General features: G+C 47.6%; 1 protein-coding gene across 3 annotated transcripts; it reads left to right on the top strand.

The window, feature by feature from the left end:
* Nucleotides 1–68,082: 68,082 nt before the first annotated feature.
* XRCC6 (X-ray repair cross complementing 6) lies at nt 68,083–241,763 on the top strand. Of its 3 annotated transcripts, none has more exons than XM_086963493.1 (13): nt 68,083–68,243; nt 100,076–100,169; nt 110,400–110,512; nt 111,140–111,278; nt 137,613–137,867; nt 148,201–148,390; nt 228,348–228,534; nt 235,718–235,886; nt 236,206–236,367; nt 236,706–236,835; nt 238,216–238,316; nt 238,572–238,685; nt 241,002–241,763. In XM_086963493.1, exons 2-13 carry the CDS (start codon nt 100,091–100,093, stop codon nt 241,202–241,204), a joined length of 1,842 nt encoding a protein of 613 aa, XP_086819619.1. In that variant the 5' UTR covers nt 68,083–68,243; nt 100,076–100,090; the 3' UTR covers nt 241,205–241,763. The 3 variants fall into 3 exon arrangements, with proteins under 3 accessions (XP_086819619.1, XP_086819622.1, XP_086819624.1); XM_086963496.1 differs by having other exon boundaries at nt 68,099–68,227; XM_086963498.1 differs by having other exon boundaries at nt 68,142–68,238.
* Nucleotides 241,764–288,358: the final 46,595 nt, after the last annotated feature.

Here is a 288,358-nt window from a genome sequence, read left to right as displayed (position 1 = left end):
CCTCAAGACCTGGCTTTTCGAATGACCTAAGCTGCCCAAATCCCCCACACACTCCCCCAGCGCCTTGAGACCCTCACAGGTGAGTAGTGCGCTCTATAAATCCCTGATTGATTGATTGGTAGGCCACCACAGTGTGTGTTTGAGTGTTATCAACTGGCACTGCCATTGGTTTGGCTGTCTGTAACTCTTATGGATAGTGAAATGAGCAGTGCGGCCTTCTTTAATGTACCCAGAATCTCTGAGATTGGCTTGGTTTGGCATCACCTCTGAGAGCTACTTTGAGGGTGCAGGTGAGCTACCAGTAGCTCCCAAGCTACTGGTTGGAGACCCCTGATCTACGCTCACTCTGAGACCATTGACCGCGGTGAGGGGTAAGTTGAAGGCACACTACGCTAACCGTGCGGAGCTTACTCTGCTCCGGCTTCGACGCACTTCCTACTCTCAGGGAAATAAGATAGGTAGACATCTGGTGCACCAATTGCGTGATAAGCGGGAAAGGGAATATGTGGGTGGCATCTTGGACCCCTCCGGAACGCTTCACCACAGTGATGCTGACAAGGCACGCCTTTTTGGCCGGTTCTATGAGGCACTGTACAGGGGTGACTCCCTTGACCAAGCAGCCCAGGATCGCTTTTTGGCAGAACTCCCCATCCCAAGGGTGTCGAAAGAGTGGAACGAGCTCCTGGCGGCCCCTATCTCTAGAGAGGAGGTGCTGGAGGCCATCAGGGATCTTAAGCTTCACAAAGCTCCTGGACCGGATGGCTACACGGCGCTATTCTACAAGTCTTTTGCTACGGAGCTCTGCGAGTTTTTGGTGCCCCTCTTTAACGAAATGGCATCCACGGGGTGTACCTCGAGCTCCATGGCCGAGGCCAGGATCTCGGTGATCCCTAAGCCAGGGAAGGACCCGTCCCGCTGCTCGTCCTACCGCCCGATAGTGCTGCTCAACATAGATGCCAAGTTGTATTCAGCAATCCTTGCTCGTAGACTTCGGGATCTGATGCTGGCCATCATCCACCCGGATCAATCAGGGTTTATCAAGGGGCGTCAAACACACGATAATCTGAGGAGGGTGATTCACCTCATTGAGAAAGCTACAAGGTTTCGCCTCCTGGCGGTGTTGGTGGGGTTGGATGCGGAGAAGGCCTTCGATCGGGTGGACTAGACCTTTATGTTTCGCACCTTGGAGGCCTTTGGTTTCTCGCGCCAATTCATTACCATGATCCGCGCAAATTATAGCAACCCCTGCTCCAGGGTGATGGTAAATGGACATCGCTCCGCTAGTTTCGCTCACACCAGGGGTACGAGACAGGGTTGCCCTCTCTCGCCGCTGCTCTTTGCCTTAAGCATTGAGCCTCTAGCCATCGCGCTGCGAGAACAGGAGCAGATAAAGGGTCTCCCCTTTTCGGGGGAACAACATAAGATCTCCCTTTTTGCAGATGACGTGCTCCTCTCAGTTGGGGACCCGGCACACTCTCTGCCGCACATACAATCTCTGCTGTCTGAATATGAAGACGTGGCCGGCTTCAAGGTCAATTTTGATAAATCTTATATCCTGAACTTGACGCTCCCGCCGGCCGAGGCCGAGCGCCTGCGGTCGCTTACGCCGTTGGCTTGGGCGACGGCCTCTCTGCTCTATCTAGGGGTTCACCTGACACCTTCTGTAGGCTCCCTATTTGCAGCGAACTTTCCGCCTATGTTACAGGCTGTACGAGGGGAACTGAACAAGTGGAAGCCGAAATACATAACTTGGCTGGGCCGGATCCATGCTATCAAGATGGTCCTCCTTCCGAAGTTTCTGTACCTTTTCCAAGCCCTCCCCATACCAATGGAGGTGGATTTCTTCCGACGGCTGAAGACCCTCCTCCTGAAATTCATCTGGCAGGGTGGGCGGGTTCGCCTCTCCTATGCGACTCTGAGGCGCCCGAGGGAGGAGAGAGGAGTGGGCCTCCCGGACCTGCACCTGTATTATAAGGCTGCGCAGCTGAGGGTCTTGGTGGAGTGGTCGCAGCAAGAGTCTGAAAAACACTGGCTGCACATGGACAGGAGTGTGGCTGGGCGGTCGATTTGGGATCTGGCATGGAAGCCCGAGCCCGATAGACCTAAGAATGCATACATCAGCACCCCCACGAGCACGGTCCTAAAAGTTTGGGACACAGTAACAGGGGACGAACGCTGGACGTCGTTCCCCTCCACCTTCACTCCTTTACACTTTAATCCAGCTTTCCCACCGGCTCTGCAGGAGGGACCTTTCCGGCCTTGGAGGGAGGGCGGTTGTAGGGCCCTTACACATCTCTTTCATGGCACGGAGCCCCTCACCTTTGCTAATTGCATGCAGGATTACGGCCTGCCACCCACGGAACACTTCCGGTATGCCCAGCTGATCCATTGGGCAACCTCACCCGGGCTAAGAGAAGCTGCTACGAGACCACCCTCGCAGTTCGAAGCCTTTTTACTGCGGACTGCCACAATGAAGGGAACGATCTCCTTTTTATACAAACTTCTGCTTGACACTGTGGTCTCTCCTCATCCCCGCTATATGGACCATTGGGAAAGTCAGCTGGGTAGGGACATAGCGGAGACTGAATGGAAGGGTCTCTGGCGAGACATTAAGGCCCACAACCACTCGGCGGACCTGAGAGATGCCCATTACAAAACCATGTTTGATTGGTACCTCTACCCCTCAAAACTTCATCGCATATTTCCGGAGACTACGGATCGCTGCTGGAGGGGCTGTGGCCTCTTGGGTGACTTTCGCCACATCTGGTGGGACTGTCCGATCATTAGACCTTTCTGTACCGAAATTCTATCTCATATCAAAGACATGTTGGGGTATCCGATTCCGGATTCACTGTCCTTTGTGGTCTTGGGTCTCCGAGACCCGCTATTGGAACACCAGACGAAAGCAGATAAACAAATTATGTGGCTGTGCTTAGGGGCAGCTAAATTAACGCTAGCTGCAGCTTGGAAGAAATCAACGGCCCCGGCAATATCATTATGGCACGCAAAGTTATGGAGACTGATGAGCATGGAGAGAATGGCGGACATCTTCCTGGGCAACTTTAAGAACTATATGTTCCGCTGGGGACCCTTGGTTAGATTTTTGTCGAAGGGTCTGCCGTCTGCTGTCTGTCCATCGGCCCTGAGAGCACTTCACCTTTTCCAAGTCTAATTGCACGAATGCTGAGTATGTGATGAGAAATGTGACTGTGTCTTGGCGCCACCACCTGGGGGGGGGGGGGGGGGGGGGGAAGCAAGTTGGGGGGGCTTTTGTTTTCTTTTGTTGCGGCACTGCAGCACTGAGGAAGGACTTTACCCGCTCGGTATTTCCTGTGACATTTCATATGCCAGCTTTACCCCTCCTCAGGATAATTTCGGCAGAGCCACTGAGTGACGCCTACTGATTGGAGCTCTCCCAGCCCCGTCATCACGGACTCTGCTTCATATGACTCGCTGATGCGTGAGGCTTCTAAAGGTTGTCCCTGAGGCTCCTACAGGGCTCATATTTGTACTGCTGTAATAATGCCGCCTGTTTTTCTCTCTGTCTGTCTTACTTGTGTTCCCTTTTGAAAATATAATAAAACCTACTTTTACAAAAAAAAAAAAAATCGGACTGTGCAGTATCTGATGTAATGTCATGGTCCTGTGGTTACCTCTGGAGAGCAGGGGCCTACACCTTGTAAACAATCGTCAATAAAATATGTTTAAAAAAAATAAATAATGGCAGCACTGTGGTTGGGACAGAATGTGCTTGGGGGGTGGTGTGGCGGGCTGGCACAATGGACAAAATACCCTCCGGAGCGACTGGAGGCATGGGGTGCCCCCTAAACAAATCAAAATGGGGCAGCAGGCGAATTCGGGGCCACAGCTTGTAGAAGAGGGGCAGCTGGAAGCACACACTGAACGCATTCAGGCGACGACCAAGGACACCAAAGTGGCTCTTGTATACAAGATCAAAACAGTGACTTTAGGCCTGGGGCTACTTCGTACCAGTCATAAGAAACTGGCTGGGAAAGTGTCCGACACAGAAAAAGTACTGGCCCACATCACGCCTGTGGTCAAAGACAATACGGCACAGTTGCGTAAACTTCAAACAGAGGGAAAGACCGTCACAGAGCGCCTGGATTATACGGCGGGGCGTTCAAGAAGCAACAATGTGCTCATCATTAAAATCCCTCAAAACACTCAGGGCTCTAGTGCTAATCTCTTTATGGAAAAATTGCTTCTGGAAATGGTGCTGACTGGGTGGGTGTGGGCTGGTGGGGGTAGCGGACCGGAATAACAGGCGTGGAGGCCGTATGTAGTGGGCTATCTCGTAGCCGGTGTTTATTATTATACAAAGGTGAAATGGTATAACACAAGAAGTAGAGAGTTCAAAAGGGCTGAGATTCCGATTCCGGGGGAAGGAAGTCGTCCGGGGAGGGTCTTCCAGGGACAGCCGTTGGTCTTGACGGTAGTCGGGCCAATCCTCGAGGTCTCGATAGGCTCAGCTCCCGGACGGTGGTCCTCGGAGGGGGGAAAGGAGAGAGAAAGAGGGCCGTTAGCTCTGTCGGTGGATCTAAGAACAAGATCCTGTTCCTTCACCGAAGTGTTGGGGTTAGAACGACTGTGAGGAAAGGGACGGGAGGGGGTAAGAGGGACGGAGATATAGTTCGGATAGGAAATAGGGTGACGTTGGTGTCAGGACGTGCAAGGATATTTATCTACAGTGGTGACAGTGCCATTCACACGTATATACAGCCTATATACAGTGTACAGTGAATCGTGAGGGGGGGGAACTATACACGTGCATATATACAGACTATTTATTTACACACTCTCTTAAAGTCTACTATTCACACACGGAACTGGTACTCACTTGGCCCGCCGCAACTCCGTCCTTGAGTTGCGGCCGCTCTCCAGCGTCCTCCTCTGGACTCCACCAGTCCTCCGTCTAGACCTCGTCTCCTGGTTCCGGATCGTCTCTCTCTTCCGGGGGTTCTTCGCACGCCGTCTCCTGCCACGAGTCTTCCTGCTTGAACGCTGAGTTTCGGATTCTTCCGGCTTTTCTGTGATCCGCCTCCTGAAAGGGGGCGGGACTTCCGGGGTCACGAGGATGCACTTCCGTTGTGTTCCGCGCCGGGACTGGTTCCTGTAGGGAAAAAGAAAGGGGTGGAGTCCGGGTTGTTTTGGTGGTTCGGGATTGAGGTGTAGATCGAGAGGGATGACGTAACATCGGTGCGGCAGAGGCCGTGCTTTCATCACATTCCCTTCCCCTAGCTGTCTTTCTTGATCGGGTAATTTGACAAGGATATCGGGAAAGATAATCAGCGTTGGCTTGATCTGCGCCCTTCCTGTGGAGAGTCTTGAACCTGAAGGGTTGGAGGGAAAGGAACCACCGAAGGACTCTTTCGTTGTGTCCTTTGTTACGGGCCATCCATTCCAGAGGGGCATGGTCAGTGTATAGTACAAATTCTCTACCCTCTAGATAGTAACGTAGACTGTCTACCGCCCATTTGATGGCGAGGGCCTCCTTCTCAACTACGGCATAGTTCTTCTCCCGGGGAAATAATTTTCTGCTCAAAAAAAGGATGGGTCGCTCTTCGCCATTGTGGTCGCTCTGGGAGAGAACTGCTCCCAGCCCCTGCTCGGAAGCGTCAGTTTGGAGTATAAAGGGTTTTGAGTAGTCTGGGCTGATAAGAACGGGACTGGAAAGTAAGACGTCTTTTAGACGTTGGAAGGCTTCCAGCAAGGAGGGGTGGGGTTGTCTCAGTGCTTCTTCGGCTTTTACGGTTTTCTTTAACAGGTCTGTGAGGGGCGCTGCGATCTGAGAAAACCGGGGAATAAAGCGTCTGTAATACCCTAAAAGGCCTAAGAAAGCCCGTAGTTCTTTCTGGGTCTGAGGAAAAGGGATGGCATGGATAGCGGCAATTTTATTGTTTTGGGGGCGAATCAATCCTTCCCCCAACAGGAAACCTAAATATTTTACCGTCTGAGCAGCCAAGGTGGTTTTCAAAGGATTGATCGTGAACCCATAAGACCCCAGAGAATGTATTACTTTGGCTAGATGACCCAAATGCTGCTCCCAATCATCACTATAGATGATGATGTCATCCAGATAGGCACCAGCGTAAGAAACATGGGGTTTTAATACCAAATTCATGGCTCGCTGAAAGGTGGCTGGAGCGCTGTGCAGCCCGAAGGGCATCACTGTGAATTGGTATAGACCTTCAGGGGTGGAGAAAGCCGTTTTCTTCTTGTCGGCAGGACGTAAGGGAATCTGCCAATAGCCTTTACAAAGGTCTAACGTGCTGATGAATTTGGCCCTACCGATACGTTCGATCATTTCATCAACCCTAGGAAGGGGATATGTATCGAAGGAGGAGATCTTGTTGATTTCACGGAAATCGATACAAAAACGAACCGATCCGTCTGGCTTGGGGACTAGTACTATCGGCGAGTTCCAATCGCTACTGGAAGGCTCGATGATCCCCATGTCAAGCATCTGGGCTACCTCCTCTCGGATAATGGGTCTACGAGCCTCAGGTAGCCGGTAAGGCCGCTGACGGACCGTTTTACCTGGTTCCGTAATGATGGCATGTTCGACTACTGAGGTGAGGCCAGGAGAGGAGGAGAAAACCTGTTGTAAGGGTCGAAGGGCGGACCTGAGCTCTTGTTTCCGTTGATCCCCTAGTTCCGAGTCTATACAGACGTCATAGGAGAGGTCTGACTCTGGGGAGCTGGTCAGTAGGACCGGACGAGGTCCAACCCACTCTTTTAATAGATTCACATGGAAGATTTGTGTGGTTCGACGGACAGGGTCGAGCTCAATTTCATAGGTCACGGGAGTGACCTGTCTCAGAATTGGAAAGGGACCTTGCCATTGTCCTAACAGTTTGTGGTCGGAAGATGGCATTAAGAGAAGGACCAACTGGCCAGGAAGAAAGGAACGAGGTTTGGTACCCTTGTCATATTGTTGCTTTTGTTTAGCTTGGGCTACTACCAGGTTCTGGCGAACAATGTCCCTTATTTGCCCCAGGTGAGTTTTGAGATTTTGTACGTACTCGGGCAAAGGTCGGGTTCGGTTGGGTTCTGCCTCCCAGGCCTCTTTGGCCATATCAAGCAGGGTCCGAGGGGGTCTACCATACAGAAGTTCATAAGGGGAAAACCCCGTACTGCTTTGAACCTTGCAGCGGATGGCAAAGAGGGCCAGGGGTAACATTTCCTCCCACCTCTTACTTTCTAGGGCCAAGAGTTTCTTCAGGGTAGTTTTCAGGGTGGCATTATAGCGCTCCACCAGACCATCCGTTTGGGGGTGGTATGCGGAGGTTCTAATTTGTTTTACACCTAGTTGGGAGCACACCTGTTTCATGAGGGAGGATACAAAAGGAGTTCCCTGGTCTGTCAGGATTTCCCTGGGAAAACCAACCCGGGAAAAAATGGAAATTAGGGCTTTAGCAATGTTCTGACTGGTAGGCTGACGGAGAGGGACGGCTTCAGGGAAGCGGGTCGCGTAATCTACTAGGACTAATGCATACCGACAACCGCTTCGGGAAGGGAGCAGAGGGCCTATAATATCCATCCCTACTCTGCTGAAGGGGATGTCTATCAAAGGAAGGGGTTGTAGAGGGACTCTAGGAGGGCGATACCGGCTATTCTTCTGACAAATGGGGCAGGCTCTACAGTACTGTTTGACTTGCTGATGGATGCCTGGCCAGTAAAACTTTTCTAGGATAGCCTGACTCGTCTTTTCGTCACTGAAATGACCCCCAAGTAGATGGCTATGAGCCAGAAACAACACTTTGTCCCGGAAGGGTCCTGGAACCAATAACTGGGATGGTTGTTGGGGTCCTCCTTTTCTGTATAAGAGACCGTCTTTTTTATAGAAGTGAGGACCTACATGCTGTGGATCTTCTTGGTCCAGGGCTCTTCCCCAGACTTCTTGTAGAATAGGGTCTTCCTGTTGAGCAGCGCGAAATTCTTGGTCGACTTCCCATGGATGTTCTTCTACTCGCACTGGAAATGCTGTGGAGTAGTTCCTTTTCTCCTTTTTCTTTTGGGTTTTTGTCTTGATGGCCCGAATGTTTTCGGTTCCGACTACAGGAAGATTGTCGGGAAAAGGAGCCTCGGACCACCACTTCTCTAGGCTAGTGGTGGTGTCCTGGAGAAGTCGAGGAAGACCAGGGTAATCGCTGCCCAAAATAACCTGTTCTGGCAGGGAAGGAATAAGTCCGACATTCAAGGTACTTCCAGGATCCAGGGAGTGTTGTACTTTGACTTCGGCTGTAGGGTACACCTTAGTGTCTCCGTGTACACACTGAATAGCCACTGTACCAGTTATAGGTCCGATTGCATGGGGTATCTCTTGAGGTCTGAGAACGCTCTGTCTGCATCCAGTGTCAGCAAGGGCAGATACCTGATGTCCATCAATTCGTACTGGTCGATGGAAAGCGGGGGGAGATGGACCAGAAGTCAGACACACATAGTTTCGAGCCATTCCCACCTCCATCGGCTCTTCTTTTTGGGGACAAACCCGAGCAATGTGTCCGTAACCTCCACAATTGTAGCACTGGGGACCAGGCGGTGGTGGTCTGGACATCACTGGATAAGGGACTAACGGAGGAGGTTCTGATTTCTTGGTTACAAATGGCCGGGGTCCTCGGGGTTGACCATGGGGCTGAGGCCGGTGACTATGTTCTTCTTTAGGTTTCTGTAAGTCCTGGGCGCGACTGTACGCGCTGGCAATTTCAATGGCGTTCTCTAGGGTCAACCGTGCGTGCTGACGAACCCACTTTTGAGTGGCGGGGTGGAGTGAAGCCAAGAATTGCTCCAAATAAATCTTTGAAAGTATTTCTTCCTTAGTGGCGGTTGCGGATTTCAACCACCGGTCTGCCAGATCTTTGATTCGAAAGGAGAGGGCTCTTGGTGTTTCCTGTGGTCCTTCCTTTGCTTGACGGAGTCGTAACCGATAGGTTTCATCATCGATACCTAACCTTTCAAGTATACACCTCTTGATGTCGTCATAAGGGGTCAGGCCCTGTACGTTGGCCTGTTGGAAGGCTGCCTGCAGTTCACCGGTTAGTAACGGACCCAGGTAATGACCCCAGCGGTCGGCAGGCCAGGCAGCGGCTAGGGCTAACCGTTCAAAATTGGTAAAAAAGAAATCCGGATCTTCGCCCGGTACATATTTTTGGAGGACCACCGAAGGAAGGGACGCGTTGGGTCGTTGTTGGCCCAGTACATCTGTAAGCTTCCCCAGAGCCTCACCCTGAGCGGTTCCTTGCCCCTTCAAGACATCGTGCAATTGTCCGCGGTCTTCTTCGGCCGTTTTGAGGAAGAGTTCCATCATTTTCCCGAGCTGTTCTTGGGAATCTGCTAGTTTCTGTACCGCGGCCTCCATGCTTCCGGTATATCCCACTTCTGACACCACTTGTGGGCTGGTGGGGGTAGCGGACCGGAATAACAGGCGTGGAGGCCGTATGTAGTGGGCTATCTCGTAGCCGGTGTTTATTATTATACAAAGGTGAAATGGTATAACACAAGAAGTAGAGAGTTCAAAAGGGCTGAGATTCCGATTCCGGGGGAAGGAAGTCGTCCGGGGAGGGTCTTCCAGGGACAGCCGTTGGTCTTGACGGTAGTCGGGCCAATCCTCGAGGTCTCGATAGGCTCAGCTCCCGGACGGTGGTCCTCGGAGGGGGGAAAGGAGAGAGAAAGAGGGCCGTTAGCTCTGTCGGTGGATCTAAGAACAAGATCCTGTTCCTTCACCGAAGTGTTGGGGTTAGAACGACTGTGAGGAAAGGGACGGGAGGGGGTAAGAGGGACGGAGATATAGTTCGGATAGGAAATAGGGTGACGTTGGTGTCAGGACGTGCAAGGATATTTATCTACAGTGGTGACAGTGCCATTCACACGTATATACAGCCTATATACAGTGTACAGTGAATCGTGAGGGGGGGGGAACTATACACGTGCATATATACAGACTATTTATTTACACACTCTCTTAAAGTCTACTATTCACACACGGAACTGGTACTCACTTGGCCCGCCGCAACTCCGTCCTTGAGTTGCGGCCGCTCTCCAGCGTCCTCCTCTGGACTCCACCAGTCCTCCGTCCAGACCTCGTCTCCTGGTTCCGGATCGTCTCTCTCTTCCGGGGGTTCTTCGCACGCCGTCTCCTGCCACGAGTCTTCCTGCTTGAACGCTGAGTTTCGGATTCTTCCGGCTTTTCTGTGATCCGCCTCCTGAAAGGGGGCGGGACTTCCGGGGTCACGAGGATGCACTTCCGTTGTGTTCCGCGCCGGGACTGGTTCCTGTAGGGAAAAAGAAAGGGGTGGAGTCCGGGTTGTTTTGGTGGTTCGGGATTGAGGTGTAGATCGAGAGGGATGACGTAACATCGGTGCGGCAGAGGCCGTGCTTTCATCACAGTGGGCTTTGACGCACTACATGTGGAAAGGGGTCACAGAGCACCAGGGACCAGGAGTGCCCGATCATAGCATTCTGCAGGTGGCACGTACGCATGGCCCATGGACAATGGAGGGCAGGTCAGTGAATATCCACTCAGACTATACGAAAACAGTTCAGCGACAGTGGGAGACATTCCTGCTGGTGAAACGCCACCTCCATACCCTGGGTCTTAAATATGCCCTGTTCTACTCAGCAAAGCTCTGTGTTTCTACATCAGAGAAATGCTGGTTCTTTATGATGGCAGGCAATGGTTGGAGGAGCAAGGCCATCCACTGCATAAACCTGAGACATGGCTCACTGGCCAGGACCCCTAGAACACCCTCTGCAAGGGACGCCTGCAGGGGACTACGACTCCAACAAAGGATCAGGCCTGTGAGGAGAGAGCATGAGTGTTGCAAGATGTCCAGGTGGGGAGCCTATGGGCAATGGACAACAAGTGGGCAGCCCTTTGGAGGGGCTCCTCTGAATCAAGGGGTGGCTCTGAGGCTGTTGTGGGGGAGCTGGAGGGTTCGGGCCAGCCGGTGGTCACACCAATGACTGCAGAGGACCTGCTCTAGCCCCTAGGCAGAGAACTGTATGGAGCAGCGGCGGAGCCTCGGCTACGAGATGACAGGGACAATGTTCCCTCTGAGAGACAGTAAAACTAGCCTGCGGGGAAATGGCCACCCTCCCATCTATCAAGTACTTTTCATATTTTGTAGGGATTGTACACCATGTTTTGGGGTGGGGGGACAGGCATCTTGAGAGTTAGAGAGGTGGGAAGTTGGAAGCTCGCTGCACAAGATGATAGGGTGTGGGGGATAGTTTGGGAGCAGGGCATACGTATGGAGTAGACACACATACACTAACAGAAGGCACACTTGAACATTAGAGAAACAAATAATATGATGTTCCTGTTAGGTTGAAAATGAGTCAGTTAAAGGGATCTAGATTTGCTCAGCCATGAATGGTTCAGAGGTGGGAATCCATTTTATTGGAATATAGGGCCCTCACACACCCAGATGGGTGTCATGCTTCATCATCGGGCTGCTCCTCATCGGGTCGGCGCTGCAATACCCGATGGGCTCCCAATGAGGGGCACTTTGGCGGAGATCTTTTTTCCAGTAGCCGTTTGGTGCCGTGGGGTTGAGAGGCCTAGTGAGTGAAGATATTAAAATGGGTGGGATAAGTGAATTAAAAGAGTGTTGGGAGTACCAACAATGATCATTTTAATGAGTGGGTCTCCTACCCTGAGTAAAATCCTAGACGTAGGATTAGGCGAGAAACATATTGACCAATCACACAAAAGAGCGCCCCATCTGAGACATAAATCCCAGCTTAGCTCCTTTTGTTTTGTTTTTAGGTTAGGTACATGAGAGGGCTCCCAGGGCTGCCAGGTGGTGGTCTGCGGCACCTGGCAAGGGGAGAAACTGTGGATGCTTCTTGGTATCTTCCATCAGGACGTGCTAGCAGCGATGGGGAAATGGATCCTGCAAGTGGCCAATGTTTTTGGTGGTGATTGGTGGGGATTTTAATCTTGCACTGCGGGGTGACCTGGACAGAGTTGTATGAAGGGAGGCACACCTTCAGGCAGACATCAGGTTGGGGACATTTATGGATGCTCTGGGGTTCGTTTGCCCGTCGAGATCCACACACCCACACAAGCAGCAGTACTCTTACTCGACCAATAAAATGTCATCTCTTTCCAGACTTGATTACTTTCTGGTCCCGGCAGGATGCCAGTCATAGTTGCGACCTCGGGTACCTGCTGTGAGGTATTTTGGATGACTCCCCACTTAACCTCACCAGTCTCATCCTCTTACTCACAGAGGTTGGTCACTTAATCCCTGGGTCTTGGCGTACTGGGCCTCCAAGTGTTTAGTGCAAATTATATTTTGCAGAGAACAAAGAATCTGTGCCCTCCACCATTACTGTTTGGGAAGCCTATAAAACAGTGGTGAGGCACCAATTGTTAGCACAAGTGGCGGGGCATAAACCGGAGAAAGAGGGTCGCGAGTTGGAGAATCAGTTGGTGGAAGGAGAACCCCAATATGTGGCCCAGCCCAACCAGCGATTAGCGACTGGTACTGACACCAAACGGGAGCAATATTGCTGTCTCATGCACCAAGAGCCGGGCAATCTTTTGAGAGTAACAGCATGAATTATATGAGATGGGAAATAAGGCAGGGAAGTTACTGGTGAGGCTCGTAAGGCAGGAGGTAGGGTAGAGGTGGGTACACAAGGTGGCTACGCCTGCTGAACAAGAGGCAGAATTGTGGTTGAAATAGCACAAGCATTTGCTGATTACCTAAGGAATCACTATGCTCCTACGTCTAGACACCTCGGTCACAAATGACTTGGGGGAATGTTTGGCTGATTCCCCCTACCAATGCTGGGCGAGGAGGTGGTGAAGCTTCTGGAGGAAGGAATCCAGAAGGAGGAGATTGCAGGGCTTTATCTCACATTAACAATGTGAAGGCCTATGATGCCTCAAGAGCTAATGCACTTTAAAAACAAAAAGAGCATTAGCCCTGGCTGTGGCATAGGGCTTTTTTTAAAATATTTGTATTGGAATTTTTTCACATATACACAATATGACACAAAACATGTACATTTTGCAGGTTTTGTTGTTACAAGGTCCCAATCCTCTGGTGGTAGGCTGATGGAGGATTAGTACATTGTTATACATTACACATTATATCGCTCCCTTGCTAATATGGCTTGCAACATATAACACTAAACATATGGTGTGCCGTGGTCATACTAGGTTTAGGTAGTGCGACAAATAACACATAATGTGGACGTGTAGGTGCTGGTATAAGTTCCGGTGGCGACATTCAGCCTGTTCTGGTAAGTCAGGTATTGTGTCTGACCCCCCCCCCCCCCCTCTTTCTTTTCAACTACTCTGATCCGTTTTACGTGCAACTCATATTGATGGGTGATTTTAATGTTCATTTGTGTGGGCTACATTGCCAGATCGTGGATGATACTGGTCCAGAATATACGACTTTACCTCATTTTGAGCATAGCCCAAAGGGAGTAGCAATGGAAGACCTGCTATCATCTAATGATCTATTTGAACCAGGGTTTGGTGACTTAACCCTTTCGATGCTGATGACGAGCTGGGCTCGTCATGGTGCACAGTGGTCGTGTGCTGATGACGAGCCCAGCTCGTCATGAGCCCCACCCTCGGGGGAAGCGCTGGCGCTCCCCCCGAGGTTCTCTGATCTTCGTTGTTTTGCTGGGGGCGGCAGCGGAAGACCTTCCGCTGCCGCCCCCGCCCCCCCCCCCATGGGAATCCCTGATGACGTCAGCGCGCACAGCGCGCGCTGACATCATCAGGGATTCCCAGCGCTCGGGAAGCCATCTGCTTCCTGCGCGTCTGGGGAAAAGGTAAGATTGCAGTGTCTGGCGGGGGTTTGGGGCAGCGAAGAGGCATCAGGGGAGAGGAAAGAGTTTTTCCTCTCCCCTGATGTCTCTTTGCAGGGCATTTCTGCCTCACGATCGCGCACAGCGTCGCGATTGTGCGGCGGAAATGCCCCCACTAGCACCAGGGATGTAATTTTAGATTATAGGAAGCGACCCCTTGGGCAAGGGTCGCTTCCAGGCGGGCTGTGATAATGTTTTCGTTTTTCTGCCCCCCCTGGGGGCAAATCGGCCCGTTTTTTCGGCCGTTTTGCCTCCAGGGGGGGCAGAAATTCCCCACTAGCACCAGGGTTGTTTTTTGGAGCCAAGATGGCGGCCATATTTTTTGTTTACGTTTTTCTGTCCCCCCTGGGGGCAAATCGGCCCGTTTTTTTTGCCGTTTTGCCCCCAGGGGGGGACAGAAAATGCCCACTAGCACCAGGGATTTTGTTTTTAGCTTTTAGGAAGCGACCCCTTGGGCAAGGGTTGCTTCCAGGTGGCCTCACACTTAACTTTTTGTTTTTCTGCCCCCCCTGGGGGCAAATCGGCCTGTTTTTCGGCCGTTTTGCCCCCAGGGGGGGCAGAAATTTCCCACTAGCACCAGGGATATTTGTTGGGGCACTGTGTTTCTTTTGGGAAGCGACCCCTTGGGTAAGGGTCGCTTCCAGGTGGCCATGATTGTGTTTTTTGTTTTTCTGTCCACCCTAGGTGCAAATCGGCCCGTTTTATTTGCCTTTTTGCCCCCGGGGGGGGGGGCAGAAAATACCCACTAGCACCAGGGAATTTATATTTAGTTTTTAGGAAGCGACCCCTTGGGCAAGAAGTACTGCTTGGCTGGCGGTGTGTGTGGAGTGGCACTTGGCTTGCAGTGTGCGTGAAGTGGTGTTTGGCTGCTGGAGTGGCGCTTGGCTGGATGGTGTGCGTGGAGTGGTACTTGGCTGTCTGTGCACGGAGTGCTGCTTGGCTGGCGGTGTGTGTGGAGGTGCGCATGGCTGGATGGTGTGCGTGGAGTGGTACTTGGCTGTCTGTGCACGGAGTGGTGCTTGGCTGGCAGTGTGCGTGGAGTGGTGCTTGGCTGGCGGTGTGCGTGGAGTGGCGCTTGGCTTGCAGTGTGCGTGGAGTGGTGCTTGGCTGGCGGTGTGTGTGGAGTGGCGTTTGGCTGGTGGTCTGCATTGAGTGGTACTTGGCTGTCTGTGCACGGAGTGGTGCTTGGCTGGCGGTGTGTGTGGAGTGGCGTTTGGCTGGATGGTGTGCGTGGAGTGGTACTTGGCTGTCTGTGCACGGAGTGGTGCTTGGCTGGCGGTGTGCGTGGAGTGGTGCTTGGCTGGCGGTGTGCGTGGAGTGGCGCTTGGCTTGCAGTGTGCGTGGAGTGGCGCTTGGCTTGCAGTGTGCGTGGAGTGGCGCTTGGCTTGCAGTGTGCGTGGAGTGGTGCTTGGCTGGCGGTGTGCGTGGAGTGGCGCTTGGCTTGCAGTGTGCTTGGAGTGGCGCTTGGCTTGCAGTGTGCGTGGAGTGGTGCTTGGCTGGCGGTGTGTGTGGAGTGGCCCTTGGCTGTCGGTGTGCGCTGAGTGGTGTTTGGCTGGCGGTGTGCGTGGAGGGGTACTTGGCTATCTACGCACGGAGTGGTGCTTGGCTGGCGGTGTGTGTGGAGTGGCGCTTGGCTGGTGGTGTGTGTGGAGTGGCGCTTGGCTGGTGGTGTGTGTGGAGTGGCGCTTGGCTTGCAGTGTGCGTGGAGTGGTGTTTGGCTGGCGGTGTGTGTGGAGTGGCGTTTGGCTGGTGGTGTGCGTTGAGTGGTACTTTGCTGTCTGTGCACGGAGTGGTGCTTGGCTGGCGGTGTGCGTGGAGCGGTGCTTGGCTGGCGGTCAGTGGCGCTTGGCTTGCGGTGTGCGTCGAGTGGTGCTTGGCTGGCGGTGTGTGTGGAGTGGCGTTTGGCTGGATGGTGTGCGTGGAGTGGTACTTGGCTGTCTGTGCATGGAGTGGTGCTTGGCTGGCGGTGTGCGTGGAGTGGTGCTTGGCTGGCGGTGTGCGTGGAATGGCGCTTGGCTTGCAGTGTGCGTGGAGTGGCGCTTGGCTTGCAGTGTGCGTGGAGTGGCGCTTGGCTTGCAGTGTGCGTGGAGTGGTGCTTGGCTGGCGGTGTGCGTGGAGTGGCGCTTGGCTTGCAGTGTGCGTGGAGTGGCGCTTGGCTTGCAGTGTGTGTGGAGTGGTACTTGGCTGTCGGTGTGCGCTGAGTGGTGCTTGGCTGGTGGTGTGTGTGGAGTGGTGCTTGGCTGGCGGTGTGTGTGGAGTGGTACTTGGCTGTCGGTGTGCGCTGAGTGGTGCTTGGCTGGTGGTGTGTGTGGAGTGGTGCTTGGCTGGCGGTGTGTGTGGAGTGGCGCTTGGCTGGTGGTATGTGTGGAGTGGCGCTTGGCTGGTGGTGTGTGTGGAGTGGCGCTTGGCTGGTGGTGTGTGTGGAGTGGCGCTTGGCTTGCGGTGTGCGTGGAGTGGCGCTTGGCTTGCAGTGTGCGTGGAGTGGCGCTTGGCTTGCAGTGTGCGTGGAGTGGTGCTTGGCTGGCGGTGTGTGTGGAGTGGCCCTTGGCTGTCGGTGTGCGCTGAGTGGTGTTTGGCTGGCGGTGTGCGTGGAGGGGTACTTGGCTATCTACGCACGGAGTGGTGCTTGGCTGGCGGTGTGTGTGGAGTGGCGCTTGGCTGGTGGTGTGTGTGGAGTGGCGCTTGGCTGGTGGTGTGTGTGGAGTGGCGCTTGGCTGGTGGTGTGTGTGGAGTGGTGCTTGGCTTGCAGTGTGCGTGGAGTGGTGTTTGGCTGGCGGTGTGTGTGGAGTGGCGTTTGGCTGGTGGTGTGCGTTGAGTGGTACTTGGCTGTCTGTGCACGGAGTGGTGCTTGGCTGGCAGTGTGCGTGGAGTGGCGCTTGGCTTGCAGTGTGCGTGGAGTGGCGCTTGGCTTGCAGTGTGCGTGGAGTGGCGCTTGGCTTGCAGTGTGCGTGGAGTGGTGCTTGGCTGGCGGTGTGCGTGGAGTGGCGCTTGGCTTGCAGTGTGCGTGGAGTGGCGCTTGGCTTGCAGTGTGCGTGGAGTGGTGCTTGGCTGGCGGTGTGTGTGGAGTGGCCCTTGGCTGTCGGTGTGCGCTGAGTGGTGTTTGGCTGGCGGTGTGCGTGGAGGGGTACTTGGCTATCTACGCACGGAGTGGTGCTTGGCTGGCGGTGTGTGTGGAGTGGCGCTTGGCTGGTGGTGTGTGTGGAGTGGCGCTTGGCTGGTGGTGTGTGTGGAGTGGCGCTTGGCTTGCAGTGTGCGTGGAGTGGTGTTTGGCTGGCGGTGTGTGTGGAGTGGCGTTTGGCTGGTGGTGTGCGTTGAGTGGTACTTTGCTGTCTGTGCATGGAGTGGTGCTTGGCTGGCGGTGTGCGTGGAGCGGTGCTTGGCTGGCGGTGAGTGGCGCTTGGCTTGCGGTGTGCGTGGAGTGGTGCTTGGCTGGCGGTGTGTGTGGAGTGGTACTTGGCTGTCGGTGTGCGCTGAGTGGTGCTTGGCTGGTGGTGTGTGTGGAGTGGTGCTTGGCTGGCGGTGTGTGTGGAGTGGCGCTTGGCTGGTGGTGTGTGTGGAGTGGCGCTTGGCTGGTGGTGTGTGTGGAGTGGCGCTTGGCTGGTGGTGTGTGTGGAGTGGCGCTTGGCTTGCAGTGTGCGTGGAGTGGCGCTTGGCTTGCAGTGTGCGTGGAGTGGTGCTTGGCTGTCGGTGTGTGTGGAGTGGCCCTTGGCTGTCGGTGTGCGCTGAGTGGTGTTTGGCTGGCGGTGTGTGTGGAGTGGCGCTTGGCTGGCGGTGTGCGTGGAGTGGTGCTTGGCTGGCGGTGTGTGTGGAGTGGCGTTTGGCTGGATGGTGTGCGTGGAGTGGTACTTGGCTGTCTGTGCATGGAGTGGTGCTTGGCTGGCGGTGTGCGTGGAGTGGTGCTTGGCTGGCGGTGTGCGTGGAGTGGCGCTTGGCTTGCAGTGTGCGTGGAGTGGCGCTTGGCTTGCAGTGTGCGTGGAGTGGCGCTTGGCTTGCAGTGTGCGTGGAGTGGTGCTTGGCTGTCGGTGTGTGTGGAGTGGCCCTTGGCTGTCGGTGTGCGCTGAGTGGTGTTTGGCTGGCGGTGTGCGTGGAGGGGTACTTGGCTATCTACGCACGGAGTGGTGCTTGGCTGGCGGTGTGTGTGGAGTGGCGCTTGGCTGGTGGTGTGTGTGGAGTGGCGCTTGGCTGGTGGTGTGTGTGGAGTGGCGCTTGGCTTGCAGTGTGCGTGGAGTGGTGTTTGGCTGGCGGTGTGTGTGGAGTGGCGTTTGGCTGGTGGTGTGCGTTGAGTGGTACTTTGCTGTCTGTGCACGGAGTGGTGCTTGGCTGGCGGTGTGCGTGGAGCGGTGCTTGGCTGGCGGTGAGTGGCGCTTGGCTTGCGGTGTGCGTGGAGTGGTGCTTGGCTGGCGGTGTGTGTGGAGTGGTACTTGGCTGTCGGTGTGCGCTGAGTGGTGCTTGGCTGGTGGTGTGTGTGGAGTGGTGCTTGGCTGGCGGTGTGTGTGGAGTGGCGCTTGGCTGGTGGTGTGTGTGGAGTGGCGCTTGGCTGGTGGTGTGTGTGGAGTGGCGCTTGGCTGGTGGTGTGTGTGGAGTGGCGCTTGGCTTGCGGTGTGCGTGGAGTGGCGCTTGGCTTGCAGTGTGCGTGGAGTGGCGCTTGGCTTGCAGTGTGCGTGGAGTGGTGCTTGGCTGGCGGTGTGTGTGGAGTGGCCCTTGGCTGTCGGTGTGCGCTGAGTGGTGTTTGGCTGGCGGTGTGCGTGGAGGGGTACTTGGCTATCTACGCACGGAGTGGTGCTTGGCTGGCGGTGTGTGTGGAGTGGCGCTTGGCTGGTGGTGTGTGTGGAGTGGCGCTTGGCTGGTGGTGTGTGTGGAGTGGCGCTTGGCTTGCAGTGTGCGTGAAGTGGTGTTTGGCTGGCGGTGTGTGTGGAGTGGCGTTTGGCTGGTGGTGTGCGTTGAGTGGTACTTTGCTGTCTGTGCACGGAGTGGTGCTTGGCTGGCGGTGTGCGTGGAGCGGTGCTTGGCTGGCGGTGAGTGGCGCTTGGCTTGCGGTGTGCGTGGAGTGGTGCTTGGCTGGCGGTGTGTGTGGAGTGGTACTTGGCTGTCGGTGTGCGCTGAGTGGTGCTTGGCTGGTGGTGTGTGTGGAGTGGCGCTTGGCTGGTGGTGTGTGTGGAGTGGCGCTTGGCTGGTGGTGTGTGTGGAGTGGCGCTTGGCTGGTGGTGTGTGTGGAGTGGCGCTTGGCTTGCGGTGTGCGTGGAGTGGCGCTTGGCTTGCGGTGTGCGTGGAGTGGCGCTTGGCTTGCAGTGTGCGTGGAGTGGTACTTTGCTGTCTGTGCACGGAGTGGTACTTGGCTGTCTGCGCACGGAGTGGTGCTTGGCTGGCGGTGTGTGTAGAGTGGCGATTGGCTGGATGGTGTGCATGGAGTGGTACTTTGCTGTCTGTGCACGGAGTGGCGCTTGGCTTGCGGTGTGCGTGGAGTGGCGCTTGGCTTCCAGTGTGCGTGGAGTGGTGCTTGGCTGGCGGTGTGCGTGGAGTGGTGCTTGGCTGGCGGTGTGTGTGGAGTGGCGCTTGGCTGGATGGTGTGCATGGAGTGGTACTTTGCTGTCTGTGCACGGAGTGGTACTTGGCTGTCTGTGCACGGAGTGGTGCTTGGCTGGCGGTGTGTGTGCAGTGGTACTTGGCTGTCGGTGTGTGCTGAGTGGTGTTTGGCTGGCGGTGTGCATGGTCTGGTGCTTGGATGGTGGTGTGGGTGGACTGGCGCTCGGCTGGCAGTGTGCGAGTACTAACTTTCTGTTGGTCACTACACACACTGCTAGTTGAGTGACACTCTACCCAGTCCATCATTTTGTGTAGTTGCTGTGGCAGATACGTAAGTGATGGGCCCTTGAATGGCGCTGTCTGCTGGTGTGAGTGTTGTAATGTGATGGGTCCGCGGCTGGCGGTGGGTGGGCCAAAGGCCTGTGACTAAGGCAGTGGGACTTAACTTGTAAAACTTACATGCTACTTTTTTAAAAATTCATTTTTGGCCTGTTCTGCTTTGGGGCACCCACGCAAGTGAGGTATCCTTTTACTCGGGAGAACAAGGGGAACGCTGGGTGGTAGGACATTTTTGCCGGCACGGAGATCCCACGCAAAAAAAATTGGAAAAGTGATATTTTTACCTAATTTTAAGGTTTGCAAGGAGTTCTGGGTAGGAAAACATTGGGGGACCCACGCATGCGATACCTCCTTGGAAGCCTCCGGGTGTCTACTTTTCAGAAATGTGTGGGTTTGGTAGGTTTCCCTAGATGGCCGTCTAGCACGGTGCCCAAAACCCAGGTAACCCCTCTTGCAAAAGCTGGTGGTATTGAATGTCAGTACCACCAGCTTTTGCAAAAGGGGTTACCTGGGTTTTTGGCCCTGTGCTAGACGGCCATCTAGGGAAACCTACCAAACCCATACATTTCTGAAAAGTAGACACCCGGGGGCTTCCAAGGAGGTATGGCTTTTGTGGATCCTCCACCGTTCCTTTACCCAGAATCCCTTGCAAACCTCAATTTTTGCTGGAAAAATCAGTTTTTTCACACTTTTTATGTGTGGGAAAGCGTGGCGTCACTGGGCTCACACAAATTTCCTCCCACCCAGCATTCCCCCAGGTCTCCCGATAAAAATGGTACCTCACTTGCGTGGGTAGGCATAGTGGCTGCAACAGGAAACGGTCCAAATCGTACGGTGGAGAAATTACAATAACCAATAGCAACATTACCTTCTTTTTTGGGGGGTAGGATTGAGTTTTTGGCCCGGGGCTCGGCGGGCATCTTTGGAAACTACCAAACCCAAACAGTTCTGAAAACTAGACACCCGGGGGAGTCCAGGGAGGTATGGCATGCGTGGGTCCCCCAATGTTTTCCTACCCAGAAATCCCTGCAAACCACAAATTTAGGTTAAAAGAACAGTTTTCCATACATTTTTGCGTGGGATCGCCGTGTCGGCACAAATGTCCTACCACCCTGCGTTCCCCTTGTTCTCCCGAGTAAAATGATACCTCACTTGTGTGGGTGGGCCAAAGGCCTGTGACTAAGGCAGGGGGGCTTAATTTGTTACACTGAAATACTACTTTTTTCAACATTCGTTTTTGGCCTGTTCTGCTTTGGGGCACCCACACAAGTGAGGTATCCTTTTACTCAGGAGAACAAGGGGAGCGCTGGGTGGTAGGACATTTTTGCCGGCACAGTGATTCCACGCAGAAAAGTTCAAAAAAGTGATTATTTTACCTAATTTTAAGGTTTGCAAGGTGTTCTGGGTAGGAAAACGTTCGGGGACCCACGCATGCCATACCTCCCTGGATTCCCCCGGGGGTCTACTTTTCAGAACTGTTTGGGTTTTGTACTATCCAAAGAATACCACCGAGCCCCGGGCCAAAAACTCAGGTGCCCCCCCCCCCAAAATCAAGGTTGTTTTGCAATTTGGTATTGTAAATTCACCACCGTACAATTTGAACCATTTCCTTTCGCAGCCACTATGCCTACCCACGCAAGTGAGGTACCATTTTTATCGGGAGACCTGGGGAAACGCTGGGTGGGTGGAAATTTCTAGATCCACGCAGATTCCGGAACTTTCCACCACAGAAATGTGAGGAAAATGCGTTTTTTTTTCCAATTTCTTAGCTTTGCAAGGGATTCTGGGTAAGAGAACCTGGGGGTAGGCCGTCGAGTGACCCCATCCTGAATTCCCCAGGGTGTCTACTTTTCAAAAATGTATAGGTTTGCTAGGTTTCCCTAGGTGCCCGCAGAGCTAGGGTTCAAAAACAAAAGGTAGTCTCTTTGCCCAAAACGTGCACAATTTCACTGAAAAATTGAGTTGTGACCACGTTGCGTTTTGCACTGTTTCCTGTCGCAGCCACTATGCCTACCGAGGCAAATAAGATACCATTTTTCTCGGGAGACCTGGGGGAACGCTGGGTGGGTGGAAATTTGTTGATCCACGCAGATTCCGGAACTTTCCACCACAGAAATGTGAGGAAAATGCGGTTTTTTTCCAATTTCTTAGCTTTGCAAGGGATTCTGGGTAAGAGAACCTGGGGGTAGGCAGTCGAGTGACCCCATCCTGAATTCCCCTGGGTGTCTACTTTTCAAAAATGTATAGGTTTGCTAGGTTTCCCTAGGTGCCGGCAGAGCTAGGGTTCAAAAACAAAAGGTAGTCTCTTTGCCCAAAACGTGCACAATTTCACTGAAAAATTGAGTTGTGACCACGTTGCGTTTTGCACTGTTTCCTGTCGCAGCCACTATGCCTACCGAGGCAAATGAGATACCATTTTTCTTGGGAGACCTGGGGGAACGCTGGGTGGGTGGAAATTTGTTGATCCACGCAGATTCCGGAACTTTCCACCACAGAAATGTGAGGAAAATGCGTTTTTTTTTCCAATTTCTTAGCTTTGCAAGGGATTCTGGGTAAGAGAACCTGGGGGTAGGCAGTCGAGTGACCCCATCCTGAATTCCCCTGGGTGTCTACTTTTCAAAAATGTATAGGTTTGCTAGGTTTCCCTAGGTGCCGGCAGAGCTAGGGTTCAAAAACAAAAGGTAGTCTCTTTGCCCAAAACGTGCACAATTTCACTGAAAAATTGAGTTCTGACCACGTTGCGTTTTGCACTGTTTCCTGTCGCAGCCACTATGCCTACCCAGGCAAATGAGATACCATTTTTCTCGGGAGACCTGGGGGAACGCTGGGTGGGTGGAAATTTGTTGATCCACGCAGATTCCGGAACTTTCCACCACAGAAATGTGAGGAAAATGCATTTTTTTTCCCAATTTCTTAGCTTTGCAAGGGATTCTGGGTAAGAGAACCTGGGGGTAGGCAGTCGAGTGACCCCATCCTGAATTCCCCTGGGTGTCTACTTTTCAAAAATGTATAGGTTTGCTAGGTTTCCCTAGGTGCCGGCAGAGCTAGGGTTCAAAAACAAAAGGTAGTCTCTTTGCCCAAAACGTGCACAATTTCACTGAAAAATTGAGTTGTGACCACGTTGCGTTTTGCACTGTTTCCTGTCGCAGCCACTATGCCTACCCAGGCAAATGAGATACCATTTTTCTCGGGAGACCTGGGGGAACGCTGGGTGGGTGGAAATTTGTTGATCCACGCAGATTCCGGAACTTTCCACCACAGAAATGTGAGGAAAATGCGTTTTTTTTCTCCAATTTCTTAGCTTTGCAAGGGATTCTGGGTAAGAGAACCTGGGGGTAGGCAGTCGAGTGACCCCATCCTGAATTCCCCTGGGTGTCTACTTTTCAAAAATGTATAGGTTTGCTAGGTTTCCCTAGGTGCCGGCAGAGCTAGGGTTCAAAACCAAAAGGTAGTCTCTTTGCCCAAAACGTGCACAATTTCACTGAAAAATTGAGTTGTGACCACGTTGCGTTTTGCACTGTTTCCTGTCGCAGCCACTATGCCTACCCAGGCAAATGAGATACCATTTTTCTCGGGAGACCTGGGGGAACGCTGGGTGGGTGGAAATTTGTTGATCCACGCAGATTCCGGAACTTTCTACCACAGAAATGTGAGGAAAATGCGTTTTTTTTTCCAATTTCTTAGCTTTGCAAGGGATTCTGGGTAAGAGAACCTGGGGGTAGGCAGTCGAGTGACCCCATCCTGAATTCCCCTGGGTGTCTACTTTTCAAAGATGTATAGGTTTGCTAGGTTTCACTAGGTGCCGGCAGAGCTAGGGTTCAAAAACAAAAGGTAGTCTCTTTGCCCAAAACGTGCACAATTTCACTGAAAAATTGAGTTGTGACCACGTTGCGTTTTGCACTGTTTCCTGTCGCAGCCACTATGCCTACCCAGGCAAATGAGATACCATTTTTCTCGGGAGACCTGGGGGAACGCTGGGTGGGTGGAAATTTGTTGATCCACGCAGATTCCGGAACTTTCCACCACAGAAATGTGAGGAAAATGCATTTTTTTCCAATTTCTTAGCTTTGCAAGGGATTCTGGGTAAGAGAACCTGGGGGTAGGCAGTCGAGTGACCCCATCCTGAATTCCCCTGGGTGTCTACTTTTCAAAAATGTATAGGTTTGCTAGGTTTCCCTAGGTGCCGGCAGAGCTAGGGTTCAAAAACAAAAGGTAGTCTCTTTGCCCAAAACGTGCACAATTTCACTGAAAAATTGAGTTGTGACCACGTTGCGGTTTGCACTGTTTCCTGTCGCAGCCACTATGCCTACCCAGGCAAATGAGATACCATTTTTCTCGGGAGACCTGGGGGAACGCTGGGTGGGTGGAAATTTGTTGATCCACGCAGATTCCGGAACTTTCCACCACAGAAATGTGAGGAAAATGCGTTTTTTTTCCAATTTCTTAGCTTTGCAAGGGATTCTGGGTAAGAGAACCTGGGGGTAGGCAGTCGAGTGACCCCATCCTGAATTCCCCTGGGTGTCTACTTTTCAAAAATGTATAGGTTTGCTAGGTTTCCCTAGGTGCCGGCAGAGCTAGGGTTCAAAAACAAAAGGTAGTCTCTTTGCCCAAAACGTGCACAATTTCACTGAAAAATTGAGTTGTGACCACGTTGCGTTTTGCACTGTTTCCTGTCGCAGCCACTATGCCTACCCAGGCAAATGAGATACCATTTTTCTCGGGAGACCTGGGGGAACGCTGGGTGGGTGGAAATTTGTTGATCCACGCAGATTCCGGATCTTTCCACCACAGAAATGTGAGGAAAATGCGTTTTTTTTTCCAATTTCTTAGCTTTGCAAGGGATTCTGGGTAAGAGAACCTGGGGGTAGGCAGTCGAGTGACCCCATCCTGAATTCCCCTGGGTGTCTACATTTCAAAAATGTATAGGTTTGCTAGGTTTCCCTAGGTGCCGGCAGAGCTAGGGTTCACAAACAAAAGGTAGTCTCTTTGCCCAAAACGTGCACAATTTCACTGAAAAATTGAGTTGTGACCACGTTGCGTTTTGCACTGTTTCCTGTCGCAGCCACTATGCCTACCCAGGCAAATGAGATACCATTTTTCTCGGGAGACCTGGGGGAACGCTGGGGGGTGGAAATCTGTTGATCCACGCAGATTCCGGAACTTTCCACCACAGAAATGTGAGGAAAATGCGTTTTGTTTCCAATTTCTTAGCTTTGCAAGGGATTCTGGGTAAGAGAACCTGGGGGTAGGCAGTCGAGTGACCCCATCCTGAATTCCCCTGGGTGTCTACTTTTCAAAAATGTATAGGTTTGCTAGGTTTCCCTAGGTGCTGGCAGAGCTAGGGCTCAAAAACAAAAGGTAGTCTCTTTGTCCAAAGAGCGCAAGATTTCACTGGGAAATTGAGGTGCGACCACGTTGCGTTTTGCGCTGTTTCGTGTCGCAGCCACTATGCCTACCCACGCAAGTGAGGTACCATTGTTTTCGGGAGACCTGGGGGAACACTGGGTGGGTGGAAATTTGTTGATCCAAGCAGATTCCAGAACTTTCCTCCACAGAAATGTGAGGAAAATGTGTTTTTTTGTCAAATTCGTAGGTTTGCAAGGGATTCTGGGTAACAAGACCTGGTGGTAGGCAGTCAAGTTACCGCATCCTGAATTCTCCTGGGTGTCTACTTTTCAAAAATGTATAGGTTTGCTAGGTTTCCCTAGGTGCCCGCAGAGCTAGGGTTCAAAAACAAAAGGTAGTCTCTTTGCCCAAAACGTGCACAATTTCACTGAAAAATTGAGTTGTGACCACGTTGCGTTTTGCACTGTTTCCTGTCGCAGCCACTATGCCTACCGAGGCAAATGAGATACCATTTTTCTCGGGAGACCTGGGGGATTGCTGGGTGGGTGGAAATTTGTTGATCCACGCAGATTCCGGAACTTTCCACCACAGAAATGTGAGGAAAATGCGTTTTTTTTCCAATTTCTTAGCTTTGCAAGGGATTCTGGGTAAGAGAACCTGGGGGTAGGCAGTCGAGTGACCCCATCCTGAATTCCCGTGGGTGTCTACTTTTCAAAAATGTATAGGTTTGCTAGGTTTCCCTAGGTGCCGGCAGAGCTAGGGTTCAAAAACAAAAGGTAGTCTCTTTGCCCAAAACGTGCACAATTTCACTGAAAAATTAAGTTGTGACCACGTTGCGTTTTGCACTGTTTCCTGTCGCAGCCACTATGCCTACCGAGGCAAATGAGATACCATTTTTCTCGGGAGACCTGGGGGAACGCTGGGTGGGTGGAAATTTGTTGATCCACGCAGATTCCGGAACTTTCCACCACAGAAATGTGAGGAAAATGCGTTTTTTTTTCCAATTTCTTAGCTTTGCAAGGGATTCTGGGTAAGAGAACCTGGGGGTAGGCAGTCGAGTGACCCCATCCTGAATTCCCCTGGGTGTCTACTTTTCAAAAATGTATAGGTTTGCTAGGTTTCCCTAGGTGCCGGCAGAGCTAGGGTTCAAAAACAAAAGGTAGTCTCTTTGCCCAAAACGTGCACAATTTCACTGAAAAATTGAGTTCTGACCACGTTGCGTTTTGCACTGTTTCCTGTCGCAGCCACTATGCCTACCCAGGCAAATGAGATACCATTTTTCTCGGGAGACCTGGGGGAACGCTGGGTGGGTGGAAATTTGTTGATCCGCGCAGATTCCGGAACTTTCCACCACAGAAATGTGAGGAAAATGCGTTTTTTTTTCTCCAATTTCTTAGCTTTGCAAGGGATTCTGGGTAAGAGAACCTGGGGGTAGGCAGTCGAGTGACCCCATCCTGAATTCCCCTGGGTGTCTACTTTTCAAAAATGTATAGGTTTGCTAGGTTTCCCTAGGTGCCGGCAGAGCTAGGGTTCCAAAACAAAAGGTAGTCTCTTTGCCCAAAACGTGCACAATTTCACTGAAAAATTGAGTTGTGACCACGTTGAGTTTTGCACTGTTTCCTGTCGCAGCCACTATGCCTACCCAGGCAAATGAGATACCATTTTTCTCGGGAGACCTGGAAAACGCTGGGTGGGTGGAAATTTGTTGATCCACGCAGATTCCGGAACTTTCCACCACAGAAATGTGAGGGAAATGTGTTTTTTTTCCAATTTCTTAGCTTTGCAAGGGATTCTGGGTAAGAGAACCTGGGGGTAGGCAGTCGAGTGACCCCATCCTGAATTCCCCTGGGTGTCTACTTTTCAAAAATGTATAGGTTTGCTAGGTTTCTCTAGGTGCCGGCAGAGCTAGGGTTCAAAAACAAAAGGTAGTCTCTTTGCCCAAAACGTGCACAATTACACTGAAAAATTGAGTTGTGACCACGTTGCGTTTTGCACTGTTTCCTGTCGCAGCCACTATGCCTACCCAGGCAAATGAGATACCATTTTTCTCGGGAGACCTGGGGGAACGCTGGGTGGGTGGAAATTTGTTGATCCACGCAGATTCCGGAACTTTCCACCACAGAAATGTGAGGAAAATGCGGTTTGTTTCCAATTTCTTAGATTTGCAAGGGATTCTGGGTAAGAGAACCTGGGGGTAGGCAGTCGAGTGACCCCATCCCGAATTCCCCTGGGTGTCTACTTTTCAAAAATGTATAGGTTTGCTAGGTTTCCCTAGGTGCCGGCAGAGCTAGGGTTCGAAAACAAAAGGTAGTCTCTTTGCCCAAAACGTGCACAATTTCACTGAAAAATTGAGTTGTGACCACGTTGCGTTTTGCACTGTTTCCTGTCGCAGCCACTATGCCTACCCAGGCAAATGAGATACCATTTTTCTCAGGAGACCTGGGGGAACGCTGGGTGCGTGGAAATTTGTTGATCCACGCAGATTCCGGAACTTTCCACCACAGAAATGTAAGGAAAATGCGTTTTTTTTCTCCAATTTCTTAGCTTTGCAAGGGATTCTGGGTAAGAGAACCTGGGGGTAGGCAGTCGAGTGACCCCATCCTGAATTCCCCTGGGTGTCTACTTTTCAAAAATGTATAGGTTTGCTAGGTTTCCCTAGGTGCCGGCAGAGCTAGGGTTCAAAACCAAAAGGTAGTCTCTTTGCCCAAAACGTGCACAATTTCACTGAAAAATTGAGTTGTGACCACGTTGCGTTTTGCACTGTTTCCTGTCGCAGCCACTATGCCTACCCAGGCAAATGAGATACCATTTTTCTCGGGAGACCTGGGGGAACGCTGGGTGGGTGGAAATTTGTTGATCCACGCAGATTCCGGAACTTTCTACCACAGAAATGTGAGGAAAATGCGGTTTTTTTTCCAATGTCTTAGCTTTGCAAGGGATTCTGGGTAAGAGAACCTGGGGGTAGGCAGTCGAGTGACCCCATCCTGAATTCCCCTGGGTGTCTACTTTTCAAAGATGTATAGGTTTGCTAGGTTTCCCTAGGTGCCGGCAGAGCTAGGGTTCGAAAACAAAAGGTAGTCTCTTTGCCCAAAACGTGCACAATTTCACTGAAAAATTGAGTTGTGACCACGTTGCGTTTTGCACTGTTTCCTGTCGCAGCCACTATGCCTACCCAGGCAAATGAGATACCATTTTTCTCGGGAGACCTGGGGGAACGCTGGGTGGGTGGAAATTTGTTGATCCACGCAGATTCCGGAACTTTCCACCACAGAAATGTGAGGAAAATGCGTTTTTTTCCAATTTCTTAGCTTTGCAAGGGATTCTGGGTAAGAGAACCTGGGGGTAGGCAGTCGAGTGACCCCATCCTGAATTCCCCTGGGTGTCTACTTTTCAAAAATGTATAGGTTTGCTAGGTTTCCCTAGGTGCCGGCAGAGCTAGGGTTCAAAAACAAAAGGTAGTCTCTTTGCCCAAAACGTGCACAATTTCACTGAAAAATTGAGTTGTGACCACGTTGCGTTTTGCACTGTTTCCTGTCGCAGCCACTATGCCTACCCAGGCAAATGAGATACCATTTTTCTCGGGAGACCTGGGGGAACGCTGGGTGGGTGGAAATTTGTTGATCCACGCAGATTCCGGAACTTTCCACCACAGAAATGTGAGGAAAATGCATTTTTGTTTCCAATTTCTTAGCTTTGCAAGGGATTCTGGGTAAGAGAACCTGGGGGTAGGCAGTCGAGTGACCCCATCCTGAATTCCCCTGGGTGTCTACTTTTCAAAGATGTATAGGTTTGCTAGGTTTCCCTAGGTGCCGGCAGAGCTAGGGTTCGAAAACAAAAGGTAGTCTCTTTGCCCAAAACGTGCACAATTTCACTGAAAAATTGAGTTGTGACCACGTTGCGTTTTGCACTGTTTCCTGTCGCAGCCACTATGCCTACCCAGGCAAATGAGATACCATTTTTCTCGGGAGACCTGGGGGAACGCTGGGTGGGTGGAAATTTGTTGATCCACGCAGATTCCGGAACTTTCCACCACAGAAATGTGAGGAAAATGCGTTTTTTTCCAATTTCTTAGCTTTGCAAGGGATTCTGGGTAAGAGAACCTGGGGGTAGGCAGTCGAGTGACCCCATCCTGAATTCCCCTGGGTGTCTACTTTTCAAAAATGTATAGGTTTGCTAGGTTTCCCTAGGTGCCGGCAGAGCTAGGGTTCAAAAACAAAAGGTAGTCTCTTTGCCCAAAACGTGCACAATTTCACTGAAAAATTGAGTTGTGACCACGTTGCGTTTTGCACTGTTTTCTGTCGCAGCCACTATGCCTACCCAGGCAAATGAGATACCATTTTTCTCGGGAGACCTGGGGGAACGCTGGGTGGGTGGAAATTTGTTGATCCACGCAGATTCCGGAACTTTCCACCACAGAAATGTGAGGAAAATGCATTTTTTTTTCCAATTTCTTAGCTTTGCAAGGGATTCTGGGTAAGAGAACCTGGGGGTAGGCAGTCGAGTGACCCCATCCTGAATTCCCCTGGGTGTCTACTTTTCAAAAATGTATAGGTTTGCTAGGTTTCCCTAGGTGCCGGCAGAGCTAGGGTTCAAAAACAAAAGGTAGTCTCTTTGCCCAAAACGTGCACAATTTCACTGAAAAATTGAGTTGTGACCACGTTGCGTTTTGCACTGTTTCCTGTCGCAGCCACTATGCCTACCCAGGCAAATGAGATACCATTTTTCTCGGGAGACCTGGGGGAACGCTGGGTGGGTGGAAATTTGTTGATCCACGCAGATTCCGGAACTTTCCACCACAGAAATGTGAGGAAAATGCGTTTTTTTTCCAATTTCTTAGCTTTGCAAGGGATTCTGGGTAAGAGAACCTGGGGGTAGGCAGTCGAGTGACCCCATCCTGAATTCCCCTGGGTGTCTACTTTTCAAAAATGTATAGGTTTGCTAGGTTTCCCTAGGTGCCGGCAGAGCTAGGGTTCAAAAACAAAAGGTAGTCTCTTTGCCCAAAACGTGCACAATTTCACTGAAAAATTGAGTTGTGACCACGTTGCGTTTTGCACTGTTTCCTGTCGCAGCCACTATGCCTACCCAGGCAAATGAGATACCATTTTTCTCGGGAGACCTGGGGGAACGCTGGGTGGGTGGAAATTTGTTGATCCACGCAGATTCCGGAACTTTCCACCACAGAAATGTGAGGAAAATGCGTTTTTGTTTCCAATTTCTTAGCTTTGCAAGGGATTCTGGGTAAGAGAACCTGGGGGTAGGCAGTCGAGTGACCCCATCCTGAATTCCCCTGGGTGTCTACATTTCAAAAATGTATAGGTTTGCTAGGTTTCCCTAGGTGCCGGCAGAGCTAGGGTTCACAAACAAAAGGTAGTCTCTTTGCCCAAAACGTGCACAATTTCACTGAAAAATTGAGTTGTGACCACGTTGCGCTTTGCACTGTTTCCTGTCGCAGCCACTATGCCTACCCAGGCAAATGAGATACCATTTTTCTCGGGAGACCTGGGGGAACGCTGGGTGGGTGGAAATTTGTTGATCCACGCAGATTCCGGAACTTTCCACCACAGAAATATGAGGAAAATGCGTTTTTTTTCCAATTTCTTAGCTTTGCAAGGGATTCTGGGTAAGAGAACCTGGGGGTAGGCAGTCGAGTGACCCCATCCTGAATTCCCCTGGGTGTCTACTTTTCAAAAATGTATAGGTTTGCTAGGTTTCCCTAGGTGCTGGCAGAGCTAGGGCTCAAAAACAAAAGGTAGTCTCTTTGTCCAAAGAGCGCAAGATTTCACTGGGAAATTGAGGTGCGACCACGTTGCGTTTTGCGCTGTTTCGTGTCGCAGCCACTATGCCTACCCACGCAAGTGAGGTACCATTGTTTTCGGGAGACCTGGGGGAACACTGGGTGGGTGGAAATTTGTTGATCCAAGCAGATTCCAGAACTTTCCTCCACAGAAATGTGAGGAAAATGTGTTTTTTTTGTCAAATTCGTAGGTTTGCAAGGGATTCTGGGTAACAAGACCTGGTGGTAGGCAGTCAAGTCACCCCATCCTAATTTCCTCTGGGTGTCTACTTTTCAAAAATGTATAGGTTTGCTAGGTTTCCCTAGGTGCCGGCAGAGCTAGGGTGCAAAAACTACAGGTAGGCACTTTGCTAAAAAAGGGTCAATTTGTAACTGCAAAATTTAGGTGTCACCACTTTGCATTTTGCGCCGTTTCCTGTCGCAGGCACAAGGGCGACCCACACAAGTGAGGTACCGTTTTTATCGGGAGACTTGGGGTAATTCAGATTTGTAAATCAACTGTTATTACCAATTGAACTTTTGCGCATTTCTCCCTTTCAATGAAAGACATTGTGTAAAAAAAAAATAATTTTGAAAAATGACCAATAATTCTCATGCTAGTATGAGTATTCCCAATTTTGAAAATTAGCAATAATATACTGTTTCTGAACTCTATATTTTGTACCCAATTCAGAAATACATAGGTGTCTTTCATACAGATTTTTCCATGTATACATTTTCCAAGACAAAGTGCTCTATACCCAGTAAATGAAAAAATACCATTGCAAGTTGCTGCTCAGTTTTTGGATCTGGGTTCGTCGGGTTCTTGGTGAAACTACAAGTCCTATATATCCCCACAACCTGAAAGGTCTAACGGATGTAACGGTATATTGCTTTCTAAGAGCTGTCAAAACTAGAAAAAGTTATAGGTGAAAACGTTGAGACAAAAGGCTGTTTTTTTCAACAAATTTTCAATTATTCCAATATTTAACTGTTAGTTTCTATAAAGAAACCTTCATGGATTTAGACAAATGACCCCTTTCTGAATTCAGAATTGTGTCTACTTTTTGAAAATGTACAGCTTTCTAGGATCCATTATTGCTTTCAAACTCATTTCTACCATTAACTGGAAGGAGGTGGAAAGCTCTAAAAATAGCAAAAATAGGCTATGTCCCAGAAAAATGCCAAAACTGTGTGAAAAATGTCGGTTCTCTGACAAAAGACTGTCATTTCCTAAAAGCTGAGAAAATGGAGATTTCAGCCCCACAAACCCTTTTTTGATAACATTTTCAGGGAAAAACCCAGAGGCTTTCATTTGCAGCCCGTTTTTCCCATTTTTCTGAAAAAAACAAAAAAATCACTATATTTTGGTTAATTTCTGGGACCCCTCCAAGGTAATCCACAAACCCTGGGCGCCTTTAGAATCCACATGATGTTGGAAGAAAAGGACGCAAATTTGGCGTGGATAGCTTATGTGGTCAAAAAGTTACAGGGGCCTAAGCGCGCACTACCCCAAATAGCCAAAAAAGGGCTCAGCACAGGAGGGGAAAAGGCCTAGCAGCGAAGGGGTTAAATGATCGAGTGGTCACATATAATGCAAGGGGAAGTGAATCTATCATTGATTACTTTTTTATGTCCTCTGGTCTTCTCCGTTTTGTATTGTTTTATAATGCCATTGTAAGTGGATACAGTGATCATAACCCGGTATTGTTAGTATTGGACGCCTCCATTGGTTTAACCAAAGGGGCCAGGAGGGCCACTGCCATAAAGAATGTAAAGAGTAAAGACCAGGGTAGACGTCTTAAATGGTGTAATGTCTGTCCCGAGGACTTCCTAGGTCAGATTGAGCAAAAAATGCACGTGGAACTTGATATATGCAGGGATTTGGATAAGGGGAGGAAAGAGGTAGTCACCGCTTTTGAAGCTATCTGTGCTAGAGTGGAATCAGAGCTTACAGCTAAACCTAGGAGGGGTCCTCCCCCAGCATTTGGCTGGTTCGATCATACATGCTCTAAGGCACATTCCGCCCTGATGAAAGCCCTTAAATGTTCTCCCAGAGATAAACCACTGGTAGCTTTTTTAAGGAAGAATTATACCTTGGCGGTAAAATCTCGAAAAAAGGTCATTAAAGAAGAAGCCTGGGATTCTTTAATGGATCCCACTACCCTTAAACAAAGTTCCAAATTCTGGTCCATAATCAATAATCCTCTATTTTCCCAATCAATGAACTCAGATCTAGAGGTTAACATCCCTGAAGTCGAGTGGCTAAAACACTTCTCTAATATATATGGGAGTTATGAAACTGTCGAGACATTCCTTGTACCACCTTTGTCAACTTCATCTCCTAAATTACATTTCAGTAGAGGTGAAGTAGAGGTAGCATTAAAAGGTTCAGCTGCTAATAAAGCCCCCGGTCCAGATGGGGTTCCTCTGGATCTTTATAAATCAAACCCTGAGATGTGGGCTGAAATACTAGCAAATGTTTTTAATTGCGTACTCGAGGGGGGTTTTCCTAAAACCTGGGCCTGTTCAATTATAGTCCCCATTTTTAAAAAGGGCCAAAGAAGCGACCCTAAATGCTACCGCCCTATATCCTTGCTGGATTCTTCGATGAAGGTACTTGGTAAAGTGTTATTGGCAAAAATTAATAAGTGGTCTCTGGAGAATGACATTTTAACAGATGTCCAGTATGGGTTCCGTATAGGAAGAGGAACAGAGGATCAGTGTTTAAATCTCCACATGCTAATATCAAAATACACAACAGCAGCAAAGGGGTCAATTTCTGTTGCATTCATGGACCTGTCCACGGCCTTTGATTTAGTTAATCGTGCTCGGCTGTGGACCATGCTATTAAAACTGGGTCTTGACCCTCCTCTTGTATATTTCCTGGCTGAACTCCACAAAGACCTTAAAGCATCAATCAGAATGGATCAAAATGGTAACCGTACAGACTGGTTTAAATCTAGCAGAGGGGTACGGCAAGGCTGTATCCTTGCCCCTATGTTGTTCACTTTGTATATAAATGCTTTAGAGGGAAGCCTTTTAACTGCTACTCTGGATTCACCGCGTGCAGGGGACACCCGCATTCCCGTTCTCCTGTACGCGGACGATGCCGCTTTGATAGCGCGGACACATTTAGGCCTGCAGAGACTTTTAAATGCATTTAGCGAATTCATGTCATCTCTTGACTTAGTGGTAAACAACTCTAAATCCCATGTCATGGTGCTTGGGGCTGCTAAAAATAACACTAAATCTTTCTTTTGTAACAATGAGGTGATCACTAATGTCAAGATCTTTACATACCTTGGTGTCATTTTTGATACCAAGGGTAGCTGGAGCCCTCAAATTATAGCAAAAACCAAAGCAGTGAGGAGCTCGGCAAACGCAATTCTGAGTTTATCAAGGAGACTTGGAGGGAAACCAAGCGGTGCACTTTTAAGTTTGTATAAGGCTAAAACATTGTCAATAGCCAGGTACGGTGCAGGCTTATGGGGCTATACGAACAAAGAGACCATCCAAAGGGAGGAAAATAAGTTCCTGCGGTCTATACTAGGCCTCCCTCAATCGACAGCCACATTCTCAGTCCATCAGGAGCTTGGAATGGGGTACATTGCGGATATGCTCTCAATGGCACCCATTCTTCTTTGGATCAGGACTTGGACCAATAACAACTTAGGTCTGAACCACAAAGTACTGTTGGACTGTCTAAAATTGGAAAAATTTAAGGACATTACTTGGCTGTCATACATTTATAAATGCTCTTTGGAACTTGGTCGCCCCGAGATATTTTCTGCCCCGATGGGTTTGAAAAAATCTGATTTAGATTGGGTTAAGCTCCATTTCTGTAAAATGAAGTACATGCAGAGAGAGGAACAACAACTTACAAAACCCACAGTTAGAGCCCACTTTTTGACTATTACTTGCTTAACCATTCAACCGTATCTTGCTACAGTTAACATCCCGTTTCACAGGTGGCTTCTGGTTAAATTTCGGTTTAACCAGATTTATACGGTTCTCTGTGATAGTCATGTTTGGTTTAAGCAGGAGGATGCTCCTGTGTGCAATTGTGATAATTTCTCACTGCAAGACAATATGCACCTAATGCTGTTCTGCCACTTCTTTAATACGCCCAGACAAAAATACTTGGTGCCTTTATTGAAGGACAAAGCCTTCCTCCAGGCAAAACCAGCTCTCCTGTATCTGCAAATGTTAGACTCACCATTGGTTATGTTTAGCGTGGCTAACTATCTAGTTGCCGCAGTTAGAATTAGGAGAAGGCGATTGCAAATGTAATTGGGGGTCTGTGCTGGAGGTTGAAATGTGTTCTTTTTATCTGTAAAACTTTTTTAGCTGTACAGTACTTTTTAACCTGTTTTTAAATTAGATATGTAATTTGATATTGATTGATGTATACATAATTACTATGAAATTGAAATGCCTTTTAAATTGTTTGTAGTATGCTTTTATGATTTTTAACTAAATCGAATAAAGTGGTTTTTGACTTGACTTGATCCGTTTTAGCCGCTCTTACTGTTGGCCCCATGTGGAGTCCCGGGTGTATATATATATTTTTTCCCCTACTACTCTTTTTTTTTGCTTCATGTGGAGTGCCGGCTGTTTTTTTTACTCTGTTTCTACTGCTCTTTTTTGGTTCATGGGGGTTCGTAGTTGCCTAGGGTTTTGTCAAGGGATGACCACATCCCTCTGATGGGGTTCTTCCAGGGCGAGTTTCTTAGTGCTATCATGTCAGCTCCCCTCAGGTAGGTCACCCAGTTCAGCCATCCCTTGAATGTGACTTTGGCTGTGTCCTTCCATTTGGAGAGTACCGTTTTGGTTGCTACTGTTAATAAAAAGTTTAAGAGGTATCTGTCCTGTTGTGTGTTTACATTTGCTGTTATGAGAGCCGTGGTGAGTGTCGCGAACTCCTCTTTAAGTGTGCAGCCGAGTGCCTTGTTAATGAATGCTAGTACTCTTTTCCAATTTTTTTTAACTTTAGCACACTGGAAGATAAGATGTGCCAAGTCACCTTTCTCTATACCACAGTTCCAACAGTGGTCTTTCTCTCTTAGTCCCAAAGTTGCTAAGCGTGCTGGAGTCCAATATGTCTTGTGCAATAGCCAGAATTTTGTCTGCGCTAGGGTCGGGGATATCATATTTTTCGACGGTGAGGCCCAGAGGGTATGCATTTCCTGCTCGGTGAGTGTGGTGCCAAGTTGTGATTCCCAGTACTTGCTAGCTTTGTTGTTCAGTTTTAAGGACTTGGGCCGGAGACGTTTGTACAGGTGGGATACCATGTGGCCCACTTTGTTTAAGTTCTCCATGTATTGGAAAATCGAGGGTTTGTGTCTTGTTATCTTAGATTTTGCTAGGGCTGTTTTGATTCTGAGGAAGTTATAAAGCTCTATGTCCGGTAGGCTATGTCTTGCTTTTAGGGTGTTGAAAGTGTGGGGTTTGCCCCCGTCTTCCAGTTGGGCCGGGATCGAGAATCCTGACCTCTTCCAGTGGTCTATGGCCAGGGGTTTCCCTCTATATTTTATCTTGGCGTTACACCATAGCGATTCCCAGTTTGAGTTTTTAATACTATATTCGAGTTTCCGGTCTACCTTGAGTAGTGCGTTTCTAATGTTTTTAAGTATGGGGCTGTTCGATTGCGCTTGTTTGTTTTCGGTGAGGAGAGTTATTGGGTCCGTATTGTTTAGCATGGCCTTCTGATGGGTGAGCCATGTCGGCGTGTATGCCTGGTATAGCCAGTACATACCCTGTGTGGCTATAAAAGCTGTCTGGAATGTCCTGAAGTCCGCCATGTTTAGACCACCTAGTTTCTTTTCTAGTTTTAGTTTTTGTAGGCTTATTCTTGGTTTCTTGCCACGCCATAGAAACATGTTTATCATTTGTTCTATCTTGCGGTGGAACTCGTCCGATAGTGTAAGTGGTATCATGCTGGCCAGGTAGTTGACCATCGGAGTGACCATCATTTTTACAGTGTCTATTCTTCCCCACCATGTGATAAATTTGGGAGACCAGGTTTCTAGTAGTTTTTTTTATCTTCGCTAGGGTATGTTTCTCGTTGTGTTTAGAGTGGCTTTTAGGCTCTTCCCGAATTGGATCCCCAGGTACTTGACGAACCAGAGTCGCCAGGCTAGTCCTGAGTCTCCTATTACCTCTCTATGCGTGTGTACTTGAGTGGCATACATTCAGACTTGTCCCTATTCAGTTTGTATCCTGAGTGCGCAGAGTATCGTGCTATTGTGTCCATTAGGGCAGTGATAGAGGTTTCTGGGTCTTCTGTAATTATGAGTATGTCGTCTGCATACGCTGCAATTTTTGCTGTCGCTTTATTGATTGTAATTCCTGCTATCCTCCTGTTGGTTATTACATCTTTAATCAGGGTCTCGAATGAGCGAAAGGGCAGGTCTGTGGAAAAAAAAATATACAAGCAAATCAATCTATGTGAGGCAAACAAAGCGGGGAAAATCCTAGTTTCATATCTTAAACACAAACAGAGGCAACACACCATCTCCTCCATTACAGACTCAAACAACAAAACACACACACAACACAAGGACATTCTGCACACATTCAAGGACTTCTATCAAGGCCTCTACAAAAGAGACGAGTCCCTAGAACAAGAAGGATGCGAAGCCTACCTAAGGGAGCTAAACCTACCCAAGATTTCAAGCGAGGAGGCTCAATCACTTGGTCAAGAAATAAACACGAAGGAGATAGAAATGGAGGTCAAGTCCCTTAAGGACAACAAAGCCCCGGGGCCAGACGGATACACGGCATCCTTCTATAAAACCTTCCAAACCCACCTACTCCCAAGAATGAAAAAAGTCTTTAACCACTGCGAGAAAGAGGGGACAATAACACAATCCATGATGGAAGCAAATATTATAGTCATACCGAAGGAAGGCAAGGGCACACAACACCCCCAAAATTACAGACCTATCTCTCTTATCAAAACAGACTGCTAGATTTATGCCAAAATCCTAGCCACAAAATTGAACAGCGTTCTACCACAGCTGATCAACAACACACAAGTAGGCTTACTCATATTGATGGGTGATTTTAATGTTCATTTGTGTGGGCTACATTGCCAGATCGTGGATGATACTGGTCCAGAATATACGACTTTACCTCATTTTGAGCATAGCCCAAAGGGAGTAGCAATGGAAGACCTGCTATCATCTAATGATCTATTTGAACCAGGGTTTGGTGACTTAAATGATCGAGTGGTCACATATAATGCAAGGGGAAGTGAATCTATCATTGATTACTTTTTTATGTCCTCTGGTCTTCTCCGTTTTGTATTGTTTTATAATGCCATTGTAAGTGGATACAGTGATCATAACCCGGTATTGTTAGTATTGGACGCCTCCATTGGTTTAACCAAAGGGGCCAGGAGGGCCACTGCCATAAAGAATGTAAAGAGTAAAGACCAGGGTAGACGTCTTAAATGGTGTAATGTCTGTCCCGAGGACTTCCTAGGTCAGATTGAGCAAAAAATGCACGTGGAACTTGATATATGCAGGGATTTGGATAAGGGGAGGAAAGAGGTAGTCACCGCTTTTGAAGCTATCTGTGCTAGAGTGGAATCAGAGCTTACAGCTAAACCTAGGAGGGGTCCTCCCCCAGCATTTGGCTGGTTCGATCATACATGCTCTAAGGCACATTCCGCCCTGATGAAAGCCCTTAAATGTTCTCCCAGAGATAAACCACTGGTAGCTTTTTTAAGGAAGAATTATACCTTGGCGGTAAAATCTCGAAAAAAGGTCATTAAAGAAGAAGCCTGGGATTCTTTAATGGATCCCACTACCCTTAAACAAAGTTCCAAATTCTGGTCCATAATCAATAATCCTCTATTTTCCCAATCAATGAACTCAGATCTAGAGGTTAACATCCCTGAAGTCGAGTGGCTAAAACACTTCTCTAATATATATGGGAGTTATGAAACTGTCGAGACATTCCTTGTACCACCTTTGTCAACTTCATCTCCTAAATTACATTTCAGTAGAGGTGAAGTAGAGGTAGCATTAAAAGGTTCAGCTGCTAATAAAGCCCCCGGTCCAGATGGGGTTCCTCTGGATCTTTATAAATCAAACCCTGAGAAGTGGGCTGAAATATTAGCAAATGTTTTTAATTGCGTACTCGAGGGGGGTTTTCCTAAAACCTGGGCCTGTTCAATTATAGTCCCCATTTTTAAAAAGGGCCAAAGAAGCGACCCTAAATGCTACCGCCCTATATCCTTGCTGGATTCTTCGATGAAGGTACTTGGTAAAGTGTTATTGGCAAAAATTAATAAGTGGTCTCTGGAGAATGACATTTTAACAGATGTCCAGTATGGGTTCCGTATAGGAAGAGGAACAGAGGATCAGTGTTTAAATCTCCACATGCTAATATCAAAATACACAACAGCAGCAAAGGGGTCAATTTCTGTTGCATTCATGGACCTGTCCACGGCCTTTGATTTAGTTAATCGTGCTCGGCTGTGGACCATGCTATTAAAACTGGGTCTTGACCCTCCTCTTGTATATTTCCTGGCTGATCTCCACAAAGACCTTAAAGCATCAATCAGAATGGATCAAAATGGTAACCGCACAGACTGGTTTAAATCTAGCAGAGGGGTACGGCAAGGCTGTATCCTTGCCCCTATGTTGTTCACTTTGTATATAAATGCTTTAGAGGGAAGCCTTTTAACTGCTACTCTGGATTCACCGCGTGCAGGGGACACCCGCATTCCCGTTCTCCTGTACGCGGACGATGCCGCTTTGATAGCGCGGACACATTTAGGCCTGCAGAGACTTTTAAATGCATTTAGCGAATTCATGTCATCTCTTGACTTAGTGGTAAACAACTCTAAATCCCATGTCATGGTGCTTGGGGCTGCTAAAAATAACACTAAATCTTTCTTTTGTAACAATGAGGTGATCACTAATGTCAAGATCTTTACATACCTTGGTGTCATTTTTGATACCAAGGGTAGCTGGAGCCCTCAAATTATAGCAAAAACCAAAGCAGTGAGGAGCTCGGCAAACGCAATTCTGAGTTTATCAAGGAGACTTGGAGGGAAACCAAGCGGTGCACTTTTAAGTTTGTATAAGGCTAAAACATTGTCAATAGCCAGGTACGGTGCAGGCTTATGGGGCTATACGAACAAAGAGACCATCCAAAGGGAGGAAAATAAGTTCCTGCGGTCTATACTAGGCCTCCCTCAATCGACAGCCACATTCTCAGTCCATCAGGAGCTTGGAATGGGGTACATTGCGGATATGCTCTCAATGGCACCCATTCTTCTTTGGATCAGGACTTGGACCAATAACAACTTAGGTCTGAACCACAAAGTACTGTTGGACTGTCTAAAATTGGAAAAATTTAAGGACATTACTTGGCTGTCATACATTTATAAATGCTCTTTGGAACTTGGTCGCCCCGAGATATTTTCTGCCCCGATGGGTTTGAAAAAATCTGATTTAGATTGGGTTAAGCTCCATTTCTGTAAAATGAAGTACATGCAGAGAGAGGAACAACAACTTACAAAACCCACAGTTAGAGCCCACTTTTTGACTATTACTTGCTTAACCATTCAACCGTATCTTGCTACAGTTAACATCCCGTTTCACAGGTGGCTTCTGGTTAAATTTCGGTTTAACCAGATTTATACGGTTCTCTGTGATAGTCATGTTTGGTTTAAGCAGGAGGATGCTCCTGTGTGCAATTGTGATAATTTCTCACTGCAAGACAATATGCACCTAATGCTGTTCTGCCACTTCTTTAATACGCTCAGACAAAAATACTTGGTGCCTTTATTGAAGGACAAAGCCTTCCTCCAGGCAAAACCAGCTCTCCTGTATCTGCAAATGTTAGACTCACCATTGGTTATGTTTAGCGTGGCTAACTATCTAGTTGCCGCAGTTAGAATTAGGAGAAGGCGATTGCAAATGTAATTGGGGGTCTGTGCTGGAGGTTGAAATGTGTTCTTTTTATCTGTAAAACGTTTTTAGCTGTACAGTACTATATAACCTGTTTTTAAATTAGATATGTAATTTGATATTGATTGATGTATACATAATTACTATGAAATTGAAATGCCTTTTAAATTGTTTGTAGTATGCTTTTATGATTTTTAACTAAATCGAATAAAGTGGTTTTTGACTTGACTTGATCCGTTTTAGCCGCTCTTACTGTTGGCCCCATGTGGAGTCCCGGGTGTATATATATATTTTTTCCCCTACTACTCTTTTTTTTTGCTTCATGTGGAGTGCCGGCTGTTTTTTTTACTCTGTTTCTACTGCTCTTTTTTGGTTCATGGGGGTTCGTAGTTGCCTAGGGTTTTGTCAAGGGATGACCACATCCCTCTGATGGGGTTCTTCCAGGGCGAGTTTCTTAGTGCTATCATGTCAGCTCCCCTCAGGTAGGTCACCCAGTTCAGCCATCCCTTGAATGTGACTTTGGCTGTGTCCTTCCATTTGGAGAGTACCGTTTTGGTTGCTACTGTTAATAAAAAGTTTAAGAGGTATCTGTCCTGTTGTGTGTTTACATTTGCTGTTATGAGAGCCGTGGTGAGTGTCGCGAACTCCTCTTTAAGTGTGCAGCCTAGTGCCTTGTTAATGAATGCTAGTACTCTTTTCCAATTTTTTTTTAACTTTAGCACACTGGAAGATAAGATGTGCCAAGTCACCTTTCTCTATACCACAGTTCCAACAGTGGTCTTTCTCTCTTAGTCCCAACGTTGCTAAGCGTGCTGGAGTCCAATATGTCTTGTGCAATAGCCAGAATTTTGTCTGCGCTAGGGTCGGGGATATCATATTTTTCGACGGTGAGGCCCAGAGGGTATGCATTTCCTGCTCGGTGAGTGTGGTGCCAAGTTGTGATTCCCAGTACTTGCTAGCTTTGTTGTTCAGTTTTAAGGACTTGGGCCGGAGACGTTTGTATAGGTGGGATACCATGTGGCCCACTTTGTTTAAGTTCTCCATGTATTGGAAAATCGAGGGTTTGTGTCTTGTTATCTTAGATTTTGCTAGGGCTGTTTTGATTCTGAGGAAGTTATAAAGCTCTATGTCCGGTAGGCTATGTCTTGCTTTTAGGGTGTTGAAAGTGTGGGGTTTGCCCCCGTCTTCCAGTTGGGCCGGGATCGAGAATCCTGACCTCTTCCAGTGGTCTATGGCCAGGAGTTTCCCTCTATATTTTATCTTGGCGTTACACCATAGCGATTCCCAGTTTGAGTTTTTAATACTATATTCGAGTTTCCGGTCTACCTTGAGTAGTGCGTTTCTAGTGTTTTTAAGTATGGGGCTGTTCGATTGCGCTTGTTTGTTTGCGGTGAGGAGAGTTATTGGGTCCGTATTGTTTAGCATGGCCTTCTGATGGGTGAGCCATGTCGGCGTGTATGCCTGGTATAGCCAGTACATACCCTGTGTGGCTATAAAAGCTGTCTGGAATGTCCTGAAGTCCGCCATGTTTAGACCACCTAGTTTCTTTTCTAGTTTTAGGTTTTGTAGGCTTATTCTTGGTTTCTTGCCACGCCATAGAAACATGTTTATCATTTGTTCTATCTTGCGGTGGAACTCGTCCGATAGTGTAAGTGGTATCATGCTGGCCAGGTAGTTGACCATCGGAGTGACCATCATTTTTACAGTGTCTATTCTTCCCCACCATGTGATAAATTTGGGAGACCAGGTTTCTAGTAGTTTTTTTTTATCTTCGCTAGGGTATGTTTCTCGTTGTGTTTAGAGTGGCTTTTAGGCTCTTCCCGAATTGGATCCCCAGGTACTTGACGAACCAGAGTCGCCAGGCTAGTCCTGAGTCTCCTATTACCTCTCTATGCGTGTGTACTTGAGTGGCATACATTCAGACTTGTCCCTATTCAGTTTGTATCCTGAGTGCGCAGAGTATCGTGCTATTGTGTCCATTAGGGCAGTGATAGAGGTTTCTGGGTCTTCTGTAATTATGAGTATGTCGTCTGCATACGCTGCAATTTTTGCTGTCGCTTTATTGATTGTAATTCCTGCTATCCTCCTGTTGGTTATTACATCTTTAATCAGGGTCTCGAGTGAGCGAAAGGGCAGGTCTGTGGAAAAAAAAATATACAAGCAAATCAATCTATGTGAGGCAAACAAAGCGGGGAAAATCCTAGTTTCATATCTTAAACACAAACAGAGGCAACACACCATCTCCTCCATTACAGACTCAAACAACAAAACACACACACAACACAAGGACATTCTGCACACATTCAAGGACTTCTATCAAGGCCTCTACAAAAGAGACGAGTCCCTAGAACAAGAAGGATGCGAAGCCTACCTAAGGGAGCTAAACCTACCCAAGATTTCAAGCGAGGAGGCTCAATCACTTGGTCAAGAAATAAACACGAAGGAGATAGAAATGGAGGTCAAGTCCCTTAAGGACAACAAAGCCCCGGGGCCAGACGGATACACGGCATCCTTCTATAAAACCTTCCAAACCCACCTACTCCCAAGAATGAAAAAAGTCTTTAACCACTGCGAGAAAGAGGGGACAATAACACAATCCATGATGGAAGCAAATATTATAGTCATACCGAAGGAAGGCAAGGGCACACAACGCCCCCAAAATTACAGACCTATCTCTCTTATCAACACAGACTGCTAGATTTATGCCAAAATCCTAGCCACAAAATTGAACAGCGTTCTACCACAGCTGATCAACAACACACAAGTAGGCTTTCTGAAATCACGTATGCACCCTGACAACACAAGACTCCTCTGCCACGTCCTAGATCAATCCCCCAAATCTAACAAACGAGCAGTAGCAATCACACTAGATGCAGAGAAAGCTTTTGACAGGGATGTAGGAAGGTGGATATCTGACTATGGTTACCCCCAACTTTTTTGCCTAGTGTTTAGCTGGTTTTCGACTTAGTTGGCCTGGGATCCTGCTATCCAGGACCCCAGGCTTCCTGCTCTCTCTGTAAAATGGACTCCATGTACCTTAGGTACATATCTAATTGGATACTGGGTCACCTTATCAGCCCCTGTACAGTGTACCTTAGGTACCCAGGGCATAGGTGCACTCAGGGCCTACCAGGGGCTGCATTATGCCACTTCTGGCTGGCCATCCAAAGCTGACACAACTGGCTGATCAATCAGCTGGGGCAAGGTGGTGTAATCACCCTTTGCTTTAGATATAGTATACCTATGTCTAAACCTAGAATGGACACATATACTCCTATAAGTCACTCCTATGGCAGGCCTTAACAATCCTGGAGGCAGAGTGCTTGGAATTATGTGAGATAGTTCTCTGGCATGAGCTGAGCCTGTCTACAGCTTACGGAACCAAGTCCTTTAGCTGTTTCCATGATAACGCTATACCATATACTCTTAAGTGCATTATAACCTCGCGGTTATTGCTAACTTGGCATAGCATTATCAAAACATGTCGAGTAAGGTGTCATACAAATTGGAAAACTACCCCCTCGCCAGTTCTGGCGACGGGCGTAGCATTCCACCCTTCTAGAGGGACACGACATGTATGTAACTGTGAACCCCGGTTAAAGTTAACTCGAGCCTCAGCATCACAAAATGGATGCTGCCACCACAGACACAAGTCTGACCTCCTGCTGCTGGGAGTCCTTCCAGCGAGGGAGGCTTGGACAAAGGGTTTCCTGCCTTGGGAGGTGCTAGCACCACCCCAGACAGGATTTTGTGTATTAGGTAGGACAGGGCTGAAAGGAATGAGACATGCCTGGGGCACACAAGGTGCCCTGTGCATACACCGGTTCAAACCAGTTGATTAGGCACTCCAGCCCCAGCTCTGGCGCGACACCGGACAAAGGATAGGGGGTGTAACCATCCCCCTATCTGGTCCCACCCATAGGAGGGACCTAGTGATAGTACAGCCCCCATTAGCAGGATAAAGGTAGGAGCTGGTCCCATTCCAAATCAGATTAATCTTGAACTGAAATTCTACAAGAAGAAACTCTGGACTTTGACTTTCTACACAGAAGACTGAAGAAATCTCCCTTGTGGGCAAGGAGTGTCCACCCTGCACAAGCAGCTACCATCAAGCGTCCAGCAGCTTCACTTTGTCGTCTTCCCTCGAGGATCCAGACTTCAGAGCACGACGAGACCCGGATTCCCAGACCTCTCCGACCTCAACTCACATCTGCAGCACAGCTGAGATCCGTGGGTGCGACATGACACGTGGGACCGGCCATCTTGGAGAAACTGCACTTCGCTTCGAGCACGACTTCTGAGGTAACCTCGACAAAGTGCTTTGGGGGATTTAGAAGCCCCAGCCCCGAGCAGCTCCTGCACCGAAGACCAGCCCTCCAGCATCCACGAGATCTGCGTGGGGCCCTTCTGCCTGTTTGCTGCTCGACGCGTTGTCTGGCCACTTGCCGGCTGGCTAGTGGCCTCCTAGACGACGATCCACGACATCAACGCTACTGGTCTGGTTGCTCCAGACTGGCCCTTGCTTCCCTGCAAAGGGGAAGCACCTCGGACCCTCCTGGTCCGCACCAGACGTCTTTTCCACTCACCGCGTTGGTTGCCTTTGCCAAGGCCTGTTGACGCCGAATCTGGAACCAACACCGCCGACAGCGAGAGCCTGCGTGGGACAGCTTGTGCATCCATCCTGGTTTTCGAAGACACCTCCTGGTCCACGTGACTGCAGAGTCAAGCGTCCACTGTTCACCCGATCGCGACAACAGCATCTGGTTCCTTCCTGGTTCCACTCCAGTCACTGGCTAGTGACTTTGAACATTGTCCCCTCTGCTTACAGGTCTTCAGCATTCCTGATCCACCCTTGAATCACACCGGACATCTTCCTCCTGGTTGCCTGCAGCATCTTTTCTTTCAGGCTCCATAGACTTCAACGCAGAAACCCGACACAACTTCGCACCTATGCACCTGCAGCCGGTGGGTGAGGTAACAAGAGCATTTCGGTGCTCAAGGGTAGATTGACTCTCCTAGTGTCCAGTTTCACAGTCGTTTTAGTCCTACCTAGTCAGGATTGTCCATACTCACCTTTTTCTTGAACTGTACTGTCCATAGACGTTGTTACGCATATCGCGTGTGAGTTCACACTCTGCACACGCGTTCCGTGGGCCTCCTATTACTTACCTAAAGTTAGGATAGTGTAGTCCCAGCGATCCTACAGCCTCTGGACAGCTCCATTCCTTCTATCGACTTCCTGATACCACTTGTTTAGTATATGGTTTGTTGCGCCCCTAGGGCAACATTGTAACTTGTGCAACTTAACGTATTTTTCTTAAGAGTCTTGTCATGTGCTTAGCCCTCTGATCTCATAAAGAGTTCAGAGGTGTTTGTTAGATAATAAATATCTTGTTTATTTTCATAACTACCTGTGTGGTGTCCTTTCATTTGGTATTCAAGGGGTTATATGTGGTAAAACAGCTGGCTTCACATGCCAAAAGAGTTTAGCCTAAGACTACTTTGTCCATACTACCATTAGGATAGCTGGTCTATAAGGTTGACTTAAAAGCAATCACCATAAGGGTTGTTTGGACTGATACAAGGTGGTCACTAGAATTAGTGAACATCATATATCAGACCAACTTCTCACAAGGGTGTCCTTCCTAGAACTTCCTAGAACAGGCCATGCGAGCATACAACCTAGGAGAAAGTTACATTAGGAAAGTAATTGCAATGTATAAATCACCCAAAGCACAGATAGCTATTAATGGTCATAGGGCTTTTTAAAATTAGTTTTAGTCACACTAAAAAGCAACCGCACGGCTGTACAGCTTAGCTAGAAAACATTGTCAAAGTCTGCCAATAGCTCTCATAGGCAGGGCTTTAAGTGGGCCGGGTCTCACCGGTTCTGAGCACCGGCAGTTTTTAGGTCTCGCCAACGCAGCACACATGCGCTGCATAGGAGGAACTTTAGCCGTCGCTCTGGTTATTTTCAAGCACACACTTGTGCTTGTGGCGGCATCCACCTTGCAGGAGCGAGCAGGAGCGCGCCACAAACACGAGTGCAGTGCTTGAAAATGAGCAGACTGCGCGCGCACACACGCAGCACTTCCGGGCTCTCTCTCTCTCGCTCTCTCTCCTCTCTCTTTCTCTCTCTCTGTCTGAATCCTTCAATTGTCTTTGCATTCTTATCGAAGTCTTTCCTATTTGCTCACCCCATAAAACTCCCTTCACCTCTCGCACCACTTTTCAATTTCTCACTCCACTCACAACACACACTCCCCTGCTCCAACTCAGCCACCACATCACTCGCCACCATCTGTTCCCTACTCTACACTCTGACTCCACCTTCCCACATCAACTCCCACCTTATCCTTGTCACTTCATCACCTTTTCTACAGCTCCAAACGTACAAATTGTTGCCCCAGAATACCACCTAATTTCCTACACCCCTTCAAACCAACGAACACCCAACCTCAACAGTAATCGTAGACATATTTATTCAGTTCCCTACCAATTAACTGAAAACCTACAACTCAGCCCTCACTTGAGAGGAAATAACTGCTGCCACTAGGACAGCGTTTGAAAACTCCCAAGCCATCTGTAAACTGGAACGCCCACAACCACCCAATGACAGTAGATCAAACAAAACTACTTTCAGCTCAGAAGCTTAGGAAACCCACATGCTCCACAATAGGCACCCCGATTAACAAGAGAGAATCAAAGGCTCAGGGATACTACAGAACAGAGGAGTAGAACAAGGAAGACTACCACAACACTGCTTCGCTGAGCAAGTCACAATTACAACAATCATTGGCATAGCCAATAGGTCTCGCCTTTGGGACTTTATTAGTGTTTAGCCATGCGACAGTTAATATTGTTGCAGTAAGGATATTGTGCTGCATAACTAAATACTTATAAGATCCGAAAGGCGAGACCTAATGGCTATGCCAATGCTTGTTTAAAGGAGACCTCGAAACGGATCGCTATCAGGCTCTATTTTGTGCCCTGGTACAGGCGGTCCATTTTTTTCTAGGCTGCAGTGACAGCAGGCACATCGATGTGCGTGTGCTCCCGTGGTCGAAGTGGGTGGGATCGGAAGGGCACAGCGTGCCCCTACTTCTTTTATTAAAAATATTTCGTTCCCCTACTTTTTCTTTTCAAAACTGTGTCCCAGGACGGCAGGAATAGCAAAGGCATTCAGATAAGGCTCGGCTTGCTTTTGTGGACTTTCATGGACGTTCGGGGACGGGCAAAGAAGGAAAAGGACTCTGTCTCTTCCTTACTGCCCAGAGAAGTCACGGACAATGTCCTCTTCTTTTCAGTGCTGGCAGCTGCCCCCCCCTTCCTATTATTCCCTCTCTTTCTGTCTTGCTCCTCACTTACTGAAAACCGTGACTTGAAGAAACGGTTCACAGCCTCTCTTTCCTTCTTTCATTTAGTTGCTTCCCTGTGAAATGAATCCAAAAATGAAAAACACTCTTGCGGGAAATGCCCTTTTTCTGACATTTTTCTATTACAAGTGCAGCCTCGGGATGGAGAGAAATAAAAGGTTTTAAATATGAAAAATAAATTCATAACTAAATAAAGCAAGACATAGTGGTGGTTGCTAAGTGGCCAGATTAGTTTTATTCACATCCAAACACCTCAGCCTCACTTTACAGACTTTGCAGTGAAGCCTACTTTTGTTTTCTTGGCTTTCTTTGAACAGCATTTTTGTCCCCAGGTGGAGAAGTGCAGCATTCCTGGATGTATTGCAATACCTTGTTGATGGGTGGATTGGAAAACAAAATGTGTACCATGGCTCTGTGTTTATGGATGTGGTCTTTTTAAACCTATTGCTTACGTTTTGTATATATATATAAGCAATGGACATTGAAACGGTTTCCTTCAGGGCCCTGTAGTCATGACCTTAACTTTTCAGGTAAAACCACTCGCTGATTTCTCAACACTGAGTGAGAGATCGCTAACGTAACCATGTTGTTTCTGTTTACATTTCACATGCTTTACTTAATTTTGCATTCCCTATGCGTGTTTGCTTTTACCTTTTTTTTTTTTTTTTTAGGCAGCATATTACTCTTATCAAGTGCATAATTTGAATTGAGACACATCCAAGTGTTTATAGCAGGCACAATTAAGTTGTAGCTGAAGGCAGTGCGTGTTTCTCTCAGTGGGGCAGTATGCTGTTCAGTGGGGGAGAGGATGTGGCACTATGGCCAGAGCTGTCGAATTTGGAACTGAGAAATCGGGTTCAGCCTTCATGACCAGTCCACCGGACCACTCTACTGAGGGAGCATATTCCCATGCTAGATCTTAGAAGGGCCCCACTAGACCTTAGAAGGCCTGATGTCTTAGCACAAGCAGGTGTACCGTAGTGGTGTCAATTGTGGGTTAACCTTGAAGGCCTGTCCACCACAATCCATACTGAAGTTCATCTCCAGTCTTGCAGGCAGGCCTACGAAGCAGCACACCCAAGAGCAACAGTGATCCAGTCACTGTGACTTTGTCACTGAGGTCACATGAACCTCGAGCAGGTTAGGACGGTGCGAACGGTGTGACCGCACTGGGTACCTACTTCGGGTGGGTGTGTAGTGTTTGCAAGTATATTTTGATTTAAAATAAAAATTCTGCCTCCTTCCTGGCCTCCAGCAATTTTCAGCAACAATAAAAATGTAACGATAACTTCGGTGATTAATGTTCTTCCTAGAGAGAGATCAGAGTTTTGTCTAGTGGAAGGGTTGACTCCTGGAAAGGTAGCACAGAGGGTTAATGCTGGTTGTTTTACCAATTATAATCCCTTGAGTACCAAATGAAAGGACACCACACAAGGTATATATCAAATATACATGTATTTATTCTAAACACAACCCCTCTGCACTCTTTATGAGGTCAGAGGTAAATATACAATACAAGTCACTGAGTTAATATACAGCAAGATCTGAGGAACTTCTCCTTTGTAGGGAAGTTGGAGCAAGCCTGGAGCAACCAGGAAAGCAGGTTAGATTTAAAAGGAAGTCTTCAGGGGGCTCACTAGCCAACGGACTAGAAACCGTGAAGACGCTTCGAGCTGAAATGCAAGAGCGGGCCCCACAGCACACTCGTGGAATGTGGAGGCCTGAGCTTTGGTGCAAATGATGCTCGGGTCGGGGGCTTCTCGTACCACAATGCACAACTGCGAGATACCTCGGGAGTCGATGCAGTTAGCAAAATGCAGGATGTCCAGGAGTTCCGGTCCCACGTCTCATGTGTCTGCCACGGGTCTCAGCTTTGCTGGGATTGAAGGTCGGGTCAGAGATGTCTGGAAGTCCGCGTCCTGTGTCACAGATTCTTCGGGATCCGGCGGGAGCCTCAAAAATACAGAAAGGCAAAGCTGCTGTTGGTGCCTGTTTGAACAGGGTGGTCACTCCTTGACCACAAGGTAAATGCCTTCCATCTTCCAGTCGAAATGGAATGTAGAAGGTCCAGGATTTATGTTTCAGAGTTTTGTCCAAGGTAATCTTGGGGCTGGGCTACCCTTAAGGTCCCTCCTATGGGTGGACCTGGGAAGCGGGAGGTTACACCCCTTTCCCTTTGTCCAGTTTCGCGCCAGAGCTGGCGCAGTGTGCCCCAGCAACCGGTTTGAACTGGGAAATGCATGGAGCACCTTGTGTGCTCCAGGCAGTGTCTGGAAAGCTTTCACTGAATGCCGCCCTCCCTGCCCCAATACACTAAAGACTGTCTGGGGAGGTGCTGGCACCTCCCTTGACAGGAAACCTATTGTCCAGGCCTCCCCTGCTGGAGTTTCATCCAGCAGCAGGCGGTCAGACTAGTGTCTGTGGCAGCAGCATCCATTTTGTGATGCTGAGGCTCTGTTTAACTTTAACCGGGTAAACCAATAAATACATGTCTTCTCCCTCTAGAAGGGTGGAATGCTACCCCTGCCGCGAGGACTGGCGGGGGTGGGAGGGCAGTATTCCAAAGTGTTTGACACCTTACACAACATGTTTTGATAAAGCCAAACCAAAGTTAGCATTAACCGCGAGGATTATAATGCACTTAAGAGTATATGGTATGGCTATATCATAGAACAGCTATAAGGAGATCGTTCCGAAAGCTGCAGAGGGGCTCAGCTCATGCTAGGGCTTCCTCTCACATAAAACCAAGCACTCTGCCTCCAGGATTGTTAAGGCCTGCCATAGGAGTGACTTATAGGTGTATATGTGTCTGTATGTATATATAGATATAGGTATACTATATCTAAGTAAGGGGTGCTTACACCACCTTACCCAGGCTGTGTGAATAGACCTGTGGTGTCAGTTTGGAAGGCAAACCAGGGGTGGCACAATACATGCTGCAGCCCCTGGTAACCCTAAGGTGCACCTATGCCCTGGGTACCTGGGGTACACTATACAGGGGCTCACAAGGGTGACCCAGTAACCAATCTGGTATGTACCTAAAGTACATGGTATCAATTTAGAGAGAGAACAGCTGGGCTGTGCGTCTGATTGGCAGGCCCACAGCCACACTAAAGTCGAAAAACCAGCAAAAAGTGGGGGTAACCATAGGAAGCAGACCCTACTCTCCTACATGTGCTACCTTCTCTGGAGCCACTGGAATTATGCAGCAATGGGGGACGAAATGATGCTGCAGTGTTGACTAAATTATGCAACAAAATAAAGGCTGCAGCGTAATGCAATACATTTAGTATCAGTATAACATACAAAGGGGGGGCGTGGCTAGCCAGCCAAAATGTCGGAAGTAAATCTCTAATGTTCCGATCACCATTTCCCTAAAATCCGATAAACTTATCCTGCACAAGCGCCATCCACGTAAATGCTGACTGGGACCGGGCGACTGAAACGCTGCTGCATCCTATGAACCTAGTGCTGAGCTGTTTGGCACATTGAGGCGCGTCTGCACAGGCGACGAGAGTGTGGCCCTGTCTGCTGTGAGACCGCGCCCGGGCTTCCTGCGCTAGAAGATGGCAGCTCGCGTCTGAGTACCGACTTCACCCTGACCTGACACCGTTACATGCGGGGGACCCAGAACTGCTGTGGAGAAGTGGATAACAGCCCGCCCGTCACGAGGTATGTTTGCCCATGCAGGGCGGCGGCAATAGTGGTGATTGAGAGAGGTGGAGCCCGGTTCCGAAGCTGAGCGAAACCCGATAACAGGGACATTGTGGTGCTCACCAAAACCCCCAGACTGCAACCCCTGCTCCCGGAGACACCAACTGCAATGGCGGTACTGTCTGGGAGCTCGTAAGCTGGGGGCGGCATGGAGATGGCGGTCATATACTGGCCCAGTTGGCACTCACACTGCGCGACTTCCCCGCTCTCTCTGGCCTTCGAGTAAATGCCAACAAGTCCTGCCTTTACCTATTTGGGGGTGACACACAAGATCCCGGCTATATTTTAATGGGCACGAAGGTGCAGTGGAAAACACACACTTTCCGCTATCTCGGTATTCAGATATATCATCAACTGGCAGACCTATTTGACGGTAATCTGGGACGAGCAGTGACAGCCATCAAGTCACAAATGAACTTTTGGAAAACTCTCCTGCTGACAGTCACTGGCAGGGTGGCACTATCCAAGATGGTGATCCTTCCTCGACTCCTGTACTACTTCGCTAATCTGCCACTATATCTCCCGGCGGCCTTCTTCACTGCACTCACTAAACTACTTAGGGACTTTCTCTGGGGCAATACACGTCACAGGATAGCGCTAGCAAAGCTATACTTGCCCACCGATCAAGGGGGCCTAGCAGCGCCTTGTTTCGAACACTACTATTTGGCTGCACAATTGCAGTGGATAGCCCGCTGGCTTGCGGACAGAGGTCGCGAAGACACTGCAACCTTAGCGCCCCCCCTCTCACTGGATTATATTACCAAACTTTTTCACCCAGCCTCTAAGGCCCCAACACCTATCCCACTCCTCCTGGCTGTGGCTTATAGGTTCTATCGCCGCTGTCTATACCTCACTAAAACACTAGTTCCCCTCACACCGGCCATACCACTGGAGGGCTCCCCCAGCGGGCCTGCGGTGCTAACATCTCTTGAACTCACAGAATGGCACGAAGCTGACATACAGACACTGGGAGACTTGTACCAGGATGGCACGCTCATACCATATGAGTCCCTGGTCGAGGAAGCGGGTCTGCCACTGGGACAATTCATAAGACACCGCTCACTGATCATGACACTAACTTCGAGATGGGGAGACATGCAAGAGGAACAGAGCCAACACCTTACCATACAATATCTTCATGTTATGGGACGTGGTAGACACCTGATCCGATGGTTTGCGGCATCCCTTCGTACACATGCAGCGATAACCCTAGACCCACTCCGTCGTAAATGGGAAACTGACCTTGAGCGCCAGCTGGAGGACAGGGAATGGGAAAAGATACTGAAGCCCAACATGTATTCCCAGAAACAGGAGGTTCCGACAAATACAACTATTTATAGTCCACAGAGCATACCTCACACCCGAAAAGATAAACAGGTATTTTCAGTGCACAGATGCGGAGTGCCCTCGCTGGGGGGAGTTGGGGGTGGACTAGTGCACATGCTATGGAGCTGTTATAAGCTACACACCTATTGGCAGGTTGTCGGCGAGGCGCTACATGCCAGTACGGGCCGTAACATACCCTTTGACTAGCCTGTTTACTTATTACACCACTTCCACAGGACCCCGACCACAAAAGTCTCCTCTCGCTTCCTTGACCTAGGTCTGGTGGCAGCTAAGCAGCTTTTAACTAAGAAATGGAAGGCACGGACCCGTCACACATACAGGTATGGAGGTACTCACTGCTAGCATGGGCCAAAGCAGAGGGAATCGCCATCCTGCGGGAGGAAACGTTGGGGCTACGGAAGACACATATAGCAACGCAATGGGAGGGACTACTCCAGGCCCTGAGGAGCATTGAGGGAGACGACCCTGAAGGGTGACCAGGGAATGGGGGAGGCGCCCCTATAATGGGGGATGAGGAGCCCGTTAGCAGACACCTGCAATGCAGTGTAGGAACATGCGAACCAAACGACGCCTAGGGTGAGCTACGGTGTGGGCGGTGGGTGGAGATGGCGACCTGTGGAGAGCTGTGGTAATGGGAATGGGGGGGCTAAGCCGCTGGGGGGGGTGCTGGGTGAAGAGCATACTTCTGGAAGTTGGTCTATGCTGCTGTTGCTAGTTCTGAGCTTTTGTTCTTTGTTTTTATCTATAACATCTGTGCACTTGCCCGTACTGAATAACCCGCAAAGACTCTGCACAAAGCACCAACGGAACCACATCAATAATGTATGATGGCTGTCATCCTTGTTGAACACAAACTGTCTCTTGAGATCCAGCTTGTAGCTGAGTTAACAATGTATTCATTAAGCATATCCGATGTATCTCTTCTGAACATAATATCTTTTTGACATTGATGGATAGTTCGCTGTTTGGTCAACTTTATATGAAGTATGTTGTTTTTCACAAAGATGTAACTTTTAAAATTAATAAAAAACGATTTAAACAAAAAAATCAGTATAACATACAGATGCAGCAGTGAGAAAGGTGATCAGACAACCTTTGCAAAGGGCCATCCACTTTGCAGCAACTCAAGTCAAGTTTTTTAGTAACTTTTTATCCGTTTGAGCTACACAAATGATAAGTTAAAACTGTAAGATTATGCAGTGACCTTTATTGCAGACATTACACATCTTTTGGCCTACAACCCCTGGGGCCGGCCGCAACAGTCTCTCTTGTGTGCAATAATATCTAAGTCACACAGCCCATGTGCCGACAACCCAAGGGTACGGCGGCGTTGTAATTCAGTGTGTGCATTTGGTTCGCGTTCAGGATGCGGATTCGTGTAGGTCCGATTTTATATTTTCATAACTTAAACTGTATTTTTTAAAGGTGTTCAAAAATTATTTTTGTTAAGTAAAGAAACAAACACGGTCAGTAAGTTACATTAATCTCGACTCCGTTGCAGCACCAGTAATACATCTGTAATTTATACATTTCTCAGTTATAGCCAGTTGAAAAACAGTTTAGTCTATGTCTTCTGAGCCGAGCTGTGGGACATGGGGAGGCTCGCATATGTTTCCCCTAAAGTCGTTCCATCTTGACCATACTTCTCCTCATTTGCGGGAGCACCCTCTTGCTATATATACAGTCTTTTCTCGCAGCATGCACCAATCCATGTCGCTTTGCCAGTCTATCAGTTTCGGTGGATTGGAAGCTCCCCACAGTCTAGCAATGTTTCTCTTTGCCACCATCTGCCCAAGTGTCACCCAGATTTTCCCCTTTGGAGATAGGTCCGTGGGCTCCCAAATAGTCAGGAGACATCTCTTAGCCTCAAGGCGGATCTCGACTTCCCACACCTCCCGCATACATTGCACCACTCGTCTCCAGTATTTTTGCACCTTCGCACAGTCCCACAGTATATGAAAGAAGGTTCCATGTCCCTCCACATCCCCTTAGGCAGAGCCCTTCTCCTCCCCTCCCCATCGCTTGAAGCCTAGTACATGAGATATACGCTCTGTGAAGAATTTTCAGTTGGATTAATCGCAATCTGGCCGAGATCGCCACCTCCCTAGGGGAGGCAAGAGCATACATCCATTCTTCCTCATCTATCTCTAGCCCGTCAGCGACCCACTTCTCTTTTAGGGCAAGGAGCGTGTCAGGGGGATTATTGATTAATTTTTTGTACGTGAGAGAGATGGCGTGTTCTGGGATGTGCCCGTCCAATAATCTGTCTTCTAGTGGTGAGGTCTGAGGCAATGCCGTCTCTGGTGGAATGTTCGCCTGCAGGGAGTGTCGCACTTGCATGTACCTGAAATGTTCGGTATGGGCTAGGTCGTATGTTTCTTGCAAGTGAGTGAATGTGTGGATTCCTTTAGGGCCCCAGAGGTCTCTTGTTTGTGAGATTCCTATCAGGTCCCAGTTACGGAACCCCTTGGTGTGCCCCAGGTTGCCCAGTTTTCAGAGGCCCAGAGTGGAGTTGACATAGTGAGGTCATCTGACCACCCTAATTCCCGCTGAGCAATGTGCCATAGCTGTACTGAGTGTTGAGTCGGTCCCGTGAGTTGGTGTTAACCTGGCTTGGAGTAGAATGCAACCTCGTAGTTACCCCCCGGAAGTAGCCATCTGTCCATCCCGTACCCGGGGTCGTTTCCGTCACTATATGTTCCTTGGTTGATCGCCGCGAGGTGGACGGCCCAGTAATATTTGCGGATGTCAGGGAGAGCGATTCCACCGTCGTACCACCCCAATGTGAGTTTGCGCAGTGCGATTCTAGGCGCCCCTGCCCACAGGAGGTCACGTTGTGCCGTTTCGACTCCTGCAAAATACGATTTGGGTACTAGGGCAGGGTAGTTCTGTAAAGCATAGAGAAATCTTGGCAGCGCCATCATCTTAAAGAGGGCCGCTTGGCCCAGCAATGACAATGGAAGTTGCTGCCAGGATTTAGCGTCTCGTTGGAGCCGTCGTAGAGGTGGCAATAGATTTCTTTCGTACAGCAGAGTCTTGTCTGGGGAAACAAAGACTCCTAGATATTTAAAGCCGTCCTCCGCCACTTTTATGGGACAGGTGGCAGGGAGCCTCGGAGGGGCCCCGTGGAGTACGTACAGGTGGGATTTGCTCCAATTTATCCGAAATCCGGAGTTTCGTCCGAAGCTCGTGAAGATGTCAAGCGCCGCCATGATAGATCTACGCGGCCTGGAGAGGTACAGAAGGATGTCGTCTGCGTATAGGGAGATCTTGTCCTCCTATCCTTCCGTCCAGGCTATCCCTTTAAGGTAGACATCCTGCCTTATCCAGGCCGCGAGCGGTTCAAGGGAGAGTGCGAATAAGAGGGGAGAGAGAGGGCAACCCTGTCTAGTCCCTCTCTCAAGGGTGAAGATCTCGGATGCCTTACCATTCACCACCACCTGGGCCAGCGGTTCAGTGTAAAGGAGACGGATCCATGATATAAAATTCGTCCCAAAGCCCAATTTACGAAGTACCGCGATCATGTAGGGCCACTCTAAGGTGTCAATGCCATGGTGGCGTCAAGAGAGACCACCACCGCATCTTCTTGCAACCTGTGTCGTTGCCCGAGTACCCCGTTAAGGTGTCGTATGTTAAGTGCGGTGTTGCGGTGGGGCATGAACCCTGATTGATCCGGATGGACCAGGGTAGGTAGGACCGACTGAAGTCGATTTGCCAGTGTTTTGGCCAAGATTTTGGGCTCTGCGTTAAGCAGCGAGATCGGTCTGTATGAGGCACAGGACTCTCTAGGTTTTCCCTCTTTAGGTATTGCCACTATAGTCGCTAGGCGTTGGTCCCGTGGCAACAGTCCCGCCTCTTTACTTTTATCGAACATGTGTTATAGGTGTTTACCAAGTGCATTCGGCTTTAGTTTGTTGAGTTCTATTGGGAGGCCGTTGGGTCCTAGGGCTTTGCCCGGGCGGAGGTCGATGATTGCACGTTGTAGCTCAGTGACTTCGAGCGGGCTCTCAAGGGCTTTTCGGTCTTCTTCCGACAGGCAAGGCATTCGGATGTCTGTCAGGAGGGCTACCGAGTCCTCCTCTGGACGGTCAGACTCCCGGCTGTAAACCTTTTTATAGTGTAGTGCAAATTCAGCCACTATCTCCCGGGGTTCGGTTACAACAGTCCCTGAGGTCGTTTGGATTTCTGGCACTACTCTATTGGCCTGTTGTTTTTTATCGAGCCATGCTATAAGTTTCCCAGCTTTGTCGCCCTGGTCATATAGCCTTCCCATCTTATGTCTGGCTACTGTTTGAGCTTCCTGCGTAACTACTTCCTTATATTCTACTGTTTTGAGCTGCAGTCTATGTTGTACGTCAGTTGCCCCAGTTTCACGCATCTCCCTCTCCAGCACCGCCAGATCCGCTTCCATGGCGGCTACCTGCTTTCCCTTATCTTTTCGCTTTACTGCGATGACCGATAACTCCTCCCCCCTGATCACGGTTTTAAAGGCCTCCCATAGGGTAACTGGGGAGTCCACCGACCCTACGTTATTGTCAAAGTATTGGGTAATTACCTTAGTTAGCTTCCTCCTAGTCTCCTCATTCTGTACGTGCCAAGCGCTTATTGGTGCGATGCATCCCTCACACCGAGTCCCGAATGTTATATGTGTGAAAACCGGCGAGTGGTCAGATATGCCACGGGTAAGGTGCGTTGCTTCTTGTACCGTTGTTTTGTGTTGTAATAGAGTGAGGATGTTGTCAAGGCGGGAGAATGAGCGATGTGGCCCGGAAAAGAAGGTGAAGTGAGTATTTGCTGGATGTAGCAGCCGCCAGACGTCTGTGAGCCCGAAGGCTTCTAAGAAGTCCTCCAGCCATTTCTGCCCTTGTGGTATGTCTCTGGGAGGATGCCTGTCCAGGGTGCCTGACACTACAGCATTATAATCTCCTCCCATTACCAATTGACCGTCAGGGAGGGAGAGTAGCAGTTTGCCCAGATCTGTGTATGCTTGAGTTTGGAGACCAGGTGGGATGTATACAGAGAGCAGGTTCAGGTGATAACCTTCCCATCTGCTGGACACTACTGCAAAGCGGCCCTGAGGGTCTGACTCAGTGTGGTCTATGTGAAGGGGCAGTGAGCGGCGCAACAGGATCCCTACACCCCTGGAGCCTGAGGTGAAGCCAGAGTGAACTGCAAGGGTATACCCCCACCTGTTGAGGGCCTGACATGTGTTCCCTATGAGGTGTATTTCTTGTAGCAGGACTGTGACCGGCTGGTACCTTTTAATGAATTGCAGGACTATGGTGCGTTTGAGTCTGTCTCCTAACCCGTTGACGTTCCAGCTCAGCACTTTGAGACTTTTTCCCATCTCCTAGCCATAACCGTTGCTGTGTGAAATGACTTGTACCTGCATTATGGTGCCTTGGTCGATTCTGACATTACGAACTACACATGACAGTAAAACCTTCCCAACTCCCCTACCCTCCCAGCTACCCCCCCAACATTCATGTTTAATGCAAACATTGACCATTACTGCAGTTGTGGAACCTCCCCTTCCCTTCCCCCCAACTTTGTGTATTGTACCCTCCCTCCCCCGTAAAACAGTCCCCCCCACCCTGCTCCCTGCTCTGTGGGTTCTCAAACTGCCCACCACCCCAATTAGCAGAGCGCCTTTCGCCCAACCCTACCCTGGAGAGAGAGGCAAGCCCCGTCCGAGGAACTTCTTGTGGGAAAACGTTGGCCGGCCCCCTTCTTGGCCGCCATTCCTGTGCTGCCCCATTACGTTATTTCCTCAGGTCTGAAGTATTTTTAAATACCAGTAGGAAGTCTCAGAGTCTCAGGTCAGACACAATTACCCACTTACATCAGCCCCAACATTACAATGTCTACGTTATAGGTTACTGTTCGAAGAGTCACGGCACCATTGTCTGTGTCTTCATCTCGCTGTGTTGTCCCGGGGCGAGTCCCAACGGGGACTGTTCGACCTGGAACGCCAAGATCACTGGCTCTGTTCTTCTCCTTCCATTCTCCCAGTTGCTGAACCAGGGGAGGAAGCCCCGGGTTCCCTCCAGTTGTTGACGTCTCTACCTGCCTGTGCCTCCGGCGCCGTGGTGTCCAACCACTCCTGGACCGCCGCCGGCGAAGTGAAGAAGTGGGATTTACCTCCCGAAATTATTTTCAGCTTAGCTGGGAAGAACATCATGTATTTGAATCCTCGTTCACGAAGCGTCGCCTTAATCCCCTGGAAGGAGCGTCGTTCCTGCTGGACCTGCAATGTGAAGTCTGGGAAGAATCGGACCGTAGCCCCTTCGTTCTGCAGGTCTCCCTGTTGTCTGGCGACCTGGAGGATCGCGTCGCGGTCCCTATAGTTAAGCACTTTAGCGATGATCATTCTCGGTGTGGCCCCTGGTTTTGGCCTGGGGATCGGGGCTCGATGGGCCCGTTCGATGGTGTAGATCTTCGATAGTCTCTTGGGCTTTAGGTGGCGGAGGATTAGGTCTTCCAGAAACAGCTCTGTGCTGCCTCCCTCCAGTCCTTCCGGTACACCTTCCACGCGGATGTTACTACTTCGGGCCCTCCCTTCCTGATCCTTGAGCTTCATCGCCATTTGTCGTTGTTGGTGAACGAGCTCGTTCACCCTGTCCTCCAACCGTTTTTCAGAGGCCTGTAGCGTCTTTATGTCCCCTTCGTTAGTCTTGGACCGCTCTGTGGTTTTCCCCAGGTCTTTGCGTAGCAAATTTACCTCGATGGAGATCTTGTCAATTTTTGTCTCGAGGTTGGCACCTAGGGTCTGGATTGCGGTCATGATGGAAGTCAGGGATGGTTCCGTCTGATCCTTACTGTCCTTTGCCGCCCCGACGGATTGCTGTTCCGTTCTCGCCACTGCATATTGGTCCAGCTTGTTGGTTTGGGTCACCATTCCCCCTTTGGGCCGCATGGCGGAGCAGGGCACTTTGGTGTTGGGCGTCCGCGCCTCCCGCCGGGGATAGTGGCCTTCTGCGGGCCCGCGCCGGCTCAGGATCCGGTCTGTATGGTGGCCAGCGACTGCCTTTGCCACACCTCTCTCACGGGGTATAGCTCCGGGCCCTGGTCCAACCACTGTTGTGTCACCACGCCCTGGTTTATACTTCACGCGGGTAGGCCACTCAATGTTTAGAGGCCGGGCCCCAGGCAACCAGTAGCACCCACTAGCGTTTCGGGCCCTCGTCCTCTGCTGATTGCGTCCACCTCCGCCCCGCGCCACCAGCAGACCCTCCGGGGTTCAATTTGTCACTGCAGTTATTGTCTTTATGTCCAGCAGGACGCTTCGCCACATGGCTCAGTGTTTATGAGGACCAGACAACCCAGGGGCGCAGTCACTCGCGGCTTGTCCGTAACTCGATGGCCACCTCTTGGGAACAGCGTCGGGTCTCAACCCTTCCCTCGGACCCTCAGGTTTCTTCTAGCTCTGTGCGCTCGTTTTATACACGTCGCCCCCTCCAGCCGAGGCCGTCAACAACCAGCTCGCCGCCTTCCTCGAAGCCAACAAATCACTCGACCCCTCACAATCTGGCTTCTGAGCAAAACACAGCACTGAGACCGCCCTCATCGCAGCAACAGACGACATCCGAACTCTACTGGACAATGGTGACACAGTCGCCCTCATCCTCCTCGACCTCTCTGCAGCATTCGACACAGTCTGCCACAGCACCCTCTTACAACGCCTCAATAACATCGGAATTCAAGGAAAAGCACTTGAATGGATCACCTCGTTCCTCACCGGAAGAACCCAGAGAGTCCGCCTTCCTCCATTCAAGTCCGAGGCCTCTGAAGTCATTTGCGGCGTACCACAAGGATCCTCACTCAGCCCCACCCTCTTCAACGTATACATGAGCCCCCTCGCGGCCATCGCACGCCAACACAACCTCAACATCATCTCTTACGCGGACGACACTCAACTGATCCTTTCTCTCACCAATGACCCCAGCACCGCCAAAACTAACCTACACGAAGGAATGAAAGAAGTTGCCGAATGGATGAAACAAAGTCGTCTGAAACTGAACTCAGACAAAACAGAAGTCCTCATCTTAGGTACATCCCCCTCTGCATGGGACGACTCTTGGTGGCCGGAAGCCCTTGGAAAAGCACCCATCCCGACAGACCACGCACGGAACCTTGGCGTCATCCTGGATTCTTCACTCTCAATGAACAGACAAGTCAGCGCCGTATCCTCTTACTGCTTCAACATTCTTCGCATGCTCAGAAAAACATTTCGCTGGATCCCCTCCGAAACAAGGAAAACAGTCACCCACGCTCTGGTCACGAGCCGGCTGGACTACGGAAACACCCTCTACGCAGGCACCACCGCTAAACTCCAGAAGAAACTCCAACGAATCCAAAACGCCTCAGCCAGGCTCATATTAGACATCCCACGCAACGAACACATCTCTGGTCACCTTAAAGACCTCCACTGGCTACCCGTCAATAAGAGGATCACTTTCCGTCTGCTTACCCACGCACACAAATCACTCTACGACATCGGACCAGATTGCCTCAACTCTCGACTGTCCTTCTACACCCCCTCCCGCCAACTACGTTCTTCCAGCCAAGCCCTCGCCACGATACCTCGCATTAACAAGACCACCATGGGAGGCAGATCCTTTTCATACCTGGCTGCTAAGACATGGAACTCACTCCCCGCTTACCTTCGCCTCACCCAGAACCACCTAGCGTTCAGAAAGCAGCTTAAAACGTGGATATTTGACAAATAATCCTCCTCCCCTCCTAAGCGCCTTGAAACCCGCTGGGTATGTAGTGCGCTATACAAATTTTATGACTTGACTTGACTTGACTTACTTTGCAGGCGCCACCTGCGCCGACGCTGCTGCGCTCCGGCCTCGCTCACTGTACAGGCCGCAGTCCTGGGCCTCGATTTTGGCGGCTGGCGGCGCTCGGGTTCCACACCTTCACCAGGGGCAGGCCGCTGAAGCTCCGGTCGCGGCGCTTCGCTCCTGGAGGGCCCCGGGGCTCCGCTCCAAAAGCGATTTTGTAGGCACTTGCCCGAGGAAGCTGGGGCGCCTTTGGCAGAGCGCTCCAGCGAGGATATAAGGGTCGGATTTTAGGGGACAGGCACGGTCCCGGCGGAGCTCAGAATTAGGCGGCCATTTCAGACAGCGCCTGGCCACGCCCCTCTGCCATTCAGATTAGAACTGCTATTGTGGAAGAAGGGAGGATAAGTGCTAATGAGAGAAACTGCATGGCTTGAAACAAATGGCTTGTGATTCAATTTTTAAGCGTATTTGGGACATTGTGTGATTGGAAATATATCCCATTTAAATATTTTAAATGCCAATAACTCCTATTAAACCTTAAATAATCAAATGTATCCATTGGTTGAATTAAATAACACAATTAGCTGTAACTGGTTGGTGAAATGCCAAACAAATACTAACAATTGGGATGTTTGGCACATTTTGGCCACACCTCTGACTCTGCCCACTGATCAAATCCTTGGGTTATCCTCTCACTCGGAGTCTCCGCCCACAGTTCCCCCTACTTTTTTTACCCCACTTCGACCACTGGCGTGCTCACACTGCCCATTTCTCACTAGTGGCGTCATGCCAGGTGAGCGTTGTAGGGGAAGGGAAATCCTTTCAAGAGAGTAATTTTCACTCTGGATTTCCCTTCTCTTTTCGAAACTCAGGAGCAGCAACATTGTTATGGTGTCTCTAGGTCTTTAACCCCTTGCATGCTGATGACGGCTGGCTATCATGACCGCACCCGCGATCGGAATGTGCCGCACAGGCGCAGAATCGCGGCAGCATCCAAGGGGTTAAGTGGGAACTTGTTCAATAATATACAAGCCATAGTTACTGCTTGTTTATTTTATGCAGCTAACCACCATTAATAAAGCCATTAGCACTGGCTTGTTGCAGGCATGATGTTACTTGTTGTTATCATATATCTGGATGCAATGACAGAAACTGCAAAATACAAGTCAGACAGCACACTATGCCTTACCCTCTCCCTCCCTCCCCTCTTCTCCTCACCCCTCTCCTCTCTTCCCCTTTCCTCGTACCCTCAATTCTGTTCTTACATTTCCCATCTCTCTTCAACCTTCTCCCCCCCCATGCCTCACATCCCTGCCTCCCCTATTGGTAAACCTGTCATCTTCCCTCCCACTGATCTCACACCTCCTATCTCTCCACATCTTACATTCCCCCCTATGCTTCACAACCCCGTTTCCCCTCTTGGTAATTCCTCCCTCTTCCCTCCCTTTGACTGCACAGTCCCTCATTCCTCCCACAACTTTCATTTTGCTCGCCCCCCCCCCCCCCCCCACTCTGCCTGGTGCCTTTACCTCTACATTCACCTTTCATTACCCATTTTACCTGGCCTGCACCTTCTCTCTTCTCCCCACTCCTGTGGCCTCCCTTTGACCTCCCTCCCTCTTCTACCTGTTCAGCCCCTTCTCCTCTCATCTCACCATATCCATGGTCTTCCCATAACCCCGCTCCTTCCCCCCTCCTCCTCTAGCCATCCATTTCTACTTCTCAACTTTCTCCTCCTATGTATGATCTCTATTCTTCACCTCAACACCAGTAAAAATATCACAGTAACTCCATTCACTCCTTGCTGTCACCTTCTTTCCCCAACTCAGACCCTTGCATCACATCTCTCTCCTCCTTCGCCTACTTCACTTCCTCCCCCACCTTCGACCCTCGCACCCCAACACTCTCCCCGGTCCCCCACTTCCACCTGTCCTCCTTCGCCTAGGCCACTCTCTCCCTTAGCCATTGAGCCACCCTTCACTCCGTGCTCAGCACACCTCTCTCTGGAAACTAAACTTGATGATCTCATCTCTTCCATTTCCCAGCTTGTAGCGTGCATTTCACTCTTATGTGCTAAGATATCCCCCTCCCCGAATAACCTACGGAGGAGTTCCTTGCTCCCGCGCCCCAAAAGAACCAACTACAATCTGTCCTCCACAGACATTACCAACTTATTGGCTACCTACAAGACCATCAATGTCAATTCCTCTCCACTCGCCTCTCCTAACAACTCTACTCAATTTGCCATTCAGACCATCTCTTCCGTCAGAACTTACCAGCCTCCCCCTCAAGGGGCACCCTCATTCAAGAATCTAATCCCTATCCCCCTTATCAGTCCAGACACTCACATCACCAAAACAGTTGCGTCAGAGCTACACTGTATGCTCCATTACTGCAGTTCTGCAACCAAACACAAACTGGAAATCTCGGACACTATCACTCACCACAGTCTCAACATGCTCTTTCTCATTGAGACCTGGTTTAATGACTCCTCTCACACTTCATTTGATCTTTTGTTACCTACTGACTACTCTATCCTCAGACACGACAGAACAGGCAAGATCGGGGAAGGTGTTACGATTATCTACAGAAACGCCCTCCAAATCAAAGCCTTTCCCACCTTTGAATGCCTTTCCCTAGAACTCCAAGTTCATCATGGCCCAACCTTCAGGTTCCATACCATCTACCACCCGCCTGGCAATTGCTCTTTCTTCATGGAGGAATTCACTGACTTCATTAGTGACCAATATTCACAAAGCAACAAGCAGATCTTCCTAGGTGATTTCAATCTCCACTGGGGCTCTGTGGAAGACTCAGCTGCCAACAAGCTTGCAACCTTTCTCTCAGCTAACGATCTTTCCCAACACTGCTCGGAAATTACACACGCCAAGGGCTCAATTCTGGACCTTGTGATATCCAAATCAGACCAGATTACCACTGCTTCACCCATCCGTGTTGACTGGTCTGACCATTTCCTCATTCCCTTCAGTTTTTACCTCTCTCACATTTTAACTCTCGGCCAACCTAAAAGAGCCTCTATGTGGTTCCGCAACACAAAAAACATTGATCTTGAGACTCTATGTGATTCTGCTATGCGTTCATTTCCTAGTCTAGACTCTAATACGGATGTCAACGATCTCACTCCCCTTTGCCTCTCAATCCTTGCAGTCGAAATCGACAAGGTTGCTCCACTCCAAAGCAAACGGAAAAGACCCACCCCATCAGCTCCTTGGTTCAACAAAGCTCTATATGACAAAAGAAAAAACTTAAAATCTTGGAGAAGCACTGGAGACAATCTCCATCTACCCCCAACCTCTCTCTTTTACGTTCAGCAAGATCCAAATACACAAGCACATCTTCCAGGAAAAAACATCACATTTCAGATCCCTCCTCGATTCAGCTAAAAACAGACCCAAAAAACTTTTCGACCTCATCAAAAACCCAAATTGTTCTCCCCAAACCATAAAGCCTGAAGATGCTTCAAATAAAGCAACTGAGTTTGCTATATTCTTCGATCAAAAGGTAAAATCTCTGGTGGAACAGGTCACCCACCCCACCCCCATCGAGGAGCGAAAATCCTTAGTCACTTGGCAGAACTTTGCCGCCATCTCGGAGGATGATCTCCTCAAATGCATTCGCGAAACCAAACCCTCCAACAATTCTTCTGACCCCATACCCAGTGGCATCTCCATTGATTTCTATACTAATACTCTCTCCTACTGGACCAGGCTAGTCAATCTCTTCCTCAGTCAAGGATCCCTCCCAGTTGTCCTCAAAACAGGACAGGTTACCCCCCTTCTAAAAAAACCCTCTGCAGATGCAAATGACCTCAATAACTTCCGTCCCATCACCAATCTCCCTTTTCTTTCAAAGATCACAGAAAAATGTGTTGCAAAACAACTTTCCCAACACATTATGAACAATAATCTCCTCGACATGTTCCAGTCGGGCTTTATTCAAAATTGCAGTACTGAAACAGCCCTGCTGCAAGTGATGGATGATGCGCTGCACATTCTCGATTCGGGGGAATCGTACCTTCTGATTCTTCTTGACATCTCTGCAGCTTTTGACACTGTTAATCACAACACCCTCCTTAACATTCTTCAACAGAAAATGAGCGTGGAAGGTACAGTTCTCAAATGGTTTGCCTCTTTCCTCTCGGACAGATCCCAAATGATTAAGATTGCGTACAGTCTCTCGTCTCCACTGGTGGTTGGTCAAGGTGTCCCTCAAGGTTCTATCCTTGCTCCCACTCTGTTTAATCTCTATCTGCAACCATTAGGGAACCTCCGAAGCAAATCTGGATTCCTCTACCATCTCTATGCGGATGACACCCAAATCTACCTCAAGGTGTCTTCCCCTCATGATCTCTCACTACTCAGCTCTACTCTCAACGCTATTCACAACTGCGTGTTAGTGCACCAACTCATTCTCAATCCCTCCAAAACGGAATTCCTCCTCTTATCTAGCTCCCTCTCCCCGCCTCCTGTTCAATGCCTCCTGTTCAATCCTGGATGGATCAGTTGAATCCACTCAACTGTAAACCCATCATTGTGGACTGCGCTAAATCCTTAGGTGTCACACTTGACAAAAGACTCAACCTAATCTCACAAATCAATTCCATGGCCAAGAGCGCACGTTATCAGCTGCGCCTTTTATGGGGGTTTTGTCGGTTCTTCCCGGAGAATGACCTAAAAACCTTGGTCCAATTGCTAGTTCTCTCTAGACTGGATTATTGTAATTCTCTTCTGACTGGCCTTCCCAAATCTCACCTCTGCCCCCTCAAATCCGTCCTCCACTCAGCAGCTCGCTTCATTTCAGGGTCCAAACGAAGTGACCACATCACTCCTATCCTGTCTTCTCTCGGATGGCTTCCCATCGAGGCTAGAGCTATCTACAAAACGGCGTGCATCACCCACAAAGCTTTGCACTCTTCCTCCCCTCGCTATCTGGCGAATAAACTGAAATTGTCTGGAGGCTCAAGACCTTCTCGGAATGCGGAAAAATTCCTACTTGAGCCCCCCACCTTCAAAAGGGAAAAATTGATGGCACAATCGTTCTCAGGTAATGCAGTGAAAATCTGGAACTCGCTTCCTCCTTTGCTCAGTGCCATCACCTCCATCCAGATCTTCAAAGCGGACCTCAAATCTCCTTTATTCGAAAGAAACTTTCAGAACTAATTCCCTCCTTCTCAGACTCTGCCAGGAAGTTCTTTAGTCATTGTAAATTTGTCACTTATATTTATATTTTTGTTTGTACATCCTGTGCTTGCTGCGTTTGATATTGTGTTGCTTTTGCCTGCGTTGTTTTGATTCTATGGGCTGCTATTTTTCGCCAGGGCTTTAGTCATTGTAAAATTTGTCATATATATTCATATTTTTGCTTGTACAGTCTGTGCTTGAGATTGTGTGCCTTATGCCTGCGTCGCTTTGATTCTATGGCATGCTATTCCTGTAACAGTTCTCTCATGTAACATAACTGGTTCCATTGTACAGTGCTCTGACACCTTCGGGTAAAGTCTGCGCTTTATAAAAATGCATTAAATAAACAAATAAATAAGCAGAAATGTTTAATTTATGTGATTTTAAGCCACACCCTTAATTACGTCGGCCACGCCCCTTTGAGAGGACCCCCATTTTTTCATACAACTTAAAGCCCTGCTCATAGGTGAGACCTTTTTGCTTTGCCAATGCTTTTTTAAAAAAAAAAAGATTGCCGAGGGTCCCGCAGCTTGCTTCCCAACCAAAAAGGTTTTGCAAAAACCATAAGAAAACAAAATACGAATTGACAAAAGGCTGTCGGATAACCCCTGACCTATTGGCTCTGTCAATGCTTGTTTTTTCCCCCTTTGAAAAGTTTACAGGTATATTTTTATCATTCGTTTATCTAGGGGTTTGTACTTAGCTTTGCTAATGGGTATTTGCAGTTCAGTAATGCGTAGTCCACGCCTCCAAGCCCTTTAGACTGTAAACCTAGAACATTTATATATACATTTCCCGCAGTAAAAACGCCTTCCCAATTCAACATGTCCCCGACTGACAGACACAACACGATGTTATGTTTTTGTCAGTGAAACAGAGGAAGGACAATTTAACACGTGAACGGGCTGCCATTTTAACAACTATGTGGGCGCTAGCAAACCAGGAAGAGTAACACAATTTAGATTCGAATTAAACCGCAGGGCTTTGATGGGATGCTGAACATTTGGAGAAGTGAAAAGGGGGAGTAGCATTCACTGTGCGTTTTCTGTAAGGTACCGGCGTTATTATAATATCTAGTTGTACTTCCTACCTTGTGTTTATTTTATTCATATTTTTAATTCCGGCGCACGCTTTAATGCATACGCGTTAAGGTTTTCCTGTGCCATTACCACCTTAAGGGACTTTACACTCTCATTCTCCGTGCAGTTAATTTCCCTTTTTTTCCACAAGCGGCCCAGGCGTTCAAAGACTTGATAACTTTCTTAGGTGGCCGACTAGTTAGCAGATGCAGGACCGGCCTTTAGCGCGGGTGAGCTGGGGCCACACACAGGACCCCGATCTTCAGAGGCACAGAGGAGCAACCTGCAGCAGCGTCCTTGTTGGCTGCAAAGAAAAGTGTGTTAAACACCCACACTGGCAACTATGTCCACATTTTGTCTCTTTATAGTCTCATCTTGTTTCCCACATTCCCAAGGCTGCACAAGTTCCAGGAGGCAGCTGTCTTCACTTCAAGAAGTTTCAGTGCGTGGCGGTTAGAAAGCGAATGAAAGAGATAGAGTATCCTGGTAATGGTGAAGGCACTGAAGGGGTGTAGTTCAGCTGGTGCCCATGCAGGGCTGTGCCACCTATGACTGGCATCTTCTCCTGCTGCTGACCCGCTGGATCCATCGGATCCAGCGTCCACCCTGTTGCCATAGTAACACCGCCCACTGTTTCATCTCATACCCTAAGGCAGGTTCTACCAGGGAAGTGACTTGTGCTCCCATTTTTCCCTTTGTGTATTGATACGTTGTTATGTTCTTTAAAGTTCTTCAAGCTGTTCCTGCTAATTAATATCTTTCCCTACATCCCAATTTGGCCGAAGCAGTACCAGGAGGTGCAGTGGTGGGCACTGTTTTCAGGCATGATTTTGATTAAAGCATTTAAATGCAAGTTACAACAGTGCTCTAGCTACATTAAGTCAGAAACTGTAAATCTGTCCAGAGAGGCAGACCTCAAGCTGCAAAGGAGGGCGGTCTAAAGAAAACTGAAGGAGTAAAATGGGCGTTTTGTGTCCTCTATCATCCGGTCGGTGAATCTGTATTCTCTGTTCGTCAATGAACCCTATCCTCTTTCTGACAGTAGAGTGGGTTTTCTGCTCTAAGGATTGAAGCCTTCGTGTAATTAACTTGCTAATTCTGCCTGCTTTCTTTATACATCTGCATGACGGGCCCCCTCATTTTAGCATGCAGATTGATTGATTGCTTATCGTCACCTCATCATTGGCGCCTCACTGGAAGGCTTCCTGGACTGCCAGTTCTTTTTCTGGGGGGAGGGGTGACATTTGCAAAGTCTGTGCTTTCTTTCGACTCGTATTTACTGAGCACGCGGCCTCGCTCGCACTTCGACTTCCTGTGTTTCTCTTTGTAGCATATTGGCTCCTTGTAAGGGAGCCTCGTCCGGTTATGTTTGGTTGCTAGGTGGAGAAATGTTATACGGGGCTTCAGCAGTAATTTATTCGCAGAGCTTAAGGAGCTGTCATGTACTCCTGACAGTGAGCCGCAGCACATTATCAGCATGCCTATAAATCAGCCATGTGTGGGTGCAGATACCAGCAATATTTGATCTCTCCCCGACATTCTAATAATCTCCTTTTGACTGTTTGATTTCTTCACGTTGCCAGGCACCCTGTGTCCGCGAGCGGAGTGCCCTCTCTTTATCTCTGCTGGTCATCTTTTGGGGGCAGCAGGGCAAAAAAATCCCATTCTCACTGAATGTGAGAGTTTAGTGGAAGAAGCAGATTTACATCATGTCCTGGAGCAGGTTGCGTCTAATCAATGATAGCAGAATTGAATGCTCCATAAATACCTCAAACCGTATCACTTACAAGAATGTAAGAGTAATTCATAGAAACAGAAAAGGTAACTTTGCCAGATAGAATTACAGCTATTACCCGAAGGAGACGTGCAGGCCTTTTCAATCGGTCTCTGTTAACTTCACCTTTGGTTTTCTGTTGGAAGATCAATATGTCACTACTAAATTAGTGGGTCCATGCTGGCATGTAGTGAGTGACAAGCTTTTGAATGGGTTCTGGAGTTGGGTTCACAACTTGAAAGGCGTAGAAAATGATGCACAGACCTTGAACTTAATTTACATCTGTCGGAGCCAGTAGAGTTTCTGTGGCAGCAGGGTTGACATAGGGAAATCATTTAAATTAGTGTGGTCTACCCTCATGCATTTACCTCAGTGATGAGTTCAGGTCTAGTTTGTAAAACGTTTACAGTGCAAACTATGCTTCTGGGCCCAACACCATAGCACTCACCCTTGCACAGAACTACCTGGTATTTTATTGGCAGTAGCACAATAAGTTTGTGTGGTGTTCAAGGGCACTTTATAGCGCACTTTACAGCATAGCATCTTGTGTTGCTGAGCTTATCCATATTGAAGGCATGGATGACAGTGGAAACAGCATAACTCAGCGCCACCACAGCATCGCTCTAAGCAACCACAGCATCACTCAGCGACTCCAAATCATCACTCAGCGACTCCAAATCATCACTCAGCGACACCAAATCATCACTCAGCGACACCAAATCATCACTCAGCGACACCAAATCATCACTCAGCGACATCAAATCATCACTCGGGGCTACCACAGCATCAGTCAGCACCACCACATTATCACTCAGCACCCCCACATTATCACTCAGCACCCCCACAGCATCACTCGGGGCCACCACAGCATCACTCACCTTGACCACAGCATCACTCACCTTGACCACAGCATCACTCACCTTGACCACAGCATCACTCGGCACCACCACATCATCACTCGGCACCACCGCAGCATCACTCGGCACCACCGCAGCATCACTCGGCACCACCGCAGCATCACTCGGCACCACCGCAGCATCACTCGGCACCACTGCAGCATCACTCGGCACCACTGCAGCATCACTCTGCACCACTGCAGCATCACTCTGCACCACGACTGCATCACTCGGCACCACGACTGCATCACTCGGCACCACGACTGCATCACTCGGCACCACGACTGCATCACTCGGCACCACGACTGCATCACTCGGCACCACCACAGCATCACACAGGGCCAGTACAGGATCACACAGGGCCAGTACAGGATCACTCAGCACCGCAACAGCAGCAATCAGCACCACCACATCATCACTCAGGGCCACCACAGGATCACTCGCTTTCAGCACAGCATCACTCAGCACCACCACACCATCACACAGCGCCACCACACCATCACTCGGCACCAATGCAGCATCACTCAGCACCACCACAGCATCACTCAGCGCCACCACAGCATCACTCAGTGCCACCACAGCACCACTCAGTGCCACCACAGCACCACTCAGTGCCCCCACAGCATCACTCGGTGCCCCCACAGCATCACTCGGTGCCACCACAGCATCACTCTGTGCCACCACAGCATCACTCGGTGCCACCACAGCATCACTCGGTGCCACCACTGCATCACTCGGCGCCACCACAGCATCACTCTGCGCCACCACAGCATCACTCTGCGCCACCACAGCATCACTCGGCGCCACCACAGCATCACTCGGCGCAACCACAGCATCACTCGGCGCAACCACAGCATCACTCGGCGCAACCACAGCATCACTCGGCGCAACCACAGCATCACTCGGCGCCACCACAGCATCACTCGGCGCCACCACTGCATCACTCAGGGCCAGCACCACTCAACACCACCACAGCGTAACTCAGGGTCAGCACAGCATCACTCAACGACACCACAGCATCACTCAGTGCTTCTTACACTTTTTAATTACAACTTCTCAGCATGCTACACAGCAGCCACACTTCTCTACAGCACAGCTTAGAAACATTGCCAAAGTCAATAGCTCTACCTGAACACTTACAAGGCCCCCCCAATGCATAGCCAATAGGTTTTGCCTTTGGGACATTATAAATGTTTAGTTATCCAGCAAAATATCCTAGATAAGACAACATCAAGGGTTGCATGGCTATTCACTGATAAGGTCCCAAAAGCGAGACCTATTGGCTATGCCAATGCTTGTTTGGCTTTACTTTCAGCTAAGGCGGGGGAATGTCGCCCCACTGCTTTTAAGCAGTGTAACTAAAGACAATATAAAATGATAATAACTCAATGTTATTATCATTTTATTTTGTTCCTGCTGCTTTGTCAGTGGGGCTGCTCTGCTCTCAGAGCAGGACAGGACAGGGGAGGGGAGGGGTGGTTTGCCCACTCCAAGTGCACATGAGGCTTTGACTTTGTATGTTATCCACACAGGATGCATTACAGCCTGAGAGTAGAACATGCCCAGGTCCCGTCTGAGCGCCAAACCACGACGCTCAGAACAAGCACTGGCGTTGCCAATAGGTTTCGCATTTGGAAAGTTGGAGCTATTGGTTTTTGTAAATGACATTTTATATTTATATATCGTTATTGGCATTATCAATAACAATATATAAATATAAAATGTCATTTACAAAACCAATAGCTCCAACTTTCCAAATGCGAAACCTATTGGCAACGCCAGTGCTTGTTGTATGTGTGAGTAAGTTTGTGTTGGTCAGAGGGGGGTGGGGCAGACAGATATTTGAGGTTGTGGGAGAACACATTTGGCTACTTTATGGCTCCTCATACAGGTTCTCAAGCTGGCACTGCCTCCATCTTTATTTATTTTACATTTTGTTAATTTGTTAAGTGCCACATGTCACCTTCTTGTTACTACGGAGTACTGATCTTTGAGCCTGTCTGTTGAACCTTCTTACTTCGCTATTGTCTCTTGTTATCCTCTGTGGTGGATTGCAGTTGTCATAGAGAGAAGTTTGAGAAAGGTTTCACATTGCCGTGACCCTGTGTAAAGTAATTTAATATACGAGTGTAATCAAGAAAGCAGCTTACTCAGTAATTACACTTTTAAGCGAACTGATATAGACTGAACGACCGGCACCAATATTGAACAGCAATTGTACTCTGGTGCTGGAAGAGAGCCATGCGGAGAATGCACAGCATTCCCTCTAAGTCTGTGCTCGGACAGAGTGCAAAGTGGTTGCTGGGTGACGGCTAGGGAGGGGCTCCTGGAGCACAGGGGGCCCCCCGCACCGCGGGAGCTGATTGAACTCACTTCATTCATGAAGGCATCAACGGCAGACTCTTAGCATGTCGGTAAATTCCTGGATGGATTTAAACAAGATGTGAGCGTGTGCGTGAATGCAGAGTGCGCTCTCTCTAGCACGATCGAACAGATCCTCATAACTTGCCTGTTTCCAGAAGCTTGAGCAGTCAAATTTCAGTCCGGCGTGCACGATTCACTGCGTGTCAGAAATGCGGAAGTTTAACAAAGCTCGCATTGGACCTAACTTGTACATTCTGATAATGTGAGGGGGGCATTGCATCATGGTACTAGTAGTCTAACAACTGGCCAGAATGATTAAAATTAATGAAACAAGCTATGGCATCATACCGAGAGTCAAACATGGAATTCTAAGCTCCTGACACCAACAAACTTACCACGATTAAACTGCGGGTAGAGAGACAAGGGAAGCCGGATGGGGGCGGGAGAGCCTGTTGGGGGGGGGGCGGGAATGCATGCGAGGGGAGAAGTGTGGCAGGCAGATGCGCGGAGGGAAGCCGGATGGGGGCGGGAGAGCCTGGTGGGGGCAGGCGGATTAGGGAGATGCTCGTGTAAATATTTGTAAGCAAACATTTTAATAGTTTCAATATAAAAAAAAAAATACCTGATACACATGCTAAATTCTTCAATGCGTACTTTTTAGTTTAATCATGAATGACGTTGTGACCCGCGCCTTGGGGAGGTTCGGGGATTCTTCCTCTCTCTCCTTCCCCTCTTCTATTGCCGGGCTGCGAACATGAAAGTGGTGAAGGTGGGTGTTGACCAGCTGCAAAAAGCACTAGCTGAACCTGGATATGAGGTAGCACTGCGTGTGGTGCGATGGGCAGACTGCATATTTTTTTGCCCTCATACTCCATTAATGTAACACAATGAAGCGGACAATGCATCTGGTAAAAAAAAGCTGCACGCAAGGCATAGATGGCGGAGGGAGGGTAAAGGACGAAGCGTCCAAGTAGATTTCTTTCATTAAGAGCGCGCCTGCTTTGTGGGTGACAGAGGGGGGTGAGGAAGGGGAATGGAGATTAGCGTATTTAGATTAACTGAGGGTGAGGGCCAAAACAAATGCAAACACAATGAAGCAGACAAGAATAAAAAAGCAAGCTCAAGAAAGAAAGTAGCCTCTTGTCACCGCAGTCCTGCCGCAAGTTGAGAGAACAATAGTCGGCTGGGTCTGCTGCAAATCACAGAAGAATAAAAAAGCAAGCTCAAGAAAGAAAGTTTGAAAGCCTTGATGCAAGACAAAGGCGGAAGAGCTGCACTGCACAGATGAAAACGCGCGAGTCAGCAAATTGTATTGATTAACAAGCTAAACCCGGGCAAGCAAGACTATTCCGCCATGCTCGGCTCCAAAAAGCAAATGGCCGGATGGGGGCGGGAGAGCCTGGTGGGGGGGCGGGAATGCGTGCGAGGGGAGAAGTGTGATAGGCAGATGGGCCGGATGGGGGCGGGAGAGCCTGGTGGCAGATGGGCCGGATGGGGGCGGGAGAGCCTGGTGGGGGGGCGGGAATGCGTGCGAGGGGAGAAGTGTGATAGGCAGATGCGCGGAGGGAAGCCGGATGGGGGCGGGAGAGCCTGGTGGGGGCAGGCGGATTAGGGAGATGCTCGTGCGTGTGTGGTCACGTGACCCGCTTTTGTGGTCACGTGACCTCACATGCACTGTAAAGAAATCGCAGTGGAAACCGCAGTGGTTTGACTATTCGATCGAGCCCATGAATTTTCGCCATTCCATTCGCAAGCGAATGGTAATAGGCGAAACCTAAAAACGCTGCATTGCAGCATTGTGATTGGTCAGGTGAGCCTGGGTGCTTCCTGGTCCAGCTCGAGTCCGATGTGGAGGAGAGATCCGGGGAAAAGGTAAGTTTTAATTTTTTTACATTGCCCCCCGATCCGTGCGGGCCGCAACTGTTTATTTTCTGCCCTAAACCCATGAATTTGTGCGGTTATATGTTGAGTATTTTTTTTTGGAACCCCTAAATTGATGGCCAATGTTGGAGGTGGGAAGGAGGAGGAGTTGTGATGGGCGAAGCTTGAAAAGCAGAGCCTGACTGTTAACTTGTATTTTTAGAGAATGTCCAACATCCAATCAGTAATCCTGTCTAACCAGAGCAACATCCTTAACTCTGCCTCTTCTTTGCTGCTCGGCAGCCATTTAAGTATTGCCTCACTCTATTTAATATTGTATTTTTGCAGAATATTTTTCAATGTTTTTATTTTTTATTTTGTTGCTTGAACTAGTTTTGTTAGGATTGTTTTTTTTCTTTAATATATATACCATCCATGTGGACTGCTTGTTGGCGGCAGTCTTGCTGTAGTTGTCCCCGGCAGGGGAGCACCATACTACCTGCAGTGCTGCCAGTTTATGATTCTTCTTCAAGCGGCAGACGCGGGCAGTAGTATGTGTGATCTCTGCATTCACCCCGGTCCTTTACTGACACTGCAACTGTTGCTTACCTTGTTGGCAATGCTCCTCCGCTCAACGAAGCCTTATGCGGCTGCTCTCTGCCTGCTCTTCCTGCTCCTCTCTTCACAGGCCTCATCGAGCGTGCTCTTCAACAGGACCTATGCGTCGTGGCCATGCATGCAGACCTCCCTCTCGGCCGTTCCTTTGGTGGAGGCAGGCATTTCTTTCAGGTAATGAGACGCTTTCCAGTGGGGCTGTAAACATTTTAAACTTTTAGACCTTCAAAGGCAGCAATAATAATTGAAGACAGGCTATATATAGCCTTTGGGTGATACTTTTCCCCCCTTGTTACACCTTTCCTTATTCTTTGGTGCTCCAACCAACCCTTTTGTTCTATTAATTCACACATACTTAACCTTTTATTTCAGATTTTAGTGTTGCACACACGTTTATTTTTCTGTGTATTGGTGTGTTTTTAGACCAAGGGTATATTTGTGACCTTGCCAGGGTTCACCCTCCTTTTATTACAAGGCTTGCCTTGAGCAGTAACAAGTTGCCCTCTATATCTACAGAGCGTTTGACTTTTGGGGACTTAAATTGAGACTGCTCATTGTGTTCTGTCAACTATGTCTCGGCCCAGTCCTACTGACTTGTCTGTTGATTTGATACTAGGGAATGTTGCCAATTACATTTTGGGTCCTAACTAAGAGTTTGTATCCCAAGCCATGCAAAAGTATGTTCACAGGACCATAGCAAAGTCGTTGGGAACTTTGGTGGAACAGCTTCAAACCTTCTTTCAATGTATGCCTCGGTCAACGCCTCAAAGTGCCTCCAGAGCTACTCCACTGAAGGTGTCGTCTAAGCCGGATGCCCTGAAACTACTTAAATTGGCCTACTTGGCTTTTATGGCGGCCTTTCTAGAGGGATGTTTTTGATGATGTCGCAGATAGTCTGGTGTTTATACAGGATTTAGAACATCCAGAGTGTGATTTGGAAGTGTCAAATGAAGAAGACTATAGGTCTTGGTTACCAGCCCCTAAGAAAAGGAGTTTGGATTCTTCGGTTGACAAAACTCCTTCTGGCTCCTCTTTGTTCCCCCTTGTTACAGGATACCTTTGATCCCGACAATATAGTGCATCCACTCTCCATAGAGTGGATGCTTTCTCCTAACCCTGCCGCCTTCACTCGGAGTGTCTCAGGTCTTCCTTAGCAGGCAAGGTGACTTTGACCCCTGAAATGCGCAAGAAATGTAGCAGCGGACCTTACAGTGCCGCACCTAACACCCAGTTCCAGTCGATTATTTTGTAAGTTTCTGTGCAGCCACCCTCGACGTCAGCTGCTAATTGGCGTCGCTGTGTTATCCAGATCACTGGTATCTTGTTAGGCTTGTATGGGGGCGCACAGGAAAGAGGTCCAAGAAAAAACTATCAATTTTGAATATGTGAAAAATTTTCTTTATTTAGTATTGTTCATTCTTTGTAAAAGTAATCACAGTACATGAAAATCAGCCAACGCGTTTCACTCCCTACCAAGGAGTTTCTTCAGGGCGCGTGATTAAACCGGTAGCCTATACTCAAGTCCTCGAAAGGCGTAGCAGGTTTTCCTTAACTCCTACTTATCCCGTTCGAGTAGGTACAGCTGTGTATAAATACTTGTTTTCACCTTAAGTTGTTCGTGTACCACAGTGGAACCTCTCAAATGTAGTTGTGTCAATTCCAAGCTTGGGACCATCCATGACGGTATACTGACGTGGATGAGGAAACTCTACTAGGTTCATTACTTCTGAACCACCACATGATTGTGAGAGAAGGAATGGATATGAATTCCTTCACCGGGACACAAAATATCGGAGCGTGACATGCCACAGGGAAAAAGGGGAATTGACACAACTACATTTGAGAGGTTCCACTGTGGTACACGAACAACTTAAGGTGAAAACAAGTATTTATACACAGCTGTACCTACTCGACAGGATAAGTAGGAGTTAAGGAAATCCTGCTACGCCTTTCGAGGACTTGAGTACAGGCTACCGGTTTAATCACGCGCCCTGAAGAAACTCCTTGGTAGGGAGTGAAACGCGTTGGCTGATTTTCTTGTACTGTGAATACTTTTACAAAGAATGAACAATACTAAATAAATAAACTTTTTCTTATATTCAAAATTGATAGTTTTTTCTTGGACTACTTTCCTGTGCGCCCCCATACAAGCCTAACAAGACTTTGACCCCTGACATTGACCCTAACCTGTCAACCTTCCTAGGTAGATTTGTCAAAGACCCTAAGAATGGGATTGATCGTTCATGGAAAGCTTGCCAGGACAAGCTCTAGGATATTTGGGGTCGTTTGGCGAAAATCTTAGACACGGCCTTCCTGGCAAAAGACCAAGATACGTCTATCGATGGGATGTATTAGCTGGTTGGGCCCAACGAGCAGTTCGTTTTTTGGGCAATAATAATTGTTTGTCTTCCAGAACGCCATTACTCTTTCCTCCTTCACATTGACCCTAAACTCTCTGAATTGGCTACAAATGAGGCTTGTCCCTCAACCGAGGGTCTGTTTTTTTGCAACCCTTTTGTAAAGGAGGTTGCGAAATTTGTGAATACTTTCCCTTTCCTGGATAAAGCGCAAGCAGCATAAAAAAAGGTATTCCAATTTCACCTTGTTACCTCTGCTGGTCGAGGCCAAGGTTGCTCCACCAGCCACTCTGAATATCCAGCCTCCTCATTTCAAAGACAGTACAAACAAGAATTCCTGGGATGGAATGGCGTGCAGAGGGGAACCTCCTTCTGCCCTACCCGAGCAAGGGGTTCTAGAGGCAGATATCACCGTGGGACATATGTGAAGTAGCAGCCAGTACCCCTTTCCAAGATGTGTCTTCCGCTTTCTTCCCAAGTTGAGTTAGGGGGCAGGATTCTTTATTTTCTGCACAACTGATGTCAATTACACACGATGTGTGGGTTCTCCAGACTGTTGAGGTTTTCACCTGGAGTTTTACCAGATCCAGTTCATTCCTCTTCAGCTCCATTGTCAATATCACAGGAGTCAGTTCATAGACCAGGAATTGTCTTCCCTTTTACGTAAATGAACCATAGCAGTATGCAATCTTCATCCCTCTGACTTTCACTACATCCTTTTTCTCGTGGACAAAAAAGGCAGAGGTTTCAGTCTTATCCTCATGGAGTTCAACTATTGGAACCTTTACCACCATTTTAAAATGGAAGGGATTCATTTGTTTAGAGATTTGCTGAGACAAGGCGATTTCTTGAACCATTTGGACCTGAAGAATGTCTACCTAACAGTTCCCATGTTTCTGCCAGATTATCGTTTCTTACAGTTTCAATGGCAGAGTCTTACTTACTAATTCTGAGCAATGCCATTTGGGCTCTCATCAGCACCTTGGTGCTTCACCAAGCTCCTCATACCAGTGGTGGAGTACTTGAGAGACCGAAAGAGGGATCCAGTTGAGTGTGTACTTGGACAACGTCCTCTTGTTGTCTCACAATCCTAATTTGCTCAAGAAGCAGTTGTCTCGCAAATGCCCTCTGAGAATCTCTAGGATCTGTCAACTTCAACAAGTCCGATCTTCTATCAGCTCAATAAATTAGTTCCCTGATATTCGCCATTGATTCCTGTGTTGGCCATCTTGGCCCTCCCAACCCCAAAAAATAAGATTAATCAAAAAGGAAAATCTCAAATCTCTCACCATGCAAAATCACACTTTGTTGGCTAGCACGTCTTGTGGACCTTCTGGCATAGTCCATCCAAGTCATTTTCACGGGTCATCTTCAAAACCACACTCTGCAGCATCTGAAGATCTCTCATTTATGCAAGGGCTTGTCTTATGCAGATCAAGTGGTCCTCACTCCAGAAGTCGGCACAAGTTGCAGCGGTGCCTCGACCATATGGACGCTAGGAATAGGAAGGCCATTTTTTGTCTCGTTCTGGACCTGGTGGTGGAGCCCGATGCCAGCTGTTGGGGTTAGACCTTCCTGCTGCTGTGACATTTCAATAGAGGGACGCTAGTCCAAAGAAGAACTCTGTAGACATCAACTGTCTAGAGCTTCTAGCGGGTTCCTTTGCAGTTCGTTCATTTTTGCCCCAACGTATCCATGACTGTATTCTGTTGAAAATGGACAGCGTGTCTGCAGTTCAATAAATCAACCATTTGGTAGGCATGCGATCCCGGCTACTAGTGGAAATAGCACTAGGCTTTTGGCATTATTTCCTACACAAGATCTGTCATAGCAGTTCATTTTCTAGGTTCAGAATTTAGTAGCCCACTGGCACTTGCCGCACCTTAGAGATGTCAGCGAGTGGAACTTGAATCCGGACCAGTTCTCCAAATTGATGAAGAGATGGGGTCCATTCCAGATGGACCGCATTGCATCCCGCCTAACTTTCCAGTTACCATCCTTCTACAGTTGGAGACCGAACCCATTGGCTGTAGCAACGGATGCATTCTTGCAGAATTGGAGTGTATGGAGCTATGCTGTTCCTTCCCTTATCCATGTTATTGAGTGTCCCTTCAGATCACGCACAGACTGCAGAGGTGATTCTGATTTCACACCTTTGGAAAACTCAGTGTTGGTTTCCAACTCTGTTGGTATTCTTTTGTGAGTGACCTATCCTACTTCTTTGGTTACCAGCTTCCTGCTGGACCCTCTCGGATGACAACATCCCATGGTCATGACTCAACAATTGAGACTAGTGGCTTGGAGACCTTCTGGAGGCACTGGCAAATGCCAGGACTTTCTAAATAGGCTCTCAACCTCATTTACAAAGCCTGATTGGATTCCACACATAAATAATATTAAGCAGAATGGAAACAATGGTCTGGCTGGTGGTGGAATGGAGTTTGGATCCTGTTTCAGCAGATGGGATTTATGTCCCCATTTTGTTTGGCTTATCTGGCCTCAGGTGGCCTTTCTTACCGTACCATTAATTCTTACAGATCGGTTATTTCTGCAGGTCACCTTCCTGTTGCCGACAAACCAGTGGGGTAACACCTGCTGGTGTCTAAGCTTCTTAGAGGAGTACATTTTTCTGTACCTCCTCAACCAAAATATTCGTGTCTTTGGGATATCCCCATCATACTTCAAATTCTTCAATCTAGGCCTGACAACTCTTTTATCCAGGAAATAACTCTCAACGAAATTAACGCTGTTATTGTGACTCGCCTCTTGCAAATGGGTCTCTGATGTTCAAGCGCTTAATCTCTCATGCAGATCTTTCACGCATGAGGATGTTTCATTTCTGATATTCAAACGTGCTTATCCTGCAGCGAGGCTAATGGTATTCCCAGCTCTTCCAACTGACAGAAAACTCTGTGTAGTTAATTGTTTATGGGAATATGAGTCTGCTACGGCTCCTTTACTTACCCCTCCCCTCGATGATCCATACTGATCTTTTTGTTGGGGCCCCATGGTCCGGTGTCTTTTCCTACTTGGTAACACTGGTTAAAATGGCTTCTTTCCAAAGCGGGAATCAACACTTCTGTTTTTGACGCTCACTCGGTCTGGAAAGCCATTGCGCCCAAGTCTCTTGCAGTGGGAGCTCGATTGGGATTTTCCACATGAAGGATTGGGCGTCGGATTCCACGTTTAAAGATTCTATCATAATCCAGCCAGTGATCCTTTTTCCATGGTGGTTGATAAGCTTTAAACTTGCATAATTTGAAGTCTCCTGTCCCGGCATAGAATTGAAAATTTTATAACATTAATGAACAAGGGTTTTTCATTCTAATAAGGATGCAGAGGTGAAGATTATCTCACCTGTTACTTGTATTATAGATTTCTTTTGACCTTGTTGATGATACTTATATAGTATGTAATTTTACCCACCTGCTTGTATAGCAGATATCTAGGTTTTCTTGTCTTCAGTTTCAGATCAAAAGTAAGAATGATGAGATTTTTGATACGCAAGACAAGGTTTTCTCACAGCAGAAGAGGCAGAGCTAAGGATGTTGCTCTGGTTTATACGTTGACAGGATTGCTGAATGAATGTTGGACATTCTCTCTGGCATGTTTGGTTAACTTGGATCTCTGGTATATGTAGTTTTGCATACATCTGTTTTTTTCGTGTTTATATGGTTATTCATGTCTGCTGTTGTAAAATAAAGCAAGGAAGAGATTGCATATTCTTCGCTTTTGTGTCCTTAATAGAATCAAACATTCTTGTTCATAGATGTTATTTGCATACCTTACAAGGTTTAAGACTCTTGTAACAATGTTGACGTATGATAATAGTAGTAAGATAACTCTGGTTGTTAATGCAGTACTGGGATAGTTCTGTCTATTGTCCAATCACAGTTTGACTCATAAAGCAGCATAGAGGGTTAATGTGTCAGCTGCTAAATACATAGTGTAGCAAGCAGAACATAGATTTGAATTTTTGTAGACAGGTAAGTGGGCTACTGCTTTTGACAAACAATCACCCCCAGTCAACTGATCTGGGTTTAATTCATCATTATTTTGCTCACTCCACCACCCCAGTTCAGACACAGCCATATGCAAGTCAGTCTGACCCTGTGCCTCATGGGAACAGTCCAGCCCGAACTGCCTAGCCATGTCTTCCCTGGACCAGAAACAAGCATCCTGGGACCGGTTTCTGGCGGGGGCGGCTGGGGCGGCTTGGAGCGGCAACAACGCTGGACTTGCCCCTCCGTACTTCTCCCCCCCCACCTGAGGCACGGACTGACTGTACCTTCCGCCTGCTATTATTAGAACAGGACAAGGGAACCCAAGGGGCAATATACTAAGGACCATGGGTAGGTACTTTATTGTCAAGAACAGGGGTCCTTAGAAGAAGAAACTATAAAGGAAAATAGATATAGAACAAATGGAACTATATTCTTTGGGGGGGAAAAAGTCCAGCCAGACAATTTATTACCCTGATACACCAGTAGTCATGAAACAATAAAACATCCTTCCGCCTGCGCCACTTGTCTGGGGGTCGGATCGTTCACGCTACCTGTGCTGCAGACGCCTGATCCCGGGCTGTGACCGGGTCGCTCCGGGCCTCGCTTCTGTGGGGCTGCTGCGCAGTCCTGGACCCTTCCCTGGGACATATTTTGCCCCGTTGTGGACCCCCCCCTCTGACCTGGCTCGTCATACCTGCTGCACTCCATATCCGATTTGACATTCTGCTACTGGCGGCGAGCTCCCCGGTCCTCTCCGTCCATCCCCCCTTCCCCTAGCCCCCCCCCCCTGCCACTGCTGCATTACTTGCTGCTTGACCTACGTCCTCAATCCTGGTGCGGGGGGCACGGGCCCGACCCGTTGTGAGGCCTGTACAGTCGGTGGCACTGCGTGGGACGTCGGTCCGTGGTGCTGCCATTTCTTCGGGGCTAACATCCTTGCCGCGCCCCTACAGAGGTACCATCTGGTGGGCGGCCTGGGCCTCCTAGCTCGGCTTCTTACTACTGCCTGCGAGTGCACGGCCTGAGAGGCATTGTCTCAGCCTCCACCCTCCACTTCTTTGCGTCCTGGCGACTGCTTCTCCTCCGTCATCGCTGACGCCCAGAGGAGTCATGGGCCGCAGTGACGCCAGGCAGTCCAAGATCCCTTTTGAAACTAAAAAGACTCCTAAATCGACGCCGGAGCCTGATGGCGGTCCGGTCTCCCAGACGCCTCCGGATGAGGACTGGAAGGTACTGTTGCTAGGTCTGAAGCAAAGCCTCGTTACTATTGACGCCAAAATAGAGAACATCAACACACGCATGGACAGCGTGGTCACCAGGCTTGAGCAGCATGACACCCGTATCAAGGACACGGAAGATAGAATCTCTGTCCTGGAGGATGGCGCCACCTCGACAAGCAACCAGGTCACTCAAATGGACAGGCTGCTCAAGCTCATCGCAGATAAGAACGAGGACTTGGAAGCGAGGTCTCGGCGCAATAACGTCCAAATCCTGGGCCTTGCGGAGACCACCAACACTGGTAAAATGGAGACCTTCGTGGAGAACCTGCTCGTCGAACTATTTGGGAAAGAATCCTTCTCGTCGCACTTCATTGTTGAGCGAGCCCACAGATCCCTGGTGGCGCGCCCGCCTCCCGGAGCACAACCTCGCCCCATAATTGTGCGCTTCCTGAATTATAGAGACAGAGACTCGGTGTTGACGGGCAAGGGAGGTGGGAACTGTGAACTACTGTAATACCACCCTCTCCTTCTTTCCTGATTTCATCTTCGCCGTTCAAGAGGCCAGGCGCAAATTCACGACGGTCAAAAAGAAGCTCCAGGCGCGGGAGATTTCCTATGCTATGCTCTACCCTGCCAGACTGAAAGTGACATTCCAGGGCAAACATCACCTCTTTCAAAATCCCCATCAGGTAGAGGACTTCCTTAAGAGCTGCAGGAGGGAGCGGGGTGGAGAAGATGCAGCTCTGCGCAGATCCAGGTCGCAATCACCACTGTCGCAACAGGACTGAGAAACATTGTGATGGTATTGTCCTCTCCTTTTTTATTCTTTTTTGATTTGGAGGACAGGGCGCTGAATATCACTTTGGACACACTTGGGTTTGTGTGCTTTGTGTTGGATGCTAGTTAGATGTAGGGTCTTACTGTCTGAGTCGCATGCCTGCGCTCGGTCACCCACCTCCGTCCCACCTCAGACGACAGGTTCACCTGTAGTCAGTGGGTGTAAGTAAGGAGGTGCAATGGGCGAACCCCTGAGCACTTCTTCCCTCCTGGGAAGTGGTCTTTGTGTTCTACTCTGTTTCGGGAGTAATTGGTTTGGGTTTCGAGGTACTGGGTGGGGGTTGAATTCCCGGCCAGTTGGGGTTGCCGGTGTGGGTGGGAAAGTTTTTTGTTTCCTTACTGACGACCTAGCCATACAGGTTTTGATGTTCCCGGGTGGGACGTGGGGGGGTTATCTGCGAGGCAAGCTTATTATGTTCAGAGCTGAGTGTGCTCTGGTCTTCAACTATGTGCTTTCATGCTACAAGATGCTACTTCTGTGTGAATGGGTGACGTAGAGAGTATGCCACCAGCGCACCAACTCCAGCTGGTGTCGTGGAATATAAGGGGGCTGAACAACCCAAGGAAGAAGAGGCAAATCTTGGGGTACCTAGACAGGCAGTGTATTTCCATAGCTATGCTCCAAGAAACACATTTACGGTCGGATAGCTCATCCCTCTTTGCATCTAGATGGGCTTCTTGCAGGGTTTTCTCTTCCTACTCTAATTATGCCAGGGGTGTTACGATCTTGGTTCGGCGGGGTGTGAGGTTTGTGCCTGCGGGGACGGAGGTAGACCCTGGGGGACGATACTGCATGGTTTGGGGGACACTACACTCTCATTTGATTCTTCTTGCATGCTATTATGGCCCCAATATCGATGACACTTCATCGTTGCTCACATTATGGGGTAAAATTCAAACCCTGGGGGTAAGCCATGTGATACTTGGCAGCGACTTCAATGCCGTCGTTTCGCCGTGCATGGACCGCTCTCACCCTCAGGCAGTACACTACTCCCATACCCAGCGCGTCCTCTCTTCCTTAATCACGGACCATTCCCTCATCGATTCCTGGCGACACTTGCACCCGTCCCTCAAACAGGGCACTCACCATTCGGCAGTACATTCCACATGGGCGAGATTAGACCACGTATTCTTATCGGTGGGCCTCTCTCCCTGGTTAACCAAAGCTATACTCCTTCCCAGGACCTTTTCCGACCATTCCCCGGTCCTCATATCACTTTGCATCCCCATTGAGACCTCCCCGTATCTCAGCTGGCGCCTCAACCCCTCCCACCTTGCTGATTCTGCCTTTAGAGCTGACCTTGAACAAGAAATCCAAGACTTTTTTGACCGAAATGTAGGGTCGGTATCGGACCTCACCGTGGTCTGGGAGGCCTTCAAAGTCACTGTCCGCAGGTGGTGTATCTCTAAGGGGGGCGGGGTCCTTAAATCCCTGCGGGGTGAGCTTCGCAAACTCGAATCCGAACTGAGGGAGCTTGAGCGCATTGGCGCGCGCGAGTCCCGGGACCATGCTTCTAATGCTCTCCTTCGCGACAAACTGAACGAATATACCGAGGCGGCGGAAAGGGAGAGCAAATTCCTCGGCAAGCAACACACCGCGCGGGTCTTTGGTGAGGGGGACAGGCCCGGAAGGGCGCTTGCCCCCGCGGTACGCCCCCCTAGGTACAATGGCTATGTCACCACTCTGCTGGATGAGCACCAAATCCCACAACGAGATTTGCCTGCACAACTCTGCATTCTTACCGATCACTATTCCGCTCTTTATACCTCTCACAGGTCGTTCCCTATCGACCTAGGTCCCTACCTGGACGACACTGCTATTGCCTGGCTTGGCCCGTCCCAACAAAAATGTCTCCATCATATACTCGAAGTGGATGAAATTAAGGATGCCATCATGTCCATGAAGTCAGGCAAAGCGCCCGGATCTGATGGCCTGCCGGTCGACTTCTACAAAGCGTATATCCATATCCTAGCCCCTATACTCCAGCAGGTTTACTATGCCTCCCTTGAAGGCGGTCTCTTATCCGCATCTATGCGCGAGGCCCTCATCACTTCCCTGTTGAAACCGGGCAAGCCACCGGAGCACTGCGACTCCTACAGACCCCTGTCCCTACTTAATACAGATGTCAAAATCCTAACGAAAGTCCTGTCGTCCCGCCTTAACCTGCTGATGGAGCGTCTGGTCCTTCCCGACCAGGCAGGTTTCGTTCCCAATAGGGCAACCTCCCATAACCTGTGCACCCTCCAGGCAGTACTACAGGATATCAATCCAAGATGCGAGGCTGCGGCTGTGTTTCTCGACGCCACTAAGGCGTTTGATTCTCTTGAATGGGATTATCTCCTTGAACGCATGGGGATCCCTTACAGCTTCCTTGACTGGATTAGGCTGCTTTATGGTGAACCGTGTGCTTCCGTCCTCCTCAATGGTGCACGGTCTGCCCCCTTTCCCATCCACAGAGGCACCAGACAAGTGTGTCCCCTTTCCCCCGTCCTTTTCGCGATAGCCATAGAGCCGCTTGCTGACAAACTCCGACAGCACCTAGTGGCATTATATGCCGATGATATAACTCTATATGTCGACAAGCCACACGATAACCTCAACCCCCTGCTGCGCGAAATCACTAAATTCAGTGCTATTTCGGGAGTTCAAATTAATTGGGCGAAGTCTGCCCTCTTCCCCTTAACACGGTGGTTCCCAAACTGTGCGCCGTTAGGAGCTGCCAGGGGAGCCGCGCACGATTTGGGACAGAGCTTGTGCCGAGGTAGCAGCTAATGATGTGTTAATGTAGCAATTAAACATCTCCTTTACAAAGCCCTCGATCCCACGCAGTTCCACTGCTGGATGTGCCACACTTCAACGAATCCCAACCTGGGGGGCGCTCACCTAGGGATGTTGATAGCAGGGGATGCACTCCCCTGGAGGGGCGTCAGCAGAAGGTGCTCTCATATGATAGCACTGAAAGCAGGGGCAGCCTCTGGCCAGCCGGGTTGGAGGACAGCAGGGCTCAATCACCAGGGCATCTGGAGACACTCCTCACCTGTGGTACTGCAGAAGGGGCGCTCTCTCGCCATGATACCCCTGCGGCGCTCTCACCTCGGTATCCAGATGACAGGGCTGCTTTCATCTGGGGACGTGTATAGCAGGACGCCGCCTCTCCTGGTTGCCCTAACGGCATGGGCTGCCTTTCCCCTGTCGGTACAAACATGACGTTTGGGCGCACTCACCTGGTGTTATAAACGCCATGGGGCGCTCTCACCTGGCCGCACTCGCTCTCAACGGAGGAATGGGCAGCACGTGGAGCTCCAGGTGAGAGTGTCCCCTTCCGGTCTGTGTAATCAAGTAAAAGCTCCTCAGCTCTCAATGGTCCATAACCTCGAACCGTGCTAGCAAGGGTCTGCACAGCTATTGGCATCGTGATGGGCAGCACAAAAGATCTGAAAACCTAGTTTCTGTGTTTGTTTTCATATGTAACAATAAATGTAGACAGAGAAATTGTGTTCTCTCTGTATTTTCCGTTAAAGGGCGGTACTGTACTTCGAAGTGAATGACAGAATCACAGCCTCCTTTCCTATTTTGGAACAGATTATTGAATTTGCGGCTATTGCAGGGGTTAATTTTGGCAGGTGCTTGAAGGTGTTGCCCACGGGGACACATGTTTTTGGGGACTGCCGCCTGTTTTTCTTCAACAAACTTTTATCCGGGGCAAGAGACCGACAGAAAAATGCAGAAGGGAGAAGAAAGAGAAATATGGAAAAGCCATAGCAAAGGGAGAAAGTAGGGATGAAAAAGAATCTGCGAGTGTGAGCAAAAGGAGCAGGGAGTGTCAGATGTGGATAAAGGTTGAAGGTTGAAGTGAGTTGGAACTATGGGCACAGAAAAACTCAAACCTCCCTTAGTTTAACAATAAAAATATCCGTCCTAGATGTATAATCTGCTTTTTTACGTATCAGAATCTTAGACGGGAAGAACCGGTGTCCTCTGAAATGTTCCACTTTGCTGTGAGCAACAAACATTGGCAAAGGCATTAGGTCTCACCTTTGCAAGATCTATTGGCTTTGTCAATTATTTTTGAGCCATGCTGCACAGCAGCACAGCTTCTGTGCTCCATTGCTAAAAGCAATGAGGGTGGCAGGATACTGAATGGGAGGGGGAAGTAGGATGTGAAGTAAGATGTGGCACTAAGGCAAAGCTGCCATCCTCAGAACTGGCGTATCTGGTTTGAGTCTCGGCATCAGCTCAACATCCTCTGGATCTGGGCCAATCACTCAATCACCTTTTCTTTCCAAAAATAAAAAAATGTGAAGTTGTTCGATGTAATTAGTGCTCATTTGAAGCGCTAAAAAAAAGAAAAAATATGAATTTGTGGAATGTAACTGGTGCTCATGTAAAGCGCTGATACCTTCAAGTCCAGTTTGCGCTATAAAATATAATGCCAAAAAAAGAAGAAATGGTACATTAATCACAGCACGAGCAGCCAATGGACACTAATTAACATGAATTAATCTGTACTTTGGTCATCCGTTCACAAACAAAAGTAAATGACGCCTCAAATATTCTGCAGAATTAGAAGGCAGCAAAAAAGAGTGATAAGGATGCCAAAAAATGTTAAGTAATGGGTGGGCTAAACGCCCCATTTTAGAGTTTTTATTTTAGACACAAGTGATCATCACCATAGCGCGCTGCCTGCAAGCGAGACCTAAAAACAGGCTTACATCCCCGCACCGGTAAAAAAAAGTGACATGATGGGGAGCCACGGCCAACTGCCAATTGGGTCGAGGGAGCCACAAGTCGAAAAAGTTTGGGAACCACTGCCTTAACAGATAAAACCGTGCAATTTCCCCTGGACTATCCCCTGATGTGGGAATCTGAGGAAATCAAGTACCTCGGTGTGATAGTGCCCCGCAATCGCGAGACCCTCATCAGGGCTAACTATGGCACCGTACTTGACAAGCTAACTGATAACATTACCAAATGGATCCATCTCCCACTGTCGATGGCAGGGCGCATTTCCCTAATAAAAATGGTTGTCTTTCCCAAGTTGCTATACCTTTTCATTAACATACCTTACAGCCCGGGCCCCCACTTCTTTCGCTCCCTCAATTCCCAACTGTCGAGACTGATATGGGGTGGCAAACAGGCTAGGATCAGTTTAAAGACGCTAATGTTACCCTATCATCAAGGCGGGTTTGACGTTCCTGACTTTCAGAGGTATTATGATTGTGCCCAGGCCCACTTTGTGGCGTACTGGTTACATCCCCCTCCCTTCATGGCCCACCTGGCGGTGGAAGATGGTTATATGCGTCCGGTACAACCATCGGGCTATCTTTATACCGAATCGAAGATGTCGGACCGTGACCCCACTACAGTGGACTGCACTGTCCAGGCCCGCATGGAGGTCACCTTTTTATACTCTCCATGGTTGCCTCTAGCGCACGACCCCAGATTGAGGGTCACCTGTGAGGAGATAGGGCGCAAGCTCCTCAAGAGACTAGCGATTCACACCTTGGGAGATCTCTTCCTTCAGGGGCAGTTCCGTTCTTCGGCACAGTTCTTTGGGGAGATCCACCCCACGGTCTTGGACACGTTCCTCTATGTCCGCTTAAGACAAAACGTCAGGGCAGTCATTCCGAACTTTCCTGATGAGCCGGACGTCCTGCCCCCCTTGCACTCGCTTTTACAAACTGAAACCCCTAAACACGTGGTGTCCATGCTTTATAAACACGTCCAGCCTGCCCCATCCCCTCCCCACTCAAGGTTCGTAGTGAATGGGACGGTGACCTTGACACACCGCTCTCTGACGATCAGTGGGAGGAAAGTTGCTCGCATACCACCGCAGTGACGGGTAATACTCGCTTACGGTTAATTCACTTTAAATTCTTGCACCGCACTTACTTCACTCCTTCCAAATTATTCCGGCTTGGCCTCCGAGATAATGATCGCTGCCTCCGTTGCGTGCCGGGAGGGGCTGACTTCTTCCATCTGGCGTGGATCTGCCCTGCAGTGGCGGAGTACTGGCATGCCATTTTTAAAGCGTTATCTGATATGGTTGGGATTGGTATGGACCCCTGTCCTAAGACTGCCTTGTTGGTGCATGTGGTCCCGGCATTGAAAACACATTTAAAAAAATTTGCGTTGGGCCTTCTGCTGGCCAAATGTCATGTTGCATGTAGATGGGGTAGAGGCCGTGCTCCAAAATTCAAGGTCTGGCTCAACACGATGTCTACCTGGCAAGATCACCTCCACAACTACTCTGAACTCTTACCGTACAAGTCACGCCCCAGGGACATATGGGGGCCCCTCACTGCCTACCTACTCCGACACCAGAGCGAAGACCCTCCAGATACCTGAAGCACTCTCCCCTTCTCCTCTGTCCTTGGCCTGATCCTTGCCCTGACCTCTTCCCTTCCTCCCTTCTTCCCTCCCTCCCCAGGTTGCTTTCCTGTGGACGTGCTTGCCTGTACTCTGCGCCCTTAGGCCCCTTGCCCTATGATACTTCCCTGCCTCCTAATCATGGGTTGTCCTTATGCACTCCTTGCCCACTCCCGCTGCCCGGCCTCTACTAGCACTGCGTCCTGCTGCTCGCGGCACCAGCATCTTACACGTAGCATTACTCACATGACCTCGGTACTCTGCTGCCCTCAAAGACTTAGTTACATGCTGTCTCTCCCGCCCCCCCCTCCCCTTTTCCCCTCCTATCCCGTGTTCATCATAAGCATTTCATAGGTGTGGACCACTCTTATACTGGCGAAGGCCGTCCCTACCAATTAGCTGCACTCTATGGTACCTCGCCTCCAACTCCTCTAATCCACATACAAGTTATGGTGGTACATTACGGGTGGGAGCGTTCCCAGTTCTGTTGTTTGGGGGAAAAAAATGATAAAAGAAGCCTCATTTGCATTCTTTTTGTATATGGTTTGCCTTCTCTCACTGTTACGATATGTGCTTTTCCTGACTGAGCCTCATTTATATCGCGGCCGGCCCTGAGGGGTTGTAGGCGACATGCTGTGTCTAATTATCCTGCCATGTCATTTCAAGTCTGTGTCTGCCTTTACCTCCCCCCCTCTTTTCATGGCTGCCGGCCTGCCGTCTCAGGTTGTAGGCGAAAAGCTGTGTGCTGTTTCTACTGCTTTGGCACTCAATAAAGGCTTAAAAAAAAAGCACAGCAGGTACATGGGGTTGCAGTAGGCAACACAATCTAACATTGAGCTCAATGGGTTTTTCTACATAAATGCAGCTGATTACTTTATCGATTACTTTTGTAACTCCAGGACTGTATCCTAGATTCGGTCCTGGAGTCTAAGCTGAAAACAGTTTAGTAAAAACGTTTTAGTTATTGCAATGATTTTTGAAGAATAAAAAGGTATTTTAAAAGTTCACACTTAAAAACTATTCAGTGAAAATCTAGCAATGTTATCCAATGGGAGAAAATTCAGGTTACAGGTAGAGTACGTTCTCGTTACGTTTGTAATCCAGTACTGGGGTCCTAGGTCTAGCACTGGTGTCTCTACTTAAGACAGGTAAGTAATTACGTTTCAGTATTTTGTATGATTTTTAAGGAATATTTCATGTTTTCAAAAGTAGACACTTAGAAGAAATGTCATAGAAAAGCAGACAACGGATTCCTATGGAGAAAATACAAGTTACTAGTAAACCAGTCAATGTTATCCTATGGCTGGAAATGAGTTATCAGTTTCCAGATGAGTACTCGACTGGTGGAGTTAAGGTTCTGGGCATAGACTCAGGGGTCCCTAGGGTCAGGTAGGTACAGGTGGTACCCCCTCTGCGGCACAGGGGCAGCCAGGTACAGAGGCAGTTAGGCTCAATGTTATCAAATGGAGGGGAGGGGGCCTTCGGTTGGTGGCTGCAAGCAAGCCACGCGGTTGTGGGAGCTGAGCTCCTGGTCACTTACTCGGGGCAAGTGGGGAAGTAGAGTAGGGTAGTGGGTGCACTTCCAGCAGCATTCAGGCGGCTGAGTGCACGGTGCTTTTGAGGCGTCGGGCGCCCAATGTTATTCAATTGAAAAGGTAAAAAAGGAAGAAAGGCTGCAGACTCGGGGACGGTGATTCTTGAGGTGCGACCACCACTTCGAGAGGTAAGTTGGGATCTTGGAGAAGAGGTAAGTACCCCAAAGGAATGCACAAGGGGCTGCAGGGAGCCGGGTGCAGGGGTGTCTTTTCGTGTCGGGAATCTTAGCCTCGGCTGGTCGCGGTTGGGGGGGTCTCTGGTTCTAATGCTGCAGGCGTTGTCTGGTTCGTCGAGGAGGGTCTTTGGGCACTGGACTTCGGGTCCCAGTCGCCGGGGGGTCGTCCTCGTGGTCTTGGTTCACTTTGGCACGGGCTGGGCTCGGCAGGTCAGAGTGGGCTGGATTCGCGGTTCCTGACTGGCACCATGGATGTTCATGTTGGAGCAGACCCTCTGCTCATGGGAGTCCCAGTGTCTAAGAGGGTCAAGGCAGGCAGGTCCTCCGGGGTTCTCGAGTTTGCTGCCCGCAGGAGTCGCCGGGGTTAAGCAGGAGCAGGTTCAAGGATCAATAGGCCGATAGGGCTGGGGCCAAGTCAGTTTTCGTCTTCCCTTTGTTAGCAGCTGCACGCCAGGTCGTCCTTCTTGTTCTTCTTGTTTTTCAAAACGGGATCTGGGGAAGGAAGGTTCAGGGAGCCCTTAAATACTGAATTTAGGGGTGTTAAAGGTAGTGCAAGGGCATGGACCAATAGGTTCCTGTCCTGGGGTGGGTACACACCCTAGTCTGCTCCTCTTCTGTGGGTGGGGGTAGGAACCTAGCTGTGATTGGGCAGGGCTCCCCATCTTCAAGATGGCCGGAGCCCGGGGTCATGCTTCACCCCGCCTCTCCCACCTGAGGGGTGGGGTTGGCACAGGCTGGCACACCCCCCTTCCTGACATAGGGTTTCCCATCAGTCTTCCCGCCAGAGTGGGGGTCAGAACTGGTGGGGGCCAGTTGCTGGGTACAGCAAATGGTCTGGAGAAGCTCACAGAGGTGGCATGCCTTTGAAGCTTCCCCCTGCCCATCCTGGGGGAGGAGACCTAGCACCTTGCCCAGGATGTGCATTGTTGCAGGCCCAGGAGAGCGGGGGGCTCTCCACCCAGGGGTCCAGCAACATGTCTGCTGTGTGGCAGCCTCTCCAGACGTTGATTGTAGGTTAGGTTCCAGGGGGCATCTCTAAGATGCCCTCTGGTGCATCTTACATTAAACCTCACACTGGCATCAGTGCGGGTTTAATGTGCTGAGCAGTTTGATACCAAACTTCTCAGTCTTCAGTGAAGCCATCATGGTGCTGTGGAGTTTGTAATGGCGACCTCCCAGCACCATATACTAAATGGCAGCACTGCACTTACAGTGCCCAGGAATGGCCCTGGGTACTGTAGGGGCACAGGGCTCATGCAATTGTGCCTACACCACTGGCATAGGGCACCCGGATAGAGGGGTGACTGATGTATACCATCGCAGTGGGATTGTGGGCATGGCACACAGTGATGGGTGCCATGTCGACTCTTTAATTCTGTACTTAGATACTCAGCCTGCAAAGGCAGTGTGTGTGTCAGGGTACAGGGCCCCTAAGGGTGGCGCAATAAGTGCTGCAGCCCTTAGGACCCCTGGTAGCCATGCCCTGGGTACCTAGGGTACCATTTACTAGGGGCTGATAGGTGGCCAGAGAGGCCAATTGGGTTTTGTTTCAGCACAGCCTTTAACACCTTGGCTGCTGTGACTTTTCCCATCCTGTGCTGAAATTCCTTGAATACTATAGTTTCATAACGAGCTCAGGTCGTCATAATCGCAGCTCAACTGTGCCTCATGACGAGCTCAGCTCGTCATGAGCATCAAAAGGGTTAAGGAAGGAACACAGTCCCTGGGCACCTGGTTGGCCGGAGCCCAGGGCACACTCAGTCAAAGCACATCAGCAGTTCAGCAAAAAGTGGGAGCATACCAATGCAAGAAAGATGGCACTTTCTCACACCATGTCTGAACTGGGGTGGTGGAGTGAGCTAAAGAATGATGAAGGATTAAACCCAGATCAGTTGACTGTGGGTGAGTGCTTGCAATGTTCAACACTCCGTCCATCATCCCCTTTGGTTTTGCTTTGTTCGCCCTAAGTTGGCTTTGCTTTGTTCTCCCTAAGTTGGCAGGGTATGCCCAGACGTAGGTCCATTGCTCACTTTGCCACTGGATTCAAGCTAGCCTCGCTGATGACTGCTGATTAGCCAGAAACCGGTCCCAGGATGCTTGTTTCCGGTCTGGGGAAGACCTGGCTTGCAATTTCGGGCTCGACTGTCCCCATGAGGCACAGGGTTAGACTGATTTGCATATGGCCATGTCTGAATTGGGGTGGCGGAGTGAGCTAAAGAATGATTATGGATTAAACCCAGATCAGTTGACTGGGTGTGAGTGCTTGCAATGTTCAACACTCTGTCCATCATCCCCTTTGGTTTTGCTTTGTTCGCCCTAAGTTGGCAGGGTATACCCAGACGGGGGTCCCTTGCTCACTTTGACACTGGATTCAAGCTAGCCTGGCTGATGACGGCTGATTAGCCAGAAACCGGTCCCAGGATGCTTTTTTCCGGTCCGTGGAAGACATGGCTTGGCAGTTCGGGCTGGACTGTTCCCATGAGGCACAGGATCAGACTGATTTGCATATGGCCATGTCTGAACTGGGGTGGCAGAGTGAGCTAAAGAATGATGGTGGATTAAACCCAGATCAGTTGACTGGGGGTGAGTGCTTGCAATGTTGAACACTCCGTCCATCATCCCGTTTGGTTTTGCTTGGCAATTTAAATCAGGTCTTTGTTGTGCTCAGGTAGAAGTGAAAATAAGAAAGCCCCCTCACTGCTTGCAGGTTGCCAAACTGAACGGAATACAGACAACGTATGGGCGCTGCTGAGTTTTCCTGGAAAATGACACCAAGACAGATTACGCATATTTCCCTGGATTGTCTGGATCCCACATCCAGCCCAGAGATAGCTGCCGGTACAGGGATCATGCGCGATCCCCCCTACTTTCCAGCACTGAGTGTTGATATTGTCAGACAATTTGATATTTAATAAAGAGTTGAGGAGGGACAACTTTAAAAACAAATAATATAGTTCAACATGTTTTATTCAGCATTTGTCTTCCTTTTTGAATAGCTGTCATAATTTGCTATATGTGTGCTCTCCGCCTTTAATGGCTCATTTCAAGGGTCTGTTGTGCAAATTGTTGACCATACCATACTATACACCTAATACATGACCACTTTTTGATATTAAGCGACTGTAGTGTAATTTGAACTATCTGTCTTAAACCTCTATCTGAACTGTTGGATTAAACAGCTGACAAATTTAACTTGCGCACACACTTTATTATGTGATCAAAAAGACCTGATAAATATTAGGACCATGTGCAAGTGTTAGCATCTTTAGCAGCTTGACATAACTTCCTTTTTCTAACATCATAGTGAAAAATATAAACATTGTGTATTATTTGAGTTCTTTACATTTGGCGTACTAGAAATGTAAAAGACAGACACCAATTAACCCTGGAAAACCACTTGTGCTAAAGCTATATCACAGGCTTCAGAGCAAATGAAGACCCAATGATGTGAGCAACCCTGGAGCTTGAAGGCAAAGGCTACCAGCAAGCCCCGTACACATCTTGCCAGCCTGTAACCCACATGAAGGTCAGTTTAAATCAATTCTAATTTGACAAAAGGCACCATAAGCTCCCCCTTGATCTTTGTTTTTCCCTAATTTTTGGCCAAATGAAAAAATATTCTGTTAAGAAGGAATCCAAGGTAAGGGTGGATGAGAAATTGCTGCTTTATGTAGACGTAGATCGGGTGTGACAGAGGGCTTAATATGGGTCAACTAGTCTTATAAATCTCCTGTTCCTTCCCACCAAAGATCTTCTCATTGGGTGTGCTGATGTAGTCTAAACCTTCTCTTCTGGAGAGACATCAAGAGAAAAAAGCCCCAAAGATGGGGCAACTGGACCATTCAGACAAAACCTTGCAATCAGGCTCCTCCTGGGTTTAAGGAACGATATTGGCCTGTTTGTTCATACAATTGGTGCAACTAAGACCCTCATCTTGTTAATCGCAGGTACAGGCCACAAGATTGCACATGTGGAGCAAATTCTTATTTTATTTGCTCTAGCAAGCAGAATTCTGCTAAATAAAAACCTGGTACAGGCTAAAGTTCTGTTCTGGTGTCTAGCTCTACAGCAGCAGGGCCACACATGAGGGAAAGTAGCACATGATGGAGTAGTACAACTACTGAGTCAAAAGTGATAGAGGGTGACCACTCTTTCAAAGCCGCAAGACGGGGGACTTAATTAAAGGAAGGGACTCTAAAGATAGCTGAAGGTGACCATTAAATCAAAGAGAAAGGAGGCAACCACTATGTGGAATGGTCAAGCGACCAATCCAAATAACACCATCACTGATTGCTAAGTCAAAGGGAAAAGGAACCAACCTGTGAGCTGAAGAGCAAAATTACTAACTTCAGGCTCAAAATTGACTAAAGATTTATTTTATATCTCAAGGGCAATAGCTATGAGATTAATACATTTTCCCAAGGAATGCTCCAACTACAGTGAGGATCTGCTGTCCCTCTTTGTTGAAACACACTTCATTTATGTGACATAACTGCACGTTAACACAATGTGAAACCTGGCACTATAACCAGTCTTGACTTTTTAGCCAACAATGCTTTACATTTGTGGACTTGACCTTTTTGCTTTTAACATTTGCACTCAAATATACAAGCATGCAGTATGTTCGTCATAGGGAAGGAACTGCTCCAACTTTACATCTCCCACTGAATCCATTTGGGTGCATGAGGCACCTGTTTAAATTACCATTCACATGCTTCTGGGCAAGTGTAGGAGGGTAGGATCCTTCTACATGATTACCCCCACTTTTTGCCTGGTGTTGCTATGTTTTTCTGACTAGTCTGATTGGGATCCTGCTAATCAGGACCCCAGTCTCTGTGCTTCATCCTTAAATTGGACATGGTGAGTATTTAGGTACACTCTAGATTTGTTTACGGGTGTACCATTGTAAGTCCCTAGTATATGCTACTAAGGTGCCCAGGTTATATGTACACCAGAGGTCTCCCATGGGCTGAAGCATGTATTATCCCACCCGTAAGAAACCACTCAAATTGTGACTACAGGCATGCCATTGCAGCCCGTGTAAGCTGGTGATAGCACCACTTACGACAGATATAAGATTCCTTATATCTGAGGTCACTGCACTTAAAACCTGTAATTCTCCCCTTAGGCAGGTCTTTCAATCCTACGGGCAGGGTGCTCGATTGTAAGTGTGCCCCTGCATGAGCAGGACACCCTCCAACCTTCGGAGTCCATTTTCTTGGTTGTAAGCATATTAGCCATTAAGATACATATAGTGACCATGCATAATTACACAATGGCCATCTCTAAACTGGCTGTAAGGAACCCTGTCGTGTTTGGTATCAAACATGTTGGAATCATACCCCCACACCATAAACTATGTGTGAGGTATTTAAAGTGTGGGGGTATGATTCCATGCACTGTGAAGCTCTTCCAGGAGGCCCTCAGTGCTCCTAGTACCAGTCCTCTAGACCTGGACAACAAACTACGGCTGCTGCCAACCAGAGACTCGATTCTGCCCTCCTGCTGCTGAACCAAAGCTCGAACAGGGGAAGGAAGGACAGTAGGTTTCCTGTCACATGGAGGAGTGACCACCTTCCAGATAGGACTTTGTGTATCGGGACAGGGCGGGGGTGCTAGCCAGCGCCACTGAGACCGCGTGAAAGGCACATTAGGTACCCTCCTTGCATACTCAAGTTGAAACCAGTTCAGAGAGATTTTTGGCTCCCGCCTGAATCATTCCAACCCTTTCCTTAGGGTACTTAGGGGCTTGCCTATTGGTGAGTCCCTAGATTCGTCATGGGACAAAATTCAGATCAAATACCACTTCAACTTCAACAGTCTGGGCACTCTGAAACTCACTGGACTTCGCGTTGGGAGAGACTTCAACTGGGAAGACTCCTGCTGCTCCTGATCTCTTTGTTCTGCAAGTCTGCTTCAACGTCTGTCCCTGGGCTCCATATGGATTCTTCACAAGGCCTGTGGACATCCAAGACATCGAAGGAATCTCCCTTGGAGTGAAGGAGTCACTCCCCTGCATTTGCAGGCACTGCAACAAAGCTGACTGGTCTGCTGATCCTGGGCTCCCACAGGCTCCGAAAGGCTCAGCTATACAGGTGATGGTTCTGAAACTCCCTCGAAGCCTGCACTGTCTTCTCACCGAGTTTGAGACTAGTATCCCTCGTCGGAGCCGCTGGAACAGAACCCCTGTGCACCGCGTCGACTTGCCGTTGCCAAGGTTTGTTGGCTCTCTCCTCCAGAGATCTTCGGGCTCCAAGAAGTGCCAACCTAGAGCATCTCCTGCAGCCAAGATCTTCGCCTGCATCGCATCCTTTGCACTGTGGGCCTTCATCCTTTGGTTAGCTGCTCAAGGCCCTCTTGCGACTCCTGTGCCTTCGGTCCGTGAGGCCTCTCGATGGTCTTCATTGGCTCCAGTGGGCTCCCCTGCTTGCTCGGGGCCTGCCCTGACTTATCTGCTAGTGGTGTCACTTGGACCTTGCTGTTCCTGACACTGCACCTTTTTCTTCAGCTACATTGGTTGATATTGCAAAGTCTTGTTGGTACACTTGCCGGACACTGACCCCTTGGCTCTTGACATCTGAAGTGGGACAGCTAGTTTACAGCTCCTGGTCCTCATCTGCATCGCCTGGTGAGTACTGCTGCAACTTCAAGGGCACCGTCAACTCTCCTACATCTCTGACATCGGTCTGAATTTATCTTCCGTACCTCCTGGTCACTCCTGAGTGGCATAGACTCTGTCCCCTCTGCTTGCAGGTATCTCTCATCTGGAATCCACCTTTGGATTCCACTGGACACTTTCACCTTCTTTGCCAGCGGCATCTTTCCTGAAGTCCTCCATTGTGGGTACGGCGGTTTCCGATGTCACTTCACACATATGCACCCGGCTTCCCTGGTGTAGGTATCCTGAGGTATCCGCGGGTGGGGTGACTCTCCAACCTTCCATTTTCCACTGGGTTTCCTCAGGGCCCGCTAGAAAGGGTCCTTCTTCTTTAAACTTGCAACCGCAACTTACCTATTGACTTCTATTGAGCATGCAGTCGTGATCCTACTTAGCACACGGCCTCCGTGGGGGTCCTAAATACTCCCCTTGGGTAGTTCCTTGGGTCCCCGATTCTTCTAAGTCTTCTGGGTCCATTCTTGGCTTAAGTCGTGATTCGCATTCCACTATTTTATTATATGGTTTAGTTTCTCCCTGGAGACCGCTGTGTATTCTGTGCTACTTGTGTATTCTATTGACAAAGTATTGTGTGTATTGTGTTTACATCTCTGGGTAGGAGATAATACATTGTGTTAGTGAGAGTTAATAATAAATACATATTTTTATAACTGCACTGTGTGGTTCTTTTTCCCTTAACCTATACCATAAGATTAAGTACTGGCAACACAAGCTGCTTTACACTCCTTCTGGATTAAGCCCGAAGGCTGCTCTCCACAACTACCACTTATGGAGCGTTCTAAGGTTGTCTAAGACCACTAAAATCACAATAAGGGTTGTCTGGATTGGTGCAGAGTGCTACACTTAGATAAGTGCGCACCATATACTAAGCCAACCTCTCACAGCAAGTCTGACCTAAACCATCTGCCTCTTAAAACACATTGATGCGCTATTACAGACTTTCTCGAACGTAGTGTTTTTGAGCCTAATGAATGACTGTCTCTAACTCCCCCTTGCAGTACAATCAAATGGTAGATAATAAGGTGAATAATTGGACTCTGCATGCTGTCTTTGTTTCACAGGTAGCTCGGGACACCATGTCTGACTGGGGGACGTACCACAAGATTGAAGGAGATGACGACGATGAGGAGATGGATGAAGGTGGTGATGGTGGAGGTAGGCAGGATGGCCACCGGGTGTGCCTCAGAGATAAAACACTGGGGCATTTGAAGCCTTCGAACAGCGCACAGGGTGCTGTTGCTGGCCCAAGGGTTGAAGGTTGCAAATATAGTAAACTCACAGTCTAACAAATCTCCTCAAAAGTTCTCAGCCCAGTTATATCAGAACCAGTCGAGCTCCTAGGTAAGCACTCTGCAATTACCTTTCCTGGGGAGCTTATTTAATAATTCCTGATCCAACTTATTTTTGACCTGTAACTATCGGACCATAGCTGATGCAATCTTTGTAAAACCTGGGCAGCTGGCAAGGACAAGGGATGGGACAAGGGGAAACAGCTTCGTTTTTATTTGTTTGAGCCAACACAATACATAAAACTAGTTACTTACCTGTACACTATGGTTCTCCAGTATTATCTTTCGTAGATTCACATGCTTGTATCTTCCCCGTCGTCATGGTGGGAGTCTCCCGGTAAAAAGAATAACCATAGCAGTAGAAGAAAAAACTGCCTGGAACCCATAGAGAAGTATAACAATGGGTAACCTCTCCTCCTCATTATGTGGTCCAAACCACAGCCAATCAGCTGCCAGCACCAACATGCACCATCCCCAGCAGAGCCACCATACCTCAGATTTCCAACAGCCCAAGAGTGAGCTATGTAAGAAACTAGAGATAAAGGCGGTCTACCTAGAAGAAAACGGGGAGGTGGATGGGCGCATGTGAATCTATGAAAGATAATACTGGAGAACCATAGTGCACAGGTAAGTAACTCGTTTTTTCTCCAGTATTGTATCTTTCATAGATTCACATGCTTGTATCAGAATAGATAGCAGTCCTTTTACAAGAGCGTTTCTAGACCCCCTTTGTCTCAGGGCTCTGCGCCATAAATCTCTTTTCTTTTTTTTAAAAAAGACTCATTAAGAAAACATGCAACAACTTTTTGCCATTGAAACAACATTTGGGTATACACACCATTATAGAAAAAAGTATTTGTAAAGAGAAAAAAAACATGTAACTTAGTTAAATAGGTGTCGCAGACCTGCTTGTCCCACTGCTGAATCTGCTTTCCATTCTGTGTCCAGACAATAATGTTTGGTAAATGTTTGGACATTTGACCAAGTTGCTGCTCTGCAGATGTCTGGAAGCGATACGCCTGGTAGCAAGGCAGTTGAAGTTGCCATCTTCCGTGTATCATGAGCACGTACTCTTGTGCACAGAGTTTTTCCCACTTTTTCATGACAGAAGACAATGGCGGATGCAATCCATCTGGAAATGGAGGTTCTTGAAAGAGCCAAACCTTTTCTTGGTCCTGAATAAGCTATAAATAATTGATTTGATTTACGAAAGGATTTTGTCTTTTCTATGTAAAACCTCAGACCTCTCCCAATGTCCAAAGTGCGTAGAGCCTTTTCTGCCGTAGTGGAAGGATTCTTGAAATATGTAGGTAGGATCACAGGTTCATTTAGATGAAAAGAAGAAGGTATTTTAGGGACAAATTTCGGATTCGTTCTGAGAAGCACCTTATCCGATCTGAACTGCATGAAGGGATCCAGAATTGAGAGAGCTTGAATTTCGCTGACTCTCCTCGCTGAAGTGAGAGCAAGAAGCAAGGCTACCTTCCATGAGAGAAATTGCAACTATGCTTTGTGAATTGGTTCAAAAGGCGCTCTCAAGATTTGTGACAAGACTATGTTAAGCTGCCAAGGAGGCGGAGGACATTTAATTGGAGGAAATTTCCTGAATAAACCTTTTAGGAATTCTTAAATTAGTCTCAGAGACCAAAGTGATGGACATCCTGGAGATCTACGATATCTGGAGATCGCCGCTAAATGCACTTTTATTGAAGAATGAGAAAGTCCCCATCTGGCAAGTTGAAGCAGATATGGAAGAATTTGCTCCGGTGAGGAATTAAACGGATGAACATTATTTGAAATACACCAGTTACAGAATCTTTTCCATTTTGCTGCATGTGTCTTGTTAGTAGACATTGCCGTAGTATTTGCCAGAATTTCACGACATTCTTGGGGAATATCTAGTGACTGAAATTCATGCTCGAAAGGTTCAAAGCTGACAATTTTAGAGAGGTCAATTGTGGGTGAAGAACTTGGCCCTTGTTAATGGGAATCAGAGTCTGGATCACTGGAAACTGTATCCTGGGCTCCACTGATAATTGGAGAAGTTCTGTGTACCAAAACTGTCTCAGCCAGGCTGGGGCTATTAGGATTATGTGGCATGGTTCTGATCTCATTTTTCTCAATATCTTTGGAATTAGAGGAAATGGAGGGAAAGCATAAGCAACATCTCTGTCCATCGGAGATGAAGAGCATTTCCCCTTGATCCTTTCTGTGGGAATCTGCTTGCGTAATGTTTGCATTTTTTATTGTTTTGAGTCGCAAACAAGTCCAAATTTGGTTTGCCCCATAGTTTGAATATTCAACGAAGTTGGTCTTGATTCAGTTCCCACTCGTTGCAAATGGCAGATGATCTGCTTAACAAATCTGCCCTTGTGTTGTCTACCCCAAGAACATGTTCCACCTGTAGAGCTATGCTGTGATGTAGAAGCCAATTCCAAAGTGTTTGTGCCTGAGCAGACAGGGGCTTTGACTTTGTGCCACCCTGTTTCAGAAGATAGAACACAGTTGTTGTGCTGTCGGTCCTTACCAGGACCGATGAATCACGAATCCTGAGCAGAAAGTATTGAAGACTCAGGAAAACTGCTTTTAATTCCAAGAGATTGATGTGAAGCTTTGCCTCTTGAAGTGACCAATTGCCTTGAATCTCTAGGTCTGGAGGTGCGCTCCCCAACCTTGCAATGAAGCGTCTGATGTCATGACGTAACTTGGAGATTGAGGTTCGAATAGTAGGCCCTTTGTCAAGTTGCTCCTGATACCCCACCATGACATTGCCCGTTTGATCTGAGAGTTGATGATTAGTTTGTCTTCGAATGAACCTAGAGCTTGAACCCATTGTTTGTTTAGGGATTCTTGTAGTGGTCTCATATAAAACGGCAGTTGGGAATCAATGGGATACAGGATGACATCATTCCCAGTAAAGATTTGAAGATCCTGATGGAAGTGGACTTTTTTGATCTTCTTGATGCTGTCAGATTTAAAATATTTGTTATGCGTTCCTCTGAGGGAAAAGCTTTCGCTTCCTGAGTTTTCAATAGTGCTCCGAGGAATTGGAGCGATTTGTGTCTGAGTAAAGGAGGACTTCTCTCTGTTTATTCGAAGGCCTAATTTCTGGAAAAGATCCATACAGATTTGTAAAGACTGCTGTGTCTCCTGGTACGATGTTCCTTTTATCAGCCAGTCGTCAAAATGTGGGAACAGTTGGAGACCTTGATGCCTTAGATGTGCTATGATCGGTACCATACATTTTGTGAAAACCCTTTGGGCAGATTTTAGGCCGAAAGGTAATACTTTGAACTGGTAATGGCGCCCGCCACCATGAACCGCAGATACCGTTTGTGCTTCTTGTGGATTTGGATATTGAAATATGCTTCCAAACGGTCTAGACAAACCATGTAATCTCCTCTGCGAAGTAAAAGGAGGATTTCCTGTAATGACAGCATGCGGAACGAGATTTTCTTTATGTATTTGTTCAGATCTCTGAGGTCCATTAGCTGTCTCCATTTGGAAGACTGCTTTTTCTTTATGAGGAAAAAGTGCGAATAGAATCCTGTCCCCTGTTGATCTGGTGGTACCTCTTCTATTGCCCCTTTCATTAGGAGAGTTAAAATTTCTGTCTTGAGGGCTGAGGGATGATTTTGATTTCTGTCGAGAGGTGGGCGATTCAGAGGTTTTTGTGAGAATTCCAGGGTGTGACCCTGTGTTATGATGTCTCTGACCCATTTGTCCGATGTTATTGATTGCCAATAATTTAGAAATTGAGAAAGGTAATGGAACTGTTAGAGATTAGATGGGCCGGAGGCGCCTGAAGAATATCACTGACTTCGACCAGAATCTTGCTCCTTTCCTCTTGCAGCAGATTTTCTCCTTCCTTGCTGCTGAAATGATGTATTAGAGGACCGATACTGTTGATTGGTGGAGAACGGACAGTACCCCTGTTGATGGTACAGCTGGTACCTGTTCGACTGAAACGAGGAACGTTGCTGGAAATGTCCTCTCGATCCTCTGCCACGAAAAGACTGGTAGCGACCTTGTTGTAAAGATCCCAAAGCTCTAGCAGTATCAGTATCTGCTTTTATTCCTTGAAGCGCCTCGTCAATGTGCTTCCCAAACAGGCTTTCTCCATCAAAAGGCATGTCCATGATTTTTGATTGGACCTCAGGCCTAAAAGATGTTGATTTTAGCCATCCCTGCCTACGAAGAGCAACCGCTCCACCCATTTGACAAAAACCTACAGACACTATGTCCATCGCTACATCTATGGACTCAGATTCTGCTCTGGCTCTATCTTGCAAAATTGTATTTGCTTCTTCCTTTTTGTCATCTGGGAGATAGGACAGGATTGGTGCGATGTCTGACCACATCTATCTGTTAAATCTACTGATAAGCGCCATTGCATTTGCTGCTGCCATAACTGCAAAGCGCTTTCCAATACTGTCCATTCGTTTACCTTCTTTTTCAGGACGTGCCAAACAGGCTGTCACCAGATTTTGGGAGCGTCTCTGCGCCGCTTGAGTAACAACAGACTCCAGACGAGGATGCCCAATTAGGCATGCTGGAGGTGTCTCTGGAGCGCGGTATTTCTTATCAAGTTTAGTAATTAATGCTGGAACTGATGCCGGATTTCTCATCAATTTTATTCCTTCATCCCAGATGTGCTGGATTATCGGGATAGCCCTTTCGAAATGACTCTTTGAAGTCATAAAGGAAACATTCACTTTCTTTTACAGGCATAGTAATCTCAAATCTTTTTGCGGCTTTTACAATCAAGTCATAAAACTTGGCTATATCCTCCGGTGGAGAACTTGCTTGAGGTAATGGTGACGAAGAAGAAGTTGGAACGATGTATTGGTCCCATTCATTCCCAACTATGACACCTGGGGAATCTCTCCTTCCTCAGCTTGATCTTCATGATCCGAATCCATTAAGTCATCCCGAATTATTATTTTCGGAGCGTCAACTCTTTGGACTGGAGGAGGAGACTGAACCACTGGTGTTTCCTTCACAGGTTGAGGAATACTTGCAGGAGTAGGAGCAGGGACTGAGGCATTATCTTCCGTAAAACGGCGGTAATAACTGTCTATCATGTGCCTTAAGTCAGAAATTAAAGATACAGGCACCGACATAGACTCCTCCTGAACATTGGGACTTACTTCCTCCTCCTCTTCATAATTATAAGCCTGATGAAATGACTCATAACGTTTAGGGCCTCTTACTGGCCGATCCTTAAAAGAGAATTGTTCTTGAACCTCTTGGAAATCCTCATCCTCTGATTCCTGACTTTTAATATGTAGCTGCGAGGGGCTATAGGCAGCTCCATAAGACCCCTCATCTTCAGATTTCTGGCAATCTAGAATAGTGGATGGAAGCAGCGAGAAAATTTAGGAGTGGAAAACTCTCCTTTCTTACTCGTCGACGAGCCCGTCGACACGATAATTCTCTTAATGGATATGAATGTTGAAGTCCTCATCCTCGGAGATCCAACAGCTGTCCTCATCGACGATTCTCTCGTCGACGACGGGGTCGTCGCTGGGACCAATCACTGGATTGTCGACGGGCTAGTCGTCGACGAAGATCGTGCCGTCGACGAAGGCCTGACACTCCTCGTCGACGGAGTCATCATCGTCACCGTTGTCGACGACGCAATCGTCGTCGAGATGGTCGTCATTGGGGTCGTCGACGGCTTCGTCAGCGATCTGACAGGAATTTCCTTAGTTTTCGACGGCGGCAACGACGACAGTCTTCTTTTATAAGGTAGGCTTGAGAGGAGTTGGAGGAAGAGAAGAAGAAGTTTCACCTTCTTTGGTTTTACTTCCTTTTTCCCCAGAGGACTCTCTCTTATGCTTTTTAAAGGAATGTCCCTTGGCTTCACCCTCAGACTCAGGCTGCAGCTTTCTCCTTTTGAAGCCATAGCAATAGGCGAGCTTCTCTGTCTTTGAGTGTTTTAGCAAAGAAGGTACGACGATGTTTGCAGTCCTTAGGAACATGCTTGGAATACAAGCAGTATAAGAATTCCTTATGTGGGTCTTCAGAAAACAATCTGGCTTTGCCACAGGATCTGCAAGATCTGAAGGGTCTCTTCTTGGAGCCTTCAGACATTTTCAAGAAATAAGATTGAAAATCAGTACCTTCCTTCCAACTGTAGAAGGTCGAAAGTTCAGTAGAGAATGAACTGAGCTCAGCTCAGGGAGACTCCTCATACGAAGGCGGTTGGAAATCTGAGGTATGGTGGCTCTGCTGGGGATGGTGTATGTTGGTGCTGACAGCTGATTGGCTGTGGTTTGGACCACATAATGAGGAGGACAGGTTACCTATTGTTATACTTCTCTATGGTTTCCAGGCAGATTTTTCTTCTACTGCTATGGTTATTCTTTTTACCGGGAGACTCCCACCATGACGACGGGGAAGATACAAGCATGTGAATCTATGAAAGATACAATACTGGAGAATGCTAAATATTTTAGTGGCGTATCAAGTCTGGTCAGGGTAAGTTTGAGCAATAATGAAAATAATCGATAGATTTTTTTTTTACACTGTTTCTGATGAAATACCGCACTTTCTTATGTCTCATTTCGCTTCTTGTAGTGTTCAAAAATATACCTCCCTGTCCTCACTAAATGATGTGTAGCACATGCCCAATCAACATCGAACTTGCAAAATATGTGTGAAGCAGAAATTTGCCCCCCACCACCCACAGCTTCACACCCCTGCTTGCATTGATTTGTTGGCAAAACATTCATCAGGATCTGCAATTAGTAGATTGTTTCTTGGTAATTGGTCTACTCGTAGGTTACAATCCCAGACAATCCGTGTTGCACCACAGTGGCAGAGAGGGGCAGTGGTCTAAACCCAGAACATTGGGAAAGGGGCAGCATATTAATGTTGGCATGGATGGGGGAATTCTCTTCATAAGAATGTCACGATTTTAGTTTTTATTGGTTTTGTACAAATACAAATAACCTGCCATCAACACTTGGTCATGTTAGAGAATATCCTCCTTGTGTGATCTGAGCAGGCCCTTTGGTAGCAATGAGGTCAGCGGGATCCCACCGGTTTGGGAGCGCTCTGGGATCAGGTGTGGAACATGGGCATGGGTATACAACCAGAATTTTGCATTCATTGTCATGATTGACTGCTTTTCTGGGGCAGTGGATTAGACAAAGTCTGGTCACCAGCCAACGCTTGTAAAATAATCTGATCTTGAGGCTCTTTGTTTCTGGATGGCATCACGGTGACCTTGCACGTTTCATCAGGAAGTCATCTGAAATCTTGTCCATCACTCCTCAAATGAGTTTTCCTGTTTTCTGCAGCGCTTTGGCAGAGCTAAAAGCACTGCCTGCAAGTGATTCCAATCCTTTACGAATAGTTAACCGCTGGCTGGTTCTCTGTAGGACATTAACTCACTTTGATTTTTTTGTTTGAAAACTTCTGGCTTTTGGAACTCACATTAGACTTCTCAAGGGTGTTAGCAGCCCCTGCCTATTATCCAGCTTTTATGCTGGGCATACGGGAATGCACGTCTTCGATCTGTGCACAGAGAGCTTACTGTCCACTGTGCCCACCAGTCTAAAAAGATGCAGCATTGTGAGACCCGTTGATTCTTCTTGCAGTCCCATCCCAAATTTGTTGATGCCCATTCACTTGCTCTCTCTGTCTGTTTGCCTACTTTCAACCTCGTGCTTGCATCAGTCTTCATCTGTTTCAGGAGTGCAATCCTGCTTCATCCACCAATTTGTCTTGAGGGCCACATTAACCAGGTCAATATATTAGACCTGATTACCTTCTCCAAACTCCAGGACTTTTTTTTGTTTTAGAATTTTATATAGCGCATACTAGACCCGGTACATCGGGTATCGGAGCGCTTCACATGAACACCAGTTTTTTTACAGATGGACTCATTCATTTTTGTTAGGCACGGGGAGATTAAGTGATTTGCCCAGAATGACAGGATGTTGAGCGTCGTTGCCGAGACGCAAGCCTCGTTCCCCACTTCGAGGTCGACTGCTCGAGCCGTCAGGTTACATCCTGATGGTAGATCGGTTCTGGTGGTCCCAGGTCTGCAGTCAGCGCACCCGGGTTTGTGTGGCTCACAAATCTGTTGCTGCCATACTAGAATCCTCTGTAATCCCTACTGTCTTCATGTCCATGTATAGATTGTTAGTCAGTTCTGCTCCTGTTAATAATGTAAGTGTCTTGTACATAGTCCAGTCCCCACTAGAGGTGTGCCTGTTACTGTGGTCCGGGCTAGCCCTGCAGTCTCTGGCTGGTGTTTCATTGTCAAGGCACAGAGTTCTTTGTGTTACATGCAATATTTGACATTTTTGCAAAATGCAAGAAACCATACCCTATATGAGGTTTAAACAAGCATTCATTAATATGAGTGCTTTGATGGAATGAAACCCATTCAGTAACACATTGCACGTGGAATAAAATGGAGAGAAAATAAGGAACATCGAATTATAGACCAAGAAAATAACCAGTACTTCCCTCTGCAATGCCGGTGCAGGGGGATTCAAAATGTCCGAACATTTTCCTTGGCCACACTTGCGGAGAGCTGCATGGTAACTGTGCAGTGCTTTGCCCATTCCTGCCTGGAAATTTCCACTGAACGCAAAAATGGCAGAGATTAAATATTTAAAAAGCTGGAAGTCATTCCTTCAAGAACCTTGTAGTCGGAGTGTATTTTATCAATCATCACGTGGCATTGAAGGTATGGTGGCCACCTCTGCCCATGTCATCAGGGACACCATTTCCTATCCTTAGCTTTTAATTGATAACTAAATGTATTCTGGGTGTTCTAGACTTGTAGTGTTTCCAAACCTAGTAGAATAACACAGCAGATGGCAATGTTTTGTAGGTAAAAGCCCAGGATTGGACACTGTGTCTGTGATCACCTGGATTGTGGCCGTAACTCTACTTGCCGCTAATTTAGGCTAATGCCCAAACATACTTTCTCTGCTTCTCTAAAGCTAACAGGCTCTGGACTGCATCTCTTCCACACAATGTCCAATAGGCTTGGTCATATCTTCTCTCTCATAATCTGTGAAGACTTCAACATTAATCAAAACGCATAACTTTATGAAATATCCATCTTTTTGGTTGGTGCCTCCTTTGAAACCTCTTGTCTGAGAATTCTGAAATGTTCCAGCACCAGGCAAGGCTTTCTGTTATGTTAGCTCTGGTATACTCTGGGATCTTATTTATAACTTATTACATATATGCCCTAAACCCCAGATAACATCTGGATGGTTTCAAGTAAACTAACTACATTATTTTGCTTCTAAGCTCGGAGAAAAGAATCACTCTTAAGACATCCAAACTTTATAAAAGGATGTATTTTCTTGTGGTACAGCGAACAAAGAGGAAGCTTTCGCCAGCAGGCCACTGCCTTCAACTTCTACTCCAACTCATCGAGGCTGAATAATGCGGACTCAACATGACATAGAGAGTATCAAAAACATATTCTTTCACCACCAAGATATACAACTTATCCAGGTGCTTCTAGGCATTGGCGCTATGAATTTAGGCTGTGTGACTGATTTACAAAATAATTTGCAGAACATATTAGTTAGTGCTGTCACCACAGGGCTGTACCCAGGTTATTTGTTTTGCTTAATTTTAATCATTCTCTTTGTATAGTTTAATATTGTCCGTTTCTAAAAGGAGGCTGCACGTTCCTGTAACAAGAGGTGGTTCCTGTCCTTTTCATTCTCATCCATCCTGACACACTTGCAGGGTTGCCTCTTCCTTTCCCCATGCCCACTGATTGGGAATTAGACTGAAGAGAATGGGTGTGGTAGTAGGGGAGTGCACCCAGATCATTAATCTGTCCTGCTTTTTTTTATTTTAGCTTCTGTTGTTTTTGCTGCTCTGCTGGAAATGAAGGCTGTAGGAAAAGGACTGTGAATGGCCTGGAAAGAAGGCAAAGATCCCCTTACATACTGAAAAAAATTCACATTATAACCGTCTTTCTATCTGCCGTTATGTCTATACTTAAAGTGAACCTCACCTAATGTCTTTGTTGCCTCTATCTGCCTCTGTTTCCTTCTCTCTCTCTTTCTATTCTATTCACTCTCCTTGCATTTTTTTGATTTTGTAGGAGATTTTCGTTTCTCCGGCCGAGACAGCTTGATCTTCCTGATTGATGCTTCGAAATCTATGTTGGAAAGTTTTCAGGAAGGTGGGCAATCGCCATTTGAGATGACACTGCAGGTAAGAGAGTCCAAGTCTGTCCCCTCCGAACACTTGCATTGGAGACTGTTGCTCGCTCTGCGAGATCGCTATTTGACCTCCCATTATCACTGCCACTCTCAATCTTCTCGAGCAGTTGTCACTTTAAGATCAATACATGATATACTGTCCCTCCCATTGAGGTGTTGTGTTACTTCCGCAGCACTGTTAACCCCTGCAACATGTGTCACTGTAAGAGTAGGTCTTGGCTCTAAATTCCCCAGGGTCACTGTCCTGTCAGCAGCTGATCCAATCCCTTCATGTGTGTCTGGAAGAGAAACACTTTGATGTCCCTTTCCTGGGTCTGTGATAGTTCACCATCTAAAACCAACCAGCAGGTGTCACTGTAGGAACAATGTTTCTCTGTCCTTCACCAAGGGCTGTGTTACCTCAGCAGCACCCAACCAGCTCCAACATGTTTCACTGCAAGACCAGTTATTGACTTTCCATCATAGAGGCTGTGTTGCAGCACAGGACTGTTTCTACCAAAGTATGTCGCTGTAAGAGCAGTACAGAACCCCCTTGGAAAGGTAGTGTTATTTTAGTAGTATTCTCAGCCCTGTCCAGAAGGTGCCAGTGAAGAGTGCTAATCTTCCTTCTTCTCCCTAGTGCATCCGCAGCGTGTACACCAGCAAGATTATCAGCAGCTACCAGGACCTGGTGGGGGTTGTGTTCTTTGCCACAGACAAGCACAAGAACAGTGTTGACTTCAAGCACGTCTACGTCTTGCACGACCTGGACACACCAGGTAAGCAAATGTGTGGGACATTTCTTCCTGAGGCTGATGCCACTTTAGGTGTTTGAGCCTGTGTGCACTGGGCAATTTACGGGTCATCTTGTGCCATGAGTGCTCTGCTCCTGGACTCGCCAGGCTGCTGGAGGTCAAAGGAGCGCGAAATTATGTAGATGGGAGATGGTGTGTAAGAGGGGTTAGGTAATCTGGTTACAGCCTGACCTGTGTCTCTCAGTGCCAGGTGGATATCCTTGATCTCTGGCTGAGGGTTTGGCTTCAGGAAGCAACATAGAGCAACTAGCTGTTGCTCGTAATAAAAAGTTAACTACATGCAGCTGGAATTGTGCAGCTTGGCTTTCTTCCTTTGATTCATCAGCTAGCACAGTTAACTGCTGTCACGAAGGATTTTTCATTTTCCTCCCCAGACCAGTGAATATGACCAAGATCTTGTGCTGGAGAAAGATCGGCTACTTGCCTGTAACAGTAAAGGTTATGCTTTTTTGGCAACGCATTCTTGTAATATTTTGCACCATATTGAATTCTTCAAAGAGATCGCTCTAAATCTTGCCCAAGGTCCTCCATTATCCCCACAATCATTTCCTGGGGGCCTCCCCTATGCATCCCCTGTGCAACTCAACATGCTGTTTGGTTAAACACTTCTGCTATTCCAAAATTCTTTAATTTTTCTGTAAGTTGAATGTTCTAGTCTCTTACTGCCAATCTGCCGCAGCAGGGAGCACTTAAACAGACTGAACAGTAGTTACTAGCTTTATCACAATAATATATATATATATATTCCAGCAAAAGTTTTGGCGCAAAGCTGCATTGGCCACTTCCAGCGGCGGGCCCCGGACGGGATCGCCAGTCCCTTCAAACACCAACCAACTCGTTCACAGTCCTCAAGAACGACGTCCAGGCCACAAGTAGTATTCAAAACTGGATTTATTCACAGCCCTACTCCTATATATATATGGGGGACCCGAGGAGGCGCTTGGTTAAAAATTACAAGCTGGACAATTTGGTTTTATTTTGCACGCACTTTTCCCTGCAACCCCCGCACAACCACTTGGCAAGCAAATTGTTTACCCCTGCGCACCATCGACCAGAATTCATGATGGAGGATTCTGGTCCTTGCAGTTCACCGTTAATGACGTGAGCCAGCACAGGTGAGCGGATTAACAGGGGGCGGAGCGGATATGGACTAACCACCATAAGGAGGCAGGACTTAACAACAGCTTGCTGATAAACCTCCAGGACACTTGGGCGCTGAGGAAGGCTGACGAGCAGCCGAAATGCATTCGCCAATGTTTAATAAAGTGCTTCTGAAAGGTTCCTCCAGTGTGGCCTTTGCTCTTTCGACAGATGGAGTTTTCTTGGATATATATATATATATATATGTAGCGCAAATCCTCAAACCTCCACGCTGGCAGCGCGGCGAAAGAAGAAGGCAGACCCCACGTTTAACAGGCAGGATGATATTTTTTATTAAAGACCCTTCAAAGGACGCGTTTCGAGTACGTTGTACTCTTGTTCACACACCGTTGAAACAGTCAGCCTTTAAATTTATATGCTTTTTTCCCTGACCCTTCTCAAGGGCCACACCTCCTATCGTACATCACATGACTGTTTACATGAACATAGAAATAGGTGCAACAATTCAAATGGGGAATATAGACGACTGATATTATAGTGTAATCACTAAATCACAACCATATAATACAAAGAAAGTGTATGTATGCATATAGTGTATAATACGATATATACAATAGTTCATATTATAAACTCATGTGGTATCAGTCAAAATGTTAAAAACCAAAAATATATTTTATAATATTTTTGAACATTGTCCTTATCCCAAATAAGAATATTGCACTAATTACATTACCGGCCTACGTAAATATCACAACTGCTTGAATGCAGAAATGCCCGACCTGCGGGCTATAAAAGTGACTAGTACTGGAAGATCCCTGCCTGAATGCAGTAGTCCAAAAGACAGACATAAAGTGCCTAATGCAGAATGTGCAAATTACAATCCAGTATCAAAATTAAACATGACAGTCTAAAATCATGCGATGTTACAGATTAGTGACAACTAAATTGTGTAATGCCCACGAGCTGATGTCTACAATATTTATTAAAAATTCATAATTCATGAATTTACACATTTCATAAATATTAAGAATGAATGAATGAATGAATGAGTGAATGAATGAATGAAATTATTTGTAGAGCGCACGATGGCCAAAACGGCTTCCTGGCGCTGGGAGCTCTAAAGAACCGAGCAGACAGAGCCAGGAGGTTTAGCGGGGGTAGGCCAGGGCAAACAGGAAAGTTTTTAGCGCTTTACGGAAGTGTGAAAAGATAGGGATCGAGCGCATAGAAAGAGGAAAGGAGTTCCAGAACCGGGGAGCAAGAACAGAAAAACGGGTTCCACCAGTGCGAGATTTGTGAAAGCGGGGAACAGTGAGGAGGGCAGAAGATGATGAACGGAGAGTGCGGGCAGGGGTGTGAAGGGAAATCAAAGAATTGATGAAAGCCGGTGCAGAGTGATCAAGGGCCCGATAAACAAGGCACCCTAGTTTGAACAGGGATCTCTGCAAAATGGGCAACCAGTGAAGGGATTTGAGGACGGGAGTGATGTGATGGGTTTTGGGCAAGTGAAAGATAAGACGGGCAGCCTGATTCTGGATAGCTTGTAAGCGGCGGGTTTCATAGGCAGGAATGCCAGCGAACAAGCTATTGCCATAATCAAGGCGGGAAGTGATAAGGGCAGAAATAATGATTTTAAGGGAGTCAGGAGAAAAGAAACGAGAGATTTTCCGGATCATTCGGAGGGAGAAAAAACAGGAGGACACCACGGCACTGACCTGGCCGTGCATGGACAGGTCCTGTCTGACCTTGATGCCCAAAGTTTTAACGGAGGGAACGGGGGTGGGAGGAGGGCCAAGAATGGGAGGCCAGAAAGCAGGGGACCAGGGGCTGGATGAGCCGCCAATCAGGACAAGCTCAGTCTTATCTGGATTGAGCTTGAGGTGGTTGGCGCTCATCCACCCAGAAATAAAGACCATGGTGGAGTGAAAAAAGGATAGAGAGTGAGAAGAAGAGGAAAGATCAAAGACGAGCTGGAGGTCGTCAGCGTAGTTATACACAGAGACCCCCAGCTCAAGAAGGGAAGAGATAAGAGGGTGAATATAGGGATTGAAAAGAAGGGGAGAAAGAGAGGAACCTTGGGGGACCCCACAGGGCACCGGGAGGGGGGAAGCAGAAAAGCCGGGAAGGTGAACGGCTTGAGAACGGCCTGTCAAAAAGGAGGTGATCCAGGAGAGGACAGAGCCTCGTATGCCCGCTGCGCTGACACGGTCCAAAAGAATGTTATGGTCGACCGTGTCAAACGCAGCGGACAAGTCGAGGAGGATCAAAGCTTGGGGAGAGTTGACGTCGGCCTTGGCTTTGAGCTCGTCAAGGACGGCTAACACCACGGTTTCGGTCGAATGACCCGAACGGAAACCGGCTTGGTGAGAAGCCAGGAGCTGGTTCTGTTCAACATAAGCAGAGAGACAGGAAGTAACGTAAGATTCGAGAATTTTAGCAAGATAGGGAAGAAGAGAGATAGGTCTAAAGTTAGAGGGAAGAGAAGAATCGAGACCAGGTTTTTTAAGAATGGGAGAAACAATAGCAGATTTAAATGAAGAAGGGACCAATCCAGTGGAAAGAGAGGCATTAAGAAAGGAGAGAGGGGTATCAGGACAGGAAGAAAAAAGGGTTTTAAGAATGCGGGCAGGGGCACAGTCAGTGGGGGAACCAGACTTGATTTTAGTGAGCAGAGCTAGAAAAGAGTCCAAGGAGAGGGGGGGGAAAGAAGAATAGGAAGATTTAGGCGCAGAGGGAACAGAGTGAAGAGGAGTAAAAGGAGTGACCAAGATGTTAGATTTAATTTTAACAATCTTCTCGATAAAGAAGTTGTTAAGAGAAGAGCAGAGGGCCTGGGAGGGAGTGAAGTGAGGGCAAGCACGATCAGAGGTGGCCAAGTTGTTGACCAAAGAGAAGATTTCTTTAGCTTTGTTAGCTGAGAGCGCCACTTGTTCAGAAAAATACTTGGTCTTAGTGGCCAAGATGGCCTTCTTGTACTCCTTAAGAAGAAATTTATATTTGGCCTTGTGGTCAGGGCAGTAGCTACGGCGACAAAGGCGCTCTGAGCGTCTAAGCTCCAATTTAAGAGTCTTGAGCTCCGGGCTAAACCAACGGTGAGCCTCGTGAGGGCGAATGGATTTGACTAACTTGAGGGGGGCTACTAAATCACATGCAGAAGAGAGCCAGTTACCAAATGCAGCGGCCTGTGAGTCAAGGGGAATGCCAGTGAGGTCTGGGGAAGAAGAAGCAAGGGAGTGAGAGAGGGAGGCCAAGTCAACACGATTCCAGCTACGGGAGAAGACATTCTTAGGACGAAGGGGCTTGTGGGGGGAACCAGTGGTGATAGAGAAGGAAATGAGAGAGTGATCAGACCATGTACATGGAAGGATGCTGGGGGGGGAAACTATGTCCTGGGATGACCAGACTTGGTCCAGGATGTGTCCAAAATTCTGGGTAGGGACCAGAACATGGGACTTAAGGTTGAGACAGAGGAGAGTGGCCGTGAAGTCCTTGGATGCTGAGTCCTCCCTGGGGTCGCCAGGCCAGTAGTTAAAGTCCCCAAGCAGGAGGACAGAGGAGTTATTAACCACCAGCGTGGCGAGGAGTTCCTGCAGGGAGGCCACGAACAGGGGCATGTTCAGGGGAGGGCGGTAGACAAGGACAACGGTGAGAGGTGCAGATAGATTGGAGGAGCGAGCGACCAGGAAGTCCACTCCAGCGATGGGTGCTTGGGGGAGAAGCTGACCTATATACAAATATTTACAGGATTATGTGACTAAATATTTACACATGGTGTAACATAATCACCCCTAAATTTGTGCTCCTATGTGTTTGTGCCCGTGTAGGTGACAAAAAGAAATGCATGGGAAAGAATAATCTATGTGACATAATGTACAGTCCCAGCAAAGACTAGGAAAAAAGAGAGAATTTGCAGTGTTAATAAAACACACGTATTGTCAGTATATATGAAATATATACAAATTTTCAATGTTCCGCGTGTGTGCTAGATTCAAAAGCTCAGTGGGCTATCAGAGATCGTAATCATCAATGAATTCCGAAATCAATATACATAGCCAAAGTTGTCAATAATTCAATGACCGGGAAAGCTCCGTCCTCATAGGTGTCACTAGGGGAGACATATATAAAGAAGGGGGTGTTTCCTAAGCTATGAAAACCCTTTCTTATAAGAAGTTGTGTAGGTCCTCAGTTGCGTTAAGTCCATTTGGTTGTTTACTGTCTAACGCCACAATATATTGAGTCTCTAATCTTCTGAGGATTTTGTCCCTATCTCCCCCTCGTCTCAAGATGGGCACTGCATCAATGACATAATATTTTAAACACGCCAGGTCCCTGGCGTGAACCATGTCAAAGTGTCGAGCCATGGGGTAGGCGGAGTCATGATTGACTATTGCACGGAGATGCTGCAATATCCTCACATGCACCTGCGACCTAGTGCTACCTACATAGCTCAGGCCACAGGTGCAGGTCAAGACATAAACAGCAAACTCCGTGCGGCAATTAAAGTTGCCCTTGATTGCCACCTTGGTGCCGGAAAAAGGATTGTCATAGTGTGTGGTGTTTTGCCCAAATTTGCATGCACGGCAAGAGCTGCACTTGAAGAAGCCCTTTTTAGTGAGCCAGTCACTGCCACTGACTAGCTCTGGGCTAGATCTAACTAATTTGCTGTGCATGCTGTAGGCTCTTTTAAAGGTAACAACAGGTTTGTCAGATACTCTGGAATTTAAAACGCCATCAGTTTTAAAAATATGCCAATGCCTATTGATGATTGCTTTCATTTGTTTTTGTTGACGGCTATATGAAATGATGAGCCTAGGCGATTGATCACTATTGTCTACCTCTGAAGATTTTGATGACAGAAGAGACACTCTGGACCTTTCCTGCGCCTTTGTTAAAGCTCTTGAGAGGATGGTCTCATTGTAGCCTCTGGCCCTCAAACGTTCCAGCATAGCTAATGCTCCTTCTTTGAACCTCTCTTCACTATTGAAGATTCGCTATAATCTCAGAAGTTCCCCCAGGGGAATACTCTCAATTACATGCCGGGGATAGCTACTGCTGGCATGTAAAATACTGTTGCCAGCAGTGGGTTTTCGGTGTAAAGAGGTTAAAATGTTGTTCCCAATGATGTCAACCTGCACATCCAGAAAATTGGGCTGAGTGTCTGCTTATGTTGGAAGTGAAGAAAAGATTGCTGGTATTAGTGTTAAGAGCGTCGACAAACTGCTGTGCATTGGTAATGTCACCCTTATAAACACAGAAAACATCATCAATAAATCTCATCCAGTACAGGACATTGTTAAAACCCGGTGTGGCCACAAGATCCCGCTCCTCCCACCAGCCCACGTGTAGACACGCGTAGCTGGGGGAGAAGCAGGAACCCATGGCAACACCTCTGGTCTGCCTCCAAATATCTTTGCCATACAGGAAAAAATTGTTGTTTAGACACCAGCTTACTAGATCACTTAACATTTTGTTGTGTCCATAGTACTCACATGTTCTCTGTCCTAAGTAGTGTTTTATCGCCTCAATACCCTTGCTGTGATCAATGCAGGTATACAATGATTCAATGTCCAATGTGATAATGCACCACTCAGTTTGCCATTGTATCGTATTGAGCTTGGACAGAAAGTCGCCGGTGTCCTTGATGTAACTGGCAAGACCTTTGACATGACTCTGCAAAAAATAATCAATATAACTGGAAACATTCTCACCCACACTTCCTATTGCAGAGATGATTGGTCTGCCTGGAGTTGGGTGACGCATTTTATGGATCTTTGGAATTTAATATAAATGCAGCATCACAGGATTTTCCACATGTAAAAATGCGAATTCCTCAAATGATATCAATTGTTCCCGTTTGTAGGACAATAACATGCGTTTTAAAGTGTTCCGAGCTCGTTTGTATTCGATTCCACTGCTGATTGTATAACATTCATTGTCACTCAATTGCCTGGATGCCTCCATCATATAGTCTTTTCTAGGCCAAAGAACGATGTTTCCTCCTTTATCCGACGAATTGATCACTATGTCCTGATTTTTGCTGAGTTTTGCCATTAGTCTGTTGTACTGGACTAGTTGGGAGCTGTGTTTCTTCTCCCTTGCATGTCTCTGTCTGTGTATTTGCCGATTAAGTGCTTTGAAATCCTCCACCACACATTCGTGGAATATATCCACGGCATCCTTGGGCATGACTGGGACAAATTTACTGGCTGTCTTGAAAGGGCTTTCCCCTGCTCCCCTTTGTGCCACATCTATGGCTCGAAGCTGGTCCTGGGTATTGGTTATATCATCATCATTCATATTAGGAATAGAATCTGATCCCAAGTCACATAAGGTTAAAAGAGTTCTTGCGTTACTTGCAGTGGTTAATGTAGCCTCGCTGGGCAGATGACTGGTTCCAGCGCGGTTGGTTTCTTTGACTTGTAGTTTAATTGCAAAGAATTTTTTGAGTTTGAGTTTCCCGATAAACAGAAAAACGTCCGCTCTGGTGCCAGTATAATTAAAGGAACTTTCCGGACAGTAATTTAAACCAAGGGACAACAGCTGTTATTCCGCCGTTGATAAAGTTAAATTCGATAAATTGGTGATGGTGCTCGCCATGTCTATTGTTTTTTGTTGTTCTTCTTCTTTTTGTACCAGGGCTTCTTTTTGTTTTGCGGCTGATTTGGCGCGTTGCCGCCTTGCTTTGCGCCTGAAGTTGCGACGCTTCCTGCGCCATTGTTGCGCGTTCTCGGTCGTAGGGTTCTGAGTCTGTCCTCGACTAAAAAATCGACCTCCTCCCCTAGGTCCAAAACTGTTTGTAATTCACTGTCCTGGTTAAGACTGGCTGATGAACCATTTGTACTGCACGAGCTGGAAAGAGACACAGTATCTTGGTCAAAGGCATTCATAGCTCCTTGTTCATTTCTGGCGCTAGATTGTTGCATCGTTTTGGCTTGGTTGGACAATTGACGCTGTTTTCTTGCCTGGTCGAATTTTCTTGAAAAAGTATAAATCCGACCTGTTTCATAGTCCTCAAGGTCTCTTTGGAATTTATTGATCTCCCGTAGTTTTATTTTTTCCTCGTGTTTTGTTAATCTTTCACCAATTTCTTTGCGACTTTTTTCAATTAACGTTTTGATATCTGCTTCCTCGTGTCTGTCAAGTTCTTCATAAGTTTTTTTGATTTCCTCTAGCAAGGTCGCTCTGTCCAATATTGCATATTTTATCAGTATTTTAATTAAATTCATGGACGCAATGAGGTTACTTTATCCCCATTCCTTTAACATGGCAGGGTTAGGATCCACGAAGCTGGGGGCAAGCAATATGCGTAAGCTATATAATCTTTTACTACTGCAACCGGGTGTTTATGCTTCTTGATTTTCAATGATACTCCTTTTGTGACCCATAAGTAGTGAAGCCAACGTTTTGTATTGTATAATTTATTCTGTTTGCATCGTGTTCATGGGTGCCCTTTTCGAACACAAGGTTGAAAAGAGTGAGGTTGTAGTTTGACCGATACAGGAGCTGTTGGGTCTGGCACACAAGGTTGGGGGATGTGCTCTAAACATGGTAAATGCTTAAACATGAGGGGTTGCTGAGAGTGTGAAAATGGGCGTGGATGATACTTATAGTCTCGATCACGCATTATAAACCACCATGATATGTACCAGTATGTCTGCAAGTAATCTATTATATGGGTGTACTAGGAGTGATCCCAACCTAAGCCCTAAAGGTGATGTTAAGCAGCCAGTGAGTACTATATGGAGTCCACCAGTAACAGTAGAAGATCAGCAATTTTTCAATCTATTAATTGAATAGGCATGAAATACATTGTATGAATGGGTGAATTATATTCACTGGTGATATATATACAGACTGTGTGTTCCATTCAGGAGTATCACTAAAGCCCAAATAGGGAAGCTGGGAGGACGTGGTTGTTCTGTGAAAGGAAAGTTATTAGATTAAAATTTGTATTTGTATTTTTGTTAAACACAACTATCAGGCATAGATATTTTGTCACTAAATGGAAAAATGTAAAGGCTGACTTGCACCAATTTGGAAAATTGCCAAGTTATAGGAGCTTTCCTAAAGGCCATGTTGTTGGATATAAGTTGCAGATGTTTCAGCATGGTTTTCCTGGATGTTCTGGCCGGGACCAGAAAAGCCCAACCACCCAAACAGGATTTGTGATAGCAGGGAATATGGGGACAAGGAGAAGAAACGGAGCAAAGTTGTCTGATATATATTTGAAAACATTGTGTAGTGGACAGTTCCTCTGTAAAACATGAACTATACAGAGCGCATTAAATGAGATATGTTTACGGACTGGCAGTTAACCTAAGGCGCTTAGAAAAAGCTTAGCGTTACAACACCGTAGGGCATCAATTACGAAGCAAGTTTCCTGGTTTTGAACAGTTTGAAGTCAATTAAGAAATACAGTTTTGATACCAAAGTAAAGACTGTTATGGTAGTCGAGCCTGGAACCTATGAGGGAGGCCACCCAAATTCATCTACTTTCACCTGGAAGCAAAGGAAGCACATGAGGAAGGTGTTGTATATGGAAAATGCACAATAAAATGTGGCAAAACTTGATTGCGTATCCATAAGGAAGAATTAATTTCAATACCTCGACTTGTGAGACGTTTGGCAGGTTATGGACGAGGCCCAAGATCTGAGGGCCAAAAAAAGCAGCGACTGAGACCCTCCAGTGAAGAGCACTTCTTACTTTTCAGTATTGAGTTCAAGCCAATTTAACCACGGATGTTCTGCCAAAATGCAGTCAAGAGAGAGAGATCACTGGATGAATTTGACAGCCTGAAGTTTAATTAGGCATCTCCGGATGCGTAGACTTCAAGCCTGAAAGATCCTGGTTATTCAACCAATAGCAACAGGCAGCGTGAGCCCGCAGCATGATTCCACAGCGCCTCAATACATTCATGGGTGAAGCAGCCACTCTTTACAAATTCTCATTGATTGATTGATCGAATGGCTCGTAGCTGTAGAAGGATTCATGTATATGTTAAGGTAATAAGGAGCTGCCTTGGCCAACCCCATATGGCACAGCAGAAATGGCGGACCGCTATTGACCTAGGATACATTTTGCGTTTTGGTGCTTGTGAAGGAGGTAAACCAGTCCAAACCTTATATGAAATGCTGGTAGTGCGAAACCGACATGAAAGGATCTTTTGATATAATGGAATCAAACGCCGTTGACCTATCCAAAAGGATCAGGCAACTGGGTTCATCGTGATCAGCAGCCTGGCAAGATCGCCCGCCACTGAGCATAGATAATTCAGTGTTTTGATGTGCGCAAAAACCAGACTGGGTAGTTTCCAACATGCTAAACAAAAAAAAAAGAAAAAAGCTATTTGGCCTTTAGAAATTACAACATTTTTGCTGCTGCTGGAAGCAAGGTAATAATAGGTCTGTAGTTAGCAGGTAGGTTTGATCACGGGAGGCAAGTGTAATAGAGACAAAGAAAACCCAGTAGATTGCACTGCTGTTGACGGCCTAGTAAGGGTTTGGAATTCTTTTGCCGTGCCAGCCACTCTGATGTAAGTTTTCTGGGTGAAGTAAATGGCTTTGAAGGAGGTTCTCATTGCTCGGCTGAATTCAAACAGGATTCCGAACTTAATAACAAAATGTCCTGCCTCGTGGGTATTGGGGTCAATGAGATGTTCGAGTTAAAAGGATTACACTGAATATAGGAGCCTCTTAGTATATCTGTCAGCTGAGTTATCATATGTTTGCTAAAGTCTTCCAAAATAACTAGGTCATTATAAGAGGAGCTTACACTTTACAATAATTGAATTCAGAAAAAAGAATGAATGGAGCCAAAGGGCACAATAAATTAAAGTATGTTTGTTGAGCATGGGATGAGGTGGTGATGAAGCATGCTTTAGTATCAGTAAGAGAACGGAAAGGTTGAACTAAGTGTGGAATATTGCCCTTCATAAAAAGGCCAATACCCCTGCAACACTTATAAATTGTTCTGTGTGACTGGATACATGAATAGCTTGGCGGCAATCATCTAGGGCAACTGGTGAGGACCAGAATTTCAGCCAAGTTTCAGTGAACTGTTGCATGTCCGGTTTGAAGTCAGCAAGTAAATCAAAAGATCTCAATAGAATGTTTGACGGGTGAGCGTGCCTTGATTAATGCCATGTGTGATGTTGTGGGATTTGGTAGTGGATTGTTAAATCCAAAATTTGTCAAAATATTTATAGAGGCGAACATATTCCTGAGGGGATTTATGAGTAAGGAAGCCTTGATGTGTAGTGAAAGTAGTAACAAACTGTTGTACCTGATTTAGGTTATCAAAAAAGATCATTCTGTGGTCAAAGCTGTTGACTAGACCAGATCAGCAGCATTGTCGGGACCTAGGTTCGTTGAAGCATTGACAGGCGTGTTCAGGCTTGTGCTGGCATTGATTTGCTCAAAAGCTCCGTCCATCATCTCCTTTTGTATCGCTTTGTTCGGCCTAAGTTGGCAGGGTATGCTCAAACGTGAGTCCCTTGCTCACTTTGCTACTGGATTCAAGATAGCCTGGCTGATGAGGATTATGAATCCAAAACCGGTCCCAGGATCTTTGTTTCCGGTCCAGGATAGACATGGCTTGGCAGTTCGGGCTAGACTGTTCCCATGAGGCACAGGGTCAGACTGATTTGCATATGGTCATGTCTGAACTGGGGTGGCAGAGTGAGCTAAAGAATGGTGATGGATTAAACCCAGATCAGTTGACTGGGGGTGAGTGTTTGATTTTCTCAAACGCTCCGTCCATCATCCCCTTTTGTATCGGCATGCTCATTGCGGGCACTCCCTGTGCAGACGTGTAGCTGTAATTAATTTGTGGCTCTCATGCTCAGGCGGTCTCTGGAACCTAGATTGTCGGCACCTATGTAACCCGAAATCTATGAGAGAAGTGATCCGTAGGCAGAAAAGCAAAGAAATGAATAAGCCCAACACCAGATGACGTCATCCATCGACAGAGCCTTCCATCCTCAAAGTGTCTCCCACACCTTTCCATCCCTTAATCAGTTGACACGTGCAATCCTATCTCCGAGAAGATGAACAAATCAGATTCCACGTTGACAGTACACAAAATACATTAACACTGTCTCGTACGCCCCATTGCTGCAATCACAGTTGGCAATGTTCGGCTTCCATCAGATGCTAAATTTGCTAACATCCTGAAATTGCTCAAGCAACCTCCCATAAAGACCACATTCTATCTTTATTTCTTCAAGGAAAGGCTCCTGCACCAATCCTCAACATTATCTCCTCTTGTTATCTCCTCCCTCTTTCAGGGAAGCTCCAAAAAGTCCTTAAGTTAGGACAGATCCCATCAACCCCACACCCATGTCTAGTGAAATCTACACTATATGTAGATGATCTTGCCATTTTTTGCCCTATCAACCATAGGAAGAAACACTGGGAAAGCAGTTTCCCCTCAACTACAGGAGCAGATGAACAAGAACAATCCCTTGTTTATCAATCTGGCTTCAGACCACAATGGAGCAGGAACATGGTTATGCTCCAAGTAGTATAAGGTATACTTCTTATAAATTACATTAAAAACCCTGCTACTATATTCCCCTTCACCTCTCTGCAGCCTTTGATAGAGTCATCTATCAGTCACTCATCCACATCCTAGACACATTGCTGGGAGTCACTGATACATACCTGCATTGTTTTAACTCTTTCCTCACCAATCACCACCCACTCCTGCAGATATTGCTGCAAAGTCTCAGACATTTCCCTTTGCAGGGTTCCATCCTCTCTTCATCCTCTACTGTCGACTTCTTTATTATCAATATATATCCATCTGATGACAACTCCAATTCTACCTCAAAATCTCCTCGGTCTGACATACAGTGACTCCAAAGTACCTACTCAAACGCAGGCCAACAGAATTGCTCTTGTTCACCAGCCGATCCAAAGAACCACAGATTTTAGCGCATCTATTCAGCATTGACCTAAATGGGTTCATTCCCAAATCACTAAAATTGCTAAAATGAATTCCCTCCAAACAATTCACCTGACAATCAATCAATCAATTAGAGTACTTGTAAAGCACGCTACTTACCTGTGAGGGTTTCAAGGCGCTGAGGGGAGGGGGTGCTGCTACTGCTCGAAGAGCCAGGTCTTGAGGAGTCTTCTGAAGGCGAGTAGGTCTTGGGTCTGCCGTAGGTGGGTAGGAAAGGTGTTCCAGGTCTTGGCGGCAAGGTAGGAGAAGGATCTGCCGCCGGAGGTTGTTTGTTGGATGCTGGGAACAGCTGCAAGGGCGAGGCTGGCGGGTGGGGGTGTAGAAGCGGAGTCTGCTGTTCAGGTAGGCTAGTCCGGCATTGTGGAGTGCTTTGTGTGCGTGGGTGAGGAGCTTGAAGGTGATCCTCTTGTCGACGGGGAGCCAGTGTAGGTCTCTCAGGTGGGGGGGTGATGTGGCTGCGGCGAGGGACTTTGACGATCAGTCGGGCGGAGGTGTTTTGGATGCGTTGTAGTCGTCGTAGGTGTTTGGCTGGGATTCCTACGTAGAGTGCGTTGCCGTAGTCCAGTCTGCTGCTGACGAGGGCCTGTGTCACTGTTCTTCTTGTTTCGGTCAGGATCCACTTGTAGATCCTGCGGAGCATGCGGACGGTGTTGTAGCAGGAGGAGGAGACGGCTTTGACCTGTTTAGACATGGAGAGGGAGGAGTTGAGGATGAATCCTAGGTTGCGTGCATGGTCGGTGGGTGTCTGTGCTGTTCCCAGTGTGGTCGGCCACCAGGAGTCATCCCAATCTGAGGGGGTGGGTCCAAGGATGAGTACCTCCGTCTTGTCCGAGTTCAGCTTCAGACGGCTGTTCCTCATCCAGTCGTTCCCTCGTGGAGGATGGTTTTGGCGGTGTGCGGGTCCTTGGTGAGGGAGAGGATGAGCTGGGTGTCGTCAGTGTAGGAGATGATATTGAGGTCGTGTTGGCAGGCCACTTCCGCGAGGGGGGCCATGTAGACGTTGAACAGAGTCGGGCTGAGGGATGAGCCCTGGGGGATGCCGGAGATGATGTCGGCCTCGGATCGGAAGGGCGGGAGGCGGACGCTCTGGGTTCTGCCGAAGAGGAAGGACGTGGTCCAGTCAAGGGCCTTCTCTTGGATTCCTGCTTCTAGGAGGCGTGTCTTTAGAGTGCGGTGGCAGACCGTGTTGAAGGCGGCTGACAGGTCCAGGAGGATGAAGGCTGATGTCTTGCCGTTGTCTAGTTGGCGCCTGATGTCGTCTGTGGCGGCAATGAGGGCTGTCTCGGTGCTGTGGTTTCGTCTGAACCCGGACTGGGACGGGTCCAAAATGTTGTTGTCTTCCAGGTGGCGGGCCAGTTGCATGTTGACGATTTTCTCTCTGACCTTCGCCGGGAACGGGAGCAGGTAGATGGGCCGGAAGTTCTTGAGGTCCTTGGGGTCCGCCTTGGGCTCCTTGACTAGGGCGTTGATTTTGGCGTGTTTCCAGCTTTCCGGGAATGTCGCTGTTTCGAAGGAGATGTTGATGACCTTCCGTAGTTGGTGTGAGATGGCAGCGTCTGCTTTGTTGAATACGTTGTGTGGGCACGGGTCTGACAGAGATCCTGAGTGGATGGAGTTCATGACCTTGCGTGTCTCGTTGACGTTGGACCAGGAGGTCAGGCGGTTGGCGTTGGTGGTGTTCACAGGGGAGGTGGGGTCTGGTGTAGTCGGGGCGGTCATGGTGTTGAAGCTGTCATGTATGTCAGCGATCTTGCGGTGGAAGAAGATGGCCAGTGAGTTGCACAGTTCTTGTGAGGGCGGTATGTCGTTGGCGTTGGCGCTGTGGTTGGAGAGTTCCTTTATGATGCTGAAAAGCTCTTTGCTGTCTTGTGCATTGTTATCCAGGCAGGCTTTGAAGGGGGATCTCTTGGCTAATCTGATGAGGTGGTGATGTCTGCGGATGGCGTCCTTGTGGGCTGCGTGGTTGTCCGGAGTGCGTTCATGGAGCCAAATCTTCTCCAGTTTCCGGCATGCGCGTTTGGAGGTCTGCAGCTCGTCGGTGAACCAGGTGGCTCTCTTGCTGGCATGGTTGTTGGAGGGTTTCTTGAGTGGGGCGAGGGTGTTGGCGCAGTCGTCGATCCACTGTCTGAGGCTGCGGTGTCTGGGTTGGTGGGGTCAGTGGGTGGGTTTTGAGCGAGGGTGGTGATCAGCTGGTCTTCGGTGACTTTGCTCTAGCTGCGGCGAGGTAGCTGTTGGGTGCGGTGGTGCGTGGTTGGTTTATTGAAGGTGAAATGGATGCAGCGGTGGTCGGTCCAGTGGAGTTTGGTGGTGTGGTTGAAGGTGACATGGGTGCCTGTGGAGAAGATGGGGTCCAGCGTGTGGCCAGCGGCATGGGTGGGTGCGGTGACGAGTTGTCTGAGGCCGAGGTTGGCGAGGTTGTCGATCAGGGTGGTGGAGTTGGCATAGTTGTTGTTCTCGAGGTTGAAATTCAGGTCCCCTAGGAGGATGTAGTCCGTGGAGGCGAGTGCGTGGGTGCTGGTGAGGTCGGCGATGGAGTCGCTGAATTGAGCTCGGGGTCCGGGGGGTCTGTAGATGAGTGTTCCTCTGAGGGTGGTGTTGGGGTCGGTGTGGATCCGGATGTGCAGGTGTTTGGCGGTGTTGAGAGTGTAGTCTGCGTGGGTGGCGACCTTGAGGGTGGACTTGTGGACGATGACTATTCCTCCTCCGATTCCATTGGCGCGATCCCTGCGCGTGATCTTGTAGCCTTCCGGGATGGCTTTGGCGATGTCTGGTGCCGAGGAGTCGTTCCCCCAGGTCTCGGTCAGGAAGGCCACGTCTGGGGCGAAGGTGTCAAGCAGATCCCAGAGCTCGACTGCGGGTTTGCGTGCGGAGCGGGTGTTTAGGAGTATGCAGCAGCGGAGATGGTTGGGTCCAGTCCTTGGAGGTTTGGTGGTTCTGTCGCAAGTGAAGCTGCAGATGTGGCAGGAGAAAGGTCAGTGAGTCAGTTTCGGGGCAGCTTTGAAGCAGGTGTGGTTTCGGCTGGCGTTGAGTGCGTAGAGGGTGCTGGCGCCGTAGTGGAGTCTGGTGTTGTGGCGTTTGTGGGGTCTAGGAGTGGTCCTCTCGCGGACGTGCGCAGGCGGACTTGCCTTCGGCGTGCCAGCGGCGGGCCGCTGCGTGCCTCCGCTGCACGGCCTCTATAAGAGGGGGATAGGGAGGGAGGAGCAGCTAGGAGGCAGGAGCGGGGTGGCCAATGGGGAGCAGGGGGGCAGGGCCACATGGACGCAGCGGTGGGAAGGAGCGGGAAACGGCGGGAAAACAGGCTGGCGGCAGGGAGCAGGTACGAGGCAGCTGTGTGGTGGCGTGGGGAGCGACCTGCCTGCGAGCACAGGCATCCTCTTCAAAGAAAACCTCGCCAATAAGACCAGGACAGCATGATATCAGCTCTCCCTCATGGGAAAGTTGAGAATGTCGACCGACTAGGATTTATTTAAATTCCCTATTCTGTTGTCTGTCGACTCCCCTGTCGCACTGCGCTTACCTGCACCGACTTCCGCAGTTATTATCATTAAGGATTCTGACGAGATCACCCCGGTACTGAAGAAACTAGACGGGCTGCCCTTCGAGATTCCATAGTGTGTTCAAAACGAGCTGCATCCCCTAAAAGCATATATAAATTATGCTCCTACATACCTAGCTAAGAAACCAACCACCTGAGGCAGATAGTGTCATACCTGGAGTAAAGACATCACCAAGCTGAGGACAAAGAAGGTCAAGAAAGTAAAACCAAAAGGTATGCCATCTCCTTCTATGTGTGCACCAAAGCTCTAGAACATCTCCCATCAATATCTGATCGAATACAACCCTTCTGTAGTTTAGGAAGAAACTGAAGACCCCTCTCTTGAGGGAGCAGTATTGCCATTCATAATAGGAACTTACTTGTTAACCACCCCTTGTAATTAATCTTGAATCGTACCTTGGGTTCTTGCCTGTTGTTTAGCACTCCATAGCCTTACAGGTGGGTTGTGCTATACAAGTACCATTATATACATGCATACATACATAATGGGCACATTTTTAGAGGTCACTTTCAACTGATTGATCTCTTGACACACTACAGATTTGTATTGTTAAAAAACTCAGCAGGGCTCATTTTATCAATCTCACCGGGACAGAAGACTGAATAGATCTGCCGTCCTTTGAGCCTTTAACCATGGGGTCTAACACAGTGGATGAGCAAGGACTGTCAGCCACCAGCCATCACTTAATGCAACAATTTTGACAAATTAAAAATGTGGTACCTGAAATATTCTTTTGTAGTCTTCCTATGAACAGCTTCATGCAGATAACATTGTATACAATACCACACAGACATGGCTCTGTGTCATCAATTGCTCATGATAGAGGACTGTCTTGTCAATCTTGGATCTCTGCTCCTTATTGGATGGCTTCTTTCCCTGTTCTGGGTCTGTCCTGCCCCCAGATCATAGCTAGCTAGCACTTGGTTAAGGCTAGTGACATCCGGGAACTATTATTATTTTTACTTTCATTTATTGTTTAGCACTTCATGAGAGAGCATGTGTTGCTCCTTTTCTTTAGCGTGCACTCGTGCTCTTTCCCTCATTCCCCTCTCCTTATATGTTGTTCCACTGCACTTTTCTTGTGCCCCTTCATTCCTTTCCGCCCCCCCGCTTTTGTTAGTGTTTTTTTCTCTCTCCCCCGCCGTCCCTTGCCCGTTCCATGGTAGTAGCAGCAATTGACTGTCAGTACTGGATTCTATTAAAATGTGTTGGCACTGGCAAAGCTAATGGTAGCGCCTGCGGTGTTAAAAGTATAGAAAACCTTTTTTCTATACTTCAAGGTCACCACTACATTGCATTGTCATGTTGTGCCATGTAACATGGTGGCCATCTTGAAAGTATTGAAAATATTGCTTTCTTTTCTTGCAAAATGGCCACTACTTCATGTGATACAACAAGACTGTGCAACTCACGTAGTGTCACAAAGCAACCATTTTGAGTGAAAACAATGTTTTCTACACTTCTAACATAGCTGGTTGACAATATTAGCTTTTGGCTTCATCAAAGTCAAAGGCATCACCTACAGATCATTGGCAAAGCCAGAAAAATTGGCTTTGCCAGTTCTTCTATTAATCCTACTTCAGAAAAACATCAAGTGGAGATCTTGTGGTTGTAGTAGTTTTGTTACTCTACTAAGTTAAACAACCTGTGGATTTTTGTTTAAATATCTTTCTATTCAATTATTCATACACAAGCCAACAGTATGCCATCAAAATACAATAACATGAATTATTTTTCAGAATATACGCGTTAAACATCCTTTATATTAAATATAACCGTATTCAAACAAATAAGGGCATATCAGACCCGATCCATATATTAGTTTGAAGTACCGAAACATAAATTACAACCCAATAGAGCCATACTTACAAATAGCCTTAATACTAATTACCAATAATCAGTCAGTTGGCAGTGTAGAAGGTCCAATAGTTTAATATAACAAACAAACTCTGCCAGAGGAGCCTCTCGCGACCTAACCCCTCGAGGTCCGCCGAGAAGACTGCCGGCACATTATCAACAGATCACATATATACTGTTACATTTCGAAACCCTTATCCAAGAAGGAAAAATACAAGTTGGTACAGGTTGGTGCAAAGGAAAGACCATATATGGGACACAAAGCTTCCTCAGTTTAGCCCAGCTCGTTATAGCAAGGTCGAGAGGGTGACTCCCTTCTGCTAACTCTAGGAGAGTCCGCACAGCGCCTCCTGGAATGTGCTCATCCAGCCTACCCCCACCTGTAACCTTGACAGGCCCAATGTGCAGAAGCAGCAGCTTGTTACATTTGTCGGACTGTTTCTCAGGAGAACGGCTCTAGCTAAGTGTAATGGTAGGTTTCTACTAATGCTGCAAGCCGACCAGGCCACAAAATTGCACTGGTTGGGTCAAGCTATATTGCCTATTTGGGGAACAAAACAAAGGCGTATGCTAATCACTAAGATTTTACATATGTGAGCTTACTAATGTTCGAATACCCATGTTCGCCTAATAGGTGCATCACGCTAATTACTAATGCTGACTATGTGTTTTACTAGGCCTAATTCAAATTCCGGTTCCTCAAATTATCAGTTCAAATATTTCTGAATTAGAGTATTTTTAGGGTAGTCAGCACGGGCATCCTTATTTGGTTATTAGTCACAACCTCTACATTTAGTGGCAATTTGTTTATTTTTCTGGGCTTGCCTCTGAGGGTATTAAAAGGACACAGAAGTCGTGCAATTGACACAGACAATTGGGGTCTACATACTTAGACTTATTCTGCTGATTTGGCCTCCTAAATTGAACACTGTACCCCAGATTTGCTCTTCAGAAGAAAGCTTGCCACTTCAGTTGTGGCCCCCTAATTGAGCGCACAAGGTGATGCTGCTCCAGAAGTTTTATCTGTCAAGTTGCCATTCCTTTTTCTTCACCCCATGCCTCACACTCTTATGGGGTCCCACCACAAGCCGTGAGGTGAACGGCCAGCGTGTTCTGCACTTCAGCGCTCCAGCGCCCCAGCTCCGCCATGAGGGGAACGGCCAGCGCTCACGGCAGAAACCACAACACCCAGGTGCCCCGGCGGCTGGAGTGACGCCTCACGAGCGCCTGGAGGCGCCTCAAAGCACGGAGCGCCCTGAGCTCCGGCGGGTCTCACCACAAGCCGTGAGGTGAACGGCCAGCGTGTTCTGCACTTCAGCGCTCCAGCGCCCCAGCTCCGCCGTGAGGGGAACGGCCAGCGCTCACGGCAGAAACCACAACACCCAGGTGCCCCGGTGGCGGGAGTGACGCCGCACGAGCGCCCGGAGGCTCCTCAAAGCACGGAACGCCCCTCGCACCCGCGAGTCGCCCGGGACAAGGGCGGGACAGTCTTTGGCAGTCGTTGGCAGGAGGAGGCAGGGCAGGGCCAGAGACTCTGTTACTCGAAATGGGAAAACGCAAGCTGGCTATGAATGGTGGAGAAGGTAAGAAGGCCAAAGTCCCTAAGAAATCTGAGTCTATCATTTCCTATTTGACATCTGCAGTAGGGGCTTTAAACAATGAAATTGCAAACGCGGAAAAAGAACTGGGTCTTGAACATCTGGACACAGAAGCGAGGAACTTAATAGATATAGCGGTTCCTGAGCTCGCATCACATATCCCATTGGAACCCATTATAGAAGTTACGGCTCCTACTGCCTCCTCCGTCCCCAGGGCCATTACCCCCCCACACGACCTGGATAGTGATATTGCACATCTGGATTCCACCTTAAATATGCCACTTAAGGCTAAAAACACACGAGGCAAGAAACCCCGTGAAGTACACAGTGCTAAAGTGGATGAAGAGACACTCCAGGGCCTTCAGGACAATTTGGCTGGGGTGGTGGAGAGTCGAATCGAATCTCGATTGGAACCATTATTGGTGAACATAGCTAAAGACATTGTGGACACCCTTAAATTATGTGTAGATAACATCATGAAAAAATGTGAAAGGATTGACAAATATCTTATGGAGTCTAATCCACATTGCCCACATTGTCAGCCCCATACCAGAAGAAAAGTGGCCCCTGAGCAAGAGGGGAGGGTTAAAACACCAACTGACGCACCACCTAGTTCACCAAGGGAAGTGCACAGCACGCATTATTTACCCACACCTATTACACTTGATAAGAATACTGATTTATCACGGGGGCCGCAATCAGCAGGGGCTGAGGAGATAGGGCTGGCTAACATGTTATCAACCCCTAGACCACAGGAGCACCCCTTTAGTGAGCCCAGTAAAAGACTGAGCCGTCCAGTGGATCTCCCTCCGGATGCCGCAAGTCTAGTTGTCATTCTAACTCTGATTCCGCGCCTTAAACCACAGCAGAGGGAATCGGAACTGGACTTACTAAATAGAACTAGGAGATGGTGCATGCAGTTCAGTAGTGGAAGTTTGGATGTGGGTAAACATATCATAGCTGCACGAAGGGTAGACTGGGTGGGGAGGAGGCCCAAATGCATCACTGGAGATTGTGTGATTGTTAATTTTACCACACCCAACATAGCAGATTCCCTACTTTGGGATGGTTCTAATCTAGGGGGTGTAGGTATCAGACCACTCCCACTAGGGTACTTCTATCCTCCCGCCACCTATCCTCAATTCAAAACAAATTATCCGTATACCCCAGCCCCCTCAGGAAGAGTGGAGGGCTTGAGAGTGAAGCCTCATGTATCATATCAAACCCAACAGGCATTATTGCGGGCAAGACCAAATACCGCAGTAGCACTAGCCTCCCAAGCTCAGCATACTCTCAGTCAGGGGCAAGGGATTGCACTTAGCAACAGGTTCCACCCTCTCTTAAACACTTCTACGCTAGACATTAATGATTGACAACCACCCACCGTTTCACCACGTCGGGATGTCACCTCAGCAGCTAGCGGTCGCCATGTCACTGCAATGAGTTGGAATATCGCTGGGCTAAAGAAGAAAGTCTCTGATGATAGATGGTTAAATCTAGTTACACAACATGATATCCTGGGTTTTCGGGAAACTTGGGATTCCAGTGACGATTTCTTCTTAGATGGGTACTGCAGCTTTTCGATTAAAGCTACTCCTGGGGAGGGTGGCAGACATAAGGGCGGTCTGTATATATTTTTCTCCATAAAATTGAGGGGTACTACACGGAAAATTGCTCATACATCTGAAAACATACTAGGTATAGAGTGGGCAAGGCCAAATTCCCCTTTAATTTTGATAATCAACTTCTATAATGCACCCGATCGAGATAGAAGCTGTTTACAATTGAGTTCCCTATCTTCCTTTTTAATAACATACAAGTCACAACAACCTGCTTTATTCGAAGCCCTGTTATTGGGAGATTTTAACGTTCACCCGTGCAGTTGGGGATGTCAGAACAAAGAGCAATTGGGTCCTCCAGGAGCTGTCAGCACTCACTTTGAGCACACCCTGCAGGGGGCGGAATTGGAGAATCTACTAGCAAACCAAAATTTGTACGAGGCACACGGGTCATGGGGGGGACGTGCGACCACCGACCTTTGTTGGCAGGGATGCTAGCACGGTCATTGACTACATTTTTATTTCACCAGGGATAATCGATATAGTGGTATCCTATGAAGTGATTCCCTCCCCATTTAGTGATCATAACCCGCTGGCCTTGCTCCTGAACATGGGCCGCAATAGCGTCACCCAGGTTGAGCGTCTGGGGCGACGTGGCGATACCCTTGTCCCTAAGGATCAGGGCCGCAGACTGAATTGGGCAAAGGTTGTGCCGGATACTTTTATGGAGAATCTTGTATTGAAGTGCCAAGATGATATGACAATCTGTATGGATAGTACATCCGAAGGTATTGCCACTATCAGTTCTTTTACTACTATTTGTTCTAATATCAACAGGGACTTAACATGCACTAAGAAGCAAGTAGATCCTTCCATCCCAAGATGGTTTGATAAAGAATGCTCAAAGACGCACAATGACTTACTTCAAGCCCTGAAACAGCAGCCAAGAAACAGGGCCCTGGTGGCAGGGCTTAGGAAAAAATATAGACTGGCCACCGAGAAGCGTAAAAAGTCAATAAAAAGTGAGGCTTGGGACAGCCTAATATCGGCCAATGTCTTGAAGGACAGCTCCAAATTTTGGATGGTTATCAACCATCCTTATTTTTCTACTTCAACTAACACTGTTATGGACTGTGTAATTCCCGAAGATCAATGGGTTGATCATTTTAGTAAAATCTACAACAGTGACATGCTTCCAGCACCCAGTAGATCCCACCAGTCTATGACAGAAGCCCCTCTTGTTGTTTTTACCGAATTGGAGGTCAACAAGGCTTTAGATGAGATGACCAAACACAAGGCTCCGGGACCCGACGATGTCCCGGCAGACCTATACAGCTCAAGCCCACTCCTGTTGGCTAAAATACTCACTAATGTTTTTAATGCAACGGTTACAGCGGGGTTCCCTAAATCTTGGACCACCTCAACTATTGTCCCAATATATAAGAAGGGGTCAAGAAACGATCCAGCCTGTTATAGGCCGATATCGCTAATTTACTCCGCTGTCAAGATTCTTGGTAGAGTTATTTTAACCAGATTGAGCAATATTACTAAAGAGAAGGGGTGCTCTCTGAACTCCAGTACGGCTTTCGTGAGAAACGGGGCACAATTGATCAGTGTCTGAATCTACATATGCTGGTTAGCAAGTATACTATGGCGAAGGAGGGTCACTTATACCTGGCATTTATGGACCTCTCTTCGGCCTTTGACTTGGTCAATAGGGCCAAGTTATGGGCCATATTGGCTGGTATCGGGTTCGATCCTCCTCTTATAGATTTCCTGGCCGCACTCCATGAAGACCTATCAGCATCCATCAGAATAACCCATGATGGCAACACCACCAGACCCTTCAAATCCAGAAGAGGGGTGAGGCAAGGCTGTATTTTAGCCCCACTCTTGTTCACTTTACACATTAATTCTCTGGACAAAGCCCTGGAGGGGTCCACACTTGACATCCCGTACGTGGGGCGTTCCGCAGTGCCTGTTTTGCTATATGCGGACAACGCGGTCCTCCTAGCCCGTACGGGAGTGGGGCTACAAAGACTTTTGGACGCGTTTGGTGACTTTATGGCAAAGCTTGACCTCCTGATTAATAATAAAAAATCACATGTCATGGTGGCCGGGAGGCGGCAAAGGCCGAAAAAGCTAAAAACTTTTACCTGTTGTGGAGAGGGGGTCTCAAGGGTACAAGTCTTTACCTATCTGGGTGTGATTTTTGAGGAGAAGGGTTCATGGAAACCACAGGTGTACGCAAAATCACTGGCCGTAACTCGTTCGACCTCAGCTTTGCTAAGTTTTGCAAAGCGACTAGGATCACGACCAATGGAGGCATTATTGAAAGTCTATAAAACGAAATGCCTATCCATAGCCACCTACGGCGCAGCGCTGTGGGGTTACTACTCAACTGGTGACTTGCAGACCGTGGAAAACCAGTTCCTTAGAACCCTATTAAGTGTTCCACAATCCACTCCAGTTTTTTCCTTACACTCAGAGTTAGGTTTAGGTTTTATCACTGACCAGCTTCTCTTGGCACCATTGGTGTGCTGGGCCAAAATCTGGCTGAATAACGATATTAGACTTAACCACACCATTCTTAGGGACTGCATTGCGCTGGATAATGTCTCAAAGATCCTGTGGTTGGCTTACGTAAAGGGCGCTCTGGGAAGTCTTGGCAGGCCCAACCTTTTCAGCCACCCAAACACAATCTGCAGGGGGGACGTGAAATGGATCAAGGATAACTTCCTGAGGAGGGCATCGCTAAAGCGGGAGAGTGAGGAGTTGACCAAACCTAGAGCTAGAGCCAATTTCCTCCTCCTGACTACGCCCTCGATTGAACCTTATCTAATAATTGTAAGCCGCCCATACCATCGACATCTTCTTATTAAATTTAGGTTCAACATTATACAGTACTCCTTTGGAGTCTTCCCTGTATGGGGGGTCCCAGATGAGTCAATTCCATGCAGCTGTGATAACTTTCAGAGCAGTCCCTTATACACTTTATAATGTTTTGTGAACATTTTAAGAAGAGCAGAAATCTGTACTTGGTACCTATTTTAAGGGAAGCAGGTTTTATGCAAGTACGCCCAGCACTACTTTATTTACAGTTACTAGGTAGCACCAGGATAATCTTCGGGGTTGCTAGCTTTCTGGTCGCAGCTATGCGTACGAAAACCAGGAAGCTATCCCCGAAGGACTTGGAAGGGTGACCCTACTATATTGCAGACTTTGTTAACATTTTTTAATCAATCATTCGTCTTATTATCACATTGCGAATGTATTGTTTTTGTACCAACTTCTAAATTATTGATTGGATTTATATATCATTGGGACTGATTTTTTAATTGTTTTTAACCATATGAATTACATGATATGTAAAAAACTTTTAAAAATTTGTATAAACTGTATTGTCTTGTTGCTTTTATGATTTTAAGTAATCGAATAAAGCTGGCTTTTGACTTTGACTTTGACACCGACAATTGGGGTCTACATACTTCGACTTATTCTGCTGATTTGGCCTCCTGAATTGAACACAGTACCCCAGATTTGCTCTTCAGAAGAAAGCTTGCCACTTCAGTTGTGGCCCCCTAATTGAGCGCACAAGGTGATGCTGCTCCAGAAGTTTGATCTGTCAAGCTGCCATTCCTTTTTCTTCACCCCATGCCTCACACTCTTATGCACCCTGTGTTCGTGAAACTATTTTTTGAATCTTTGATGTCATTGTATGAGTAACCCCCGCTTCCCAGATTGGTGACCTCCAGGACCCTGCTCTCATCCGGCAATACCTTAGGATGTCTGTAGCCACAGCATACTAATTCACAATTGAGTGCATTAACAGTAAGTTGACACCCACCTTTTGTGCTGCTCTTCCGGGGCCTATAAATCATGGTTCACCTTTTCGATTCATTCCTGAAAAGCTTACTCCATAAGAGACATTTGTGCCATAAGTTAATGCCATACTGACTAACTCATCCACATTGTCATTTATAAATATCTTGATTATGCACCCTACTTATCTCTTGCTTTTTTGTCAGGCCTTGTTAAGTTTACTAATGTTTACAGCTTTAACCATGTCTCAGCAGGTAACTAACTATCCTTGTCGGGTCTAATGTGGGATACTGAGAGGCACTGGAGTTGTGTGCATATGTTTTCCATTATGTGGTTTCGTTACTCCCTCTGGTCAGGGCTCCCCCTAGCTGTTTTGGAGCTATGCCTTAGTACCCTATGGAGCAGGGTTGGCACTGAGCAGCAGAAGGTATCCTTTGGACTTTAGGTAATATTCAGCTCTGTTCCTCTCTCCGTCTAGAACTGCATAGCTGTACTTTAGTCATGCCATGGTGTGCTGTTGACCAGTGTCTGCAACAAAGGACTGGATTTCCATACAATTGCTGTTTGTTTGGTGCTTATTACAGAGACAACAGATCCCTATGCCTTGTTGACCATGGTTCACCATCTCCTCCACCACTCTTTCTGTCTCCAACTTTCTCTTCTGTATCGGTAGTTACAGCTGGTGTGGTCTGTCTCTCAGTTAAACTGTGGTCCAACCTTGATTCCCCTTGACTGGAGATTGTGGTTCCTAGGCTACTGGTATTTTTATGGCTTTTGGTGCAAACTATCATGTAAATGCTAATGCTGTGTTTTTTGTTTTCTCTTTCGCTTTTGCTCAGGGGCCAAGCGTGTGCTAGAACTGGACGGATTCTTCGGGGACAAGGGGAAGGCACACTTCCGTAACACCATTGGGCACAGTGCTGACTTCTCACTAGGCGAGGCTCTCTGGGTCTGCTCCAACCTTTTCAGTGATGTAAAGTTAAAGATGAGCCACAAACGCCTGATGCTGTTTACCAATCAGGACCACCCCCATGCCTCTGATCCTGCCAAGGCAAAGGCTGCTCGCACGAAGGCCAGCGACTTGCGTGAGACAGGTGAGAGTTGGACACACTCCATGTAATACTCACCTCTGAGGATAAGGGGAAGCAAGGGCATGCAAGAGCTATGTTAGAGTTTACACCCACCCTTTGTACACTGATAATTTGTGTACATACAGGAAAGAACAGGGGACCTGAATCACAAAACCACTTATGGACATCCAGGGAATCCTATTGAGGCAGATACTGCAGTGCAATGGTGCCGATCTTCACGAACACAGACAAGCCTGCACACATGTGATCCATTGCCACTGGATGATGATTGAAACCTGCAGTGCACACACTAATTCTTTTTCATGCACACCCTGGAGAACACAGGGAGGCAGCTGAGAAGATGCACTTTGTATATCAAGGAGAGCAAAGGAGTATGGAAAGACCAGAAGCAGCATGAGGGGAGCCCGCCCTTTGCGGATACACACGGCTGGGTATCATACACGATTTGATCCCCGTGTAACCTAGTGAAAATGACTCTTTAACCGAACTTCATAACAGAATCACTTGGGGGGGGGGGGGTGCTGGAGGTTGAATAGTGTGTAGAATTAGAATGATGGGCACTCCTGGATAACTACACATGTGAGAAAATTAACACCGGGTTTCCTGGATTTGGACCTTGTTGGAATCTATGTTTCTGAGGTCAGACTGAAGGACAGCGGTATGCTGCAGCTGGCAGTTTTTTTTCTCATAAATACAAACCTGAAGTACTAACACTGGAAATCCAGGACAGAGATGTGAATGTTTGCATTCTGCTTAGCCAGGGTTTACCCACTGCAGAGCTGTCAGGCTTTGGGCGAGAGTCAGTATTTTGAACTTTATCATAGACAGAGCTGACTTTAGTCACTCAGATTCAGAGTAGGCTGAGCCATTCTAACTTTCCTTCAGTAACATTTGTGAAAGTAGTAGTAGGAATTATTGCAGGGTCAAGCCCATGAGAGGTGCTGGGTCTTATGATTATTCGTGTGCGGTGCAGGTTGAATTCTGTGTGCTCCTGAAGGAGGTGATGGGAAAGATACAGGTTCTGTAAAGCCATTCTGTGCAATAAAACACACCCAGATGCATATAGTAGAGTGCCTACTGTGAGGCAAAATTAATTACTCCCTCTTCGTAGAGAGCAAGTTGAGCTGACTTGTTTCCATCTCAGCAGAGAGGCATGGAATATTTTTTTTCTTAATTTTTAAAGACTGACCCATACCTGGAAGGTTTGGTCTGAAACTGAATGTCTAGTCTTGAAAGATTTGTAGGCCTATGTGAATTGCAAAGTCCCAAGCTTCTTGCAGGGAACACTCTTGCAGTAAAGAAATAATTTGTTGGCAACAGCTCAATTTAGCATTCCTTCAAGTTTGTTTCTACAGAAAAGTGTTTTTAACATTGTCCTTGATCTGCTACTACATAGAAAATATCTCCGCTCTGAGATCATTCAGGCTTGATTCTTCTGTGAACAAGCACAGAGTAGTAACATGACTTGAAAGATTCGTCAGGAGCTTGATCAAGCCCGTGGCAAGTGAAGGCCCCTCTTGGACACTGACAACTCATCCATTAGGAGCTGGTGGTTAAGTAGTGTGGATAGTGTCAGTCATTCAGTGTTTTGAACACCCCTGTACGATCTGCTCACAATCATGTGAGATTCAGGCCACTCTTTTCTCCAAGGCTTCAGCACTCTTCCCACAAAACAGGCATCCAAAGTTCCAGTATTGGAGGTGGATCCTTATCCTCCTAGGAAGCTCTTCATACATAACATTGGGGAGGGGATGTGGCCTTACGGCTACAGCGGTTGACCTCAAAGCTAGGGAACCGGGTTCGAGCATCAGTAGCGACGCTCAACAACCTGTGATTCTGGGCAAATCACTTAATCTCCCTGTGGCTAACAAAAATGAATGTGTCCATCTGTAATGAAACTGTTGCTCATGTAAACCGCTCTGATACCCGATGTCTCCGGCCTAGTTTGCGCTATATAAAACTCAAAAAAAAAAAAAGAATAAAAAATAAATAAAAATACCCTGATGCAGTACTGTACATCTTGATCCTGTAGCATCATTCTTTTGTCAGCTTCATTGGCCAGCCATGTTTCTTGCATACATTTACCCAGCAACTGTGTTGTGTGATTCTATAGAGGGAAGACTATCCCCAATGACAGTAGACTGATGTGGGGGCCTACTGCTGGAGACTGCTGGTGGCATTGGACGCACTTTCTAATCCGATTTCATGTTAGGAAAAATATGGATGAAAACACAAACCAGTAGCTGGTATATAACTGAAGTGTCTTTCCTGTCCCTGATGAGTTTTGACACTCGGTAACTCCTCTTACAAGCACACACTCCTATATCCTTTCACTCGTGCATTCATCTATCCATCCACTGATGCACTGACTGACTTCCACCCACACAATCATCCACAGAAAAAAAACACTGCGCTGTCAAGTCAGTCCTTAAGAAAAAAAATGGTGCCAGCCAAGGTCGATGCACACAAAAGGTGCAAGACAACAAAATCATATGACATTAGGAAAAGCCTGCATTGTTGAGTGGGTTTCAGTCCACACTATCTGGCACAGTACCAAATCAAGTTGTATGCACAGCTGGGGTGTGGTGAGAGGATGTGGCCACACATGTTCTTGATGTGTTCATCTGTAAATGTAATTGTAAATTGTATATATGTACTGCTTACTACCCCTGACAAGGTGCTAATGCTCTTTGCAGCGAGTAGCATGCTACACCCTAGTCCAAGATAAGAGGTTAATAGTCGATTAGTAATTGTTTTTCCTTTGTGCATTAGTTTTGTTAGGTTTGTGCTCTTGATTTCTTGTGTGTTTAGTAGAGTTTAGTGTAGGGATTGAATGATGAGAATGGATTTGAAAGGGAAAGTAGTAAGTTATGTTTTTGTAAGTAGAGGTCATGTGTCTCTATTAGTTGTGCGACATGGGTAAACAAGCATTGGAAATGCAATAGGTCTCGCATTAGGAAAGTTTGAGCGATTGTTATTGTAAATGACACTTTTTTATTTATGTGTTGGTTTTGAAAATAGCAAAATTAATAGCTTTGTCAGTTACAATGTCAATAGTTTTAACTTTCGCAAATGTGACACCTATAGCATTTGTAATGCAATGTGTGTTGTATTTACGTGACTTAGATGTATTGATATTACAAATAACAATGGCTTTTATTTTTGTGGATGTGGCGGTGGATGTGGCGGTGGATGTGGCGGTGGATGTGGTGGTGGATGTGGTGATGGTGGATGTGGTGGTGGTGGATGTGGTGGTGGTGGATGTGGTGGTGGTGGATGTGGTGGTGGTGGATGCGGTGGTGGTGGTGGTGGTGGTGGTGGTGGTGGTGGATGGGGTGATGGATGTAGTGGTGGTGGGTGTGGTGATGGATGTAGTGGTGGTGGGTGTGGTGGATCTGGTGGCGGTGGATGTGGTGGTGATGGTGGATGTGGTGGTGGTGGATGTGGTGGTGGATGTGGTGGTGGTGGATGCGGTGGTGGTGGTGGTGGTGGTGGATGGGGTGATGGATGTAGTGGTGGTGGGTGTGGTGATGGATGTAGTGGTGGTGGGTGTGGTGGATCTGGTGGCGTTGGATGTGGCGGTGGATGTGGCTGTGGATGTGGATGTGGCAGTGGATGTGATGGTGGATGTGGTGGTGGATGTGGTGGTGGATGTGGAGTTGATGGTGGATGTGGTGGTGGTGGATGTGGTGGTGGTGGATGTGGAGTTGATGGTGGATGTGGTGGTGGTGGATGTGGTGGTGGTGGATGTGGTGGTGGATGTGGTGATGGTGGATGCGGTGGTGGTGGATACGGTGGTGGTGGTGGATACGGTGGTGGTGGTGGATTCGGTGGTGGTGGTGGTGGATGGGGTGGTGGATGTAGTGGTGGTGGGTGTGGTGGATCTGGTGGCGGTGGATGTGGCTGTGGATGTGGCGGTGGATGTGGCTGTGGATGTGGCGGTGGATGTGGCGGTGGATGTGGCAGTGGATGTGATGGTGGATGTGGTGGTGGATATGGTGGTGCATGTGGAGGTGGATTTGGAGTTGATGGTGGATGTGGTGGTGGTGGATGTGGTGGTGGATGTGGTGATGGTGGATGCGGTGGTGGTGGTGGATGGGGTGGTGGTGGTGGATGGGGTGGTGGTGGTGGATGCGGTGGTGGATGGGGTGGTGGTGGATGGGGTGGTGGATGTAGTGGTGGTGGGTGTGGAGGTGGATGTGTTGGATGTGGTGGTGGATGTGGTGGTGGTGGTGGGTGTGGTGGTGGATGTGGTGGTGGATGTGGTGGTGGATGTGGTGGTGATGGTGGATGTGGATGTGGTGGTGGTGGTGGATGTGGTGGTGGTGGTGGATGGGGTGGTGGATGTTATGTGACAGTAGCAGGGGTGGGGGGTGAACGCTGTGGTAGAGATGCTACTGCCTCCGGGAGTTGTGATAAGGCTGCCAGCTGCAAGGCCGTGGTACAGGCTCCAACCTGGCAGTGACAAGGCGCCCCCATAAGTGGCACACAGATAGCCTTGTAATCATGACTTCTAGACTTAGCGTATCCAGATTACTTTCACCTCTAAGAAATTCGATCAGCTTAAACATAAAGGTGGATTTAACAAAGAACAACCCTTTTTACACGATTAACTTGCGCACAGAAAGCAAAGTATTCAGTTTGCGACAGCTCCTCCGTTTCCGATAAAGCAAGACCCGCAAATTAAATGGAAGCTTTCTAAAGAATTATTTACAGCGTGGAAGGCGCCCGGCGTGAACCCTCGACAGATGCTAGGTGTGACCTTTCACTAATTGTACTGCCTGTTTGCTCGGTGAAGCGGCACGCTGTAGACACTGTAACACGCGTTGGATAAAGTGCCAGTTCTTTTGAAGTTAATGGATTTCATTGTGCAGCATGAGGGGGGCAATATGGGCCCAGGTGGGCTGTTTGCACCCACATAATCTTGGCGGGGAACTTTATGAGCACTGACAGTTGCCTCAAAAAATGCAGGCTGCTATGTAGTAAGATTTGAGGGTCTGTAAATATAGACTTTAAAAAAACAGTAAATAGGCTCTTGGTGTGTTGACATTTTAAAACTGATGACTTCTCACTTTCTGTAGTTAACATCTCATCTGCTGGGCAAAGCGTCTGCACCCTTTCTGGTTGTTTATGCTGTCTCACATACTTAAAGTTGCGGCAAGGTTGTGCTGGGAGAGAGAGAGTGGGGAGGAGAGTAGGAGGAGGAGGGGGGAGGAGAGTAGGGGAGGCACGGCCTAGCGGCCGTGCAACCAAGAAGTGAGGGGGCGGAGCTGGGGGAGATAAAGCAAGACCCGCAAATTAAAAGGAAGCTTTCTAAAGAATTATTTACAGCGTCGTGGAGGCTGTGAGAGAGAGAGTGGGGAGGAAAGTAGGAGGAGGAGGGGGGAGGAGAGCAGGGGCCTGGAGTGCGGCTGAGGGAAGTGACGAAATGCGACACGGCAGGCAGGGGAGGGGGCGGAGCGGGGGTGTGGGAGGAGTGCGCCTGAGGGAAAATCCATGCAAGGCAGGCGGCTGGGGGCATGTGCACGCGCTTTCAAGCTCAATGCGCATGGAGCTTGAATTTCACGGGCACTGCAAGGAATCGCCACGATTCCTTGCAAGTTAGTTAAAGAGTGTTTAAGCCCCCATAGTCTCGCAAGCTCGATGCGCATGCGCATCGACAGGCGAGACCTAAAAAGGAGGGGAAGATTGAGACGGATGTTTGAGGGTTCATAGTTGTCAGAAAGGTCTGGGATGAGTCCGAGAGTAGAGACGGGACAAGGTTGAAAGGAGGGATTTTTTTATCAGCTGAATGTTCAGTGTCAGGTGCCGAAATGACCAGGGGTTATCTAGGTGGTTCCCGCAGGACACTGCATCTAGTTTGAGGAAAACACATGGTGGCCCTAAATTGTGGCCCTGGTTATGTCCATTGATGATTAATGTTTCAGTTGGTGTGATCATAGATTACTCACAGTGCGTATCTTGGTGCTTCCTGGTTTGAATACTTGTAACCTGAAAGACAGATACAGGAAGTATTTATATTAAAAAATAATCACCAGACTGGGTTGGAATGAAGTGGCCGAGATGGCCTTTTTGGCTAATAAATATGTGTGAGATCTTAGATGTGCAATATGTCCTAGCATTCTTTGTAGAACTCGGACACTGTGTATGTTGTACCTAGTCTGTTAGTTTCTGCAACGCTGGCCAGCATTCTACACCAGAACTAGTCATAATCTGATTAATAACATGTGAACTGTTTGTTTTATGGGTGCTGGGCTCGTCATATGTCCCTATAATCTTTCATACACAAAGTGTGTGATCACGGTGGTGGACTAAGAGGGTATCCTTGGAGCCCACTGTGATCTGTCCAGATTCTATTCTACAATTGTGTTAGTCTCTGCCCCAAAACCACAGGCCTTACTTGCATTGTAATGCACGTGTTCTGTACCTCATCGAAGAATTTAGGCGAGTCTGTTTTCTTATCATATACATTGACTAGGGAAGACTTCAATCTTATGTAGGCAACCTAGTACTATAATGTATCATCCCTGGATATTTGCTACTTATATCTACATTTGAAAGTTAAGGTCACTACCACTCTAAACTCTGTGCTATGACAGGAATAGTCTGAGTATGACCCTAGTTACACAGGTGGTCTGTGTGGTAAGTTGCAAATGGATTTCCTGTAGCATTGCTGTGTCAGTTTATTTGTAAGTACTTAAAGACATGTTTCCTTTTTTGGGGGTTGTTATGCCTCAAACATTCCAGCTTAACAGTTTAATCTTTTGTTGTGCTGGAAAGTCACGTTTGGATTTTGCCTTCGGTTTGTGTCACCGATTGTGTTTGTAGCGATTGCCTAGAGTTGGTCACAAACTGTGCAGAAATTAGAACTCTTTGTTGCCTCCCTAGTCTCACTGCCCCAAATGTCGGCCTATTCTGTTTTTTTTTCCAGGTGAAGCACTTTGCTGTTGACTGTGTCCACATCAAACTACCCCCCCGTTTTGCAAAATCTCTCCTTCGTGTGATTGAGTCAGAGAATGAGGGTAGGGATTTTACTGTGTATGGTTGACAGACATGTTTTCATCTGCAGCAGCATGGGTTGTATTTCTGAGGCATCTTTCCCTGTTGGTTCCTGTTGGAAGTCAACAGTTCCCGATATGATCCATTTCTTATTAAATGGCAATTTTCCTTCTTTTGGATTGTTCATGCCCATTATAAAAATAGATGAGCCAAAGCTACAGGAATGAGTGCTTAAAAGTAATTTCCGTTTGATGGGGAGCTGTCACCAGGTTTCTGTTTTTCTGTTCATGTTCAGTAGTAAGGAATGCTGCATAGTAATTGCATGGTTAATTAATCAAATTATCTGCTACTGTGCTCAGGTGGGGGAGAGTGGGGGGTTTGAGGGCTCAAGAGTCTATTGGTCAAGACTTACATGATGTCTCCTCAGCCCTTTCACATTTCGAGCTGTCCCTTAATGAATACATTCTCAGAAATGGACTGAAGTCTGTGTAGGCCATGTGAAGATTAGATATTCAGCGTTCCCTCTGGTGGTACGAGTACAAGGAATTCTACTTCACATAACGGGGGCCTCTCCTGCCTGGCTCCTACCTCATGCCACCATAGATTAGCTTTTCGCCATGTCTGTTGTATTCCTCAGACCACTATAGTTTGGCTTATTGCTGCACAGCCTGTCTCTTTTGGTCATCAGAAAGCCTAGTCTGTGTTATCTCCATGTGTGTTCACGCTGGCCATCTGTATTCTTTCGTATTGGGTGCCACTGTTGGCCATTTGTTTGGTGTTCCATCCTTTGGGTTATTCTGGTCCGGTGAGTGCACTGTGACTCCCTACGACCTCACCTAGTTTCTTGGCTGCTCACGGCCTCCCTCTGGAGTCTCGGCTCTGTTTGAGTATGCTCTCCGCTACTTAGCAGTGCCCGGAAGGGTTCTGCCTAGGCCTTTCCCGAGTCGTCTTTGGTGAACCTCTTCCTCTTACATTAGCTAGCTTCCAAACACCTCAAGCCTGCCAACTCTCACCCATCCTTCAGGTTCACTGTTATTTTTCCAGCCCTGCAAACTTTCATGCTGATATGGGGGCACTGTTTGGGTTATACATTTGGTTGATGGAGCCAGATAGTGTTGTTTATTCTTGCTTGAGCGCATGGCTTAAGCTGCCATCTCGCTGCATGGCTCTTTGGCGACTGCTCACCCTGTTGTTTATAGATACCTTTGGTGCTTCAGAAAATCTGATCTAGTTATGTTCTCAATGTTAAGAACAGACTTGGTAGCAAACCGGTCCACCAACACAAATAGAGGGTTCCTTTTCGGATATAGGAAACCTAATACTTCACTATTTAAAGATGAAGAAATGGTGGCTGTATTTGACTAGTCAAGATTATTTCATCCCTGTTGTCTTTGTTTTTCTTCAGTACAGTGTCCGTTTTAGAATGAATATGGGCAATTCAGAACTGCTTCCCTGCTTTAACAAAAGCCCCCCTTCTGAATTGCTGAGCGGTATGATAAATATTTGGGAATATATTTGAGAGCCAGGCTCAACCATATTTTAAACTACGAACATACAAACTATTACAGACCGTTCGGAAGGAACTGTATGTCTCCTGGGTGGTTTGATTTCTGCCATTTATAAATCTTAATCTTACCCAGCATGTTGTAAGTGTTCCAGACTCCCAACTTCTGTGCACATAAGGTTTTCTGTGACGGTCTGTAGGTGAGCTTGGTGAGGTTCATGTGGCAGAACAAACTATCTTGAATCTTTGCAAGAATCCGGTGTGCTTCAGAGCTAAAGGAAATGTTGACTCTCAGACATTTATGACTGTTATTATTCTATGAAACCCTAGGAACTGGGCGACTGGTTCTGATCAAATCCAGCATGCACTAGACACATATTGGTCAGGTTATTACAGGCTCCTGGTGTGGTATGTCAAATGGTCCCAAAATCTTTATTATAATCCAATTACTAGCACACTGCCAGACATTTGGGATTACAAAGCAACTAAATGATGACTAATCTTCATGCCTTCCCAGATGCCTCTTCACTTCAGTGCAGACTTTACTCTTGCAAGGGACGGGACTCCCTTTAATCTCTGGCAAAATGCGATCTGGCAGGTTTATTCCTAGGTAGATACATCAAATTATTTGAGGATTGTTAAAAATCAGTTTGCTTTTAGTGGGAAAGATCTAGAGATTATCAGCAGTGATTCTGGGTTATGAACCTAAACATCAGATGGAGCAACCAACAGAGAAAGCACCCACTTTGAAAACATGTTGACTAGATTAACGGGCTTGAAGTAGTTGGTCTTGGAACTGTACCACCAGTTCATCTCGTCCCTGCCTGATGCAGCAAAAAAAAAAACAAAACCTGGATGGTTCTGAAATTTGTGCAAGGATATTTCCACATTGACCTGGGAAACTGTATATGGTGACATTACATTACCAGATATCATATAGCAATCCAGCACAAGGAATATTCCTCTAAAATAATGCTAGGATTAAAGATAGGACCCTGAGCAAGCAATAAGGAATATGCCCCACTATTCCAGACTCGTGTTGGTTTGGGGAGAGTGTGGGGATGCATTGCATATTTAGTTGTCATTTCCAATCATTTAGATGCATTGCAAAGAAGTCTTGGTAACTGTCAAGGCATTGGTGGGGTCCCCGTAACAGCTGACCCTCTCATGGTGGTTCTATGTCTCATGCCTGTTGATTAAATAGAAATTAACTCTACAATCTGGAAGCTGATATTCTAGCTTTTGCTGGCACAAGACTGATTATGGCGAGGTGTAGAAAGAGTTTATTCTTCAACCATTGAAATGTGGTATAATAAACAGTTGGGCACAGCAGCCATGGAAAGGCTATGCAGACTCCAGGTGAAGGATAAACAATATTCTGAATTTATTGTTGTAAGCATTTGAGCACTTCCAGTAAGACAAGAGATTTCACTTGTCCTCCTAGACTGAGGGCTCTAGCTTTGTTTGATTGTTCTGCATTTGTTGTCTTACCTTATGCAGTGTACATGTTCACACAATCCTTTCTACTACCTGGAGCCTGAAGGGTATTCGGTAAATCCTCATTGTTCCTTCATGCTACAAAACATCTGCTTATTATTGGTGAAGGGAGTGAGGTTATTTAATCTTTTGATAATGATCATTGAGTCATGGACTTATTTTTGCTGTGGTTTTTGTTTATACTGTTCCGTACCGGTAGTACTCAAGATTTATTTCAATATTGACAGGTGTCAGATAAGATGTTTAGAAAACAATCAGAACATTAAGGACTAGGAAGTGAATGTAAGTCTTACTTAACTGCCTATTAACCTAGTCTACTCATGCTCACCATTATAGGGGTCTTCGTCGACCTGATGCACTTGAAGAAGCCTGGCGGCTTTGACATCTCACTGTTCTATCGGGACATCATCAGTATGGATGAAGATGAAGGCCAGGACCTGGGTGTGCAGTTTGAGGCTTCAGACAAGTTGGAGGACCTCCTGAAGAAGGTCCGGGCCAAAGAGACTCGAAAGAGGGCTCTCTGCAGGTGGGTATTAAAGCATGTATGTCCACATGGAGTTTGAGTGTGGATAATGTTGAAAGGGCGCACCGCTTTGTAGAGACCCCGTGAGAGGGGGCGTGGTCTTATATCTTTGTTATGACCTCTTGAGATTTGAAGAATGAGCAACACCTGTGAAGAGACTCCGAAGGATACAAGATTGGCTAACCATTAAAAATTGTCACTAAAAAAGTGGGTGGGCTAATGCCTTTAAAAGGCATCTCTGGAGTTTAGTGGGGAAGAGCAAACATCTTTTAAGAGACCGCCAAAATGACTTGGCTAAAACTGTGGAGAGATACCTGGTGGTAACATGTGGAGAATCCACTGTTTCTACCCTGAGTGGAGACTACTGGATAGATTTACATTTTGCATGATCGAGGGGGTTGCTAGAACAGGTGAGAGTTGACCGGTGTTAATAGCCTTCAAGTGCTGGGGAGGAACCTTCTGGAATTTCTATGTTGCAGGACATGTTGAACATGTGCATTGTTCATTTGTAGGTAGTAGTAACTAGACTTTTCACCAGTCCAAGAAAGAGCTGTAGTTACTGTAGATTTCTTGTTGCAAAGGGACCCCATTTTGCGTAGTAAACCACCATTTTACATTTTTTGAGACTCTCTCCGAATAATCTTGAACTTTAACATTGGTACACTGCTGTTCAGTGCCTAATGTGTGTACTGTAACCCATAACAAATGTTGAAATTGGCTTAAGAACTGATTGGCTCATTTAACTTTCCTATAAGGCCATAGTATATAGTGCAGAAAATACATTCATGGCATTGAAATGTAATTAAAGCGAACACAAGGAGATGATGGACAAGAGTGCTGAAACCTTTCAGACACTCACCCCCAGTCACAGATCTGGGTTGAATCCATCATCGTTCTTTAGCTCACTTCGCCACCTCAGTTCAGACCCAGCTATATGCAAATCAGTCTTGACCCTGTGCCTCATGGGAACAGTCCAGCCCAAACTGCCAAGCCAGGTCTTCCCTGAACCGGAAATAAGCATCCTGGGACCGTTTTTTAATTTTTTTATTTAAAGTTGTGATACATAGTTTTTAAGGAAGTGATGCCTCCCCCTTAGGGAAGGCAGTCCACTTTAACTTTTCAGTCAATGCATTTAAACATTTACAAGTCATCAGTTTGGGGTTCAGAAATGTTTGCAGATAGCGTTTGCAGTTTTTAATGGGGCCGCCACTTTAAAGAGTCCAGTGGGGAAGGAGGGTTTTGGACAGTTATTCCTCTTCCTCACTTTCCTTCTTGTCCATGGCTGCATAATCTCTAAGCAAGCTGAGCACCATCCTGCGACACCCTTCTGTGTTCACCACCTCTCCATTGGTCACCAGGTGGGTCCTGGCGAACAGGAGAATGTCCTTAATACAGCAGAGGAGCCTCCAGCACCCCTGGATAGCTTCCTCTGTGTGTGTCCCTGGAAACACCCCTTAGAGCATGGACTGTTCAGTAATGTTCTCGTAGGGGATGAGGGCGTCCAGTTCTTGTCGTAAGGCAGCCCTTAGTCTTTGGGTAAAGGGGCAGGCCCAGAAGAGATGGTGTGCAGATTCCTCTGCGGGGCATCCCCTTGGGCAGTTCCTGTGTGGGCACAGGCCTCTGCTGTGCATGAAGGACCTCACTGGCAGGCCCCCCTTCACAGTCATCCATGCTATCTCCTTGTGTCTGTTGGTCAGACTTGGGTAGGATACATTCCCCCACACGTGCGATGCCGTTGCTGGTGGCAGGTCGCTCACTGGTTTGGTGGTGTCCCTGGTCCTGATCCGTTTGCGGATTGTCTTGGGCTTCCAAAGGCAAGGAGTGACACAGTTCAGCCCAAATTCTCCCACAAACTTTTCCACCTCCCTGTAGTACCATGGGAGGTCCCAATTCAGGCTGGACTCTTCCCATGAGGCACAGGGTCATGACTGATTTGCATATAGCTGTGTCTGAACTGGGGTGGCGAAGTGAGCTAAAGAATGATGATGGATTCAACCCAGATCTGTGACTGGGGGTGAATGTTTGCAAAGTTTCAGCACTCCGTCCATCATCTCCTTGCATTTGCATTGGAAGTTAATTGCCTCTTGTGGAGGATAGCACTGTTAGATTTGGGGGTCTTTAGTTGGCAGACGTAGGTACCTTTGACCAAATAGGGACCCTTGCATCTAGTCAGGGTAAGGGGCTACACTTCTAAAGTAACCCCTGCTCACCCCCTTGGTAGCTTGTCACGAGCAGGCAGGCTTATCTCAGAGGCTTAGTCTGTAAAGTATTTGTGAACACATACAGTAATACAGTGACAACACTACAGATGGACACCACACAAGTTGTATTATAAAAATACGTATTTTTATATGACTTAACACAAGACCAAACGACAAAAATCCACAATACTGTACTCAAAAATAGACTTTAAAATGGCTGTTCACTTAAATTCAGTCTCTAGCAACCGATAACTCCAACGTGAGTTATCACAATGTTGTGACAGGAGAAATCCCAAAGTATGGCACGACCGCGAGGTGCGCGGCGTCGGGCCTGGAGTCAAACAGACCCCCAAAGAACAGTACCTTGGAAAAGCGATGAAGAACAAAGACAGCTCACGGCGTCGGGGAGGTGCGGCTTCGATGGCGCTGCACAGCGTCGGTTCCTTACGACCCATGGGGAGGTGTAGACTCTGTTCCTTACTGCAGGACAGGGGAGGTGAGACGACGGTTCCTTACTGCGTTGGGGAGGTGACGCCACGATGTCGCCGAAACCACGGTACGTTACGATGTCGAGCTGTCGATGGATTCTCTGTCACCCACGTCGAGGATCGGCTCTGCGATGTCTATGTCCGCTTTGGAGTCGATGCGGCCCAGCAGCAGGCGTCGGGACATCGGCACAAGTCGGGCCAGCACTCACGGCTTCTGGCAGGTTACGCTGTCGTCGATGTGGCACGACGGGTCTACAGTGCAAGTCGGAGCAGCGCTTACAGCTTCGGTGCAGAAGACGGCGTCGCTCGCCGGCGTCTATGTTGCAATTTCCTTCTGCAGCAGCTAAAACTGCAGTTCTAGATTCAGGCAAGCAGAAGGGGTGAACTCTTGTATCCCTGAGACTTCAGGCAGGAGGCAAGCTCAAGTCCTTTGAGATCTTCCTCAAGATGATGAAAGCACACTCAGTCCTTTTTCTCCTTTCTTTGGCAATGAAGCAACCATTGCAGGCCAACCCCAGCAACACACAGCATAGGGGTAGTCTCCTCCTTCAGTTTCCCGGTTCTTCTCCTCAGCAAAGGTTTGTCTTGATTCCCAGAAGTGTTCTGGGGTCTGGGTCCCCTCTTTTATACACCAAAGTCCTTTGTTTCTGTTTTTTGAGAGTGTCTGTGCCTAGTCCAAACCAGTTCTGTGCAGTCCTAGAGCACTTTGTTTACAGGACTCCTTCTCTTCCTTTGACAGTATAGGCCAGGGACATCAGACGGACCACAGGAGGTGGAGCCAGCATTGTGGAAGGCAGGCACAGCCCTATTCAGGTCCCATGTGCTCCCCTCCCACCACTCTACATGCAGAGATGGGTCTATACAGCCCTGTGCTGACCCACCCTGTCTCCTGGAGTCCCCCAGCCACTGTCACTCACCACCCAGACAAGGAATACAGAACCTAGCAGAGGCAGGTTCGGACAGTTAGGCAAGAAAATACCTACTTTCTAAAAGTGGTATTTTCAAACACAGAATGTTAAAACCAACTTATCTAAAAGATGTATTTTATCATTCTGAGTTCAAGCATACTAAACTTGAATTTCTACCTAGTTCCCTGAGTCATTTAGAATTATAAGATGTTATATTCAAACTGCCCATTCAGGCCAATGGGGAACAGGTTGCCTTGTAATAGTGAAAAACGAAAATGGATGTAATTCACTATCCGGACATGCCACACACATCAGGGCATGTCCTACCTTTTACCTACAATGCACCTTGCCATTGGGCCTACCTTAGGGGTGACTTAATATGTATAAAGGGGAAGGTTTAGAGACTGGCAAGTGGGTGCACTTGCCAAGTCAACATGGCAGTACCAGACTACACACAAGCTCTGCAATGGCAGGCTGAGACACACCTTACAAGCTGCTCCAGTGGGTGGCACAATCAGTGCTGCAAACCCACCAGCAGCATTTGATTTACAAGCCCTGGGAACACACAGTGCACTGTACTAGGGACTGCTAAGTAAACCAAACAAGCCAATCATGGAATCGCTCATCCATACATCAATTTTCCATAGGGAGCACTTGCACTGTGGCCCTGATTAGCAGTGGCACAGTGCCCAAAGCATCTAAAACCATCAAAAACATCAGAGGCGACAGCAATAAATGGAATGGCGACCCACGCCAATGGTGCCAGGTCTAACAAGCACCTATTGTGTGATACAATACAGTGGAATTGAAATTATGGCTCCAGGCCTGCCCTGTGTAGCCTAACTGATGGAGTGTAAAACCGACACTGTGACCCATCAAATAACCATTTTTGAGAGGTAAAGACCTCCCTTTTAAATATCAGTTAATCATCCCTATGTAGTCTTTGTAGCCCACAAGGCAGGGTGTTTATAAATGGGACATGTAGAATTTTCTTTACCATGGCCCTACAGTGACAAGACTCCAAAACCTAATTTCACTGAGGCAGGACAAGCTATCTGATGTAGAAAACTAGAGTCCAGATTAAAAAAGTAATACTGCTGTCGCGAAAACGAGACCAGCTAGATAAATAATTACACCACTATTTTAAATAGTTATCAAAAACAATTTAGTGTGAAGTTGGATTTTTGATAAATACTATAGGAAATTAACTTTTAGAAAATTACCTTTTCCCTGCCTGAGCCTCCTGGAAGGTAACTAACTAGTACTTGGTCAGCCTGTATTTGGACTAAATGAGCTTTGAAATTAGTGTGCAAATGCTCACAGAGCAGCGGCAATGGGCTGGAAGTGAGAAGGTGTTTTTTTTGTCAATTTACACCCATAGTCAGGCTGGCCCCAAACTGAATGGAGGGAAGCTACCTCCATGACCAGTTTTTAGTGACCATCGAGGAGGGTACTGTTTATTAGGCTTGCCACACCTCTGAGTAGGCACGCAGGCTCTGCACTAAAGCAGAAGGGGTTTCTAAGCTTGAATTTTGAGAGGGAGGGGCACTGGGAGATTGATTCCAATAGGAAAAATAGGAACTGCTGAAAAATTGATAGGTTCGAGGCATGTGGGCTGCTGAATTCATATCTGTGCATAGATCGCCGCCTAGTGTTGGGTCCGGATGATTGCACATTGTTGTCCTGGAAGAGTCTTCGAAGTATCACGAGATAGGTGGCTCCTCCCCTGGACTACAGTGCGCATGGGCATCGCCTCCATCCCCAGATTGTTTTTTTCTGCCATTGGGTTCGGATGTGTTTCGGTTCCCTCTGTCGGAATCGATAGTTGTAAAACTTTTCTAACTCGAGACCAAAAGGTCTTTAGGCTGGGCGTCGGTATCGTTTCGTTCGGGTTTTGTCTGTTCTCAGCTCCGAACTCTTGCTACCCATCCGCGTGCTCTCGGCGCGGATGGGCCTACTCGACGCTCCAGACATGGAACGGACTCCGTTCAAAAGGTGCCCGGTGTGCACCTCCAAGTATTCACACCTCGATGTGCAACAAATGTTTGTCACCGGACCATGATGAGGTCAGGTGTATGGCCTGCTCGAAGTTCCGGTGCAAGAAGACTCTCAAGATTCGTCGGGCCGCTAGACTCCAGGCCCAGTTATCGGCAACCTCGGCGCCCCCGCCGGACGACATCTTCGAAGAATCTGTTGAAGATGACGATGTCATGCGGGTTTCGGACTCTAGCCCCGCGTCTGAGGGGGATGCCTATGACGCGGGAGACGAGGACTTTGACGAAGCCGGCGACGAGGTAGGGGACGACGATGGGGCAATTGCCACCGTGGGGGACAGCTCGGAGGAAGAGCGTCCCCAGACTGACTCAGGGGTCAATCCCCTTCATGCGGCCCAGGTCGAGGGATCGCCTTCGGGCCTTACCCAAGACCTCGTTACTAGTCCAGCAGCCCCGCCTCCGGGCCCGGTCACGGACATTTCTAAGGCGCCACTCCCGTTAACAAAAACGAAAGTGAAGCCATTGGGATCCACTCCTCCGGTTTCGAAACCGAAAGTGAAAGCTGCACTGGTGCAGAAGGCTCTGGAGGCGTCGTCTTCCAAAAAATTCAAAATGGCCGACCCGAAGGCCTCGGGATCGACGCCGAAGACAAAGTCGACCGACGCGGCCACGTCGGCGCCGAAGATGGTAGAGGTCGATGACCCGAAGAAAGCTTCGAAGAAGCGTCAGGGCGATTCCACGGCTCCGCCCGTCGGGGACAGGGACCGTGAAGTGTCGGCTCCGAAGACATTGCCCCTCGCCGACCCGACTCCCGACTCGGGGAGATCGCTCGAGCCGGTCAAGCCCTCCACGGCCTTGACGAAGAAGGTCGCTGAGTCCCTGCAACGGATTCGGAAGGACGCTGTGGTTCCCGAACCAGGGGATGTGGTGCCGAAGCACACAACGAAGCCCACAAAGGCGCAAACGCCTATCCGCCTCACCCTGCCGCCGAAGTCGGCGCCGAAGTCTTTCGCTCCGAAGCATGGGGCAGGTGTGCCCTCGAAGCAGGTGTCGACGCCCGAAGCGGCACTGGTGGTGGCGAAGCCTCGGCTCCAGCCGCTTGCAGAGGAAGATCGTCGAGAGGTCATCATCGACGCCAATACCGGAAAACTGTCTCTCCTCAAAAGGAAAATCACCACGGAGCCGGTGTTGGAACATTTTCGTATTCCTCTCAAAAATAAGAAGGATTCTGCGGGTGCTTCAGCCCCGATCGAGCCTGCCTCTCCACAAGCTTTAGAACATTCGCCACCGCGTTTCACCGCAGGGGATGGTGACGATGAGGAGGTCGAGTACAACTATCCGGCGTACTCGGATCCGGAGGAGGAACATGAGCCTTGGTCTACCGGAGGCGACCCGGACGACCCGCAATCGGGTCAGGAACCGCAGCTCTTTGCTGAAAAGACCTCACCGACGGAGGACTCGGCAGCCTTCAACGCTTTGATTGAGCGAGCTGCAGCTAACCATGAGGTCGAGCTGCACTCAGATCCTGTGGATGTGGACTTTTTGTTTGACACTTTCTCAGTGGCCGAAAAGTCGGTCAAGACATTGCCAATGCTCAAGGGAGTGCTAAAGCACGCGACTGAGGTCTTCAAAGAGCCCACCCGGGCGCGTGTCATCAATCCTCGCATTGACAAAAAATATAAGGCAGCGCCCTCGGATCCAACATACATCAAGGGACACTTGCCACTGGACTCGTTGGTGGTATCCAACGCACGCAAGAGGGCGAACTCGCAGACCACTGGTGACGCTCCTCCCCCAGACAAAGAGTCTAAAATATTTGAGGCCTCAGGGAAACGGATTGCTGCACAGGCAGCTAATATTTGGCGTATCTCAAACACGCAGGCCCTACTTGCACGCTACGATAGGGCTCATTATGACACCCTAGAAACACTGCTGCAACACTTGCCTGACCAGTACAAGGAGGCAGGGGAAATGTTAATTCAGGAAGGAAAGCTCATCACAAACGCTTCCATCAAATGTGCGCTGGACGTGGCTGACACAGCCTCCAGGGCAATCAACACTAGTGTGTTGCTGAGAAGACACGCATGGCTTAGGATATCCGGTTTCAAACCGGATATACAAGCAACCATCCTGAACCAAACAGTTAATCCTGACCACCTGTTCGGCCCTGAGGTGGATGCGACACTGGAAAAAATGAAGAAAGACACAGACACTGCTAAGTCTATGGGGGCCCTCCAGTCTCAGCAGTTTCGGGGTGGTTCCTTTCGCCGCTCCAATACCAGAGGCACCTCAAGGGGTCAGGCATCGCAGTCCACACAGTATTATAAAAGTAATACCCAAACCTCATACACCAACAAGGGTAGAGGTGGCTACAGAGGCAACAACATCAAAGGCAGGGGACGTGGAAACAACAGCTCCAGGTCCACCACCGCCAACAAGCAGTGACGCCTTGTCACTGCCCCCCGACCACACAACACCGGTCGGGGGAAGACTCCAGCAGTTCCTGCCCGCGTGGAAATCCATCACCACAGACAGGTGGGTCAAGTCTCTTATCCAGTACGGTTACTGTCTGGAACTTACTTCCACTCCACCAAACATGTCTCCAAGAAGCCGTCCTATGTCCGGCGAGCACTTGCACTTGTTGCAGCAGGAGGTTCAGGTCATGCTGCAAAAAGGGGCAATAGAGCTCGTCCCACTGCAAGAAAGGGGTACAGGAGTTTACTCTCTGTACTTTCTAATCCCCAAAAAGGACGGATCCCTACGGCCCATCCTGGACCTCAGGCCCCTCAACTGGTACATTCTCTCGGAGCATTTCCATATGCTCACGTTGCAGCAGGTACTCCCTCTGCTTCAACAGGGGGACTTCCTGGCTACGTTGGATCTAAAAGATGCATACTTTCATATCCCCCTGCATCCTTCCCACAGGAAGTATCTCAGATTCACGATTCAAGACCAGCACTACCAGTTAAGGGTTCTGCCGTTCGGGGTCACCACAGCGCCAAGGGAAGTGCCTGGCGACTGTGGCGGCGCATCTACGCCGCCATAACGTCCACGTCTACCCTTACCTGGACGACTGGCTCATTCAGGCAAAAACAGAACAGCAGTGCTCCGACCACGTGTCCCGCACCATTCATCTCCTGCACGATCTGGGATTCTCTCTGAACTACCCGAAATCCCATCTCCAGCCCGCCCATGTACGACAGTATCTGGGCGCGACAATAAACACTCTGGCAGCCACTGCGCAGCCAAATTCAGTGAGAATCGCCAGTATCCAAACGCTGATCCAACGATTCAGACCTCAACACTCGCTTCCAGCGAAAGTGTTCATGCAGTTGATAGGCATGATGGCCTCCTGCATCTCCATTGTCCCGCACGCGAGACTACATATGCGTCCGCTTCAGGAGTGCTTAGCACGTCAGTGGACTCAGGCTCATGGGCAACTGACAGACCTAGTGTTGGTGAGCGGTCGGGCATACAACTCTCTGCATTGGTGGAATCCACAAAACCTTTGCAAGGGCCGACCATTCCAAGAGCCTGTGCCACAGATTATCCTGACGACGGACGCTTCTCTCCAGGGATGGGGAGCGCATGTACTCCACTACACAGTGCAGGGACTATGGACACTACAGCAAAGGAAGATGCACATCAATGTGTTGGAACTGATGGCAATCTTCATGGCCTTGAAGGCGTTCAAAGTACATCTGTGCAACAAGGTCGTGTTGATCCGGACGAACAACATGACAGCCATGTACTACATTCAGAAGCAGGGAGGCACCCACTCTCCGCAGCTGTCTCATCTGGCTCAGAGCATGTGGAAGTGGGCCATTCAGAGGAACATCTTCCTCATGGCAGAGCATCTCCCGGGCAAGGACAACCAGATGGCGGACCTGCTCAGCAGGCACAGTCATCAAATGCACGAGTGGGAGATACATCCATCAGTACTCCAACCGTACTTCCAAAGGTGGGGTCATCCAGAGATAGACCTGTTCGCCACAAAGGAGAACGCAAAATGCCAAAGCTTCGCCGCCAGGTTCCCACACCCGCAATCACAGGGCAATGCGATGTGGATGAACTGGTCAGGCAGATTTGCGTACGCTTTTCCCCCAGCACCTCTGATACCGCTGGTGGCACGAAAGCTCAGGCAGCACTCGATGACTCTCATCCTGGTTGCTCCAACGTGGGCTCGCCAACCGTGGTACACCACGTTTCTGGAACTCTCCGTGGTACTGCATCAAAGGCTTCATCTCACTCCCAGCCTTCTGACGCAGAGCCATGGCGACATTCAGCACCCAGATCCGCAACAGCTCAACCTGGCGATCTGGCTCCTGAAGTCCTAGAGTTTGGCTACCTCAATCTTCCTCCCGATTGCATGAACATCATTCGGGAGGCAAGGAAGCCCACTACTAGAGCTTGTTATGCGGCTAAATGGAAGAGGTTTGTCATTTACTGTGTTAACCACAATATTGACCCGCTAGATGCTTCCATTCAAAACATCATTTGTTACCTGTTCCACCTGTATCAATGCAATTTGGCGTACTCTTCCATCCGCATTCACCTGTCTGCTATGGCAGCATACCTCCAGAATAGGCAATACCTGTCACTTTTTAAGGTCCCTGCTATCAAGGCTTTTCTGGAAGGACTCGAGAGTCATTCCACCAAGGACCCCACCAGCTCCAGAATGGAACCTCAATGTGGTTCTTACAAGACTGATGGGTCCTCCCTTCGAGCCACTGCACTCTTGTGAGCTTCAGTTTCTGACTTGGAAGGTTGCTTTCTTAGTAGCAATTACATCGCTACGGAGGGTTAGCGAGTTGCAGGCGCTCACCATCCAAGAACCTTTCTTCCAAGTACATGCTAACAGGGTTGTGCTCCGCACTAACCCTAAATTCTTACCCAAGGTTGTATCTCAATTCCATATGAACCAGACAATTGAGTTGCCGGTGTTTTTCCAGAGACGCTGGCGGAGCGGATGCTCCACACCCTTGACGTTAAAAGAGCCTTGATGTACTACGTGGACAGGACAAAAGATTTTCGCAAAACCAAGCAGCTTTTCGTTGCTTTTGCCACACACCACAAGGGAAACGCTATCTCCAAAGCTGGGATCGCTAGGTGGATCGTGAAATGCATTCAAATCTGTTACGCTAAAGCTAAACGCGCTCTCACTATCCCACCAAGAGCCCACTCCACCAGGAAGTTGGGGGCCTCTATGGCTTTCCTAGGTAACATTCCCTTAGAAGATATTTGTAGAGCAGCCACATGGTCTACCACACATACTTTCACTAAACATTACTGTGTAGACGTGCACTCCAAACAGCAGGCAGCTGTTGGTCAGGCTGTTCTCAAAACACTTTTTCAGACTGCTGCAGCTGGCACGGGCGGCCGCCGCTAATGGAGGGACTGCTATGTATTCTATGCACAGATATGAATTCAGCAGCCCACATGCCTCGAACTGCAAATGCTACTTACCAGTATGCATCTGTTCTTGGCATGTAGGGCTGCTGACATTCATATCGCCCACCCTCCTCCCCGGCGCCTGTAGCAACTGCAGTATTCATATATATATATATGCTCATAGCATGGTCATCACTCACATACTTCACTCCATCTCTGCCAATGGCTAAAAACAATCTGGGGATGGAGGCGATGCCCATGCGCACTGTAGTCCAGGGAAGGAGCCACCTATCTTGTGATACTTCGAAGACTCTTCCAGGACAACAATGTGCAATCATCCGGACCCAACACTAGGCGGCGATCTATGCACAGATATGAATGTCAGCAGCCCTACATGCCAAGAACAGATGCATACTGGTAAGTAGCATTTGCAATATGCCACCGGGACCTTTTACCCCATTGGTTAATCAGTGCCAATGCATCGTCCCACCCACTGGCTGGTACCAGGCATAAAAGTGGCCCAACCATGCACCATCCTTAGACGACTTACCGAACCTTCGAAAGAGGACTGGACCAGCTGTCTGTGACTGCAGAAGATCCCTGAAAGACTGGACCTTTTCTCTCGTGCACTCATGACAAAGAAGTGTTCTCCAAGTGTAATTTGGCCAACCTCCTTGTGGCTACAGGGACACAACAAACTTCAAAAGGCATTTTCCCTATACTCAGCTGTCCAGTGGCAACTTTACTGGAGGTCTCTGCCTGACACCCCAGAGTATCTAAGTGCCCTCCCATGAGGTCTTGGGGACCATAAATTGTACTCCTGTGGTTGTTTGAGCACCAAAAGCAAGTTTGAAAACGTTTGAAAACTTTTTGTGAGTGACTTTTTATTTATTTTTTACTGTGTATTTACTGTGTATTCAAATCTTAAATACTTTACTCGTTGCCTTTGATTTAAGCCTGATTACGTCATGTCACATTACCAGGGTTCGAGTGCGTGTTTTTTAAAAAAAATCTTCGTATTGGCATTTCAAGTGATACATACAGTTCAAAACTTTGTACTGTTGCAACATCTGAGTTTCTCTGCGAGTTTCCAGCCCATCTCTTCCCTCCTGTTCCCTCCCATTTCGCCTAGCATTAACCATAGTCCCCTTTTTCAATGATAGTGTCTCATCATCATTTGGTATTTTTAGGTCGCTACAGGGGTTGCCCCTATGAGTGTTCCAGTTGTTCCATATTGTACCCCATTTTTAGGTATCCCTTGCCTTTGTTCATCACTTGTTTTGCCAGCATGCACCAGACCATGTCCCGCTTCCCGTCCTCACGCAGTGGTGTTCGTTTGACAAACTCCCCCCCATCGCGCTATATTTCTCTTTAGCAACTGTCGGGCCCAGTGTAATCCAGACCATTGCATACGGCCTACATCCGTTTCACCCCAGATGTTTAGAAGGCACCATTTGGCAGAGAGCTCCAAGGTATTCACATTCACCTCCCCTAGGCACGCAACCATTACCATCCATAATCTCTGTACATTGGGCATTCCCACAAAATATGGGAAAAAAGTACCCTTCTGTCCACATCTGCCTAGACCATGCTCATCTGTTGTTGTACTCATCTTGACCATAGTCGTTCAGGCATAGTAGAATCAGTGGAGGATCTTTAATTAGACTATGTGAAAACCTGTGCGCCGACCACCTTCCTAGGGGACGCCAGGGCCTCGGTTCCTCTCATTATCTTCCAGTCCCTCAACCTCTTGGACCCATTTGTCCCATATGTGTAGTAGGATGTCAGGTGTATTGTATAACAGTTTTTTGTATGTCAATAACGTTCCCTTCCTAGGCATAAACTCATCTAGGAGCCTGTCCTCTAAGGGCGAAGACTCTGGGAGGTTGGTTCCTTTGGGCAGTTTTGCTCTAAGTGCATGATGAAATTGAAGATAACAATAGGTTTCAGTGGGTGCCAACTTGTAGCCCCTCTGTAACTCCTGTAAGGGGACAATATCACCCGGGCCCCAAACGTCCCCAGCCCGGGAGAGTCCTATTAGGTCCCATTTATGGAACCCTTGTAGTTGGCACAGTGAGCCCAGTATTTCAGAGTCCCATAGTGGTGCCGCCTGTATGATCTTATTTTTCCATCCTAAGGCCTTCATTGCCACATGCCAGAGGATCGAGTGCAGGTTTATTTTATTTGTGTGATATCTAGCATGTGGTGGCCTTCTTCTTTGAGGTAGATACTTGTCCACCCCCAATAATAATCCACTTTCCTATGTGTCTGTGTTGGCATATCAGCTGTGGTCTAAGTATCACATGGTAAGTGGGAGAAATGGGAGATGAGCTGCCTGGGGTGGTGGGGTTTCCATTGAATGCATGCATGTATGTATGTGCACGTCTGGTAATCTTGTTGTCCTGTATAAACACAGCTACTGGCACAATTCTGTGCTGTTGAGACCATTGAGAAGCTGCACTTGACTTTAGAACTTCGATCCCAGAATGAGGTTTGTTAGTTTTCCACATTCTTCTCTGTGAAACAGAAGGGCACAAAGTAATAACATTAAAATGTTACTGTCTTGCCTGCTTTTAATCTTTTTAAGAGTATGGATTGAACATGGAAAGATGGCAAAGGAGTGAGACGTTGTCTCTCTTGCTCGACCTGCAGATTGAATGACCTTTATTCCGGCTAGGAGAAATCAAATGGGCTGTGGTGTGGTTGATTGAGGGGAAAGTATCCCGAAGAAGCTACGAGGGAGCGAGGTTGGTTAGAGGGAAGCAACACCCCAGCTGTTTGATGGATGTGAGACCGTGCAGGCATAAGATTACAGCGATTGTGGTGCCTGGAAGGTCATGCTAAAGCCAAAAGTGTTGCACAGCTTAAAACTACAGCTTCTAGTGGTCTGCAACAGACGTGGCTAAAGCCCACTGTAGGCTTGCTGGCATTATATCTCCCTGGCAAGAAACCGCAAATCACAAAGGTAATTTAAGCTTTTAGCGACTCTGTTAGAAAAACAGCAGGGATAGTTTAAATGTTGCATGCACTGTGGGTCTACCTTGTGAGGCTAGCCAAAGGGTCATCTTTGGAAGGTAGGAGAGCAGATCGATGGAACCTGCTCGGCAAACCCTAACTACAGATGGTGCAGAGCAGGGTTAGGTGGTGTGTAACGTAAATGCTGAGGATTGGTAACATCCCCGGACGGAAATGCTGAGAATGGAGCAAAAGGAAACAACTCCACTCTGCAAAGCACTAAATTAGAGGTTGGTGCACCAATACTGGGTGGATATCTTGCACAAGCTGCTCACTGCGAGAGGCTCTTAACTTGTCCAGAAGACAGCTTCTCAGACTCAGGCTACCGTAGTGGACAGTTCTCACCAGATATACATCATCACTCAACCTGAACCCTTTTAAAGTTGAAAGGAAAGAGAAGGCACTGCTATTGTTGTTTCCTTGTGCCAATAGAGGTGGAAATATGAGTTGGCACTTATTGGATACAGAGGCTGTATCTATTTCCATTATAACAGATGAATTTATCTAAAGGAAAGAAATATTATTTCTTCATGAACTGCACATAAAGCCACAACAATAGAAATCAATCAATCAATCAATCATAATACTTGTACAGCGCACTACTCACCCGGAAGGGTCTCAAGGCGCTTGGGGGAAGGGGTCCGCTACTGCTCGAACAGCCAGGTCTTGAGTTGTCTCCTGAAGGCGAGATGGTCCTGGGTCAGTCGAAGGTGTATGGGGAGGGAGTTCCATGTCTTGGCCGCCAGTTAGGAGAAGGATCTGCCTCCGGCGGTTGCTCTTCGGGTGCGTGGTACGGCGAGGAGGGCGAGGCTAGTGGACCGTAGCCGGCGGGTGGGCGTGTAGATGGTCAGGTCGTCGTTGAGGTACTTGGGGCCCAGGTCGTGTAGAGACTTGTGTGAATGGGTGAGGAGCCTGAACGTGATCCTCTTGTTGACGGGGAGCCAGTGCAGGTCCCTCAGGTGGCCGGAGATGTGGCTGCGTCTGGGGATGTCCAGGATGAGTCGGGCGGAGGCTTTCTGGATGCGTTGGAGTCTTTTCTGTAGCTTGGCTGTGGTTCCGGCGTAGAGGGTGTTTCCGTATTCCAATCGGCTGGTGACGAGAAACGAGACAAGCAAAAGGGAAACATGTTTACTGACTCTCCTCTGCCTGTCTTTGCATCACCTCCTCTCAATGAGGCAGAAGCCTGATGCAAAGAAATCATGGAAGACTTTTTTCAAAGCTTATGCAGTTATCTCTCTGTGCTGACTAAAGACCTGAAATAGGAAAATGGAAGAGGTGAAAAAAAAACGACTTGAGGGGAGAGAACATTTTGCCTGCAAAAAATCTGGGGTGGCACCTGCCTCGACCAAGGTTTCATAGGTGGACATCTTATTGGCACCACTCACAGGAGGCTCATTGAGGGATTCTATAAATGACAGCAAGAGGCAATGGGTGCTGTTTAATGGCCCCTGGAGTGTTTCCTACACAGCTGTATGTGTCCTGAATCAGGGCAAGGAGAACTTTATGAAACACATGATCCAAAGGTCGCTTGATGTAGCCACTGCCCCCAGTCATTGACGGATACTATAACTTGGTGATATATGAACGTAAAGGTAGATTTGAGCAGGGATACGGGGCCCTTTCAGTGATGGGGCATAGCCAGGTGTCATTCGTGTACAGGGAAGCTTGTGGCTGCATCCCCATGGGGAGATAGATGTTTTCCACTTTTCTGTATTGTACAGATCCTATGCCAGAATAGACATGGTTTTCCTGAACCACATACTGTTTATCTAACCTTAAAGTAACACATGGGGTGATGACATTTTTGGATCATATACCCATGCTGTCATCTGACAGTAGAGTACAGTTGATTTGTAGAGAGGCATCTTAATGTTTAGATTAATGCCTTCTCAAAGATCCTTTATCCAAATATGCGGTCATTTCTTAAATCAAAGTATATCTCCTCTTTAACGACAATGTGAGTATGACCTGTCCGTGCAGTGGACTTCCTCAAGATGGTAAAAGAGTAAACCTGTTTTGCAGTGGAGTATACTCTCGACTCCAAGTGCTGGGAGGCTTAGAAGTGCAGCAGAAAACAGGCCTCAAAACATTTGTTTCAGGGGCTTTGCCATACAGGGACATTTATGACGCTTTTTCGGCTTTTTCGGCAGCGGCCATCTTTGATTGGGCATTTGTGTCTGAGGCGCTCTAGTCGCCAGTACTTAAGCAGCCTATGAGAGCACCCCAGTGATTGCTGCTCGTTTATCTCCTGAGGCGGAAGCCGGGAGACATTGTCAGATAGCGCATTTTAAAATTTATTATTACTTTGTCTGCATTTTACCCTGTTACTGCTCCTTGCCCTTTGTGTCCGCCCCCTCCCCCCTCGTAGCTTCAACGGAGCTTATCATGGGATTTTCATATTTTAACTTTATTCTGTGCTGTGAGGGTTCTGGACTCACTGACAACTCTTGATACTTACTGCCTAGCCTGGGCGAATATCGGCCGATTTACGGGCTGAGGCTCCCGGGCGCCGCTTTTTCGGCAGCGGCCATCTTTGATTGGGCATTTGTGTCTGAGGTGCTCTAGTCGCCAGTATTAAAACAACTGGGTATGGCTCCGCGCAGCGGACGCGATCAGCGGTCGCGCCGCATTCGCGCCGGAGTCGAGCCAGAGTCCAGCCCGTCTGCGCCCGTCAGCGACAGGGAAGCGCCAGGGGCCAGCCATAATATCTCAGGTGACTCTACTGATCTATCTACTGTCCTGCGAGCCTTAAAACCCTCTAGGCTGCCCTGTCACTACACCTTAACCCCTGAATTATTTGCTACTACCCCTCTATGTGGTTGCTGTAATAAGCCCACTTCTTCTTCCTTGCTGGATAGGGCTATTCATCGCCCCCCTCCTACAGGGCCTTCCCCCTCTCCCACTGTCTACACGGGGCTCCTTTTGAACACCCGCTCATTGGTCAAAAATAATGTCTCCTTTAGAGAACTAATCTCACAGGAAAAGCCTTCCTGGGCCTTTATTACAGAAACTTGGGCCTCAGATTCTTCTCAGCCGGATCTGATAAATGCAATTCCTGAAGGTTACTCGCTGGCCAGGATGGACAGAGTGGGTCGTGTGGGAGGAGGTCTGGGGTTACTCTATCTCAGCTCCATAAAATGCCGGACTGTCCATCTGTCTTTCCCCGCTGAGAAATTGCAAGCAATGCATTTCACCCTCACCCCCTCCCCCACTATTTCCTTTACCGGGATACTGGTCTATAGACCCCCTGGTCCTAGGTCGGCTTTCTGCTCTGATCTTCTTAAAATCTTAGAGCCCTACATTGCTGGGCCTTGCCTGACCATTTTAGGAGATTTCAACTTCCATTTGGAGAAGCATACTTCCCCTGACACCTCCCTTTTATTAGACGCCCTATCCTCCTATAACTTTCCTCTGCTATAGACTGGACCTACCCATTTAGCCGGCCACACCTTGGATGGAATTTTCAGCAATGACTCTCGTCTCTCTATTGGTATCCCTTTCCCTCTGTCATGGTCAGACCACTTTGTTGTCCCTTTTCGTTTTTCCCCTCCTCCCTCCAGTTGCTCCCAGTCTGTTCATACCAAGTGGGTCTCAAGAAGGAATTTTGGGGAGATTACTAACGACTCCCTTGCTCCGTATCTGGCTTCACTTAAGCCCTCTTCCACTGGTGATGTTCACACGGCGGCTCTTGACTTTTCCAACTCCCTGACGGAGGCTGTCAATTCACTCGCCCCTGCCAGGCTCCACTACTCGGCTAGGAAACGGCCCTCAGCCCCCTGGTACTCTGAATCTCTCAGGATTCTTAGACAAGGATGCAGAAGGCAGGAAAGGCTTTGGAGGACACATCTTGATCCTATAGAAAGGGAAAAACACAGAACCCTTCTCAAAGAGTACAAATCGGCCGTACTCAGAGACAAACAGGCCCACTTCTCCAAACTCACATCCTCCCTCAAATCATCCAGTGATCTATTCAAGATAGTGGATAATCTCTCCCTCATTCAGATGCCTGACCCCATAACAGCTTCACAGGACCTGTGTGATCAGATCTCCACTTTCTTCCATGAGAAGATCATGGATATCTATACAGACTTGGAAACTCAGAATTCCAGTCCCCTCCATGCCTCTTCCTTAATCCCCCCTGATATCCCTGTCCCTACCCCCGGCCACGCTCTCTCCCAGTTCCCCGCCATCACTTCCGCTCATCTTAACTCTCTGCTTGACAAACTTAAGTCTGGATCTCCTCTGGATCCATGCCCCCTTAAGGTCCTCAAAGACTGCAGACAGACTATCCTTCCCCCTTTGATGGAAGTGATGAACCTGGCCATTTCAGAGGGGATTTATCCCCTCTCTTGGAAATTGGCCACTGTCAAGCCCCTACTTAAAAAACCTACCCTGGACCCTGGGACATTAAAGAACTTTCGTCCCATCTCCCTTCTTCCTGCCCCTGCTAAACTTTTGGAGACTCATCTCAACCTCCACCTGAGCTCTTTCCTTGACAGTACCAACTCTCTTGATCCCTCACAGCATGGTTTTCGGAGGACCCATAGCACTGAGTCGGCACTTACAGTGGTAGTCGATAGCATTCGCTCTAAGGTCGACACCGGTCAGACAACCTTACTGGTGTTGCTTGACCTCACGGCGGCCTTCGACACCCTGTCTCCAAATATTCTTGTTAACCGACTCAGTGAGCTGGGAGTCAAGGATTCTGCACTCAATCTTCTTGCCTCCTTTCTTGACCAACGGAAGCAAAGGGTCAAACTTGGCGAGTATATGTCATCTGTCAAGGCAGTGAAGTGTGGGGTCCCCCAGGGCTCTTCACTGAGCCCGACGCTTTTTAACATTTACGTTGCCCCTCTCGCCAGGCTTATAAGATCCTTTGGCCTGGAAGTTCTCTCCTATGCCGACGACACGCAGATTATGGCTTCCATCTCCCAATCTGTGAGCCAAACCGCGCACAATTTTAAAAACTGTATGGAGGCGGTCGCCGGATGGATGCTTAAGAACTTCCTTAAGTTAAATGGCGAGAAAACGGAGGTCCTTGTTTTTGGAGGCAAAAGTGAGATCTGGTCTATGGATTGGTGGCCGTCTGTCCTCGGGGCCTGTCCTACGCCCACTTTCTCTGCCCGTAACCTTGGGATCATATTGGACACCTCTCTTTCCTTGGACAAACAGGTCAGTAGGACAGTGTCCACTTGCTGTAATGCCCTGAGGGTTTTAAGGAAGATCTCTCACTACCTTTCCCCTGAGGCACGCAAACAGGTAGCAATAGCGGTCATTGTCTCAAGACTGGACTATTGCAATGCCCTATACTTTGGCATCAGCAGTGGTCTCATTCAGCGCCTCCAGACCGTACAGAATGCGGCTGCCCGGTTTGTTGTAGGTGCTCCTAAACGTTCCTCGGGCACTACCATCAGAAAAGACCTGCATTGGCTCCCCATGCAGGCAAGGATCAACTTTAAGGCTTTATGCCTTACTCATCGTGCCCTTAATGAATCTGGACCGGAGGCTATTCGTGCTCTGGTGGCCCACTATGTCCCTGGGAGAGCACTTCGCTCTTCCAATAAAAACCTGCTTGTGGTTCCTCGTATATCCAAGGTCCGGTGGGGAGGAAGGTCTTTTCGCTTCCTTGCGCCTAGACTCTGGAATACGCTCCCTAGTGATCTCAAACTTATCTCCTCTCACCTTCAGTTCCGCAGGGCACTTAAGACTTGGCTATTTCTAGCAGCTTATCTCTAAGTTTCCCCCCTGGTTGATATCTGAGCTCTCTGGTTACCATCTTCAGCGCCTTGATGCCTATGGGTTTAGTTGCGCTTCTTATATACAAATTGCCTTTAATAATAATAATAATAATGACTGTTGAAACTAAAGCGATGGAATGTGCCTGGTTAAAATCATCAAAAAGTCCTAAAAAGAAATCAGACATTCAAGGAGATTGTTGGCTTCTAAACTCATGAGAAACCAATTTCGACCAATGAATTCAACTGTAAAAGATGAGTTATAGGTTTTTGTTAATTACTAACAACAAGTGTATGACTGGAAGTTGTCCCTTCAGAGGCAATTAAGGAGTACATTAATGAAGTGAAATTATTCAAAATAAGAGGGCCCGAATTTATCTAAGGAGGTAACAAATGCTAACCAGAATTGAAAATCTGGGAAGGTGCTGGGATCATATGCCTTCTTTTCTTTCGTCTCATAAAGTTTTTCACCCAAGCTTAACAAGATTTCTGAACAAGCTGCGTAATACTTTTGCATGTTCTTGAGTGGTGACACCCTCAATGACAGAAGGTAAAATATTCGTTCTTCGGAAAAGGAGTAATGACCGAGTATGGCTCTTATTGCCCTCTGCCTCCCTTCTAAGGGCCAGATGTATCAAGATACTTTTGTGATTCTCAAACAGCGATTTTTAAGGAATCGCTATTTGAGAATTGCAAAATGGTATGTATGTAGAAATTCGCTATTTTTTTGCGATTTCTTAAAATTCCTTAATTGCGATTAGCAAATTGCTAATCGCAATTAAGGAATAATTTCCCATTCATTTCTATGGGCCAAGAGGCCCATAGGAATGAATGTGAAATTATTCACAATTTGCAATTCGCAATTTGCTAATCGCGAATTAAGGAATTATACCCTGTTGCACCCCTGAAATAAGCATGGGTGCACATGTGGTGCACATACATGCTCATGTATGTGCATCACATAGCACTTTGAAAAATGCAAAAATGGGAATTTTTAAAGAAATTTGCAAATTACCACCAACTTGAAGTTGGTGGTAATTTGCGATTCCTTAGGGACAATTAGCAATTTTTTTTTGCATCATACATTGCATTTAAGGAATCACAAATTTTGCGATTCCTTACATGCAATCACAAAATAAGGAATCCCAAATTTGCGATTCCTTATTTTGCACTGAAATTTGCTACATACATACCATTTTGCTCAAATGAGTTTCGGCGTTTGCGAACCCATTTGAGCTTCATACATCTGGCCCTTAATCTTTATGCTAAGCTGGAAGCTCACCATTGTAAAGCCCTTGCTCAGGAAACGCCAATTTGATCCCACATTATTTTGGAACTACCGGCCCATATCATTGTTCCCCATTCTAGGCAAAGTCGTTGAAAAACAAGTAAATAGCATAATCTCACAATTCCTGGAGGCAAATAATGTTCTGCATTAATCCCAGATGAGGTTCTGTCCTGAGCACATCACGGAATCCGCTCTCCTCCTAGTTACTGAGAAACTTAAAATGATAGTGTACCAGGGGGGAACTGCCGCCTTTCTTCTTGATCTAAGTGCGGCATTGGATACTGTTGATCACAGTGTTTATATACATAGACTAAGGTAGATTGTGGTTCAGGATCAGGCCACCCTATGGTTGTCCTTCCTAAGTGAAAGATCGTTCAATGCATGGAATAGGGCCTCTTCTCAGACATTCTTGTTGCCCCATATGAAGTTCCTCCGGGATCGGCACTCAGTCCCACCCTGTTTGTTTACATGAGTCCACTGGCACAAATTGTAGAGGAGTTTGGACTGTCAATTGTGTTGTATGCTGATGATACACAATTGGTAGCCTCAGTGTCTGATGCTACTAACTCTAATCACCTGCAGCTAGTCCCATGCATCAAAAAATAGCTAACAGGATGGCCAACTACAGTCTAAAGCTCAATGGTGAGAAAACTGAGCTTATGTTCCTGGGTAACTGCACAAACCCTTAGAACAGGAGCAGCTGGCTGGATAACTGGGGTGCCCCCCCCCCCACACCCTTAAGCCCTCCTTCAAGAACTTAGGGATGTGGCTTGAGCAGAATCTTTCTATGGATACCCAAGCAAAAAACTCTCAGCTGCCTGCTTCGGTATTCTACGCTTGATCCGTAAGATCACAGACCATCTCCCAGACCAGATGCGGAGAATGGGTGATTCAGGCACTAGTGGTCTCAAGATTGGACTACGGTAACTCTCTGTACCAAAGGGACCCAAATATGTAGTCAACAGGCTTCAAGTGATTAAAAGTGTGGCAGCCTGGATGCTACTGAAGATACCCAAGCAGGAGATAGTGAAAGCTTCACTGAGCAAACTCCATTGGCTTCCTATCCAATCCAGAGTCACGTTCAAGGCACTCTGCCTAGCCCACAAAGCTATGCACAGCAGGGGTCCAGCCTTGTTACAGTCCCTCGTTTCCCCATATGTCCCCAACAGGTCCCTCATCTGATTCTCTCATTAGTACAGCAAGGATAAAAAGAGCAGATAGGGCGGAAGATCCTTCACCCATTTGGTCCCAAAACTTTTGAGCTCAATGACTACTGAATGTGTTCTATGTACGTATTGTAAAATGTGTCCCTTAAAGTACGAGCTACCACTCATGTTATTTCTCTGTATATGTACTGTTTAAAACTACTTTTATGGCTTTATGCAAAAAAAGAATAAAGTGATTGATTTGATTTGACTACTGAATTGCGACTTCAAAAGGACCTACTTAATTTCAGGAAGAAACTCAAAACCTGGCTCTTTGCATGATTGCCCCCTCCACACCGACCGCCACCCTCTCTGCGGCACTGGGAAGCCCTTGGGCAGCTATGCGCTCTACAAATCACATAAACATAAGGGGCCAAATGTACGCCCCTTTCATTTAGCGCCTCACAATTTTCAACTCGTTGCAAGTCGCAAATTGCGAGGCGCTAAATTAAATGTACAACAGTGTTATTACACTGTTTTGCGATTCCCAATAGGCTTGCAAATTGCGAGAGGCTCATTAATATTAATGAGCCTCTCGCAATTTGCAAGCCCATTTGGCATGCCAGCCCTCTCGGGGATGATGGCCTGCTGGGCTCATCAGGCCTTTATATCTGGGTCTGCTTTTCAATAAAGCAGCTTTTTTTTTTTTTTTTATGCAGCCCGTTTTCCTTAAAGGAAAACGGGAAGCATTTTTAAAAATGTTTAAGGGCTGGCAGTGGTCCCTGGGATCACTGTCTGCCCATAAAAAATATTTTTAGAGACAGTCACAAAGTGGAAGGAGTACCCTGGGGACACCTTCTAAATTTCGACTGCATTACCTTATTGAAGACTGCATTATATTATTGAAGAGGGTGGTAATTTGCAAGTGTTTTGCAATTACCTTATAGAAGACTACATTACATTATTGAAGAGGGTGGTACTTTGCAAATGTTTTGCGACCGCAATTGCAGTCACAAAACATTCACACACAGCATTGCTGACTCAATTAGGAAGGGACGTTCCCTTCCTAATTGCGACTTGCAATTCCTAAATAGCGATTTAGGAATTGTACATGGCCATCGGTGATTTTGTGTGCTCAAAGCTGTTTGAGCATGCAAAATCACGGCGTACATCTGGCCCAAGATCTTTTCGAAAATTGTGGTTCTTAGACTAAACAATATCATGCCTTTAATGATCCAGTCAAACCTGCCAGTATTTATTAATGAAAGACCAGTTTGGGGGAAATAGTTTAAAAAAAAATACTCTGTCTGTATACCCACAGCAAACAAAAGGGGGAACTGACAAAATGCTTCTGTCAGTAGTTTTAGAGAAAGCTCTCAATAAGATTGTTCGAGCTTTCTCAGGGAAGAGCTGCGAGCTAGAGAATTTCTACCATCTTTACTAAATACGTCATGGAAGGTTACTTTGGTCCCAAAGCTGGGAGAAGGTTCAGTATCAGGGATTCCACTAGGGTTAATATAGAGTGAGGGATCAGTCAAGGATGCCCACTCTCATGCCTATTCTTTGTGCTGTACTTGAAATCTTTAGTGCTGAGGATCAGGAAGGCAAGGGAGATTGTTCAAGTGAGACTAGGAATCAGTGACTTTACAATTATTACTTATTGCAGAGGATATGTTGGTCTCTCTGTTGGACAAAAGGCGGTGTCTGCAACCATTGTGATTGTTTAATATTGCCCCTACAATTAAGTGCCCCAGGCGCTCAACACTCATTTTTGCCCATATTTTTGCACCCCCGGACACTTTGGTATTGTAGCGGGGCTGCAGATGCCTTTCTGTAATATTGATCTAATTGGCACGGTAACAAGGGGGAGTTAACTCATTTGCCAGGTAGCTGGGGCCTCATGCAAATGAGGGAACCTTTTGCATCCATGCCTTATTATAGACCTATGCAGAGAGGCAAGAAACTTGTAAGGAGACACACTTGCTGTATGCCACATATGAGACTACGCACAGTCAGTACATCTCCCAAGTGTGCCCCTTGAGAGGGGTACAAACAGTCCCACAAGCCCCACAGCACACAAGCAGGTGTAGTCACAATTGCACCCACCAGTGGGTGGATCTCTGCTCTCCCTGTGAAAGAGAGGCTAGGTTGCTCGCTTCAATGAAAGGTGGACCAGCAGCTTCGTACACTAATCCTGGGTTCACTCCTGTACTGTGAGCAGTGCATTTGCTGTAATGAAACACACAGTCTCAGGCTGTGGTAGGCTCACCCAAATAAGGGTGCGCAGTGTTGGAGACCAGATCCATGAACCCTATATGTAATATGGTCCCAGAAGTTCTGCTCGGTATTAGTTTTCAAAAGGAATATGAAAAATCCTTAGCTTTAGGTTTAAGGCTATTGGAGGAGGAGATGGAATGTCTTACCCCACCATTAAAAGGATTTTCGTCTTCAGTTATGTGTCTGTGAGCCTTACAGTGACAACCCCTGATCTTTACACTACTAACTTCCTTCATTCAGTTAAGGAATGCAGAACAGACCTTCATAGTTGTCACTTTTTTACTGATTAGGTCTTACAACGACTGTGAAGATAGTTGACTTGTCAAGGATGCAATTTCTGTTTCAGGTCTTGAGGACTCATGGGAACCAAAAACTCTTGGACATAATCCATTGGCTGTTTTGCCATTTTGAAGGGAGGACAGAAATTGAGGACTCTGGGAAGACATAGATATCAATCATCGAGGAAAGGGGGCCTAAGTAATGCAAATGTTACATTGTGTTGCCTAGCATCCCACTGCTTTTAGAGTTGTCCAATTCAGATGGATTGACATTGGTGTGTAGCAGGGTTTCCGTTCTCCCACAGAACTGTGCATAGAGATCTAGAACCTCAGTGAGTTAGGATGATCCAAAACTCATCTCAGTATCAGAAATCCCCTTACCTAGCTAGCTACAGTGTCTCATGGATCATTATGAAATGATCAATGTCTTAGACAAACCAGAACATGATCTTTAGAATACCTCAGGAATCGTGGAACACATGAACACTCTTTCGTTATATAATCATTTCAAACCAAAACTGAGAGTCAAAGAACACACGTGCAAGTTTGAAATATTTATTATTCAATGCAAGGTTCTCAAACACAGTATCTTGTATAATACCAAAATGCATATTATAAAAATCAGAGTTATCAGCATAGTCACTAATCCATAGTAAGCAAAAGGTGATAGCATGTTACAATGCAAAATCTATAGAAACCTGTATCACCTATATTTTGCGCACCCTATTTAGCATATTATATTATATCTAAGAAGGTCTCATTTGGGTTTTAGCAGGGCGGACCCATACCTCTAAATGTCAGTAGGAGTAGATCACATCAACAGCTACCAGCTCTCTTCATGCGCAGCACCAAGTGTGTTGATTCATTCCCTGTAACTCTATCTTAAACCCGCGCAGAGCCCAATGTTGGCATCAACATTATTAGTGTTATGTCTAATGTGGTGCGAGGATCAGGCCTCCCAACAACCTTGTGTTAGGTTATTCTTAGAGTGTGCAGCTCTCAGTGTGCAGACAGTTGTACCAAGTGTACCAAGCAAAACTGATAGCATAGTAATAACCTATTATTCTCAAATAAATCACGTCACCGCTTCTAGGGTGAAAGCGACAACAACAAGTAGGTGTCGTGTGCAAAACTGAAGCCGAAGGAAAAATGGCTGTTAGACATGTAATACACTCATGCTAACTTAACGCAATATATGTAACGAAGTATCCATATGACACCCCCCCAATGATCCGAGCACCGTCAAATATAAGGGAAAGGCAATACTAAATCAAATACATAAAATGAAAGCAAAGTTCAATAATTTTGAGCTAAAATAAGCTAAAAAAATATGTATGAATGAATATGTATGAATGCCTACAGTGGCCTCAAAAATAAAAAAATAAAAAACTTTCGAGATCGAAAGTTATCCGCCAGGTCTCCAAAATATGAAATGTAGGACAAGGTCGCATCAATTCAAATGTCTGTAAGAAAAAACAAGGCACTTATCCGATATCCAAAGTCATGTGCCATATCAATGTCATTCTCTGCGACATCTCATGATTGAATTCTCCATCATCCGAACACAGTTCATCCCTCCAATTCAGCAAGGGGAAAGTCATGTTCCATAACAAAGCAATCCTCCCAGTCATCTCACGATTGGACAGTATATGCAAAGTAAGCTGCAACAGCCTCCAGTATGAAATCACTGCCATCATCCGAAAATAGTTCAGCAATCCAATTCAGTAATGGGAAAGAACATACGTGCTCCTCCAGCATCGGATCCTCCTGCAACGTCAGAGGACAACTTGGTGGGTTCACCAGAACGCTGTGTGTCAGAAAGGCATGCGCCGCTGCAGAGATCTCCCATTGACCCAGTACTCCATTTATCGCTGCCAAGGCCATAACTCTTTCGCCAGAACAAATCAACTCGTGAGCCACTACGGGGTGCATTAGCTGATCAAAATCGACGTCAGGAGCGGTCTTCAAGCATAAACACAAATCAATGGCCCAATCGAACTCGCAGCTCAGGCAATGAAACACAGGTTGGACACACGTGAAGTCAGTGAACCGAAATGATAATCTATAAGCCGTGCTCAATGCTGCAAGCGGCAATGTTCCATAGTAATTAAGCATCCGATTACGACACAGTGTCAGGAGGCGTTGAACGGCTTCTTGCGCAGGATGGGCTTCCATGTTTTATAAAGAAAAACAATAACAAAATGCCCGCAGCCACAGCCAGTAAAACAGGTAGTCCACCAAACAAACTTGAAAAAATAGAATGGAAAAAAGTGGGAATGATACCAAAAATCTTCTCAAATGTAGTCACGAGGCCACTGCTAACCAATTTAAAAAAATGCATTAAAGATCTGGTGCACCAGCTCACAGAAATGAAACGGCAAGTCAGTATTTAAAAGTGCCTGCACCTCTGTGCGTGTGTTAGCTATGTGAAGGACATAATTTTCCCGGGCCGAACTCAGGGTCACTTGTTTTTGAGACAAAAGGGCCCTTATTCTGCTTAAACCATTGAACTTCGCTTTCAAGGTTGGTATTCGTGGCCAGATGGAGACATCTGAAGACCCATGCGTGGGTGGGTATAAAACGTTTTTGCAACACACCACACGCTCTGATACAGTTACCACATAAGCTACACCAATTAATAACCCACAACATACCTCGTTGTTTAAAAGCAAATAACTACCATTTGTCAATAATGTAAATGTGGGAACTACTGCTGGAACTGGCGTGCCTTTTAAAACACATGCTAAATTTGGCCTGTCCTGATTACAAGAACCGTGTAACTGGATGTGTCTGCATATTAATGAATGGTCAGGTGACTGTGTGCATTCCTCACCATTTAGATTTTCTTCTTTTCCATCCTTCAGACATCTGTATGTGTATGGTAATGACCACGCCTCATGGAAGAATGCATTGCCTAGTGGTTCATATCGTCCTATAGCAATATACCGCATACAATTAGTAAATTTGTATAAAGGAAATGGTAATGTAATTAATCCATGAATAAGCCATGTAGCAGTAGTGGTTTCAGCAACAGAGAAAGGTAAGGATTCTAGCCTCTCAATATGTAACATAGAAAATGATGCATCACGCATTGAAAGCAGGCGTTGCTTTTCAGTCAAATTAAAAGGGGCAAAAAGGGACGAAACGTTCAAGGAGCTCCAGGGAACTCGACCAGATTTAAGTGTCTGTAGGGTCCATGCAAACTGCATTACAGAGCGTAATTGATTCTGACCATGGTATAACGTGGACACTTCATCATGCACAATATCAACAACAGAAGAAAAAAATGCATTAAAGATCTGGTGCACCAGCTCACAGAAATGAAACGGCAAGTCAGTATTTAAAAGTGCCTGCACCTCTGTGCGTGTGTTAGCTATGTGAAGGACATAATTTTCCCGGGCCGAACTCAGGGTCACTTGTTTTTGAGACAAAAGGGCCCTTATTCTGCTTAAACCATTGAACTTCGCTTTCAAGGTTGGTATTCGTGGCCAGATGGAGACATCTGAAGACCCATGCGTGGGTGGGTATAAAACGTTTTTGCAACACACCACACGCTCTGATACAGTTACCACATAAGCTAGACCAATTAATAACCCACAACATACCTCGTTGTTTAAAAGCAAATAACTACCATTTGTCAATAATGTAAATGTGGGAACTATTGCTGGAACTGGCGTGCCTTTTAAAACACATGCTAAATTTGGCCTGTCCTGATTACAAGAACCGTGTAACTGGATGTGTCTGCATATTAATGAATGGTCAGGTGACTGTGTGCATTCCTCACCATTTAGATTTTCTTCTTTTCCATCCTTCAGACATCTGTATGTGTATGGTAATGACCACGCCTCATGGAAGAATGCATTGCCTAGTGGTTCATATCGTCCTATAGCAATATACCGCATACAATTAGTAAATTTGTATAAAGGAAATGGTAATGTAATTAATCCATGAATAAGCCATGTAGCAGTAGTGGTTTCAGCAACAGAGAAAGGTAAGGATTCTAGCCTCTCAATATGTAACATAGAAAATGATGCATCACGCATTGAAAGCAGGCGTTGCTTTTCAGTCAAATTAAAAGGGGCAAAAAGGGACGAAACGTTCAAGGAGCTCCAGGGAACTCGACCAGATTTAAGTGTCTGTAGGGTCCATGCAAACTGCATTACAGAGCGTAATTGATTCTGACCATGGTATAACGTGGACACTTCATCATGCACAATATCAACAACAGAAGAAACAATATTATCCAACGTGTAAATTCTGGAAGAAAGCATGTTAATACTGTTATCGACCACCGCAAGCACTTTTTCCAAATTTGCTTGATCAATAGCTCTCAGGCGTTTAGCTGCCTCAATCTGTGAAAATTTCCAAATTTCATTGTACACAGCATAAATCCAGCGTTTAGACCTACCCTTAGCCGGGCCTTTTTATAAAATCATTCAGCTCTATATTCTCATTCAACTGGGACAGATGCAGTTTAACTGCAGCCAAAGTGGAATGTTGTAACCAGTTCTGACACAATTTGCCCACTGAATAAGTAGTAACAGTGTGATCTGTTTCAAAACGGGGATCTGGCCTGATTTGTGTAAAACCTTCAGACAAACCCAAAAAACGACGTTGGCAAGAATCAGAGCTTCTTTGCCACAAAAGCCACCCCTCCGGATCAAAACTGGTAATATTAAAGGAGGAATTGTGCAATAGGGCTTGTACCTCACTTATGGACAATGTAGTGAAATTATTCCAACCTGAATATTCTTCCAAATCAGGGATAGTCGGTGCATTTAATTTTTTAGATGTAGCCAATCCAAAGCATGTTGTTTGGGAAATGGTAGAATTTAAAAACAACATGTGATTCGGGATGAGACATGCACGATGCAAAGCCTCAGTGCCTTGTACCTGCCAATCTTTGGTACCCCAAACCGATTTAAGGTCAATAACCTCCTTCCATAACTCATAGCCATCTATAGCTAACCTGTCTAGAAAGGACTTCGAATACAGCAATTTTGTATCGGTAAGTCTAACTTTGGACATGAATTTCTGTGTCACTTTAAAATAAAACGACTCAGGATTCGATTGATTAAAGTCTGTAAAATAAGAGTATTTTCACAGAAATGTACTAGAGCTCCCTTGTAAAGGAGCAGGGCAATGTTCCCACTGTGTGTAATTCACAGGAACCCTCCTGGAACTTGTTTTATGTAAGAAATGATTTCCATAATGTTGAAAGCAAAACAAATCACCATAATTGACAGAATCTAAGTACAAATCCTCAGCATCAAAGGCCGCATAATATTTCAAATCAGAGAACAATGCTTCTACGGCCTGAAGATCCCAATCATCAGAACAAATATTTTGTTTAATCACATCCCCCATGTTTACTCTAAGCACATTCGGAACATTAAGAACTTCTGTGGGGCCATGAATCTGAAACCTAACCGCATCCCACACAATCCCATCAAGGACAGGCCAAGCAGTAATTTCTACTGTATTTAAGTCTCATTTTAGTCTGTGTGCTGAATGTGAGGAGGAAAGAGGGGCCAATGTTCCATTAAGGTACCGAATTCCTGTTCTTTCTTTGACATAATGGCCATCGATCAGGCGGAAAAAATAAAACACAAAACCAATTGACATAAAAAGATAAAATGAAAATAGTATCAGCCAAACATATGTCCAAGGTGGAGTAAAAAATGTCTTTTAAATAACGTGGTATATTTTGCAATAGTCGATGGTTTCTTTGAAAGTTCCGAATCAGAGTTAAAAGAGAATGTGGACTGGTTAGCCAAACGAGCTTGTAAATCAGGCATTGATAAATCAGCAGGATATGCATAGGTCAGCTCATCAATGTTAGTAACAGGAATAGTATTTAATAAAGGACTGGATATAGCAGGCATCTCGAGGGACACCTCCTGTTCTGCACCAGATGTAATAGCCAGCACAGAGTGCCTCACCATGGAAGGACAGGATACAGCCGGTGTCATGCTATGAAGAATCGGCCACCCTGTGTGCCTTGACATTGTCAATAGAAATAAATCTGTTTTCCTTACGACCTGGAAGTGGTGGTAATATGACTGTTCTTGTGCCCTTCACTCCAAGAACTCGAACCGGAGCTCGATATGAGGGACCAAACTCTTTCTTGTTATCGATCTTCTCACGAACCAGTTCTCCAACTTGGGGTAGCCAGCCAACTACCGGGATCTGCAACGCATCATCCGACGTGGAGGGCAAGTGTTCCTTAGCAAGACTGTCTCTGGTCTTTTGTAGATCCTGTAAAACATTGCAATGTTCATCTACGTCAAAGGCCGCGGCCTGGGCCTGGCAGTCTAGACCATCGAGGTCAGGGACGTACATCTTGATACCAAAGAGCATTTCGTATGGGGTCCGCCCACCCAGAGACCTTCTAGGGAGATTATTAAGCGCACGCTGCACGCCATAGAGGTGGGCCAGCCAGTTTCTGCCAGTGCCTATAACTCGAGCTGTCAAAGATTGCTTTAAGTCACGGTTCATTCGTTCAACTACACTATTGCCCTCAGGCTTGTAGGGACTTGAAAACTTGACTTGGACCCCCAACGAAACCATAGCATCCTTGTACGCCTTAGAGGCGAAAGCCGGACCCTGGTCTGAATGGAAAGTACCACAGGCAAAAATTCCCACAAAGACTCGCAAATCCTTGATGACAGTTCGTGAATCAGCGCTCCGATGTGGCCAGACCCACACAAAGCGTGTGCATGAGTCAACTGCTACTAAGATGTATTTATACGCAGTATCAGAAGAAAAAGGACCGCAGTGATCCAAATAAACGCAACCAAGCGGTTTATTAGAGATGTACAACTGTGTCTGAGGCGGACGCGCAGCAGTTGAAGGCTTAATCTGCTGGCAAATGTCACACACAAGGACATAATCGCGCGTCTGTTTGTACAGTCCCCGCCACCAGAACCTTTGTTGTAGCTGAGTTACAGTGGCTGAGACACCCGCATGCGCAGACGCCACACCTTCATGAGCCGCTGTAATCAGAGAAGCCCTGCGATCCGAGTTGGGAACTAGACGTTCGCCAACTCCAGGAATTTTCACATAAGGAACCTTATCGGGACTTAAGTGGTATGTGTACTTCGAAGGGAACCCCGCAGGATATTTACCTCCCTTCTCCGTGGCAGCAACAGCCGCCAAGATGTCATCATCTATTTTGCTTTTGGACCTTGTGACTGCTGCAACTAAGTATTTTGATACCGCAGACTTCGCTGCCTCATCAGCAAGCGAATTTCCAACAGCGTGGACCCCCACGCGCTGATGGCCGAGAGTATGAATCACAAACACGAGCGGCAGCTTCTCTTTAAGTTCCGCCACTCGGATTTTATGTTTTATTGTGCTACCTTTGGAATCACGAAAATCATTCTGAATCCAAAAGAACAAGTTCTCATTGTAAGACTGGACACAGTAGTGAGAATCACTTACGATTAAAGTCGTCACACTAGGATCAGCGTACTCCAATGCGAGCATCAGAGCACGAAGCTCTGCTAATTGTGCGGTGCAGTCTCCTAGTGTTTGCGTGTGCACGACACTGGACTTGAACTCATCGTTCACCATGGCACCGACCACAATGGCGCATGCGGAAACGTAGGCATGTTTAGAGCCATGCTCAACCTGCGCCGAACCATCAGTGTAAATGATACAATGGAAATCCTCCAACGGTCGCATCGCTAAAGGAGCAGGATGAACAAACTCATACTGTAAATACTCCTGCGACCGCAAAGCGGCGTCAAAAATAAACGTGACATCCTGGGATGTCAAGGATGTAGCCCACTGAATCCACTGAGGGTGCAAAGCTTTAGAATTTGGTACACTGGCTTTCGTGACTGCCTCCAAGGCAGGACACGGGGTAACAACCAACATGCGTTTTCCTTGTGACAGGGCACGTTCCTTAAGAATTGCCATCTGTACAGCCGTTAAAACTTTCTCCACAGTTGAAAAACGCAGTTCAGCCGAAGTGTACAAGTGTGACTTATAAGCAATAGGTACTGTATCCCCTTCATTAAAAGTCAGGTACGTGAAACCCACCGCCCCAGGGATAATTCTTATCACTAGGTTGGTCTGGTTATCACGAGTCTGTAAGTAGTCAGATGCGAGCAAATCCGCCTGCAGTGACTGCAGAATCGCCGAATGCTCAGGCAGCCAGCATGATTTGGAAAAAGATGGTTGTATCAAAGCATACAAAGGCTTGATACGCTGGGCATATTCCGGAATGTAAGTCCTCCCGAAATTTAAAAAACCCAGTAAAGACTGTAATTTTTTCAGCGTTGTCGGAGAGCGCAACTGCGCGCACTTCTCCAGGAAGTGAGGAGCCAACACCTTTCCTTCGTGGTTAAGTTCATAACCCAGAAACAACACTGTGTACTCCGCAATGTGTGATTTTGCAAAAGTTAAACTTGTAAACTTGTAACCCATGTCTGCAAAGTTACAAATTATGCTGTTTACTCGACACAGATGCTCCCAAAGTTCGTCGTCTGTGAGATAAATGTCATCCACATAAGAACAAGCAACTGGATCGAAGCTCTCCAAAAGAGAGACTATGTGGGCAGAAAATACTCCAGGACTATTCTTATAGCCCATTGGGAGTCGTTTAAACATTTTTTGTACACCGCCGCACATAAAACTGGTCCATTGGGAACTTAGACCATCTAATCTGTGTGCATAAAAACCATTGGAAATGTCAAGCGTGGTTTTGAACCGTTTACGCTCAAGACTATTCACTAGGGCAGAGCCGTGAGTATTCTGTACTGCACAGTTACGGCAATGCGAGTTCAAATGCCGATAATCCAAAACCAGACGATATGAGCCGTCCGGCTTGTTCACAGTAAAAAGGGGGTTATTCATTGGTGACACACACGTTTCAATTACACCTTGATATTCCAATTGTTCAAGGATAGCCGCGACAGAAGCTTTAGCTTCACGCCGTATGGGATACTGAGGTTGTGGCTGCGGCTGAGACCGTAAAGGAATCTCATGGCTAGGGGACAATTTATCCCAGCCACACTGATTTCGGTACACAGCCGGCGCAAGCGCCAGAGCCCACTCTTCTGCAAAATGCAGCGCTTCCACTCTCGATACAGTGTGCGCGAAACTGGGGAGGATCACCTCCTCCCCTCGCGGAGCTGCGAGAACAAAAGGTGGGGGCCAGTCAGCCTCCGAAAGCAAAATGTCATACGTAGACGAAAGATTTTCCCAAAATACCCCTTTTACAGTTCGCTGCATGTCACCTTCTATCAACAGGACAATTTCAAAAAGACGTTCAGGGGGAGCAACATGTGTATCAGCCGTTTCAATCACAACATAAGTGTCAGTCGCTGTCACCTTCAACAGTGGACGGAGGGCCTCTCTCACTATGGTAATCTCCGCCGCGCTGTCCAGCAAGGTCAGAGCCCACGTCAGATTCCGAAGCCGCGTTCTCACTATCTGGGGCCTATCGATGCGCCGTTAAGGCTGCGACCTTCTTCTTGGCAAACTGCGGTCTCTTGGGCGTAGAGTCGTCCCGCTGTTCTCCTTCACCTCGCGGGCGGGGCTGACCACGTCCTTGCTGGCCACCCCTGCCCCTGCCGCCCCCTCCACCACCGGTTGACGGAGCCGATGAGTCCTGAAAAGAACGAGGAGAGCGTTGGTCAGAAGCCTGAAATCTCTCAGGCGATTTAATCGTCGCGTGAACGCGCAAATCATAAACTCGATCCGACTGCGCAGGCAGCGAAGGCGCAGGACTAGAAACCAGTGTCTGCTGTTGTTGTTGTTGCTGCTTACCCTGATTCTGCTTTTTCGGACAATTTTGTTTTTTGGACTTGGGTTGTCCACCCGTTTCCGAAGACTGTCCCTGGGGCTGTTTCTTCTCCTTTTCAGAAAAAGCCTTTACACCCTTAGAAGTGCGGCCAACCATTTTATAAGCCGCCACAATAATCCTTGCTAACTGACGGGGTTTATCGGCATCGGGAACTAACGCCAGAGCATTGGCCACCTGAAAGTTCACTGCATCTCCCTTGACATTCGCAAGGATTAGTTCGCAAACCACATCAAAGGAGCCACTCAGGCGCATACCCAATTCAACCGCCGACTCTGGTCAGTGATCATCTTGAACACGTTTAAGGACCGCAGACAGGTTGGACACAGTCGGGGTGCCATAGCACCTCGAATAAACCGCTGTAAAAGTCTTACCCCATGTTTCACAGTCAACAAGTTCAGGGGCTAAATCATGGGTCTCCAACCGGTCGATCGCGAGCTACCGGTAGCTCGTCAGCAACCTACCAGTAGCTCGAATCCCAATGCCCGCTTTTGTACTCAATCGCTGTCATTGTGTTTATTTTTAGGCCTTTTTGGCCTCTTATTCGTTCTAGCAAGGTGGGTGACGTCAGCCCGGCGTGAACAGTGCCTGATTCAATAAAGCTGAGACTTTCTGCCCTGCTGCGGCTTCAGAGGTACCATGTGGCCTGACACTGCGTGCATCAAGGCAATAACAAAGCAAAATCCAATCCAGTGATCATCACCCGGCAGGGCCCACATATGATTCAGAGGGGTGGTGCCGTTCCTCTTATTTCTAGCATGGCGTGCCTGTCTATCATGATCACACAGGGTGCGTTGGCACTGGTAGTGGCAGCCTACATTTGTTATTCCGGGTGCCAGCAGCTGCTAGTGTTAAGTGTTACCTTTTAGCCATGTGAAGTGGGACAGAGTAAACCGTTCTCTTTGGTGCGCATAGATTAGGCGTCGGAATATGATTTAGTAGTCCTGGGGACACCCTGGCAGACAATGGTTGCAGCCTCGTGAAAATAGGAGGGAGCACTGACCTTAGCCCTCATTAAAAGAATCCTCTGCAGCCACCGTAAACCAGCACTGCAGGCAGCATGCAATCTGCGTACTCTTCTGAGCCCCAGGCCCAGTCAAGAGAAAAGTCTCTGCAACTTCTGCTTAGTGTGAAGCTATCGGCAGAGTACCAACATTGACTACTGCCACAGAGGGATGACGGATGCCTGCAGTTAGCAGAGCCCTGGAATGATTTCACTTGACTTACACTTGCCCCGTTCTGAGAGAGAGCCTCTGCCCCAGCCGTAAGCGCCAGCCAGCAGAGCAAGCACCGGGAGTAAGACAAAGCTACGGTAAGCCTACAATCATCTGGGTGCACTTTGTGGGGAACCAAATAGGGATGTGAGATGTTTAGTTCAGGTAATAACAAGTCTTAGGATAGGTAGTTTGAAATACTTCGACCTGAAATGCAGCCTACTTTCTGATTTACGCTTGGCCTGCGGACAAATATAGAATTGTCTACTGTTGCACAGAGAGGCATATTTATCTTTAAAACATTGTATACTTAGCACACAGATAAAATAATCGGTCAAATGTGATAATATTTGTCCAATTTGAGTCTTCACTTGAAACGTCTTGGACAAAATAGTTTTGCTAAATAACAAGATTAAAAAACGTTTCTCCACCTTCATTTATCCTATATTTTTTAAAAGAAAATAGACCGTGTTGCGTTCTACTAATAGTTACAGGACAATGCATTTTGTGAGGTTAATCTGTCTGACTATGACCAAACAATTTTACTGTGACACTAAATAAAAAATATACTTTCCTCTTTAAAGGGTGAGCAAATAATTGAAGTTATTTGACATGCAGGTTAGTTCATGTTCGTACGACTTTTCGAGGCCTGCTCTGTTTTAAGGTCACACACTGGATCGGGACTTTACATTTTAGTGGTTTTACATCAGTTTAAGGTTTTTGCCTGAACGTTCATGTCTCAGAAGTGGGTAATTTCTGATAAATATTTGTTTGCATGGATATTACTGCTCAGTTCTTATCATAATAGTGTAATTCACAGAGTCACTCATTAGAAATGAAATGTCACACATGCACGTACCAAAAACATAGAAATGCCACACGTAAGCAACCTGAAAACTTGGCAGCTGTGGCCACAAACATCATTTTACATTTCTTCTTATTACAATTTAGTGAAATGAAGAGAGAAATGCAAAAAAACTTGCTTGCTTCGTTTTGTGCCTACGGACAACATGCAAGACCTACCTTATTAAACAAAAAATCCCTGTAAAACGCTGCTTTAATTTAATGAAATACTGGGAGAAATTTCAAATGAAGTGTTAATTTGATGGCATAATGAACATGAGGCTCTTAAGTCTTAACAAATCACTTTAAATTCATCCCATTTGCAAAAAGTACCTACCCCCTGTAGTGGCTATATTTTCTGCAGCCATTGACCAGGGAAAGTTGAGACATGAGCCAAGCTTAGGCGTATGACCCCTTCCTTCCACAGATTTGAACATTTTGTAAAATAATTATACAAAAGTCATACAGAAATGGTATCTTTTAAAAATGACCTACTTGTATTCCTCCAACAAGGAGAAACATTTAATCAGACCATCAAATCATATCACTGCATCGAGAGGCATTTTTAGGAATGATCATTTTTAAACATGAAACAGTCATGGACTCCAATCATCCCTTATGACAATGCTATATTATTGAACTAAGAGGGAAGTCCTGTGTACCATACTTGTGGCATAGCTTCTTACTGCATGTTGCCCCTTTATAGTCTGTCAGGGGAGATTTTTGTGCAGTGCACACTCTGAACTGAAGCATTTCAAGGTGCTGTCATATGTAATAATAAAGAAAAGAAGATATGATGTAGTCATTTTGGGGAACTGAAGTACTACATGGTCAGAAAGCTACGTCATGTAGGGTGTGTGGTTGGAATGGTGTTGTCATTCTTTTATGGGAAGTGTTTCGTGTCATGTGTGATGACCACCGATGTACAGGCAGACGTGCAATTTATTGTTTTCAGTATTTTGGTAGCTTTACACAGCTCCGCAGGACCCTATACTTTCTTATGATTGTAGTCTACTTAGCTGGTTACTGCAGAGGCCATGATCACACAATTTGTTGAAGAGAAAAACCTTGATTATTGCTAGGTTTTCTGGTTTCATGTTGTGCATTGCATACATTAAATGGGTAGCTCTTTCTCTGTAGAGGCCCTTGAGTCAATTAAGCTGGGCGTGGGGGATTTGAGGGAACAATTCGCGAGTTGCTATGCCTTTAGTAGCTCACAATGATGTTCACTGATCAGAAGTAGCTCTCACTATGGAAAAGGTTGGAGACCCCTGGGCTAAATCTTTCGGTAAACTGAGCGTAAGAATCCGGTGTTTTTCACCAGGAGTCGTATTAGGAAACACAGCCTCCAGCTGGTCGAATTTCTCGGCAAGCCAGAAAGGAAAATCATCCTTATCCTGGGGCTTCTTGCCCATCACGGAATTCACCATGACAGGACTGATTTTCAAACCAGCCTGTTCCGCTGGAAGCTGCGCACCCGCAGGGGCTGCGCCATGAACATTACGACCAATGTAATGAACAAGCGCCCTAATCACTTCAACCGCGACTTCATGAAGACGCCGCAGGTCACCCACATTACAAGTGGCGCGATTAGGATGAGGAGTAAATCCACCCAAAGCGGGCCAACTTGTGCCCGGAATGGACAAAGGACCTAACCTCGGAGTGGTCAAAGAATGGGGTAGGGCGCGACCAAACCAAACTCCGTGCTGCCAAACATCTATAGGTACTTCCAGTGCCCTGTACGGAGCATAAGCCACCGGTACAGCCGAGGCAGTGTATGAATGGAACACACCAGAATTAGCGTCCACTGCCGGAAATGTCACCCATGAATAAAACAATTCGTACGGGTACGCATGTTCCGCACTCACCACTAGAACCACAGCTAAGCCATCCACAGGGACATTATATGCCCGCAAGTGGTCACGAACCGCAATGCGGCTATGCTGCGGGATGTCCACGGCCATGTTAGCACAGGAAGAGAAAAAGACAAAGAACACTTTGTAGCACAACTGGGTAGTAAGTCAAAGAAACCGTTTTAGAAGAATTCAAGCTTGAAAAGACCTATTTTAAAAATAAGTAATAAGAAAGGGTCCCAGTAATATAAGAGCATTAACCAAAGATATACAAATAATCAAACAGACATAACTTCAATCCACATTGTTTTATTCACAATGTGGTGATATATTGCATATATATAATAATTCACACGATCATTAATCTGTGGTTATTTACAGTGCCCCAAAGGTAGGAGACGGGGAGGGTAGTGTGATAGTGTTGGGAGTTGGTGAAGGAAAAGGATTCTTAAGTGACAGTAAAATCAGCGAATAAAGCTTATTTCACAAAGTTACACACTTTGTACCAAAAAACAGGACCGACAGGTTCATGCGAATTCTTTTACACACAAATCATACTCCAGATGTACAATGAATGAAAACAATGGGGTATGGAGTTGACTGCGAAGAACAATCCGTTGTCGACGTTTCGACCCTCGTGCGTGCAGATATAAATGTTAATCTTGCTGTGGGGTCTTCCTCAGGACGGGGGAGTAGGGGACACGTTACCTATTCGGTATATAAATGTATATGTTACCAACACGGGAAACATTATCCCTAAATTACTTGAGATAGCAATGCACACCATCCACATAATGGGATTGACTAGAAATAACAAATATCCTGCCCAATTAGCTGGGACAGTATCATTGGGCTCAAGTTATGCACGGGTCGAGTTATATATAGCGCAGGTAATGTGTACAGTTGAGTCGTATTTACACATCATACTAATTCAATACACGATGGAGAACAAGAGGTCAAGAGCAGTTGAAGATAGGTCAAAACCGCAGTGGTGGACAGTCTGAAGTCGAGTGAAAACTACTGACAGTTTCAACAAAATTGTTAAAATTACCCGGATAGAGTTGTGAGCCGGGGGTGGTGGCCAACTAGCATAGCGAATCGATGCTTGTTGGTACTGGTGTTAGAATATCAAAAAAAGGGGTGATGGAACTTACCACAGATGTGGTATAAACAGGACCCGGTTAGATGTGGGTTCAGGGTCGATTTCAAGAGCGAATCTGTAAGTTTAAAGTATGCAGTTTCAAACGATACATTCTTATTGCGTGGAGACAGTGCTAAGAAGTTATTATATAGACTGGCCAAGCGGTGAGAAACTCACCGTAGTTTCACTCAGATGCTGTTTAGTGTATTTGCAGATTCTTAAGGGTCCCTTGTACCATCGATAGTATACAATCTGAACAGATACAAAGCAAGGGCACGCATTAGAGAGCTGTTAAAAAACTAAGGACGATTAGACTAATTGAGCCCAGTGGAACAGGTAGTGAACTCACCCGTATGCCGTGACCAAGATACGTCCAGCGTGGATCGCGTTCAGAGGCGATCAGGCAGTGTTTAGGTGATTGGCTGTGTCTAGAGAAAAGGGGGTGCAACGGCGTTAGTAACCGGGCACTCAGACGTGTAATTAGAGAGTGCGAACAGCCTCCCCAGTCAAAACCCGCTTACCGGTCGTGGAGTGAATCCTGTTCCGATCTCTGCTCGCAGTCGCAATGGCGAGGCAGAGTTCCGGATACGAAAATATCACCGTGGTAACATGGTCACGTGATTATTTTCGCCTACGCTCGACATAGTAGAAAGACTGACGTTGTTGCTAAGTTACATGGAGCCAAACTGATGCAATGCATGCACGGTTGATTAATCAAAGTTCCTGACAATTCGAGGGGTGAAATACCCAGTTGTGATATGACAAATTCCGATTCATTGCAATTCTCGGTTTTGGAATGTCAACAACCACGACCTACTGACATACCATGTGTGTGCTAATACAAATGGCAGCAGACCCACTTTGTGTACCAGAATTGCCGCCTTGTTGTCATTTGTTTGGCAACCCCAATACCTACTGTTGCAAATTTAATCAGAAATAGTGTGTGACTTATTGACTGTACCAATAGAAAAACATCATATGAATGGGTAAGAATTCATTAGTAGCTGTGAATGCCGTATTAACCACGTGGTGGCGTACCTCTCACACGAGGGTAAAAACCACCTTACAGGGCCAAATTAACTATTTTGAGCTTATAGGTAGTGGGTAATATAAGCATTAGGATCATCAGAAATATCATTTATGAACATAAAATTAACACAATTCTGCAATGATGGCGTACCTCACACATGCGGGTAAAAGCCAATTGTACTCTGAATTCGACAGACTTCAAGACAGAGGTAAGCATCCATGTTAGTGCCCGGAGTTTAGGGATGTTAGAGAAGTTACCAGCCAGGGGTCAGAATGTGGCTATTTTCAATGATTACTCACTATGAACTCTCAGGAATATCCAATATGAACATGAAATTGCCACAACACTACAATAATGACGTACCTCACACATGCTGGTAAAGGCCATATGTACTAGGAATGAAACAAACTTCAAGACAGAGTGGCCAATTGGGAGAAGGAACTATCCTGTTCATTAAGCCCAGATTCAATCGAGTCAAAGGTAAACATCCATTTTAGCTCACGGGTATTAAGGATGTTAGAGATGTTCCCACCCCGGGGTCCGAGTGTGGCTTTTTCAATGATTACCCATTTTAAACTCTCTGGTGAATGTCCTGCTGTGGAGAAGTGGTCCACCAGAGGTGCGCCCTGTACTTGACATCGGATTCTACTCGTATGTTGGAGTATCCTCACTTTTGCTTTTTGCTGGGTCTGGCCAATGTATATCAGTTGACATGGACACAAGATGGCGTAGATGATATTTACAGAGTTGCAATTGGTGTGTGACTTGATAGAAATTTTGTGATGTCGATATGTAAATTCCTTTGTCTGGATCGTACTGTCACAAGCTTTGCAACAACCACATCTAAAGTGGCCCACAATCGGAGGTAGATTCCACAGAGTAGTAATGGTGGGATCCTCTGGTGTCTTGAGAAAGGAGCGCACCACGTGGTCTTTGACACTTCTTGCTTTTTTAAAAGCATGTAGTGGCGGGTCAATTTGTTGGATGTCGTCTGAGATGAGTTCCCAATGGTGGTTAATTATCCTTTTTATTTTGTTACTTGCCGTGTTGAATGTGGTGACACAGACGATTCTTTGTTCTGATTGGTCTTGATTTGTTTTAGGAACTAATAATTCTTCTCTGGGGTAAAACCAAGCCCTCTTCCTTGCTCGCTTGATCAGTTGTTTGGGGTAACCTCTACTTAAAAGTCTCTGTTTCAGTTCTTCTGATTCAGTAAAATAGTGGTCTCTGTTGGAGCAGTTCCGACGTATACCTAGGAATTGCCCAAAGGGCAGGTTGTCTCGGAGGGCACGAGGGTGGTGACTGTCATAGTGTAGAAGTGAATTTCTTTCAGCCGGTTTGCGGTACAACGTAGTTAGTAATTGACCTGAGTTCTCATAGATGGTAAGATCCAAGAAATTGATCTGATGGTTGTCTGATTGGATCGTGAACTTTAGGAATTGGGACTGTTCGTTAAGCCAACCAAAGAACACCATTAATTCTTGCAAATCGCCGTTCCATATCAGTAGAATGTCGTCTATATAACGCATCCAGAGACTGAGGTGGTCTCTGAATGGATTAATCTGACTCAGTACGGTGCCTTGCTCGAAGGCTGCCATATACAGGATGGCTACATCAGGAGCAAAGGGAGCCCCCATAGCTACTCCAATCAGACACCACCCTCGTGCCCTCCGAGACAACCTGCCCTTTGGGCAATTCCTACGTATACGTCGGAACTGCTCCAACAGAGACCACTATTTTACTGAATCAGAAGAACTGAAACAGAGACTTTTAAGTAGAGGTTACCCCAAACAACTGATCAAGCGAGCAAGGAAGAGGGCTTGGTTTTACCCCAGAGAAGAATTATTGGTTCCTAAAACCAATCAAGACCAATCAGAACAAAGAATCGTCTGTGTCACCACATTCAACACTACACGGCAAGTAACAAAATAAAAAGGAAAAATAACCACCATTGGGAACTCATCTCAGACGACATCCAACAAATTGACCCGCCACTACATGCTTTTAAAAAAGCAAGAAGTGTCAAAGACCACGTGGTGCGCTCCTTTCTCAAGACACCAGAGGATCCCACCATTACTATTCTGTGGAATCTACCTCCGATTGTGGGCCACTTTAGATGTGGTTGTTGCAAAGCTTGTGACAGTACGATCCAGACAAAGGAATTTACATATCGACATCACAAAATTTCTATCAAGTCACACACCAATTGCAACTCTGTAAATATTATCTACGCCATCTTGTGTCCATGTCAACTGATATACATTGGCCAGACCCAGCAAAAAGCAAAAGTGAGGATACTCCAACATACGAGTAGAATCCGATGTCAAGTACAGGGCGCACCTCTGGTGGACCACTTCTCCACAGCAGGACATTCACCAGAGAGTTTAAAATGGGTAATCATTGAAAAAGCCACACTCGGACCCCGGGGTGGGGACATCTCTAACATCCTTAATACCCGTGAGCTAAAATGGATGTTTACCTTTGACTCGATTGAATCTGGGCTTAATGAACAGGATAGTTCCTTCTCCCAATTGGCCACTCTGTCTTGAAGTTTGTTTCATTCCTAGTACATATGGCCTTTACCCGCATGTGTGAGGTACGCCATTATTGTAGTGTTGTGGCAATTTCATGTTCATATTGGATATTCCTGAGAGTTCATAGTGAGTAATCATTGAAAATAGCCACATTCTGACCCCTGGCTGGTAACTTCTCTAACATCCCTAAACTCCGGGCACTAACATGGATGCTTACCTCTGTCTTGAAGTCTGTCGAATTCAGAGTACAATTGGCTTTTACCCGCATGTGTGAGGTACGCCATCATTGCAGAATTGTGTTAATTTTATGTTCATAAATGATATTTCTGATGATCCTAATGCTTATATTACCCACTACCTATAAGCTCAAAATAGTTAATTTGGCCCTGTAAGGTGGTTTTTACCCTCGTGTGAGAGGTACGCCACCACGTGGTTAATACGGCATTCACAGCTACTAATGAATTCTTACCCATTCATATGATGTTTTTCTATTGGTACAGTCAATAAGTCACACACTATTTCTGATTAAGTTTGCAACAGTAGGTATTGGGGTTGCCAAACAAATGACAACAAGGCGGCAATTCTGGTACACAAAGTGGGTCTGCTACCATTTGTATTAGCACACACATGGTATGTCAGTAGGTCGTGGTTGTTGACATTCCAAAACCGAGAATTGCAATGAATCGGAATTTGTCATATCACAACTGGGTATTTCACCCCTCGAATTGTCAGGAACTTTGATTAATCAACCGTGCATGCATTGCATCAGTTTGGCTCCATGTAACTTAGCAACAACGTCAGTCTTTCTACTATGTCGAGCGTAGACGAAAATAATCACGTGACCATGTTACCACAGTGATATTTTCGTATCCGGAACTCTGCCTCGCCATTGCGACTGCGAGCAGAGATCGGAACAGGATTCACTCCACGACCGGTAAGCGGGTTTTGACTGGGGAGGCTGTTCGCACTCTCTAATTACACGTCTGAGTGCCCGGTTACTAACGCCGTTGCAACCCCTTTTCTCTAGACACAGCCAATCACCTAAACACTGCCTGATCGCCTCTGAACGCGATCCACGCCGGACGTATCTTGGTCACGGCATACGGGTGAGTTCACTACCTGTTCTACTGGGCTCAATTAGTCTAATCGTCCTTAGTTTTTTAACAGCTCTCTAATGCGTGCCCTTGCTTTGTATCTGTTCAGATTGTATACTATCGATGGTACAAGGGACCCTTAAGAATCTGCAAATACACTAAACAGCATCTGAGTGAAACTACGGTGAGTTTCTCACCGCTTGGCCAGTCTATATAATAACTTCTTAGCACTGTCTCCACTCAATAAGAATGTATCGTTTGAAACTGCATACTTTAAACTTACAGATTCGCTCTTGAAATCGACCCTGAACCCACATCTAACCGGGTCCTGTTTATACCACATCTGTAGTAAGTTCCATCACCCCTTTTTTTGATATTCTAATACCAGTACCAACAAGCATCGATTAGCTATGCTAGTTGGCCACCACCCCCGGCTCACAACTCTATCCGGGTAATTTTAACAATTTTGTTGAAACTGTCAGTAGTTTTCACTCGACTTCAGACTGTCCACCACTGTGGTTTTGACCTATCTTCAACTGCTCTTGACCTCTTGTTCTCCATCGTGTATTGAATTAGTATGATGTGTAAATACGACTCAACTGTACACATTACCTGCGCTATATATAACTCGACCCGCGCATAACTTGAGCCTAATGATACTGTCCCAGCTAATTGGGCGGGATATTTGTTATTTCTAGTCAATCCCATTATGTGGATGGTGTGCATTGCTATCTCAAGTAATTTAGGGATAATGTTTCCCGTGTTGGTAACATATACATTTATATACCGAATAGGTAACGTGTCCCCTACTCCCCCGTCCTGAGGAAGACCCCACAGCAAGATTAACATTTATATCTGCACGCACGAGGGTCGAAACGTCGACAACGGATTGTTCTTCGCAGTCAACTCCACACCCCATTGTTTTCATTCATTGTACATCTGGAGTATGATTTGTGTGTAAAAGAATTCGCATGAACCTGTCGGTCCTGTTTTTTGGTACAAAGTGTGTATCTTTGTGAAATAAGCTTTATTCGCTGATTTTACTGTCACTTAAGAATTCTTTTCCTTCACCAACTCCCAACACTATCACACTACCCTCCCCGTCTCCTACCTTTGGGGCACTGTAAATAACCACAGATTAATGATTGTGTGAATTATTATATATATGCAATATATCACCACATTGTGAATAAAACAATGTGGATTGAAGTTATGTCTGTTTGATTATTTGTATATCTTTGGTTAATGCTCTTATGTTACTGGGACCCTTTCTTATTACTCATTTGATAACCCAGGTCCCCGTAACTGTATCTGGGTCAACCCCCCTATCAATATCCTATTTTAAAAATAGGTAGGTTTTTCCGACACCACCGTTTTCCGGAAACGGGAATGAAGGTGTTAAGGTTTGAATGATATACTACTCGAGTGTCATGATATAAGGCCAACAACGTACGGGCGCCATGTAGCAGGGTTTCCGTTCTCCCACAGAACTGTGCATAGAGATCTAGAACCTCAGTGAGTTAGGATGATCCAAAACTCATCTCAGTATCAGAAATCCCCTTACCTAGCTAGCTACAGTGTCTCATGGATCATTATGAAATGATCAATGTCTTAGACAAACCAGAACATGATCTTTAGAATACCTCAGGAATCGTGGAACACATGAACACTCTTTCGTTATATAATCATTTCAAACCAAAACTGAGAGTCAAAGAACACACGTGCAAGTTTGAAATATTTATTATTCAATGCAAGGTTCTCAAACGCAGTATCTTGTATAATACCAAAATGCATATTATAAAAATCAGAGTTATCAGCATAGTCACTAATCCATAGTAAGCAAAAAGTGATAGCATGTTACAATGCAAAATCTATAGAAACCTGTATCACCTATATTTTGCGCACCCTATTTAGCATATTATATTATATCTAAGAAGGTCTCATTCGGGTTTTAGCAGGGCGGACCCATACCTCTAAATGTCAGTAGGAGTAGATCACATCAACAGCTACCAGCTCTCTTCATGCGCAGCACCAAGTGTGATGATTCATTCCCTGTAACTCTATCTTAAACCCGCGCAGAGCCCAATGTTGGCATCAACATTATTAGTGTTATGTCTAATGTGGTGCGAGGATCAGGCCTCCCAGCAACCTTGTGTTAGGTTATTCTTAGAGTGTGCAGCTCTCAGTGTGCAGACAGTTGTACCAAGTGTACCAAGCAAAACTGATAGCATAGTAATAACCTATTATTCTCAAATAAATCACATCACCGCTTCTAGGGTGAAAGCGACAACAACAAGTAGGTGTCGTGTGCAAAACTGAAGCCGAAGGAAAAATGGCTGTTAGACATGTAATACACTCATGCTAACTTAACGCAATGTATGTAACGAAGTATCCATATGACAGGTGGTTCTTGGACAATTCACTAGATTTCACTTTAAGGACAGACTGATTATTAAGATGTAATTTGTGATCAATTGGGCAACAGTACTGATTTGGGAGTGACTAGTGCATAAAACTAGATTTGCAAGCTTTACATCACCATATACCCCAGTCATGGGTAATCCAAAGTTCTGCCAATGTTAAATCAGTGAAGCGGTCTGCAACTACCAGGCTGCAAGATAGATTAACATTGATGATCTGATTGAGGTGATGATATATCCCCTTGCTTCAAGAAAACTATGGTTTAAGTGAGAAGGAATGTTTCAGATATTGGCACATGCATTTACCTTTTAGGATATCAGCTTTGCGACACTGGATGCAATTTGAGAAATTCCTACAAATGTGGCAAATAAAATAAATTTGATCCCCAGAGTTTGTAAGATACTCCTCAAAGGTATAGTTGCAGATAAAGAAAGGTTTCCCGAGCCTGGCAGTGGGATCTTGGAAGGTTGCTTACTAAGGAACATTGGTATCTGATCCTGAGAAACAGACAGGAGCATCACACATTCTCAAGGTCTAGAATCGGCAAGCAAGATCTTGCTCCAAAGTTAATTTCACCTCCTTAACTCATACATGCCATTGACAAGACTAGGATACTGCTGTGTTGGAGGGGGTGTGGAGGATCAGGAACCATAACTCCCATATTACAGGATTGTATTTGTAAATGTTACTATTAGGATGTTATATTATTAGCAAATCCAAGCAGCGTCACTAGAAAACCTATTATTACTTGCTGTGAAAGAGTCGTAGCCAGATGGAGAAGGTCACAAATATTCCTTATCCAAGATCGGGTTCATAAGTCTTCTATTACGATTGGCAGACATTACACCCAATTTTATGGGTATGGTCAGGCTGTTTTTTAGCTCTGTGATTTTCGTAGAATACTTTTCATAGACTGCAGGGAGGTCATATGTACATGGGCACTTCAAATTCTCCCAATTTATGACACCAACAATATACACATTAGGTGTTTATGATTTTACCTTTTACTGATTTGTGTGGGAGTTGGAATGGGCATAGGTTTGACTGGCCAGGTGGGGAAAATTTTGTGGACTTCTAGCACATTGAGTTTGCTATACTGTGTGTCTGATTCTCCTGTCAAATTGGGAAGGGTCATGACTGAACGAAGGAGAAACAAGAGGGTGGATGTACTAAGAACTAGTCTCAATTTGCAACCAGTATTTTTGCTACCAGTGTGGTAATTTGCTAATTACCCTATGCACTAATAACTCGGTTCGCCAATTACTGATTCCTAGTGGGTCGTGATCCGACCTACCTCATGAATATTTGAGGTAGGTCGCAAATTGGGACCCAGTAGGAATGACAGTCATCACAACGATGGTGACCTGTTGAGGTCAGCAGATCACAATGTCGGTGATTGCTTTTAAATAAAGATTTTTTTTTAATGTAAGCCATTTTCCTTAAAGGATAATGAGATGCGTTAAAAAATAAATGTGTCAATTTTAAGAGTAGTCATTGTTCCATCAGACCATTGCCTACTCTTAAAAACGTTTTTGTCAACATTCTCAAAGGGGACGCTCCCTTTCAGTTTGCGAATGGTTTACCACATGCGTTGAGGAGGTGGTAAAAGATTGTTTTGCGACCGGAATTTGGTTGCAAAACATTAATACATTCCTTCCCTATTCGGTATTTGAAAATGACGCCCTAAACATGCCCCTTCCAAATACCAAATCCATATTCAGTTGCAAGCCCAAATTGTGATTCGGTAGCAAATCTCAATTTGTGCTTGGTACCTAAGGAAATGCATTATGGCGATTGCAAATGGCCTGAATCTGCACATTGGGCTGTTTGCGACTGCAAAATCTCTTTGTACATCTGGCACAAAGACTTTTTCTTCAAGCTGTATGACCCAGCTGCAAAGCCAAGTCTCAAACTACAGAGGAGTTTAGATGAGGCAAATATATCAAGAGGTTTATGTATATTATTTAGAAGCATAAAAGCTATACATGCTCACCAACATGAAAAAACAGGCCAATAATGAGACAGTGGAGATGAGACGGCTTATCAGGTTTTTGGGCTGGAGAAAAGCTTGAGTGATTTCACAATAAAACTGCCGTACCTGGCAGGACAAAGTGGTGATGCCAGTGCAACTTTAAATAAAAATATATATTTTTATTTCTATGCATGAATTGAAAATAAAATGCAGAATTAAGCGCAACATGATAACGTTCGAAGGGAATACACAACTATGCCCATCTCAATCTACACAGATCTTAAGGCACCCAAATTAAAATGGAAAGTAAATAGTGACCTTCAGTTCACATCCAGTCCTCCCTTAACACGGGAGTTGCTTCCAAGCTTAAGGCAGGTCCTGGCCTGTCCTCCACCAACCCCAACCAATAATACACCATCCAACTCGACCAAATTTTATGGAACTTAGGGGGGCAGCCCCTACTTTCTTTGCCGTTATTTATATATATATATATATATATATATATATATATATATATATATAATGTATATTATGTTATGTTATTAGATTTTTTAAGCGCAACAGCTGCCCCAGCAAAGGGGCGTCCCGGCGCTGCCAGATAAAGAAACAAAAGCGGAGGCCATCCAGAAAACTTCAAGGGGGAAGACTATGGTGACGGAAACAGAAAGTTTTTAATGGCCTTCCGGAAGTCTAGCATATTCTCAATGCCACGGATATAGGTCGGCAGAGAGTTCCATAATTTAGCTGCCAACACCTGGAAAGAACGACCACCCATGCGGCATAGTTTAAAGCGCGGCACCTTCGCCAGATGTTGCCCCAGCGAGCGCAGACTTCGCTGCGGGACATACCAGGTCAACAGAGGGCGTAATAAGGCCGGGCTCTCAGTCTTAAGAATCTTAAAGGCCATCACCAGGGCTTTAAACTGGATCCGGGATGAGATCGGTAACCAGTGAAGTTTTTTCATTGTAGCTCTAGCAGAGCACCAACGAGGGAGCCCTATCAGTGTTCTTGCGGCCATATTTTGAACTCTTTGCTGTCGTAGGATCTCAGATTTATTAGCACCCAGAAGCAACACGCTGGCATAATCCAAGTGTGAGGATATCAAGGCTTGCATGATGATCTGCCGCACCGTTGGTTCAAAATATTTGAGGATGGGTTTAAGGTCTCTCAACAGACCCACGCAGGTAGCTGCCACTCTCTTAATATGAGTCTGGAAGGTTAGTGAAGAGTCCATCCAGACTCCCTAGTTCTTAACAAGAGTCGTTGGTATTGGCATTTCGCCCAGTGATGCCGGCCACCAGTGCTCAGTCCATAGGGCGGTGTTCTTCCCTGCCAGCAAAACCTCGATTTTGCTGGCATTGAGCTGCAAGTAGTTATCCGTAATCCACTGGGCAACAGCTGTCATTCCATCTCTAAACCTGGTAGCCGAGTCAGATGGCCCTTCGGATAAAGTGATGACCAGCTGGGTGTCGTCTGCATACGATCCCAGCGTAAGGCCCCACTTTTTTGCTACATCGACCAGGGGTTGCACATAAAGATTGAAAAGTGGTGGACTGAGTGCAGAGCCTTGTGGGACCCCCTGACCGATAGGGTGAGGTTTAGAGATGAATGGTTGAGCTGAGACCCGAAAGGATTTCTCCTCAAGGAATGATCGAAACCACTCTAAGGCGGATCCCGTGATCCCTATCGCTTCCAGCCGAGACAAGAGGATGTCATGAGATACCGTGTCGAAGGCAGCACTGAGGTCTAATAAAATCAGAGCTGCACTAGCTGTAGCAAGTAGGGCAGACTCGGTGCTGTGACCCGGCCTGAACCCGTTTTGGGACGGATCCAGGATATCATTGTTGTTCAGATACCGGGACAGCACTTCACTCACATGGGCTTCCGCGATCTTTGCTGCCCACGGAAGGAGAGAGATGGGCCTGAAATTTTCTGGCTTAGAAGGGTCTAGAGAGGGCTTTTTAATAATGGGAGAGACCCAATCCTGTTTCCAGGCTCTAGGATATATATATATATATATATATATATATATATATATATATATATATATATATATATATATATATATATATATATATATATATATATATATATATGTATATATATGTATATATATGTATATATATGTATATATATGTATATATATATGTATATATATATATGTATATATATATATATATATATATATGTATATATATATATATATGTATATATATATATGTATATATATATATATGTATATATATATATATGTATATATATATATATATGTATATATATATATATATATATATATATATATATATATATATATATATATATATATATATATATATATATTCTCCATCTGTCGCCTCCATTCATGAAAAGTTGGAATTTCTGGAGAGCCCCATAGACTGGCCACTTCCTTTTTGGCCACCGACGGGCCCAAGGCACTAAAAAGTTTAAAACGTGGAGCATCTACATCATTCGGAATCCCCAGTAGAATATATTTCAAGTCGTGTCGGAGGGTGACCTCCAATGTAGTACTGCGTTCCTAACTAATAGCTGACCAATATGTATGTATGAGGGGGCACTCCCAGGGCTGTACATGAATGTCCCTTTGGCCGCAGAGCAGCACAGGCAAGTTGGTGTGACGGCCCTCTCCATCCCATGTAACCTGAACCAATCATAAAAAAATCCTATGCAGTATTTTAAACTGTATCAACTGCAGTCAAGAATGTATGGCCACTCTCTAGTCTACATCCTCTAGTTCCCCCACGCTGCTCATCCACCTCCCTCGGGGCTGACCCAGTGTCTGGCATATTATTATCCAATGTTTTATATGTAAAGGAAATTGCTTTTCCCCCAGCTCTGCCATAAGTAATAAGTATCCACCCTTCTAGACGAGCATCATACTTTGATATTTTCACCCCCCCCCCCCCCCCAGGTGTGTCTCAGTTGTGCATATTTAAGAAATTGAGTTGGGTGTAGTTGGTATTCCCGCTGAATAGAGGAGAAGGGCTTTATGCCACTGCTCTCTAATATGTCCCCTACTGTGGCAATGCCAATGGCTTCCCAAGTCCTAAACTCCTGGAGTTTCCTCTGTTCTTTAACCCAAGCTCCTTTCCAAAGGGGCGTTTCACTAGTAATTTTATGTGCCCAGCCAATCATCTTTGTGGCCTTGTTCCAGGATACCAGGGCCACCTGTTTCACATGTAGCAGTTGTTGGGCCCCCCTCCCACTGTAGAGCTAGTGTAGGCGCTATCTTGGCTCAAGCATTGTCTGCTCCAGCCTAAAAGGTTGAATGGTCTTGGGGTTCAAAAATCCAGTCGTTGATGTTAATTAAGTAGACTGCCTAATAATACGCCTCAACATCGGGGAGAGTGATCCCCCCCATTATAGCGGTTGCGCTACAGCATTTTAAACAACACTCTAGGATTTCCCCCTTTCCAGATAAGGGATCACCCTTACCCCACTATTCTGGTACATGTCTTGTGGGACCTTGTAATATGTGTTCTGTAACACGTAAAGCAGCTTGGGCAGTGTGATCATTTTGAAAATTCTATATCACCCTCTAGATCTTGGTGGAAACACTGCTCCCTCTGGTGTCACAAAGATCGACAGATATTTAAAACCATTCAGTGACACATCTAACCTCTAAGGAATTAGTGCCAGGTTTATCTTCCCCAATAATATCCACTTGTCCCAGTTAATATTCTAAAATAAGTTTGCCCCATAATCCTCAAAGATCTGGAAGAGCGCCAGGATAGTGGTTGCCGGTTTGGTAATATACAAAAGGATATAGTCAGCATAGAGCAATATTTTCTCTTCTGCCTCATCCGCGGCGGATAATCTGAACCCCTTGACTTTGGGATGTGCTCTCGCACTGCAGGCTGGGGATTAGACTGTAAGGGCAAAGAGAAAAGGAGACAGGTGGCTTCCCTGTCTCGTCCCCCCCTTCAATCTGAAACTCAGATAGCACCCTGTTCACTCTGACCGCTGCCATGGGATCCCGGTACAGTACTGCCACCCACTTCATTTATTTTGGCTGCACTCAAACCTCTTCAATGCCTGCTCGAGGAAAGGCCTGTGTACTGTTTCAAACACCTTTTCAGCATCTAGGGAGAGAAATACATGGGGTCCTGTTTGAACGGGACCGCCTCCAGCCAATTATGTGTGTGCTGCAAGCTAAGCAGCGTTGACCTACCGGACATAAATACCACTGTATCTCTGTGAATTAATGGCGTGATGACCTGCAAAAGCCATGTAGCCAAAATTTTAGTCAAGGTTTTGACTTCAATATTTAGCAGCAATATTTGGCAGCACGAGTCGCACCGGTCCTTTTTTCTTTACCATCCATGGGTATCGCAGTAAAGATGGTTCTTCTGAGTCCGGAGTCAACGTCCGCTGCTCCCCAGTATCTAGAAATAGGTTCAGCCCCAGGAATCCGGCCTACAGTTTGTAAAACTCGGCTGGTGACTTGCCTGGCCTTCATTTTGCAATAGCCGTCTGAACCTCGCTCAGCATTAAATCCCCCTCCGGGGCCTCAGCATCAAGCACATGGGTGCAGACATCAGCCAGCTACTGCTCAATGCTGGCAGTGTTTTGGAGGGGTCGGACCCTTTAGAACGATTTGTGATAACAGGCGAACTCCTCTGCTATACGCACGCCCATGTCGCTGGAATCCGCTTCCTAACTAATTATGGTTTGTACCCAGCGTGCCTCCATTTCCCTCCTACTTAGCCATGCTAGCAGCTGCCAAGCCTTATCCCATCTTATACAAGCCGTGCAGGGTGGCCAACATTTGTTTTTGCCCCCCTCCTGCGCCAGTTCATGGTATTCAGTTTGTTTGACTGCATTCTGCCTAAGAAGGAGGAATGGGAACCTATGCCCCTTCAAATTGTAGGATCTGGTGCTCCAGATCCCAAGTTAAGCTGTCTCCCTCCGTTTCTTCTGCACTATCAGGTTTTGGGCCCTGTGATGGAGCACTATTTTGTAGGCCTCACACAATACCATCTTAGCGGAGAGGGAGCCCTCATTTTTGGCAAAGTATCAACCCTGAGGCTCCGGGCAACCTCCCGACCCTTCAGGTCCTAGAGTTTAGTTTCCACCCAGATGACCCCTGTCTCCTAAGCCTTCCCATCTTAACTGCCTGGACAATTGGTCTGTTTGGCCCCTTGCCGGAGACACAGCCTGCACGATTCCACAAATCTACTGTTGGGGTTTGTCCATTCCTTGGTTATCCAAAATGGGGGATTCTTCTTGATCAATATACCTGCCCCCTGGATCCTGAAGTATCTCTCGCATGAGCCAGTGTGGTATAGAACCCCCTATCCAGGAACCAGCAGTGTGTCCCCTGTAGATGCATCTCCTGCATCTGCTTTATGTATTGAGCAACCAGACCATTGACCTTCCATGTCAGGACTGTGAGACCCATATCCTCTAGGGGTCTGGGTCTGGGTCTGGATGGTGCCATATTTCAAAGATGGTGTTTTGTGTATTCGGGTATCGCGCTCTAGTGCCTTGGGTGGGCAATCTCTGCAGTGTATCCCTCACATAAACAATAATAAGAAATAAGAACAAACCCTACTCCAAACCCCATTGCCCCCACCCCCGGTGAAAAACCACATTACCTTAGCAGTGTTTGGTGGGGAGGGCCCTCTCTGCAGTGTCAGGGGGCCTGGTCAGCAGTGCGGGCACAGCAGCTCTGACCTGCCCACCGGGATCATGCATGGACTGCCGCTGCTCCTCATCTCACGCGCCCACTGGGCAACCAGGTCTTCAGCACACCCCCCATACACCACATCCGGGAAGAAGGCGGAGAAGGAACAGGAGCGATACTGGCCCCCTACATTGTCGGACAGTGCCGGTCCTGCAGTTGCCGTTTACTTCCGACCGGTGAGGAGCTTTACCTCCCAGCTGCTCCAATCTTGGTTGCTGCCGAAGCTGCCGCACCCATCTAGCCAGTCGCTACATTTTCTCTAGGACCGCGATGGGTCCAAATCATGTCCCCTATTGCTGCCGCCATCCAACTTTGTTGCTATCAGGGAAAAAGTTTGGCAATCGGATAACAGGCTTAATGGCAGGATAAATGCAGGATGGGAATCAGGCCTCTGGAGCACACCGAGAACGCTGCTAGTCAGCCATCTTGCCAGTACAAATTTGATGCATAAAACGGGTTTTAAGAACACTGCTTTGAAACATATATTCTGACGCTGGATTTGAGAATTGTGACTCAACAACGTGAGGAGAGGGTCCTGACTGCATATGCTAAGATTTCACTCTATGATATCAGCGGAACCCTTGTTAGAGGTAATTAGCTGAGTAAAATGTGGCCTCCTGGGTTTTGAGATGGAGAATCATGAACAACTGGTAAGAAACGTGTTTAGATTGCATTGTGGATCTTGGAGAAAAGACTCCACTTCACTGGGATGCTGATAGTGGTTTTTCTCCTCTCCGGAGTTTTTACAACACACAGCAAGAAGCAATTCACCAAAAATTGGTGATGATAGGGGACAATTAAATCCTCTTCTTCCTAGATCTTAGCTGAGAGATGCTTGTGAGGACAAAATCCCTGCTGAATATCGAGAACAAATTTCAAACCATGGGTTTGGTGGCCCCTGTTACTCTTCCAGTGAAGGTTAAGGTGGTTTGTCAAAAAGCCTTTCTCAGGTTAGAGCTGCTGAATCTTTGCTTCCTGACCTTGAAGGAAATAAGTCGAGTTTTATGGCAATAAATGTTATCTACTTGACTAGAATTTCTATTACAGCGCCTCTGGTTGTGTGTTCCATTTTTGGGTAAATAGAAATACAGTAGAAAGATTAGAGAACTAGAGGGGCTAGTCCTAATATTTTGATACAGATGCAATGATTATTGCTTTGTCTTCTGTTCTCCTTCTTCCTCTCCTTCTCTAAATTAGGCTGTCCGTTAGTTCTTTGTGTAGCTCAAGTTGCGGTGCTCTGCTTAGTATGAAACTTGTGATGGGAGGATTGCTTATGTTGGGTAGCAGTGCGTTTTAGATTTTTTTAAATCTTCAATGAATGGTTGTGTCCAATGTGACATGCTTTTGTAAACAGTGGTTTCATAAAAAATAAGAGTAAAGGTCTTCACTTACAACATCAAAATGTATATTAAAAAACAGGATAAATTAAAAAAATAAGATAAATGACACAATTTATTTCTAACCACTTAAGGCATTAAGCCATGATAATTGCAGTAAAACGAGAGATTATAGGCAGGCAATCTTATTTCATACCCATGAGCCAGAGACCACATGCACTCTGCAATCTCCCTTCATCTTCATGTCTTTATTCTTTCACCATGGAATCTTGCTTCATAAATCTGAGCTTCAGACAAAATAATACCAAGTATCTAATCGGGTATGATATAGGTCCTTTATCCTAGTTTCACATCTTCATCCCCAGGGTGAAGAGGAGGGAAGGAGAGGATTAGCTTAATGTTTGAGTCCAGGCTGCTAACACCTTGAGCAAAGCCCACCATCCAGAGCTGAAATAGGATTCACAACCTAGAAAAGGAGGGACATTTCAGGGTATACAGGGTACTTAAACAGATCTTTATTCGATTAAAATAGAACTATAAAAGCTACACAAAATTCATAAAACATCAAAACATTCCATTAAAACATATTTATATTAAAATAGCAAGGTTAAGACATACAGTAAAACGTCCAATAGGCATGGCAGCCCGTCTGAATCATTATATACAACATAATCGTGAGTCTAACCAAGGCGTAGACCAGAAAGATTTTGATAATCATAAAACAGTTGTGCAAATCCCTGCAATCACAAGAAAACATTATTACAAGACAGACAAAACAGATGCAAATTTAAATCCCCCAGAAGTTATGGCAGGCCAACCCTATTAAAAATTAGCTAACACACGCAAGTGTGGATATCCCTGAGCATCAACAGGTGTAACATGTCAGTTCTAACTTGTGTTAAAAATTTTAAAAGAGGTAGTAAAAAACGTTTTCTTGGTAGAGAGGAATGCGGATAGAACATAAAGTGCTCAAGAGTTTGTGCTGGCAAATTGTCACAAATACAAGGGCTAGATGACACGTGCCTGGAGCAATTTACAAAAAGGGGGTGGTGATGAACAGAGTGTCTGAGTTAAACAGACCACTCTTACCCAGTCCAAAGATCAGGGCTTGATCCATCACCCTTATTTATCTCACTGCCCCATCCCAGCTCAGAACCTGGCTATATGCAAATCAGTCTGTCCCTGGCCCAGTGCATCATGGGAACAGGGCAGACTAAACTACCAAGCCAATTCTTCACCAGAAAGGAGACAAGCTACCGGGGACCGGTTTCTGGCATTTCAGCCTTCTTCGGCCCGGCTTGCTTGAATCCTGATGGAGCAGTGAGAAAGGGACTCATGTCTGAGTATACCCTGCCACACCTATAGTGGCCAAAAACGATTTACAAAAAGGGGGTGGTGATGAACAGAGTGTCTGAGTTAAACAGACCACTCTTACCCAGTCCAAAGATCAGGGCTTGATCCATCACCGTTATTTATCTCACTGCCCCATCCCAGCTCAGAACCTGGCTATATGCAAATCAGTCTGTCCCTGGCCCAGTGCATCATGGGAACAGGGCAGACTAAACTACCAAGCCAATTCTTCACCAGAAAGGAGACAAGCTACCGGGGACCGGTTTCTGGCATTTCAGCCTTCTTCGGCCCGGCTTGCTTGAATCCTGATGGAGCAGTGAGAAAGGGACTCATGTCTGAGTATACCCTGCCACACCTATAGTGGCCAAAAACGATTTACAAAAAGGGGGTGGTGATGAACAGAGTGTCTGAGTTAAACAGACCACTCTTACCCAGTCCAAAGATCAGGGCTTGATCCATCACCGTTATTTATCTCACTGACCCATCCCAGCTCAGAACCTGGCTATATGCAAATCAGTCTGTCCCTGGCCCAGTGCATCATGGGAACAGGGCAGACTAAACTACCAAGCCAATTCTTCACCAGAAAGGAGACAAGCTACCGGGGACCGGTTTCTGGCATTTCAGCCTTCTTCGGCCCGGCTTGCTTGAATCCTGATGGAGCAGTGAGAAAGGGACTCATGTCTGAGTATACCCTGCCACACCTATAGTGGCCAAAAACGATTTACAAAAAGGGGGTGGTGATGAACAGAGTGTCTGAGTTAAACAGACCACTCTTACCCAGTCCAAAGATCAGGGCTTGATCCATCACCGTTATACCTGGAGCAGACCATTCCTTACAAAAACTGATACAGTGGCCAAAAAGATTAAATCTGAATCTAGTTAACAACTGCCGGAGATTAACATTGGATACCAAAGTCATGCAATGGGCACTGCCAGCCAGTTTCCATAATTCAGCATTTTCCCTAGAGGCCTCAGCAGAAAGATTAAAGATTCGTTTTATCAATTCGCGGTCCGCTTTAACTATTTTATCAGGGGTAAAAATGAGATCAGGGCGACCCAAACTAGTGACTTTTGTCTTGAAGTAACCAAGCCTAGGTATTGCTTTCACATTATCGAAAGATTGACAAGTGCAAAAGAATATTTCTTGCTGTAGGTTTAACATCCAGGTCTTCTTCTAAGGAACCATTCTTATGACTTTTCAGAATATCTAAAAACTCTACTTGATCATGGCTGGAATTACTGGTGAAATGTATGTTTGAATCACAGAAGTTAAGCCATACTAAAAATTCCTGTAGCATTTCCTCTGAATCTGTCCAAATAAAGTAGATATTGTCTATGTAACGAGACCAAAGATATATGGACTTGAAAAAAGGAGCTATCTCGTTAAAATATTCCTGCTCTCAAATTTTGCCATATAGATGCAAGCCTACATGCTAACTCCTATGATTTGTTGGAATAGACTGTCTCCAAATTCAGAAGTGTTCTCTGATAGTATAATATGTAAACACTCTAACAGGAATGTTTTGGATATTTAATTTGGTGATTATCAATGAACCATCTCGCAGCTTCTAAAGCACCGTTAAGAAATCCCACCCCGAGTCTGCGAAAGACAGCTAAAAAAAGAAGTCAAAACAAATCTCCTTGGATACTGCCAGATCTGAGCCCAGTACTCCATCTGTAAAAACTGGTGCTCATCCTCCAAAGCCCTCTTTTGAACCGTTGACAACAAAGCATAAAATTGCTTTAAAACTCCCTTCGAGCTCACTGCCGGCCAAATAGGGCCCAAGAGTCAGGGGACCAACGGACTGACTCTGACCCTGACTCTTGGGCCCTATTTGGCCGCATGGCAATTCTCTCATTCCAGAGTTACTGCCTGGAGCATCTACCTTACTGTGTGTTTGCATCTTTATTATTCAGATTCAATACACGTCTACGACTTTGATGAACAGAACTTGATGTCATTATTTGGAGAGTGGGACTGTGACCTCCGAATGAACTATGCCACACATAGAACACTAGTTTATTCCACAGAGATGGGCCCAGGAGAGCGAGAGAGAGAGATCTGCCCCTGGACCGCGGAAATTTGGCAAGACAAAGGTTTACAGATCGAAGGTTTCTCCGGGTGATATAGAACTTAATTCTAGCTCGTAGATAGCCCGGGCCATTTCTGTATAAAGCTTTATGGGTAAAAAGCAAGATCTTAAAAATTATCCTTTTCCTAACAGGGAGCCAGTGAAGACCATGAAGAAGTCGTGTTGCATGGGAATTACGCGATAACCTGAATATTGTTAGAGCCGCTGCGTTCTGGACCGGCTGCAGCCTATCCGTCGGGTAGGCCCATGTAGAGTACATTCCCAAGTCCAACCTTGATGTGGTCAGGACTTGGATCACTTGTTGTGTAGCTGTAAAGGACAGAAGATACATAAATGTTCACAACATACGTAGCAGGGCAAAACAAGTACCCACCACTGAGTTGACTTGGGTGCAAAACAGCAGTGGTCCATCAAATTTAATGGCCAAGCTTTTCACTGAATAATTTTGGGTATGTGGGGTGGGGTTGAAGGGGGGGGTCATCAGATGGCCAGAAAGACTCCCAAAATACCTCTGCTTCCTGACCGAAAAAGAGGAGCTCTGTCTTCCCAGCATTGCATCTGAGTTGATTTAAAGAGAGCCACTTAAACACTGCACTGAGGCAATTACGGATTTTATCACCTGGAAATGCCTCCTTATTCTTCCAAGAGAATAGCAGTTGGGTGTCATCAGCATATGACATCATTTTGTCCTCAAGTGATTCTGCCAGGGTAGCCAAGGGAGTAAGATATACATTAAATAGTGTTGGGCTCAATGCTGAGCCCTGTGGCACTCTTACCCTCGCTTTACGAGAGTTGGCTGAGAAAGCGGGGCGCCACACCTCTTGTCCTCTCCCCTCCAAAAATAATGCAAGCCTATTCCAGGCCTGCCCTCTACTGAGCTGAGACGGGCCCGAAGGATATCGTGACTCCATCAATTACGATCCCTAACAGAGGCCTGCCGGGTGTTGGGTCTGGACCTGCCCGAAGGGAGTTGTGAGCTGGGGCCCTCTTACCCCCGACTAAGAGAGCGTCAGCCACGGTGGCGAAGGCAGAGGACTCGACAGAATCCGAGGTGACCAGACCCGGCGGAGATAGCGAAGGGACAGCAAGCAGCACTGGAGACTATCACAGCGGTGTTGACAAAAAAGGACGGAACCAAAGTAATTTGGGCAATCTGTAGTATTCTTAAGGAGCATTGTGGCCTGAAGGCGTGTGTGTGTGTGTGTGTGTGTGTGTGTGTGTGTGTGTGTGGGGGGGCGGGCGGTGGGGATATGTCACATGCTGGACCCTATGTGGCTAAACTTAGTCTTGCATGACTGCAGGACTGACAAAGGGTGCTTTCTTCAACTTTCAAGTTTACCTTTCTTCTCTGTTGTTTGTGTATTCTTGTTGGGGTTTCCACTCACTTCTACACCTTACACAGCAAAACTTTTCTGGGCCAGACATTAAGCTTGTGATAGCGGCTAGAGGATTTCCTAGGCTTACCGGGCAGCGAGATTATACAACGCACACATTCTCCACCAACCCATATGCAGACCACCCCACTTAAAATTCTCACCCTCAACGTGAGGGGGCTCAACAATAAGGTAAAACTCAAGGCTACATTATCATACCTGGAAAACTCGAGAGCAGATATATTTCTCCTCCATGAAACTCATTTACTTGCTAGGGACTTGTACACAGGCCAATCTTTAGATCTCACAGACGGCAGACAATACCTCCAGGCGACGCAAATGACTTCCCTCACACCAGAGCAAACTGAAATGCTTGATGGAGAGATCCGCATTGAGGAAGTCATATCAGCTGTCTCCCAGCTGACCCCGGCAAAGTCCCCAGGCCCGATGGGTGCACATTGGCCTTCTATAAGACCTTCTGCCCAGCCCTAGTGCCTGTCTTGACACAGCTATTTAACACTTTTGGTGTCCCCGGGGCAATCCCGGCCTCGATGCTAGCTGCCACCATAGTCTTCATCCCCAAGCCAGGTAAAGATAAGTCGCAATGTAGCTCATATCGACCAATTTCCCTCTTAAATGTGGGCCTGACGTTGTTCACTGGCATCTTGGCGAGCAGACTGAATCCATATATGCCCTCTCTCATTGACCCTGACAAATTGGGCTTCATCCCCCACAGGCAAACAAGCGACAACACCAAGCATGTTCTTTATGTCACCGAGAAGGCCTCACGCTCCCTTGGTGACTACATGCTATTACCAATTGATGCCAAAAAGGTCTTCGACAGGGTCCACTGGCCTTACTTGGAACAAGTCCTCACTCTTTTCAGCCTAGGGGAAAAGCTTAAGACCCAGATCTTAAACTACTGCTGCTTTCCCATGGCAACAGTCAGGATCTATGGCTCTACCTCTACCTCCTTTCCTATCTGTTGAAGGACAGGTCAGGGGTGCCCCTTGTCACCCCTGTTTTCTCTATATGGAGCCATTGGCTCAGAGAGTACAGGACCACCCTGAAATCACTGGAGTGACTTTTGAAGGCAGCCAACACATCATAAGTCTATACTCAGATGATGTGCTTGTGACTTGACAAACCGGTCACAGCCATAGCAGCCTCCCTGTGGAAACTCAAGATATTTGGTAACACATCGGGCTTTAAGGTTAATGTCAAGAAATCGCAGGCACTTGGCCTCTCCCTACCACCCCAAATGGTGGACCAGCTGACGAGGCAGTATCCCATTCAGTGGTCGTCCGAAACAATCCCATACCTGGGGGTCAACCTGGCAGCTACCATGCAGTCCACCGCTTCCCTTAACTATCTTAAGCTACACAGGCAAATCTGCAATGAATTATTGAGGTGGAAACACCACCAGATCTTTTTGCAAGGTAGGGTGGCAGCTATTAAAATGACGATTCTCCCAAAGATACTATACCTCTTTCAGACCCTCCCCTTACCGCCGCCCTCCGTAGTGATCCCCAAACTCCAGACAGAGTTACTGCAATTTATATAGCAAGGAAGGAGACCTCACATGAAGAAAGACATTGGCTTTCTTCCCCCCAGCGCCAGGAGCCTGGGCATCCTAGACCTTCAATTATGTTACCAGGCAGCGCAACTGGGCTACCTGGTCGAGTAGAACCGTGCTGAATCTGAGAGGTTATTCCAGGACAGAGCGGTGGCGGGAACGTCCCTGTATAGAGTCCCTTTCCTGAAGAGAACGCACAGAGCACAGAATTTGTACCTGTCTCCAATCACACGGTTGTCAATGGTGGTGTGGGATAGGACTAGCATCCGGCATGGTATGTCCTCCTTCCCCTCCCACATAACATCACTACTGGACAATCCGGACTTTGCCACAGCGGTGAGGGACACGAGGCTTGAAAAGTGGCGACTCTCAGACTGTCGATCAATGGGCCACCTGTTTGACGAGGAGGGAATACTTTCTTTTCCCCAGATACATGCAGATTATGGTCTCCCCAAGACAGAGCGGCTTCATTACTTACAGCTATGATACTGGTCTCTGCACCCACAAAACAAACCCAACGCGCAGTGACCCCTCACCCAACATGAAAAATGGCTCTTCACTAAACCACCAGATAAGAGACTGATTTCAGAACTATATGCATTTTTTAGCCTTTGTAACAGACTCATTACAACGCTAGTCGGGACAGGTGGGAAAAAGACCTAGGGCGACCACTGGGAGACAAAGAATAGGAGGGGATATATCACAGAGCCAGGCTTACAGCCAGTAATGTGGCACTCACTGAAATGTTCAAAAAAGATGCAACATACTGATAGTACACCTAGCACGGATGCACAGGGCCAACCCAACACAGAGTGCAGATTGTTGGCGGGGTTGCTGGACATTGGGGGCACTAATTCACATTTTGTGACTGCCCACAGCTCCTCCAATACTGGTCTCAAGTACTTGATGATATTTATACCCACCTACCTGGGTACCCAACTGCCACGATTACCCGCATACGTGATCCTCAGCCTCCCAACCCCGCTAACATATACTTTGAAATCTAGAAGAGGACGGCAAATAGGTTTAGCATTAGGAGCTGCCATACAGAACATCCTCACACACTGGGGTACCCCACAGAAGTCTACCCACACCGGATGGCTTGCCACGATGTGGCACATGTTAGGCATGGAAAAGATAACGCTTTCACATTGCCTAACAGCCACCATCCAACCATCCTTAGGATTGTATCACATTTTTTTTTGTGATAATTGAGAAAAAGGAAGTACAGTTCTTTCGCCTACAACTGGAGGCCGACGAAGAAAGGGAGGGAAGAGAGGGTGATAACAAACAATTTATACTTCAATCAAGAAAGCTTTATTCGATTGTAGAAGCAATCATAAAAGCATACAAACAATTAATACAGAACTAGTTCCATAAAAACCATAGTAATAACATTATACATAATGAGATTAAAAAGAAGTTAGTGTGAATCCTAAAAAATGTAAGCATCGTACTGTGCAAAATAAGCATTCAGGTAATCATACGTTTCCTTTGGTGGAGCACTTTTTTCAGATAGGATAAAATTCTCAGAACAGAGTTTGCATTGACTAATAACTTTAAAAATAACAGTGCCGGGCGACATTGTCGTAATCCAGATCTCCTCAAAAAAGGGACTAGAAACATCTGCCTATCACTGGAATAAAACTTATAAAATAACATGAATCGTGGATTGGGGGAAATAAAGTCACAAGGGCAAAGTTGAAGATCATGTGACCAGTCATTCATAACAGGGAAAGTGACTAGACTATGGAAGGTTCCCAGCCTAAAGCGAGTTACTAAAAATCTATCATAGGCTCCTAGGACGAAAGACAGATAGGGTTGAATATTAAAAGTTGTTCAAATTAATTGACGATGAAAGACAGAGGGCTTTAAAATCTCTACCGTCATTCTCTGGGTATCAAGCAGTGTTAAAAATTCTATTCTCAGGTCCTTTCTGGATACTGCTTCAATAGAAGAGGGATTCGTATAATAATGTAACTGGCCCATATCTTTAAAAAAGTTGTGCACATATCTCAGCCAGGGAATCTTCATGGCTCCTTCCAATTTCAGTATGTCTGAAAGGATGTCTCTGTTTAAATTAGTCTGGGGTTTTGTCCACAGCCTGTGCCATAATAGCACAGGCGCTATCCTAATAGAATCAGAAAGGAACTGAATACCCAGTTCAGCATGACAGACACATCCTGAAGTACTGTTCGGTACAGCTAAAATGTATTTAAGGAAGGAGTTTTCAACTATCTTTTAAGGGGAAAGATCTGCAAACCCCCATATTCCACTCCCATAAAGTGCAGCAGAAACACATTTGGCCTTATATACTTTAATTAGTTCTGCTGGTGGTCGCTTGCCAAGCTTCCTGGCGAAGATGATAAGTGCAGATGTAGAACGTAAAAGGGCTAGTTTTTTAGCAGCCACCGCTTGTGCCCAGGAATCATTCTGGGAAAAAAGGATGCCCAGATAGAATAATTTTTTGTATCCTCGATCCTTTTACCTTCAATAAAAATATATTTATTAATCCTAAAGCCAGTGCCACAACGAACAATAAAAGTTTTTGTGGGATTGAACCTTAGGCCCAGGTCTTTCATAAAAAGGGTCAAGCTGTTCACGACTCGTTGCAATCCCACCTGAGTGCGTGACATTAGAACAGCGTCGTCCGTGTATAATAGGGCTGGTATTGGGCGGCTGTTAATCTAAGGAAAGTCCTGGTTATCTTTGCATAGGACTTTTTCCAGCCCGTTTATGTACAGGTTAAAAAGGAAAGGGGCAAGGACACAGCCCTGCCTGACACCGCTCTTAATCGGGAATGCAGCTGTACACTCACCCTTTACCCCATAACTTATGCGTGCTTTGGCATCAAAATAAAAACTTTTAGGAAAATAAATAATATTTACATCAACCCCTTAATCTCCCAACAATTTCCATAATTTCGAGTGGACCACACAGTTGAATGTGGCTGAAAGGTCCACAAAGGTTAAAAACAAGTTCCCTTTCTTAGCCCGTATGTCTTTGCCCACCAATAAGGAGAGATTCAGACCCTGTTCTATTGTCCCTAGTCCCGCTCTGAATCCATATTGCAGGTCAGATAGGATCGAGTTATCATCAGCCCAATCAAGTAAACGCTCTAGCACAACCCGACCTGTGACCTTCGTGATGGAATCCAGAAGGGAAATTGGTCTGTAACAGCCCAGGTCGTTCCTATCTCCTTTTTTAATTATAGGAACGATTACAGGCTCAACCCAGGTCGGTAGGAGTCCAGCATTAAAACTCTTATTGAGGACCTGGACAAGAAGCGGCCCCCACAAAGATGTAATTGATTTAAACAGATCAATGGGGACCCCGTCTGGTCCAGGAGTCTTTCCGCCCCGGCTGGCATGTAAGGCCCTTTCGACCTCCTCCAGGGTAAAAGCTAAGGACTTAGGATGGAGAGGATCACTTAAAGCTTGAGTCCCTACTAAAGTTTCAGCTCCTCCATATACCTGGGTAAAATGCTCTATCCACCGGGTTTCCGAGATAGCTGACTCTATAATAGGGTTAATATCGCTGGATAAAAAAGGTGTACTGTCATTATTTATGAATCTTGTAAAGCGCACAGCTACCTCCGTCGGAGGTGTCCCGGCGCTAAAAAACTGTCAGCAGAAAAATAAAGGAGGACCTAACTAAGATGAAGAGAATAGCCAAGTTTTCAAGCGGCTGCGAAACAGTGCTTCGGATGGAGCGAATCTGAGGTCTAGAGGGAGGCTGTTCCAGTGTTTCGCAGCAAGGACAGCGAAGGCTCTGCCACCCATTCGTGTGCGGCGGAAGCGTGGCACAACCATAAGACGTAGGCTGTTGGAACGCAGGTCTCTTACTGAGTGAGATAAAATCAATCTCTTTCTCAGGTATTCTGGTCCGGTTCCGTTCAAAGCACGGAAAGCAAGAGTGAGTATTTTAAACTTGATACGATAGGCTATAGGAAGCCAATGGAGCTTTTTGCGAAACATTGAGATCGAGTGTCGAAAAGGGATATTGCCAATCAGTCTTGCTGCCGCATTTTGAACCACTTGCAGGCGTTCAATTTGGTACAAAGGGGCTCCCACATAAAGACTGTTGGCATAATCCAAATGGGATGTTATTAAAGCCTGAGTAACTGTTCTGCGCGCATCCATTGGCAGAAAAGGAAAGATTTTTCTCATCATTTTTAGTTTTCCATAGCAGGCAGCCGTGACTTTATTGATTTGGGGGCTGCAGGAGAGCGTGTCGTCGAACTGGAATCCCAAATTACGGGCGGTGTGCACCGGTATTGGTGGGGGATTGAGTACCGTAGGCCACCAAAGTGAGGGAGGTATTAACATTTTTTGATTAAAAAACAAGACCTCCGTCTTGTCAGTATTAAGACGAAGATGGTTTGAGGCCATCCAAGAACAGATTTCTCCCAAACAGTGGCGGAAGCTAGAGAGGCTGGAGTCAGAGTGATCTCTAAAGGCATTGTTTACTGAGGCTACATGAAGAGCCTCCTAGGCCTCATCCCGAAGTGTATTCTTCCTGTCTTTCAGGACTTGATTATAAGCTTGTCTAGCTCTCTTAACTTCTGAGGCGATCCTTGGTTTCCTGTGAAGTTCTTTTTTTAACGACATGTGTAATTTGGTGCACTTTGAGTCTAACCACCCCCGTGCCCTCTTGACCTTATGTTGTCTGCTAAGACATTCCCTAATTGCCGTAGTTATCTTCTGAAAAGCCACTAATAATACCGTGGGAGGAGTGTCTTTGTTAAGGCATGTCTCTATATCTGTAAAAGATTTAACGATAATTTGTTTAAATTAAAATTTACTTATAAATCAATGAAAACGTTAAAAACAATACAAATCATACCCACGAGTTTCGCAAGGATGTCCGTGTTGTCCCACTTCCAACCCAACATAGCTTAAGTGTCAGGTTGTATGCCGGCCGTGAAGCTTAGGATTCATGAGTATATTGGGCAAAAGAGTTCTCGGAAAGTGTTAGATAAATATTTTAAGCAGGGACCCCATTTCTTCTCAAATTTAGGGAGTGTTTGGTCTACGACTGCTGTTAGCTTTTCCACGCTTAATAAGTCCCAAAGTTTGTGCTGCCAATCTAGGTGTATCTGTGTAGAGTCAGTTCCCCATCTGGATAGTAAAACTGGTGATGGCCCTTTCCCTAGGGGAGTGAAGTGGGTACGTCAAGGTGTTGGGAAGCCCTAGGAGAACGTAGCTAGGGAAGCGAGGTAATTCGGTCCCAAAGATTTGGTCTATATCAGCCAGTATCTCTTCCCAATAACGTTGTCATTTGGGGCAGTGCCACAATAGATGTGTTAGTATACCTGATTTGCTGCAATGATGCCAGCATTTATCCTCGCATCCCTGTTTCCACTTGGACAGGTGGCCGGGGGTGTAGTACCAATAGTGCACTAGTTTGAGAAGTGTTTCCTTCCCAGCAACACAACATGCTGATGTTTGGGCTCGTTGTGGAATGGTCGGTCCATTTCTTGTCTGTGAACGAGATTTCGCACTCCAGGTCGACCTTGCTGGCTAAAGTAAGGAGTTAGTAGAGGTGCTCAAGAAGGAGTAAATGTCGGATAGCAAATGCCGATCATAGCTCCGTGTCAAGAGCCAGCGTTCAAATTGGTTGAGGGGCCTGCTAGCTTGGGGTCGCATGTCTGGTTGAGTCACCAAGTGACGGATTGCTGCAGATTGCCATCGCTCCGAGTCTTGGAGACCAAAATCCTGTTGGATCCCTGAGAAATGCAGTTCTCGCTCATCAAAAAGGTTCTCTCTACGCTTACAATTAGCCTCTTCTCTTGCCATCGAGAGAATGTTGTGCCGTGCATAGCCGGGGGAAATCCACATTCCCTATGATCGGGGTGAGTGGAGAAGTTGGGGTAGTAAGGCCCTTGGAAACGCTCAATTTGTCCCAGGCGCCCATTGTGGCCTGACTACTGGGGAGATATACACTTCCGGTGGGCGGTTCAGGGTACCTTCCAGATGTGGATACTGGCCACTGCTTGGTCATTTACATGAGTGGACGTTGCCACTCCACTAAAAACCTAAATTGCGCCACCTGTTGATAGCGAATCAAGTGGTATATCTCCAGACCTCCCTTAGCCACTGGAAGATATACACGCTCTCTAGCCAGCCTAGCTTTTTTACCGCCCCAGATGAAGGACTCCAGCGAAAATTGCAGTTTTTTTTATCACAGTGGGAGGTGGTTGCAATGGCAACAACTGCATTATATATAAAATCTTGGGCAAAAGAGTCATTTTTACGGCAGCTATTGACCCCGACCAGGAAATAGGGCCTCAGTGCCAGGATTGGATGAGCGAGCGCACTGTGGCCAATAGAGTGGCATAGTTGTGCGATAAGGATTTTTCGATGGTGGAGAGTAGCTGAAGGTCTAAGTATGAAATACCCTGCACGGCCCAAGAAAAGGGGAATGTGTTGGCTAGGTACGCTGTCCGTCTTGCGGTATGGTGAGGTTGAGGGCTTGAGATTTGGTGGCATTCATCTTAAACCTGAATGCTTCCCCAAATGCCGCTAGTTCTTCAAGTAAAGGGGTCAACAACTGACGTGGTTTAGTTATTGCGAGCAGCCCGTGGTCAGCGTATAGTTGTATGCACCCATCTTCACTCCCTCGATAAGAGGATGTCCTTGAATCCGCTCTGCCAGCGGCTCCATATAGAGCTCAAACGGGAGGGGGGAGAGGGGGCACACCTGTCGTGTTCCCCTTGATATTGGGTGAGTGTTGTTGATACGGACCATGGCCTTGGGGTCTGTGTAGCCCTTATCCACTGGCAAAAGCGGTTGCCTAGACCTATGGCTTCTAACACTTCTCGCAGGAAGGACCAATGCACCTGGTCAAACACTTTTTCGACGTCTATTGCTAAAAGTAGTGTGGGCGTCTGTTTGCGGTTGGTTTTATCGATAAGATGGAATATCTGCTTTGTGTTGTCCCCGCATGTGCGTCCCGGAATGAAGCCTGATTGGTCTAGGTCAATCAGACCGGGCATATACCTACCCAATCTGTTAGCTAGGTTTCCCCATCCAACCATTCTTAAGCAAAAGTGCGGATGTCATTTCAAATGTATTTTAGTCTGGAAGTGAGTGGAGGGAAGAAAGTCGGGAGGGAGGGGCCGGCTCAGGGAATGGGATTGTTTGATGCACCACTGTTTGCATAAATATGTTTACATCTCTTAAGGGTCTTGCAAAATCTCGAGAGACCGAAATGGCTGTTGACGGCACGGTTTCTCCTTCTTTCTTGAAATACCAATAAAAAATAATTGAACCTAAAACTTCCATCGAAGGTAGCCTCACCATTGAGAGCAGCATCGTCGATGGTTACCACAGTCTCGTCAATAATGACATCAACAACGATGACACCTTCCATCTCCGCGTCACTGTTGACGAAGACTATGTCGATGGCTATGCCAATGCTTCCACCGATGACAGCGTCTACGAGGATAACACGGGCAACCCTTAAAGTTTAAAGTCTCTCAGCCACTATCTACGTTCATCAGCTCAACGGCAACTAAAAGTTAAAGACTTTTCTCCTATCTGAACATACCTCACCCAGCAAAGTATCTCCTGGTACTCCAAGTCGCCTTCTAGACATGAAGGAGTCAGAGGATGATGGCCCTTTTGGGACAGCCCATAGACCATCTGAGCTCAATGTGAAATATCAGGACCAAGGATGAGGAAAAAGAAAAGTATTATGGGGAGTATTACAATCCACAGACAAGATATCTGGACAGGCCTAAACATTATGGGGAGTCTTAACCGCATTATGGGGAATCACCTTCTCATGAGAGATCAGTGTACGTGCCTATCTCTCCATTTCATGACCTACAGGCAATGCTAAATGACTACCATAAAAGGTTTCCTGATCCTCCACAAGACCAGCCTAATGGTCCAACTCCGAACTATCCCTCCACAGATAACACCCAGGATGACGCCTGCATCGAACATTACAGCACCTCCTAGGGATGACCCTAGGGAGGAGGGAGAACTTCTGGACAACCAGCCCACCAAAACGAATGGGACGATTATCTGATTCACACTCCATCACCTCCTGTACCTCAGCCTGTGGATTGACTTCCAGAGGACATAAGAGGATTTCACAATGTAATGGTTAGGGCTGGGACAAGTTCAAACTGCCAAGATCAGTCAAGCAGTCTGACTACTTTCTCTACGATTTCAAAGACAAACCAGGACATCTGTGTGAGCCATTCCCATTATAGACTGCATATGGGAAGAAGGCAAAAATATTCAGCAATCTGGTGACCGTAGCTGTAGTCTTGTCTCGTATAGGTAAAAAGTAGAAGGCTTCTGAGTATTCGCCTGCTTGCCTCTTGGAGTGACCCTTGACCCTTTTAGGCAGGTCGCTCCCCACGCCGCACAGCACCACCAGTGTGCCCATGCCCTTAGCCCAGCTGCCGCTGCTGCTGAAGAAATTAGAGGCCCTCCTCCACCCGCAGGCTACCACCATCGCCTCATCCCTGGTGGCCAGTGGTAGGTCGTAGGTTGCCCTGTGTCATTCCATTGTGTTGTCTTCTTTGGTATTTTGTCCTCGTTTCATTCCCCCCTTACCCTCTTCTGCTATTCTGTGCCCTTTGCCTTTCTCTCCTTCTAGCCGGTCCTCCCGTGGTTCTCCTGCCGCTGTGTCCCCTGCGGCCCGCCCCATGCTCGCTTCACTTCCGCCTAGTGTAAGTGTATTGCTTTGTTGCCACTGTTGATTTTGTCTTGTGCCATCCTGTGCCCTTTTTGCATTCTGTACCTCTCGCTCTTCCTCACTCCCGTCTCCCACCGCTGCGTCCCCTGTGGCCCCGCTCGCTTCACTTCTGCCTACTGTAAGTGTATTGCTTTGCTGCCACTGTTGATTTTGTCTCGTGCCATCCTGTGCCCTGCGCCCTTTTGCATTCTGTTCCCCTCGCTCTTCCTCACTCCCGTCTCCCACCGCTGCGGCCCGCCCCTCCCTCTTGCTTCACTACTGCCTAGGCCCTAGTGTAAGTGTATTGCTTAGTTGCCACTGTTGATTTTGTCCCGTGCCATCCTGTGCCCTGTGCCATTCTTGCTTTCTGTACCCCTCGCTCTTCCTCACTCCCTTCTCCCGCCGCTGCGTCACCTGCGGCCCCGCCCGCCGCTCACTTCACTTCACTTCTGCCTAGTGTAAGTGTATTGCTTTGTTGCCACTGTTGATTTTGTCTCGTGCCATCCTGTGCCCTTTTGCATTCTGTGCCCCTCGCTCTTCCACACTCCTGTCTCCCGCTGCTGCGTCTCCTGCGACCCCACCTCCTCTCGCTTCATTTCCGCCTAGTGTAATTGTATTACTTTGTTGCCACTGTTGATTTTGTCTCGTGCCATCCTGTGCCCTTTTTGCATTCTGTACCCTTCGCTCTTCCTCTCTCCCGTCTCCTGCCGCTTCATCCCCTGCGGCCTGCCTGCCCGCCCCCGCTCTTCCATTCTTCCGCCCTCACCTCCCAGCTGCTCCTCCCTCCCACCTCCCCTTCTTATAACGGCCGCGCAGCGGGAGCGCCAAAAGCCTACTTAAGGCAAGCCCGTCTGCGCCCGTCCGCACCTGGACCGCGCCAGAACTCCTAGTCCCCGCGAATGCCACAACACCGACTTTGCTAAGACTCCAGCAACCTCCACGCACTCAACGCCGGATAATCCCGCACCTGCTGCCTGGCCGCCCCGAAGCGCACCCAAGGACCATTCTCCTGCCGGAACTGCAGCTTCACCAGCATCCGACCCGCCAACTCAACGACCAGGAAAGACCACTGAGACCTCCGACCCCACGACCACCATCCGCACCAACCGCCTGCTCTCCTGGGCCAACATAAATGACGACGACACCATTGAGATCATAAACACCATCCACTCCGGATCTCCGTCAGACCCATGTCCACACCACATCTTCAACAAAGCCAGCACCGCCATCGCACCCCATCTCCAGAAAGCCATCAACCTCTTCCTCGAGACAGCAACCTTCCCGGGGAGCTGGAAGCATGCCGAGATAAACGCCTTACTCAAAAAACCCAAGGCAGACCATAAGGACCTCAAAAACTTCTGGCCCATCTCCCTGCTCCCGTTCCCGGCGAAGGTCATCGAGAAGACCGTCCACAACTGACCCGCTACCTCGAGGAGAACAGCATCCTGGACCCGTCCCATTCCGGATTCTGCAGCAACCGCAGTACCGAGACTGCCCTCATTGCTGCCACCGATGACATCAGGACCCTGCTAGACAACGGAGAAGCAGCGGCCCTCGTCCTCCTGGACGTGTCAGCCGCCTTCGACACGGTCTGCCACTGTATACTACGAATAAGCCTCCACGACGCCGGGATCCAAGAGAAGGACCTGCACTGGACCACCTCATTCCTCTCCGGCAGAACACAGAGCGTCTTCCTCCCCCCCCTTCCGCTCCAAAGCCACCGAGATCATCTGGGGCGTACCCCAGGGCTCATCCCTCAGCCCAACGCTGTTCAACATCTACATGCACCGCTCACCCACGTCGCCGTACTGCACAACCTTAACATCATCTCCTACGCCAATGTCACCCAGCTGATCCTTTCCCTCACCAAGGGCCCCCCCACCGCCAAAACCCACCTCCACGAAGGTATGAAGACCATCGCCAAATGGATGAGGAACAGCCGACTGAAGCTGAACTCTGGCAAGACGGAGGTCCTCATCCTCTGATCCACCCCTTCGGCCTGGAATGACTCCTGGTGGCCGACCGCAGTAGGAACAGCTCCAATACCCACCCACCGACCACGCACGCAACCTAGGGGTCCTCCTCGACTCCACCCTCTCCATGTCTAAGCAGGTCAACGCTGTTTCTTACTCCTTCTTCAACACCCTCCGCATGCTCTGCAAGATTTACAAGTGGATCCCCATTGAAACGAGAAGAACGGTCACCCAGGCCCTCGTCAGCAGCAGGTTGGACTACGGAAACGCCCTCTACGCAGGAACCTCGGCCAAACTCCTGAAACGGCTTCAACACATCCAGAAAACCTCTGCACGCTTGATCCTCGACATCCCTCGCCGCAGCCACATAACATTCCACCTGAGAGACCTGCACTGGCTCCCCGTCAACAAGAGGATAACCTTCAAGCTCCTCACCTACTCACACAAGGCCCTCCACAACACCGGACCAGCGTACCTCAACAGCCGACTCGGCTTCTACACCCCCATCCGCCAGCTCCGCTCCGCCGACCTCGCCCTCGCCTCAGTCCCAGCATCCGAAGAGCGACCTCCAGTGGCAGATCGTTCTCCCACCTCGCCGCCAAGACCTGGAACACCCTCCCCGTCCACCTACGGCAGACCCCAGACCTGCTGACCTTCAAAAGACACCTCAAGACCTGGCTTTTCGAGCAGTAGCAGCATTCCCCACCCCTCAGCGCCTTGAGACCCGCACGGGTAAGTAGTGCGCTTTACACATGCTATGATTGATTGATCTCAATCCAGAATCTGTACGTTCACAAGCGGCACAATGCCGTTCTGAAAAGCCCTCTACTCCTATTACTGCTCCACCAGACAAGGAGGGCAGTTGCTTGGACAAAATTGGCAAGAAGTTCGACACCTTGTCAGCCATCACTGTTCGTGCAGGCAATTCATGGGCCATCTTATGACAGACAGATGTGGTCTTACATCAGCACCATTATCGATCTAGTGCCGGAAAACATACAAAAAAAGAGGCAATATAGATCTGCCAAGAAGGTGAGCGCACATCAACGGAGACCATAGATTGCTCAATGGACATTGCCTCCACCGGCTTTTGGGAGCTAGCGAGAACTGCAGTGTTGAGAAGTCAAGGTTGTCTCAAACCGACAACTTTCTGGCCAGAGGTGCAGTCCAGAATATTGGATATGTTCTACGATGGAGAAAAACATTTGGGACACATATTGATGATACTTGGTTAGCCAACAACACAGACACAGCTAAATCTCTTGGTTCCTTGCAGTTTCGCAAGCTGCCCTTACGATGAGCACATGGACGGGGATTCTCAACGTACAGAGGAGGATATCAGCGCTTCTAACTATATCAGCCCTTCCAGTCACAATATAGGTCCTCTTACTAACAATAGCCCTATCACCAACGACCTGTGGTGGCATACAACCACTAAGGGCCTAGAAGGAAACAAACCCCCCAGAGCTGAGACAACGAATGTAAACTGTGCGCCGGCTAACTCCAACCCTTCAAAAGCTGTGGGTGCGGACATTTCTAACTACCTCCACTAATGGAGACAAATAACATCAGACAGATGGGTATTAGATCTTGTCACCTACAGTCGTACCCTGGAGTTTGTCGAGAGTCCACCAATCACGCCACCAAGGGGAGTGCACCCACTTCTTCTTCACTTACTCGTGAAAGATGCCCTCACCATGCTTGCAATAGAAAAAGTTCCCCCTCCCCAGAAGGGTATTTTTTCCCAATCAAGAAAAAAATGGGAATGGCAACCCATCCTAGATATCTCTGAAATCTAAGCAAGTATCCACACAAGCAATCCTTTTGTATTGTCATCTCTCCGACATCCTGCATCAAGAAGGCCACCTGACCACACCTTGAATTTACAGGAGCATACTTCCTTATCCCCATACATCCCAAACATCGCGAATACCTACACTTCGCTGTAGCCGGTCCTCCTTTTTGGCCTCAAATCATCCCCCCACCGACTGCATTTTTGCCAAATGCCTAGCCCCTGTGGCAGCCTCTCTCTGAAGGTACAGTCAGTCGATAAAAACACTAACAGTATCTCAAGAGTCCAAAGTCACGGAGACTTGCCTAAAGTTCTTTCACAAACTAGGTCTCACTGTAAATTATCAAAAAACATCGACTACTCCATCCAAGAAGATTATGTTCCTGGTCGCAGCCTTGGATACTGTTCAGTATAAAGCCTTTCTCTCCTGAGATAGACATTGAAGGCTTAAGGAACTGGCTCTCAAGCTATCCAGAGAAAGGTCCATTTCAGTACATCTGTTCCAGTCGCTACTGGGCATGATGTCTTCAGAGATCAATCTGGTCTCTCTCGCATCCCTGAAAATGAGACCATTACAGGAAGAGCTACAAAAACAATGGGTTCAAACGAAAGGTTTGTTCGAGGGCCTTGTAAATCACACCAGGTATAACTGAAGCACTAGCCTGCTTGTCCCAGGCCTTCCATTGTTAAAGGGCCTCACTTTCTTACTTCAAATACCTGACTTCGTAATAACAGCGTATGCCTCCCTAGAGAGCTTGGGCGGTCATCTGCAGGACCTTCAAATTCAAGGAAAGTGGTCTCTACTCAAGAAAACCATGCATATCAATTGCCTGGAGCTCTAGGCCAAAGGATAGCAGGGTCTTCAGTGCTAGTGTGCACAGACAGTACCACCAGCATGCTCTACCTGAACAAGCTACAGGCACAAGGCCTCCGATGCTTTTCAAGGAAGCTCAAGAAATTTGTAGCTAGCTCACAGCTTTAAAGATAACTCTGCGAGCTGAACACTTTCCTGGAACAAGAAATCTCATAGCATGCACAATCGGCAGAGCCAAGGACAGCTGCCACAGTGGGAGCTAGATCAGTCAGTGTTGGACAGGATGTTTTCTATCTTTCATAGATTCACAAGCGACTCAACCATCCCCCCTGAGAGGCTCCTCTTATAGCTTGGCATTTATTTCCTACTTGTGCTTTGAAAATCTGAGGGATTCAGCCTCTCTTGTGAGTATTCTAGAGGGTCCTATCGCCAGATTGGCTGAAGGTTGGTTCTTTTTAGGTCGAGCCTAGCGCAGCGTGCATGCGCTGCTCTAGGAGATGACCTTTAGGAATCGGTCAGCTCTTTTAAAGTACTCGTGCTTGTGGTGGCATCCACCTTGCGGTAGCGAGCAGCGGCACGAAGGGGCCATCTGGTTTCAATTAGTGTGGTCGCAAGTGCTTGTTTACATTTCCCTGCTCGCGGTCACTTTCTAGCTGGCTCGGGCGTTTGGAATTCTACGAAAGGGTTAGAAGACTCTATTTGTGTGGGAAAAACAGCTGTGAAACGAGGGTCTAAGGGAGTATATTTACCGACCATTCAAGTTCGTACCCCTATTGAACTATACTTGTATAACAAAGGAACTTGAAGGTCTCCAAAGGGCTGAGTGACGCCTACCAGAGGTGAACTACAAGAAATCAGCTACCACATTGTGGTGAGGCACAGACAGGTACTGATTTAAGTCCTATCAGCCCACCCAGATGGCGGAACTTCGTCATTTAGGACATCTTGAACCCGGTCTGTGTATCCAAGCCTTGATGTATTGGCTTTGTTTCACTAGGCCGTGGTTCAGAAATTGTATGTGTCCTCTCCGCAAGTGGTGCTGATATAGTGCAGTGCAAGAAACAAATAACTAAGAGTGTAGTGGTGATGGTTAAAATGAACGTCAAGGTGAAGAAAATGTTTAATGGTATTCACCTAAGCGTCAGATTAAAAACAGTGTGGTACCAGTGTGAAAGAATCACTGTACAGTATGAGTGGAAAGTATTAGGGCCAACGTGTTTCTGCCAAAAGGTGACAATTCGCCGGCATTCTTCAGGGCCAAGCTGACAAAATTAGCTACTGCAAACTACACCGTAAGGGGTGTTGAAAATAAGGAGTGATATCAATCAGTGAATTATAAATCGGAAAGATTGGTGTTGTCACAAAAGACCACCCTACCGTATCCTCGTTGCTGATGTGTTTGTCGAGGAATCCCTTCCTGTAGAAATCAAAACGAAAAAGAAAAAAATTCATAACACTAGTGACAATTATATTAATGTAATCACATAGAGTGGGTGTTCCCTGACTCTATTTGTGTACCATGAAACAAGCACAGGCGAATGGCTGTCGTGGATTGCTTGGACGGCAACACTGAAGCAGACATTTCCAGCTCATCCGAAGATATTTCTGCAGGTCGGTCACAATATGCCCTTCTGATTCCCCTCCCTCCGTGTTTCTGGAACTGTACGCTTCTGCTGCCTATTTAGCAGAAATAATAAGAGACCATCACTTGTTAAGCGATTCCTGCAGAATTGCTCTTCCAGTGAATTATGCTGCCTTTCATGACATTCTCTTCAATTGTAAGAATACGTTTGATTTACCGCAGGTTTGTAAGCTTCAGGTCCTGGAAACCGTTATTTTCCTCACTTTTTTTGCACGCCAGCCAAACCGGCCTGATAGAAACACCCCCTTCTTAATCTTGTAATCAGTCCCCCAAAAACACGGGTGAAGCTGTTAATTGTGTTGCATATTGATTTTTCAGACGCAATTTGCTGTTGTATGACAAGCTGGGCACGCTCATATCGACCGTTAGGATTGGTGATAGAAAGTACGATACTGTCAGCGTTCTATCTCAGGTGTGTTCGTTTGGGAATAGGTATTTGCATGCTTCTTCCATTAGGCAGGCGAAATCCTTAGGGTTTCGATTCAGTCTGGAGTTACATCCATAACTTAACTTACAGCGATCTATAGTATAATGCGATTCAAAAACTGATGAAGTACACTGTAATTTAAAGCGGCCAACGGGCTGTCAACTCGCTATGTAAGTAACTCTTTTAAAGTAAGAGGCATAACGCAGGGCCATGCAGCCCATGTGGCGCAGAGGGTCCCCCGAACTCTTCAGGGGACCCCCACACTTCTAATGGCCTCCACTCATCCCAAGGCCAATGAATATCTGAGAGCTAAGGGAGATTCAGGCCCCACTGCACCCGCATCATATTTTGTAAGGGGGGCGGGCGTTGTTTTGCATTACTCCACTGTGTAAACAGTAGCCAGTTTACTCTTATACGGAGTCCTGTTTACATGCAAAACATCCAGGTGTTCTCTAACCTTCTCAAATGCCCAAACTTGGTAGATCTATATAACAATTCATTTTCCTTAGATGCTCTCTCTTTAGTTTTGCCACTTGTGCTATCCGTGTCTCCCAGCATCTGTTATTACCATGACACTTTTCCACTGAACGTCCTGCCACATAATTCCACTACAAGCAAAAACACATAAGTCTGTCAATATCAGGTTTGCAGTCGTGTATGAGCAGGGCCACTGGAATTATGCGTCCGGAGAGGGCCAAAATATGCGGCAATCTTGAGTAAATTATGTGGCAAGAAAAGTCAAATTATGCAGCATAATTTGGCACATCTTTTAATAGTATTCATTATTTAGTCTTTTTTAGGTCGAGCCCATAGCAGCGCGCATGCTCTGCTCTGGCGAGACTTATAGTAAGGGGCTTTCAAAAGCTCACCACATGCACGTACGTGTGTGGCCTATTGCTTGCCGTTACCCGCACGAGGGCGCCATTTGTTTTTAATTATCTTGCCAGGACATGGGCACGATAATTCATAACATATGGCCTGGTGCTCGCTCTCATGCGCGAGCCACTCGCGGGACGCTCCGTCGTCATGGCTCATTAAGCGCATCGCTCCGGGCACCCTTACAACGCGTGCACATGGGCCGCGCTCAGCTGCTCCCGCTAGTTTATTTTTTGTAGCCAACGATGTCATTTGAGCTAATTTTTCAGCTCGAGGGATTTCCTGCAGGCCTTGTTTTCTGAACTCCACAAATAGCCTGAAGTTCGTTTGATGGAATGCTGCAGAATACATGATTAGTGCTCGAGTTTGCAACCAGGTGATTTACTGGCTAAGACTTCACACGCAAAACTTTACAACCTGAAAAATGCCAGCCACCTTTAGCGTGAGCCCGCCACCCCCCTCTTCATTTCCGACTGATGTCTCCTGTGCTCGCGCTGCTGCAAGGCTTTGACTCGATGACATAATCCCACAGTCTAGCGAGAAATCCACTCTGTCGAGAGCCGGAGCGGTGGCAACCGCACAGGGAGCTTTGTAAACAAAGATTACAAAATCTATACATTTTAATGATCATTTTAAAAGAGATGTGTCATCTGTACGGTAGCAGTCGGTCCACAAATGCTTCCCAGAAGCGTATTCAGTAGGTGTTTGTTCTTACTGTTTTTGGCAAAGCAAAATGCAATGCATTTCCAAACGTTTTAACAATGTTTTTCAATATCTGGATTTTAATAGTTCATTCTAATACATTATTTGAAAAATATTTGTTAGTCATTGTTTGAGATAGCTTTGCCTAACGTATGATGTATGATGTTCGCTTGTACATAACTGAATATTTAATATGAAGTAATCAAAACAGTGCGAGTTAGAATGCTTGGAATAATCTCAGTCACTGATAATTATTTAGGGCTGCAGCCAGGGCCTTTGATTAGTGTAGCGGCTCCTCCTCTAAGGTGGAGGAGCCTCACCTCACTGACTTCAAATAGGACCAAGCATTGGCATAGCCAATAGGTCTCGCCTTTGGGACCTTATAAGTGTTTAGCCATGTAATACTTGATGTTGTTGCACCAAGGATATTGTGCTGGATAACTAAACACTTATAAAGTCCCAAAGAAGAGACCTATTGGCTATGCCAATGCTTTTTAAACTCGGTAACACTGAATGGACAATGGTTGCACCTCATTAGTACCAGTTTAACACCCAAATATAGCAATAAAAAGCAAACAGGTGACCAATACAGCTTTGCTATAGCTCTTCAATCCCTGGGGGTACAGTACCCAGGATAATGTGATGCATGGCTAAACACTTATAAGATCCAAAAGGCAGACCTATTGGCTATGCCAATGCTTGTTTTAAAAGAACATATGCTATTAAAGTGATTGTTCATTGCCACTATAGCCTATGATAATGATGCATATTGCTTTATTATGGTACCAAGTGGACTCCCATTTCAATGGGGAATGATTCACGCATGTTAATCCATGAACAATACCAAAACTGGAGAACTAGAGTTACAGGTAAGTAACTAATTTTCTACTGCAGCATTTATATATCAGTCATTACAGGAATCTTCTGTTAAAGTTAGGTTGCAATGCATATTAATGTTTAACTCTCCTCTACAGGCTCAATCTGAAGCTCAGTGAAGATTTGGCACTAAGTGTGGGCATTTACAATCTAGTGCAGAAGGCCATAAAGCCAGCGCCAGTGAAACTCTACCGCGAGACCAACGAGCCAGTAAAAACTAAGACTCGGACCTTCAGCCGTGAGACAGGGAGTCTGCTGTTACCCAGTGACACCAAGAAGGCCCAGGTGAGCTCATTCCTGGCCCCTACAACTATGATGTGTTGGCTGATCTCTAATTCTATCAATCCTATATTGGTACTGGGAGATACCATGGCACTGTCCAGACATCCTACTCCAGCCTCAAAGTTAGAGGTAGTATAAACAGAAAAGGAAGATTGTGGTGCTAATATATATCATTTTGGAAGGGCCCCTTACAGTGTGTTACACCCAGTTCTGGAGGCCAAATCTAAATTATTATCCATGTGTCATATGTTTCTTAAAGGTAGGTTTCCATGCTTTAAGACCTTAAATATGAGTTACTTTGTTTTACTTTGGTCGAGCCAAGAACTGCATATTTTCTCATCCACCTAAATACAGCCAACTAGACTAGTGGAAGTAACTCAGTAGCATATTCTAATTAGTACAGTTAAGCAGCTGAGCGTGGCCAGCTTGGCATCCTCCTGCAATTGTCGTACGCTAGACACTAACATCTTACTCCTGGATTTCAGGGCACTTTGTATGCCTCTAGCTATGTTGTTTTATGAATCGACCTCTTGAAGTCTATCCCCAGCTGCCCCTTCTTAGAAAAGGATCTGTGATCATTATTGATGGAATATTGATCACAAATAAAGAGAACCTAACTGCACTGGTTTTCAAAATGTTAAGGATTTCTTCAGCTGTCATCGGGATAAGTTTGCATTTCTGTTACAGATTTTTTTATTTGATCTGCTCAAGGCTGAGTTGTGCACTGTTGAAACACTCTTCGCATGAAAACTGCTACAAATGATGTGTGGCTAAGTGCACAACAGCTTGACATGACATGAGGGGTGAGAGCTTTAAAAAGGTAGTGTGCTGCTTTAGCACTACAGCATGTACAAAACTAGCAAAGCACAATAGCCATCAGAGTAGAGGAACTGAGGGATTGTGTCAATTTCAATCTAGGCTGAGTTGGGATTTTGCATATCGGATCGTTTGTAGATTTATGCACCTAAATGTGTTGGTGCCGGTTCCACTCTCTACCACAGTGATGACAAACCTTTGCAGTAATCTAGGTGCCTGTGTGTTAATGGTGCTAAAGCAATGTAAACTTTGTGAAGAGTCAAGGTCAGCCTTCATTTTGCAATGACATTAAAGGAGAAAATACCCAGAAAAGAAAGGGAATATGGAGGGGCACATGTCACTTTTAATTCCATTGTCAACTCTGTAAACCTATTTTGGAAGGCCTGTGCACAAGGTGGAGGCAAGGTCCAACTCCATTGATTAGACTCTGCCTAAGGTGGGGTTATGCCACTTCAAGGACAGTGATGATGCTGGCTTTGGCCGCTGACATTTTTGGCTCACCCCGACTCCCTTAAGCGAGTTCGCCATCATTCGGAGGACTGCATATTTGTCTCCAGCAGGCACCTCTCCTCCTGGAATGGGAGTGAAAAGGATATGGGTGGCTGGTCCCCGCTAGCTGCTTGAAAGGGACTGAAGTCCAGCTTCTAGAGTGAAAACTAGGAAACCGGGGATGTTTTAAAATATCATACGGAACAAACTGTAACAAATGCTAATCAGAACCTCAGCTTTGATACCTGGCCTAGACCCCTAACCTAAAGGGATTTACTCCCAAGAAGGAGGACGCCTAGGAGAAGTGGAGAAAGGGGAACCAGGATGCGGGTCACAGTAACCCAAACGTCAATAAGGTAAATGTGCTTATAGCCTGTTGAGTGTAGAATGTTTTACATGTGTATTACAGTGCTTTTGTTTTATCAAAGTAATCCACTGTGTTGGACTGGATAATCTGTTAATGTGCTGCTGGTTGAGTGTTGTATTCTGAGTTTGCGCCTGTGTCTGCTTGCCATCTCTAGCAGTGTAAAGTGCTGATGTGGTTGTACTTGGTCCATGTTTACAGAGCCATAGTAGGACAGACCCAGAACATCGGAGGCAACCGAACCAATTACCAACATTTGAAGCCAGTAGCCCCTCCTTGCCGCTGCTCTCTCCATCCCCCCCGCTTCCTCAAGAGGGATCTGACAGTACACATTACAAATTATATGTAATAACCTCTGAAGGTACTAGATATCCACAAACATGTAAATCCTTATAAAATGAGTGAGCCCTGAATGAAATGATGAGATGTATACAACTGGGGGATGACCGTTCTGACCTTTGTCTTAAGAAACAAATATTTACTTGTAGTGAAACAAGCATTGAAAACAGGTAAGTAACTAATCCTTCTCGCCTTCGTTTAAGTTAAAGCAATTCTGTTTGTAATTAGGTGGCTTTTTAGCTTTGCTTTTATTAGTGTTTTTCAAACTTTCATGTACATAACATGCATATGTATGCATATATGTATATATATGTATGCATGCATTGATATTTGTATTTATATAGATATGCAGATGTGTGTGTATATATATGTTTATGTATATTAGGTCATTTAGTTTCCGCAAACGCTGAAAACATCACCTTGACCCGACCTCTCACGATGGGGGCTCGTGCTGGGTGGCGAGCCCTGCAATCACCTCGTACTTCCACACGCTCCTCCAGGTATGAAAAAACACGAGCCCAGGTGCATCCAAAAGTTTTATTTCAGCAAAAACGGCAACAGATAAACTCAACGCGTTTCGGGATAGTCTCCCTTGCTCACGAGTCAAGTTGTGTGAATTCCATTGGAGTAATATAAACACCATGTGACACATAAACATAAACAAAAGACTACCACGATTTATACAAACAAAGTGGTAGCTAGGGAATGATGTCTCTAAATACAGTGCATTGCTCTTAAACATGGTTAAATTAAATGGCACTCCGCCGTGAATTTATGTATATACAAAAACCACAACCTTATTTACAATTTCATTGTCACACTATATTTACAAAAGGCATTAGTTTAGAATTCTTTGTTCTTTGCTGCGCAAAAATCAATTGATAGGCGGAAGAGCTTTAAAAGACACTCATACTATAAAGTAATGTCTTAAAAATTAACCAGGTAATACCCTTGTTGTCAGTCCTATTATTACAATAGACTCGGTTCTTCCCACTATATATTATACACGCTGCGCAAACCAAATGTTAATTAATAATAGAGCCCATGTGGGCAAATATAAATTTGATTTTACATTGCCTTCCAAAAATCATGACAAATCAGTGTCGCCCTTCTGGGCAAACGTTCTAAATATTGCTTAACGCACACATTAGTGAAATATCAGCGGTTGCCAAACAAATAGAATTAAGCCCCTGTGGGCATAGTCTCTTATTTAACCAAAACAGTTTCATGAGTTGTGTATACTGCTTCCTTCACAAGGATTTTCCCATTCCCTGAAAAATAATGAAAAACTAAATTAAAAAAACACACTAACAAGATATTTATACAAATTCTTAAAAGAGTTCTATCAGCGAGCACACACATATATAACAACTTCTGGGATTATATCGGGACAGACCCTGGGGCACTACTGGCATAGCAAAAAACATTATATCACTTAGCTTCATAGTGTAAAAAGTTACCCCAAGTGTACTTCCATCTCTTCGTCATTGTTATGCCCAAGAGGTACCATAGTTTTATATCTGATTATAAACTTTGATTCAAGTCTCCTCAAACATTGTTGTCTATTTCCACCTCTTTCATTATATTTCACAGTGTCTAAGACACAGAAACTCAACAAATCTGAATTTTGGTTGTGATGACTTAGGAAATGCCTTGCTATAGGGTATGTTTTGTCCATGTTTTTAATTGCACGCAAATGCTTTAGAACGCGTAGCTTAGCTTTTTTGATTGTGCTGCCAATATAAGCTTTCATGCATGGGCAGAACAATGCATATACAGCATAATCGGTGTTGCACGATGTATGTTCGTGAATTACAAAAGGTTCCGCTGTAGAAGACAACTTTGCTACCTTTACATTCTGACTGTTTTTGCAAGCTTTGCAATTTCTACATGTAAAAAACCCCTGTACACTTGGTGATGTCGTTCTGCTGGGTTCAACTGCCTTACACAACTGGTCTTTTAATGATTTCGCTCTCTTGAAAGTTACCTGTGGAGACATTTCTACGCAGGTTGCTATATCTGGATCAGAATGTAGCATTGGCCAGAATTTATTTAAGCTTTTCCGTAATAGAAAAGCTTTGCTGCTATAAGTCGTGATGAACCTGGTTTTAGCTTCAGTTTCTTGCTCTATTATCTCAGGCTGCCTAATAAGCAATGACTCTCTGCTCCTACTCGCCACAATCTTCTGTGCATTCGCAATCGTTTTTCGCGAGTAACCTCTTGCTGCAAACCTCTCAGACATTATCTTTTCTTCAGCGGAGTATGCGTTGCTGGTGCTACAGTTGCGTTTAGCTCTTAATAATTCTCCTACAGGGATACTCTGGATAAGGGAATTAGGATGGCAACTGTGCGCATGCAACAAGCTATTGCCTGATGTAGATTTCCTGAATAATTCACTTTCTAACTTATTATCTTCAACTTTCAATTTCAGATCTAAAAATTCAAGCGAATCTTTTGACCAATGATGTGTAAATTGCAGATTGAATGTGTTTTTGTTCAATGTGCCCACAAATTCTATTGCTTGTTCTTCATTGCCTTCCCAGATTACGAAAATATCATCTATGTATCTCAACCATCTGATGGCATGCTTTTGGTACATAGATGATCTGTACGCAACTTCTTCCTCCCAGTACCCCATGAAGTACCGAGGGTTTGTTTGAAGACTTTGTTGTCAAATAAAAAATATGTCTGGGTTAGGCATGTGTGCATCATTTTTATGAGCATTTGCGTGTGATGCAAATATGACACTGATCTCCTTGCCAAAAAGTATCTACAAGCATCTAAGCCTTGTTGGTGAGGGATGCTTGTGTAAAGGCTTACTACGTCTGACAGTAGTGAGTACCTCTCTTTCCACTCTATTGTTGCAATTTGTCCCAGAAAATCTCCTGAAATAAAACTTTTGGATGCACCTGGGCTCGTGTTTTTTCATACCTGGAGGAGCGTGTGGAAGTACGAGGTGATGTTTATATATATATATATATATATATGTGTGTGTATATATACGTATATATACGTATATATGTGTGCGCGTAGAGAGTGAGTAGTAGAGAGTGAGTAGTAGAGAGTAGTAGAGCGTGAGTAGTAGATAGTAGAGGGAGTAGTACAGTTAGTAGAGAGTGAGCAGTAGAGAGTGAGTAGTAGAGAATAGTAGAGAATGAGTAGTAGAGAGTAAATAGTAGAGAGTGAGAAGTAGAGAGAGAGTAGTAGAGAGACAGGCTCTGAAGATGAAACCACGCCTCTGACTCCGAGGGACATCTGTGTCACTGCCCCAGGGCAGCAGCTGTAAAAGAAAATAGCTCCCACAGTACCACGTCTCTCCAGTGGTGTTCTAAAGCAGCAAGGAGGACCCTGGCTTGACATTCTGAGTCCACGCAGGATGCACAATGCCCATCTGATAGGCGTCCAAGCACTAGGAAGAGAGTGGAGGGGCTTCACGGTCCCGCGTGCCAGCACCCCACATCACCTTGCGCAAGGTGAAAAATTGTTTGGGTCAAAGTCTGCTCAAAACTCTTAGGAGGAGTAAAGGAGGTGTGGGGCGGCGCAGGAATTTTAGCGCCATCGGTGAAGTGTCATTTCAGACACCCATCCTTTAACAAACGGGTGCATGTGATGGTTTTAGATACCATCTGCCACCCTTGAAAAAGGCTCCCTAGGCAGCTGGCTAGAATGACCATAGTATTGTACCAGCCCAATGCAGTGGTCTGTCACGTGCTGGCAGTTTTACCTGCTTCTAAGTGCCCCTAGTTCATAGTGGTAAGTGAAGAGAAACTCAGGCTCAGGCTGCTGGCCGCCCCACCTCGTTTGTAGAGTGACCAGACTGCACCAACTGGAGAGATCTTTTGTATCAGTCTTGTATGCTACCACTTTAAAGGCGACATTGCAGCATTAAATACATGGAAACAGCTGTGAGATGAAATAATCGTGTCTTTATATACAAACTCTACGACCAGGTACTGTTAGTTTTGAAAACAACAGTAATGCCCAATAATCATCAGTCCTCCACACACTATGAACTGATCCTTGGCAAAGCTACCACGGTCCTTTACTGATAACCCTTTCCCAGACATGCTATTGACTTTTTTATGTAGATCTTACCCATCAAAACGTCAAAACTCTGAAAAATGAAAGTCGGACCGGTGCAGCCGCTTAGTATTTTCACATGATTTTCAGATTACACAGGGTTGCAGCAGGCGCACGCATGGTGGCGTGCTTTCACTTTAAACTGCGTTTAAAGTGAAAGCACTCCGTGTTTAAAGTGTGCGCATGGCGGCGTGCTTTCACTTCAGTTTAAAGTGAAAGGACGCTGTGTTTAAAGGCGTGCGCACGCATGTGCGAGCTATAACAAAATTGCGTGGGACTGTCCACTGTCCCACGGACATGCGCATGCTCTCTGCATTGGACAGATGGCGAGAGCAACCATCTTTGTCCATGCAGGCGCATGCACGAGCCCACGGAGGAGAATTGATTACAAAAGGTCCTCTCTGGCGAGAGCAGTGCATGCGCTGCTTTCGCCAGGCGAGACCTAAAAATCTGACAATTGAAAAAGAGGCAGAGGAACTTTACGTCCTGCGTAGAGTTTAAATACCCATGGCACAAAATACTGGTGTTTACAAACGTGGAGTTGTCGTGATAAGATAATTGACATCAGATATGCTGTCATTATTAATCAATTTGATGCAATGGGAAGCAAAGGGGATGAGGAGGAAGAAGGAAGCAGGTCCCACTGTTGAAGTCTGGGAAATCCATGATGAATAAACAATTCCTGCAAAAGCTTAAGACGACAAATAGGGTTGCTCTGGTAAAGAGCCTGAATAATATGGCAGGTGCACAGTAATGGGTTAAAGGCAGGCCCAACCCCATAGCCATTGTGTTTCTCTAAAGTGGACATAGAGGAGATTTGTGAATTCTGAATGGCTCCAGCCACCCATGCATAATAGTTCCAGCATACTGAGCGAGTTTGGGTTCTTGATACTAGATCAGTGTTGCCGATTCATGGAAGTTTCTTGGCTGAGCAAGATACGAGGGAGCAGTCCTCGTAAGCAATGGGTAGGCTTGACATTTTTTTACATCTAACTCTTTGGTTATGCCTGCGGCCTGATCTCTCTCACTTTTCCTGAATCCACCGTCTCCTCCCCTGACAATGGACCTTATTGTCTCACCCACCTTACTGTCTCTCAGGTCTATGGAAACCGCCAGATCGTCATGGAGAAGGAGGAGACTGAGGAGCTGAAGAAATTTGACGATCCTAGCCTGGTGCTCATCGGCTTCAAGCCCCTGTCTCTGTTTAAGCCATATCGTTTCCTGAAGCCTGCCCAGTTTGTCTACCCAGAGGAATCCTTGGTTACTGGTGAGAATCCTAGCATTCCCCCCCACGCTGCTGAGGACAGTACTAGCATAACGCCCTAGAGAGATGCTGCATAGTGATGTATTGGTAGACCTGTGAGTGGGCCCAAGTAGTGGAATAGCTGTGTGTATTGCAGGTCAGGATTGAGGTGCACTGGCAGAACTGTATATATGTTTCGGTAAAGAAAAAGGAGGGATGCTGCTGGGCAGGATTGCAGAATGAGGTCAAGGTCTCGGTTCTTTAGTCTTGGGGTACTTTTAAAAGTAACTGGATGTTTAGAAGTTTAAAGTATCTTTTCTTTTCTTACCCTCTCTCTCTTCAGGCAGTACTACCCTTTTTGCTGCTCTCCTGACCAAATGCTTAGAGAAGAAGGTGATGGCACTGTGCCGGTATACTCCCCGCCGTAACACCCCACCTCGCTTTGTAGTGCTGACCCCCCAGGAGGAAGAACTAGATGACCAGAACGTGCAGATAAACCCACCAGGTACTCTCAACAATGATCTGATGGGCTTAATAAACATTTCATCTTGGTTGTTTGTGGACAACATTTTTGGCATTCAACTGCTTAACCGTACTATGGGGAAGAGGAGCATAATCTGCCCCCTCTGTCATTAAAGTAAGGTTTGCATCTGCGTTCTTCCCTTAGCTCCCTTGCTTGGGTACACCAGTACTGTAAATGCAGCCCTCCCAAGTGGTTGGTGCATATTATGATTATTTGGTGCAGAAGCAGAGTGGGAATGCAGTAGGTGGTAGTCTCTTTGGCAGAGAATGCACCGCCCAGCATGTGCACACTCAGTCACTCTCCTCTCCCCTCACCACCAGGCTTCCATCTTATATTCTTGCCCTATGCTGATGATTTGCGGAAACTGGATGTCCCCGAGAAGGTATCAGCCAATCAGGAACAGGTGGACAAGATGAAGGAGATTGTGCAGAAACTACGCTTTGTGTACAGGTAAGGAGAGTGCTAGGGGAGCTGTCCCAACGTGGTAAAGCCCATGAAGGAAAGACGAGGTTGCCTATGTTCATAGTCATAGCAGGGTCATGTACACACAACTATCCATCAAAACCTCTTCATACTGGACAAATTGCCCTCTGACTTACCCTCTTGAAACTCAAACTTTGGACAGTAAAAAAAAGTTTTTTTAAACTAAATATGTCATTGACCATATTTTTACTGTTTTCACACAAGCATAGAAATAAACCTATGTGGTATAAGCCTGAGTCACATTGAAATTGTTGATATTCACTGTTGACCCCCCCACTAACTCAAATCCCTCACCAAAATGGAAGCGGCAAATCAGCAACCTTACATCTTCACCACGTCAAGAAACTACTACCAGCCCACCCTAAACTGCAGCCCTGGGTCATTCTTTCTTAGCCTGGATTTCAGAAAACCACTCCTAGCTTCTATTCCATAATCCATGCTGCCTGCATCGAAGCAGTATTTCACTCAAACACTCGACTCTGATCCACTCCACACAAATTACATCATAATAAGCTCACTCTCCAGGTGCAATCTTTGCTGCTCACCTATCCCAGAGTGAAAATCGAATGCCTCCCCTACAAAGCTTTGGAGCTAGATCATCCCCATACCTGGCTTAATCCATCAACCTATTAGGATGCTAAAGAGGTCTGAGGAGAGGATCCTTGGCAATACTCAAAAAACCTAATTGTAAAACCCCAAGAGCAAAACATCCCCTCTCTGATTCAGCAACATCCCCTCTCTGATTCAGCAACATCCCCTCTCTGATTCAGCAACATCCCCTCTCTGATTCAGCAACATCCCCTCTCTGATTCAGCAACATCCCCTCTCTGATTCAGCAACATCCCCTCTCTGATTCAACATCATCATTGTTGACGCTTGAACAACACCAATTATCATGTTTAGGAAGTTAATGAAACTCCTTTCTAGGCATACCTGATCAAATCAGTTCAAAACTAGTTCTAAATATCTATGCACAATTCTGGTAGTCCTAACACTCAAAGTCACGGTTACTCCTGCAGAATTCAACATTCTACACAACAGCAAACCCACTAAGAACGTTTAACAATTTGGCTTCCCCTTTAACGTTCCTAAATATTTTGTATTATTAATTCCCAAAATATATTTCTGAATGATCTTTTAAAAGGCATTAATACCCCATAATGCATTGTGCAAGGCAGGTGGTGTGGACATGCGGTGGCTAAGATCTATTGTATAATGGTTAGATACTCTTATTCTGAGTAATTACTGTACAAGCCGTGAACTAGTAGAAGAGTTCTATCTAGTTAACTAGGGAGGTTATGCTTGCATGTCTTCTGTTATGAGCTCTTTTTCGTTTCTCCTATACAGGAGTGAAGGCTTTGAAAACCCTGCCCTGCAGCAACACTTCCGGAACTTGGAAGCTCTGGCACTTGACCTGCTGGAACCAGAGCCCTTTGAAGACTTGACAGGTAGAGGGAGGTGCCCACTTGTCCTGCCATAGCAGCTGCATTCAGTATCTGGAGGATGGCTTTGGGCACCTTCCTGATCATGCTGTACAGATACAGCGTAGGAGTTGTAATCGGGTCATGTTGGTTGAACCTCTTTCAAACGGCTGTACAATGCTGACCATGCTGTTTCAAATTCAAATGACAATTATTTTACCTATGATGATGAATTATTTTACCTACCTTATGATCCCACTCTCCCCCTTTTTGTCCTTTCAGCACCCAAGGTTGATATGATGGATCGTCGGATGGGCTCCCTGGCAGAGGAATTCAAAGACCTGGTGTACCCACCAGGGTATAACCCAGACGGCAAGGCTGTTAAGAGGAAGCAAGGTGAGTGCTAGTATGTGGAATTCATTCTTTCTTTGCCCTGAAACAGATACCTCTTCCCTGCCTAGACTGAACAGAGATCTAGGCAGGCAAGAGATATCTGTTATCGGACAAATAATGAAAATAACTTACTAGGAATTGTGAAAACCGAGGGATTTCATATGGACCAGTGTTCATAATGTTGGTTGGCTTGTAAAGTATCCTGTTTTAGGTCGAGGAGGTGCTGGGGGAGGTAGAAAAGCTGTATGGTCCTTGCCGTGTACCTTCTGAAAGCACTGAGGGCAAGGGGGTTGGGTGCATGTGTGCAAGCTTTATTATCGAGAACAGGTTTAAAGCGGTACTGATTGATTGGATTCCAGGGTGTCGTCTTCATAGAATCTGTTTTGCAGATCTTCATTGCTGAGGTCAGGTTATGGTTTCATATATACGTTAAAGAGAAGTGATAAGAAACGCAGCCCTGAGAGTCCCCATATGTCACTTGAAAACAGAATCCGAGGCTTATTTGGTATACACAAGCCATAATAAATGAACCATAGTAACAATAAGTGTTAGACACCCGCTGAAGGTTTTGTCTGTCGAGTGTAAGATCTTTAACCTCGTTGAAGGCTTTGAAAATATCTGGTAACATCAGGACTTCTTCATTGTCCTCAGCAGGTGGTCTTGGATGTCCAGTTAGGCACTTTCCAATCCATGGTGGGGCAAAAGCCCGCAAATATGGTCTAGAACGTCTTTGTAGTGTAGGTTAGTCTCCACCTTATTTGTAATTTCCATTCTACTAGATGTTAACGTGTATAGCATAAGCAGTGTGGTGGTGTCAAGGAGTGCAGTAGTGAAGGTGATAGTAAAACGTGCAGTGGCTGCGTGGACATGCTCACATGTAAAGTCATAGGTGGCTAGGGGCTCTGTCTTGGGGGGGGGGTGGGGGGGGGGGATCCAGCAGGAGCAGGGGGTGTCAGTTAAGGGTTTAGCTGGGTTACATCTGTGTTGTGGGATGGGAATATTTGAGCAAACAGTGTTAAGTTGCAAGTTAGTATGGGAATTAGTATGGGGATTGGGAAGAAGGGATTTGGACAGTCAGAGAATGATGTAAGGGCAGCGTAGGTAGGGGAGGGAGTAGTATGAGAGCACAGTAGAAGTGGGTGTTAGAGGGTTGGAAATATCTGCAGGCATCATTTGTGGGTCATGGGAATGTGTGTATGGACTCAACTCAAGTTCATGGGCAGACTTTAGGAGTGAAGATAAGGATCTTTCAGTGGCTTCAGCACTTTGTCTTTTGTTGAGTCTTACAAGGTACAAGACCACATAAATGAACAGGTTAAAAAGTTGATACTTTGTAGCATTATTAACATGCAGCATCTACTTGGTGGGCTGTGAATTGAATTTCTTCTACAAAGGAGTTATATATCAGGATGTTTTAAGCAATAATGGCATCACCCCATCTATGGTATAGGCATGCTTGATTTCCTTGATGTACACTTTAAACAATAAAGGAAATCTGAAGAGTGTTCAGGAGGGTCCAACACACTAGAAAGTTCTCTTAGGGGGAGCTGTAGAGTAATCTGCTATTACAGGAGCCCACAGATTCTGCCCCAGTTGTTGATTACTTTTAACAACTTTAGTAATGTTTGGTGACCATAGTGATTTGTAGGATGAGAAACCCCAAGAATGTGCCTTTGCTTATGACTTGGAAGAAGTGTTTGCAAGTGCGCCTTTCAAGTGTATCTGGTCTCGTACAGTGTTTTTTCCATCAAAGTAGCTGAACAAAGTTTAACAAGTGTTACATTTTTGGAAGTTGGCCATCAACAGCTGCCTTTCATTTTTATTAGGCAAACGTTGTGCCTGGTCTGGGCTCTATGTGAGTTGAATTTAAGGTAATAATGTAGATTGCATCTATTTGCTTTGTAAAAACTAATCATGCTGGAAGGTTGATCAGTAAGGGCAGTAAAAGAATGGCAACCTAAATTATCAGAATAAAAGCAAACTATCACATTTTCTGGGGAATATTTTCTTTATTTGACCTCAGCAATCCGCGTCCGTTGACTACAGACTTTTTATTTTACTACCCTATTCAAAACCATGTATTGACAGTTCAGTTTATGTCTCTGCACTAGCCTGTAGTGTAATATAGAAGTTGCTTGCAAGCTTGTATTGAGGGAGGATTGATCATAGGTGTCCTTGCAAAAGCTTCTGTTGATCCTGCTTAAAATGTTCTCTGTGTTAAGATGAACGTTCAGCCTGGTGGTGCCAGCGCCTGTCGGCAGGACATACCACGAGCATCCTGCCATGTCCCACCCTAACCATTTATCTTCGGTGTTCCAGGTGACGGGAATAGCCAGGCTGAGAAGAAGCCCAAGACGGAGGTAGTCCTGTCTGAGGCTGAGCTGAGGAGTCACGTGCAACGCGGCACGCTGGGGAAACTCACTGTGCCCGTCCTGAAGGAGGCATGTCGTGTCTATCGCCTGAAAGGTGGGAAGAAGCAGGAGCTAATAGACGCACTGACAGACTACTTTAAGAAGCACTAGGCGTCTGATACATCCTGGGGCTGCCATGCATATAGCACCAGAAAATATTTCTGTTTTTCTGGTTTTCCAGGTGTGCATTTTCTTCATGACAAATGTTCGCCTCTGTGTTGTTTATTTTTTACCATTCGTATCAAAAGAGTTTCCACATAATTGTATATAGATTCACAGTGTAATGTAGGGTTTTAACCATTAGTGGCCTCTGCACAACCTATCAGGAAACTCAACAGTTGAAGGAAGAGGTTAACCTTTACTGTGATACCTGAGCACACATCATCTGTGTAACCCAAGGCGTAGCTCTACCAATGAAAATGCTTTAAGTTGCTCTCAAAGAGTGTGCTGCTAGTGTTTAAGTACATTGGCGTCATCTGAATTGAAGCAAGTGGGCATTAAAGCATTTTTCCATTCTCCGATCTCCTGTTTTGCTAGCATTTACAAGGTCTAATGCACTACTCCACCTCATGGTGCGATTTCTGCTAATTTAAATCTGTAACACTTGGAGCCAAAGTATAAAATTGTACACTAGCACTTGATTAATTCAATTAAAGTATTTTTGAAGATACATGTTCACTACTATCCTTTTTTTATGGGTATTATTGGACTGGATTCCTCTTCTAAGTGATATAATTTATGGTTTTATTGAGCAGAGGGTTGAAGGTATTTAGAAACTTAAATGCTGCCATCTTTAATCATAGGCCGGGGAGGTAGGGTGGGGTCTCTTAAGGTCACTGGAGAGGTGATTGATTGAATGTCATAGAAGAACGTGTTCAAGAAATGAGAATGTTTGAAGATCTCTAAAATATTACGCATGTTTTTCTGATTGTGTCAATTCAAAATGGAGTAGTCTTTTTTTCAGACCCGGTCACATCAAGGCTGTTATGAAACACAGAATGTATTGATTGAAAGAGAAAGAGGGATGCTCCTCATTCAAGGAGTAGTTAAACATGAAAGAAAAATGATGGGTCTTTGGGACTGCAATATTCCTTGTGGTTCAGAAGTATAAATATTTTAAGCTCAGTTTTTCTCCTTCTAGAAAGAAGTGTATCAATGACCTCTCCTTGTGGCTTGCACCTCTGTTTATTGGTTTACATTAGAGACCGGCTTTTCAAGGCGAGCCTCTAGTGTGAAAGTTAATAATAGCCATGCACAAGTCTATTTTATGGCTAGTGGGCCATTGCTCTCTTCTGTGAGAAAACACGGTTTAAGCCTGCATCACCAACAGTAAGGATCCAGAGTGCTCATTTGTTGTGTTGGGACAAACCTGTCCACTGCATGATATATATGTGTGTTCCCCTCTCCTAGTGTGCGACTTCATATGTATATGATATCCATTTATTTGGATCCTACTATCAAGCTCATCTAAGCGTGTCAACAGAGGCCTAGGCCTGCACCTGACTTTGCGAGGTTCTGGACCTTTCCTGTCACATGAAGGGGTGCACCAAATGTGCTCTCATAGTGGACATAATACTAGTGTCCCTGTCCTGGGTATAGCTCATAAAGCAGTGGTGACCGCATATTACGTTTCCAGAGATTGAAATTTTGGCAAGACCTTTTTGCCTGGGTCACTGAGAATATGGCCTAAAGGCTCCTCTTCTTTAAAGTTCTACTGTGTTTATGTCCAGAACCTTTTGCTGGCATCCTGCGTGTATGTCGTGTGTGTGAGTAGTGTGTATATAGCACATACATGTGCAGCAGTAGGATTGTGCATGTGATTCAGCCTGAGTACTGATGCCAGTTATATCAATTTAACATACCTCTTGCTTGGCATGACACACAATGGGGCATGGCAGCCACATCCCCGGACAGTGAAAGTGTGTTGCCTGGATTCCTGTGGCTGGAAGGTGACAATCCAAACACTGCTGTTAGGAGGATGGAGACAGTTACCTTCAGAAATTCCATGATGACTTTTGTTAGCAGTAGGCTGTGTATTAGTGTAGGAAACTGGCTCGATATATACTACACCAATATGAGGTATAGTGTTTATAGAGTCCAGGTGACCCAAGAGGTAGGCAGAGGTTAAAGTTAGATAGAACCTTACTCTCTATTTGTGGTAGAGTGGTCGAGCAGTAAGGCAGTCTCAGAGGACAGTGTTAAGCATTTGATGTAAACACTCAGTCAGCAAATGAATTCACACAATCAAGAACTGAATTCTAGGCCAATTGTTTTTGTATAAAAAAAATATACAGTTGTTTTATTTTAGAACCAAGTGAGACTGGCACAGGTAAGCATTACATAGTTTACAGTAATAAGTTTCTAAATGTAGAAAAGTTTGAACATGTAATAGGAATTGTACTTTGTTTGATTTACAGGGGATGCAGTAAGTTGCAATTCTTAGCAAATACAGTACATTAAAATGAATAGGCTTTTCAGTAAATTACAGGTAAGTTACTTTTCACGTTACTTTTCTAACTCAGTGCTGGATACCTAGATTCAGCACTGGGACATCTACTGAAAACAGGTAAGTAAATACGTTTTGGTTATTCGTGTGATTTTTAAAGAATATTCTTAGATTTCAAAACTCTACACTAAAAAAACGTTTTGGGAGAAAATTATCAATGTTATCCTATGGAGGGAAGTATTAACAAAAGGAGGTTCCCCTGAAATGTATTACAGGGAGGGGGGATAATCACATTCGAAAGAAATTTTGTATCCCTGTTGAAAAGCAGATTTAATTCGCTAAGTTTGTCATTATTAGAAATGGTCTAGCTTCAGTAGGGTCAAACTATCTATACCCATGTAAATTAGAGACACATAAGGCAAAGTGGACAACTGAACCAACGAATAGATTGAAACCTTAAGTAAATGTACCAAGCAAACAATAATTATAAAAAAGGATCCAAGAATGTATTTGTACCTCCCAACCGGGTTACAATCTAAAACATAATCAATAACAAAAATTAAAAAGGTTTAAAAACAACCACCATTGGTGGCAATACAATGGAAATCTCAAGCAGTCAAAGTTAAAACAGTCGACGCGGCGTTTCGGTGCTTTTTGGTTCTTGGCACCTTCTTCAGGACATTAAAAACATTTGACTCCGTATCTGTGATTTTGACAATCCGCCCCACGGACATTCTCCAAGTGCATGGCGGTGGTGGCTGCCTTCCTCCGCAGGTGGAAGATCTTTGTCTATCCCTACCTAGACGACTGTCTCCTAAAAAGCTCCACACCTGTTCTGCTTCAGAGCCATCTCTCCTACTGTCTCAACCCAATGCATTCTTTGGGGTTGCAAGTCAACTACAAGAAGTCAGTCCTCAACCCCACCCAACGATTAAATTATCTGGGCGCTTCTTTGGACTCCGCAGAGGCAAGCGTGTGTCCTTCGAAGGAGAGGTTGTCATCAATGCTTCTGAAGTGCCGCACCCTGCTCGACACCAAGTCCTACAGCCAGACAAGTGTTGTCACTACTGGGATTGATGGCCTCGTGCATCTACACCGGTCCAATGCACACCTTCACATGAGGCCTCTGCAGCAGGCACTCGAGGACCAATGATCTCAGAGGTCAGGCCACTGGGAAGATCGTGTCTCTCTTCATCAAGTAGCCAGAGACTCCATCAGATGGTGGATGAGACCTTCTCACCTGTTGCAAGGAGTTCCGTTTCATCAGTCGCCTTCAACGCAGACAGTGGTCACGGATGCCTCCATGCACAGCTGGGGTGTTCATGTGGACCAGCTGCAGGTACAAGGTCTCTGGTCTGAGACAGAAAGAAGTTATCATATCAACTTCTTGGCGCTACAGGCTGTCTATCTGGCGCTGAAATCCCTGAACCCATCTCTGCATTCCAGACATATTCAAGTTCAGACAGACAACACAACTATGATGTTCTATCTGAACAAACAAGGAGTACCAGGTCACAAGTTCTGTCTCTGGAAGCTCAATCCATTTGGCGGTGGCTTCAGGCGAGAGGTCTCTCCATCGTTGCAGTTCACCTTCCAGGAATCCTGAATGTTCAGGCGGACGGTCTTAGCAGAGACTTCGTAGAAGCGCCCGACTGGGTGTCAACGAAGAAGTCGCGCAGGAGGTGTTTTGACAATGGGGCGTTCCAGACATAGATCTGTTCGCAGACGCGGCAAACGCGAAATGCCCCGTCTTCGCATCCAGATTTCCTCAGCAGGGATCACAGGGAATGCTCTTTTGATCAGCTGGTCTCGGACATTGCTGTACGCTTTCCTCCACTGCCTCTGATCCCGGCGGTGATACAGAAATTTTACAGGACCAACACCAGGATGATCCTGATAGCGCTGGAGTGGCCACGCTACTGGTGGTACCCGGATCTCCTCCAGCTGTCAGATGTCCCTCACTGGAGGCTACCTCGATGCCCAGACTTGCTGACCGAGGACGAGGGGAGGGTGTTCCACCCCAATCTTCCTTCCCTTAGATTGATGGCATGGCTCCTGAGGTCATCCAGTATGGCCACCTAGACCTCTCGGCTGACTGTATGGACATCTTGAGAGAAGCGAAGAGGCCCTCCACCAGAAAGTCCTATGCTTTCAAGTGGAAGAGATTTTACATTTGGTGTATGGACAATGCTCCTGATCCGATTCAAGGTCAGGAGCAGGTAATTCTCCCATACTTATTGCATTTGGCAAGGTCAGACCTCAAGTATTCCTTCATCAGGGTTCACTTAGTGGCAATAACAGCCTATAGGAAGTCTCCTTCTCAGACCTCATTCTTCCTCATGCCTTTGGTCAAAGATTTCTTGGAGGGGCTTAAAGTGTTTCCACCAGTGAGGTCCCCCTCTCCTCCCCGGGAGCTTAACATCGTACTTACCAAATTGATGGGTGCTCCTTTCGAGCCTATTCATAAGACATCTTTGCAGCACTTGACCTGGAAATCTGCTTTTTTGGTAGCCACACTTCAGCCCGCAGGGTGAGCGAGATCCAGGCCCTGTGTTGCAAGGAACCTTACACAGTGTTTCATGCCAATAGAGTGGTGCTGAGAACACATCCAGGCTTCCTGCCCAAGGTGGTCTCGGATTTCCATATCAATCAGACCATCACTCTGCCTGCTTTCTTCCCTCAACCAACCACTCCCTCGGAGAGGTCTTTACACTCTGTAGATTTTCGAAGGGTTTTGAAGTTTTACCTGGCTAAAACTCTTCCACTTAGGAAGTCTGACCGGCTCTTTGTTAATTATGGTACAATTAATACCGGTCTGTCAGCTTCAAAAAGGTCTATCTCGAGATGGATTGTCTCCTGTATAGCTCTGTCCTACCTATAAACTAACATAGATTTACAGGGCAAACCTCGTGCACATTCTACTAGAGGGAAAGCTTCTACAACAGCTCTCCTTCGCAGCATTCCAATATCTGAGATTTGTAAGGCGGCTACATGGCGGTCAGTACATACCTTTACCCGCCATTACTGCCTAGATTAAGATGCACAGGCCGATGCCCAAGTGGGACAGGCCTCTTTAAGGAATTTGTTTGCATAACTGCATTATAAATGTGATGTTGATTCATGTTTTTGCCGTATACTTGATTGCTCGTCCGCGAGACTTTGGGTTTGGGCTTGCTAATCTATTCATAGATTATGACTATTGATGAGTATCCCCTGGATGAGAAGAATTAGTTACTCACTTGTAATCCTAGTTCTCATCCAGGGGTATACTCGTCAAAGTCATAAGTGACCCACCCACCTCCCCGGACTAGCATTACTGCAAAGTTATGTATGTTATTTACGGATTTACTTAGGTGTTTATACACCTCCAAAAAGTACTGACCTAACTGCCACCTGTGGTGCATCATGTGAGCAGGGGGTCGCCTACAGGTCTTAAAGGCACGGTACCCCTACTCTAATGCCTTAAAGGCAAGGTGTCAGTTTTCTTTGTTTCTTTATACTCTGCTGCAGCCTACTGGCAAATGCCTGCAATTACAAGTTTTTCTATGACAATAAAGCATTGTTGTATGACACATGATTACTGCTCTCTTTCTTCTTTAGGGGTTGGGAGAGTATAGGTGCTACTATGCAAACCTATGTAATTTCAGCATCTTTGCCATTTTGGAAATTTTTTAGGCTGCATGTATATGTTTTCACATATGCATATATATGTATATATATATGTATTTTCTATATGCTCAGGGATCCCGCACAAGGGCGGGAATTATTCATAGATTATGACTTTGATGAGTATACCCCTGGATGAGAAATAGGATTACAGGTAATTAACTAATCCTTATCGACTGTGGTAGTTAAAGTTCTGGGGTTAGACTCAGGGGCCCCCCAGGGTCAGTGATGCACTCTTGTTACACCCTCAGTGGCACTAGGGCGGCCTGGTGCAAAGTGGTGATGACCAATGTTATCCAATAGGGGTTAGGAGGCCTCCGGTTGGTGGCTGCTAATGAGCAGGCCACTGGGCTGTGGGAACAAAGCTCCTAGGGTTTAGGTCAGGGCAAATGGGGAAACAAAGTAGCATAAAAGGTTTACCCTCAGTGGCACTGAGGCGGCAGAGTGCTATTTTGACGTTGGGCGCCATTTGGTTTCCAATGGAGAACTGGTTTGCAAAAGCCCTGCAGGCAGGTAGACAAAGGACTTCTCGGTGCGACCACCACTTCGAGAAGTAAGTTGGGAACTTAAGGGTTGGTTAGGGCACACAAGGCGTGGGGTGTCGGGTGCTGGGGTGCCTTTTGGGGCCGGATCTTCTTACCAGCTCCTGGTTGCGGTTAGGGGGGCCTTCTGGATTTAGGCTGCAGACGTCGGCTGGAGGCTTGAGGCAGGTCAGGGGTTGCCAGATATCTGTTCAAAATCGCCGGGGTGACCTCGTGGTGTTTTTCCACTCGAGCTCGGGCCGGTTTTGGCGGGTGCAGAGTGGGCTTGATTCATGGTTTCCAGCTGCTGTCAGAGGTTGCAGTTGAACAAATCCAATGTTCACAGGAGAAACAGTCTTTGGAAGTGACGGCAGGCAGGTCCTCCAGTGGTTTTTGAGGTTGCTGGCTGCAGGACACACCATGGTTTCACAGGAGTAGGTTCAAGGGGAGACGGGCCAATAAGGCTGCGGCCAAGTCAGTGGGCGTCGTCCACTTGTTAGCTCTGCACGGCTCTTCGGTTCTTCTTCTTTATGGATGGAGCCACCTATCTCGTGATACTTCGAAGACTCTTCCAGCACAACAATGTGCAATCATCCAGACCCAACACTAGGCGGCGATCTATGCACAGATATGAATGTCAGCAGCCCTGCATGCCAAGAACAGATGCATACTGGTAAGTAGCATTTGCATTTCTTCTTTCTTGTAGTTTTTGGATCTGAAGAATCAAGGTTCACCGAGCCCCCTAAATACTAGATTTAGGGGCTTTACAGGTAGGTAAAGGGCAGGGACCAATGGGTCCCTTCCCCTGAGGTGGGTACAACCCCTATTATGCCCATCAAGTGGGAGGGGGCAGGAACCTCTCCCTGGTTGGTTGGGTCCCCTGTCCACAAGATGGCGGGGACTCGGAGTTGTGCTTCACCTCGTCTCCCCCACCTGAGGGGTGGAGTTGGCAGAGGTGGGCACACCTCTCTCCCTCACTTGTTTTTCCTGCGGTTCTCCCGCCCAAATGGGGAGTAGAACCAGTGGGGACCAGTTGCTGAAAGCAGCAATTTGTCTGGGGAGGCTCACAAAGGTGGAATGCCTTTAAAGCTGCCCCCTCATGAACCCTGCCCATCCTGGGGAGGAGGCTTGGCACCTTGTTCAAGGATGTGCATTATTTCAGGCCCCAGAGAGCAACAGGCTTTTGACCCATGGGTCCCGAAACATGTCTGGTGGTGGCAGCTGAAAGCAGCCACTCAGCCTGGCCACTAGTGGTGGGTTAGTTTTCAGGTGGCATCACAGAGATGCCCTCTGTGTGCATTTTCATTAAATACCACACTGGCATCAGTGTGGGTTTAATGTACTGAGAAGTTTGATACCAAACTTCTCAGTTTTCAGTGTAGCCATTATAGTGCTGTGGAGTTCGTAATGACGAGCTCCCAGCACTATATACTCTTAATGGCAGCACTGCACTTACAATGTCTAAGAATTGACTTAGACACTGTAGGGGTCACCACTGGCATAGGGCACCCAGCTAGAGGGGTGACTGATCTATGCCAGGGCAGTGGGTTTTAGGCATAGCACACAGGGATGTGTGCCATGTGACTCTTCACTATGTTCTGCACCAAACACGCAGCCTGTAAAGGCAGTGTGTGTGTGTGTGTGTGTGTGTGTGTGTGTGTGTGTGTGTGTGTAAAGGTACATGGACCACTAAGGGTGGCACAATAAGTTTTGCAGCCCTTAGAGGTCTTCCCTGGTCATAGTGCCCTGGGTACCTCTGGTACCATTTACCAGGGGCTGAGCTGTGGCCAGATATGTCAATCAGGTTAGTTTGGGGGAAATAACACAAGTCCTGGGAACCTGATAGGCAGAGACCCAGGGAGCACAAAGAAATAGTGCATCAGTAGTCTGGCAAAAAGTCGGGGGTTGACTGTAACAGAAACCTACTTCCGAAAATTAGTTCTTCCTAAGCACTGCAGTTTGGTTGATGGTAGAGGTGAGGAGTGGGACTGCAGTTTTTGTTGTGCAGGATGAGGACGTTGCAAAGTCAGGCATGTCCTTTGGTCTGTGCCTTATTACTGCATCACAGAGACTGATGACAGCCAGGCAAAAAGCCTTACTCTCCTCTGTGATGTGGGTGCTCACAGTTGGAGATGGCCCCAGTGCTACTTTTTTTGTGGGAAGCATCACTCTACACAAAAGCAGTGTCTGTGGAGCAGCCTGAGAAGAGCACTTGAAAAAAAGACCACCCTAAACTGGTTCTTAAGTTTGAGACAGTAGATGCATATCCTCTGTCTAGAGAATGTGTTTATAAGTGGGACCTAAGACACCCTACTTTCTTTCAAATCCAAGTCCTTCAAGATCAGGTAAGAAAATGCTCCACAGAGTACTTGGAGGACTCGTGTGTGAGCAGGGCTACTCTCTGCCCGATAGCTAACGTCCCAGAATTTAGGAGACAAAATCTGATGTCTGCACTTCCAGTGGATGTGCTGAGGGTCTTCCTCAGTGTCTAGAAGCCAGCATGTGTGCCTGCTGAGAGAGGGAAGGAATCTTCCTTACCATCAGGAGGAGAGACTATCCTAGAGGAGAAACCCTATGTGTCTCTAGACAGATTAAATTCAAAAGGAAGCTGGCCACCTGAAAGTGAGCCAGCAGCAACCTATGCTCCACTGGGTCCCTGGTCTCACAACACTGGGTGCTGCTGGGAACCAATTCATGCATTATATCTGAATTGGCCGAACTGGGCTGCATATACTGTGTGGGCGACATTGGCCTGATCGGGTCTGTAACTGCATGTACTAGCCCAGCGGGGGCTGCATTTTCTGTGTTGACATTGCGTGCCAAATTGGGTTCAATTGCTTGTGGTGGTCCAACCATTCCTGTATCTGCTTTAGTGATTGGTACAGTTCAGTCCGTTCCTGGATCTGCTTCAGCTGGTTGTCCCAGTCAGTGGCTCATCCCATCCTTGGGCAATCTGGAGCTGTCCTCCAAATACATTGTAGCACCACACTATGCTTCTGCGCACACAGTTATCCAGTATTGGGGTATCTTTCATAGATTCACATGCCTGAATCATTCCCCGTCGCGAGGTGGGAGTCCTAGGGTAAATAAAAAAGCAGTGCCAAAGGTAAATGATAGTAGGCCCTAAGAAAAAAGGCCTGAGGCCTAAATCCTAGTAGCCTACCTACATCATTATGCTAAAAAGACCAAAGTCTTTATCCCAACCAATCAGCTATCAGCACCCTCTAGAACACTCTCTGCAGAGCCAGTTCTCCTCAGATTTTCACCGCACGTTGTGTGGAAGGGAGTCTCCCTGAGTGCTACTCAGTTTATCCTTCAGATGTCTGACAAGAAGGCCTTGTTCAAACTTTGCAGAACATGAGATAGAGTCCATGTTGATGATCACCATAAGGATTGTATCTATTGCCTCTACCCTAAGTATGAGGCTAAAAATTGTAAGATCTGCCAAACCTTTCCTTCAAAAACTCTAAGGGATAGGGAGGCTAGAGTCCTGTTGTAGCTCAAATCTTCTTCAACTGAAGCTGATGATAGAGCTTCGACCTCCAGCAAGAGAGCAAGATCTCAGGACAGGTTATCAATTGAGGGGAGAAAACATCTCAAATCCTCCCACTCCACTTCTGGTCCTTCTCAAAGGTCTCCTTCTACTGCCTCTGGGCCTATTCAGTCTCCAGAAGCTTCAGCTCTCAAGGACACTAAAAGGCAATGTATCAAAACTGTGAGTAAAAGCTGTTCTGCCTCTTCAGCTTTACCTATGTTGACTATCTCTGTCACATCTTCATCCCCTTAGTCGACAATTTCTACTACATCTATCATTTCTCCTATCCTGTCGACGAGGATTTCCTTAGTGTCTAAGAAAACCGTTGTCGATCCGTCAACGAAAGCCTAATCGACAAAAGCCGTCAAAACACTCGTCGGCGAAGGTACCGTCGACGAAGCTTCTGTCGTCGATGAAGACATCTACTGTGCCGTCTAAGAGTGCCCCGTCGACGAAGAAATCAAGCCCGTCGATTGTCACGTCGAGCCCGCCGACGATGGTCCTGTCGACGTCGAGTCCATCGACGATGGTCCCGTCGAGTTCGAGTCCATCGACGATGGTCCCGTCGAGTTCGAGTCCGTCGACGATGGTCCCGTCGAGTTCGAGTCCGTCGACGATGCTTCCATCGGCGGCTATCTCGTCGACGGCGATCCCGTCGACTATGACTAAAATGAAAAGTCCATAGACGGTAACTCTATCTCCAATGCCCCTGTCAACGACCATACCATCTACATGAGTGGAACCTGCTTTTACTAAGTCTTTAGTGGCGGTACAAACTATTTCAACGCCTATTTCCTCAAAAGGTTTCCAACTTAAATCTTTACCGAGATAAGAGTGTTCGAACATCTCACCACTTACTCCATCTCACCTCCTCGAAGCATATGCCCAAGAGGAGGATGATGACTATGATGACGATAAAGGAGCTTTTGGAATAGCTCGTCATCCTTCTGAACTGAACATTAAATGTCAAGATGACGAGGAAGAGGAAGACTACACGGAACACTACTACCAGGAGGACATTGTTGCTCCTCACCACACATGATACCAGAGGCATTCTTGGATTTCAGAGTCTAGCCATCTGCCTCCTAACCTTATTCAGGATTTGCAGGCCATGTTAGCTGATTAAAGGCAGCGTTTTCCACCGCAGGAGGTCATTCCACCACCCCAGCCTGTGGTAGTTCCAGATCCTATACCTCAGCCGGAGGTTCCAGCACCAATGTCTCCAGTTACAGAACCTCCTCAACCGCACCAACCTACTCTGCCTACTCCGCCTACTCAAACTCCAGACACTCCTTCTGATGAAGAAGTAGAAGAAGGTGAGCTACCAGAGAATCCTCACTTGGATCCGTGGGATTCATATGTTATTCCCATGCCGTCTCCACCAACTCCACAAGCTTCGGACTCAACTCCAGAAGATATAGCTGCCTTTCCTGGGAGCACGTCTAGACACAATACAATGCAAGGCATTCTTATCTCAAGAAAGACGACTTCGCCCTCAGAAATTGGCACTACAGGTTTCAAAAAGAAAGTCACTTTCTGTTCGCCTGTTCGCTTCACTCCTGGGAATGTGTTCTTTGGCCATAAATCCCATCCCCTTGGCGCGCCTGAAAATGTGACCTTTACAGGAGGAACTACATCTTCAATGGAAACAAGCTACAGGTTGCTTCGACGACGTCACCAAAGTCACTCCACGCATGGTGGATGCTATTCAATGGTGGTCACAGTTACCCAATCTGACACAAGGGCTCATGTTCATACAGAATCCTCCAGACTTCGTTCTGACAACGGATGCGTCCATGGAGGGATGGGGAGGTCATCTCCAAGATTTACAAGTACAAGGCAAATGGTCTCAGAAGTACAGACAACGACACATCAACAGTCTGGAATTGCGGGCAATCTTCCTATCCTTGCAAGCGTTCCTTCCAAGGATTGTAGGGTCTTCGGTCCTAGTTCGAACCGACAATACCACCAGCATGTTCTACGTGAACAAACAAGGAGGGACAAGATCGGCAACGTTATCAAAGGAAGCTCAGGAGTTATGGGAATGGCTTACACTTCACAACGTAACTCTCAAGGCAGAACATGTCAGAGGCCTCCACAATACACTAGCGGACAAACTCAGCAGGTCCCTATCAGACTGCCAGGAGTGGGAATTAGACCACGTTCAAGTGAACAGAGTGTTCCAGGCTTGGGGCAAACAGACATTGGATTTGTTTGCAACAAAGCAAAACAAGAAATGCCGGTATGACGGCAGCAGATACCCTCAACAGGGGTCACAAGGGAATGCCCTGTCCATGCGATGGTCAGGGATTTGTGCTTACGCTTTCCCCCCGATCCCGTTGATACCAAGGGTGTTGCGCAAGATGAAATCGGAGGGCTGCCGTCTCATCCCGATTGCTCCCCGGTGGCCACGCCCGTACTGGTTCCAAGAGCTCATGCTGCTATCCCAGGACCGGCCAATCCGTCTTCTTCCAACTCCGACAACGCTGTCGCGGAACGAGGGACAGACACTTCGCCCAGACCCTCAATCTCTAAAATTACACGCATGGCTCCTGACCTCTTAGAATTCCAAGACCTTCATATTCCTCAGGATTGCCGTGACATCTTAGAAAAATCACGAGCCCAAAGCACATTGAAGACTTATCGTCTTAAATGGAAGAGGTTTTGCTTTTGGTGTGACTCTAACAGTATACACCTGATAGAAGCTCCTGCAGAGAAAATTATTCCTCATCTGCTGCATCTGGCTCGCTCTGGACTCTTTTTCATCAATAAAAGTCCATCTAGCGGCTCTATCCAGGTTCAGGAAAGTTGCTAACATTCCCTCACTATGTTTGTCCTCTTTAATTAAACAGTTCATGAGACGTCTTTTCCGAACTTATCCTCCGGTTAGGCCTCCTCCACCGGAATGGGAACTCAATACGGTTCTCTCACAACTGATGAAACATCCATTCAAACCCATTCACAAAGTCGACCTCAAGTACCTCACATTTAAGGTCGCCCTACTTCTAGCCTTAACGTCTGCCAGAGGAGTAAGTGAACATCAGGCATTCACTATTAAAGAACATTTCCTGCATTTCTCTAATGATTATGTCACTCTTCAAACTAATCCAACATTCATACCTAAAGTACCATCACAGTACCATTTAAATGAACCAGTGAAGTTGAGTGCTTTCATTCCAAATCCTACTACACCGGCGGAAAGAACATTACATTCTTTGGACATCAAACGAGGTTTAAAATTCTACCTACAAAGGACAAAAACCTTCAGGAAATCTGATCAATTATTTGTGGCTTACGGTCAAACCACGCTGGGTGCAGAAGTCACAAAAGCCACAATTTCCAGGTGGATAGGTTCTGCAATGCATTTCTGCCATATCAAATCAAACAGACCACTACTGAGAAAGGCCAAGTCTCAATCCACAAGAGCTGTGGCAGCATCTACAGCGTTGTTTGCAGGAAAGACGCTGGAAAATATCTGCCGTGCTGCGACATGGAAGAATGTCCACACGTTCATGAAACATTACTGACTGCAATCAACGAGTCAAGAGGATGCGGCAGTTGGTCAGGCTGTTATATATATATATATATATATATATATATAGCACATATTTCGGTTTTAACAAATGGATGTACATGACGTTAGCTATCCATGTTTTACTGCTCTATAAATGTTCTTTTCAATTTCTGATCATGTTTTACTTATGGAAAGTTCAGTTGCCTTACACTTGTTGATTATTAATAATGATTTAACTCGGAGGAGCTTCGTCAGCAAGCAAAATGGCTGCTTAGGCTCCCGGCTCCGTCGACCCTCGTAACCCGCCGAGATATCCTGCATGTTATCCTGACTTAACGCCTAGTCTCTGTGTGTATGAACTGTCCCGCACTCTGATGGTGAAATCCGGAAACTCTTATCGGCTTGTTTGACGAAGTTGCATCGAGTTTAAGTTTGCGGCCTGCTCCAGCGGTGAAGCCGGGGCCTGGAGTACTTTCACAGCCGGGCTGTAGTGCAACAACATCGGCCAGGAGACTCAGGCTGGGCCCGGCCGACCGGAGTGGAGGCATTGTTTCAGCCCAGATTTGGTGGCGATCGGTCTCATTGCTCAGTATCGACGGAGGAGTGAGTCTGCGTGCTGCTGGCTGCGGGTGGGGGCCCCGTCCCGCGGACCCGGTTCCCGTCCGCCGGGGTTCGGTGGTTCGGGGTAACCGGCCTGCGGCCTCAACTGGGTTGACCATGGTTGCGAACAAAGACTGGTCACCCTTCGCATTTGCACGTTCGAGATCCTGTCTGTCCCCCCCGAGGAAGCCGGATTCACCCGGGGAGGTGATAGTGATTGATATCGAGCACGAGAATATGGATCGAACGGTGCATGAGCCATCGCTGAGGTTAATACTGGCGGAACTTTGGGCATTCCGCTCACATGTGGATACTTTGTTGAGCAAATTGGACACGCGCCTATCAGAAATGCTCCTGGTGGAACCGGGCCCGGCCTTATTGTTGAAACGGGATTCTGCAGCCATTCAAAACGCGGCCATTTTGACTACATGCGAGAACCCCGTGAAGAAACGAGTACTGGAACCATCGGATGGTGCCCTGGTGGACGATGTTTCCGAGGATGGTATGGTATTGCTGAACTTAACACCACTACCAGCTTTGGAGATATCGTCAGGCGTTCCCCTCCTGGAGACTTTTGTCTGTGACTTTCCATCCATTTTGTGGTCATCTTCTCCTTTCCTGGCGACGCTACAACTCCTGTTCAAGACACATTGGGACTGTTCATCTCGGAGGGAGAGTTCGTCTGCATCTACAGTTCCTGAGGACTCACTGCCTGCTGGTAGCCATGGGCTGATTTCTGCTGACTCTTTTCTTCTTTATTGCTTCTTTGTGTGCCTTTGGGTCTCGCTGGAAGGGGTTCGTGTTTTCGTTCGGAAGGGCCAAGGTTGAGATCGGCTGGATCGGGATGGGTTGGCATGGCTTTTACAAGTGTTGGACCTGCAACTGTTTGCTCTAAGAGGCTAAGCGGTGTCTCACGGTACCCTCTAATTTCTCTACATTGCTGTCATAAGTTTGTCTTTTAGTGATAGGGGGTGGCTGTTTCAGCGGGGGGTCTAAAGGGGCTGGGAGCCCACATGGATATGCCCTCCTCCGTTCTTCTTTTTCCTTCCCTTTGGGGTTTTAGTTGTTAGGGGCGACAGGCACGCTGCTAGTGGGGTTAGGCTGTTGCCATTTGCAGGGGTGCAGGGTGGGGGGCTTGAGGTTTTTGTTTTATTTTGCCTTTTTTATTTTCTATGGCTTTTCTTCTTTCTCTTTCTTTCTCGTAGGGTCAGTATAGCTATGAATCATTCGGATTCTTATTGTATGCTTGTACTTCGTGCTTTTGCTTTTATGATATCCTGATTTATGGGCGGGCAGGCTTCGAGTATTGGCGCAACATGGAAATGTATATTGTGTGTTCTTTTGTACCGACCTATATGCTCTGGCGCCAAATCTCCATTATAGTGGTCATTACATGTAAATCCTGTTTCTCGCCCTGCCCCCCCGCATTTTCCTGTTTGATTGTATGGCACCTGATCCTCTCTGATATAATATAAAATGAAACCTCTGTCTTATCCTGAAATCCAGCTATGCATTCCAAGACAAGTTTTACTCTGAATCGCTGCCGGACCTTTGGGTTGTCGGCTGATGAGCTGTGTCGTATTGTGATATCAACGATTTTAATTTGTCTAGCGGCCGGCCCCAGCAGTTGTAGGCCCATGCTTGTATTTCTACTGAATGCTAAAATAAAGGTTTTCAAAAAAATAATAATAATAATAATGATGTAACTGGGAGTTTATCAGTACAAGTCTCCCACCATCCGCAACCGACTCTTACCTGGCATACTGCTTGCTACTCTGATTCAGGCATGTGAATCTATGAAAGATACCCCAATACTGGATAAGAAAACAAGTTACTTACCTGTAACTTCAGTTATCCATTATTGGTATCTTTCATAGATTCACATGCACCCACCCTCCTCCCCGGAGAGTCAGTTCTCTATTTTGGGATGCTCATTTCCCACTTGTGCTAACGAAAATCTGAGGAGAACTGGCTCTGCAGAGAGTGTTCTAGAGGTTGCTGATTGGTTGGGACAAAGACTTTGGTCTTTTTAACATAATGATGTAGATAGGCTACTAGGATTTAGGCCTCAGGCCTTTTTTTCTTAGGGCCTACTACTATCATTTACCTTTGGCACTGCTTTTTTATTTACCGTGGGACTCCCGCCTCAGCGACGGGGAATGATTCAGGCATGTGAATCTATGAAAGATACCAATACTAGATAACTAAAGTTACAGGTAAGTAACTTGTTTTCATACGCAGGTTGCACCTGAACTAACTAAGGCTACTGAGGCTGTCTTCACATATTGTGGTGGCCTGTGTGCACATATTGTGGTCGCCTGCCTGCATGAAGTACTACATGGATGTTACTGTTGCATTATCCACTATGTCAGTCTAAAGAAAATGTGAACTGTGTGTGCATTTGACTGGTGGAGATGAAGACTGCACCTGAGCTGGATAAAGGCTTCTGCCTAAATACTGGGGCAGTGTGGGGCCAATGATCTAGAGGTCACTAATATAGAGAGGGAGTTGCACAAGGGAGCGCAGTGGGTGTAGTGCCACAAGGGATAATCAAAACAAGGATCACTAGCTTGTAAACAAAGCTGGATTGTGTGATGTTTAGTATTGTGGCATGGTTAAAAATACTTCCTTTTCTTTTCTTCAAAAACAATCATTGGGCTAGGCATTTACGTTATAATTTAGACAACATATAATGGGTATGCAGTTCTAGTGAACTGCATACCCAATATACGTTGTCTAGATCATTTGGAGCATGTATGCTGGACCTTGATGCGCTCTAAGTCCCTCCTTTTTGTAACACATGATTTACTTTATAATGCCTGCTGGTTGAGTGTTGCATTTTGAGCTCATGCCCTCCACACTACCACAATCGGAAACCTGTGACTGCTCGCTCTTGCTTCCCTGACAGTGAAATGGGGAAAGGGTGGTACTTGGCCCAGTTACTACAGCCATATTCGGAAGAACCCCCATAGTTGAGGCCCAGTAGCACTTGTCCCAATCCACCCCCCAAACAATAAATATGACAGTTTGATGATGACTGGTTTGATAGTGACCCCTGCTGTTGCCTCATTCACTGCATCACCTGTTTTATAGAAATTGATTAATTTATCCAGCCATTTATTTAATGGATTTATAGGACTGTTCAACCCTTGTTCAAAGATTACTGGGCAAATCCTCGATTCTTCTGAGAAACACAGCTTGCATTCTATCGCTGGATATCTTAAATAAGAAAGCTGATGCAAAGTAGGCAACCTTACTGTACTTTAAATCCTTCTGCTATCAATTAGTGCGGCAAGCCTATCTTGCATCATAATTAGTCGACCAGAAAACTGTTCATCTGTTGCTAAATAGCGTCTTTAAACTAAAGGGTGTACAGTTTTGTATTGCCCTTATGTTGAAAAGGTGTCCTCCAAATCGCAATCTTTATCAGGGTTTTGCCAGGTCTCCTCATTGTTAAGAGGCCCATCACATTAAAAACCTGTCCTGTCACCAGCAAACAATTTTCCTTCATCACGAGTTGCCATTTGAAACGGTGCGTGTGCGCTGCACAAAACACCATCAGTGGCGTAGGAAGGGGGTGCGGTAGGTGCGGGTCACTCAATGTGTCACTGATGGGTGTGACAAAATGACAAAAATGTGTTTTAAACACATTTTCGCCATTTTGTCAAGCCGACTGTGACAAGAACTCACTGAAGGGGTGACAAATGGCAAAACTATGTGTTTTAAACATATTTTTGCCATTCTGTCAAGCCGGGGGTGCCAAGAAATTTTCCACACCGGGTATCAACTGACCTTGCTACGCCACTGAAAACCGTATCTGAAAGGCCATCTTGGATTTAGCCATAGCCTGTCGACATCAACTGCCCTTTCAGGTTTAGATGTGATTCCTTCACAATCTGTAGGTCCGCTTTGAAAAGAAGCATTTTTATTGTGCTTTCGTGTCCCTGGCAAGGTTCAAAGCCCAATGAGAAAGGCTGGGCAAGTAGCATTTCCTTTTGTCGATGGCAGGTAGAGCCTCCCTTATTAAAATGATTATCCTCCCCCAATTTCTATATTTGTTTCTTAATATTCCCTATTACCCTGGTACCATCTTTTTTTAAAACCCTGCTGAATGAACTGATCCGACTCTTGTGGGGTGGTAAACAGCCACGACTTAAATGGTCGCTCATCACGCAACCCTATGATAAGGGTGGGTTTGATATCCCCGACTTTGAGGTTTATTACATTAGCGCCCAGGCTCATTATGCATATCATTGGTTATCAACTACGCCGTGCTTGGCCCAGCTAGCAACAGAGGACTGGCTGTCACGCCCTCTTCCACTAAGTGGCCTCATACATGGACCTGCTAGTGCCCTAGAAACACCGCCCACAACGGTAACCTGCACGGTGGATGCATGGCGGCGCGTGGCAAATGTCCTCAAGTTTACGCTCTTATATTCTCCGGGGCTCCCTCTTTCTTATCACCCGAAGTTGGTATTACTGTAGGAAGTGGGTTTTCAGGTATTTTGTAGAAAACGTATTATCGCTACATGGGGTGACTTGGTCCAAGGTGGACTGTTTCAATCCACTGACCTTTTTTCCGGGAAGTGCACCCTACACCCTTGGAGGCTTTTTCATACGTGCGACTGCGGCAAGGGCTGAGGGAGGTCTTACCTGATTTCCCTCGGGAACTAGAAATTTTGGCTCTCTTACATTTTCTGCTTTGCTTCACAGATGGGAAGTATCTGGTGTCTGGTATATATGGAGGTATCTGAAAGAAACACCTTAGTGTTAGATTCCTTACCTTAGAATATCCCCAGGCGTCAGTCTGGATCCGGAAACTTTTGCGTAGCAGTACCCTTGCGCGTCGGTAGGCGTCGTCTGCAGGCGTTCCCTGCGGCTCCGCGTCCGTCGTTGGCGTCGTGCGCCGTGATGACGTCGCTGGAGTACATAGACGCCGCCTCCGCGCGCTGACGTCAGTTCTTCTTTTTTCCGCGCCAGTGGACGCAGATCTGAAGAGCGGTACCCGGTCTTTTGACCAAGTTTATTATAACTATATCAATCTTTTGTGCCTGGTAGGATGCCCGGTTTCAAAAACTGTGACGGTTGTGACCGCACGATGTCGGTCACGGACCATCACCGACTCTGTCTCCGGTGCCTGGGCCCCGACCACGACGTTGACTCCTGTGTCGATTGCCGGGCTCTGACTAACAAAGCTAGGCCCCATACCCTCAGGTCCCTGGGCAAGGTGCGACGCCTGAGGAGATAGAGGCGTTCCTCATGGCCATGAGGGCCCTGTCTCCTCCGGAGGGTTCCACGGCGCCTACGGGCCCAGTGAACCCGTCCGGGGACCCTAGCGGTTCAGCTGACCCTACCTCGACGCCGTCGGGTGCTCCGGCCCCGGCGCCACCGACGGCGCCGATCCCGGCGCCGCTAAGGCCTTCGGGGTCGACGCCGGATGGACGTCCAACCACTCCGGCGCCGATTCCATCGGGGTTACCCCCGACGCCGTCCCCGCGCGACGCTGGTTCCTCTGTGCCGGCTTCGGGCGGCACCGGGGCTCCGGCGCCGGCTCCGGGCGGCGCCGTCCCCATACCCTCACCGAATCCGGACGCGGAGTCGGACCGGCGTCGCTCGACGCCGGGCTCGACGCCGATGGGGCCTGTCGACCCCGTGGAGCCGGTCTACATGGTTGACACCGACTATGGTGATGATGTGGAGTACGGTGAGGGCTGGGAGGTGTCTGAGGACCCTCTGTCACGTGAGTGCCAGGATGACATGGACTGGACAGGTGATTTGGGGGACGCCAGTGGGTTGGATGACTCTCCTCACCCTGGCTTTGTCTCTCCTCCTTCCGTGGCATCGGAGGAGGGAGCTGCTTATTCAGTGGTGTTGATGAGGGCTGCCAAGGCCTTACACCTTGAGCTCCCCGTCGCGGCCGTGAGGCCTAACATCCTCACTGAGGTCTTCAAACCGCGGTCATGCCCACAGGAGCCTCTGCTGCCGTTTAACGAAGCCTTATCAGACGTTCTGTTGGGCACGTGGTCCAGGCCCTCTTCAGGTGCGCCTGTTGATCGGAACGTGGCCAGACGCCACCGTCCTTGTCCGGACGACCCCAAGTTCCTGTCCACCCACCCCACCCCTGAGAGTCTGGTGATCCAGGCCTCTACCTCCCAGTCCGCATTTCCGTCGGCCCCGCCCGACCGGGAATCCAAGAGGTATGACCAGTATGGCAAGAAGGTCTTCTCGTCCCTGAGTTTAGGACTGCGGTCTTGCAACACCGCTTGCCTCTTGGGCCGCTACACCCACTCTGTGTGGGATACGGTCGCGGAACTGCTGCCAGAATGCCCCATGGAGGTGCGGGCAAAACTCGGCAAAGCTGTAGCTGAGGGCCGAGATGCAGCTAAATATTCTATTCGATGTGGTCTTGATACGACCGACTCGCTAGGCAGAGCGATGTCCACGACAGTGGCGATTCGTCGCCACGCCTGGTAGAGATCCGCCAATTTTTCGGCAGATGTCCAGAATACTTTGATGGACATGCCGTTCGATGGCTGTCACCTGTTCGGTGACAAGGCGGACCACGCGCTGGAACGCTTCAAGGACTCCAGGGTCACAGCAAAGTCCTTGGGTCTCTCGACCCAGCGCCAGCAAACGGGTTCGTTTCGCTCCTTTCGTGGCCACGGAAGGGGCGTCCCCACACGTGCTGCCAGCCACGCACCGCAACAATCATTTCAACGCGGTGGCGGCCGTGGAAACCGCCGTGGAGGCGGTCGGGGTCAACGGCGGGGTCAGGCCACATCCCCCCCGCAGCATCTGCCTCAAAATCCTCCTAGTCCGTGCTTTCAGGCCCACGTGACGCCAGTGGGTGGCAGGGTTCGCCATCACCACGCCCGCTGGTGCACGATCACATCGGACAGGTGGGTGCTGCAAATCGTCCGAAGGGGCTACTCCCTCCCCTTCGAGACCACTCCTCCAGCCATGCCACCGCAGAACCACCGTGTGTCAGGGGACCACTTGCAACTTCTGCAGGAGGAAGTTACGGCCCTCTTGGCCAAGGGGGCCATCGAGCGCGTTCCTGGGCCAGAAGTAGGACGTGGTTGCTATTCCCACTACTTTCTGGTACCCAAGAAGGACAAAGGGGGCCTACGTCCTATCTTGGATCTCAGGACCGTCAACGGCTTCCTCCGGAAGGAGAAGTTCAAGATGTTGACTTTGGCTCAGGTCTTGCCTGCTCTAGACCCGCAAGACTGGATGGTAGCGTTGGACTTGCAGGATGCGTATTTTCAAATCCCTGTCCTGCCGGCCCACCGGCGTTACCTGCGGTTCACGGTAGGCCAGGAGCACTTTCAGTTTATCGTGCTCCCCTTCGGCCTTACCAGCGCCCCATGGGTGTTCACAAAGGTGTTGGCGGTGGTCGCAGCCCATCTGCGCAGGTTGGGGGTTTCAGTCTTCCCCTACCTAGACGACTGGTTGTTGAAGGCGGGCTCGCCCCAGACAGTCGTCCACCACCTCCAGATGACGGCAGACCTCTTGCACGGCCTGGGGTTCTCCATCAATGTGCCGAAATCACACCTGTGTCCATCTCAAAAGCTCCTTTTCATCGGAGCGGTTCTGGACTCGGCGCAGTTTCGGGTTTATCCTCCGGAATGGCGGGTCCGGGATATTCAGGCTTTGATTCCCATCTTTCAGCCGCTATCCCGGGTTTCGGTCAGGTTGACGCTGCGGCTGCTGGGGCTGATGGCTTCCTGCATCCTTCTGGTGCATCACGCCCGGTGGCGGATGCGGGCTCTGCAGTGGGACCTGAAGTTTCAGTGGGCCCAGCATCAGGGCAACTTGTCCGACCACGTCTTGATCTCGGAGGGCACTGCGAGACAATTGCAGTGGTGGCTTACGGACCGCGATTGGGTCAGTGGCAGGTCCCTCTCCCTTCCCCAACCGGAGCACCTTGTCGTGACGGACGCGTCCCTCCAGGGCTGGGGAGGCCACTTGGGAGAGGCGGAGATCAGAGGCATCTGGTCTCCGGCGGAGTCCCGGCTCCATATCAACCTGTTCGAGCTGCGGGTGTTTCGTCTAGCACTGAAGGCATTCCTCCCCTTTGTCAACGGGAGTGTAGTGCAGGTGTTCACAGACAACACCACCGCCATGTGGTACTGCAACAAACAAGGCGGGGTGGGGTCGTGGACCCTTTGCCAGGAGGCTCTGCGCCTCTGGCAGTGGCTGGAACGTCAGGGGGTGACTCTGACGGTTCAACACCTGGCAGGTTCTCTGAACGCCAGGGCGGACAAACTCAGCCGTCGGTGCTCGATGGATCACTAATGGCGTCTGAACTCGGACGTGGCGCAAGGCCTCTTTCAGAAATGGGGAGAGCCTTGGTTAGATCTATTCGCCACAGAAGAGAACGCGCAATGTCATCAGTTCTGCGCGTTGGAGTTTCCAAGACGGCACTCGCACGGCGACGCCTTTCGGCGCGAGTGGAGTTGCGGTCTGTTATACGCCTTTCCGCCTATACCACTTCTGCCCAGAGTGCTGAAGAAGATCAGGCGCGACCGGGCCCAAGTTATCCTTGTGGCTCCGGACTGGGCTCGAAGGTACTGGTATCCCGAGCTACTCAGCATGTCAGTCGGTCCCCCGATCCGCCTGCCCCTTCAGGAGTACCTTCTGTCGCAGCAGCAGGGGACGGTCCTCCACCCGAACCTGTCCAGTCTCCACCTCCATGCTTGGAGATTGAGCGGCGGCAGTTGAGGCCATTTGACTTGCCTCCTGAAGTCTGTGATGTAATTCTGGCAGCCAGGCGTCCCTCCACAAAGTCGGTATACGCCTGTCGGTGGAACAGATTTGTGGCATGGTGCACAGCAAAGGCTGTGGATCCTCTCTCTGCCCCTCTTTCCGAGGTTCTTCTGTTTCTTCTCTCTCTTGCCCAGCAGGGCTCTGCTCTGGGCACTATCAAGGGCTACCTTTCGGCCCTTTCAGCCTTTCTCAGGCTTCCTGATCAGCCTTCTTTGTTCAAGTCCCCTATTGTAACGAGATTCTTGAAGGGCATCACACACATGTATCCTCCTGTTCAGTTTGTGATGCCTCAGTGGGACTTGAACCTGGTTCTAACCTTTTTGATGTGTGCTCCCTTTGAGCCCCTTCATTCTTGCCCTCTCCGTCTTCTGACTTTAAAGACGGCTTTCCTGGTTGCCATCACCTCTGCCAGGAGGGTGAGTGAGCTCCAGGCTCTTTCTGTCCAACCTCCTTTCTTGTCCATACATCCTGACAAGGTGGTTCTGAGGACTAGACCTTCTTTCCTGCCCAAAGTAGTTTCTGCTTTCCACATCGGGCAGTCCATCACCCTCCCTTCCTTCTTCCCGCCTCCGCATCCTTCAAAGGATGAAGAGCGGCTCCATCGTCTGGACCCAAAACGTGCGCTTTCATTTTACATGGATCGCACACGCCAGTTCCGGGTGGATGACCAACTGTTTGTTGGCTACGTGGGTGCAAAGAAGGGACGGGCGGTACATAAACGGACCATCTCTCGATGGGTCATTCTCTGCATCAAAACGTGCTACTCTTTGGCTCGGAAGGAGCCTCCTGTTGGGCTGAGGGCCCATTCCACTCGGGCCACGGCGGCTACTACTGCCCTGGGCCGGGGAGTCCCCTTGCAGGACATTTGCCAAGCGGCTACGTGGGCCTCGCTGCACACCTTTGCGAGGCACTACTGCCTGGACAGCCAAGTCCGGAGGGATGGCTTCTTTGGCCGTTCTGTCCTCCAGGACTTTCTGGTGTAGTATTGTATTGGTTCGCAGACCCACCACTGGGGTTGGTATTGCTGGGGTATCTATTCTAAGGTAAGGAATCTAACACTAACGTGTTTCTTTCAGATGAACAAGTTACTTACCTTCGGTAACGATATATCTGTAAGAAACATTAGTTAGTGTTAGATTCCTTACCGAACCCACCCATCCTCCCCGTTCTGCGAACTGATACCTAGGGTTAAGGACATCCCTTTCAGGGCCCTAGTTTCAAATGGCACCAGTGTTGGTTCTCTCATGGCTCTGCGTCTTCTGGCGCGGAAAAGCTGTGTACAAAGAACTGACGTCAGCGCGCGGAGGCGGCGTCTATGTACTCCAGCGACGTCATCGCGGCGCACGACGCCAACGACGGACGCGGAGCCGCAGGGGACGCCTGCAGACGACGCCTACCGACGCGCAAGGGTACTGCTACGCAAAAGTTTCCGGATCCAGACTGACGCCTGGGGATATTCTAAGGTAAGGAATCTAACACTAATGTTTCTTACAGATATATCGTTACCGAAGGTAAGTAACTTGTTCATCAGGACACACCGACAGGGGATGGGGGCGTCGGCCCATATGCACTGGAGCGAGGATTTGGGAAAGGAAATAACAGATAACCAATGGATATACTGTTGTAGGGTCACGGAGCACATCTCAGCTAGTTGTAGATTCAAAGTTATCCACTACAAGTTTTTACAACGTCTTTATTACACCCCCGATAAGAAACATAGATTTCAGTTGTCAGACACTGACAGGTGTGAGAGGTGTAGAAGCGCTGGAGCGGGGTTCTTGCACTTAACGTGGGAGTGCCTGGGGGTATGGGAGTACTGGAAGCAGGTGCACACGTCCCTTGAGACCATGCTGGACACCACACTGGAAAGGGATCCACTGATCATGTTGTTGAGGTATACTGCGCACATACCCAAACATTGCAGGAAGCTCTTGGATATTACATTGTTGCTGGCCAAATGACGACTGGCTTGTAGATGGGGTAGGGGGAGGGCTCCGAAGTTTAAGGAGTGGCTAAGTGATGTTCTTTATTGTCAGGAGCAGGCTGCTGTGCATGCCGAGACGCAACCGTTGGGCTCCAGACCCAGGGATATATGGGGCCCGTTGCAAACGTATCTTTTCTGCGGTGCAGATGGGGGATCCGCTGCATCCTCACAGGATGTTGTCCCAGTGTTGGATGGGGAGGGGTTACGGTGTAGATTTTTTGTTGTGGGACCACTGGTTTGGACACTGCTGCTGACAGGCGATCACATGGATGGTTTACATCGCTAATTGTATTACTGCTGATGCATACTGGGCTGTCGTACTGGGCGCCTTGTGGTATGGTATGTCACCCTCTGTATCTATCTATGTACCCATGCCAACGTATATAGCATTAAGATGTTGTAAGATGAGAAATTTTGATGTCACCTATGAGCCCGACGGGTGAGAAATGATACCTGCAATATATGTAAAAAGCCAGGATGGATATGCTATCACGACCTACTGTTACTTCTGATGCACATGATGTATTATGAGATTACATATGCCAGTCTGTCTAAACAATATTTATAAATAAAGGTTTAAGAAAAAAAGAAAAAGTAGCTACTCCTTTTGTTATGCATGGCTGACAAGTGTTGGTCTGAAATTTAGCCCACAGGTAGTATGTTTGCAGTCATACTTGAGTTTTGGAGGTGTTTTATCAAGTCTTGGTAGATTTCGCTGCACATTAGTGCGCAAGTGTAGGAAAGTGAATTATTATATTGTGTGGTTGTGAAACCTCACCATGCAATAATTTCACATTCTCCATCAATCCAGTTAGGTTTTTTTAATAAAACCCTTGGCTCAGTCCTGGGTGGATGTGGCAATGGGCAGTTGGGCTAATCAAAGGAACATGTTTAAAGCATTTAAAAGTGCCAAAACATTCAATAAGAAGCACAACACAATAGAAATCCAGCCCCAATTAAAAAAAAATAGGTTGTATGATTATTTATACATTTTTTATTGCATTGTTAAGAATAAACATTCAAAGAACGTGCATGCCAGCATTCATTGAAAAATATGAAGATACATAAATCAAAGTGCACCTTTCCGGCGTGTGGTGGACAATAGGCTGTGTTTTTATGTTAAAATAGACACTACAACAGCAAAGTCTGTTTAAGGAGATTGTGGAGTCTAGTAATGGTCCAGTCGTCCACTGGCCAACTGTTCTTCCAATTACAGCAGTCTCAGTGGGTGTTTACATGTAAGACAAACTTTATTTTTGCAGCAGGAATCTTTTCTGGATTCACTATGCTGTGCATTATTCCGCCATCTAGTGGTTGGGTCCGTAATTGTAGAATTTCTTCTCTTTAAAAAAAGAAATGTTGATAGGCATCTGCGTAGTACCATTTGGTGCCCTTCTGTGACATCGACTGGCTCCCTTCTTTGGTAGATATCTTCAGATTATTTTTTTCCGCTGTTGGGTCTGGATCGATACGGAGGAGCTCCCAAGATTGGAGAGAAGAATCGAGGAAAAAATCGGTAGGACGGAGTCTTCCACTTTCAACTTTAAATCAAAGACGACCGTTTTAAATTAAAGACTACTGCAGTTCGACAAAGGAAGAAAAACAAGATCGACGACGATCGGAGAATGCACATGCAGGAGGCTCCCTGTGCATGGTAATGGACACAATGCTGTTAAAGTTTTGCAACAACAGTCACCACAAATACACTCAAAAGGATCAGCACCCGTTCTGCAGCCTGTGCCTACCACTGGACCATCAGAGCGACGACTGCAACATCTGGGTGAGAGAAAGGCAGCGACGAGCAAATTAAAACCTGCAAGGCCAAGGACGACTGCCATCGCTGCGAGACCTGGGCCTCTCCATTGAGGAGGAAGATAAGGTCGCCGAAGAGCCAGAAGGCAACGAGGACAGAGAAGTTTTGGCCGTGGAAGGCGATAAGAAGACTTCGAAGGAGGGAAGAGAGTAGTCAACCTGAAAAAAAAATCGAAGAGTCTCGAAAATCAGACTCTAGACCTCGGAAGGGATCCTCTGCGACCGCAGCTGCATCCAAACAAAAACAGACCGTAGGATTCTTGGATAAGGACTCCGGAACGGCAAAGGTCCTCGAAAAAACAACAAAGATGTCGAAATACAGTCTGGAAAAGGACGCCTTGGCTTTGAAAAAAGAGAGGCCCAAACAAACCTCGACGACCGGATCGGCGTCGGCAGTCGAAAAACGTAAAGCAGAAATTCTCAACACTCAAACACATGCGCAGATAGAGAAGAAGAGAAAGAGACTCTGAGCCAAAATGGCGATTATCCTTCAACGGAAAAAAGACTTCAACGAAAGCTTGAAGCAATTCAAGATACCGCCGAAAACAAAAAATATGGAATGCAAAAAAATTGTCGAAGAACCAATTCCGCAAAAAAAAAAAACGATCAAAGAGGATGAGGAGGATTCATTCTGTATGGGGGAAGACATCGAAGAAGACTAACGGCGATCCCTGCAAATCAAGACCTCCAATGGCAAAATATTGACGCAGAATCACCTGAGGAGGCTGTGAAATCATATCCTTTGAGGCCATCCCCCCCAGATGACATTGGCATGTACAATGCTGCTGAGTGTCTTGGACCCGGGGAAAGAGGCATTCAAAGAGCCTGTTACATGCAAGGCTATAACACCAAGGGAGGAAAAGAAGTATAAACTTTCCTCTAAAGACCCTATATACATCAGGGGATCAGTGGCAGCTATCTCTATCATTGCCTCAACAGCAAGAAAAAGAACAAATGTGCCAACTACAGTGGGACCACCTCCAGACAAGTAAAGCAAGAGAATGGACCTCTTAGGAAGGTGGAAAGAAGAGCAGGTAATCAATGGGGCATAGCGAATTCAAATGCATTGTTGAACAGACATGATTACCAACACTGGGAGGAGGTAGGGGAACTGTTGCAAAATCTACAAGAACAATTCCAGAAAAGAGCTAGCCACCTGGTAGAAGAAGGTAAAAACATTGCAAATACATGTTTGAAATCAGCCCTTCATGCTGCTGAAACATCTAGCAGACAAATGATGATTTGCATCACTGAAAGGAGGAATGCATGGCTTAGAATCTCAGGTTTCAAGCCAAAAGTGCTAAGCAACATCATTAATACACCATTCAATGGGGAACAGTTGTTTGAAAGTGTGGTTGATGAAAAGCTAAATCATCTAGAGAAGGACTACAAAACTGCAAGATCCATGGGGGCTCTACAGTTCAGAGGCATGCGTAGAGGCACACCATCAAGGAGACCAGCGGGGAGAGTTACACACCAACCTGCTACCTCACATCAAGGTTACCATCAAACATACCAATCTGAAAGAGACACGTTAGTGATAGATTCCTTACCTTAGAATATCCCCAGGCGTCAGACTGGATCCGGAAAGTTTTGCGTAGCAGTACCCTTGCGCGTCAGTAGGCGTCGTCTGCGGCTCTGCGTCCGTCGTCGGCGTCGTGGGCGCCGTGATGACGTCGTCGGAGTACTTAGACGCCGCCTCCGCGTGCTGATGTCAGTTCTTCTTTTTTCCACGCCAGCCAGCGCAGATCTGGAAAGAGCAGTTCCCTAGTCACTTTTTGACTAAACTTTTGTGATCTTTTGATCCATTTCGAAGTCTTTACGACTCCGACGGTGCCGTTAGGGATGCCCGGATTCAAGCATTGCGACGAGTGTGACCGTACCATGTCGGTAATGGATCCCCACGCTTGTGCCTGATGTGTTTGGGCGTCAACCATGACGACGAGGCCTGCTCCGACTGTCGGGCCCTTTCGAGGAAGGCCAGGCGGGAGCGGTCCCGCAGGCGACTCGAGATCCGCCAGTCGGCCCCGCGCCGTGTGAGGTCCCGGTCCTGGTCCCACGGGAGGTCGAGGGACAGGTCGCGGGGACGGAGCCGTCACAGCTCCGGGCGCCACTCCTCCGGGTCCAAGTCATCAGGTAAGAAGCATAAGAAGTCGAAGAGACATCATCGCTCTTCTGACTCCCCCCGACGCTCGCGCGATGCGGCCGGGGGGTCGGGTGACACCGCCCACGTGGCTCCTCTGGAGTCGCGGGCGCCGCGTTCGGCCCCATACCCCCCGGTCCCTGGGCTGAACGCGACGCCGGAGGAGATCGAGTGTTTCCTCATGGCCATGAGGTCCCTTTCTCCTCCGACGGGTTCCGCGGCGCCTTCGGGCCCAGTGAACCCGTCTGGGGCCCTAGTGGGTCGGGGGCTATGACCCCGATGCCGTTGGGTGCTTTGGCCTCGACGCCGCCGGCGCCGCAGGGCTCCACGATCCCGACACCGCCGGTGCCCTCGGGCCCGGCGCCGCAGGGTACATAGGCCCCGGCGTCGTCGGCGCCTTCGGGCCCGGCGCCGCTGGACCCTCCTCGGGCGATGGATCGTCACCGGTGGACCTTACGACCCCCCCGGCGTCGGTCCGTGTGGTGTTCCCTCCGGCGTCGTCCTCGGGCGGCGCCATCCCCGATGCCTCCTCTCAATCGGTTCCGACGTCGGGACGACGCCTATCGGCGCCGATCTCGACGCCGTTTGGGGATTTTAGTTTCTATGAACCGACCCCATTCACTTACGACCCTGATTCTCAGGAGATGGGGAAGAGGAGAATTGGGAGGGGTCTGAGGACCCTCTGACCAGGGAGTGTCAGTCTAACATGGACTGGACAGGAGACCTTGGGGAGGCCAGTGGCCTGGACACCTCTCCAGACACTGGATTTGTCTCTCCTCCTACCGTGGCTTCGGAGGAGGGTGCTACTTATGGTGTGGTGTTGACGAGGGCTGCTAAGGCCTTGGGCCTTGAGCTCCCCGTCGCGGCCGTGAGGACTAACCTCCTCACTGAGGTCCTTAAGCCGCAGTCATGCTCCATGGAGCCTCTGCTGCCGTTTAATGAGGCCTTGACGGACGTTCTTTTGGGCACTTGGTCCAGGCCCGCTACGGGTTCGCCTGTAGATAGGAACGTGGCCAGACGCCACCGCCCGGCCCCGGGCGACCCATGTTTCCTGTCCACCCACCCCACCCCCGAGAGTCTGGTTATCCAGGCCTCTAACTCCCAGACCGCCTTCCCGATGGCCCCGCCGGACAGGGAGTCCAAAAGGTACGAGGCCTATGGCAAGAAGGTATTCTCGTCCCTTAGCTTGGGACTGCGGTCTTCCAACACCGCATGCCTCTTGGGCCGTTACACCCACTCTCTGTGGGAAACGGTGGCGGAAGTGCTGCCAGAGTGTCCGTTGGAGGTACGGGCCAAACTCGGCCAAGCCCTAGTGGAGGGCCGGGACGCAGCAAAGTATTCAATCAGGTGCGGACTGGATACTACTGATTTGCTGGGCAGAGGGATGGCTACGACGGTGGCGATACGACGCCACGCCTGGCTGAGATCCGCCAACTTCTCGGCAGACGTCCAAAATACACTCATGGAGATGCCGTTCGATGGCCGTCGCCTCTTTGGCGACAAGGCAGACCACGCGCTTGAGCGCTTTAAGGACTCCAGGGCTACGGCCAAGTCCTTGGGCCTCTCGGCCCGCACCAGCAAATGGGTGCCTTTCGCTCCTTTCGTGGCCAAGGAAGGGGCGCCCCCACACGTGCCGCCAGCCACTCGCCGCAAACTGTCGTCCAGCGCGGCGGCGGCCGTGGAAACCGCCGTGGAGGCGGTCGGGGAAACAAGCGGAGCCAGTCCACACCTGCCCCCGCAGCATCCGCCTCTAAACCCTCCTAGTCCGTGCTTTTCGGCCCATGTGACGCCAGTGGGAGGCAGGGTTCGCCATCACCACTCTCACTGGCGCACAGTCACTTCGGACAGGTGGGTGCTGCAGATCGTCCGAAGGGGCTACTCCCTCCCCTTCGAGACGACCCCTCAAGCCATGCCACCGCAACACCACCGCGTATCGGGGGACCACTTGCGGCTCCTGCAGGAGGAAGTTTCGGCCCTCTTGGCCAAGGGGGCCATCGAGCGCGTTCCTGGGCCAGAAGTAGGACGTGGTTGCTACTCCCACTACTTCCTGGTACCCAAGAAGGGCAAAGGGGGCCTACGCCCTATCTTGGATCTGAGGAACGTCAACGGCTTCCTCCGGAAGGAGAAGTTCAAAATGCTGACTCTGGCTCAGGTCTTAGCTGCCCTAGACCCAGGAGACTGGATGGTAGCGTTGGACTTGCAGGACGCATATTTCCACATCCCCGTCCTGCCGGCCCACCGGCGTTACCTGCGGTTCACGGTAGGCCTCGAGCACTTTCAGTTCACCGTGCTCCCCTTCGGCCTTACCAGCGCCCCACGGGTGTTCACGAAGGTGATGGCGGTGGTCGCAGCTCATCTGCGCAGGTTAGGGGTCTCAGTCTTCCCCTACCTAGACGACTGGTTGTTGAAGGCGGGCACGCCCCAGACAGTCGTCAGCCACCTCCAGACTACGGTGGATCTCCTGCACCTGCTGGGATTTTCCATCAATGTGCCAAAGTCGCACCTGTGCCCCTCTCAGAAGCTCCTTTTCATCGGAGCGGTTCTAGACTCGGCGCAGTTTCAGGTTTACCCGCCCGAACAGCGGGTTCGGGATATACAGGCTCTGATTCCGATCTTCGGGCCGTTCTCCCAGGTTTCGGTCAGGTTGACGCTGCGGCTTCTGGGGCTGATGGTCTCCTGCATCCTTCTGGTGCATCACGCACGGTGGCGGATGCGGGCTCTGCAGTGGGACCTGAAGTTTCAGTGGGCCCAGCACCGGGGCAACCTGTCCGACCATGTCCTGATCTCGGAGGGCACTGCGAGACAGCTGCAGTGGTGGCTCACAGACCGCGATTTGGTCAATGGCAGATCCCTCTCCCTTCCCCAACCGGAGCACGTAGTTGTGACGGACGCGTCCCTCCAGGGCTGGGGAGGCCACTTGGGAGAGGCGGAGATCAGAGGACTCTGGTCTCCGGCGGAGTCCCGGCTCCATATCAATCTGTTGGAGCTGCGGGCGATTCGTCTGGCACTGAAAGCATTCTTCCCGTCTGTCCGAGGGAGTGCAGTGCAGGTGTTCACGGACAACACCACCGCCATGTTGTACTGCAACAAACAGGGCGGGCTGGGGTCGTGGACCCTCTGCCAGGAGGCTCTGCGCCTCTGGCAATGGCTGGAACATCAGGGCATGACTCTGATGGTTCAACACCTGGCAGGTTCTCTGAACGCCAGGGCGGACGAGCTCAGCCGCCGGTGCATGATGGATCACGAATGGCGTCTGAACTCTGACGTGGCGCAAGGCCTCTTTCTGCGATGGGGAGAGCCTTGGTTAGATCTATTCGCCACCGAAGAGAACGCACAATGTCATTGGTTCTGCGCGTTGGAATTTCCAAGTCGGCACTCGCTCGGAGACGCTTTTCGTCGCGAGTGGAGCTGCGGTCTGTTGTACGCCTTTCCGCCTACACCTCTTCTGCCCAGAGTGCTGAAGAAGATCAAGCGCGACCGAGCACAAGTCATCCTTGTGGCTCCGGACTGGGCACGAAGGTACTGGTATCCCGGGCTACTCAGTATGTCAGTCGATCCCCCGGTTCGTCTGCATCTTCAGGAGGACCTTCTGTCGCAGCAGCAGGGGACGGTCCTCCACCCGAACCTGTCCAGTCTCCACCTCCATGCTTGGAGATTGAGCGGCGACAGTTGAGGCCATTTGACTTGCCTCCTGAAGTTTGCAACATCATTCTGGCAGCCAGGCGTCCCTCCACAAAGACGGTATACGCCTGCAGGTGGAACAGATTTGTGGCATGGTGCACAGCAAAGGCTGTGGATCCCCTCAATGCCCCTCTCTCTGAGGTTCTTCTCTTCCTTCTTTCTCTTGCCCAGCAGGGCTCTGCTCTGGGCACTATCAAGGGCTATCTTTCGTCTCTTTCAGCCTTTCTGAGGCTGCCTGACCAGCCTTCTTTGTTCAAGTCCCCTATCGTAAATCGATTCCTGAAGGGCATCACTCATACCTTTCCTCCTGTTCCCTTCGTGATGCCTCAGTGGGACTTGAATCTGGTTCTGACATTTCTGATGTGCGCTCCCTTTGAGCCACTTCACAACTGTCCTCTTCGCCTTCTTTCTTTGAAGACTGCCTTCCTGGTAGCCATCACCTCTGCCAGGAGAGTGAGTGAGCTCCAGGCTCTCTTGTAAGCCTCCTTTCCTTTCAGTCCATTCAGATAAGGTTGTTTTGAGGACTAGGCCCTTGTTCTTGCCTAAGGTGGTCACGGCCTTCCACATTGGGCAGTCCATCACATTGCCCACCTTCTTTCCGCCTCCGCACCCCTCGAGAGAGAGAGGAGGAGAGGCTCCACCGTCTGGACCCAAAACGTGCGCTCTCGTTCTATCTGGATCGCACACGCCAGTTCCGGGTGGATGATCAACTCTTTGTTGGGTACGCGGGCGCTAAGAAAGGGAAAGCGGTGCACAGACTGACCATCTCTAGATGGATTATCATGTGCATCCAGGCGTGTTACTCCTTGGCTAAGAAGGAACCCCCTGTTCGGCTGAGGGCTCATTCCACTCGAGCCACGCCCACTACAACTGCCTTGGGCCGAGGTGTGCCCTTGCAGGACATTTGCCAGGCAGCTACGTGGGCCTCGTTGCACACGTTTGCGCGGCACTACTGCCTGGACAGTCAAGTCCGGAGGGACGGCTACTTCGGCCGTTCCGTTCTCCAGGTCTTTCTGGTGTAAATATTGGTTCGCAGACCCACCACCACGGGGATGGTATTGCTGGGGTATCTATTCTAAGGTAAGGAATCTATCACTAACGTGTCTCTTTCAGATGCACAAGTTACTACTTGTGTAACGATATATCTGTAAGAGACATTAGTTAGTGATAGATTCCTTACCGACCCACCCACCCTCCCCGTTCTGCGAACCGATATCTAGGGTTAAGGTCATCCCCTTTCAGGGCCCTAGTTTCTTGGCACCAGTGTCGGTTTTTGTCATGGCTCTGCGCTTCTGGCGCGGAAAAGCTGTGGCTAAGAACTGACGTCAGCACGCGGAGGCGGCGTCTAAGTACTCCGACGACGTCATCACGGCGCCCACGACGCCGACGACGGACGCGGAGCCGCAGACGACGCCTACCGACGCGCAAGGGTACTGCTACGCAAAACTTTCCGGATCCAGTCTGACGCCTGGGGATATACTAAGGTAAGGAATCTATCACTAACTAATCTATCTTACAGATATATCGTTACCCAAGTAGTAACTTGTGCAGCAGGAAACCAGGGCACACAACAGGAACAGCAACAAAGCTGGCAATACCAAGGAAGAACATCCTTTCGAGGGCGTGCCCGTGGCAGGAGTCCGCCATAAAGAGGTTGACCACAAACCTCTATTAAGTGACTACGCTCACAAAGAGGTACACTCACGAACAACAACTCTGAGAGTACAAACAAAAAAGAAGCATATACAAAAACTAAACAAAACCAGTTTACAGTTCCTCCAACATACCACCCCAGTAAGAGGCAGACTAAGATTTTTCCTGCAAAAATGGAGGGAAATAACCACAGACAAATAGATTTTAAACATAATACAGTATGGTTACTGCATAGAGTTAACAAAACAGCCCCCAAACATGATGCCAAAGCAAAGGACGCATTCAAAAGAGGAATTATCTCACTTCGTCCAAGAAGTACAGGAGCTTCAGGGAAAACATGCAATAGAGCACGTACCACACATAGAAAAGAACAAAGGAGTATATTCAGCATACTTTCTAATTCCAAAAGTGGATGAAACACTACCACCAATATTAGACCTAAGATTTCAAAAAAAGTTGATAACACAAAGATTCAAAATGACTACACTGAAGGAGGTGCTACCTCAATTGCAAAAGGAAGATTACATGGCAACAATAGACTTAAAGGATGCGTATTTACGCATCCCAATGAACTAAAAAACACAAGAGATTATCTGAAAGAAACACTTTAGTTATAGATTTCTTACCTTAGAATTACCCCAGGTGGCAAACTGGATCCAGAAAGTTTTTCGTCCGCAGTACCTCTGCGCGTCGGAAGGTGGCGTCGGTCAGCTTTGTGTTCGGCGTTGTGTCGCCGGGATGAAGTCGCAGCAGCTACTTAGACGTTGCCCTCGCGAGCGGACGTCAGTTCTTTATTTTTCTGCCCCAGCCAGCGCAGATCCGGGAAGAGCGGTACCGCCAGTCACTTTTTAACTGACTTTTTTCTTGACTTTTTTCGATTTCTTTTTCGAGTTTTTGACTCCTGGTGCACGAGGGATACCCAGCCTCAAGGCATGCAGTTCCTGTGACCGACTGATGTCGGTGACGGAACCGCACCGTGTGTCCCTCTTTTGCCTGGAGCGCGACTACGACTCCAAGTCGTGCTCAGACTGCTGGTCGATGACGCCCAAGGCTTTGCAGGAGCGATTTCGAAAGCTGCTGGAGCGCTGGCAGTCTGCTCCGTGCCGTTTGAGTTCCCAGTCGCGCGAGAGGTCGAGGGACCGGTCGCGGAGCCACCACCATTTATCCAAGTCATCGAAGTCTTCACATTCGGGGTCGGGTAAGTTGAAGCACAAGAAAAAGTTGAAGCATCGGCGCTCTTCGACTTCTCGTCGGTCGGACGACCCGACAAGGAATGCAGGTGGTGCCCCACCCGCGGCTTGGAGTGTAGAGCCCGAAGAGTCCACTCTGCATGGCCCTCCCTTCTCGGGACCCAGAGCAACTCCCGCCCAGCTTTGTACGTACTACGAGGCAATGCATGCCCTCTTTGGGTGGCCCGAAACCGCCGGCGTGCCTTCAGGCAAGCAGACATGGTTGGGGGGCTAAGCCTTCTCCGCCGATGGCTCCGGCGCCGCAGGCCCCACTTGGATCCAGGCCTGGATCCAGATTGGCGCTGGTTGACCTGATTACACCGGTGTCGCTTCCTCCACACCAATAATGCATTCGTCGATGGTCGGCCTTGGCCTCCATCCCAACGTGGAGCCGGACCGGCGACGCCGAATCCGGTGCCGAGTGGGGTTTTTGTGCCCCTGTTCCCTCCTGGGGTCTCTTTTCAACCAGAATGGCTCCCAGAGGAGGAGGACTGGGAGATGTCAAGTGACCCTCTGGCCGACCAGTTAGATGAACAGGACTGGATAGAGGAACTGGGGTTTGCCAGTGGTCTCGACACATCCCCTGACCTTGGCATGTTGTCTCCTCCTACCGTGGCTACAGAGGAAGGAGTGTTGTACGCAGTGGTGTAGCATAGGGCGGCTGAGGCTTGCAACCTCGAGCTTCCTACGGTGGCAGTCAGGACTATCCTCCTGACAGAGGTGCTTCAACCGGCTGCAAGCTCTTCGGAGCTCCTGCTGCAGTTTAATGAGGCACTCACCGACGTCCTTTTGGGCATGTGGTCCAGGCCCAACACGGGGGCTCGCTCGGACAGGATGATCGCCCGACGCCACCGCCCAGCTCCAGGCGACCCCACTTTCCTCTCTCAACACCCCACCCTGGAGAAAATGGTGGTCCAAGCCTCCACTTCAAGAGCGCATTCCCTACCGCTCCACCGGAAAGGGAATCCAAGAAGCTGGCTCATCTTGGATAGAAGATTTTCTCTTCCGCCATCTTAGGACTGTGGTCAGTAAACCCTGCTTGTGTCTTGGGCCGTTATTCCCACTGTGTGTGGGATACTGTTGCGCAGATGCTGCCTCAGTGTCTGGAGGAGGCCCGGACAGTGCTCTCCCAGACTGTCGCCGCCAGGAGGGATGCAGCAAAGTTTACCATCCGTTGTGGGCTGGACACCGCTGACTCTCTGGGCAGGACCATTTCAACGTCCATAGCGTTTTGTCGCTACGCCTGGATGAGATCGACTGTCTTTTCGAGGGATGTCCAGAACACTCTGATGGACATGCCCTTTGAAGGCCGTCGCCTTTTTGCAGACACGCTCTAGAGCGTTTCAAGGACTCACAGGCTACGGCCAAGTCCTTGGGCCTCTCCACCCACCCTGCGCAGTCTGCTTTTCACTCCTTTCGTGGCTATGGAAGGGGTGCCCCGCTCCGTCCCGTCCAGGGCCGCAGCAAGTTACCCAACCTTCACGAGGCTTGGGACGTGGGAATAACCTTCATGTTTCCGGGGGCCAGCGAGCGGGCCAGTCCACCAACCCCCCTCTGCCTCAGCCTCCAAACCTTCCTAGTCTGACATTTCAGGCCCATCAAACGCCAGTGGGCAGCAGGATTCGTAATCACATCCCCACTGGTGCACCATCACGTCAGACAAGTAGGTTTTGCAGATAGTCCGAAGGGGCTACTCCCTCCCCTTCGAAGCTACCACTCCAGCCATGCGACCGCATTACTACAGTATGTCGGCGGATCATCTGGCCCTTCTCCATCAGGCAGTTATGGCTCTTTTGGCCAAGGAAGCCATTGAGCGCGGTTCTGTCCCAGAAGTAGGTCGTGGTTGTTGTTCCCAATTTTTTCTGGTCCCCAAGAAGGACAAGGGCCTGCGTCCTATATTGGATCTCAGGATCGTCAACTGCTTCCTCCTGAAGGAGAAGTTAAAGATGTTGACGCTTGCTCAGGTCTTGTCTGCCCTCGACCCAGAATACTGGATGGTAGCATTGGACTTGCAAGACGCTTATTATCACATCCCCGTCATTCCAGCTCACCGGCGTTACCTGGTAGGCCACAAGCATTTTCAGTTTACTGTGCTCCCCTTTGGCCTTACCAATGCCCCTCGGGTGTTCACGAAAGTGATGGCCGTGATTGCAGCTCATCTGCGCAGATCAGGGGTTTCAGTCTTCACCTATCTCGACGACTGGCTGTTGAAGGCGGGCTCGCCCCAGGCAGTCGTCTCCCACCTCCAGACAATGGCTGACCTCCTGCATTCGCTGGGGTTCTCCATCAATGTGCCGAAGTCACACCTGATTCCCTCTCAGAAGCTCCTCTTCATCAGAGCGGTTCTGGACACGACGCGGTTTCGGGTCTATCCTCCCGAACAGCGAGTCCGGGATATTCAGGCTATGATTCCGATCTTTCAGCCTCTATCCCAGGTTTCAGTTAGAATGACCATGAGGCTGCTGGGCCTCATGGCCTCCTGCATCCTGCTGGTCGATTATGCCAGGTGGCATGTGCGGTCTCCGCAGTGGAACCTGAAGTTCCAGTGGGCGAAGCTTCAGGGGAATCTGTTCAATTGGGTTCAGATCTCGGAGGGCACTGCACGACAATTGCAGTGGTGGCTTACGAACCAGGATTGGGTCAGCAGCAGATCCCTATCTCTTTCCCAACCAGATCACACACTGGTGACGGACGTGTTACTTCTGGGAAGGGGTTGCTACATGGGGGAGGCAGATATCAGGGGCCTCTGGTCTCTGGCGGAGTCCGGGCTCCACATTCACCTTCTGGAGCTTAGGGCGATTTGTCTTGCTCTCAAAGCATTCCTTCCCTCTGTCCGGGGTAGATTAGTGCAGGTGTTCACGAATGACACCACCACCGCCATGTGGTACTGCAACAAACAGGGCGGGGAGGGGTCGAGGACCCTGTGTCAGGATGCTCTCCACCTCTGAACATTGCAGGAACATCAGGGCATATCCCTGGTGGTTCAACACCTGGCAGGTTCGCTGAATGCCAGGGCAGACAAACTCAGCCGCTGGTGCATGATGGATCACAAATGGCGCCTTCACTCACAGGTGGTGCAAGGTCTCTTTCAACAGTGGGGTGAGACTTGGTTAGATCTATTCGCCACCGAAGAGAAAGTGCAATGTCAGCAATTCTGCGCATTGGAATTTCCAAGTCGCCATTCACTAGGCAACGCTTTTCATCGCGAGTAGGGTTGCGGTCTGTTGTACGCCTTTCCACCTATACCACTTCTGCTCAAAGGGCGCGACGGGCCCAAGTCATTCTAGTGGCTCCGCATTGGGCACGGAGAGTTTGGTATCCCGAGCTGTTCAACATGGCCATCGATCCTCCGACCTGTCTGCCTCTCCGGGAGGATCTTCTGTCGCAGCAACAGGGGATGGTCCTCCACCCGAACCTGTCCAGCCTCCACCTCCTTGCGTGGAGATTGAGCGGCGGCAGTTGACTTAACTCAACCTGCCTCCCGAAGTCTGCGTTGTAATTCTGGCAGCCAGGCGTCCCTCCACTAAGACGGTATATGCCTGCCAGTGAAACAAATTTGTGGCATGGTGCACAGCAAAGGCTGTGGATCCTCTCTCTGCCCCTCTTTGTGAGGTTATTTTTTTCCTTCTTTCTTTGGCCCACCAGGGCTATCCTCTGGGCACTATCAAGGGCTATCTCTTGGCCATCTCTGCCTTCCTTCAGCTGCCAGATCAGCCGTTTCTTTTCAAGTCCCCAGTGGTAAATCGTTTCTTGAAAGGCATAACTCATCTCTTTCCTCCTATTCCTTTCGGTATGCCGCAGTGGGACTTGAACTTAGTTTTAACTTATTTAATGTGCTCTCCTTTTGAGCCGGTTCACAACTGTCCTCTGAGACTCTTGACTCTCAAAACTGCTTTTCTGGTGGCCATCACCTCTGCCAGACAGGTGAGTGATCTCCAGGCGCTTTCTTCTAAGCCTCCTTTTCTATCTGTGCATCCAGACAAAGTTGTCCTCAGGACTCGTCCATCCTTCCTACCCAAGTTACTGCCTTCCACATCGGGCAAACCATCACCTTGCCCACCTTCTTTTCACATCCTTCAAAGGAGGAAGAGAGGCTCCACCTTCTGGACCCAAAACGTGTGCTTTCCTTTTATTGGGATTGCACCAAACAGTTCCAGGTGGATGACCAGCTCTTTGTTGGGTACGTGGGCACCAAGAAAGGTTGTGCCATACACAAACTATCTCCCGATGGGTCGTTTTGTGTATCAAAGCCTTTTATTCTTTGGCAAAGAAGGATCCTGCAGTGAGGCTGTGCGCCAGTTCCACCAGGGCGACGGAGGAAACCACTGCTCTGGGACGAGGCATTCCTCTGAATGACGTCTGTCAGACAGCTACATGGGCTTCGTTGCCCACTTTTACAAGGCACTACTGTCTTGACAGTCAAGTCCGGAGAAATGGCTTCCTTGGCCGTTCTGTTCTCCAGAGCTTTCTGGTGTGATCTTGGTTCGCAGACCCACCTCCGGGGTTGGTATTGCTGGGGCATCTAGTCTAAGGTAAGGAATCTATAACTAACTTGTTTCTTTCAGATGAACAAGTTACTTCCCTTCGGTAACGATATATCTGTAAGAAACATTAGTTAGTTATAGATTCCTTACCGCCCCACCCATCCTCTCCGGTTCTGCGAACTGATTTCTAGGGTTAAGGTTATCCTTTCAGGGCCCTAGTTTTGTGCACCAGTGGTCAGTGTCTTGTATGGCTCTGCGTTTCTGGCGTGGAAAGTTGTGTATATAACAGACGTCAGCGAGGGCAGCGTCTAAGTAGCTGATGCAACGTCATCCCAGCGACACGTTGCTAACGAACGCGGAGCCGACCGACGCCACCTTCCGACACGCAGAGGTAATGCTGATGAAAACCTTTCCTGATCCAGTCTGACGCCTGGGGGTAATTCTAAGGTAAGTAATCTATAACTAACTAATGTTTCTTACAGATATATTGTTACTGAAGGTAATTAACTTGTCCTTCTCTTATTCTATACTGAATAACACCAGATCTATACGCAAGAATTGCTTGAGCAACTGTGAGCTGATGTCAGTCCACTCCCATAGCTTTTTGTTCATTACAGAAAACTGGCTAAGTGATTATGTTGCACATTTCCTATAACATAGTCCTGAGAAATCACCCAACTATGAAGCCTGGTGGAGAGCTAGCCATTATTTGCTGAATACTCACTCCAATGAAAGCCATCCAATTCTATATTGCCACAAAAAGTGAATCTCCAGGTCCAACCTTCACAATTGCGTTCTTGATCTAAAGGCCTTCCCTACACAGCCTGGAAATTGCAGATTTTTTTTTTACTTTGTTCCTGGTGTCACCTTAAAACTTCCAATTCTCGGGGCGTGGCTTGGCCAGCGAACATGGCGGTCGTGTAGAGCCAGAGCTCCGACCAGCCGTTCATAATCCTTGGTATAATATCCTAGCCCAGGTCATCTCCTGTGGCTCCCTGCACCCTGGTTGATTCCCGAATCCCGGGACGTCCGAAAACTGCGTCTGGGGTCGCCTGTGTCCACTCCTGAGGCTGGGAGGCGACCTGGAGGGGGACCGCGAGACGAGCTGTCCGGTGCGGCCTGCTGAGACGGGACCTCGAATTTTCGGCGCGTGCCGCCTGGCGAGAGTGGCCGCGCTACAGAAGTGCCGGCCCTGCTGTTGGTCGACAGATCCTGGGTCCCTGGAGGTGTGGTCCCCGCCGGGCGATGCCGCTGGGGCAGCAGCTGCAGAGTACGCTCGGCAAGTGCCTATAACGAGGAGGGCCGTGGAGCGCGGCCACCATCTTCGGCGAGAGAGGAGCTGCTGCCGGCGTGAGGAGGGCTGCGTCGGCCAGACTAGCGGCTGCCCCGGGCCTGGCGAGAGACTGCCACAGAACCAGGTCAGAGTGGTGCCCGGTGGGGAGACGGGTGGGGTGGTCCCTGAGCCGCATTGCCCTATCGGGGGTCAGGTCGGGTACGGGCCCACCTCCATCCGCACTACCTGAAGGGCGATTTGCCGCGCTGTCCGGGAGGTCCAGTCCCCGCGAGGAGGAAGGCAGGATCGGAACATGCCGAGGGCCACAGTGGGTCTTGGTTGGCCCGGCGCGGGGGGTTGGCAGGGCCCCGCAGCGTATCGGGGGTCAGATTGGACCCCGGCGCCTAACATTGGAGGAGCAGACTGCGTGGTGACTCCCCCCCTGGCGTGAGGCCTAGCGGATCATACATTGCGGGCCGGACATCTTTGGGAGCCGGCTGGGGGGCGAGGCTGCTCTCCGCGGGCTGGGGTGAGAGATCTATTCACTGTACCGCCATCTTGTCGCGGAGTGGCTAGCGACGAGCGACATTTGCTGGGCAACATCAACTGGAAGACGGCCAGAGGGAGGCCCCACTCCTTGACGACATCATGACACGGGGTGGAAGTCAGGGTAAGCAGTGCCCCATTGACAAATTTACTGAAGCCACCGGCGCAAAGGGGGCGCAAACTCCGGTGCCGGACAACGCTGCACTCCTGGCTGCGATCACGCAGTCCAGAGATGTCCTGGACGCTAAGATTGGGGCAGTGGGCTCAGACGTTATACTCCTTCGGCAGGACTTGCGAAACGCCGTGAAACAGGCGCAGAAACGCGCATAACAGCTGTAGAAGACGACATGACTACCCTCAAAAAGAGGGTTGTTGCCCTTGAAAGAACACAGAAGGGACTGGTGTCGAGAGCGGAGGAGGCGGAGGGACGCGCCAGGCGCAGCAACCTTCGCTTCCTGGGGTTTCCAGAAGAATGCGAATAGGGTAATGCGGAGCGTTTCCTGACACAATGGCTGGAGGGATCGCTGCGGGCCGACACTCTTTCACGCTGCTTCGTGGTAGAAAGGGCCCATCGGGCTCTGACGCAGAAACCTCCGGTGGGAGAGCGCCCTCGCCCCATGATTGCCAAACTGTTAACCTATGCCGACAGACGCTATCCTGAAACAGACGAGATTGAAGGGTCAACTTATGTTCGAGAACTCTCATATTCTCATTTTCCCGGACTACACGAAGTTGGTGCAGCAGCAGAGACAATCTTTCGCTGCGGCCAAGGCCCGCCTTCGAAGCTTGAAGCTACCTTATGCCCTGCTTTACCCAGCACGATTGCGGGTCATCTTTCAGTCCCGCACCTTCTTTTTTGACACCCCGGAAGCCGTCTTTCAGTGGACGGACGAGACTGTAAGGGTACGCGTCAACACAGCAAAAGGCGGGAAATCTGACTCCTCAACCGGGGGCCCCCCCTGATAGGGGTCCTGAAGATCAGCGAAAGCGCCGAGGCAGATCTCGATCGAGCCGCAGCTCACACTCACGATCAAAAACACGTAAAGATAAGTAATCACAGGAGGCCAATGAAGATGTGCCCTGAATGTGGGGGGAACTGACAATTGCTCATCCATTTGATTGATTACATTGACCAGGGCGTTTTAGCTTGGCTGGTAGCCACGCATGCTCAGGGTTGGGAGGGGACGACAGCCTAGTTCAACATGGGCTGTGATGAGGGGATCCATTGGAGGGGGTGCTCCCAGGCTCCCGGTTGGGGCCGGGAACACACCCCGACCACGACAGGTGCTTCCAGGTTTGGGAGGTGCGGGGGGGGGGGGGGATTTGTTGGGGTTCGGGGTTGTTCTGGTTCAAGGGAAGGGTCTGTGCGTATTATGCTGCTTCCGATCTGTGGTGAGTATTGCCGTTGCTGCCTACGGCGAGACAGGTACAAAATATATGCTTCTACACAAATGTCATCAGATAATGTGGGATCACGGCTAGGTCCGTGCGGGACACGCATACTGAGTTGGAATGTGCGAGGGATGATGGATAAGGTGAAGAGGGGGGCTGTGTTTACTTGGGCCAAGAGAAGGGGAACAGATATATTGCTACTGCAAGAAACCCATCTATTGGGCACCAAAGCGCTATGCGTTCAGCGAAATGGCTTCACACAGGCCTTTCATTCTGGCTTCACGAGGGGGTCACGGGGCGTGGCCATTCTGGTACATCGTAGAGTCCCCTTTACTCATAGACGCACATGGCTAGACGCGCAGGGCAGGTATGTGTTCGTACAGGGTGAGATTGGGGGTGAGGTGGTGGTCATTGGTAGTGTGTACACGCCGCCCCCGCTGCAATGGGCCCTGGTGGAGAAGCCGATGTCTATTTGGGTGGACATGCCTACTGTTTTAACCATTGTGGGGGGGACTGGAACGACGTCATGGAGGTCTCGTGGGACAGATGGCGGGGCGCTGCTGGCGCTGGCGAGGTGACGGGGAGGGAGGGGCAGGCGACTCGGTTGAAAGCAATGGTCATGGGGTTAGATTGGGTTGACTCCTGGAGATACAAACAAGGGGCGCGTAGGGAATTCACGTACTTTTCCTCAGCGCGTTACTCGTTCTCGCGACTAGACTACATCTTTGTTCCACGGGCAATGGCCAACAGGCTTCTGTCATCGGAGATTTTACCACGGGCACTATCGGATCACTCTCCAGTCTCTGTCGTGATCGACACTGGGTGCACCTGGCAGCCATTCAGGTGGCGCCTGCCGCCTTGGCAATTGATGCAGCCCCCCTATCGCGCTCACATGACTTGCGCACTTCCTGTCCACAAACGCGGGCTCAGTGGAATCCCCGGCAGTGCTGTGGGAGGCAAAGAAGCCCACTATGCAGGGAATTGATATCTCTTGGTGCTCAGCAGCGCGGAAGGAAAAGTGGAGGGACCTAGTGCGGCGAGAGGCGGAATTGGAAGACCTAGAACGCAGGGGACGGGGGGAGGACGGCAGACGGGCGAGGCGTCAGCTGGTGTTGGCGCAACAGCAATACACATCGATTCTGTTGGATGAGGCCCGTCAGGCCTGGCTTGCCACACGTAGCCGCATATACCAGTGGGGCGACAAGTCTTGCAAAATGCTTCATCGCCTGTGTCAGGGCATCATGCATGCCCAGCCACTGCCCCAGATAGTCACCCGCTGTTGGAGCCCAGTGTGATTGCGGGTAGCTTTGCCTCATATTATGAGACCCTATATGCGCCCCGGGAGTGCCTGGATGCCGAAATGGTACAGCGATTCATAGATGTTTACACCAACAAAAAATAGCAGTGGGCCACGGGACAAACTAAATTATGTATCCTACAAATATCAACAAATGTGTTATGAAACAAATGTGAAGTCTTGTCAGAGGGAACCACTCGATGTGAAAGAGTTCCCATCAGTCCACCATCGAGACCGCCCTTCATCATCTGGGTACTCTCAAGCATCCAGAGTACTGATACCCACAACAGACCGGCAGATGCTATAAACCTAATCTGGGGTGTATCAGTAAGACAAGGCTCAGAAGTGAAGAAACGGTGTCTATGAGGGAACTGAATAGCAGTGCTGACTAAAGTGTAAGTGATTAAGTGAAAGAAAAGAAATGCTCTAAAATTGGATAATGATGGGGGGAAAACCTTTTATTATGCACAGAGTAATTTGACACTCTGCTGGAGGAATTCGAAATGCCACGTACCCAATTTTATAAATACCTCCAATTCCGGCATGCTCTGACCCCGTATCTTCAGGGAGTGGAAGACATACCGGAATTCGGTCCCATCGAGGCCAAGGTCTTTATGGCAGAACTACCAGCCAAAAAGATATCCCGCATCTATCAAACCTTAGTGCGCCACAGCTCCACAGACCTTGCCCAACTCAGGACCAAGTGGGAGCGGGATGTTGGGGAGCTAGACGAGGAGGATTGGGTGGAGGCACAGGAGGGGCCCAGGGGAGCGGCCATTTCCACACGCTTGCGACTGATACAATTCAGGTACCTTCATCGTACGTACTACACTAGACAGCGCTTGTGGAGGGCGGGATTGATAGCATCCCCAGATTGCCTTAGGTGCGAATCAGAAGTGGGTAGGATGCTGCATACAGTATGGGATTGCAGGGTTCTACAGCGGTTCTGGGATAGAGTATTTAGTTGTGTGACTGAGGTCCTGGCCTGGGAGCTTCAGAAAGATCCCAAATTGGCACTTCTTCACGTGCTGACTGGAGGGGGGGGGCAACCGGTATAAGCGTCATTTACTACTGTTGGGACTAACCCTGGCCAAAAGGGACATTGCAAGATCTTGAAAGGCGCCCGAGCCCCGTCACTTATAGCTTGGCAGAATGGGATGGACTTTTGTATGGGCCTGGAACAGCCAGTATATGTAGCAAGGGGGTGCCCGCTCAAGCATTACAGAATATGGAAGCGGTGGACGGACTATCGGGGCCTTTACCTGGAACCGCCTCCAGAGGAAGATGCCTTACAGCTCACTTCAGAGCCTGACAGCCTGTGATATGGCGGACACTGTGGCACGTTTGGCAGGTGTACCATGTTCCAAGCACAACACGGGCGGTGTAGGCAGCGGCCCGCGTGGGGGGGAGGGGGATAGAGGGTGAGTGGGGGGAGGGAGGGGGGGTTGTGCAACCTTGCATTTCTTTGTTTGTTTCAACTGTTTGATTGCCAATGAAAATGCTTGCATGTCGTTGTACTTGATAACTTGCCTCTAGTGATTGTCTCTGGATGTCAGAGTGTTACTTGATATGTTTCTACCATGCAACCAATAAAATCTGTTTTCAAAAAAAAAAACTTCCAATTCTCTGCATACTATGAGACTTTAATACTTGGTATGACCAGAAGTAACTTAAACAAAATGATTTCCACTTAACCTGAAATCCATCACTTCCTACCAAATGGTAACCATGTCAACTGGTACTGCCAGACAAGGGGCATATGCTGGATGCTGCATTTGCTTCTCATGAGATTACAGTGATGGCAAACTATAGTGTCACTGACCACCATGTGATTAACTGTAGTATCAACATTCCTTCGCCACCAAAGATTGCTATCCAATTAAATCAGATGATAAATGTTAAATCGTGGCAGGAAGACCTTGATCTACACTGCTTCATCTCTCATTTATCCTGCTCCTTGCTGGCCAAACTTACACAAACCATTTAACCTTGCCCTGGCATTGACCTTTGGCAGTTTTGCAGCATGAATCTTTCTGGATTCACTATGCTGTGCATTATTCTGCCATCTAGTGGTTGGTTCCAGAATTGTTGTATTTCTTTTTTTTTTTCGTGGCCCAGGTGGGCGTCAACATACCACCATTTGGTGTCCTTCGTGACGTTGACGCGCTTCCTCCAGAAGCTCCCACCTTTGGTCGCCATCTTCAGATTCTTTTTTCCGCCTTTGGGTCTGGATTATCCGTGAAGGAGCTCAACACCTTTGGAGAGAAAAATCCATGAAAATCTACAGGAAGATCGAGAAATCACCGGAGAACATACTGGATTATGAGTCATAAGGGGGACGGGGAGGAAAAGGAACATTGAGAACTTTGATGTTTCTTCAGAGAATGCGCAGACAGGGAGCTCCCTGGGTGCGGTGATGGACAAAACTCCCTTTAAATTCTGTGCAAACTGCCACCACAAGTACGTGCAGAAGGACCAACACCCAGTTTGTAATCTCTGCTGCTCGACCATCGAAGCGAGGACTGCAACTCCTGCTCGGCATTCACTCCGAAGACCCTCAGAGTAAGAGAGAGGCAAAGAAGAGCAAACTACAGCATGCAGAGGGCACCTCGATTGATCGATCCGAGATTTAGGACTCTCAAGTGGAGACGAAGACAACATCGCCAAAGGACGCCATAGTCGTCGTCGGTCAAAAAGAAAACGCCAAAGGAGGTAAGAGT

This window comes from Lissotriton vulgaris, chromosome 1_1 (genome assembly GCF_964263255.1).
Source record: "Lissotriton vulgaris chromosome 1_1, aLisVul1.2, whole genome shotgun sequence".
Classification (NCBI taxonomy): domain Eukaryota; kingdom Metazoa; phylum Chordata; class Amphibia; order Caudata; family Salamandridae; genus Lissotriton; species Lissotriton vulgaris.
This window is presented reverse-complemented; position numbering and strand designations above follow the sequence as displayed.

Bases quoted from the DNA above. Each gene is read 5' to 3' on its own strand.
- XRCC6 (XM_086963493.1), top strand. From the start codon at position 100,091: ATGTCTGACTGGGGGACGTACCACAAGATTGAAGGAGATGACGACGAT. The intron at 228,535-235,717 runs GTGAGCTCATTC...ACTGTCTCTCAG, and splicing joins GTGACACCAAGAAGGCCCAG to GTCTATGGAAACCGCCAGAT. The intron at 238,686-241,001 runs GTGAGTGCTAGT...TCGGTGTTCCAG, and splicing joins GGCTGTTAAGAGGAAGCAAG to GTGACGGGAATAGCCAGGCT.